The sequence below is a fragment of the Schistocerca serialis genome, chromosome 5 (assembly GCF_023864345.2).
Source record: "Schistocerca serialis cubense isolate TAMUIC-IGC-003099 chromosome 5, iqSchSeri2.2, whole genome shotgun sequence".
Taxonomy (NCBI): domain Eukaryota; kingdom Metazoa; phylum Arthropoda; class Insecta; order Orthoptera; family Acrididae; genus Schistocerca; species Schistocerca serialis.
Window position 1 is genome coordinate 89,619,600 of NC_064642.1, and position 288,358 is coordinate 89,907,957.

Here is a 288,358-nt window from a genome sequence, read left to right on the forward strand (position 1 = left end):
TTTGTATGATTGTACATTACATCGTTTTTCAAATCATGAAGACTTAGATTTCTTTCCGCTATACATTTTGCAGTCGTGTTTAACGTTGGAAACTTTAGTTTTTGTTTGCACTTCAACAAACTTGGATCACGTGGGGATCAATATCCAATTTTTATTCAGTCATGCAAGGTTCACTCATAAGAAATTAACACTAAAACGTAGTGATGGTCATTTATGTGCTGGATTCGATGGTAATTTAAAGACACATACTCCACTGAATTGAATTTGCACATGAAATACGTTATCTTGCACTCAGATACTGGATATTACATTACGTTGAGCATAACTGGGATTTTCAAAGGTTAATTATTTTATCACCACTTTCCATGGCCTTTGTTGAAGTTAACTTTCCACATGTTGCATACGTCCCCATGAGTTGACTCAAGAACAATGTTCTCGAAATGTACCGTATTCGGTCTTATTGTACTTAAAGTTATGAAGTGATATTCTGCGCTAAGCAGACATTGCAGTTTTATTAAATAAAATTTTCAGCTATGCATATAAGTTTGTGATGCTGTTGTACTTCGAGACACTAGACAGCTGTGGTGGAGACATCGAGATAATTTCTGCCACCATTCTAGCAGAGAATTTTCATATTATTAGACCGAAGTCACGGATTTAAAGAGCATCTGTATTCCTGAATTGTATCTGTAAGATGCAGTTCCTCTACATGAGCTGTTAATAACTGCAATTAAATCTATAGTGAGGGCTGTAATTTCAATTTTGTCTTGGTTAATTCTGGTTACGTCCTCATTTTTTATCATTCCTTTGCGCTTTACGAAAGTACTTGCCACTCAGTAAATAAATTCAAACATATTGCGCTTATTCACATATGGATCTAATTTAATATAAAGGAATATATTTTAGGGCATAAAAACGGCAATCATGGTCTCTTATGAGCCTCAAATTAAATTATAAGTAGGAGGGTAGACTTTCAACTCTACCTGAGACACTATACAGTGGTAGATGACAGTTTATAATTCTCAGGAACCAATTAAAGTGAATGTATGGGGTGAAGATGGTTGTTGATTGGCTGTAAACTGTTACTAAATATAGTCACTACTGGATTGTACAGCTGTTAATACTATCAAAAACTGTAACACAAAATCCATATGTCTCTGATCAATAGACCGATTGACTGTCAAGTTATGGGTTGTAATTATACAAATCAATTAATAGTTTTTTATTCGCTCCCGTCGTTACCTGGTCTTCACCTGAGATGTTACATGAGATGTTATATGACACCACGCATTCGTATAATTGATTCACCTAGAAGAGGAATGGAGTCATCTCCTTCATTGCGCATGCACAAGTACGAGGTGCATTCAAGTTCTAAGGCCTCCGATTTTTTTTCTAATTAACTACTCACCCAAAATCGATGAAACTGGCGTTACTTCTCGACGTAATCGCCCTGCAGACGTACACATTTTTCACAACGCTGACGCCATGATTCCATGGCAGCGGCGAAGGCTACTTTAGGAGTCTGTTTTGACCACTGGAAAATCGCTGAGGCAATAGCAGCACGGCTGGTGAATGTGCGGCCACGGAGAGTGTCTTTCATTGTTGGAAAAAGCCAAAAGTCACTAGGAGCCAGGTCAGATGAGTAGGGAGCATGAGGAATCACTTCAAAGTTGTTATCACGAAGAAACTGTTGCGTAACGTTAGCTCGATGTGCGGGTGCGTTGTCTTGGTGAAACAGCACACGGGCAGCCCTTCCCGGACGTTTTTGTGGCAGTGCAGGAAGGAATTTGTTCTTCAAAACATTTTCGTAGGATGCACCTGTTACCGTAGTGCCCTTTGGAACGCAATGCGTAAGGATTACGCCCTCGCTGTCCCAGAACATGGACACCATCATTTTTTCAGCACTGGCGGTTACCCGAAATTTTTTTGGTGGCGGTGAATCTGTGTGCTTCCATTGAGCTGACTGGTGCTTTGTTTCTGGATTGAAAAATGGCATCCATGTCTCATCCATTGTCACAACCGACGAAAAGAACGTCCCATTCATGCTGTCGTTGCGCATCAAGATTGCTTGGCAACATGCCACACGGGCAGCCATGTGGTAGTCCGTCAGCATTCGTGGCACCCACCTGGATGACACTTTTTGGATTTTCAGGTCGTCATGCAGGATTGTAGGCACAGAACCCACAGAAATGCTAACTCTGGAGGCGATCTGTTCAACAGTCATTCGGCGATTCCCCAAAACAATTCTCTCCACTTTCTCGATCATGTCGTCAGACCGGCTTGTGCGAGCCCGAGGTTGTTTCGGTTTGTTGTCACATGATGTACTGCCTTCATTAAACTGTCGCACCCACGAACGCACTTTCGACACATCCGTAACTCCATCACCACATGTCTCCTTCAACTGTCGATGAATTTTAATTTGTTTCACACAACGCAAATTCAGAAAACGAATGATTGCACGCTGTTCAAGTAAGGAAAACGTCGCCATTTTAAGTATTTAAAAACAGTTCTCATTCTCGCCGCTGGCGGTAAAATTCCATCTGCCATACGGTGCTGCCATCTCTGGGACGTATTAACAATGAACACGGCCTCATTTTAAAACAATGCGCATGTTTCTATCTCTTTCCAGTCCGGAGAAAAAAAATCGGAGGCCTTAGAACTTGAATGCACCTCGTACATCCGACTTACTGCGAGAATCTCAGGGTAGCGAGCGTGTAGGAATTGGACAGGAACTGTGGATAGGTGGTACTTGGAGGGACTGTAGGCTGGCCTGCTTAGTAAGCAGGAGATCTCGGCTTCGAATTCCGGTCTGGTACACATGTTCACTCGTCGCTGCTGATGTCCCAATCCAGATGACATCAGTAATTGCGTCCCTTTCCTTTCTCTGACCCTCCACCTTCAATTGACTTATAATGTATCACAGCTGCGGATCCCGCGTGGTGTCTGTTCTTTCGGGCATGTCCTAAACAACAGATACCACGCATTCATTCACACACTTGAAGTCCGCTGAATCAGTTGTTTTAGACCGTGTCTGTTGTTGTCCGGAAGAGCATCTCGTTCAACACGACGATGTATCACCCAACTTCGGCATTAATATCTGAGCACATGAACAAATAATACCCTTATCGCCTTATCGTTGGATTGGAACGAGAGATCTTGGTCTATAGCCAACACGACTATCTGTCCTATGAATTTTCTCCTACACTACTGGCCATTAAAATTGCTACACCAAGAAAAAATGCAGATGATAAACGGATATTCATTGGACAAATATATTATACTAGAACTGACAAATGATTACATTTTCACGCAATTTGGGTGCATAGATCCTGAGAAATCAGTACCCAGAACAACCACCTCTGGCCGTAATAACGGCCTTGATACGCCTGGGCATTGAGTCAAACAGAGCTTGGATGGCGTGTACAGCTACAGCTGCCCATGCAGCTTCAACACGATTCCACAGTTCATCAAGAGTAGTGACTGGCGTATTGTGATGAGGCACCATTGATCCGACGTTTTCAGTGGGTGAGAGATCTGGAGAATGTGCTGGCCAGGGCAGCAGTCGAACATTTTCTGTATCTAGAAACGCCAGTACAGGACCTGCAACGTGCGGTCGTGCATTATCCTGCGAAATGTAGGATTTCGCAGGGATCGAATGAAGGGTAGAGCCACGGGTCGTAACACATCTGAAATGTAACGTCCACTGTTCAAAGTGCCGTCAATGCGAACAAGAGGTAACTTCCTGGCAGATTAAAACTGTGTGCCCGACCGAGACTCGAACTCGGGACCTTTGCCTTTCGCGGGCAAGTGCTCTACCATCTGAGCTACCGAAGCACGACTCACGCCCGGTACTCACAGCTTTACTTCTGCCAGTACCTCGTCTCCTACCTTCCAAACTTTTTCAGAAGAGGTGATTGAGACGTCACGGCGGGTGATACACCAGTATGGCGATGACGAATACACGCTTCCAATGTGCGTTCACCGCGATGTCGCCAAACACGGATGCGACCATCATGACGCTGTAAACAGAACCTGGATTCATCCGAAAAAATGATTTTTGCCATTCGTGCAACCAGGTTCGTCGTTGAGTACACAATCGCAGGCGCTCCTGTCTGTGATGCAACGTCAAGGGTAACCGCAGCCATGGTCTCCGAGCTGATAGTCCATGCTGCTGCAAATGTCGTCTAACTGTTCGTGCAGATGGTTGTTGTCTTGCAATAGTCCCCATCCGTTGACTCAGGGATCGAGACGTGGCTGCACGATCCGTTATAGCCATGTGGATAAGATGTCTGACATCTCGACTGCTAGTGATACGAGGCCGTTGGGATCCAGCACGGCGTTCCGTATTACCCTCCTGAACCCACCGATTCCATATTCTGCTAACAGTCATTTGATCTCGACCAACGCGAGCAGCAATATCGCGATACGATAAACCGCAATCGCGATAGGCTACAATCTGACCTTTATCAAAATCGGAAACGTGATGGTACGCATTTCTCCTCCTTACACGAGGCATCACAACAACGTTTCACCAGGCAACACCGGTCAACTGCTGTTTGTGTATGAGAAATCGGTTGGATACTTTCCTCATGTCAGCTCGTTGTAAGTGTCGCCACCGGCGCCAACCTTGTGTGAACGCTCTGAAAAGCTAATCATTTGCATATCATAGCATCTTCTTCCTGTCGGTTAAATTTCGCGTCTGTAGCACGTCATCTTCGTGGTGTAGCAATTTTAATGACCAGTAGTGTACATTCTTACGTAAAATCTTTGGTGTATGAAATCTCCGTGGTACTAGCTGTTTTGATCCTAGCTGGCTGACAGAATGGAAGAGGAGACTTCAGAAAGTACGTTGTTATGGCAGGCCTAGTAACTTTTTTTGAGGCGTGCTTTACAGTTACGGGTGACACAGATACATTATAAACCTACCACTACTATTGTAATTTAGTATGCTTTTACCTAGATAACAGAAAAGCCTTTCTCTATGTTTTCACGTATATTATACCCCAACAGAACAAATAGTCCTGTTACGGGGAAAGCCACGTATAACCCTCTTACTAAAATTTAGTTTAGTTTCCAAATAAAGCACACTCTGAGAGGATAGGCCTGGTAATAGGAAAAGCTAATCAATAGAGTTACCCTTTTTACAGGAGCTGACCGCGTGATGCGTCTAATGGATAAGTGAATCAGACTATTCAATTCCTTTCCTAAGATTTTCCCAGCAGTTAAACAGAAACGCAGTGTAAATAATATTATACTGAAGCTAGGACAACTCGCTTCCAATTTCATTTAGTAGTTTAAAACATGTACTATTGGTCGCCAGCCTATCCAGGCAATGAAACAGAGAAGTATTGGAAAAGCAGAACTATGAATTTTGTTCTACTTTCTTCCTACTGTTTAATTTGGTTCTTTTAATTAATATTACTCCACGTAAACAATGTTAGTGGAGACACCGGAATTTGCTTTTGACTACTACACCCTTATACATTACGTTTTAAAAAGAGAAAAAGCCCAGTAGAGAACTTCAGGGACGCTACAGTAAAAAAATTTGGCGAGGGAGGACACATAGAAAAGCAATTTCTATAATATACAAACTTACATACTAAAATACTTGAATTTTAAACCACGCACTTTTATACTTAACATTTCACTTCAAGCAAACCTCTTTCTCACTAGAATTTATTTTTTTAAAAAGCTACTATTCTTTGAACTAGCTCTGTATAGTCGTTTACCTCATTCTAGTAACTTGGCTACACTCTGAATTTTACACAAGAAAACTTTTGTTATAACACTTTGAAACTGTTAAGAAAACACGAAAACAATTTAAATGGTGACTCTATATATTAACTCGGCACTTTATAAGTCTGTAAAACAGGATATTCGGATTCGTCAGACACTAGAAAGGAAACCCATATAGGTGTATGGTTAGGATGAAATAACAGGGTGAACCACATTCCGTAAAGTTCAAGAATGATTATTAAAACACAGTTTAAATTAATGGTTCACTCTGTACAAAAGTAAATTTACTATAAAAGTCTTATCTGGTACCTGTAGGCTTTGGTGTGGCGAACAATTATGGCGACTACACTACCCACAGTACGACCTGCAAATCTCTTGCTGTATGGGCTCAATTTCTCTTACTGGCGTCGGTCAGTTCCACATACAGTAGCCCAACAACTCGCAGCTGTGGTGAAAGCCGTTTGCAGTTTCCATTCCAGGCATTTTGTGCGAATCTGCCGGCAAAGCTTCTCCTGCTCCACAAGGGTGTTGCCTCAATCACTGCTGCTTACAGACCGTGTGACTTACTTCCCGCGCTTGCTCTAGGTAGCACGCCAGTTCGCCCTTGCTACCTTTTTCACTCCCCAGAGACACTTTCGTTTTTAACAAAACCACACTGGCTTTTACGTAACACCTATTTCTTATATAGTTGCTAAGCGTGACCAATTTTTAAATTGCCAAATTTACATTAACATGAACAATTTATACACACATATTTTAAATACGAAAGGTCACCAGAAAATTATTTAACATAATAAAGAATTTACTTAGTATTTCACACACATTGCTCACATACATTACAAAGAACTTCAATGTTCAGTATAGTACACTTTACTTTACACACACAGAAAATATATTACCAATGTTCGAAAATTTTAAAACAAAAAAAAGTTATAAAAAATTTAAATGAACCGTAAATTTTGTTATAACATGACACTATTTTTCAATATAGTCGCCAAATGTCTAACGACGATTGGAATTTTGTACTAACCGTTCAATTACCCAGAGAGAGATATCTGCTCCTTGATCAGGGAGAAATTCGCAGACTACTTTGTGAACGTCCACATCATTAAAAAGTGTCTCCCCACATGTTCTTTCAGCACGTTCATGGTGCAAAATCTGGACACCCTGATCAGCATCAGCATCTGTGCGGCCTTTGTCAAACTGATGGAGCATTCCGCCATAATTTCACGGTGAATCTCTCTACACTTTAGACGTTTTGCCCACAAGAAGCGACTCTCTCGATACTTCAGCTTTGGAAAACGTTTCCAATTGCCACGACATTTCATTCACGCTCTTTGATGTCTCTGTTACTCAGCAGAAGAGTGTCTGGAAGAAGCACGGAACACTTACTCTCTTCTGATAATGCGCCACTCTTATTGCCCAGTAGGCAACGTCCATGCCGCAGTGGATACACCGGTTTCCGTGAGATCATCGAAGTTAAGCGCTGTCGGGCCAGGTCGGCACTTGGATGGGTAACCATCTAGGCCGCCATGCACTGTTACCATTTTTCGGGGTGCACTCAGCCTCGTGATGCCAATTGAGGAGCTACTCAACCGAATAGTAGCGGCTTCGGTCAAGAATACCATCATCACGACCGGGAGAGCGGTGTGCTGACCCCACGCCCCTCCTATCCGCATCCTCCTCTGAGGACGACACGACGGTCGGATGGTCCCGGTAGGCCACTCGTGGCCTGAAGACGAAGTGCCTATTGCCAAGTGGTCTTAGAGTGGGACGATATGTGTAGCCTACGTACAACAGCAATGTTTTAAAGAGTGTAGCTGAATTTTAGGTGTCATTGTAATGCATGTATTCAGAGAGGAGGCCGCTACTCTGAACAGCCTCTACAAACCTAAGTTGCATCTATAAGGTGTAAATTGTTTGTCTACCATACAATAATTATCCATTTCTGACAGTTAGTTCTTTGCCTCAAAATAAGTGATTCAGGATCTTCACTGTGTGCAAACTTTCGCTCTTAAAGGTTGAAGTACACTCTAGATGAAACAGTTTACACCATGAATTATTTTGTGAATTAATTATACATGAAGAACACCAATGAAGCGTCGTAAATTATAATAATACATTTATTATTTGTTGGTACAAAGAATTGTGCAAATGCTTGCTACACAAGACATTTGCCCATTTGCAGCTGCATAAGTACCGCAATCTCACAATCCTCTTTTACAATAACTGTGTTTCTCACATTGTGGGATGATGGGGTATGCAGTGCAACTTTTCTCTGTTAGACTATCATAAGAACAGATAAGTTGGTTCGGATTTTGTGAAACGTTTGAAATTGTTCAGTAATTTATAATCCAAATACGTATTACAGTTTACCAGGAAAATCAAATATGTAGTGTGAATCAATTATAAAGTTTGAAACAATCAAAGAAGTGAGTAACAATGGAAACAAGTTGATCTGCTATTGAGACAAAAATTAGGTCGACGGATACAAATTAGAGGAAAACTGAGAAATAGCGGAAGTGAAAGACTGTATGTCAAGTAATTGATCTCTTAAGTTAGTAAAAAATGCAAATCCTAGAGAGACTAGTAGGTGGAGAAAGAAGAAAATGTGGAACAGCTTATTAACGTAAGAGAAATATGCTTAAAATAGATTCATAGCTTCGGGGCGTCTAATAGGTAAATAACACGTGTAAATATGGATCAGAAAATATTATATCCAAAATGGAGTAAATAACATTATGTCCTACTATTGATAATATTTCGTTGCAATGTTTGACCAACATTTTACACCATGTGCTTCGACGAGAATACTGCTGATATATAGCCGAGAGAGAAAGGCACATCAGTCGCAATTAATGCGTTGCGAGCTGTGGATGCTAACACTAGAACGTAAAAAAAGCAAAGCCATTAGGACGTCTACTTTCCCCTGACCCTGAGATGCCCGCATAGTCATGGCTGGCTAGTGCGTCTCTCTGGTCGTATTTGACCAGACTTGTTCGCGCCGGTAACTAGTTTACGTGTCCTCCTGCTTCATTTCTATCATTAGTCCCACTGATCAGAGAAAGCTTGTAGTTTCATAATAAGACGTGCCGGGAACAAACACGTCAACAGCGTACAGAAAGTCTTTTACAGATTGTGTCGGCCGTGAAAAGGGCCTTTTTTGTAGCTAGGACGTTGTTTACCTAAAGCAGGTGTTCGAACTGGCGACTATCTGACGCGACACAAGCCTGGTAACGTCGATTGGTGTCTTGCCGATCTCTTTCAAAGATTCATGCATTGTCATGATATGACTGCCGGCATGTTGAATGCTATCCATCAATTCCTCTTCGTTTCTAGGTGGTTCGCGTGTGGGTGAGTGAATTAGAACCATGAAGAATCCTCGCAGGAAAAAGTCCGGTGGCGTGAGTCTGGTGATCGTGGGGGCCATGTCGTACGAGCACCTCTGCCAATTACCCACCCGTCGAAGAGTTCATTTCAATATCCGCGCACAGCACGTCTGTTATATGCGGGCGCCCCCTCATGCTGAAACCATATGCGTAGCCGTATGTCCAGGGGAACATCTTTCAGCAGGTCGGGTAGAGTTTCTTGCAAAACGTGAACGTAATTTGTGCCGGTAAGTCGAGGAGGTAGACTGACCGGCCCAATCAGATGGTCACCCACAATGCCTGCCCAATTGTTCAGCGAAAATCGTTCCTGTATGTGTGTGTGTGTGTGTGTGTGTTGGGGTTTATGGGCGCTCAACATCGAGGCCATCAGCGCCCTGACACACATTAAAAGGAACGAATGAAAATCGTTCCTGGTGCCCGCGGACGTACGTGACGTGAGGATTTCCCCTTGCCCGGTAATGAACGTTTCGAGTGTTATGAAGGCCATACCGATGGAAGGTGCACTCGTCGGTAAACAACACAATGGAGGGGAAGTAGGGATCTCGTGTAACACAACGCAGAAACCACCGGCAAAACCCTAGCCCGTGTTCATTGCCCGCCACAGGATTTAGGTCTTGGACAGGGTGGAAACTAAATGGATCCCTAAAAATCTCCCAGACTGACCGATAAGTGACCCCTATGTCGTGTCCAACCTCTCGAGTACTTGTCGTAGGTGCTTCCTCGAAGTGTTCGAGAACAGTCTCTTCAAATGCAGCATCACCGTGATATCCCGCTAAAGAGCCTGTTTCGCCAAGTCGCCGGTGAATTGTTGTAGACGTTTGCGGGTGTGGGTAGCGTCTTGCTGTATAAAAGTTATTTAAAGTTTGTTCCGTATTTGCAGTTGCTTACTACAATTTCTAAGCTGTTCGTTTATTTTGCTTTAAAAGAAATATTTACTTTTAATTTTTTTATTATTTTCAAAATACTACTCAAGGTTTTACTCTCACTTTGTGTGCATGAAACACAGTTAGGGAAACTATCATTTTCACCAGAGAAGAGTTTCTGGCTTCGTTAATTTTTTATGCTGTTCAACAAAATAATACAACGCTATTTGCAATAAGCAAATTTTTTCACTTCCCCTTCAGTTTTTCAGGCACTTCACTCCAGCATCTTTATTTAAAAACATTGTTGACCACCTAGCTGTCCTCTGAGAATTTTGGCAGTCCCTTTGAAACACGCTTTCCTGCTCTATTCAATTTTGCTGCCCATTTTGCTTATTGGTAGTCCATTATATCAAACTGCAGGTCATAGTGCAGTACAGCCCTTTATCACTGTCATTTCAAGTTTTTGGAATGTCCATTTCATTCTATACACAGTTACGTTGTTACGAATCTGAAACTTAGTAACACAGCATGTGTTAGAAAAACTGATGACCTCAGATGTTGATTCCCATAGTGCTCAGAGCCATTTGAACTAATTCTTCACAGCATTATAACATCTGTAACAAAGCACATTTTTGTAAAAAAATAAATGTATTATAACAGAGTACATATTATTCATGACATGTTTTCAAACAGTGCTCCTTATTATTCTTTTCTGTGAACATAAGGGTTCAAGTCCATTTTATTACGAACGCCCAAGGGCTTCTTTGATTTGAGGCGCACCAGATAGTATGTGATAGTGAGGGGAGTTTCATGCACTTGAAGAGGGCCATTGTAAATATATTTAAATTAGAAAATTTCGTGATTCAGTTCACTAGATTTCTCATGAGTTTAGACGAGAACAGAATCTCCATTTTTGAACTTGGTAACTGAGTTTTTTATCATGCCTCTTAGATCTGGCTACCGCTTTTCCCTCATTCTTTTCCTCACTAATTCTCTTTTCCTCTCCAGACACTTTTAGTATATTCTTCTGGTATAAGCCTGGGTATACATGATGTAGAGCATTCATGACAACTTCAAATTCCGACACAAATATGACCCACGCCCTATGGTTATGGTGGCAATAAATTCTGCATAATCTGCCTAGTTCAGGCATATATCGTACAACAGGGCTACTTCCTGGATGGTAGGCTGAAATATATTTTACTTGGATATTGTACTGGGCCGTATCCTCTTTCCAAATCTCTGAAATAAACTGTGGTCCATTATCTGATAACACTGATTTAGGTTTTCCTATGGTACTGAAGTATTCTGCCATCCTGTTCAATATCTGTTTAGCTGTTGACTTTTTGATAGTGGAAGGTTATATGAATTCCGAAAATGTTTGTAATACTACCAAAATATATGTACAATTTCCAGAAGTTTTCGGAACGAGGCCGTACAAATCCACGGACGGTAGGTCCAGTGTATCTTCCAGCATGTTGTTTTACAAAGGACATTGATTAGTTCGATTCGCACCTTCGCTTCTTGGCAAATGTTACACGATATTATACCGTCAGTTACCTTCTGATCACATTCCTGATATTTGCTATTACACATGAAAGCTTTTCCACACATTTTTCGGGGCCCACAGCGTCCTAATGCAAGGTGAAAATAGTCTCTCGCCCCAGTCTCGTATTGAGACGTCTAACATACTTTCCAATCCCCTCCCCCTCCCCCCCCCCCCCAATCCAGATTTTTTCATTTATATCAAACGCCTTCAAAGATCTTGTAATATTTAGCAATTTGGGAAATATTTACAAAATCAAAATTGACTGTTACTTATTTCCTAACTTTATCTTCATTTTGGTAAGGTCTCACGTTTTACAAATCTGCTCAATTTTCCTTCCCCAGTCAATTCTTTTATGAACCTCATTTGGAAAGTGCATTTTCATTACTTTCTTGTGGCACGCAATTTAGGACTTCTGATAATCTAGATAAGACATCTGCTACACAATTGTCAGTCCCTTTGACACAGCAAATTTCGTAGTCGCACAATTGAAGGTAAAGTGCCCACTGGGTTAATCTGCCGGTTAATAGGTGGCAGTCTTTCAGAAATGTCAGGGATTTATGGTCTGTATGGAAGCACAGTTCTTTCTAAGTAGGTTGTTTAAATGGGGACTGTTAAATGCTTTAAGTAGCTTTTTGTTCTTGGGTAGAGGGCATTTTTCAATAGCATTTAATTTTTCCAGGTCCTTGCCAATCCCATAACTGGTAATGATATGTCTCAGGAACTACATACATTGTCGTCTAGCACTTCCCGTCCTACAATTCAGTCCAAAACCCTGATAAATACGGAAACAGATGTAAGGGGTCCAAAAGGGACAACTTTATACTGGTAAAACTTTCCAGCAAACAAAATTGCGGTATATTTGCAAGATTCTGCATTCAGCGCCATCTGCCAGTACCCAACATTCAAATCAAGACTTAACGTACCACACATTATGAAATTTTTGCAGCACCTCATCTAAATTTTCTGGTCGGTTTACTTCTCTTTTGATAATCTTATTTAAAGTTCGTGCACCAGTCACCACTCGCACGCCCCATCTTTAATATTTACAATAAGGAGAGGACTATTACATTCGCTGTTTCTTCATTCAATCACCCCACATTCAACCATTTTATCTATTTTTGCCCCTATAGCTTGTTTCTCAGACAAGGGAACCGAATAAGATCTCACGAAAAATTTTCGTGTGCTAGAGTTTCAATACAGTACTCAAAGTTCTTGACCGAACCAGGTTTATCTGTAAATACATCCTGTTTTTTTTCTAATATGCTAAACAGTTCAGATTTTTGTTCTAGTTTAAGGTACTATAAGTTATCAATGACTTCTTTAAAATCATTGGCTCTCTGTCATCAATTAAGCTCTTAACGTGGTACATTTAAAAAATAATAGACAGTCCTTCATTTTCAGAGTCAGTTTCTAATTGAAATGATTCGAATTTAGGTTCTTGTGATATTTCAGTTTCTTCAAACCCTACTTCAAAATTATCGCAACTTTGGCAACTCGTAATTTTGACAACTTAGTTATTGGAGTCAATAACTACTTTTTTGTACACACCAATCGATCCCCAAATCATTTCGGGTTTCAGATCCTGAACGAGCAGGAAATCATGATCAAAGTTTTGTCCTTTAGTTCTGCATTATGCCCATATTTGAGTTTTAATTGGCTTACTGGTTTTTCCCGTAACACCTACGACTTAGACACCATTTACGGACATCACTAACCCTGGTTTGTCTGAAATGTGCTCAAAAATGGCTGTGATAATGTCACAGACTTCCGACCCAGTGTCTGAAAGGACTTGTAGCCTAATATCATAACATTCGACAGGAATGATGGATTGTTTAATTGTTCTACTGTCGGAGCTATTTTGTTCCTCCCACAACAAATCTTTGTTGACCGTAAGATCATTCCAAGACATGAAGTTCATCTGCAGATCACATTCGTCTGAAAGTTTTTTCGGTTTTCGGATTTCAAAGTCTTTGAATTCGCTGTTGACTTGGTATCATATAGTCCGGAGGTTCTTTCTTTCTTGGTTCTGTATTTACTTCCAATTCTTGTTTTGAGGTTGCTTCGTCTGGAGGTACAAAGCAACATTTTTTCACGCCGTTCTCGCTTTATGTCACTGCAATATATTCTTCATACGAACTATGCTCTACATCTGTCCATTGTAAGTCATTGCTCGGTTCTAACAAAAAAGTCTTCCTTAGACACGTGTTAATTTCATTATACGACCTTTTGTCGATTCTTAAATGCTCGGTGCACGTTTTTGTCCTAATGTTATTAGTTCTTTTTCTTTCACAGCAGCCTCTCAGTTTGAATAGTCATTTACATCGACTACTTCGTATCTTGTGCAGTCTTCGTGGACTTCAGTAATTCGTAAACAATCGTCTGTATTTACTTCTTCCGACCTGCTGGTGGTTCATTAGTCAGGAATGCTTCGTCACCAACGCTGAGGATTTCACCTTCCTCAATTCTCCTCATTACTACCATATTTCTTTTCTTACTATCAATGTCGGTATTATTGGCAGCTCGCGTACGTTATGCGGTGCTCTTTTCCTCCTTGTCATCGGGCCGCACCCTATTCCCGACGTCCAATTTTCACCTTTTACTATTACCTAACCTTTGGCGTCACAAATTCTTTTGAAATACTCCCACTCGCACTGCTTTACCCATTGGTACAGATAATCGATCTGTTCACACCAACTAGTAATCACTGACAACCAATTATCGAAAATTTCATCGTTATTCAAACTGTCGTAGGCGTTTTCTTCATCGCCTGCGAACAAGTCGGCGTTTTCTCTTGGCACGGTGTCGTTATCTGCCGAAACAGGTTCATCCGATTCTGCTGTGACGCCTTTATTCTCTTGTACTGCCGTAACAACAGCTTCCACACGAACGCTGATCTGTCTTATGTATTCTACGCTAAGAAGCTCTATGTCCTCACCCTAGTACACGTTTCATCGTCTGCCTGCCATGACTCATTCCTGAGCACACCTGTGGCTTTGCTTAGCAGCCGCTCTCCCGAGTATTGCTTCTTACGTATGGGCCATGAAAATCTGTCCTCGTTTGTTTGGCGCACAGTATACGAGCTCTTCAGTTTTCCGCCTAGTTGCTGTCGTGGTAATGTCACTGTGCAAATAATATTGTTCAAATGTGTGTCAAATCTTATGCGACTTAACGGCTAAGATCATCAGTCCCTAAGCTTACACACTACTTAACCTAAATTATCCTAAGGACAAACACACACACCCATGCCCGAGGGAGGACTCGAACCTCCGCCGGAAGTAATATTCCGCGAACGGTTGAAGTGCCTCGACCTTCGCCCCTACCTCGATGAACAATATAACGCGACACCTAACGCTGTCATTTTGTTCAATGTCATTGTGATTAACCCTATTGTTATTTTTACGGCGACAATCACGAGTATTTCGCCAATGAACTTCATACTCTATTATTTCTAAAAACGGGGAAAAGCTTTTATGATTGCTTCCTACGTATATGTTCGAATCCTCTGGCAGATTTTTCTGCAGACCCAAATAGTCTCGGATTCCGACTGTCTACTTCTTAAGCGCGTCAATTTTCGAAACTAGGATTCACAGAAGTCTTTCACAGAGTTTCTGCACCTGTTGTAGTATAATCTAGCCATTATTAATTCTCGCCATAAACAATCTTGTTTCTGTTCTGGCCGGTATTCCTCGGTAACCTTTAGTTTGTACTCGTCAAACATCATCTGATCAATGTTCAAATTTAGTCCCAATCGCTTATCATCACCTGATAATGCACTGATAATTACGCTAATCTTCTCCTGATCTGTCAAATATTCAGGAAAAATCGTTTCGTAATTTTTCACGAGATGCGTTGGGTGCCAGCAAGGATCTCTTGGCAGGATCAAAGTGTTCTTCACTCTCTAATAATTTGTCATGAGATATCCTGTCACTTGTAACCTCCCCCCTCACTTATCGAGCTTAATGACAGTGAAAAATTAAACCGCGTGTACCTAATGGAAATTTGGGAAAAGCAATCGTCACCGAAGTTAATCTATCGGTAAAGAGGGAGGAAAGGGTTACATCTAAATGAAAGGAAAAATGCAAATGAAACTGGTGGAAATTAATTTTGAAAAGGGGTAAAGTTAGTAAAGAAAGTAAATGTGCGGATGTTACGTTAACAATTAACTAGCGGTAATTAGATATTTGAGATTTGGGGGAAATCACGGTCGCCAGTCCTAAGGACAATTACTATAGTAACTGAAAAAGAAAGGTTATTACACATATAATTAACACTAGAAGCATGGCAACTGAAGGTTGACACGTGTAGTGTGAAAACTGAAAGTTTGTCAGAAGTAATAAATTTCGCTACACTCTGACTTAATTTAGCAAAAGAATTAATAAAACCGGAAAATCGAAAGTTAATTTAGTGACTGAAGTTAACAGTGAGCTTTCTTTCTGAAGCACATCGAAATCAAGTAAAATACGGTTAGTCTTGGACTACCTCAACAATCATTTCAAAAGCAACTTGACTCTACGCAATTTAGAAACAAGAGATTTAACTTTGAACTTGAATTAAATGATTCTGAACTATTAACAATAGTAAAGTTTAGTACGTACCAAGCTGAGCTGCAGTCACAGGTAAGCTAAAATATGCTAACAAAACTCGCACTCTAAATTTGTGCTCGTGTAACCTAAATATTGTAGCCAGCTACTGAACTTTGAAATTAAAGCAGTGAAATCTAATTATATTATTTTAATGCTGGCGTTTGAATTTCAACGACACTCGGGTTCATTTCGGAAAAGGAAGGGACCCTGCTTGGCAATGCAATTGGGACAATGAGCAACAAAGGTTCATGCTAAGTTGCTGTAATTTTGCGAGGCAAATGGAACAATTTGAAAAGCTGAGGTCTGCCATACAGTTCTGAAACTTTACGTGCTTTTAGTCTTCCTTGTTGGTTGATTGAAGGTTTGAAGCCGTCGATGGAGGAGGTGGCGACAGTCACTCATTGTCGGCCGTCGCTGTTGCAGAAGCTGGATGTTGGCGCGCCTTCTTCTCGACACGGTCACCAGGCGAAACGGGCTCTTGATGTGCGCCAGCTAATGCTTCCCGTCCGCGACACCATGTCAGAAACTATCATCGCGAGTCGAGCGCAATTATATGCTGCCAAACCCCGAAAGCGCGGCAACTCGCGGGAGCGTCACACAACACCTGCTCCACTCGCTACTCCCGCCAGACTCTCACCGTTCTGCCCGCGCTCCACGCGGCAGAGTTAACACTACCAAAGATCCTACACACTTTGATTCGTCACACGACCTATCGACGTAATCGTTCGATAGCAGTTTTCCCTAGGCAAGACCCAGCGTAAAAATACAAATAATATTTACGAAACAAACCAATTATACATCGACATGAGTGCATAAATATATATATACAAACAGTAAAACAATTACAATATATAAAGAGACAGAAATGTCATATCTTGAGGTAACAAAACAAGGAAAAAAAATAATAGTACAATAGATGGAAATAGGAGTATATGCATTTCCGGCGTTACACGTGCCCCACATTGTCTGAGGATGTTCGTGTAACGTAAACAGACTCAGAAAATGTCCCAAAAAAGAAACAGCGGAAATGCATATGCTCAAAACATCAACAAAATTTAGCATTCGTCTAATTAATCATAAATCAATTTTTAGACCATAATAATTGAGTGGGGACACTCCTAATCTTATTCCACTCTGTCATCTTGCACAAAATAAAACAGGTTGACAACATATTAAAATTCATAGAAGATATAGAAAATGGTTTAGCTATTCCAAAATCATTAAAATTCGTAACACTACGAGAAATGGAATACTATTTGCAAAATTAATCAGAGTACATGGTCATAAAAACAGGTAGATCAAAACACGCAAACTAATAATTAATTACATAGAATACACATATTTATGTAACCTTTTCATAATTAATATTCTCGTCATGTCCAATTAACGCTAAACAAGAAAATAATATACAGCAGATAAAATAAAACATAAATATTGACAGCAGAATCCTTTCACATCAGCTGTCCGGGAAGAAAAGCAACTCCACATTCCGTACTCGCGAGTACAAAGGATGCCGACAGCGGCACAAGAGCCAACAGCGGCACAAGAGCCGACAGCGGCTCGCCTCGCCAGTATTGTTGCGCCCGCGTGTGCGGCACGCTTGATCTCACTCGCCCTTGTGACGGCGTTTCCAGAACGTCCGTTTCACTGAATTCTTTAGGAAAAACTCACTCCCGAGTAATCTCAAGGAGTCCCTTAATACTATCACAGTGGATAACTCAACACTGTCCATCATCACACGCATGTACTAGCCTGAAACTTAAAACAGCGTCTAAGTACATCGGCAATGACTAGTAAAACACATATTCATGAAATCTTACAGCTAGTTACAAAATCATATTTACGTTGCTTAATCTACTGTGACTCAGCTGAAAACTTAAATTAGCAGCTTGGATTTTTCAATTGATAAATAATCACTCTCTCTTAAATCATTTAGTCAAAATTAATTACTTATTAATTACAACTTCTTTAATGTCCTCTTGGTCAGTCAAAATCATGGCAATCTAGCAAACCTTAAATCTTACACTCTATATTTACGTATTGTACAAATTACCCATTGTGTGGTATTAATCGATCCTAGGTTGGTACAATTTCAAATCTATTATATTTCGTATACCTAACAGCTTTCCGAGCTTGGATACTCTAAGCAATAAGCATTTGTGTGAGGTATACCAATGACTTTATATGGTCCATTATAAACAAACTTAAATTTAGAGATTTCATTGTCTATCTCGCTCGATTTCTCATGAGCTTTTACAAGTACTAAGTCTCCGATCGCAAACTTAGCAAAACGCGCTTTAGCGTCATGACGACGTATGCGAGCATCGGCTTTAAGCTTCATTACTTCTCGCAAACGATCTTTTTTCACACCAATACTAATGTCAATCCGTGGAGGGAATTTGATTATCTCTTCCACTAAACTTTTACTTCTGTCATCCAACAGGATTTCCTCTGGAGAAAATCCCGTCGATTCATGTCTCAAGGTGTTCATAATTCTCTCAAATACTGCTACATATTTGCCCCATGCCCTATGGTTGTGATGGCAATAGGTACGGCACAGTCGGCCTAGCTCGCGCATATACCTCTCAGCGGGATTCCCAGCCGGACAATAAGCTGAAATATGGATCACCTCGACCCCATTACTTTCCAAGCCTTCATTCCACAACTTAGAAGTAAATTGTGCCCCATTGTCTGATAGAATCGCCTTGGGCTTACCAATATGAACAAAATAATCGTTCACAAGCTTGCTATAGACTGCTTTGGCTGTAGCTTTCCTAATCGGGTATAGTTTGATGAACTTGGAAAAAGCTTCTAGCACTACTAAAATGTAAGCAAAGTTTCCTGATGACTTGGGCAAAGGTCCGTACAAGTCCACGCACAGTAACTCAAAGGTGTCGTTAGGCCTTATACTTTGCATAGGACCACGACTCGTACAGTTGGTAACCTTCACCTTCTGACATAAATCGCAAGTTTTCACTCTGTCAGTAACTCGTTTTAACATGTTGTTGAAATGCACTACTTCACTCAGCTTTTCCGTACATTTCTTTGGTCCACAGTGACCATACGCCAAATGGTAGTAGTCTATTATTTCCGTGACGTATTTGCTGGGCCAGCATACCCGCCAAATATTACTATCTTCACCCTTACGTATGTACAAGATATGATCGTATATCTTGTAATACTTCCTTAATTTCTCTCCTTCTGGACTCTTTTCATCATATCGGGTTTTCACCATATTTAAACAACCATCCTCGTTCTGATGACGACGTAGATTCTTACAAATGTTCATTATTAATTTACGTCCCTCAACTTCTTTAAAATAGTACAATTTGACCACTCCATCTGCCTCATCTTTCAATAGACCTTGATTAGACTCGGGCAACCGCGACAGCGCATCCGCTACGCAATTGTCGGTCCCTTTTACGTAACAGATGTCATAGTTAAATTGCTGTAAATACAGCGACCACCTAGTCAGTCTTTCGTGAAGTAGTTTACAATCCTTCAGATAAGTGAGCGCCTTATGGTCCGTATGAATAATCACCTTACGGTCCCATAGGTAACCCTTGAACTTCTTGAATCCCCACACGATAGCGAGACACTCTTTCTCAGAAATCGTGTAGTTTCGCTCACTTTTTGATAAAGTTCGACTCGCGAACGCTATCGTCCGGTGTTCCTTATCCTCTCCTTTACCAACTTCTTGGAACAGTTCTACCCCCACCCCGTAATTCGACGAATCCGTTCCCAGATGGAAGGGTAGCGATAAATCAGGATGAAATAGTATGTTAGATCTTAACAACTCGTCTTTTAATCTCTCGAAAGCGGTCTGACACCCGTCAGTCCACACAAACGGAACATTTTTGCGTAAGAGGTTATTCAAATTTTCATCATTAAACACTTGTCCTTTTACAAATTTACGGTAAAATCCTGTGAGCCCTAGAAAACTTTTTAACTGTTTCCTAGACTTGGGTGGAGGACAATTCTTTATTGCCTCTAGTTTCTCTGGGTCTTTCGTAATACCAGCAGTGGTAATTACATGCCCTAAAAATTTCAGTTCCTGCTTCACAAATTCGCATTTCTTTAGCTTTAGAGTCATTCCGCCACGGCGCAATGCTCTAAAAACTTCATCTAACAGGTCACAATGGTCATGCCAAGTGGCATTGGCCAACAATAGGTCGTCAACATATACAGTTAATCTTGAACTCAAAGCCGGTCCTAGCACTTTATCTAGGGCCCTGATGAATACGGACACAGATATATTAAGTCCAAACGGCAGTACTCTACACTGATAACACCTGCCCGCAAACAAGAAGGCGGTGTATGGCCTAGATTCTTCTTCGAGTTCTATTTGCCAGTAACTAGCTGTCAGATCGAGGCTAGTCATGAACTTAACGTCATGAAAACGTTGCAAAATCTCTTCCATACTCTCTGGTCTGTCTGTTTCACGTTGAACGACCCTATTCAACGTGCGTGCGTCAATCACAATACGCACACTACCATCCCGTTTTGCTACAATGACCAAACCGTTATTGTATGGACTTGTACTTCTTTCAATCACTCCCCATTCGATCATCTTATCTATCTCCCGTTGCACTGCTTCCTTTTTGGACAGCGGTATAGCATACGGTCTCACGAAGAATGGTTCGTGCGGAATTACATGCAACTTGCATTTATATCCTTCCACAAGACCCGGTTTGTCTGAAAACACACTCTTATTCCTCATTATTACTTCATACAGGCCTCGTCTTTGTTCGTGTGTTACGTTTGACACACCGTCTACAATACTTTCCAATTCACTTTCTACACTATTGTCAATGCCGAGATTCCTCACATTACAGTAGTTCAAATTCATACCTACGTCAATACCATTCGGCCAGTTAACAATGTGTATAGGCTGGTGTTGCCTATGCACACCGTCTCCTGCCTCGTCAAAACTAACTACTATTGTTTTATCTTGGGACGTACATGTCAACGTTTTGCTTTCGCAGTTAATCACTGCACGGTACTTTAACAGCCAATCTAACCCGATAATTACTTCCGTAGTTAAGTCTGGCACGACGACAAACTCTTGTTCAAATCGTGCCCCACATATCTCGAAGTTGACAAAAATCTGTTTTGTGACCGGTTTACTGGCCTTCCCAGTAGCACCGATAATTTTCACTCCTGTCACTGGCATAACTACGATGCCAGGTCTATCTTTCAGTAACTCAAATATTTTCCCAGATACAACACTCAGTTCTGCACCGGTGTCAATCAACACGTTTAGTTGTAGGTCGTGCATATTAACAGACACTACTATCTGTCTACACTTGTCCTCGACTGTTTCTTTATTTTCCCACAGTAAATCCTCGTCTATATCCAGGTCATTCCAGAACAAACCATCCGGCTTTGATCCTAAATCCGGTTTATCTGGCGGCTTTTTCAGCCTCTGTTCACTTACAGTTTTAATTTCAACACGTCTGTCCTGAGGCTTAGTCTGTAGCTTCGCCTCCAATACCGAAACCTTTTCCTGTAACTCGTCAACTAGTGAGTGCTGCCTTGCTATCACTTCACTAATTGTCACCTTCGTTGATTCCTCTTTGGTCAGATTGATCTCATCTGCCAATCTACCTGGAAGAATGTGCCCAGTAGCATCTGAAATCACTTTCTCTGGATCTGCGCAACCCACACTGCTACCGTCTGACCGTATAACGTCAGCTCTAACCTCATACACGCTGTAATCTACGTGCTTTTCTACCAATCGTGTTCGGCTATCACTAAAATTTTCGTAATCTTTCTCCTTAATACTCTCGCAATGTTTAAACTGGATGTTCGCGTCGGATGGGTCGGCTACTTCTACCATTACAACTTTCGGTAAAGTCTGCCGGTTAGGGCCAGAACTTTCCGTTACTACTTCAACATTCAACTCCTGCGGGACGAAGCACGACGCATCTTGCTCGTGCTCCCCCTTAACATCAACTATTTCTAGTAAAGTCTGCCGGTTAGGGCCAGAACTTTCTATCACTTCACAATCACTATCTTCCTGCGGGACGAGACGCGGCAAATCCTGCCCGCGCTCCCCATAAACACTTCTCCCGTACAGGCCCCCATAATCTCTTAGTTCGTCGTATAAGCGACCGAACTGCATTAACCAGACCTCATCCCTCTCTGCATCTCCTCGCTCGATGACGGACGTTTTATCCGACATCTGATCTTCTTTCAACACTTGCGAATCATTCTTAAACTCAATCTCCAGTTCCGCTGTGGGTATTACAGCTGCCACTTTATAATCGATTTCCGGAACACTACTTAAATTGTTCTCACTGACAGTGAATGTATTTTCTACTGCCGTGTATACAGCTGATCTACTACTTGTGGGCGCACTCCTTTCTCCTAACACTGGCACACTCTCCCGCCGTTGATTATTCCACACGGAATTTTCACATCGACGACACCTGGGTTTTCTCCTGCTATTGGGCCGCCAAAATTTCTCCACGCCCGGTCGGCCCCTCACCGGCGCGGCTAATGGTTTCCCTGTCTCGTCCCAGCAGATACGCTCCCCAGATGCTGCTGAGGCGGCTGATCACACCCTCTGGCGTTATTACTATTCTGTGAAGCCTGTATCACGTTAGTGTGATACTGGTTTCCGTCATTCCTCTTATTATTTGCATTGTACCGATTGTTATTACGGTCCGAACCATTATTGTTATTGCTGCCATGGTTGCGGTATGCATTATTCCCATGGTTATTGTTGTTGTGGTTGCTGTGGTACCCGTTGTTGTTACCACGGCCTCTACCACTGTCGCGATTATTGCGCCAATAGTCCTCGTCCTCAACTCTTCCCAGGAAATCATTGATTGTCCTGTGATTGCTTCCTACATAGCGTTTAGTATCATCTGGAAGCTTCTTGTAGAGTTCCCAGACTATTTCGGATTCCGTGCGGCGGTCACGCAAATATTCCAACTTGCGGATCCAGCCCTCACAAAACTCCTTCATCGAACCGCGCGAATTCGCATCGAAAGGCCTCGATACGACAAATTCGCGCCAGACACTTTGCTGTTTTTGCTCTGACCAGTATTCAGCCAGAAACAAATTTTTAAACTCGTCAAAAGTCAGGTTCGTAATGTTGAGGTTTAGGCCCCAACGCTTGGCATCACCAGCCAACACATCAATAACCGCATTAATTTTTCTCTCATTAGTCCATGATCTGGGTAAAACTCTTTCACAATTTTTAATGAAATCCGTCGGGTGTATACCGCCTTTTTTCAAGGGGTCGAACCGCTCCTCTTTCGTCAACAACTCCGAACTATGCGCACAGATTGGCACATAGCTCTGTTTTTCGTCAAGTTTCCTTTCTAATTCCGACACCCTCGTAATCACTTGGCAAGTGGTTGTCGCAAGCGTTTCCACTTCCCTCCTTTTCTCTTCGCAGGTGTTAGCCTGCTTCGTCACTTTGGTATCTACTTCGGATACTAAAGCCTTTAAAGTTTCCACCTTCTGTTGATCCTCTTTTCTCACTAATTGAATTTGTTCCGTCATCTTATTCTCGATGATCTGAGCAACTGCGTCTCCTACACTTTTCTCGATTCTGCTAATTTCGGAATCAAAACGAGTATTTATGCTCGCAATTTCCGCCTGAACGCCTATCATTTCCTGTTTAAGGCTACCGATTTCGTTATTAATGACGACAATATCGTCTTTGATTTTATCAACTTTTGTGTTAACAACTTCAACATTGTTGTTAACAACATTAATAGCTTTGTTCTGATTGTCTAGCATTCGTTCAATTTTTTCAGACTGAGCTACTTGCTTGGCAGCCTGAGCTGCTTGCTCGGCAGCCTGAGCTTCTTGCTTGGCAGCCTGATCTTTAATTTCTGCCGATTGACTCTTGATTTCGTTAATCAAAACATTCAATAAATCAGTTAAATTCCCGGAAACCACCGGTTTTACTTCCGTAGCGGCTTCCTCTTTCATTGTCCCCCCGTATTCGTCATCAAGGGATTCAGATTTGATTTTTACTTCCGATTCCGAAACATTTTCTAAAGTCTGGAATTCCATTTCTGCTCTTTGTTGCGTTTCGGCAGTCGCATCTTTCATGCTAGCCGCCTGCCCCGGAACAATGGGTACCGCTGTGCGCGTTTCCCACTGTTCGACCGATTGTTCCGTATCCAAGTCTACCAAATTTTGGTAATTGTTGCCTTCACTCATTTTAATAACTTTCAATATAAATGCAAAATCTCAACTCTAATTAGGATTCCTCACACGAATATTCTCGCTGACGTATCGACCATTTCGTAACCAGTACTTTGTTACGAGATTTGCACAATGCAAAATTCGTGTCCAGAACAACCTCAAATTTGAAGATTGTCCTGTCACCAGGTCGCCACGTGTAACCTCCCCCCTCACTTATCGAGCTTAATGACAGTGAAAAATTAAACCGCGTGTACCTAATGGAAATTTGGGAAAAGCAATCGTCACCGAAGTTAATCTATCGGTAAAGAGGGAGGAAAGGGTTACATCTAAATGAAAGGAAAAATGCAAATGAAACTGGTGGAAATTAATTTTGAAAAGGGGTAAAGTTAGTAAAGAAAGTAAATGTGCGGCCGTTACGTTAACAATTAACTAGCGGTAATTAGATATTTGAGATTTGGGGGAAATCACGGTCGCCAGTCCTAAGGACAATTACTATAGTAACTGAAAAAGAAAGGTTATTACACATATAATTAACACTAGAAGCGTGGCAACTGAAGGTTGACACGTGTAGTGTGAAAACTGAAAGTTTGTCAGAAGTAATAAATTTCGCTACACTCTGACTTAATTTAGCAAAAGAATTAATAAAACCGGAAAATCGAAAGTTAATTTAGTGACTGAAGTTAACAGTGAGCTTTCTTTCTGAAGCACATTGAAATCAAGTAAAATACGGTTAGTCTTGGACTACCTCAACAATCATTTCAAAAGCAACTTGACTCTACGCAATTTAGAAACAAGAGATTTAACTTTGAACTTGAATTAAATGATTCTGAACTATTAACAATAGTAAAGTTTAGTACGTACCAAGCTGAGCTGCAGTCACAGGTAAGCTAAAATATGCTAACAAAACTCGCACTCTAAATTTGTGCTCGTGTAACCTAAATATTGTAGCCAGCTACTGAACTTTGAAATTAAAGTAGTGAAATCTAATTATATTATTTTAATGCTGGCGTTTGAATTTCAACGACACTCGGGTTCATTTCGGAAAAGGAAGGGACCCTGCTTGGCAATGCAATTGGGACAATGAGCAACAAAGGTTCATGCTAAGTTGCTGTAATTTTGCGAGGCAAATGGAACAATTTGAAAAGCTGAGGTCTGCCATACAGTTCTGAAACTTTACGTGCTTTTAGTCTTCCTTGTTGGTTGATTGAAGGTTTGAAGCCGTCGATGGAGGAGGTGGCGACAGTCACTCATTGTCGGCCGTCGCTGTTGCAGAAGCTGGATGTTGGCGCGCCTTCTTCTCGACACGGTCACCAGGCGAAACGGGCTCTTGATGTGCGCCAGCTAATGCTTCCCGTCCGCGACACCATGTCAGAAACTATCATCGCGAGTCGAGCGCAATTATATGCTGCCAAACCCCGAAAGCGCGGCAACTCGCGGGAGCGTCACACAACACCTGCTCCACTCGCTACTCCCGCCAGACTCTCACCGTTCTGCCCGCGCTCCACGCGGCAGAGTTAACACTACCAAAGATCCTACACACTTTGATTCGTCACACGACCTATCGACGTAATCGTTCGATAGCAGTTTTCCCTAGGCAAGACCCAGCGTAAAAATACAAATAATATTTACGAAACAAACCAATTATACATCGACATGAGTGCATAAATATATATATACAAACAGTAAAACAATTACAATATATAAAGAGACAGAAATGTCATATCTTGAGGTAACAAAACAAGGAAAAAAAATAATAGTACAATAGATGGAAATAGGAGTATATGCATTTCCGGCGTTACACACTGACACAACTGAACATGTCTCTTATTTTCTTTTCAAGGTCGCAAATTTTGCCTTGAATTTGTGAAGTATTTTGGATATACTTTCGTTCTCAAATATTTACCTGTTTGCTTGTTTCTTTCTCAGAATCACCACCGTCTTGCTCAAATGTGGGAGTTCATTTGGTTCAAATGGCTCTGAGCACTATGGAACTTAACATCTGTCGTCATCAGTCCCCTAGAACTTAGAACTACTTAAACTAACTAACCTAAGGACATCACACACATCCATGCCCGAGGCAGGATTCCAACCTGCGACCGTAACGGTCACGCGGTTCTAGACTGAAGCGCCTAGAACCGCACGGCCACACCGGCCAGCGAGAGTTCATTTCTACATTCGTTAACCGAAAACTTTTTCGTCCACTTTGGTTACTACTAAAGGTTCTACCGTTTCTTGGATCTTTATGATTTTAAATCGAACCTTTCGTTGATTTCATCGATCTGCCCCTGCGTAGTGGCCGCATTGGTATTTATTTCAAGTTTCGTGTCTTTGATAGCAGCACTCAAAACGCCTACTTTGTCGTCTACTTTTTCGATCTGTTTACTGATCTTTACACCCTTTGTTTTCTTTTCATTCTCAAGGTTATTATTTTGTGGTTTCAGCTGATTATTAAGGTTACCAGCTTGTGTTTTGACTTGATTACCAAGACCATTAACTTGTGCCTTAATTTGACTGTTAGTCCTACTAATTTGTACTTTACTCCGATCTTTAATTTGCGTAAACAGAACTTTGAATAGCTCGTTCAGGATTAATGATTATGCACTATCCTGCTCTAATGTATCCTCACGCTCTGATCCTACGTCACATGATTCTATCGGTTCTTTATCTGTTTAAGAAGTACTAAACATATCAATCGATTCATTTACGTAATCATTATCTTCCTCGTAAGCTTCCTCGTCCGCTCGTCTTTTGATTCATGGTTTATTTGTGATGGCCTCATCATCTGAATCTGATCTTTTACGTACGGGTGGTATTCCACGTAAGCCAGTTGTCATGTGGCGCTACATGCATATTCATTACGGTAACAGCTATCGGTACGCCCTGTACTGTCTCTTTCTGTTCGCTCTGATCTACTACTATTTTTGTATCCATTTAATACTGAATATGAATTACAGTTTACTTTGAAAGCTCCCTAATATTTGCTATTGTTTGTTTTACTGAACTTACTGCAAGTTTATGCCGCTGTGTACGAAGCTAACGGATGCCCTGTCACGCAAGCCGTGCATCATCTCAAGACACCATATAGTTATTTCCGTTATTTTTTAAATGTTTTTTATTCCAGTATTTGATCACAATGTCAATTCTTTTGAAGATGACCGGTTTGAGTCAGTAATGATCATCCTCAGATCTTTTGTACACCATGTCCTGAAGTGACAAGGCCGTAATGGCATCGTCAAAACATATAAATATACTCAGCACAGCATCGTCACATAGATCTAAAATAAGGTGTAGAATAGGCCACATCGTCCGTTATTTTTGGTGCCAGAATTTCTTCTCTCCTACATTGTCAGTCACTTAGCTGGTTTAGCGTCGTCTTCTTCTATAGCCTTCAGCTTATTTATTTTGCGCTATTTCATTTATGTTTTATCAAAGCAGCCGTCGTCTTGCTTTGATATTCCTAAAGTATTTTCAAACACAAAGATTTGTTTATCGTTGTTACAAATATTTAAAAACTATTCTGCTACATACTTTACGTTTTTTGTTATGTGCATTAATATGTTGCTGGTGTCTTATTGTAAATGTATACTGTGTTCTCTTTCTGGTGTATCTCTAATCCTATACATCGTATATTCTGGCCTCTCCACATACATTTCGTCAAATGTTTGTTTTTCACCCGTGATATGCAGATGTTTATCGTGCTGGGTTACTTTTTTTGTATCATACCTTGTTTTTTTGTTGCCATAGTCAGAGTAGGAAAATTTGCTCATCATAACCTTGATAGCGAAGAATGTTAAAGACAGATAAAGTTCTGAATGAAAGAAGGGGAACAACTAACAGCAGGAAAAGAAAATTAAGTATGTTGTCAGGTAGCTTAGGCACTTGGTAACCGTCAGTTACCTTGCAATACAAAGTACTTTATAGCCTCCTCAGCTTAGTATTCACAACATTTTCTCATGCTGCTGACGTTTCAGCTAATAATTGTTGTGGCGGTATTTCCGTGGAAGAATGAGGCACTTCATTCGCAACTTCCTGAAATTCAGCCACGTAATCTGCCCACATTTGTTGCTTCTTATAACTGAACTGACAACTTTGCCTCCCACAAAAGAATGTAGTATATCTTTGTCCATTTTGTGCTAGCGACTGGCTGTCAAGTCCATGTTTACTGATATCTTGACGTCACTGAACTTCGGTACAGGACCTTCGAATACCTCACTGTTACCATTTGTGGTATAATGGCACTTTCATCGCCAAACCTTCCGTTCACAACTGCTTCATCTCTCCCTCTGGTTTGTGTGCTGCAAGACCAGTACTGATTCAAGAACACTTGTACAAGTTCTTTATATGAATTACGTGTGTTATTGACCTCTGTTCCCCATAATTTTGCTTATCCTTCTAACCTACTGGTTACAAATTTGAGTTTTTGTTATTCTGCCATGTTTTCAGGAATTATTTCATCAAACTGTTCAACGAAGGCTACTGGTCGTATAGTTCCATAACTAGAGAAATGATGGAATTTCTACGCATTAGCTTAATTTGCTACGTCACTTACATGAACTACACCTTTCTTTCTTTCTTTCTTTCTTGTTCGCGCCAAATTTCTACTTTTTCTTTAAGTCATTTTCTATTTTTTCTTGCACCTCAGTAAGTACCTTTCTCTCTCTCTCTCTCTCTCTCTCTCTCTCTCTCTCTCAATTTGCCCAGAATCGCTTGTGTTGCCTTTACAAGAGGATTCTACATGTGAAATATTACAACTAAGTATTTCATGGTCATTTCTGATAGATGCTCCGGGAGTTTTGGGTTACTCTTGTCTTACATTACTAAATACATTGATTGTTGTTTATATTACTCCACTCTGATCCTTAAAATCCCTATTTAAATTTTTTGGTTTCGTGGTCAATCTTTTGATTCATTTCTGTCTTACAAACTTCTAATTTTTTACCCCATTCTTTGGTTTCATAATCTATTTCCTTGCAACATCCTAAGATTTAGCTTCGAGAATTGTAACATTTTGTTCCAAAGCATCGAACATGGCGATAATCTGAGCTATTCCTACCTTAGCTTATTTAAATCACTTATCCATTTTATTTAGAGTTTCACTTAATAACACCTTATTTTCTTTCAGTGTCTCCTTACGTTCTTTTCTTGTTATTCTTTGGCCTTGCAAAATTAATTTTAGCATAGATCTTATATGCTGATCATCTGAGGTTGGCAAAGTGTCGGTTGATGCTGTACCATGACTTACTTTCTTTATCACAGACATTCTACTAATGCTAACGTTCCAATCAAAAATCTTGGAGTGCTATATGCAAGTGCGACACTTACATTACTTTTCTTCCTCGATATACTGTCGCTGACACTCGTAGCTGCGGGCTGCACCGCTGGATGCAACTCCGCTATAGCGGTGTGCAGAAACTGGCACTTCCAACGTGCCGTGTACTGTTAACTGCACCGGCCGCTGCCTACTGCCGCTGCATCTGTTGTCTGTGTCTGCCTCACGCTGCTCTGCACGCTACGCTGTCTCGTAGCATGAAGAGTCTTCAAGTGATTATTTATAACGTAATCCCACGGACCGCGCACATAACCTCAATTTTTATTCTCGGAGCAATTCAGCACTTCCTGTTCCTCAATTACCGATACTACTTTCATTGTAAAGGAAAATTTTATTTTGCTTCATCAGATATTACAGTTCAATTGAAGTTCAAAAACAGTTCAAATACACAGGGTGGCGCACGAAGTGTGTTACCATTTTGTTTTTGAATATAAACTTTATTGTCAATACATTCTGAAAGGAACATATACTACAATGAAGAGCCGTCCATGGAGATTTGTTCTAACTCAGCACATGCTCAATATGTCCACCATTTCGTTTCCTAACTTCCTTCAAACGATCACTGAAGTTAGTGATTACTCTACGGCACATTTCTTCCGTAATTTCACTGCAAGTTTGAAGAATAAGTCTTCTGAGCTCCATTAAATTCCACAGCTTCTTGCTACTGCCTTGACCTTCAACGCGCGGTGGTTCATGCCACATACTGCAAACACTGTGTTGGAGTTTTTACACGAGCATTTCGACATGCGGATCATTTCACTCAGGTTTCAAGGTCGCTTCAATAACGGACAAAATTGGCCCCCAATAGTCCAGACCTCAATCCATGTGACTTTTTTCTTTGGGGGCACCTAAAGGAAAAAATTTTCCCGAAACGTCCACGTGATTTAATGGAGCTCAGAAGAATTATTCTTCAAGCTTGCAGTGAAATTACGGAAGACATGTGCCGCAAGGTAATCACTAACTTCAGTGTTCGTTTGAAGAAAGTTGGGAAACGAAATGGACATATTGAGCATGTGCTGAGTTAGAACAAATCTCCATGTACGGCCCTTCATTGTAGTATATGTTCCTTTCAGATTGTATTGACAAAGTTTATATTCAAAAACAAAATGGTAACATTTCGTGCGCCACCCTGTAGTTCAAAGCCTACTTATCACAGCTCTCATGCACTTCTCTGGTCATTTACAGTTCACACGAATCGCAGTCCTTACACAGTTGTCTGTTCGGTTACAGTTCACAGTTCTCGGTAATAAAATCTAGCTTTATCATTCCAAAGCACTTCGATTTCAAAGATTTTCCCCACCAGGGATGCCGCGTACGGCAAACTGTTGACGAGAGAGGAGAGAGGAGAGAGAGAGAGAGGGAAAGTGATATATGCGTGCGGATTATAAAACCTTTCTCTCGAAAATTTCTCTCCTTCGTACACACATCTTATTCACTCCATTCTTTAGTGCTTCGCGCTAGGACATTAAGCTGCTGTAGTGGCGCAAAGCGAGTTACAAACTTCTAGAGCGTCTAAAAGCGATACTTTCCGAAGGTCATAACCGCGTACTGTCGGAATTATGACCCAAATTTTGGAGCGGGATCGGTTGCTGGAGCTGATACCGTGCTACTGCGCTTTTTTCTCGTCAAAATACATGGTCAACATGATGATATTTCCTTGTAAAACACATTTCATTTGTCTACATACGAAACAAACAAAAGACATAAACATGTAATCATATTGCCCAAAAAAATTATTACGGTGGGTCTGTAACTCAGGTTGTGCGATATTTCTATAGTGACAACGCTTAGGCCACTTGGCTTGTCACATCATCCCGATCACGTCAAATGGTTTTAGCAATTAGGAATTATCTTAATAAGCGGTACGAAGTGGGATAATCGCGTCAAATCAGTAATATTAATGCTGAAGGGAAGACTTAGATTATTGGAAGAATGCACTGCATATGCAAGGTCCAGCCACATTAACGCTACCACCGCCATGTTCGACGTCAACATGTAATAAGCACTCACAGACGACAGGTAACAGCACAAGTAGTGGAGGATATAAAAGGTGTGCCAGGGGTGGGCGAGGTGAAAGTGATGCAGAAAACACTGTAGTCGTCGTAATGCGGAAACGTAGCGATTTCTCTGACGCCCAAAGAGCATGACCGTTGTCATTTGGACCAAGAGTGGAAGCATTTCCGAAACGGCTAAAGTACGTAAACAGTTCGCGTGCCACTGTGCTTAGAATACACTGCACTAGGCAAAATGACGCCAAAGAAAACTGGCACTCAGGCAATAGTGGTGCACCAGTGGCCGCAGATAAAAGGGGCGATGCGTACGGCCAATTACGGGTGCAACTGATGCCCAACTCATGGCCCAGATGAACCAAGAGGCTACCAAGAGTGTCCCTGTAACATCCGTTCAGCGAACGTTGCTCTTTATGGGCACCCGCAACAGGCGGATGTTTCATGCAGCCGTGCTGACTGCCGTTTATCGACACCGAATCGAAGTGGATGTCCACTGAGTAGTGACAGGTCATCCTTTCTGAGTCACTTTCTATATGCTATCGGACAGATGGTAATTAGCATGAATGGCGAGAAATGTCTGAAAGCAAATACATTGCAACAATTATGGTCTTGGGAAAGTTTTCGTGCCACTCTCTGGTGATCTCGTCATTCTGGAAGTCAAAATGGATCAAGCCAAGTGTGCATCTACCGAGAGGATGTCACTGCTACATGCAGTTAATTTTTCCTCAGTACGATGGCATCTATAAGGAGGACAGTGCAACATGTCACAGCTGTTAATGTACGTGAGTGCTTTGAAGAACACCAGGATGAGTTGACCGTACTCTCTTGGCCACAAAACTCAGAGCTAAGCCCAGTCGAGAATCCGTGGGAACGACTCGACTGGGCTCTTCGCATCATGTATCCTCACCATAAAAACATAGCGCAGCTGGCCATGACGCTGGAGTTGGCACAGTGCCACATTCCTGTTGGTATCTTCCAGAACCTAATTGACTCTTCTTGGGCATCTCGAAGTGGACCGCGCTGCTAAATGTGTTTACTCAGGCTTTTGACAGGTGGTCACATCAGTGTGACTGGAGAGATTACAAAGCAAATGCAGACAAGACGCTATTGTTAACACTTATAGAGCATTGTGCAGTATTTGGAGTTGAAGGAAGCAGAGGTGTGCTGCTAGGTTTGTAAAAGGTCTGTATAGCCCACACAAAAGTGTCACTGGAAGGCAAAACGGATCAACCCATATATACGAGGTGCAGTTGGAAAGTTTTAAGAATAGATCCGCTACTGCTTACTGGTTTGGCGGGCAGGTACAGGAAGGGTGGGGAGTGAGTCATTGCCATGTCCTTGAACGCCCTCTGACAGGAAACTGCGTTTTCTCTATTCAGTTCGTTGTGGCAGTTGGTTGAGTGCGGGTCTGTTAGGGCTTGTTGCTGCATTCTATCTGCGTAAAAATAGACGTAAAACGGAGCAACGAGTGAAATTTTGTTTTAAAACCGGGATATCAGCTTCTCAGACTGACGAACTATTAAAAACAGATTTTGGAGATAATTGTACGAACTAGTCAAATGTTTTTGTCTGGTTCAACAGATTTAAAAATGGCCGCAAATCATTTGAAGATTAACCACGGTCCTGCCGTCCTTCCACCTCAAAAACGAATGAAAATGTTGTTAAAGTTCGTGACTTACTGCGCTCTAATCATAGACTTACAATTTGGAAGATGGCTGATGAACTTAAGTTTCGATGCAGTTCAGCCAATTTTAACTGAATATCTGAACATGCCTCGAGTATCCGCAAAATTCATTCCAAAACTGTTGTCAAGTGACCAGAGACAATACCGACTTGAAGTGTGCCAAGAACTGATTAATCGGACAAAAAATTACCCAGATCCGTTAAGTAGGGTAATTAGAGGTGACGAATCGTGGGTATATGGATATTATCCTGAAGCCAAAGTGTAGTCTTCGCAGTGGAAGACTCCAGATTCACCACGACCGAAAAAAGCACAGCAAAGTCGGTCGAAGGTGAAGACAATGTTGGTGAATTTTTTTCGTTTCTACCGCTATTGTGAATCATGAATTTACCCTTGGAGGACAGACAATTAACTAGGAATACTACAAATGTGCCTTGAGCGTTTGCGTGAAAAGGTGCGGAAGAAAAGGCCTGCATTTTGGAAAGAGAGGAGTTGCGTGCTACACCATGACAATGCTCTGGCTCATTGTGCCTTCTCCATCGTTGAATTTGGGACCAAATTCAAAATTCCTGTTCTTCCACAACCACCATATTCCCCTGATTTAGCCCATGCGGATTTCTGCCTGTCTCCTAAACTGAAATTTTCGCTGAAAGGGAAGCGATTTGACTCGATTGAAGACATCCAGGCAAATACAGAGAGTGTCCTTAACACACTTCAGGAAGAAAATTTCCAGGAATGTTTCCAAAAGTGGAAACACCGTTGGAGGCGGTGCATTCAGTCATAAGGGGACTATTTTGAAGGAGATGCATCGCAGTAGCATGTAAGTACTACCATTGTACAATTACAAGCCCATTCTTAAAACTTTCCGATCACACCTCGTATGTCTATCCTTGAGGACCATGTCCACACATACATGCAGTTTCTTTTTACTCAGGATGATGGCATCTATCAACAGGACAATGGCCACACGAGAGTGTAACTGCTCCAGAAACTGAAATGAGTACCTTGGAAAGAAAGAGGACGTAGTTCTCGCGAAATTCTGTAGGATAAATTTAGAGAGCCTTTCGTAGAAGACTGTGCGACCGTTGATGGTGCCATCATCCTGCATCTTGCCTATGAAACATGAGAATATAGTAACAGAAATGAAGTAATCGTATAACATTGATAGCCGGGAGGCCACATCCAGGGAAGTTCGGCCGCCAGGTTGCAAGTTTTATTTCAGGTGACGCCACACTGGGCGGCTTGCCTGTCGGTGATGACGAGGACAACACAACACCCAGTCCACGAGCGGAGAAAATTTTCAACCTGCCCGGGAATCGAACCCAGGCTGTATGGTAGGCAAACACATTGCCACTCAGCTAAGCAGGTGCACTATGGTAACGGAGATAATTGCACTTACAAAGGCATATAGACAGTCCTCTTATTTGTCTCGCTAAATATGCGAATGGAACAGAACAAAAAAAAACCTTCACGTTGGTATGAAATGACCTTCAGCATGCAATACACAATGGCTTGCGAAATATACAGGGTGGTCCATTGATAGCGACCGGGCCAAATATCTCACGAAATAAGCGTCAAACGAAAAAACTATAAATAATGAAACTCGCCTACCTTGAAGGGGGAAACCAGATGGCGCTATGGTTGGCCCGCTAGATGGCGCTGCCATAGGTCAAATGGATATCAACTGCGTTTCCTTAAATAGAAACCCCCATTTTTTTTATTACATGTTCGTGTTGTACGTAAAGTAGTTGGACCACTTTTTCGCTTTGTGATAAATGGTCCTGTAATAGTCACAAACGTATAAGTACGTGGTATCACGTAACATTCCGCCAGTGTGGACGGTATTTGCTCCGTGATACATTACCCGTGTTAAAAATGGACCGTTTACCAATTGCGGAAAAGGTCGATATCGTGTTGATGTATGGCTATTGTGATCAAAATGCCCAACGAGCGTGTGCTGTGTATGCTGCTCGGTATCCTGGACGACATCATCCATCCAAGTGTCCGGACCGTTGCCGGATAGTTACGTTATTTAAGGAAACAGGAAGTGTTTAGCCACATGTGAAACGTCAACCACGACCTGCAACAAATGATGCCCAAGTAGGTGTTTTAGCTGCTGTCGCGGCTAATCCGCACATCAGTAGCAGACAAATTGCGCGAGGATCGGGAATCTCAAAATCGTCGGTGTTGAGAATGCTACATTAACATCGATTGCACCCGAGCCTTATTTCTATGCACCAGGAATTGCATGGCGACGACTTTGAACGTCGTGTACAGTACTGCCACTGGGCACAAGACAAAATACGGGACGATGACAGATGTTTTGGACGCTTTCTATTTAGCGACGAAACGTCATTCACCAACAGCGGCAACGTAAACCGGCATAATATGCACTATTGGGCAACGGAAAATCCACGATGGCTGCGACAAGTGGAACATCAGCGACCTTGGCGGGTTAATGAATGGTGCGGCATTGTGGGAGGAAGGATAATTGGCCCCCATTTCATCGATGGCAATCTAAATAATTCAATGTATGCTGATTTCCTACCTAATGGTCTACCGTTGTTACTACAAGATGTTTCACTGCATGACAGAATGGCGATGTACTTCCAACATGATGGATGTCCGGCACATAGCTCGCGTGCAGTTGAAGCGGTATTGAATAGCATATTTCATGACAGGTGGATTGGTCGTCGAAGCGCCATACCATGGCCCGCACGGGCACCGGATCTGACGTCCCCGTATTTCTTTCTGTGGGGAAAGTTGAAGGATATTTGCTATCGTGATCCACCGACAACGCCTGACAACAGGCGTCAGCTCTTTGTCAATGTATGTGCGATCATTGCGAAAGGCGAACTACTCTCTGTTGAGAGGAATGTCGTTACACGTATTGCCAAATGCATTGAGGTCGACGGACATCATTTTCACCATTTATTGCATTAATGTGGTATTTACAGGTAATCACGCTGTAACGGCATGCGTTCTCAGAAATGATAAGTTCGCAAAGGTACATGTATCACATTGGAACAACCGAAATAAAATGTTCAAACGTACCTATGTTCTGTATTTTCTGTATTTACCAACTGTTCGTCTAAATTTGTGAGCCCTATGTTTGTGACTATTACAGCGCCATCTATCATAAAGCGAAAAAAGTGGTCCAACTAAAACATTTATATTTCTTTACGCACTACAGGGATATGTAATAAATATGGGGGTTCCTATTTAAAAAAACGCAGTTGATATCCGTTTGACCTATGGCAGCGCCATCTAGCGGGCCAGCCGTAGCGCCATCTGGTTTCCCCCTTCAAGCTAGACAAGTTTCGTTCTTTGTAGTTTTTTCGTTTGACACTTATTTCGTGAGATATTTGGCCCGGTCACGACCAATGAACCACCCTGTATAAGTAGATGCTAAGGTAGTGAGTGTGGGCCTTTTCAAGACGACATGTGGTAACGGCCTGCGACGAAAGGCATTTGGCGTGCGCGCTGTGACGGAAGTTCCGGTTCCCGCGGAATTGCCGGCCATTTGCCGGAGACCCGTCGCTGCTGGCCAGCTTTTTATTCCGGGTATTGCGTACAGCTGGGCCGTCACGCGAGCGGGCGCTCCGCCTCCCTGTTAGCTGGGGTTCCACGGAGGCAGTGGCTATGACAGCGCCGGAAGGCTTTCGGGAGAGCAACACCACATATGGAGAGTCACCACCGCGAATCAACCTGAGACCAACATCCGGAAGCGACTTACAAGGCTTTACTTAAAACTTTGTACACGTTTTAGTAGATGAGACAACATAACGAGCAATAGTAAGGCATACTACTCGTACGATTTCAAGAAAATCCCAAGTTTTATGCGTAACTGGTGTACTGATGCGTTGCAGCCAGGAACACTATATGGTAGCGGCCATATGGTTAGCTTTCAAGCGTTCAACACTAGTTGTATTATTTCACACATACCGCATTTGAAAGGTAAAGTTACATCTTGAGTTTGGACTGTTCATTGTTTCTATTTTTCTTCTATTTTTCACAGTTCACTAGACCTTCCTGCCTCGGGCATGGATGTGTGTGATGTCCTTAGGTTAGTTAGGTTTAAGTAGTTCTAAGTTCTAGGGGACTGATGACCTTAGAAGTTAAGTCCCATAGTGCTCAGAGCCATTTGAAACATTTTTTAGATAACGTTCACCAGGCATTCGCCATACCCAAACCTTGCCATCGGATCGCCACATTGTGTACCGTGATTCGTCACTCCAAACAATGTTTCTCCACTGTTCAATCGCCCAATGTTTACGCTCCTTACACCAAACGAGGCGCCGTTTGGCATTTATCGAGGTGATGTGTGACTTATGGACAGCCGCTCGACCGTGAAATCCCAGTTTTCTCACCTCCCGCCTAACTCTCATAGTACTTGCAGTGGATCCTGATGCAGTTTAGAATTCCTGTGTGATGGTCTGGATAGATGTCTGCCTATTACACATTACGACCCTCTTCAGTTGTTGGCGGTCTCTTTCAGTTGCTGGCCGGAGTGGCCGTGCGGTTCTAGGCGCTACAGTCTGGAACCGCGTAACCGCTACGGCCGCAGGTTCGAATCCTGCCTCGGGCATGGATGTGTGAGATGTCCTTAGGTTAGTCAGGTTTAAATAGTTCTAAGTTCTAGGCGACTGATGACCTCAGCTGTTAAGTCCCATAGTGCTCAGAGCCATTTGAACCATTTTGAGCTTCCACGTTATGTTTTTCTAATGGACTATTAGAAGTGTATTAGGTCTGAAGTAAATCCGTGATCTGAATATCGTGGCCTTTCCTTGTTAGTCGACAACACCAAAAGTTCGCCAACTCTGTTCGCGTGAGATATTGTTGTTAACCGACAAGTGATGTTACGAACAAGTGTGAAATCAGAAGAAGTTACAGAAAATCAATACTTGATGCAGTGATGAAAACTGTTGCTACAGACAGAAAAATGAAATTTTTGTATAGATAGGTATATTATGAATTGCATAGGAATTAGTCCAAAGTCTTGCGGACACAAACACCACCTCATGAGCTCAGTTCTACTACTTGTCACATAGTGGTTTATTCAAAATGGTTAGCTTTAGTTTTTGCATCACGTAATCATACTAAATTTTGAATAGATGCACTTACCACAGTCCATGTTGTTATGGTGGTTTTCAGCTTGAAGATCGCTTTCCTCCAGCCGTTCATGCTAGTTAACGCTTTGTAAACCTCTCCATCTCTGCACAACTACTGCAACCCACATCCATTTTCCTGCTTCTTGTACTCGAGCCTTGCTCTCCCTCCACAATTCTTAAACCCCTATACATCCATCTGTCACCAAATTCACGATTCCTTGATGCCTCATGTTCTGTCCACTGATCCTTCAGTAAATCAGGTTAGACGAAAATCTATTCGACACCTCGTCTATAGTTAGTCCGTCTACCCATCTAATATTCAGCGCTCTTTTGTGGCACCACATTTGAAAACATCCTATTCTCTTTTTGTCTGAATTGTGTATCGTCCACGTTTCGCTTCCGCTCAGGTTTATACTTCAGACTTCCTAATACTAAAATGTATCTTCGAAAATAATAAATTTCTTTTTTTTCAGAAATGACTTTGTTGCTGTTTCTATTCAGCATTTTATTCAGCCGTCATTAATTACTTTGCTCCCCGTATAGCACAACTCATCTACTACTTTTAGTTTCTCCTTTTCTGATACTGTATAATTCTGTCGACTACATTGTTTTCTTGGGTGTACTTTCAAGACACTGTCCATTCCGTTCAACTACTCTTAATAGTCATTTGCCGTTTTTGGCAGAATTACGTCATTGGCAAACCTCAAAGTGATTCAAAGTCATTGTTACTATTCCGTAAACTTTAATTCTCTTACCAAAATTCTCCTTCGTTTCCTGTACTGCACGCTCAGTGCACAGACTGAATAACATCGGGGATAGGCTGCAATCCTGTCCCATTACCTTCTCAGATACTCCTTCCTTTTCATGTCCTTTGACTCCTATAATTGCTCTCTCCCTTCTCTAAAAGTTGTAGGTAACACTTCGCTGCTTGTATTTTACAAGTGCTGCATCCATGAAAGAAGGTTGTATACATGGAAGAACCCTGGAGATACTAAAAGGTATCAGATAGATCATATAATGATAAGACAGAGATTTAGGAACCAGGTTTTAAATTGTAAGACATTTCCAGGGGCAGATGTGGACTCTGACCACAATCTATTGGTTATGACCTGTAGATTAAAACTGAAGAAACTGCAAAAAGATGGGAATTTAAGGAGATAGGATCTGGACAAACTGATTAAACCAGAGGTTGTACAGAGTTTCAGGGAGAGCATAAGGGAACAATTGACAGGAATGGGGGAAAGAAATACAGTAGAAGAAGAATGGGTAGCTTTGAGGGATGAAGTAGCGAAGGCAGCAGAGGATCAAGTAGGTAAAAAGACGAGGGCTAGTAGAAATCCTTGGGTAACAGAAAAAATATTGAATTTTATTGATGAAAGGAGAAAATATAAAAATGCAGTAAATGAAGCAGTCAAAAAGGATTACAAACGTCTCAAAAATGAGATCGACAGGAAGTGCAAAATGGCTAAGCAGGGATGGCTAGAGGACAAATGTAAGGATGTAGAGGCCTATCTCCTTAGGGGTAAGATAGATACTGCCTATGGGAAAATTAAAGAGACCTTTGGAGATAAGAGAAAGACTTGTATGAATATGAAGAGCTCAGATGGAAACCCAGTTCTAAGCAAAGAAGGGAAAGCAGAAAGGTGGAAGGAGTATATAGTGGGTCTATACAAGGGCGATGTACTTGAGGACAATATTATGGAAATGGAAGAGGATGTATATGAAGATGAAATGGGAGATATGATACTGCGTGAAGAGTTTGACAGAGCACTGAAAGACCTGAGTCGAAACAAGGCCCCCGGAGTAGACAACATTCCATTGGAACTACTGACGGCCTTGGGAGAGCCAGTCCTGACAAAACTCTACCATCCGGTGAGCAAGATGTATGAAACAGGCGAAATACCCTCAGACTTCAAGAAGAATATAATAATTCCAATCCCAAAGAAAGCAGATGCTGACAGATGTGAAAATTACCGAACTATCAGCTTAATAAGTGACAGCTGCAAAATACTAACACGAATTCTTTACAGACGAATGGAAAAACTAGTAGAAGCCAACCTCGGGGAAGATCAGTTTGGATTCCGTAGAAATACTGGAACACGTGAGGCAATACTGACCTTACGACTTATCTTAGAAGAAAGATTGAGGAAAGGCAAACCTACGTTTCTAGCATTTGTAGACTTAGAGAAAACTTTTGACAATGTTGACTGGAACACTCTCTTTCAAATTCTAAAGGTGGCAGGGCTAAAATACAGGGAGCGAAAGGCTATTTATAATTTGTACAGAAACCAGATGGCAGTTATAAGAGTCGAGGGACATGAAAGGGAAGCAGTGGTTGGGAAGGGAGTAAGACAGGGTTGTAGCCTCTCACCGATGTTGTCCAATCTGTAAATTGAGCAAGCAGTAAAGGAAACAAAAGAAAAATTCGGAGTAGGTATTAAAATTCATGGAGAAGAAATAAAAACTTTGAGGTTCGCCGATGACATTGTAATTCTGTCAGAGACAGCAAAGGACTTGGAAGAGCAGTTGAATAGAATGGACAGTGTCTTGAAAGGAGGATACAAGATGAACATCAACAAAAGCAAAACAAGGATAATGGAATGTAGTCTAATTAAGTCGGGTGATGCTGAGGGAATTAGGTTAGGAAATGAGGCACTTAAAGTAGTAAAGGAGTTTTGCTATTTGGGGAGCAAAATAACTGATGATGGTCGAAGTAGAGAGGATATAAAATGTAGGCTGGTAATGGCAAGGAAAGCGTTTCTGAAGAAGAGAAATTTGTTAACATCGAGTATAGATTTAAGAGTCAGGAAGTCATTTCTGAAAGTATTTGTATGGAGTGTAGCCATGTATGGAAGTGAAACATGGACGATAAATAGTTTGGACAAGAAGAGAATAGAAGGTTTCAAAATGTGGTGCTACAGAAGAATGCTGAAGATTAGATGGGTAGATCACATAACTAATGAGGAAGTATTGAATAGGATTGGGGAGAAGAGAAGTTTGTGGCACAACTTGACCAGAAGAAGGGATCGGTTGGTAGGACATGTTCTGAGGCATCAAGGGATGACCAATTTAGTATTGGAGGGCAGCGTGGAGGGTAAAAATCGTAGAGGGAGACCAAGAGATGAATACACTAAGCAGATTCAGAAGGATGTAGGTTGCAGTAGGTACTGGGAGATGAAAAAGCTTGCACAGGATAGAGTAGCATGGAGAGCTGCATCAAACCAGTCGCAGGACTGAAGACCACAACAACAACAACATCCAGAATTTTTAAATTAATTAAATTTATCAAATAAATACCCCCCAACCACGTCCACCCCCACCCCGGATGACATGTTTTCATCACTCGGCAAGTGGGCCCCACCTCCCCCCACTCCTCCCCCTCCCCACCTACTCTATTGGCGGGAATTTCGAATTTCTTTGTCCCACTGCTGTGCTGATGTCCCACCCCGTCCTCTCCCACAGTAATTGACGGGAAATTCAAAATAGCGGTCCTCTTTCCGGTCCATCTGGAAGCAAAGCCCATGCTCACCCCTCCGCCAGAGACGTTTCAAATTGCCTGTAGCCAATAGGAATGCAACATCCGATCACATCAGAGATATAAGGCGGGCCCCGCAGCTCTGCAGACTCAGTTGCAATCAGTCAGTCAACCAGTCAGCATGAAACCCCACTGAGATCGTCTAGCTCCGCACAGTTGCAGCAGAAACAGAGTAGGAAGAAACTGCGGGTAATTAAATTCCCCCTGCTTAATGTCTGTGTTTACTGTTGTGCTTCTGTCATCGCTTGTAACCATCTTTCTTCTTTGGTCATCAGTGGACGCGACATCCTCCAGCCTGTCGGGGTCTGCAACAGCGAAGTCTCCCAACCCGTCGGGACCCACAGCAGTGGCTGTATCCTGTGATCCTGTCGCGCACCTAGTCGTCAGCTGTTATTGTCGGTTTAAGACACCCAACCTGTCCCTAACTCGCTGAAGTGCACTGGGGGGTCCTGATGAGCATGACGCAGGTCGGTACCGCATCATACGCGCCATCACAGAATACTCCAGTGAGGTCGGAGTGGATAAGAAGATACCTCTTAAGGCCTGTGCACCACTACTGTTCACTTCGGCGTATAACTTAACCCCCAGTGGTTCAAAAGGGTTTGCATATTGGTACTGAAGCAACCGCAGACAGACCAGCATGTTGTGGTAGCGATCGAGAATGCAGCTCAAAGTGTTTAAGTGCGGCTTACGGAGGGGGAATGGAACGTTCTGTGTCATACAAAAACCTACATCAAGCAGCAGTTGAGGGCCGGGTATCACCCCAGCCGTCCTCCTCTGGACATTTACTGTGTTGCTCTAACTCTAGCCTTTACAACAGTGTACAATGACTCTGCACTCCGTGTGAACATTGGTGACACATCCATTTACCTACAGCACTCCACCGTTACAAAATTATTCGATCTACAAATGGTGCTATCCGTTAGAAAGACTAAACATATGGCTGCCTTCTGTTAAAGCTGTGAATAGGGGCATTACGGAGTATCCAAGTACGAACAATAGACGAGTTTGAACAGTGGGTCAATATGGTGGCTACGATAACTAACGTACTGCCAATAAGTTTGAGAGAAATACATGCTGAATTCTGTGCTTACAAGAAGGGTTTATTTTCTGTATTCTGCACTGGTGTTAAAGAACCTGTTGACGATGGGTAGATCACATAACTAATGAGGAGGTATTGAATAGAATTGGGGAGGAGTTTGTGGCACAACTTGACTAGAAGAAGGGATCGGTTGGTAGGACATGTTCTGAGGCATCAAGTGATCACCTATTTAGTATTGGAGGGCAGCGCGGAGGGTAAAAGTCGTAGAGGGAGACCAAGAGATGAATACACTAAGCAGATTCAGAAGGGTGTAGGCTGCAGTGCGTACTGGGAGATGAAGCAGCCTGCACAGGATAGAATAGCATGGAGTGCTGCATCAAACCAGACTCAGCACTGAAGACCACAACAACTGTTGACATAGTGCATCCTGTGTATGATTACTGAATAAAAAGCTTATAACCATGTATATACTGGACGTTCTAAAGCTATTTCCACCAGTATTTTCACCGCAAACATACAACAGCAGATAATTGTGTCATTTAACGAAATTCTCTGCAAAAGCACATGGCATGCCAGCACCTGGCATAGCCGGTATCATCCCAGAGCATGATGTTCACTATTTTCTGTAAAAACCCATTGCACACCAGTACCTGAGATAGTGGGTATCATGGCAGGGTGGGTGAAGCATCAAGACTTTGTTGTAAGCGACTGGAACTGTGACAGTGTGCAAGAGACCGGAGCAAAACTGGCGTACTCCTTCCTGACAACATACGAACAATAACTGTAGGTCCATCCAGCTGTAGCAAGACTTATGTTCTCATGTCGCTGCTAACACGTCCGGGTGGAGTCCGCTTTGAGCTTGTATATGTATTTCCAAAAACATTGTTTCAGCACAAATACCAACTATTACCGGAGATACTGGAGGGTGTAGATGGTGTCACATACACGACTTTTAGTGAGAGAAGTGATATCCCTCTAGAAAAAGTAAAGCCAAACATTATGTTCATATTTGACTATGTTGCTGTGGAAAACCAATATCAAATTCGACGATCCATATGGCTGTTGCTGTATTTCATCTGAGTTAGACATATTCCAGAATCCCAAAAGAGCTGGCGAGGGATTATGGAAACCTAATTATAGCATTCAAACAGGATAATCTGAATTTAAAACACATTTACCAGGCTCATCTAGGAACGGAGATGTCGTTCAACGATTTTGTAAACGTCTGTGCAGATTGCTGGAATCATTCGCAGTATGGGTTTCTCGTTATTGAAGAAACAAGAAAACTTCCTTGAATTTCCGTGGACTGAGAAGGCATACTTCCTCTTCAACATCTTCATAGTGAGAAGCACGGAACATTGCATACCTATCAAATGTTAGACTGCATACATTCAGAACCCACAGTAGCAGTAAATAGTCATAGGGAAAGAATTTTGAAGTAGACTCTGGCACTGGTTAAAGTGCTGTGGTCAAATGCGGTGGAGTCAATTGCTAAATTCCTCCTTCTATTGATTTGAAATGCCAGTATGATGAATCTCGGTGTTTCCTGCAGCATGGAGGTTTTAATAGCCCATGTTTGTCTGCCCGCTGTCGGTTGTACTGGGTACTCAAAAATCTCCCGTGGCAGATACGTAGCAGTATTCAGAACTTTTAAAAGCTTCAAACGCTCCTCGTCCGTCACAGTGATGTGTGGCATTTTCCGTACAATATTACTGATGATGATTTGATTCTCCTCTTGGGTTCCTTTAATGAGTGAGTTCCTATCCGTTGCACTCCGTTCCAGAATAAGCTTCTGGTTTAGAATTCATAATAATCCTCTGCATGTCCTCAAAGTACCCCATAAGCATTTTTAGAAGCATGCATGCACTAAATCGGCAGTATTCTTCTGCTGTTCTGATCAGAGGCATGTCTATGACCTATCCTGTATTTTCTAAACCGTTCAAATCCGAGGGTGATGAGACATACGTTTTAAGGGTTGCTGCTATGCCAATATTACGTGTACAATCAATCTCTACCCCATTAAGTTAATATCGTATTTCCTGGAACAAGAATGCGAAGCATTATGTGTAAGCTTTCATCCCATTGTATGACTACCAACCTCCTTAAACGATCAAGCGAAATATATGGAACTCTTGCATGGAAGAGTTAAAGCGTCTTGGTGCTGGATGACAATCTTGATTTCATCGTTCTTGTTAAATGTCGTTGAAGCATAAGGTTTACTCGTGAAGTACTCCTGGCGTATGATTCACGCATCATATTCCACTGGTCACACTAACGAGCCTTCAAAAAAAAAAACTGGGCAGTTGGTCTTCGTATCGTCTAAGTTTATACATCTGCTTTTCATCAACTCCGCTGCCGCTTAGTCTGGCAGTACCGACCATCTATAATTTATTTTTCTCAACAGTGAAAACATCCAGATTGATGTTTCCAGTGTTCGACCACCCCGAATCCAGAAGATTCAGTATTTCTTCTTCTTCTTCTTCTTCTTCTTCTTCCTCTTCTTCTTCTCCTCCACCTATTGCTGTTGCATCTTCTTGTTATAATTACTATTATCATTGTTATTTTCATGAGTTTCTACAGAGAGAGATACGAGCAAAAATCCTAGTACATATGGAATCAAAATAATGCAGCATCTAGCTGCATTTATGTGGCGATTCAATTTGGAATTCTTTTGTTATGGCAACTAGTTCGCTTATTGCAACTTTAGCTGATACCATTGATACCAGTACAGCCACGGTGTCTGTTCATCAGTAAGTAGTTCCGTTAATGTAGTGGGTTGGTAGATAAGTTCGTAGCGTTTTCCCGTAAGCTCAATAAACACAACAGACACACATAAAAGCGATTTTATTCGTCAACAATGTATTCTACTTCAATATTTACAACAGTCTGCCAACGATGGGGTAACTTTTCACTTCCCCAATTGTAGAAACCACGTAGTTTCGAGGCGAAGGGCACCTCGAGTCATGTTCGGAGAGCATTTCCACCCGTAAGGGAAGTTCCTCGAAGGTTTTTCGTTAGAAAGCGGAAAAGGTGAAAATCTGAGAGCGAAGATCATCTACATCTACATCTACATTTATACTCTGCAAGCCACTCAACGTTGTGTGGCGGAGGGCACTTTACGTGCCACTGTCGTTACCTCCCTTTCCTGTTTCAGTCGCGTATGGTTCACGGAAGGAACGACTGCCGGGAAGCCTCCGTGCGCTCTCGAATCTCTCTAATTTTACAGTCGTGATCTCCTCGGGAGGTATAAGTAGGGGGAAGGAATATATTCGATACCTCATTCAGAAACGAACCCTCGAAACCTGGACAGCAAGCTACAGCGCGATGCAGAGCGCCTCTCTCGCAGAGTCTGCCACTTGAGTTTGCTAAACATCTCCGTAACGCTATCACGCTTACCAAATAACCCTGTGACGAAACGCGCCGCTCTTCTTTGGATCTTCTCTATCTCCTCCGTCAACCCGACCTCGTACGGATCCCATACTGATGAGTAATACTCAAGTATAGGTCGAACGAGTGTTTTGTCAGCCACCTCCTTTGTTGATGGACTACATCTTCTAAGAACTCTCCCGATGAATCTCAACCTGGCACCTGCCTTACCAACGATTAATTTCATATGATCATTCCACTTCAAATCATTCCTTACGCACACTCCCAGATATTTTACAGAAACAACTGCTACCAGTGTTTTTTCCGGTATCATATAATCATACAATAAAGGATCCTTTCTATGTATTCGCAATACATTACATTTGTCTATGTTAATGGTCAGTTGCCACTCCCTGCACTAAGTGCCTATCCGCTGCAGATCTTCCTGCATTTCGCTGCAATTTTCTAATGCTGCAACTTCTCTGTATACTACAGCATCATCCGCGGAAAGCCGCATGGAACTTCCGACACTATCTACTAGGTCGTTTATATATATTGCGAAAAACAATGGTCCCGTAGCACTCCGCTGTGGCACGCCAGAGGTTACTTTAACGTCTGTAGACGTCTCTCCATTGAGAACAACATGCTGTGTTCCGTTTGCTAAAAACTCTTCAATCCAGCCACACAGCTGGTCTGATATTCCATAGGCTCTTACTTTGTTTATTAGGCGACAGTGTGGAACTGTATCGAACGCCTTCCGGAAGTCAAGGAAAATGGCGAATAAGATGCGTGCAGAATAACTGTATAGTGGTTTTTGTCAGTCATGCAGATTACGGGCGGACGTTATCGTAGAGTAGCGTCGCTTCACTCAGTCTTGGTGGTCGTTGTTCGTGGACTGCGTCTGCCAAGATGTGTCAGTTGTTGATAATAAATGTCAGGAGTGATCAGCTCGAGCAAGAAATTCCCATTACACCACATTGTCACTGATCCACCAGATGTATCCTTTTGTGGAGCCGCGCGATCTTTGCACGGGGAGTTGCTGCTTTGTCTGGGCTCAACCACACCTGGCTTTTCCTTACGTTAGCATGAAGACACCATTTATCGTCACCAGTCACGATACAGGACGGGAATGGTCGGTGTTGTCCACGAGCAAATTGATGTCCATATGGCCACTCGCTGATTTGTGATTTTGGCTTAGAGCAAGCCGATTTTTAACCTTCTCCATTGCATGCAAATATCACACAGTGGTGGAATGATCGGAGTTCATCACGTCTGCTAGTTCTGGCGCACAATGACGTGGATTAATGCGTCTGAACGATCTTCATCAAACCCCGAAAGGCTTTCCAAACGTGGCGTCACTAATGTCAAAACAGTCCTCCTTAGAACGAGACAATCGTTTTCCTGCCGTGTTCTTTCAATGACATTATCCCCATATATGGCGGAAATGTTTCTGGCTGCCTCCACTGATGTCATCCCTCAACTAAACTCAAACAAAAGAATGTGTCGGAAATGTTCCGTTTTCTCCAATTGGCGCTCCGTTTTCTAGCGTCCACAGCTCCACTCACTATCTCCAAATGACAAAATGTCAATTACACTCAATAACTAAACCCATAACAATCGGAATACCGACATGTGATACAAAAAGCGCTACGAACGCGTGCCTCAACCTAATATCACAATTGGTGTAAGGCAATGTGGACCTTCAGATTATATGTTCACACACACACACACACACACACACACACACACACACACACACACACACACACACACAGTTTAATTACCTTCAAAAGTATCCGAAAACTTCTAGTTTTTATCAAAAACACGTAACCTTCACTTAACTTGTAAAAACTGATGTCCAGCTCAATGTAGACGAACGCCTGTATTATTTGTCAAAAATATGTGAAAGATGTGATTTAGAGAATTTGTGTCAAAATCAACTCAAAAAAGTATGCGAAAAATATGTCAGCAACGCATTGTTTGTCAACTGTCACAAAGTTATTTTGATGTCTAAAATATCTGTCAAAATACGTTAAGGTTATAACTTACAGTATTTCTACACCTAAGTTGGTCTATAACTGTACAAGGCATATGTGCTCTGCTAAAATATCTTGCTAAATAGGCAGTTGACTTATCATCCTAGGCTTAGAAGAGACTGTAGACTAAAACAAACTTGACAAAGCATCGTTTTAGGGTGGAAAAATATAACAAGACACACAGTATTTATGTCAAGTATCACTAACTCACAGTATTTCCATATCTTAGACGTTTTTCGAACGATGCATGCAAACTTTGCACGTGTTACAATGCTACCTCCACGTCTAAAATATCGACAAAATACGTATGGGTGTTGGCTATTCGATCGTAGGCTTACTTGAGTCACTATCATCAATTATATTTTCATATCGTAGAACATTAGGCATTAGTTTCTTCCCCTTAAAATATTGCTTGGTGAGATGTAGCATTACTGGAAAAGTTCATACACTATGTGATCAATAGTGTTCTAACACCCCCAGAAACATACGTTTTTCATATTAGGTGCATTGTGCTGCGCCCTACTGCAAGGTACTCCATGTCAGCGACCTCAGTGGTCATTAGACATCGTGAGAGAGCAGAATGGGGCGCTCCGCACAACTCACGGACTTCGAACGTGGTCAGGTGATTGGGTGCCACTTGCGTCATACGTCTGCACATGAAATTTCCAAACTCCTAAACACCCCTAGGTCCACTGTTTCCGATGTGATAGTAAAGTGGAAACGTGAGGCGTCACGCACAGCACAAAAGCGTACAGGCTGACCTCGTCTGTTGACTGAAAGAGAAATGGCTGTGAGCACTATGGGACTTAACTTCTAAGGTCATCAGTCCCCTAGAACTTAGAACTACTTAAACCTAACTAACCTAAGGACATCACACACATCCATGCCCGAGGCAGGATTCGAACCTGCGACCGTAGCGGTCTCGCGGTTCCATACTGTAGCGCCTAGAACCGCTCGGCCACTCCGGCCAGCAACTGAAAGAGACCGCCAACAACTGAAGAGGGTCGTAATGTGTAATAGGCAGACATCTATCCAGACCATCACACAGGAATTCTAAACTGCATCAGGATCCACTGCAAGTACTATGAGAGTTAGGCGGGAGGTGAGAAAACTGGGATTTCACGGTCGAGCGGCTGTCCATAAGTCACACATCACCTCGATAAATGCCAAACGGCGCCTCGTTTGGTGTAAGGAGCGTAAACATTGGGCGATTGAACAGTGGAGAAACATTGTTTGGAGTGACGAATCACGGTACACAATGTGGCGATCCGATGGCAAGGTTTGGGTATGGCGAATGCCTGGTGAACGTTATCTAAAAAATGTTTCAAATGGCTCTGAGCACTATGGGACTTAACTTCTAAGGTCATCAGTCCCCTAGAACTTAGAACTACTTAAACCTAACTAACCTAAGGACATCACACACATCCATGCCCGAGGCAGGATTCGAACCTGCGGCCGTAGCGGTCACGCGGTTCCAGACTGTAGCGCCTAGAACCGCACGGCCACCCCGGCCGGCGAACGTTATCTGCCAGCGTGTGTAGTGACAACAGTAAAATTCGGAGGCGGTGGTGTTATGGTGTGGTCGTGTTTTTCATGGAGGGGGCTTGCATCTCTTTTTGTTTTGCGTGGCACTATCACTGCGCAGGCATACATTTATGTTTTAAGCACCTTCTTGCTTCCCACTGTTGAACACCAATTTGGGAATGGCGATTGCATCTTTCAACACGATCTAGCACCTGTTTATAACGCACGCCCTGTGGCGGAGAGGTTGCACGACAACAACATCCCTGTAATGGACACTAATGGCGGCCGAAGACTTCCAGGAAAAGAAATCACCTTCATTCTGTCAGCTGCCTTGTCAAAGAGAGCGGAGGAGCGAACAGAGATTCAGGGCATTTTCCTGCCCTTCGGCTGCGAAGCTGCCCCTAAAGGCGGAATAATCAGCAATCAACGGCATGAGGATGAACAACGCAATGGAAGCCAGTGCATTAAAGACATACAATGTGTATCCACAGGACATGTGGCCTGTAATTGGAAAAGTGTCATGATAATGAATCCATTGGCAGAAGATTCCGGAATAGCCCCCATTGGGATCCCCGGGAGGCGACTGCCGAGGGGGAGATGACCGTAAGAAAAGTATTGAACAAGCAACGAAAGGGTAACGTTCTAGAAACCGGAGCGTGGAATGTCAGGAGTTTGAACGCGGTAGGGAAGCTAGAAAATCTGAAAACGGAAAAGGTGAGGCTCAATCTAGACATAGTAGGGGGTCAGTAAGGTGAAAATAAAAGAAGACTAGCGAGTGTAGGCTAATATCAACAGCAGTAGAAAATGGTATAACGGGAGTACGATTCGTTATCAATTCGAAGGTAGGGCAGAGAGCGTGTTACTATGAGCAGTTCAGAGCTAAAGTTATCATCAGAATCGGTATCAAACCAACAACGGCAACGATAGTCCAGGTGCACACGCCGACGTCGCAAGCGGAAGATGAAGAGGCAGAATGTGTATGACGATACTGGTAGGGCAATTCAGTAGGTAAATGGAGATGGAAATCTAACAGTCAATGGGCATTGGAATGCGGTTGTAGGGGAAGGAGTAGAGGAAACTGTTACTGGTGAATGTAACCTGGGTAGTAGGAATGAGAGAAGAGAGACTAATTGAGTTCTGCAATAAATTTCAGTTCGTAATAGCGAAACTCAGTTCAAGATTCACAAGAAGAGAAGGTATACTTGGAAAAGGCCGGCATATACGGGAAGATTTCATTAGATTACATCATGGTCAGGCGGAGATTACGAAATCAAATACTGGATTAAGGTGTACTTAGGAGCAGAATGTTGAAAATTAGGTGGAAAAATAAGGTAAGGAATCAGGAGGTTCTCCGGAGAATCGGCGAGGAAAGGAGTGTATGAAAAACACATACAAGAAGAAAGGACAGCGTGATAGTACAGGGAGGCACGAAGCTTGACATGCTTGTCTGTTGAAAAGAATGATAGGACTTCCGTTAAGACATCAAGGAGTAACTTCACTGCTACCAAAGGGAGCTGCAGAGGATAAAAACTGTACAGGAAAAAAGAGATTGGAATGCCTCCAGCAAATGATTGAGGACGTAGTTTGCAAGTGCTACTCTGAGATGAAGATGTTGGAACAGGAGAGGAATTCGAGGCGGGCCGCATCAAATCAGTCAGAAGAGTGATGACTTAAAACAAATGTAAATGATCTAATGGATAACGTGGGAAGTTCTCTCAGGCTGTTCGCGGATGACACTGTTGATACAAAGTAGTCGCAGTCCTAGAAAACTGAAGCGCAGGAAGACATGCTAATGATCGACGTTTGATGCACGGGCTGACAGTGTACCTTCAGCATAAACAAGTATAATGTACTGTGCGAAAAAGGGGAAAAGATGCACTATCGTATGAGTACACGATTACAGAACAAACACTGGAAACAGTCATGTAGTCTACAATTACGGGTAATTGGATGCAAGGCGAGAGGTTCGGGCCCATGTACCATCATATGTCATTTCTTGTTACTACCTTCTTGGCATAAAAACCACTTAAACAGATAGGCCTTTGGCAATCACAATTTCAATTAATTAAAACACAGATCAATAAGATATCAGATCTCAATAGGGCAATAAAACAGGTAGGCCTAGATTAATAAGTGTTTCAGCTAACCCAAATTGTGAAATAGCTCTTAATTTAATAAAAAGGGAACAGGCAGGCCTTCAATAATAACAGCTTCAGTTAAGTAAAATTTGCATATAAGAAACAGGCAGGCCTTCAATGATACCGGCTTCACTTAAGTAAAATTACCAAACAGAAAACAGCCATGACTTGAATAATAACAGCTTTAGTTAAACAAAATTACCAAACAGAAAACAGCCAGGCCTTCTTTAGTAACAGCTTCAGTTACTAATATTACCAAATAGAAAACAGACAGGCCTTCTGTAATAACAGCTCCAGTTAAGTAAGAAACTAGATAGGCGCTCTTGAGTAACTGCGTTCTTGAATAACTGCTTCAGTTAGGTAACGAATAGTTTGAATTGCCTCCTCACAAGGGGTGCACCAGAAGGTTTATAAGGAAGGAGAACAAGACTACACTAAATAGTAAGGCCTTCCAAGGCCCTTTTTGTTGGTACAGACTGGCAAAGGAATATTAACACAGCAAGGTTAATTACGTGAAAGGAACAACAGTAATTAGCTAAACAGTATACCCGTGTCACTGGAAGATACCGTCTCTACAACGACGGCGAAAGGCCCGAGAGAAAACTAGGCTGCCAAACCCAATAATATACCCTGAGCAATTGCAAATTTTGAGACCCAGGCACCTCCTAAGCCAATATAATTAACTTACAGCGTCGCATGCTGCTACGTAAGCTACTGGAGCCAGGGCGCAAACATCACCTGCAGTAGCCGTCAGCTCGCCACCGCCATTTTCAACAGGTGCTGTGAGGGGGCAAGGCCGCAACTTTCACTGAGATGCTACCAGTGTAGTCAAATTATTGCTAATAAAATATTTTTGTCAGTGAATGACATAAAATCATTGTATGACTCAGCAATCATTGTCAATAGCCAATGTAATTGTCCAGCTTGATCACTATATTTAAAAAATAAATGCTCCTTGATGCTATCATCAGACTCACACTTAAAAAAACTCAGTACACTAATTCTTCAGGCCATCCTGGGGAGGCGTTGTCTCACCACAAAGAGATTCGCCACCACCGATGAGAAAGGCTGCCCATACTGTTTGCTCGTCATTTGCGCTGTCAGATCCTGTTAATTTGGCGATGGAGACAGAACAGCCACAGTTTGTGTTCTACAAGAATGGTTACTCTTCTCGAGATGAAGGCACTGCGCCCAGTTTCCCCGCCAGAGGTTCCTGAACAGATACAAGAAGAAACGCAGAAGGTTGCATATTTGCCATATGTCGGCCCGATATCTGCGAAAATCAGCAGAATTCTCCTCAAACATATCATAAGCGCGTTCCATCCACCCACAAAGATCAAGGCTATGCTAGGGAGTGTGAAGGATGACCTGCGCCTACACAAACTGGGTATTTACCACGTACCATGTGAATGTAGTATGGCATACATCGGCCAGACGAACAGGACCGTTGATATCAGGTGAAATTGGTACCAAAGGCACACCAGACTGATACAAACAACCAAGTCAGCGATTGCGGGGTATTGGCTTGGTTCAAATGGCTCTGAGCACTATAGGACTTAACATCTGAGGTCATCAGTCCCCTAGACTTAGAACTACTTAAGCGTAACTAACCTAAGGACATTACACATATCCATGCCCGAGGCAGGATTCGAACCTGCGACCGTAGCAGTCATGCGGTTCCATACTGAAGCGCATAGAACCGCTCGGCCACACCGGCCGGCTACAGGGTATTGTTTAGAGCTCAATCATTCTGTGAAGTACAACGATGCCAAGATTTTTACACGAACATCGAGATACTGGACAGCGTCATCAAAGAATCTGTTGAGATGAAAGTCGCGGAGAATCTTATTAGCCGTGACACCGGTTTCCAGCTGCGCTCGACTTGAAATCCGGCACTTGCTCTTCTGAAGACACAGCGGAGTCAACATCAAGACCGTAAGGGACAAGTATGAAGATGGAGCTGAAATTAACAAGCAAGTACATGTAACAAAGGACGCTCGTGAGATGGTACCTCAGACAACAGGCACAATACCGAGGAAGTTTTTCCGAGTTTCGAGCGGAAATCTGAGCACCATCGGCCTGAAAATAACACTGCAGCCGCTCCTGGCGGGCAAAGACTTCGGACGGAACGCCTAATACGGCTTACCGCGGTAACAGAACGTCCTAGATCACAGGAGGACGGCTTGGACGTCGTTCAGAACTTAATACTGCAAGACTGACAACGGACAATAATCAGAAAGTACGCGCACAGCGTGCTGAGCAGCCGTGGCTAGAAGAAAACGCCGCAGTCGGTGCTGTGGGTCTACGCATACCACGGACAGAGTGCCTGACGCGGCACAGACCGCAAACGGAGCGCCTAGCGCAGCAGAAGCATAAATACCGGACTCGTTCCACACTCACCCTACACTGTGCATCCAAAGTATGACCTATCGGACACAAAAATACACTCCTGGAAATGGAAAAAAGAACACATTGACACCGGTGTGTCAGACCCACCATACTTGCTCCGGACACTGCGAGAGGGCTGTACAAGCAATGATCACACGCACGGCACAGCGGACACGCCAGGAACCGCGGTGTTGGCCGTCGAATGGCGCTAGCTGCGCAGCATTTGTGCACCGCCGCCTTCAGTGTCAGCCAGTTTGCCGTGGCATACGGAGCTCCATCGCAGTCTTTAACACTGGTAGCATGCCGCGACAGCGTGGACGTGAACCGTATGTGCAGTTGACGGACTTTGAGCGAGGGCGTATAGTGGGCATGCGGGAGGCCGGGTGGACGTACCGCCGAATTGCTCAACACGTGGGGCGTGAGGTCTCCACAGTACATCGATGTTGTCGCCAGTGGTCGGCGGAAGGTGCACGTGCCCGTCGACCTGGGACCGGACCGCAGCGACGCACGGATGCACGCCAAGACCGTAGGATCCTACGCAGTGCCGTAGGGGACCGCACCGCCACTTCCCAGCAAATTAGGGACACTGTTGCTCCTGGGGTATCGGCGAGGACCATTCGCAACCGTCTCCATGAAGCTGGGCTACGGTCCCGCACACCGTTAGGCCGTCTTCCGCTCACGCCCCAACATCGTGCAGCCCGCCTCCAGTGGTGTCGCGACAGGCGTGAGTGGAGGGACGAATGGAGACGTGTCGTCTTCAGCGATGAGAGTCGCTTCTGCCTTGGCGCCAATGATGGTCGTACGCGTGTTTGGCGCCGTGCAGGTGAGCGCCACAGTCAGGACTGCATACGACCGAGGCACACAGGGCCAACACCCGGCATCATGGTGTGGGGAGCGATCTCCTACACTGGCCGTACACCACTGGTGATCGTCGAGGGGACACTGAATAGTGCACGGTACATCCAAACCGTCATCGAACCCATCGTTCTACCATTCCTAGACCGGCAAGGGAACTTGCTGTTCCAACAGGACAATGCACGTCCGCATGTATCCCCTGCCACCCGACGTGCTCTAGAAGGTGTAAGTCAACTACGCTGGCCAGCAAGATCTCCGGATCTGTCCCCCATTGAGCATGTTTGGGACTGGATGAAGCGTCGTCTCACGCGGTCTGCACGTCCAGCACGAACGCTGGTCCAACTGAGGCGCCAGGTGGAAATGGCATGGCAAGCCGTTCCACAGGACTACATCCAGCATCTCTACGATCGTCTCCATGGGAGAATAGCAGCCTGCATTGCTGCGAAAGGTGGATATACACTGTACTAGTGCCGACATTGTGCATGCTCTGTTGCCTGTGTCTATGTGCCTGTGGTTCTGTCAGTGTGATCATGTGATGTATCTGACCCCAGGAATGTGTCAATAAAGTTTCCCCTTTCTGGGACAATGAATTCACGGTGTTCTTATTTCAATTTCCAGGAGTGTATGATAAACCCGACTGTTGCTGGTTGCTGACTCTGATCGAGAGTTCAACACTGGCACCCAGCGGCAGCCGCCGTGCAATAGCACCGCACGACGTCAAACGTATCGACACGCAAGATACCCACTACTAACAAAGCCTACCCTTGAACGACCTATCGCAGGCAGCAAGACATCCGCTACTGCTCTTACCACCTGAGCTAACTATCGCAGAGGTTTTTTTCCCTTGACTCTTGCCTTGGCACTTTTTTTGCTCTGTGCTTCAAACCGCTACCTTCCGCTCGACTTCGACCCAGCCTATCTCCAGATGAGCGTGTATTAATGGTTAACCTTAACCAGACGTACGCAAACATCGCAGTACCCACATCCTGCGACACCTCACTTTAGTGAAAACTAACCCTTATGCAGAGATGGCAGTAGACTTTTGAGTTGGCCATCATGCCGGTGTGGGCGTGGAAGGACTCCACCTCTTTAAAAATATAAAAAAAACCACTGGAATCAGTATCAGACAGCACCTGAAGAAGACTGCGAGCTACGCAGCTTAAATATCGTGCACGAAAGACGCAAATAACCGGCAGGAACCCGATTATTCAATAATCTGCACTTGTTAGTTACATGTACATATAAAGGTACAATAGAGATCAAGACTGACAGTTACACGGAATACAATATTTTCCATTTTATGATGTTTCACTGTCCTACCAACGGCCCATACCCTCGACCTCACCACACCGCCACGAACCAACCCAGAAGAGAAGTGGTTCCATCCTTCCAGACCACTTCAGATGGTAACGTAGATTAGTGGAATGGTTTGATTCTTTCCAATGGATGTTGTAATTCCCTACATCTTTATCTACATGGTTACTCTGCAATTCACACTTAGGTAACTGGCAGAAGGTTCATCGAACCATTTTCATACTACTTCTCTACCATTCCACACTCTAATGTCGCTTGGGAAAAGGGAACACGTACATCTTTCCGTTCGAGCTCTGATTTCTCTTATTTTATTATCATGATCATTTCTCCCTACGTAGGAGGGTGTCAACAAAATATTTTCGCATTCGGAAGAGAAATTGCGACATTGAAATTTCGTAAATAGATCTCGCCGCAAAGAAAACCGATTTTGTTTCAGTGACTGCCACCCCAACACGCGTATCATATCAGTGACACTCTCATCCCTATTGCGCGATAACACGAAACGAGCTGCCCTTCCTTGAACTTTTTCGATGTCCTCCGTCAATCCCACCTCGTAAGGATCCCATACCGAGCAACAGTATTCCAGCACAGGACGGACAAGTGTAATGTAGGCTGTCTCTTTAGTGGGTTTGTCGCATCTTATAAGTGTTCTGCCAACAAAGCGCGTATTTTCGGTGGATACAATTTTATTAATCACATTTGTACCTTTATAGCTTTCCTCCGTCCAGGAATACCTCCAGATACCTCGTTATTGCGGTTCTTCTAATCAATACATCGTTTAGTTTTAGGATTTCTTGCTAGGTTCCCATTCAGCAGGATTACGTAGTTGAATGAGGTTCTAGTGACAATATGACACTGACACCATCATTCAAGTTGATGAAGCGCTGTATTCTTCGGGAGTCACCGCTTGCTACGAGCAAGAAGTCGTCTGCAAACGCTTCCAGTCCACTTACATTGCCGCTGTCATGTAATTTCTGTAGTATGGGCTCTAATGCTGCATCCCGAAACTTTGGACCACACACCTTTTGATATGACCTTCGTCATTTGCTTTGGCGGACAATTTAAGATGGATGCCTGCAGCGACAACAGTCTCTCAGCCAGTTAAACAGCGCCCCTGTATTCTCCATCTATCTAAGGCGATTAAAGAAAGACGGCCAATAAGGTTATTGAAAGTGTCAGTAATTGGATTAATAGATGAAACAGAGAATATCCCAAGACGAACAACGAGGTTTCTTACAGGTTCATACAGTAAGCGCGAAAGCGTCACGGAGATGATCAGGGAACTCCGGTGGCACACGCTGCAATAGTGGTGTTCTGCATCATTGTGTGGCTCACCTTTAAAGTTCACAGACTACATGTTCCTATAACAGTCACCAATATATTGCTTCCTCCTGTATACCTTGTGAAAAGACAATGCGGGTGAAATTATAGAGATTCGAACTCACACTGCAGTACACAAAGTACCCTCCGCCACAGAACTTAAGGTGCAACGTCGATAACTGATTCCTGGAGACAGGAAAGTTTTCGGCTCACAGTCTAAATTTACGTAGTGCTGTGGCGAAATTTAGGTAGCACGCTAAGTATTATTCTGACAATCCACTAGTTTTGCTTGTAATTCTCTTACTTGACTGACGCCAGTCACACTAAATATAGGGTGGTCATAATTAAATTTCGTTACTTGAGAGGACTCCCATGAAAAACGAGTGATCGCAGGGCAATAAAACCATGTGTAAACATTTTTAAGGACACGTGGAAGGGAAATAACGTATGAACGACTGAAAGAAACACATTTTAATTTCCACGTTACATGGTAACATTTGTTAATTGCATAACATTTTTACGTTCCAGGATACAAACGGTGCTCAATGTAACAATTGTCTGCGTCTGAGATCCCCTCCTATACCTGCAGGACATGACAGATACTTTAATTTGTATAAAGGGGCCAAAGTGAGTGGCTTTCAGTTCCACTCGAACATATTACTTTATTCATTTGACAAACATTAAAAGAGTAAAGAAGACATTAATAACAAAGCAAGTCAAATATTAATTTTAGAACTTAATTCCCGGATAAACGCGCCATTCAATCTCACGCCTCAAGGGCAAAACAACTTTAATTTAAAACCGGCTAAAGGCCAATCACTTAAGTCTCAAAAACGAAAATTTGAATTTTAAAAGGCAGAAGGCCGCATCTTAAAACATTTCTCTAAATTAGGCTGAAGGCCCGAACAATCTCACGCCTTAAGGGCAAAACAACTTTAATTTAAAATCGGCTGAAGGCCAATAACTTAGGGCTCAAAAGAGGAATTTGAATTTTAAAAGGTAGAAGGCCTTATCCTAAAAGTTCTTTAAATTAGGCTGAAGGCCCAAACAATCTCACGCCTTAAGGGCGAAACAACTTTAATTTAAAATCGGCTAGAAGCCATACATAAACAGACAACAAGGACGGATAAGAAACGGCAGCACATCAAACGGCTCTCAGAAGTTTCCAAGGGTCGGCCTGGAATTCAAACACTAACGCTCGCTTAGGTGAGACAGGCAGTCGGCCCAACAATTCTGAATCCGACGGCAACCCGACCGACAGACAGTCAACGGACCAAGCGACAGGACAGCTTCCGCTCCACCCGACCGGCACACAACAGGGAGTTCAATGGAACAATGCAGAAGGTATCGGCGCCCACAACGAATTACATATTCAGCTGTCAAACTATACGCCGTGCAGGACAGTCACAACACGACGCGAAAAATACACTGCCTGAATTTACGTCAACGCCCAGGGCAGCTATCCGGAACTTTAACGGCCACAAGGCAGAAGATTCAGCTGGTGCATTTCAATTCAAAAATAATCAAGTTAAGTTAAACTCCACAGGATGGAGACTAGAATTTCGCCAACTTGAAAACACACGTTGTTGCTCACGGGAATGTCCCAAAAGACCACAACGAAATTCAAAACCGCAGTCTGAAGAGTTGGGTCTGGCTGGTACATTAAGTAAAGACTCAAGTTTCGTGTCCGGGATCGGTGAGCCACGGACCTCGTAGCAATGGGAACAGCCCCTCGCACTCCGACCGCGCGTGGACGCCGCCAGCGGCCCCGGCCGGACAAGCGCCATGGAGACTACCTCGCTGCTCCAACGCCAACCGACCAACTGCCTGCTCACGCCACAACCAGAAACTACAAGCGCGAGGCGAAAGTTAGTGCGAATATCGATACACACTGCTGCTGCGGCTCGCGGAGAGGGAGGATAACAGCACAATCGCGATAACCACGGGAGACTAATCGCAGAATAGCAACCAAGGTTTAATGCAAAGCATAACACGAGCCAGCCACGACTCAGCATGCAGGACAGCCTGTAACCACACTAGAAATACCGTTTCACAATTGTTCGCAGGTGGACCATGGAATGTTCAGCTGTTGCTGACACTGCTCGTGTGCTGCTTGAAGATTGCACATTGCCTTCAACATTCTCGGCGATGGCAACTGTAACGTCTTCAACAGTTGTGGCTTAATTGATGCTCTTGAAGAGTAGCAACACTATTGCTTTTGTTTTGATAAAACAGCTTAACGATTAAAGCCCTGCGAACCTTGTCCAGACCCATGCTGACTGTCAAGAACGGTGATGCACGCTGACACCTGTGTTTCAACCCTACGTCGCCGTACCAGTACCGGCGCCTAACGCAAATCATGACACCCTACAAACAACGCAGATCCTCCAGTTCACAGTCTGAACATCATTCCTATAAAGTAGGATGCCCATAAAGTAAATAATTTTTCGCATACACTGACTCATGTAGCAAAAGTTTGATTACAACCAACCTGTACGTCTACCCATGGTTTCTGTACGGTAAGCCTTAAACCAAAGCTCTGCCATGGATGATACTACACTCATGCTCATAAATTAAGGATAATTGCAGAATGTGGTGCCACACAACGTGGCACTACACAAAACTGGCGCTAATAGTATAGGCACATAGGGAACACACAACACAGATCTGTAAGTCCACGGTATTGGTGATAAGTCGAGAAAACCGTCCAGAAACACATGTGCTACAAAACGCCACTGTTTCCATCGCTTGTACCCCGACATCAATGTGGGATATGATCACCATGCACACATACACAGGCCGCACGACGGGTTGTCATACTCTGGATCAGGTGGTCGAGCAGCTGCTGAGGTATAGCCTTCCATTCTTGCGCCAGTGCCTGTCGGAGCTCCTGAAGTGTTGTAAGGGTTTGAAGACGTGCAGCGATACGTCGACCGAGAGCGTCCCAGATGTGCTCTATGGGGTTTAGGTCTGGAGAACAGGCAGGCCACTCCATTCGCCTTATTTCTTCTGTTTCAAGGTACTCTTCCACGATGGCAGCTCGGTGAGGCCGTGCATTATCATCAGGAGGAAGGTGGGACCAACTGCACCCCTGAAAAGGCAGACGTACTGGTGCAAAATGACGTCCAGATACACCTGACCTGTTACAGTTCCTCTGTCAAAGACATGCTGGGGTGTACGTGCACCAATCATAATCCCACCCCACCACGACCTCCATACAGGTCCCTTCAAGGACATTAAGGGGCTGGTATCTGGTTCCTGGTTCACGCCAATGAAAACCCGGCGAGAATCACTGCTCAGACTATACCTGGACTCGTCCGCGAACATAACTGGGGAACACTGTTCCAATGACCACGTGCTGTGTTCTTGACACCAGGCTTTACGCGCTCTCCTGTGACCAGTGGTCAGTGGAATGCACCTTGCAGATTTCCAGGCGAATAAACTATGTCTGTTCAGTCGTCTGTAGACTGTGTGTCTGGAGGCAACTGTTCTAGTGGCTGCGGTAAGGTCCCGAGCAAGGCTACCTGCAGTACTCCGTGGTCGTCTGCGGGCACTTATGGTGAAATATCGGTCTTCTTGTGGTGTCGTACACTGTGGACGTCACGTACTGTAGCGCCTGGACACGTTTCCTGTCTGCTGGAATCGTTGCCATAATCTTGAGATCACACTTTGTGGCACACGGAGGGCCTGTGCTATGACCTGCTGTGTTTGACCAGCCTCCAGTCGCCCTAGTATTCTACCCCTCATAACGTCAACAATATGTGTTCTTTGAGCCATTTTCAACACACAGTCACCATTCTCACGTCTGAAAACATCTGCTCACTTACTCGCTGCACCGCGCTCTGACGCACCAACACACTTCTGCGTATGTGGACTGCTGCCAGCGCCACCGTGCGACGATCGCAGGTCAAATTCACCGTATGGTCATATCCCGAGGTGATTTAAACCCGCAAATCGCCCACAAAAGCGTTGTTTCACTATGTATCAGCATTGTCCTTAATTTATGAGTATGAGTGTAGTTCATGTGTGTGTGTGTGTGTGTGTGTGTGTGTGTGTGTGTGTGTGTGTGTGTGTCGCGTGATTGGTGCTGAAAAACAGATAAACAGTGTAGCACTAACTTTTTACACTATGAACTAGTGTGTGTATAGTGTATGTAGCATGTGCGACGACTCGGGATGATAAATGAATGACCAGTGAAGTTTCTGTCATACAGGTACTCAATAACTTCTATGAAAGAATATATAAACAGAAGAGAATTCTATATTGGGGATAAACCGAATTATGTTATACTGTTTTAAACACGTTGGCCTTGTCTTCAGGAGGGTGGGGCCTTTATTCTTCATGCAGCCATCCGATTTAGGTTTTCCGTGTTTTCACCAAATTACTTGAGTCAAATGCTGGGATGATTCCGAAATTAACGCCACGGCGGACTATTTATCTCATCCTTCTCCAACTATAATTGTAAATCTGTAAATCCTCGATTGTAATTATGTTTTTTTGTTCTTAGTCTGTAATACCACAAATCGTCCGTAATCATGTTAGTTATCAACGGATAGAAAACAACAACTACTACTGCGTGTCTCATTACACACGTCGTCCAGGCCTACTTACGTTTCTTGGAGAGCTGAGTGCTTCGTGATAATATAATAGGTTTTGGAAGGGACTGCTTCGTCAAGCTGATCCATCACACATGATACCTAATGAAACGTGTACGTTGTATTAAATAATTTTGACCGTACTACATATCAGAATTATTCTGCTATTGCAGATGAGATAGGGCGTCAGATTCTTATTTTATTTTATTTCTTTTATTTTTCTAATATTTATGTTTAAGAAAAGTGACCTACGCTATTTTAAAGTTGAGCATTCTGGCATTCCTGTAAAGCATTTTAAATCACCTAAAATTTATTATCTTCTGAAATAACATTCTTTCCTAACTGTACTATTAATCCTGTCACTGGAAAGTCAAATATAAGACTACTGGTTCTTACTATCAGGTCGGTGCATAGTCGCGCGGGATTAGCCGAGAGGACTAAGGCGCTGCAGTCATGGACTGTGCGGCTGGTCCCGGCGAAGGTTCGAGTCCTCTCTTGGGCATGTGTGTGTGTGTTTGTCCTTAAGATAATTTAGGTTAAGTAGTGTGTAAGCTTAGGGACAGATGACCTTAGCAGCTAAGTCCCGTAAGATTTCACACACATTTGAACATTTTTTGGTTGGTGCATAAGTTCGTAGTGTTTTTATTTTGCATGTTGGTATTCCGGTTCCTATGGGTTTATTCATCGATTGTCAATTTTTATTTGTAGTTCACTGTTTCTACTTGAGTTTACATATTGTCATTATGTCATTTGGAGATTGTGGGTGGAGCTGTGGACGCCAGAAAATGGAGTACCACTCGGAGAAATCGGAACATTTCCGACACGCTCGTCTGTTTGAGTTCTCTAGAGGAGTGACAGCAGCGGTGGCAACTAGAAACATTAACGCCATATATGGGGATAATACCATTGGACAGAGCACGCCAGGAAAATGGTTTTCTCGTTTTGGGAAGGGTCTATTTGACATTAGTGACTCTCCAAGTTCAGAAAGACCTTCAGGGCTTGATGAAGATCGTTTAAATGCATTAAGCCACAATCTTCCACGTCATTGTACTCCAGAAATGCAATTGTGACGAACAGCGTGCAATCCACCTTCGTGCGACAATTGCATGCAGTGGGCTAAGTTCTAAAATCAGGTTTATGCGTACCACATGCTCTAAGCCAAAACAAAAATCAGCAGGTGGCCATATGTGCATCTGTGCTTTCTCGTCAACCATTGACTCGTGAACAAAACCTATCCCGTATCGTTACTGGAGACGAGAAATGGTATCTTTAGGCTAGCTTAAGGAAAAGAAAGGAACAGTTGAGACCAAACAAAGCAGCAAATACCCGTACAAAGACCTGTGCACATCCACAAAAGATAATGTTATGGACCTGGTGAAAAAAAGGCGGTGTGGCGTAGGGAGGCCTACTGCGAATTGCTTCCCTAAGTTGTAACCATCACTGCTGACATTTACTGTCAACAACTGAGACGTCTTGCAGATGCAGTTTCAAGAACAACGACCAGGAAGACTGCGACAAGTGATGCTACTCTACTACAACTGAACTAACAAAAAGCACTATACAAGGGCTTGGGAAGTACCTTATTCACATGATCTTGCGCCTTCAGATTTTCTCCTTTTACTCTCTCTAGGAAACATCCTTCAAGGAGTTTCCTTTACGGATGAAAATGTGCTCCCAACACGATTAGACGAGTTCATTGCCTCAAATCCACGAGATTTCTGCACTCATGGAATGGAAAAGTTATCAGGGCGATGGCAGACTCTTGCAAATATTGAAAGAGAATATTATTGATAACTAAAGACTCTGTTATGTGTATATGTAGCGTTTATTAAACTTATAGAAAAACGCAACGAACTTATGCACCAAACAGATAAATTAGTAACTCGCTGGGAATGCTACTCTTGTGAAAGAATTTTTATTTGACCGTGACTATGTAATGGTTAAGGTATCACACTAATCTCGTTTCTCGAAATACTACAACTGAAAGGAAGCAACAGCCGAATAAATGGAAATCGATCCAAGGTTATATTAGTAATAAAGTAAACTGCAAATACACATAAGGAAACGGTAGTCAGTTTAATTAGGCAAAATGTACAAAGTACTGTCACAGTGCATAAATAAAGTTATTTATTGTTATTTACAACTGATACTAAAATACTATTTTTGCTTATAAACACTAGACAGTAGTACATTATCTGTCATGAATAACGTAGAAGGAGTATTAAAACCTTTTTGGCAACAATTGGCTCTCAGTAATTCTACTTGTATATTAAATAAGAAAGCTAATGGTCTTTACAGGCAAATGATTATTAATGGTGGAGCACAACTATCTTAGACATGAGGATCTTTTATGAGTTTAGTTATTGGGAAATACGGTCACTGAAATAGAATTCAGATCTTTATGTCACTTTTTGAAATTACTAATTGCTTTATCAGAAAGCATTTATTTTTGTATACTAAACAGGGCAAACATAAGATGTGTGCTCTCTGAATTTGTAGTAGCTTGAATAGTGGAAGCAAGATACTCATTATAGCACATAAATGTTACAAAATTGGTAGTTGCACTTCATTAGTACAGTAATTGTAATTTGGAAAGCAAAACTAATTCAACAGTTTGTGAGGTATCTGAAACCAATCTATTAGTGACTAAGATCAAGGCTGACTACTTTTGTTACAATACAGTAGGAAAAACAGTATTAATTGCAAACACATGAAACGTACACATTATTTCAAACTTGTGCATGAATTATTCTGTGAGCTGAACTCTCAGTTCTACTAGACACTAACTATTCAGACTGATCACTGTTTTATGCAGGTAACTTTGACACTGCAGTGATATTTCAAACAGAACGACATTCAAGCGAAGCACTTTCGATTTATCCTTGGCAGTTATACTTTAGTATAATATTAACTATTATTTTATGAAAAAAAGCTTGGATAGATTCTGAAATGAGGCTCACTGAATAATTATGACATTTACTATTCCACAACTTTATTAAATATAGTCAAAGAAAGCAATTACTTTTCAATTCAATAAAATAGGAAACATTGCAGCACTAGGAAAAGGTCCCTGGCTAGCTAAATGACGAGAGATTAAATGTGAATCTTAGACACAAAGTTTAAACAAAGCAGCTTTATTATTTTGATAGGAAACCAAATAACAGGCCCATGCAACTATACAGTACATTACTCAACTGATTAACTGAGACAAAGGTTGTGGCTGTGGAGACATCCTGTGGACACTCAAAACAGTGGCAAAAGTTTCCATACCTCCTTCTGTATAAAAAAGCACTCCGTCTTCAGGCCACAATTGGCCCATCCTCAGCTGAGGATGCGGATACGAGGGGCGTGTGGTCAGCACACCGCTCTCCTGGTCGTTATGATGGTTTTCTTTGACCGGAGCCGCTACTATTCGGTCGAGTAGCTCCTCAATTCGCATCACGAGGCTGAGTGCACCCCGAAAAACGGCAACAGCGTATGGCGGCCCTATGATTACAAACCTAAGTAGCCTACGCATGAACCGGTATTCGAGTAAAGTTTTAACATTTCCATTATTTTGTAGAACATTAGTTACAAAATTACTCCTTAGACTAATTACAGTTCATAAATGAAAATGAATAAAAAAGTTGCATAGACAGTACTTCAATTATCATGGTGATAAAGAAGTCACTTTAAACATAAGCAGGCAAAGAAGTCCTACCAGAAAAGTACAAGTAATCTAGATTTTAGTGTTACAGACATTTCCTATCTCATATTTCGTCAAAACCAGTGTGAGATTCCGGCTCAAATGGCTCTGAGCACTATGGGACTTAACATCTCAGGTCATCAGTCCCCTAGAACTTAGAACTACTTAAACCTAACTAACCTAAGGACAGCACACAACACCCAGCCATCACGAGGCAGAGAAAATCCCTGACCCCGCCGGGAATCGAACCCGGGAACCCGGGCGTGGGAAGCGAGAACGCTACCGCACGACCACGAGATGCGGGCTGAGATTCCGGACTTTGACTACATTTGTTACCTTAATTTTTCTGTAGAGTGTGACATACAGCGATAACCGCTTAACTTACTAATTAATAATTCCATGCAATTCAGTTTAAGGTGTAGTTTGCGCCTATTTATGCAAATGGGGGGAATCACAATGCAGAAGAAAAATAGTGTCGATGTATTCTTATAGTTTTGTGAGCAGGAGCATTTTGTGTAATCCAAAGTTCTGCCGTTTTTGTACTCCAGCGAAGCAATAAATTCCAATGTACCTGATGTTTCAAAGCATCGTGTACTTTCCAAAATAACAGTTTGTTCTTATTTCAATCTGTACGTAGTTGGACGTCACTCAAAATAGTCAATCCACAGTTTGAAAGTGAACAGTTAACATTTATCTCGGTAGCGCTCTCACTGCTTGACTCAAGCCAAAATTATATATATTCTGTATAAGAGAATGCGCACTTCGTTCATCTCGATACTCAAGAATTTTAATGTGTAAAAAACATTCAACTAATTACAGTATCTCTAATTAACGAACATTGTGAATGATGACGAACTTCTGTGAACTATGTTGTCATCGGATTGAACCATTGTTATAAACAGTGATTTGAATTCTGGACTTTCTTAAATGAAACAACGAAATTTAATTGTCTTTAACAAATTACTGAAGGACTGTGATAAATTTGAACTATGTCGTTTTTCGATAAATGCGAATACTGCTAATGTTCTGCCACAAATGAAGTAAGTTACTTCCCACAAACTAATCCTGCTGGCCTGTATAGCTGCACTAACATTTGTGTGCAATGTAAAAACTGGTCACCGCAATTAACAAGTATACTTCGCATGGAATAATGTGGGTTAATGCCAACTAAAATGTGGGGTAGAGTACGTTGCTGAACGAAGGCCAGTCCACACCTCCATCAATTTTCAGCATCGAGATGATCAAGAGAAAATGCTACCGAAAACGATGCTATGAATTAAGGATAAATTCAATCACATGTCGTTGTTATTGGACACAAATCTTGACAATTAAAGAACTCAAGATAAAAGAAATGTTTCACTGAAGAAATCGATAGAGAGGCGTATGAACCGTGCTGCGGCTCGCGTTGGTGCTGTTTGTAGGTTTCCGTGGTCATACCGTATACTTTAGTTGACATGGCTGCTTTTGTTTGTCTTCTTTTCGATTTTACTGGCGCTACTCGTTTCGCAAGCGTTGCCTGTCCGCTAGTGGCACCAGCGGCGGTTATCGATATGTAGTAACTGTTGCCCCATCTTCGAGCGACGTCGTTGTTTTTCCGTGTTGTATGAGTGGGCAGTTCAGTTGGAGACTCAGGAGTAGCCAGGTCCGCACAGTGCGTAAACATGCTGGGACTTCTTCGGGCTCCGAATACACGAAGCACGGATCTGTTCAACAACATCTTCATAAGTTCACGGTCTACCTGGTGATTTCGCTTACAAAACACCATCGGTTTCCTTGAAAGACTTTAGCCAATGACGGATAGTATTTGCTGTAGGTGGTTCACTAATATACTGACGTCTAAAATTACGTTGCACTATTGTAACTGACTCAGTTTTCACAAGCCAAATAACACACTGCGCTTTCTGTTGCGGAGTACACATAATCCTGAGTTAATATCGAGCATCAAAACCGATTCAAGGATTAGTGAACACAGGGTTGTAGTAGCGAGATTGAATGTTGTAATCGACAAATCCTCGAAAAATAAGCGAAAAATATACCTATTCAAAAAAGCAGATAAAAATTCACATGACGTCTTCCTGAGAGACAATCTCCACTCATTCCAAATTAATAATATAAGTGTAGACCACATGTGGCTTAAATTCAAAGAAATAGTATCGGCAGCAATTGAGAGATCTATACCAAATAAATTAACAAACGACGGAGCTGATTCTCCTTGGTACACAAAACGGGTTAGAAAACTTTTGCAGAAACAAATATCCCAAATTTAAACAGACGCAAAATCCCCAAGATTGGCGATCTTTTACAGAAGCTCTTTACTCACATGAAGTGTTGAGTGCTATTGACAAGGGATTTCAGATCGATTCCGTATTTCTGGATTTCCGGAAGGCTTCTGACACGGTACCACAAAGCGACTCGTAGTGAAACTGCGTGCTTATGGAATATCATCTCAGTTACGTGACTACTCGTAGTGAAATTGCGTGCTTATGGAATATCGTCACAGTTACGTGACTGGATTTGTGATTTCCTGTCAGAGAGATGACAGTTCGTAGTAATTGACGAAAGTAATCGAGTAAAACAGAAATGATTTCTGGCTTACCCAAAGTAGTGTTAATAGGCCCTTTGTTGTTCCTTATCTATATAAACGATTCTGGACAGTCTGAGCAGCCGTCTTCGGTTGCTTGGAGATGACGCTGTCGTTTATCGACAAAGGTCAAAACAAACTGCAAAAAGATTTAGAAAAAATATCTGAATAGTGCGAAAAGTGGCAGTTGACCCTGAATGGCAGTTGACCCTGAATAACGAAAAGTGTGGGGTCATCCACATGAGTGCTAAAAGGAACTCGTTAAACTTTGGTTACACGATAATTCTGTCTAGTCTAAAAACCTTAAATTCAACTAAATACCTAGGTATTACAATTACGAAGAACTTAAATTGGAAGGAACACATAGAAAATGTTCTGGGGAAGGATTACCAAAGACTGCATTTTGTTGGCAGGACACTTATAAAATGGAACTGACCTGCTAAGGAGACTGCCTACACTGTGCTTGTCCGTCCTCTTTTAGAATACTGCTGCGCGGTGTGGGATCCTTACCAGATAGGACTGACGGAGTACATCGAAAAAGTTCAAAGAAAGGCAGCACGTTCTGTATTATCTCGAAATATGGGAGAGAGGGTCACAGAAATGATACAGGATTTGGGCTAGACATCATTAAAAGAAAGTCGTTTTTCGTTGCGACGGAATCTTCTCACGAAATTCCAATCACCAACTTTCTCCTCAGAATGCGAAAATATTTTGTTGACACCGACCTACATAGGGAGGAACGATCACCACGATAAAACAAGGGAAATCAGAGCTCGTACGGAAAGATATAGGTGTTCATTCTTTCCGCGCTTTATACGAGACTGGAATAGTAGAGAACTGTGAATGTTGTTCAAAGAATCCTCTGCCAGTCATTTAAATGTGATTTGCAGAGTATCCATGTAGATGTAAATGTAGATGTAGATGTACAGGGTGCCGTCTCAAGGTCAAGCAGACCTGCCAACTGCAGCGGAGCCAAACTTGGAGAGTTGATGAATCAAACACCATTAACTAGGATGGTGTATGTCACTTTGTATAGATTCTAGGACACATTAAAACTAAGGAGTTTTTCTTTTTTCAAAGACACTTTATATCACCAAGAAATCGCAAATTAATTACTCTTCGATTTTTGCAAACAGTATTCAGAACTTTTTAAAAAAATATAATGCATTTATGTTTACACCAATATTAATGAAATAAATTGAAATTAAAAGATGTCTGTGCTGCCGGTCTACTTCCCCTTCTGGTGAAACAATCGGTAAATTCGTTTCACACTTCCTTGCCTATCAGTGGCCAGTTATACAATGAAGTGCAGAAGTCTTGGGATAGTACATACATATACTACAATCCGACAATTATGGACGGCTGTAGAGGCAGCAAAACATGGTAAATTCGGCCACTAACCTGTGGAAGCCACTTCTGGAAGTTGACGGAGCTTGAGACTTGAGGCAAGTTAAGGTGGGGGGGGGGATGGGGGGAAAGGGGGGAGGGGGGGAGGGTTCCACGACAAAGAACTTACAGAAGCAGCTCCTGCAAGCGACTTGAAAGTAATTGATAAATTCATTTCACACTTCCTCGGCTGTCGATGGCCGATTATACACTACTGGCCATTAAAATTACTACACCACGAAGATGACGTGCTACAGACGCGAAATTTAACCGACAGGAAGAAGATGCTGTGATATGCAAATGATTAGCTTTTCAGAGCATTCACACAAGGTTGGCGCCGGAGGTGACACCTTTAACGTGCTGACATGAGGAAAATTTCCAACCGATTTCTCATACGCAGACAGCAGTTGACCGGCGTTGCCTGGTGAAACGTTGTTGTGGTGCCTCGTGTAAGGAGGAGAAATGCGTACCATCACGTTTCCGACTTTGATAAAGGACGCGATTGCGGTTTATTGTATCGCGACATTGCTGCTCGCGGTGGTCGAGATCCAGTGACTGTCAGCAGAATATGGAATCGGTGGGTTCAGGAGGGTAATACGGAACGCCGTGCTGGATCCCAACGGCCTCGAATCACTAGCAGTCGAGATGACAGGCATCTTATCCGCATGGCTGTAACGGATCGTGCAGCCACGTCTCGATACCTGAGTCAAGAGATGGGGACGTCTGCAAGAAACAACCATCTGCACGAACAGTTAGATGACGTTTGCAGCAGCATGGACTACCAGCTCTGAGACCATGGCTGCGGTTACCCTTGACGCTGAATCACAGACAGGAGCGCCTGCGATGGTGTACTCAACGACGAGCCTGGGTGCACGAATGGCAAAACGTCATTTTTTTTGGATGAATCCAGGTTCTGTTTACAGCATCATTATGGTCGCATCCGTGTTTGGCGACATCGCGGTGAACGCACATTGGAAGCGTGTATTCGTCATCGCCGTACTGGCGTATCACCCGGCGTGATGGTATGGAGTGCCATTGGTTACACGTCTCGGTCACCTCTTGTTCTCATTGACTGCACTTTGAACAGTGGACGTTACATTTCGGATGTGTTAGGACCCTTGGCTCTACCCTTCATTGGATACCTGCGAAACCCTACATTTCAGCAGGATAATGCACGACCGCATATTGCAGGTCCTGTACGGGCCTTTCTGGAGACAGAAAATGTTCGACTGCTGCCCTGGCCAGCACATTCTCCAGATCTCTTACCAATTGAAAACGTCTGGTCAATGGTGATCTATCGTGTAGCTGAAGTTTAACAAGTTCCTTTTAGCTCTCATGTGGTTGACCTCACACCTGTACCGCTTTATCAGTATAAAAGTGAAGGCCTCGTAGTTGTACTTTAAGTTTTGTAAGCAGATGAAAATCGGATGGGGCTACGTCGGGACTGTGTGGATGGCGATCGATGACAGTGAAATCAAGTCGTCGGATTGTTGCAGATGTCGCAGCGCCCTTTGTGGTCTGGTATTGTCATGCTGAAGCAAAGGGTTTTCCATGTGAGGACGAACTCTTCGAATTCGGAACTAGATTACAACTCTCCGTTTCTCACGCACCGTAATAGTTACATTACACAACATCATGTTACACGCTACAATTCGGAGCCCTCCGCCGGCAGACGGCTGCAAATGTGTCGACACGAAAAATGAAGACGTAGAAAATGACGTCTGCTTTATTTAAAAAGCTTTAACAGTTTCCACATACAAAATTGGAAGGCATTACCTTTCCGCACGCTCTCGTATTGTAGATTTAGGTTTGAGAAGTGCGGTTCTAGGCGCTTCAGTCCGGGACCACGCGGCTGCTACGATCACAGGTTGGAATCCTGCCTCGGGCATGGATGTGTGTGATGTCCTTAGGTTAGTTAGGTTTAAGTAGTTCTAGGAGACTGATGACCTCAGATGTTAAGACCCATAGTGCTTAGAGCCATTTGAACCACTTCGTTTGAGAAGTGAAAGCTGATTTATTCTGTACCGGCTGTCCACTGAAATATCTAGCCGAACAAGCAGATACAAAATAATTGGGTCAGCGTCTTTTACCAGGGCCCCGCACCATAGTATTACAAGAAACACTTCTTTAATTTTAAAATTCTGTGGTGCGGGTTCCTTTGTGGTGCGGGAAACTACAGGGTGGCGCACGAAATGTGTTACCATTTTGTTTTTGAATACAAACTGTATTGTCAATACAATCTGGAAGGAACATATACTACAATGAAGAGCCGTCCATGGAGATTTGTTATAACTCAGCACATGCTCAATATGTCCACCGTTTCGTTTCCTAACTTTCTTCAAACGAACACTGAAGTTAGTGATTACCCTACGGCACATGCCTGCCGTAATTTAACTGCAACCTTAAAGAATAAGTCTTCTGAGCTCCATTAAATCACGTGGACGTTTCGGGAAAAAATTTTCCTTTAGGTACCCCCAAAGAAAAAAGTCACATGGATTGAGGTCTGGATTATTGGGGGGCCAATTTTGTCCGTCATTGAAGCGACCTAGAAACCTGAGTGAAATGATCCGCATGTCGAAATGGTCACGTAAAAACTCCAACACAGTGTTTACAGTATGTGGCCTTGCTCCATCTTGCATGAACCACTGCGTGTTGAAGGGCAAGGCAGTAGCAAGAAGCTGTGGAACGAAGCTATTGCGAAGCATGCTCAAATAACTCTCGCTGTTCACAGTTTCTTCAAAGAAAAAGGGTCCAATAAGTCCGTTACTGGAAATTGCTGCCCACGCTGTAATCCTCGGAGCATAATGTTGTCGTCCATGAAGCACTTGTGGGTTTTCAGTGACCCAAAAGCGCACATTTTATTTCTTAACCACACCGTCTAAATGAAAATGCGCCTCGTCTGAAAAGCAATCGTTGTTCAGAGTTTCTTCCCTATCCTCAGCCCACTGAGCAAACAGTAGTCTCTGCTGCTTGTGTTCTTCAGTGAGCTTCTGTGCACAGGTTATCTTGTATGGGTACATATGGAGGTCACTTTTAAGAATGCGTTGAACGGAGCGTCTGGATATTCCCAGTTGCACTGCTGCCTTTCTACATGATTTTCTGGGACTTCTCTGTACAGCAACTCGTACCGCTTCAATATTCTCCGGCGAACAAACAGACTTAGGCCGAGGTCGCTTCGCTTCCAATACTGTTCCTTCCTGTACAAATTTATCGTACTACCTGTGGATGGTCTTCTTGCAAGTGACCCATCGTGTGTTAAACTGTTGTTGAAAACGCCCCTGAGTCACAACAAGGCTTTTCGTTTCACGAAAAAGTAACACAATTGCCGATCGTTGCTGTGTCGTCAGTCTTCCATTGTCAGTCATTCCTGCTTATTAGTCTCCTAGCGGCAGTATCGTGAATTACACGTCATTTCGTAACTCATTTGTTTTTCCAAGCTCTGCTGGTACTGCTGTAGAGATCCCAGCGGGATATCTAATGTGCGTCGTAAATTGTGAAAGAAACACATTTCGTGCGCCACCCTGTACGTTTCGGTCTAGGTAGACCGTGCTTCTGATGCCAGACCACTTTGGGTTTGACTGAGATAAAGTATGCCGGCCAGCCGTATTCCAGGGTAGGGCGTGAGAACACTTGGTGTGGACGCCGCCGAAGAGCAGGCGCAGCTAGGTAGCTAGTAGCTAGTTAGCCAACACCGAAGCTGTGAGGCGCCGCCTGCGACTACGACCCCGAGCGGCGAGAGAAAGCACGGAGGGCGCTCTGCTCCAGGGCGCTGCGCCGCTATAAGGGGGGGGGCGGACGTAGCGCCGGCCGCACTCTCAAGGTGCGTCGCTTCGCTCACGACCACACGCTGCGCCGGCGTCGCCTCGCCCACGACCACGACCACACGTCGCCCACACACACAGGCAGTGCGGCGCCCTGCTCCCGTCGCCTTCCACACTACACCGCCGAGGACATGAAGCCAACACGGCAGGTAGGACAGTCGCTGCATTCATCTCCCTCACAAAATTACGCGTCTGTTTCTTTCCCATCGAAAGGGCAGGAAGGGTACGGTTGTTTTTCGATTACTCCTTAACAATTCTGAATTAACGGAATCGGATTTGTTGGTCCGACTTCTGCATCTACGTCTTCTAACAACCATACCACAACAAAGGTCAAAATTTAATAATGATTGTGGTGTTTCTCACGCTGCTAAATACTGCATTTTCCGGCAACAACAAAGTTATTGTGTCGCAGGTGTCATTAGAGCACAAAAATGGTTCAAGTTGCTCTGAGCACTATGGGACTCAACTGCTGAGGTTATTAGTCCCCTAGAACTTAGAACTAGTTAAACCTAACTAACCTAAGGACATCACACACATCCATACCCGAGGCAGGATTCGAAACTGCGACCGTAGCGGTCTCGCAGTTCCAGACTGCAGCGCCAGAACCGCGCGGCCACTTCGGCCGGCATTAGAGCACAGTTAATAAAGTCATTTCATGTAATAATGAATGAACTAGGAACTCATCTTTTCGTGTTTCCCACGCTGGTCTCGTTGTAAAATCATGGCTCAATCGTCCAAGCTCGGATGCAAAGAGGCCTAGCTTTTATTCTGCTATATTCAAAAGTTTTTTAGATGCGCTTCACAAACCATTCTTGAAGATTACACTTTTGCAGGACAATGGTGATGTAAAGATGTAATCAGCACTCCGAATTTAAGTTACACTTCTTTTTTATTACTTTTGCTGCAATATCACGTAACACACAAAACATCACTTCACAATACAAAACATACTTGAAAACATCTTCCTCACTGTTAAAGTTCACATTTTATAAACTGGCTACAATATGCGTCTTTCCAACATGACGTCCAAGACTTGACTTTCTCAAGGTCCGACTATCTAACTAACTAACTAATAATCGCTTACGCGCCCAAAAACCAGAGTTACAAGTACGTCAAAGATCATAGTGACAAAAGAAAGAATACACATAAGAATAATATCATTGCAACATAAACATATCGATGTATCAGAATATCTCTACATTAATGAAATCAAATCTGAACGTTGTCTCAGAAATATGTTAACTACTTTACAGTAATACAGTAGAATATTGCTGGTATCGAGAGGTTCAGGTGATATACGGTATTCTAAAAACACACTTGTGTGCTACCTGTTTAAGTAATATTCAGAAGCAGTTTGGCTGACGAAAAATACATTTTTAAAATATACATATTAAGTGTTTGTAAAACATTAGGACCAAAGCCTTAATCTTCACGTACCATTCACCTTTGATGCGTGCGAAGAACGGCTTTAAATGCCTCTTTGTGCACTGTAATTAGCCTATTCTTGTGCTTGCGATCACTATGGGAGGTATATATTGGGTGTCGTTTTGTATTCCTAGATTCAACTTTAAAGCTGGGTCTTGCAACTTCGTGAATAGATTTACTCCGGATAGTTTGCTTGTCTAAGGTGTTCTTTCGAAGGCCGCACAGTCCAGAATCGGCATCCCATTCAGACAAAATCACCGTGAGCACTGAGTCAATCATCCCCCAACGCACCAGGCTGAACACACCTGTTTGGTAAAACACGGTGTCCTGCTGCGCGAAGAGGTCCGTAAGTGCCTGCTGTACATCCTCTTCCGACAGGTCCTTTTTAAGGGGCCGAAAGCGTATAATAGCATGGGGAGAGATCAGGACTGCAGGGCGGGTGTTCGAGTGTCTCCCACTTGACCTAACTTCTGTGTTACGATATTTACGATATTCTACATCTACGTGATTGCTCTGCTATTCGCAATAAAGTGCCTAGCAGATGGTTCAATGAACCACCTTCAAGCTGTCTCTCTATCGTTCCACTCTCGAACGGTACGCTGGAAAGACGATCACTTAAATTTTTCTGTGTGAGCCCTGATTTCTCTTATTTTATCATGATGATCATTTCTCCCTATGTAGGTGGGTGCCAACAGAATGTTTTCGCAATAGGAGGAGAAAACTGGTGATTGAAATTTCATGGCAAGATCCCGTCGCAACGAAAAACGCCTTTGTTTTAATGATTGCCACTCCAATTCACGTATCATATCTCTGACACTATCTCTCCTATTTCGCGATAATACAAAACATGCTGCCCTTCTTTGTACTTTTTCGATGTCACCCGTCAGTCCCACCTGATGTGGATCCCACACCGCAGAGCAATACTCCAGAATAGGACGGACAAGCGTGGTGTAAGCAGTCTCTTCAGTAGACCTGTCGCACCTTCTAAGTGTTCTGCCAATGAATCGCAGTCTTTGGTTTGCTCTACCCACAATATTGTCTATGTGATCGTTCCAATTTAGGTTATTTGTAATTGTAATCCCTAAGTATTTAGCTGAATTTACAGCCTTCAGATTAATGTGACTTATCGCGTAATCGAAATTTAGCTGATTCCTTTTGGTACGCATGTAAATAACTTACACTTTTCCTTATTCAGGGTCAATTGCCACTTTTCGCACCTTACAGATATCTTATCTAAATCATTTTGCAAGTCGTTTTGATCATCTGATGACTTTACAAACGGTAAATGACAGCATCATCTGTAAACAATCTAAGACGGCTACTAAGATTGTATCCTATGTCGTTAATGTAGATCAAGAACAATAGAGGGCCTATAACACTTCCTTGGGGAACGCCGGATATTACGTTTTACTCGATGACTTTCCGTCTACTACTATGAACTTTGACTTTACTGACAGGAAATCATGAATACAGTCACACAACCGAGGCGATACTCCGTAGGCACGCAGTTTGGTTAGAAGACAGTTGTCAGGAACGGTAACGAAAGCCTTCAAATCCAAAAATATGGAATCAATTTGACATCACCTGTTACTTCATGAGTATAAAGAGCTAGTTGTGTTTCTCAAGAACGTGCGTCATCATGGAGCGGCGGCACCCCTTGTCGAAGTTGGTTTTCGACAGATATGCTGCCCCATATACATTCCGCATTCTCCGCTGGATGTCTACAGGTGTTTGTCCTTCGGCAGCCAAGAAAAGAATAACAGCACGTTAGTCTTGTTTGGATGAATTTGGTAACGATGCCGTCTTAGTTCACGTTTCCGCATTTGCCGCAGGCACGTCGGAAAGGCTAATCTCTTACCGGCACGTCGGAAAGGCTAATCTCTTACCGGCACGTCGGTGCTTATATAGCCGCAACGGAGTCGCTCTTCCTTGTACATAGGCTGCAGCGGAAACATTTTGATCGGCCCTTATATGTTCAGATGTCTGATGGTTCACTGGGGGCCTAGAAACGACGGAGAGGCTCCGTCCCTGCCGCAGCCGCAGTGGTCCACAACCCCACGACGATTACCACAGTCCACTTCACCCCTCCACCGCCCCATACCGAACCACTCTTTCAGGGTTATTGTGCGGTTCGGCCCCCGGTGGACCCCCCAAGGGAACGTCTCACACCGGACAAGTATAACCCCTATGTTGGCGTGGTAGAGTAATGGTGGTGTACGCGTACGTGGAGAACTTGTTTGCGCAGCAATCGCCGACGTAGTGTCGCCATGGCGGAATAAGGGGAACCAGCCCGCATTCGCCGAGACAGATGGGAAACCGCCTAAAAACCATACACAGACTGGGCGGCTCAGCGGACCTCGACACAAGTCCACCGGTCGGATTCGTGCCAGGGACCAGGCGCTCCTTTCCAATCCGGAAAGCCGTGCGTTAGACCGCGCATCTAACCGGGCGGGCATCTCCATTGTAGTCTGCCATGGATCAAACAAACCTGTGGCCATTCTTGCTGCCCTTCTCTCTATACGTTCAGCATCCTCTGATAGTCCTATTTGGTTCAAATGGTTCAAATGGCTCTGAGCACTATGGGGCTTAACTTCTGAGGTCATCAGACATACTGCATTTCCCTAGTGGTCCGCCACTGAACCGAAAGCTGCTACCTGCCTTACCTACGACATAGCCTATGTGATCGTCATGTGTACAAACCGTTACAGCCAAGTATTTCTACGAGTTCATCGATTTCAGTTTCGACTCGTTTATACTGTAATTATAGGATACTACGTTTTCTTCGTGTTTTGAAGTATAATTTAAAGAGAGAGAGAGCTGCCAATTCTCTTCTTTTCTTTAGTATATATGACCGTGAAACTGACGTTGCCTCTGTGAGAGAGGTCACTGTGTAACTACGGATATGGTATGTCATACAAATTTTGTTGTTGTAAAGTAATGAGAGATATTTTAGATTTATAATAATTAAAATTCATGATTAGGTCCTTAATTGTCGTTTGTTTTTATAGATTTTTAACAAATGTGAAGATGGGTAACACTGTCTCCTTCTTTCTTCTTGTTCCTTGTCTTCATCCCGTATCTTCACGGCGTTGGAAGTTTAATTCCTTGATTTTACAATCTTAATGATAGAGGGTGGCTGATTTCCGTTCTGTCACAACCCCTTACCCCCCCCCCCCTTGACGGAAACTGTGAACTGTGCACCTCATCTCTTTGCGAGTAGTGTTATCACTTGTAAGTGTGCGGACGTTTTTCGTAAAGTCTCCGAATCGTGTAACTAAGGCGGGACGTGGGCCCGGAACGTGGGTCCGGGGCGTGGGTACCAGCCCGGTATTCGTACAGTCTCGTGTGGGAAACAGCCTAAAAACCATATTTAGACTGACGGTACACCGGCCTTCGTCGTTAATACGCCGAAAGAATTCGATGCGGCGCCGGTGCGCCTCCCCGAGTGCCGGAGGCTATCCGTGAGGATACGGGTGACAGTGTCTGAAACCGGTTTTCTTGAAATAACAAACCGCGAACGACAGATTTAAAATAGTGTGTTCCTCACTTTTCTAGAAATAAGGGTCACGGACCACTTGCTACTGACAAATGTGTCTAGTTTCGAAGCGGAAAAAAAACTAAAAGAAAATTAGCTGACTGTCGAAAAGTGACAAAATCACAAAGGTGATGTAGCAGTGCCCACTAAGTCGAAGGATTACGTTGGTACAAACTATGATGCGTCATCCACTTCGTTCTCTTTTCCTTCACTATATGCAATATCAGGAGTATTTCTGTGGAGTCTTTCGATACCAGTCGCCGTCTCCATAAATTGCTGTGTGAATCCTGCGCCTCTGTTAACATTGTTGGCATACAATCCAATTTCCACAACCTGTTTGATGATTAAGTCCCAGCAGGCTGAATCCTAGGTTAGAATCCATGTCTGCTCAAAACAGACCCTGTTCTTCCTTGTTAGGTTATGACAGCCAACAGCACATTTTTCTAGGTTCCTGTACTCATGTACCTCTAATTTTCGTTATAGTGCTGGGAAACGGTTCGAATAGACTGACCCACGTACATACTACAACTCTCACATGGAGTAACATAAACACCTTAGACTCCGAGACCATGACTATCCCTGACAGGGGTTACAGCTCTTTAATTTTGTTAAGAGGCTGAAAGACCATTTCAGTGCCACGTTTATTTAAGATACGTCCATCTGTACTTCATCTTCCATGGAAAGGAAGAAACTTCGTGTGCTGACCCCGTTGTACTACTTAACTAGACTTGGATATGCGGTTTCCGGGGAAATTTGACTCGATTTCATATGCTCTGAGGCCATGTTGTCTAAATACAGAGGTTAGATGCCTTATGGCCTCGCCGTAATTGTTCTCGTGCGATGTGCTTTTAATTCCATATATCAGAGTGTTCAGCCCAATTTCTTTCAGAATGGAAAGTGAGGCTATGCCGTTGTGATCGTGGTCTCTGTGGGTCGTTTTATGATACACCTAGTGGCTAAGCCGACAGTCCAACCCTTGTTTTTTTCCTTACCTGTTTAATGTGTCCTGCCACCAATTCCGCTCTTCTGCCATACTCTTCATCTTACGTCCTGATTTACTAGTACCATGGGAGTTATTCAGTAACGTCCTACAACGAATCCTACCATCCTGTCCCTTCTTCTTGTCAGTGTTTTCCACAATTTCTCTCCTTGCCGATTGTGCGGAGATCCTCCTCACTTCTTAACTTTTTAGACCAGTTAATTTTCAATATTCTACAATAGCACCACATCTCACACCGATTCTCTTCTTTTACGATTTTCCTACTGTCCATGATATGCTTCCACTCAATGCTGTGCTCCAGACTTTCATTCTCAGAAATTTCTTCCCTAAATTAAAGCTGATGTTTGATTCTACCAGTCTCCTTCTTTCCCTATGCTAGTCTGCTTTCTACACCCATGAGCCACAATATTATGAACCACCTGATTAATAGCTTGTTTGTCCGTCTTTGGAACGAAGTAATTCTCTGATTCTGTGTATCACGGATCCGACAGTTTGTTGGTAGGTTTGTGGAGGTATGTGGCGTTTGACGTCTATCCACCACTCATATAATTCGCCGCTGATTTACGTACGCGGTGATAGCGCTCGATTGCGACCCAAACGGGTTTCATAGGATTTACATCTGGCGACTTTGGACGCCGAGGCATCAAAGTTCGCTATCATGCTCATCAAACCACTGTAGCAAGGTTCTGGCTCCAAGACACGGGCAGACATACCGCTGAAAGATGACATCGCTGACGGGGAAGACATCAAGCACGAAGAAATACAGGTGGGTTGTAACTGGCAGCGTGTCTTCGATTATTACTACAGGTTCCATGCGCAGGAGAATGCCTTCCACAAAATAACACTGCTCCCACCAGCCTACGTCCTTGTGGTGCTGCACGCTTCGCGCCCCCATGTACCTCAATGACGGAGGCGACCATCGACGTAGTGTAGCAAAAATGTGATTCACCCGAAAAGCCATTGATTGACGGTCGATTCCCGATGGTCCCGTGCCCACTGCAATCGTAACTGACAATGATGAAACATGTAGGGGGTTGTCTGCTGCGGAGCCCCATGTTCAACAATGTGCGCTGAATGGTGTGCCCCGAAACCAGTTCACGAGCATTGTGCTCTTTCGGCAGAGATGCCTCCGATCGCCAGCTATCTTGTTTACAGAGCAGACAAGCGTCCAAATCCCACGTTCTGTGAATAGTAGTGGACGTCCAGCCATTTAGCCTACCTAGATGAAGTTTCACTGTCCTTCTACCTCTTTCCGTAGATGCTCATAACAGTAGAACGTGAACATTCGACAACCTTCGCCGTTTTCGAGATTCTCCTCCACAGGATTTGCCTAATAATAATCTGCCCTTTGACAAAGTCTCTTATCTCAGTGGAGTATCCTATTTTTGACCCATTTCTTCGCTAGAGTGATCGTCATCCGTCTCTGCTGCGCTTACATACTTTTCTTAGCGTCTCATGTGTCCACAGCGCCCCCAGGTGGCATCCAACCTCGCGGTGGCCGGTGGCCATAGTGTTTTGGCTTATCAGTGTGTACACACCTTTCCTTCTTGCCATAGTTTATTTTACTTCCAACTTGGCAGAATTCCTTCACTTCGTCTACTTCAAGGTCCTCAATTTTTATGGTAAGATTCTCACTACGCTGAAGTAGAACGTCCAAGATGGGTAGCTTTCCTTCCTTCTACATTTTCGCAGCACGCCTTATGTTGGGCTGTATACTGTTCATGTGATCACTGAATTTCTGCAATGATTCTTTGCCATTAACTCAATGAAAAAGTTAACATCAACGTAATGTCAGTAACAGGACGGCCGACGAGGAGCGGTACTTAAGTCACAGTCTCCAACTTTGCACGTGGGAAGAAAATCTACCTCGTGATAAAGGGGACACATGACCATACCGTCGGTCATTTCATAATATTTGCCATTATACAAAAACTAAGCGCTGGTCAATCTGTGTCGCAGTAATTTGAAGTCTAGTCTCAACGTATCTTTAACAGGTTCTTTAGTAATTAGAGATACCGCTTAAAAACGGCGCTTTTATTCGTTTGATGATGTCGACAAACGTCCAGGAGTTCGTAATGTCGTGTTTACAGCTGCCAACAATAGGTGCCATTAATTCTGTTAAATAGTGGACCAGTCTGTATGTTGGAGAGTCACTGGCACTATCAGCGGGTCTCAGCAGTTCATCTCCTTTGTGTATTTGAGGAAGGCTGTAAACTTCACGGCCTCGGAGCCAGTGGTCGTGATTTTCGTGTAACAACGGCAGAAAACCCTGGCTTCTTCACTATTGTGCGTGTTCCAAAACCCGGTATGCACTTTCCTCCAACAATGCACGGACTTTCTCTTCATACTGTGTGGCATTAAGAAGTCCTCATGGGTTTCGAAAAATCTGTTGTCTTTCCACTCTACTAATATTGGGAATTCTAAAACACAGCTAAGAAACAGTGCCTGTTACTGAAATTTACTTCGGACCTTAAATCTACGGGGCGAACCAGAACTCCGCCAACAAAATTTAGGACGCTGTTGATGTGGCTCGTTGCAGAGTAATAATGTAATTACGATTTGTTAGATTTGTTACGTTTGTTTCTGTTAAAACAATATCACAACAGTATGGTAACCTGTAATATGAGATCTCCAAAATGCAAAGCGTGAAACAAAAAACAAAATGTAGTGTAATTTAGTTGCGGCAAAAGCAGAGCACAGTTTCGTTGTGCTGCTCTGCCACTGAGTTCAGTGAACCCATTCTCGACGTTTCTAGCGGCCAATTTTCCATCAGGAAACGTATCCATACTGCTGTGTATCACTATGAACGTATAATTAACATTGTCGGGGAAACAAACAAAATGAGATATAATGGAATGAAAGCTTTAGAGTGAAGAGTAAAGTGGGCCTTACTGTTGTTAACAGCGGATACCGTGAGTGAATGGAACAAGTTTGTTTCCAGACAAGATATGCAGCACATACCGTCGACGTTTATAGACGTTATGCAGAAATTTTCAGTGCAATACATTTGAAAAGATAAATGGGGGTAAGAAATGAAACGAAATGAAATTGTTCTATAACGAGCCACCGGAGGCGATTCCTTTTACAAAAATATGAAGCCAATATGCCTGAACAGCCTACGAAAGTGCCATTCTTGTTCAGTTCGTATATTACGAAAGCGTAAATTTCCGACTGTGATGTGACAGTTTGGTGATCTATAACAGATCAATATACGTGTTGCTTTTGGCCGTGATTTTCAAGAAAAAAATTGCGTTTAGGAGAATAGCTTAAGTGTACAATGGAAAAGTAAAGTCGAGTCGTGTGGTGTGTGATTGTCATTAAAAACACATATTGCAAGCAGACAGTTCACAGCAGTGCTGCTCTCGATGCTGCAGTCCACTAGCACAGCTGCACCAAACCTCTGATGTGCAGTTCGTAGTCCAGTGCCTTCCTATGTAGGTGAAACAGCAGATGACCCTCAGTTGCACGGTTTCACATTTATGGATCAAAAAATGCGCTTCTTTGCCAGTAATATTCTTAATTTATTCCACTACAGGTTTCAAAGCTTAGAGATTCATCTTCAGGTGCCTCCAAATAATTGTGGGAACATAAATATGTGGCGGTCGGGCCAGTCAGTCATCGGGATCACAGCCACGTCAAACAAAGGTATGGGACTGAAGGACGAGCGACCACAGTGCCTAACTGGACAGCACTACCTGATTTCCATCTCATGTTGCCCAGGTGGGCGTTATGGTTACAATGAAATGAATACCCCTAGCTGCATACAGGCGTTGATATAAGTCAACAGGGACAGTTGGAAATGTGTGCCCCGACCGGGACTCGAACCCGGGATCTCCTGCTTACATGGCAGACGCTCTGTCCACCTGAGCTACCGAGGACACAGAGGATAGTGCGACTACAGGGACTTATCTCTGGCACGCCGTGAGACCCGCACTATATTCATGGTGCCCCTGCCCATTCCACTCATTACTCGCGGCTTTACTGCCGATTCCCGTAAGAGTTCGGGCACTGTTTGTGCATCCGCACTGAAGAAGATGGTCACATGGCCGGTGGGCCCTAACTATATATGTATATGAAGACATGTCCGAAAGAACAGATACCATCTTCATATATATAGGGCATTGTGGTCGCTGGTCCTATGCTCCCATGCCTTTGTTTGATATGGGAGTGATCCCCATAACTGACTGCCCCGACCACCACATATTTATCTTCCCATAATTATTTGGAGGCACCTGAAGATGAAGCTTTAAGTTTCGAAACCGGTAGTGGAATAAATTAAGAAAATTACTGCCAGCTGAAGCGGATTTATGTTCTATAAGTACGTTCTTCAGTTGCGGATGTTCACCTAATCAAACGCTTTGTGTGGTTCCAGTTTGCGGCGGCGCGTGCATGAACGCGATCAGAATCGTGGCGCTCAGACAGGTGGAGAAAAGTAAAGATACATGTTTTCACTATTCACGTGCCGGCTCTAGCGTGCGGCTACACGCCAGTTCCTGGACATAAATGGAGAAAACTGCGCGAAAGTACGCGTGACTACGTCGCGTGACAAGTTCCATCACCTCTAATTTTGTGCGGCGTGCCAGCTAAATACAACCACGCCAAAACAAATTTACACGTATTATTATCGCTACCGCAACTGTAAGTATTGCAGTTATTAACATGAACACATGCACCACCTTTGAAGATTATCCGCGAGGTGGCTTACAGGCGTCGCTCGATCTCTGTGTGTACGTGTAAGAAGTTGCATCGACATCTGCATCTACATATCTACATCTACATGTATACTCCGCTAGCCACCAAGCGGTGTGTGGCGGAGGGCAAAATTCGCGCCAAAGTCACAATACCCCCCTCTGCTCCACTCGCGGATCGCGCGAGGGAAAAACGACTGTCTGAACGCCTCAGTACGAGCTCTTATTTCCCTTATCTTTGAATGGTGATCATTGCGTGATTTGAAAGTTGGTAGTAATAATATATGCTCTACATCCTCGGTGAAGATTCGATTTCGGAATTTAGTGACCAGCCCCTTCTGTTTAGCGCGTCGTCTATCTGCAAGTGTGTCCCACTACAAACTTTCTATGAGATTTGTAACGCTCTCGCGATGGCTAAATGTACCAGTCACGAACCTTGCCGCTCTTCTTTGGACCTTCTCAACCTCTTGAGTCAGACCCAACTGGTAAGGGTCCCATACAGACGAACAGTACTCTAAGACTGGACGAACTAACGTATTGTAAGCAATTTCCTTTGTTGAAAGATTGCATCGCTTCAGGGTTCTACCAATAAACCGCAATCTAGAGTTCGCCTTACCCGTTACTTGTGTAATCTGATCATTCCATTTGAGATCATTTCGAATAGTCACACCCAGATACTTGACTGATGTTACCGCTTCCAAACACTGATCATTTATTTTGTACTCATACATTAATGGGGATTTTCGCCTTGCTATACGCAGTAGGTTACACTTACTAATATTGAGAGATAACTGCCAGTCACTACACCACGTTTTTATTTTCTGCAAATCCTCATTAATTTTTTCACAACTTGCGTGTGATTCCACTATCCTGTAGACTACAGCATCGTCGGCAAACAGTGTAAGGCCATTGTCAATACCATCAACCAGATCGTTTATGCAAATCGTAAAAAGCAGAGGACCTATTACGCTGCCGTGGGGCACACCTGAAGTTACTCTTGTTTCTGTTGAAGTTACCCGCTTCAGGACGACATACTGCTCCCTGTCTGTTAGAAAACTTTCTATCCAACCGCATATATCATAGGATAGACCGTAAGCGCGCACTTTTTGTAGCAAGCGACAGTGTGGAACCGAGTCGAACGCCTTTCGAAAGTCGAGAAATATGGCATCAATCTGGGAGCCGGTATCTAGAGCCTGTTGTATATCATGCACATCAGACCACGTCGTCTGGGTGCTCCACATTTTATTTCATGTGGCGGTGTACTTTAGCTGATAGTGTATCATATTCTATGCGGTGTAATAAGGAGACCAGCTAATCATGTCTCAAAGCGTCTAAAAACCGCACTCAATCGTGCCTGTGCTAGAGGGACCACCGTAAATCCTCCGCGCGCATTCGATGCTGATCTGACTCGCGTTCCTGTACCGAGAGTGGTAGAGCAGTGGTCGGCACGCTGGTCTCGCGCCAGGGTGGATGACGGTTCAGAGCACCCATCTGGCCACACAGACTTAGGTTTTCCCTGATTTCCCTAAGTCAAATGTTGCAATGCTTCCTCTGAAATTGCACTGCTGGTTTCCTTCTTCATCCTTAATCTGAGCTTTTCTACATCTACATCTACATCCATACTCCACAAGGCACCTGACGGTGTGTGGCGGAGGGTACTTTGAGTACCTCTATCGGTTGTCCCTGCTATTCCAGTCTCGTATTGCTCGTGGAAAGAAAGAATGTCGATATGCCTCTGTGTGGGCTCTAATGTCTCTGATTTTATCTTCATGATCTCTTTCCGAGATGCACGTAGCAGTGAGTAATATACTGCTTGACTCCTCGGTGAAGGTATGTTCTCGAAACTTCAACAAAAGCCCGTAACGAGCTACTGAGCGTCTCTCCTGCAGAGTCTTCCACTGGAGTTTATCTATCATCTCCGTAACGCTTTCGCGATTACTAAATGATCCTGTAACGAAGCGCGCTGCTCTCCGTTGGATCTTCTCTGTCTCTTCTATCAACCCTGTCTGGTACGGATCCCACACCGCTGAGCAGTATTCAAGCAGTGGACGAAGAAGCGTACTGTAACCTACTTCCTTTGTTTTCGGATTGCATTTCCTTAGGATTCTTCCAATGAATCTCTGTCTGGCATCTGCTTTACCGACGACCAACTTTACTTGATCATTCCATTTTAAATCACTCCTAATCCGTACTCCCAGATAATTTATGGAATTAACTGCTTCCAGTTGCTGACCTGTTATATTGTAGCTAAATGATAAAGGATCTTTCTTTCTATGTATTCGCAGCACATTACACTTGTCTACATTGAGATTCAATTGCCATTTCCTACACCATGCGTCAATTCGTTGCAGATCCTCCTGTATTTCAGTACAATTTTCCATTGTTACAACCTCTCGATATACTACAGCGTCATCCGCAAAAAGCCTCAGTGAACTTCCGTTGTTATCCACAAGGTCATTTATGTATATTGTGAATAGAAACGGTCCTACGACACTCCCTTGCGGCACACCTGAAATCACTTTTGCTTCGGAAGACTTCTCTCAATTGAGAATGACATGCTGCGTTCTGTTATCTAGGAACTCTTCAATCCAGTCACACAATTGGTCTGATAGTGCATATGCTCTTACTTTGTTCATTAAACGACTGTGGGGAACTGTATCGAACGCTTTGCGGAAGTCAAGAAACACGGCATCTACCTGGGAACCCGTGTCTACGGCCCTTTGAGTCTCGTGGACGAACAGCGCGAGCTGGGATTCCCACGATCGTCTTTTTCGAAACCCATGCTGATTCCTACAGAGTAGATTTCTAGTCTCCAGAAAAGTCATTATACTCCTCGGTCTGTCGACTGGGCGTTAAATACTAACTTTCCATCCACCCTTCACCCTCCTGTCTTGCGAACTACACTGAGGCCACAGAAGTCATGCGGCAGCTCGATGTGGCATGTACCCAACAAGTCGTTGGAAGTCCACGCAGAAATACTGAGCCATGCTGCCTCTATGGCCGCCCATAATTGGGAAAATGTTGCCGACGCGGGATTTTGTGCACGAACTGACCTCTCGATCTGGGTGGCTGTATCATTCGCTCGAACTGTTCAGAATTTTCTTTAAATCAATCGCGAACAATTGTGTCCGGGTGACATGGCGCACTGCCATCCACAGAAATTGCATCGTTTTTTGGGAACATGAAGTCCATGAATGGTTCCAAACGGTCCCAAAGTAGCCGAACATAACGATTTCCAGTCAATGATCGGTTGAACTAGGTCCATTTCAAGCAAATACAGTCCACACTATTCTGGGTCCACCTCCAGCTTTCACAGTGGCTTGTTGACAACCTGATTCCATGGCTTTATGGGGTCTGCGCCACACTCGGATCCAGTCAACAACTCTTCCCGACTGAAATCGGGTCTCATCTGACCAGGCCACGGTTTTGCAGTCGTTTAGAGTCCAATCTCCACTCATGCTCATAAGTTAAGGATAATGCTGATACATAGTGAAACAACGCTCTGGTGAGTGGTTTGCGGGTTTAAATCACCTCGGGGTATGACCATGCATTGCATTTGACCTACGATCGTTGCACGGTGGCTGCTAGCAGCAGTCCGCATATGCAGAGGTGTGTACGGTGCAGCGAGTAAGTGTGCAGATGTTTTCAGACGTGCTAATGATGACTATGTGTTGAAAATGGCACAAAGAACACATATTGATGACGTTATGAGGGGTAGAATACTAGGGCGACTGGAGGCTGGTCAAACACAGCAGGTCGTACCACGGGCCCTCCGTGTGCCACAAAGTGTGATCTCAAGATTATGGCAACGATTCCAGCAGACAGGGAACGTGTCCAGGCGCTAGAGTACGGCACATCCACAGTGTACAACACCACAAGAAGACCGATATCTCACCTTCAGTGCCCTCATACCGCCACGGAGTACTGCAGGTGGTCTTCCTCGGGACCTTACCGCAGCCACTGGGACAGTTTTCTCCAGACACACAGTCTACAGACGACTGAACAGACTTGGTTTATTCGCCCGGAGACCTGCAAGGTGCATTCTACTGACCCCTGGTCACAAGAGAGCCCGTAAAGCCTGGTGTCAAGAACATAGTACATGGTCATTTTAACAGTGGTCCCAGGTTATATTCACGGACGAGTTCAGGGTTTTCATCTGGCGTGAACCAGGAACCTGATACCAACCCCTTAATGTCCTTGAAAGGGACCTTTATGGAGGTCATGGTTTGATGGTGTGGGGTGGGATTATGATTGGTGCACGTACACCCCTGCATGTCTTTGACAGAGGAACTGTAACAGGTCAGGTGTATCGGGACGTCATTTTGCACCAGTATGTCTGCCTTTTCAGGGGTGCAGTGGGTCCCACCTTCTTCCTGATGGATGATAACGCACAGCCCCACTGAGCTTCCATCGTGGAGGAATACCTTGAAACAGAATATATCAGGCGAATGGAGTGGCCTGCCTGTTCTCCAGACATAAACCCAATCGAGCACGTCTGGGATGCTCTCGGTCGACGTATTGCTGCACGTCTTCGTACCCCTACAACACTTAGGGAGCTCCTACAGGCACTGGTGTAAGAATGGGAGGTTGTACCCCAGCAGCTGCTCGACCACGTGATCCAGAGTATGTCAACCCGTTGTGCGGCCTGTGTACGTGTGCATGGTGATCATATCCCATATTGAGGCCGGGGTACATGCACAGGAAACAGTGGCGTTTTGTAGCACATGAGTTTCGGGACAGATTTCTCAACTTATCACCAATACCGTGGACTTACAGACCTGTGTCTTGTGTGTTACCTATGTGCCTATGCTATTAGTGCCAGTTTTGTGTTGCACCATATTCTGCAATTATCCTTAATTTATGAGCATGAGTGTATATCGTCGCAAGCTCAGGAGAGGCGCTGCATGCTATGTCGTGCTATTAGTAAGGACACCAACGTCGGTCGTCTGCTGCCATACCCCATTAACGCCATACTCCTCGGCACTGTCAGAATGGACACGTTCGTCGTACGTTCCACATTAATTTCTGCGGTTATTTCACGCAGTGATGCTGGTCGATTGGCAATGACACCGCAACGCAAACGGGGCTGCCCTCGGTCGTTAAGTGAAGGCTGTCGGCCACTGTGCTGTCCGTGGTGAGAGGTAATGCCTGCAATTTAGTATTCTCTGTACACTCATGACAATGTAGATCTCGGAATATCGAGATCCCTAACGATTTGCGAAATGGAATATCCCAAGCGTCTAGCTCCAACCATTCCGCGTTCAAAGTCTGTTAATCCCAGTCGTGCGACGAGAATCACGACGGATAGGAGCAGTCACAGGCCATTCAGGTCCACTACACCGTCACGGCCATTGTTAAGAGAACCTGTAAGTGATAACTACCCGTATCATGGTTTGAGGATGCAGATGTCATGAACACCGATTCCAGAAACAAGATACCAAAAATACACTCCTGGAAATGGAAAAAAGAACACATTGACACCGGTGTGTCAGACCCACCATACTTGCTCCGGACACTGCGAGAGGGCTGTACAAGCAATGATCACACGCACGGCACAGCGGACACACCAGGAACCGCGGTGTTGGCCGTCGAATGGCGCTAGTGCACCGCCGCCGTCAGTGTCAGCCAGTTTGCCGTGGCATACGGAGCTCCATCGCAGTCTTTAACACTGGTATCATGCCGCGACAGCGTGGACGTGAACCGTATGTGCAGTTGACGGACTTTGAGCGAGGGCGTATAGTGGGCATGCGGGTGGCCGGGTGGACGTACCGCCGCATTGCTCAACACGTGGGGCGTGAGGTCTCCACAGTACATCGATGTTGTCGCCAGTGGTCGGCGGAAGGTGCACGTGCCCGTCGACCTGGGACCGGACCGCAGCGACGCACGGATGCACGCCAAGACCGTAGGATCCTACGCAGTGCCGTAGGGGACCGCACCGCCACTTCCCAGCAAATTAGGGACACTGTTGCTCCTGGGGTATCGGCGAGGACCATTCGCAACCGTCTCCATGAAGCTGGGCTACGGTCCCGCACACCGTTAGGCCGTCTTCCGCTCACGCCCCAACATCGTGCAGCCCGCCTCCAGTGGTGTCGCGACAGGCGTGAATGGAGGGACGAATGGAGACGTGTCGTCTTCAGCGATGAGAGTCGCTTCTGCCTTGGTGCCAATGATGGTCGTAAGCGTGTTTGGCGCCGTGCAGGTGAGCGCCACAATCAGGACTGCATACGACCGAGGCACACAGGGCCAACACCCGGCATCATGGTGTGGGGAGCGATCTCCTACACTGGCCGTACACCACTGGTGATCGTCGAGGGGACACTGAATAGTGCACGGTACATCCAAACCGTCATCGAACCCATCGTTCTACCATTCCTAGACCGGCAAGGGAACTTGCTGTTCCAACAGGACAATGCACGTCCGCATGTATCCCGTGCCACCCAACGTGCTCTAGAAGGTGTAAGTCAACTACCCTGGCCAGCAACATCTCCGGATCTGTCCCCCATTGAGCATGTTTGGGACTGGATGAAGCGTCGTCTCACGCGGTCTGCACGTCCAGCACGAACGCTGGTCCAACTGAGGCGCCAGGTGGAAATGGCATGGCAAGCCGTTCCACAGGACTACATCCAGCATCTCTACGATCGTCTCCATGGGAGAATAGCAGCCTGCATTGCTGCGAAAGGTGGATATACACTGTACTAGTGCCGACATTGTGCATGCTCTGTTGCCTGTGTCTATGTGCCTGTGGTTCTGTCAGTGTGATCATGTGATGTATCTGACCCCAGGAATGTGTCAATAAAGTTTCCCCTTCCTGGGACAATGAATTCACGGTGTTCTTATTTCAATTTCCAGGAGTGTAGTAACAGATGTAATTTACCTCAGAAAAGAGCAATAATACTACTACAGCATCAGTGATCAAATATTTTTTAGGTTTCGTGAATCCATTGTGTTGATGTTTTCTTCTTTTCAATACATTTGCGTTTAAGAAACTTCCTGGCAGATTAAAACTGTGTGCCCGACCGAGACTCGAACTCGGGACGTTTGCCTTTCGCGGGCAAGTGCTCTACCATCTGAGCTACCGAAGCACGACTCACGCCCGGTACTCACAGCTTTACTTCTGCCAGTACCTCGTCTCCTACCTTCCAAACTTTACAGATGGTAGAGCACTTGCCCGCGAAAGGCAAAGGTCCCGAGTTCGAGTCTCGGTCGGGCACACAGTTTTAATCTGCCAGGAAGTTTCATATCAGCGCACACTCCGCTGCAGAGTGAAAATCTCATTCTGGAAACATCCCCCAGGCTGTGGCTAAGCCATGTCTCCGCAGTATCCTTTCTTTCAGGAGTGCTAGTTCTGCAAGGTTCGCAGGAGAGTTTCTGTAAAGTTTGGAAGGTAGGAGACGAGGTACTGGCAGAAGTAAAGCTGTGAGTACCGGGCCTGAGTCGTGCTTCGGTAGCTCAGATGGTAGAGCACTTGCCCGCGAAAGGCAAAGGTCCCGAGTTCGAGTCTCCGTAGGGCACACGGTTTTAATCTGCCAGGAAGTTTCATATCAGCGCACACTCCGCTGCAGAGTGAAAATATCATTCTGGATTTGCGTTTAAGTTGAAAATTTGTTCCGACATTCAGCTCAGTCTATAAAATCGCCAATTACTAGCGATATAAATACATAGAATGTTTCAAAAACATTCATCTAACTTAATAGGATTAAATCATCATGAATGAAGATAGAACTTTCGTGTTAATTCTAACTTACCCGTGGTACGACAATGAATTTATTTTTTCTAAGAACCACTTCATTTTATAAGGCTACCTCTTTTACGAGGGTTAGAATTTTAAAAATGGCAACTATTTATTTACAGCTCATACAAAATAGATATGTGTTTCAAAGTTTTACTGACCAGCACTGTGTATAACGGGCGGGAAGGAGCGTCTGGTCCCCGGCACGAATGCGCCCCACGGATTTGTGTCGAGGTCCGGTGAACCGGCCAGTCAGTGGATAGTTTTTAGGCGGTTTTCCATCTGCCTTGGCGAATGCGGGCTGGTTCCCTTTATTCCGCCTCAGTTACACTATGTCGGCGATTGCTGCGGCGCAAACAAGTTCTCCACGTACGCGTACACCACTATTACTCTGCCACACAAACATAGGGGTTACACTCGCCTAGTGTGAGACGTTCCCTGGGGGATCCACTGGGGGCCGAACCGCACAATAACCCTGGGTTCGGTGTGGGGCGACGGAGGAGTGAAGTGGACTGCGGTAGTCGTCGTGGGGTTGTGGACCACTGCGGCTGCGGCGGGGACGGAGCCTCTCCGTCGTTTCTAGGTCCCCGGTTAAAATAAAATACAATACGATACAATTGTGTGTAACTCGTAGCCAGCAATGTGGAAGTTGTAGGAAATAGAACGAGTATTGCCGGCCGATGTGGCCGAGCAGTTCTAGGCGCTTCAGTCCACAACCAGACGGTTCCTACGGTAGCAGGTGCGAATCCTGCCTCGGGCATGGATGTGTGTGATGTCCTTAGGTTAGCTGGTTTTAAGTAGTCCTAAGTCTAGGGGACTGATGACCTCAGATGTTAAGTCCCATAGTGCTTAGAGGCATATGAACCATTTTTTTTCTACTAACCTCCGCTTGTAGACATTTATGCGTTCCCTTTTGAACCGAGAGTGCAACAGCCTCTGCTTCCTCAGCATCTTCCGAATTTCATTATTAAACCACTGTGGATCTTCTCCCTTCTTTATCCACTTACAAGGAACATAACTCCCCAGACCACAATTTTACAATGTGCTTAAACTTCGCCCGTAATTCAGGTCAACTTTGACCTCTACACAGACAATATTTTTGTCAACTGAAACGAACTCTCCCCTTCCTATGGCCTCTAATCTATCTTTCTGATATACATTCCGCTACTCGCTAAATATCTCGGAGCTTTCCACTTCTGGTTTCAGCCAGCTCTCGGTCCCAATAATGATTTGAGCGCGAGAACTTTCCTGGAGGGCAGTAAATTCGTGAACTTTATTACGAATAGTTCTAAGTTTACTGGTAAATTTTGACGAAGTGTCTTTACTCTAAACGCGGTCTGACTTCCCTTGCTGCGTATCGACTGCCGAGTGTTCATCAGAGCACTTCAAACTATCGCCTAGCCTTAAAAAACCCTCATGTTCATTCCACAAGTATTCTGTTACCCGAGTAGGTGAATCCTTTGTATAGCACACCCCTGCCATATGAATGGGAGTCCTACAAATCCCCTATCACTCCAGGGACAAAGCGCCAATCAATGGAATGGCATCATTCGCAATCCACAACGAAACCAAAAAAAGCAAAACAAATTTTGAGCACCAGAAGTATTATAGCAACGGTGTTTTCGGATCGTAAGGGTGTCCTGCTCATCGATTACATGCCTAGAGGTGAGACCATTTATGTAGAATCCTACCGTCGGACGCTTCAACGACTTCACCGCGCCATTAGAAACAAGTGGCGAGGAATGCTAACCAGTGGAGTCATCTTCTTTCACGATAACGCACGTGCGCATTCATCCGGAGTGGCAGAGGACATGCCTCAACGGTTTCAGTGGGAAATGTTTCAACATCCTCCATACATTCCGGGCTTAGCCCCAAGTGATTATCACTTATTGTCGTAACTGAAAGATTCTCGTAATTGATGAACTTAAGGAAGCCGTTAATCATTGGTTCAAAAACACGGGGCAACTGAGTATGTAGAAGGCTTAGAAAAGCTGGGAAAACGGTACGAAAAGTGCCTAAACTTGAACAGTGACTACGTAGAAAAGTAGCTTGTGTATCAAATTTTAAGTAAAATACAGTTTCATTTAATCATAACAAAAAAATTTCCGTAGAAAGAAACGTTCTTTACTTGCCGAATGACCCTCGTATATAAAATATTGTAATGTAATAATAATTAAGTATGGATATCAGTACATTGTTTTTTCGTAACGTCCAAAAAATTTGCAGTTCATAAAAAATATAGCCTTTGAGAAGCATACAACCTACAGTTTGAGGAGTAAATCAGTCATGCGATTCATTTAAGAACTATAACGGCAACAAACCTCTCGCAACTTTCACATCAAAATTTACATAATAGTCAAATTGTATGTTTACAATTACCAGTATTTCGCTAAGAGCTACGGTTATGAACATTAGGAACACTGGCCCGCGAATTATGGCTATAAAAAATGTAAAACACGTAAATGCTGCTTTAGACGTTTTCTGTTACCTGCGGGGAATTAGTTTTTCTTTTCTATTCCTTACACGAGAGTGTTTCCGTTTGTGTCTTCTCCTGCCCAGCTTCCCTTGGTTTCCAAGTTGTACCTGTATCGATAAACCGTCCTGAATCTCTTATAGATAGCACATACGGCAACCCTGTGAATGTGGGCGTTCTCCTGGCTGAAGTGTTACCTGGCAGGACTCAAGTGCATCCACTTGAACAGACCCTCACACAAGCCACTGAAACGTATCTTGTGTTACAGCTTGCAAATTATGAATTCCTTACCATACTCGACACTCTTAATTTTCGTGCCGCTTTATTCTCAGAGGGTAAGGTGCAAAATTTGGAAACAGATATACAGGGGTTGGATAAAAATATGGAAAAACCACCCGAAATGTATGCTCGAACGTAAATGTAGGAGCAAGATTAGTCTGCAGATTTGACTTGGAACAGTACCTGCGCAGTGTCCTCAATACGTAGCAAGTGTCAGTAATGGTCAGAATAGTGCTCCATGTAGCCTAATAGTAAGTGCATTACGTCAGAGTTACACTACTGGCCATTAAAATTGCTACACCACGAAGATGACGTGCTACAGATGCGAAATTTAACCGACAGGAAGACGATTCTGTGGTATGCAAATGATCAGCTTTTCAGAGCATTTACACAAGGTTGGCACCGGTGGCGACACCTACAACGTGCTGACATGAGGAAAGTTTCCAACCGGTTTCTCATACACAAACAGCAGTTGACCAGCGTTGCCTGGTGAAACGTCGTTGTGATGCCTCGTGTAAGGAGGAGAAATGCGTACCATCACGTTTCCGACTTTGATAGAGGTCGGATTGTAGCCTATTGCGATTGCGGTTTATCGTATCGCAATATTGCTGCTCGCGTTGGTCGAGATCCAATGACTGTCAGCATAATATGGAATCGGTGGGTTCAGGAGGGTAATACGGAACGCCGTGCTTGACTCAACGGCCTTGTATCACTATCAGTCGAGATGACAGGCATGGTATCCGCATGGCTGTAACGGATCGTGCAGCCACGTCTCGATTCCTGAGTCAACAGATAGGGACGTTTCCAAGACAACAACCTACTGCACGAACAGTTCGACGACGTTTGCAGCAGCATGGACTATCAGCTCGGAGACCATGGCTGCGGTTACCCTTGACGCTGCATCACAGACAGGAGTGCCTGCGATGGTGTACTCAACTACGAACCTAGGTGCATGAATGGCAAAACGTCATTTTTTCGGATGAATCCAGGTTCTGTTTACCGCATCATGATGGTCGCATCCGTGTCTGGCGACATCGCGGTGTACGCACATTGGAAGCGTGTATTCGTCATCGCCATACTGGCGGATCACCCGGCGTGATAGTGTGGGGTGCCATTGGTCACCTCTTGTTCGCATTGACGGCACTTTGAACAGTGGGCGTTACATTTCAGATGTGTTACGACCCGTGGCTCTGCCCTTCATTCGATCCTTGCGAAACCTTACATTTCAGCAGGATAATGCACGACCGCATGTTTTAATGTCCAGTAGTATAATTGAACTCGAACGTGGGCGAATATTTAGTTCTCGTATGGTGGGTGCTTACGTAACCAAGGTAGCCGAAGTATTTGGTGTTTCAAGAAGCATTTATAGAGCATACAGGGAACACGGAAAGAAAACATCATTCGCTATGTCACGAAGCGGACGAAAGTGTGTATTGAGTTATTGTGACAAGCGGTCATTCCAACGAAAAATAACAGGACGACAGCTGTAACAGCCAATGCAGAACTGGTTGCCGCACCCGCGAACCCTGTCAGCACAAAAAAAAAATCCCAAAGAGTTGCATAAGCGGGGATCTGCAGGGCGAGACGGAATTCCAAAACCGCGAATCAGCGATTCCAAGACTGCAGGACGCCCGTTCACACAGCTCGTATAGTTCAGGACGGTTTTTTGAGGACGAGGATGAACTGTCGCATCTCCCTTGGCCACGACAGTCGCCAGATGTCAGTATCAGTGAGGCTTTGTGGTCTACTTTGGACAGAAATGTGCGTGGGTGCTATCCACCTCCATCATCGTCGCCTGAATTTGCCACAATTTTGCAGAAATAATGGAAGAAGGTTGCCTTGAAAACGATACAGCACCTGTATTTACCCCATCGGAGACGATTGAATGCCAACGAGTTTCCTACGCCGTATCAGCTATGGTAATATTTTGTGTTTGTAGTACTTCCTTATTTTTGTCTACCCCCTGTAATTAAAACTGTAAACCCTGCTACTGGATGACACACATTAGCTCCCACCCTCTCCTGCCCCGGCCCTGCGACTGAACATATACAGGGTGAAAAGTATTTAAACCGACAAACTCTGGGAGGTTGTAGGGGACATCAAAACAAATATTTTTCCCTAATGTCATTTTTTACTATGAGGATTATTTAAACCGGTGGAGGCCGTATTACGCTCTTCAGCTGTCAGAGGGCGTATTACGCACTTCAGTTGTAGGCAACTGCTGTCTACCAGTGTAGTAGTGCATTGTGTAGTAGTGCATTGTCTCTGTTTACTAATGGAGCGATACACCTGGAGTGAGTACAGTGATATGGTTGGTGCGTACTACGTAGCGCACCACAACGGACGAGCTGCACAGCGCGTTTATCAACAACAATGTCCTAATCGCCGTATCCCGCATCATACGACCTTCGCTGTTGTGTACCAATGTCTGCGTGAGACCGTATCATTTAGCAGATTACCTGGACAGGGACGCCGTCGCACGGTAAGAACGCTGCAATTTGAGGAAGCTGTCTTGCAGCATGTGGAGCGGGATCCTTCAATCAGCACTCGTGCAGTTGCACTTAACTTGGGAACGAATCAGACGAATGTAAGAACAGTCCTTCGAGAGCAATTGTTACGTCAGTTTCACTTACAGCGTGTCCACTACCTGGAACCAGAGCACAGTTTTCGCAGTGGTAACTGGAACAGTGTGAAATGCATCCTACATTTCCATCCTCTGTGTTATTTACTAATGAAGCAACGTTCGGGCGTGGTGGAGTCTTCAACATGCACAATTCGCATGTTTGGAGTGAGAATAACCCACATGCCACAGTTACTAGCTCTCATCAAGTGCGGTTCTTCGTTAATGTATGGGTCGGTGTTGTTGGGGACTGTTTAATAATTGGGCCGTATCTGCTACCTAGGCCATTAAATGGCAGACACTATTACAATTTTCTCGCCAGAGCATTGCCAAAATTGCTAGAAGAAGTCCCGCTCACTACAAGACAACGCATGTGGTTCCAGCATGACGGGGCGCCGGCACATTTCAGTCGTCGTGTGCGTCGATTCCTGGACCAACGGTTCCCAGAAACGTGGATTGGCACAGGTGGTCCTGTACCATGGCCTGCTCGATCCCCAGACATGTCCCCTCTGGACTTTTATCGTTGGGAGAGATGCGCAACCTTGTTTACCCAACTCCTGTTGCATCAGAAGAGGATCTGGTTGCCCGGATAGTAGTAGCAGCAGCAGGAACAATTCAGGATATTCCTGGGGTTTTTGCCCGTTTCAGACACAACATGATCCGACGGTGTAGCCTTCGTTTGCGTGTCAATGGAGGCATTTTTGAAAATCTACTGTAACTGAAACTGGGTTGTGTTAATGTCTTGTCTCTTGGTCATAAAAAAATGGAACAGTGTTTGTTGGTTTAATTAATTTTCCGCGCGAGAAATCTTCCACTACCGGTTTAAATACTCCTCATAGGAAAAAATGACATTAGGGAAAAATATTTGTTTTGATGTCTCCTACAACCTCCCAGAGCTTGTCGGCTTAAATACTTTTCACCCTGTATACGATCCCACTTAGAGTTTTCAGAGAAAGTTTCCCCTTCTCCAGCAGCAATCTACCGCAGAGTCGTTTGAGGAACTAAGCGTTCCAAGGGACTGGAAAAATCCATACGTCATTCCCATTAAAAAGAAGAAAAGCCATCGCATAGAAGCACACAATTGTAGCACTATATCGATCTCGCCGGTCTGTCGCCGAATTTCAGATCGCATTTTATATTGGCGCATTACGAGCTTTCTACACATCGAAAATCAAAATGAATTTCACGATCAACGACTGTGTGAAACCCAGATCGTTCTTTCTGTCCACGAGACTCACAAGGCAGTAGGTACCGTCGTCCAGATTGATGCCGTGTTCCTTGACTTCCGGAAGAGCTTTAACAAAGTTCCACGTTGTCGCCCAATGCATAAAATACGATAGTAGTGAATATCAGACCGCCTTTGTGACTGGATTCAAAAGTTCCTAGCAAATAGTATGTCATTCTAAACTGATAGAAAACTTAATATTTAAAAGGAAGTGCTATAGGATCATTACTGTTCAAAATATGTTTAAATGACCTAGAGGAGTGGCCGTGCGGTTCTAGGCGCTACAGTCTGTAGCCGAGCGGCCGCTACGGTCGCAGGTTCGAATCCTGCCTCGGGCATAGATGTTTGTGATGTCCTTAGGTTAGTTAGGTTTACTTAGTTCTAAGTTCTAAGCGACTGACGACCTCAGAAGTTAAGTCGCATAGTGCTCAGAGCCATTTGAACCATTTTTTTGAACTACAGAGTATCATCGGAAGCTCGATGAAGCTGTTCGCAGAAGATTCTGTTATACGGGGTGTAGTATAATTAATGATGTATGTATACAGTTAAAAATACCCGATACCAGGAGCAAACGTCTCAGTAAACATATGTTCGCGAACGAACTGTTTCCGTGATAATTGGGACTTAGTGGTTAGGGTTTTGCTACTGTCAACCACCACTGACATTATTCTGTTTAAATGTCATCGTAGTTAGGAAAGGATACAATACTGTACAACATTAAGAACAGTAATCAGAGATACTTTGGAAGAGGTGCAAGTGTTCTAAATGAACACAACAAAAGTTACATGATTGTACTCATAGTTAAAGTGGATGTTCAAGTTACGTCCTTATACCCGGCTGACCTGTACCCGTCGCCGCAATGAGTTTCGGACACTACTGCTGGATCATTTAGAAATTCTTGACAACCACTGACAAGTCTCTGCTCCAGTACAGGATGTTTATAAACGAATATCGGAGTTTTAAAGCTTTATAATATTTATTATATTAAACTTACAGTTATAAATGATATGTCAAATGAAAGAGAAACTCATTCAGTTTTACCAAGAACCTTATAAATGATCAATGTGAGCACCATTTTTCACACGGCACTCATCAAGCGCTGGAAAGACCGCAAGGGGCCCAATGACAGGGCTTGCTTTGCATGGCTTCCACGTTCACCCGACCTAAAGCGATGCGATTTTATCCTTTGGGGCGTGGCTTCATCAAGGATCGTGTGTACGTGCCTCCGCTACCAGTAGACCTCCCTGAATTAAGAAACCGGATTGAAGCAGCTGGTGCTAAAATCACTAAAGACACTCTTATAAACGTTTGGGAAAAACTCGGCTATAGACTTGATGTGTGCCGTATGACAAATGGTGCTCACATTGAACATTTATAAGGTTCTTGGTAAAACTGAGTTGCTCTTTCATTTGACATATCATTTATAACAATAAGTTTAATGTAATAAATATCATAAAGCGTTAAAACCCCAACATTCATTTATAACCTTGTTAACCGGAGAGGCGTACACTGTAGCATTAAGTTGGTCCTAAACACAGAAATCCGTGGGATTCTGATGAAGTGAACTTGGAGGCCAAACCAACTTCGGCCATATCGATGCGTTACGTGTCGTCTCAACATAGCAGCAAAATGTGCCGCTGTTCCATCATACATGTACTACATGCTCTGGCGTTGCTCTGACGGGACATCCTCATCCATTCCTCCAACACGATAATTCCGTCCATCTACTTTGTTTGGTGACTTGTACGGCCCAATAAGACAGTTACCTGCTATCATTAACCACATATTCAATGCGAAACTTCGCTGATGTGGAGACTAATACCCAGCAGCCTAGATGGCTGCGGACATGAGACTTGTGATACACTCCTGGAAATGGGGAAAAGAACACATTGACACCGGTGTGTCAGACCCACCATACTTGCTCCGGACACTGCGAGAGGGCTGTACAAGCAATGATCACACGCACGGCACAGCGGACACACCAGGAACCGCGGTGTTGGCCGTCGAATGGCGCTAGCTGCGCAGCATTTGTGCACCGCCGCCGTCAGTGTCAGCCATTTTGCCGTGGCATACGGAGCTCCATCGCAGTCTTTAACGCTGGTAGCATGCCGCGACAGCGTGGACGTGAACCGTATGTGCAGTTGACGGACTTTGAGCGAGGGCGTATAGTGGGCATGCGGGAGGCCGGGTGGACGTACCGCCGAATTGCTCAACACGTGGGGCGTGAGGTCTCCACAGTACATCGATGTTGTCGCCAGTGGTCGGCGGAAGGTGCACGTGCCCGTCGACCTGGGACCGGACCGCAGCGACGTATGGATGCACCCCAAGACCGTAGGATCCTACGCAGTGCCGTAGGGGACCGCACCGCCACTTCCCAGCAAATTAAGGACACTGTTGCTCCTGGGGTATCGGCGAGGACCATTCGCAACCGTCTCCATGAAGCTGGGCTACGGTCCCGCACACCGTTAGGCCGTCTTCCGCTCACGCCCCAACATCGTGCAGCCCGCCTCCAGTGGTGTCGCGACAGGCGTGAATGGAGGGACGAATGGAGACGTGTCGTCTTCAGCGATGAGAGTCGCTTCTGCCTTGGTGCCAATTATGGTCGTATGCGTGTTTGGCGCCGTGCAGGTGAGCGCCACAATCAGGACTGCATACGACCGAGGCACACAGGGCCATCACACGGCATCATGGTGTGGGGAGCGACCTCCTACACTGGCCGTACACCACTGGTGATCGTCGAGGGGACACTGAATAGTGCACGGTACATCCAAACCGTCATCGAACCCATCGTTCTACCATTCCTAGACCGGCAAGGGAACTTGCTGTTCCAACAGGACAATGCACGTCCGCATGTATCCCGTGCCACCCAACGTGCTCTAGAAGGTGTAAGTCAACTACCCTGGCCAGCAAGATCTCCGGATCTGTCCCCCATTGAGCATGTTTGGGACTGGATGAAGCGTCGTCTCACGCGGTCTGCACGTCCAGCACGAACGCTGGTCCAACTGAGGCGCCAGGTGGAAATGGCATGGCAAGCCGTTCCACAGGACTACATCCAGCATCTCTACGATCGTCTCCATGGGAGAATAGCAGCCTGCATTGCTGCGAAAGGTGGATATACACTGTACTAGTGCCGACATTGTGCATGCTCTGTTGCCTGTGTCTATGTGCCTGTGGTTCTGTCAGTGTGATCATGTGATGTATCTGACCCCAGGAATGTGTCAATAAAATTTCCCCTTCCTGAGACAATGAATTCACGGTGTTCTTATTTCAATTTCCAGGAGTGTATTTTGCACGCACCAACGTGAGTAAACGCTGTTTCATTTGTAAATAAAATATTGTTGTCAAACGTAGGGTTGCCACAACTTGTTCTTCCAGCCACTGACAGAACATTGGTCTCGAACCAAAATCCGCCTCACTAAGACACTGAACTTGTTGGAAGTGGTAAGGGTACATCGCAATGCGATGCATTATTCTCCAAACACAACTGTGGCTCATTTCAGGAATTTGAGTGTTCGACTATTTCCAGCACAACATCTTCAAGCACAGGAGAAATCGGTGGAGACCCATCCACTCCAGCCCAGCAGCGTATGCAAAGCTCCCAGTTTCTCGGAGGCGTTGATGCACCCTCGTAAACATTCGACTCGCAGGGCGTCTTTGGGCAGGGTGTACAAGCGGTACAAGTGTGCTGCCTCCCGTGCAATGTCGTTAAACCTACCATACATACGCATACCCGCACACTTCTCGTTACCGTAATGTTGCATATCACACCCACACCCGTACAACACATCTGACGCTCCCCAAACAACTGACTCTGACTGCGTACTGTAACAATCTGTTTATCAGTTGAAGATGTAAACAGAAACCGTACTACGGTCTGGCATGTGGCATTTTCACAAAATCACGTCGGTAGCAGTGGCGGGGCCGCCCGTATTGCCACCCGCGCCGCTCCCACCAGTCAGCCCGTACGCTATTCGTTCCTTTCTTCCGTCAGTCGACTGAACTGAATCGACATATCGAGTAGATGTACTATCCTATGTAGCACTCGCGTCCACGTCATCGTATATTATACGTTTCTGTGTGACACATAGATAGCTAACACATACCTACGACAAAAATCGCTGCCATTCTAGTGATATCGAAACATTATTCTGTCTGGAATTTGTTCGAGAAAAGTGGCGAATATTCTACTGTTTTCTTGTACAGAGCGTTATAAATACGGACTATCGCCGAATATGAAGCTGCACTACTGGCCATTAAAATTGCTACACCAAGAAGAAATGCAGATGATAAACGGGTATGCATTGGACAAATACATTATACTAGAACTGACATGTGATTACATTTTCACGCAATGTGGGTGCATAGATCCTGAGAAATAAGTATCCAGAACAACCACCTCTGGCCGTAATAACGGCCTTGATACGCCTGGGAATTGAGTCAAACAGAGCTTGTATGGTGTTTACAGGTACAGCTGCCCAAGCAGCTTCAACACGATACCACAGTTCATCAAGAGTAGTGACTGGCGTATTGTGACGAGCCAGTTGCTCGGCCACCATTGACTAGACATTTTCAGTTGGTGAGAGATCTGGAGAATGTGCTGGCCAGAGCATGTCGAACATTTTCTGTATCCAGAAAGGCCCGTACAGGACCTGCAACATGCGGTCGTGCATTAAGCTGCTGAAATATAGGGTTTCACCGGGATCGAATGAAGGATAGAGCCACGGGTCGTAACACATCTGAAATGTAACGTACACTGTTCAAAGTGCCGTCAATGCGAACAAGAGGTGACCGAGACATGTAACCAGTGGCACCCCATACCATCACGCCGGGTGATACGCCAATATGGCGTTGACGAATACACGCTTCCAATGTGCGTTCACCGCGATGTCACCAAACACGGATGCGACCATCATGGTGCTGTAAACAGAACCTGGATTCATCCGAAAAAATGACGTTTTGCCATTCGTGCACCCAGGTTCGTCGTAGAGTACACCATCGCAGGCGCTCAGGTTTGTGATGCAGCGTCAAGGGTAACTGCAGCCATGGTCTCCGAGCTGATAGTCCATGCTGCTGCATACGTCGTCGAACTGTTCGTGCAGATGGTTGTTGTCTTGCAAACGTCCCCATCTGTTGACTCAGGGATCGAGACGTGGAACCGAGCGAGGTGGCGCAGTGGTTAGCACACTGGACTCGCATTCGGGAGGACGACGGTTCAATCCCGTCTCCGGCCATCCTGATTTAGGTGTTCCGTGATTTCCCTAAATCGTTTCAGGCAAATGTCAGGATGGTTCCTTAGAAAGGGCACGGCCGATTTCCTTTCCAATCCTTCCCTAACCCGAGCTTGCGCTCCGTCTCTAATAACCTCGTTGTCGACGGGACGTTAAACACTAACCACCACCACCGAGACGTGGCTGCACGATCCGTTACAGCCATGCGGATAAGATGCCTGTCTTCTCGACTGCTAGTAATACGAGGCCGTTGGGATCCAGCACGGCGTTCCGTATTACCCTCCTGAACCCACCGATTCCATAATCTGCTAACAGTCATTGGATCTCGACCAACACGAACAGCAATATTGCGATACGATAAACCGCAATCGCGATAGGCTACAATCCGACCTTCATCAAAGTCTGAAACGTGATGGTACGCATTTCTCTTCCTCACACGAGGCATCACAACAACGTTCCACCAGGCAACGCCGGTCAACTGCTGTTTGTGTATGAGAAATCGGTTGGAAACTTTCCTCATGTCAGCACGTTGTAGGTGTCGCCACCGGCGCCAACCTTGTGTGAATGCTCTGAAAAGCTAATCATTTCCATATCACAGCATCTTCTTCCTGTCGGTTAAATTTCGCGTCTGTAGCACGTCATGTTCGTGGTGTAGCAATCTTCATGGCCAGTAGTGTAGTTTACTTTCAGAAGCAGAAATATTAAGATTGAAGAATGAATAAGTAAAGAGTCCTAGTTGTAGCAAATGCAAGTGTGAAGATTAGCCAAAGCAAGTGATCAGTTGATTGTCAAGTAGTAATAATAGTAATTCAATGTCTTGTATATGTTATCACCAGATTAAATAAAATTTTCTTAAACTTTGCATGTGACTTGATTACTTTTTGTTACGGTAACAGTAAAGGTAGCTAAGGATATCTTTAGCGCCCCCTCCTTGAGGTTTTTGTGTACCCGCCACTGGTCAGTAGTGGCTGGTAAGCACGAAGTTGTAATTATCTCGCGAAGGGTTCGTTAACGGACCTGTGTTTGCTGAAATTTCTTTGTTTCTAATATCGTATATTTTCAAATGTGTGCGTACGCCATTAATTATGATACATCTGCTTATAGACCAGTCGTAAATCTTTAATGTTGTAGGGAAATGCAAGAAGACTTAATGAGGTTCGCCCCTCTGTGCAGGGACTGGCCTTTTGCCTTCTACATAAACATATGTACTGCGGATAAATAGCTGGAAAGACCCGTTACGGTGAGATTACACGATCGTTAAGTCACAGGACGCACTCATGTCCTTTAAATGGAGTGTACGTGCGGAGCGATTTGAAGGTGAACGATCACATAAAACGAACAGCAGTAAAGGCAGAGGCCAAACTAATATTCATTCAAAGAATCCTAAGCAAGTGTAGCCCACCCACTTACAGTACCGTCGTTCGACGATTACTTGAGTATTGTTTCTCTCTAGGATCCCTACCAGGAAATAAAAAAAATCCAAAGGAGAAAAGTGCGTTTTGTGCAGGTCCTTGTAGCACATGTGTAAGTGTCACGGAGATTCTTATCCAACTAATGTGGCAGACACTGCAAGCGAGGCGTAGTGCATCACGATGTGGTTGGCTGTTAAAATTCCCTGAGCGTACTTTCCTAGCAGCGTCAACCAGTATACAAGTATTGCTTTCTGCTACATATTATTTCACGAAAAGACCTGACGGTAAAATTTCAGAGAGTGGAGCTCACACCGAGGGTTAACAACAATCTTTCTTCCTGCGCACCATTTGCAACAGTGGTACACAGTGTACTCTATACACAACAAGGTGGCTTGCGTAGTTTATATGTAGATGTAGAAGGATTGCGGGAACGAAAATAAGGAATCAGATAATTCAGTGCCAACAGGTAATGTATTGTAAACCCTCAGGTTCTCCCGGCGTAGTTCATCATCGTTTCGTCCAGTTGGTCATCTACGCTTATCGGTGGTTGCAGCTATAAGCTGCGAAACCGGTCGTTACAATTAAGAATAGTAAACCGCGGTTGCGCTTCTTCAGTTTCCAATATGCTCTTCCTATGCGTTCCTTACTCTCCTCAGACCAGATTGTTCTAGGCTTGTCGTTTGGTTTTTGCCCTTGGTCAACTTGCCGTTTGCAAATTTTGGACCTGAGTATTTCGCTGTTTTGGCCAATTTTTGGTGCAATTTCTGACAATTTCAGATCAGTTTAGATATGGTCAGTCCCTTTCATAGCGTCCATTTCGGCTGTGCTCCTGTTGTCAAAGAATTCGGCTGTTTATTTTGTTAGTCGGTCTGGGTTCACTACTTTAATATCACTAGCATTTTCATCTGCGTTTTTTAATGTCATCCTGAATATTTATCTATTATTTGGTTTCCAGTTTGCCTCTGAATCGGTATTGTTCGTCTATAAGTTTTGGACCTCTGATTTTCTTACGATTTTGTGTTACTTCTTCTCAGTGTCTTCGAGACGTAATGTCGAGAGCTAAGATAGCTAACTAGTCTGCTAATGCTAAGAATGTGTGGTTAGTGTAAGAGAAAGCCTGGAGCTCCTTATCTTTACAGGTAGACTTAATGGATAAATACATTAACGTTACTGGAATGCCTCTGCGTGATGCTGTACAAGTGTCTAAGGGATCGGTCCTCGACTAAGCCACTGTGGGGTGGGGGGTATGCAACGATTAACATATGCAGCTAATAGAGATGGCACACCAACAGCGAAACCTTAGGAACTCACAGACGATTACCAAGCTCCGTCTACTATCATCACCTCCTATCAACTACGATCATTTTAGAAGACTTTGTGATTCTTTTACGAGAAAACGTGGCTCTCGTATAAACGTCATATATAAACATTGGGACCCAAAACCTATTATAGTGCCACTAATAGAAGCTACGCATATATGTGGTCGATGATAAGATCATAACGAAAGACACTAAAATGTTTTGCACAAATCACGGAATAATTTAGATCGATGAAAGAAGTTTGGGAACCACTCGCCGTGTCGAGGATATATTGGTTACCGTGTACATGTTGAATGGTCCATGTTGGAAAGTTCGAACGATCCATCAGTATCAGAATCATCGAACATAACGGCACTGCATGTTGGGACGGATGGGGAAATCGGCCGTAGTGGGGCGCGCGCTGTGGAAGGCCGACCACGTAATGAAATTCGCTGACACGTAGGTTCTCGCTGTGGAGAAAAACTGCCGCGGCTGTTCGTTCAGGGAAGCCATCAAAATTTACAAGCACGACAGTTGTTTCAAGAAGAAAGAAGAAAGTCTCAAAGAAACACAAAGTCTATGGATTCCGCACTGCAGCGAACTACCGTTGCAGGTAACAAGGGGAGAAAACTGCAGAAGTAATGGCCAGAGAAAGGTTCTCAGCCGGCCGTTGTGGCCGAGCGGTTCTAGGCGCTTCAGTCCGGAACCACGCTGCTGCTGTGGTCGAAGGTTCGAATACTGCCTCGGGCATGGATGCGTGTAATTTCCTTAGGTTAGTTAGGTTTAAGTAGTTCTAAGTCAAGGGGACTGATGACCTCAGATGTTAAGTCTCATTGTGTTTAGAGCCATTTGAAAGATTCTCGGAAGTACACATAACCTCCAGCCGTAAACACGATTCCAGTCCGCCAGTAGCAATAGATGGCGAATCTTCCACATTGCCGGGCACTAGTGCTGTCGACACATCAGAAAAACCAATAAACGACCGGAGGGAAGGTCCCGAAAAGGGTGCCAACAGGCTTTATCACAGGCAATGCCTTGCATAATAGTTGAGTGAGGTTAGTGGCGAATACAGCAGCTCCTCACAGCGTATGAATATTTGGAAATAATACCTACATGTTATATGCAGTGGAACGGCCACAAAAAATCAGTAGTAAAGAATTATGTATGATCTGACAATCAGCACCTGTATGAAATGTTATTCCCGATAATTCGGTGAATGCGAATCGGTAGAGATGTATTTCCTACATGTGACATATGAAAATTTGTACCGGACCGGAATTCGAACGCGGATTTCCCACTTATCGCGAGCGAGAAGTCCGCGTTCGAACCCCGGTCTGGCACAAATTTTCGAATGTCACAATTAAGAATGTTATTACAACCGAAATGTTCACAGTAAGTTGTGAAATACAGCATTAGGTATATGTCAACCATTCACTTTTTGATAGAAACGAAACCCTAGCATAACATATTGCAGAGCCTTGATAAATGTTCGCGGGGTGCTACGCAAACATTGTCTTTGCGGGTGGCAAATGGCTGTAGTTTATTCCTGTAGACTCTGTGCTTGAGAAGATCCCAAAGAAAAGATGAGGGGCCTGGAGATTCGGAGATCTCGGTGGCCAGCTAATGTTTCCATTACGTGACACGATAGGAAACATCACTTAAAGAAGTGCCATGATCTGCTGAACGACATGACAGGTTGCACCATCCTGCTGAAATCACAGTTTGTTGGTTTCCTTAGCCAATAATTGTCTAATGAAAGTGTTTACCATGTCGTGATAACGTTCACCATTCACAGTGACAGCGATCCGTTCTGTATTTGAAAGAAAGGATCAAACGAGCGAACTCCCACACCACATTTGACACGTTACTAGAGAAGAAGACTATCGTGGATAACTTCTGACTCTTATGTAACACGAATGCGACAATTCTGTTTATTAACGCATTCACTAAGACGGAGGTCAAAACGAGTTTCATCACTCTTCAGAAATTTGTTGGCGAAACTGTGTTGTTATGCCAGTAAGAGAACTTAATTTGCAAACTGAAGTCTTTCTGGCAAGTCAGTGGGCAATCTCTTATGGAAAATCTGAATTTTATTGGGATATGAGCGTAAGTTATGTGTTAAAATTCCAAGTAACAAAGCTTTGTGTATGCAAATTCTTGAGACTGACGAGGAAGTGATTTTAGGAGACTGCTTACCACTGAAGAGCGAGCGTAGTCAGTATTTGCTGAGATTCGTGAGGACTTTAGAGTCTATCGGCAACATCGCTAGTGTCATGGAACTGATTCACGCATCTTCTTATGACGAGTTTTGATGGGGTCATACGAACATCAAATTGTCTTTTGCATGACCGCAGGGCTTGCAGGACACTTTGTCCATTGTTAAGTACAGTTCAGCTACAGCATCCATTTCTTTATTACTACAATTTTCAGGATTAATATTCAAGGTCATAGCAACAATCTAAAACAAACTAAAACCTTATAATTAATATATTAAACCTTTTAGACGCGTTTCAGATGGGTACTCTACATTTAGTAAATCTTAGTTTTGTTGGTTATGCCTTGGAAAGTGCCGTCTGCAGAGGGAAACGCAAACAAGACACAAGTGCGGCCAATTCTGCAGGACTGAAACGTTTGGAGTCCTTATCTAGCAGTTACGGGAGAAGACAGCAACGAATTCGATATATTGTTAATTTAGAGAAATAGTACTCCGGAAAAACTGTCCGACAATTTTGCTGCCTCCATGGCATATTTCTTGTAATAATCGTGGGCGTAAAATGAGAGAGATTAAGGCGTGTAGAGGAGTACATAGAGAGACGTTTTCTCTCTCTCGCTACGAGTGTTGAGCAGGATAGAAAATAGTTGATACTGATATGAAGTAGCCTCTACTACGCTTTGTAGAGTTCTCAGTACAAAAGATGGTGTGACATATTTCGAGAAGAGCCAGTATTGGTCAAATCTAGAGGAAAAATTCCTAGAGTGCCATGTCCGGAAACCAATACCTGTTGAGATGTGTCTTTTCAATCTGTCTGTTACATCGAAGCAGACGTTGTAGGCAGTGCCGCTTTTGATTGCTACGCATATTGACGCATCCTTCAAGCCTTCTTCGCAGAATTACGCACTCTTTCAAATACACCTGCCTTCATTCGAACGGGGTCACATACATTGGTCACACGCTCCTGTAACATCTGCACGATGTCTGCAGGATGGGAATACACAAATCCCTTTAAATGTCTCCATAACCATAAAATTAACTGATTCAGGTGTAGTAGAAGGGTAGGCCGTGTTACCGGATCTCCTCGAGCAGTCTATCGCCCACGAAATGCTGCGGTGCGGTAATGTCGTACGGTTCAAGAAAACAGGGTGGAGCCCAAATACCAATAGTAATTCATCGCACAGAAATAGGTGATACGCAGTACCCGATATTCTGTTTGATAAAGTGTGCTACTAGGAGTATGTCAACAACAATTCGTGCTCCTACCTTAATGTCTCCTTGGTTGTTCGACGTTTCGCATCTGATCACACTTGCGTTATGTTGAAATTTAATGTGTCGTCTCTTGAGAATCCCGCCTCATGTGTGAATAAGATGCAGCTTATGAATAGTGGATTTACAACGCCTATGTATCAATGGGTATTGGTCTCTGCACATATCATCATTGGAATTTTTCTTCGAGTTTTGGCCGATACTACCTCCTGTATGAATATGTGACACTTTTTTTAAACACCCCAAGGACAAGGACATTTTACTGACAAGTGATGTTACAGGTAATTCGCTATTGTATGTGGTAACAGATTCACACAACGTGAAACACGCATTTCACAGTGAAGAGTGCCCAAAAAGTCGAATCAATACAGAGTGCACCCCTCTGGCGGCAACGCTGGCGTGTATTCTCGCATTCAAACGATCGTAAAGGTACCGAACAGCATTCTGCGATAAATTTTCCCAAGCACCTTTCACCTGTTGTTGCATTTCGACAATGGTTCTTGCAGACTCTGAAGAAAGAGTAAATTCCCGCTTCGCCGCGTCCCTAACGTATTCAGAAGGCGAGAGATCAAGTGATCTCGCTGGCACGGGCAGTTGTTGAAGACCACGCTGCGTCGCAGCAGCCGTAGGTGGACGTACATTGTCCTACTGGAAAAGCACTGCACTTAAGTGTCGACGAATTGTCATCAACACGGAGGTAACAACCTGTGCAGTGTAGCGGACACAGTTAACTTTACTTTGCAGAAACACTAAATGTGACCGCAAGTTGTGATTACCCTCCCCTCACTGCCCCCGCCCCGGTCTAGAGGTGTTGTTATGGTCCACAGACCACTGCTGAAAGCAGCGCCACAGCACCGACACATTGTTGTGCCCGACATGTGCAGCAACCCATCTGCACACCTGAAGTTGTTCAACAGGAGTACATACTCGTTGGCGGGACATGGTTGCACCCTATAAAGTATGTTGCACGCAGTGTTCACCTCTAAATTCAGCACAGACATTTCCTGCAGAATCAAAACAGAGGGTGCACAGACAGGCCTTCAGAGCATCATCTGATCACCGATGACCGTGACAAATCAATCACTAACACTACAATCCCTCACTGGGCACATATTATACGCTGGTGCCATTGAACACAACAGTTGGGGATGTTGCATTTTTCCGGCAGTGTGTATAAAGTTGTACTCCATACTTTCCTTTAGAATGGTTCAGGTAAATGACGTCCAAAAACACATCCAAAAACTGAAAAACTACGCCATATGGTTTTCAGCAACAGATGATTACAGGTGTATGAAATATTAGACACCGTACTCGTATCAGAAGACAGTGGGACAACGTGTAACATGAATATTTAACTGCAATAGAGAATAGTGTAACGTGGGTGCCACGCTACCGAATGCTAACCAAAATCAAATGAGAAAACGAAATTCTCAAGATTATTTTTAAAAATTTTTAGAAAAATGTGGTTTTAGCTTCTTTTGAGGTCACAAATTTGCATTTCAGCATCCCGATTGGTAAGACCCTCAGCATTATCAGAATTAATATCTTACGTAATGCCGGCATGAAAAGGATGCATTTTAGTTTATCTTACAATTACTTTAGCTGCGACGGCTATGTATATCAGCAGCCAAATGGTCTGGCTATGGGTAACTATCGCTCGGGATCGCAAGCAAATATTCACTTGAATGATTTAAAGAACAGAGTCTTCGGTTTGAAATTAGAGCCTCTAAGACATAGTCTTCTACAAAAAGTTCATTGATGACGTTTTTATTATTGTTAAAGGCAACCAAGACAGGTTAACGGATATTTTCAATATTTTCAACCAGCAGCATCCAAAAACCAGATATACATTACAGCTATAAAAGGATAGTAAGGTCAGTTTCCTGGGTTTGCTTGTTACTAGTAGAGACAAAAGCTTTGGTTTTCCTATTCTCCGAAAGACTACGATGTCAAACGCAACCATGTGCAATGATTAGAACCATCAAATTAGGCCCAAAATTTACTTACTTTCAGCCAACAAGTAAGCGCTTATTGAAATTGCCATTGGATGAGGAGGAAATTAATAGAGAGTTTAATATTCTGAAGCAAGTAGCTATAGCCACTTGCTACAAAGAATCCCTGATCACTTGGCTTTACAATAAATATAGGCGGGGAAGGCTGCCACGTGCTAACGGAGCTGTAAAATATCTGTTAATGCAGTAAATGGGACGTATGTCAGCTTCATTGGTCAATGCTTTCATAAAAAGACATAAGGTTGCATTTTGTACAAGCAACCAACTTAAATTCAAATTAAGACACGGGTTTGATGATCAGGGCAGGGATTCTGATGCCAAAAAACTTGGTTCCTCGGGATATATAAGCTACGCTGTGGTTCTTTCGTGTCCTTCTATACAGGCCAAAGAAGCCGAATTTTTTTATCACCCATTATAAAGAGGATGTTAATCTGGCAATAAGACAGCTTTCAGTCAGCATATTCGAAGGGAGCACCATTATCTGGGTAATATAGGTAGTACTTAGGAGTCCACCATAATACAAGAAGGGGTTGCAGAAGGACATCTTGGAAGAACTGGAGATTCTTAAGAACAAAATAAAACAACCTAATAAAATTGTAAATGAACTGGTAGATTTTCAGTTTAACAAATTCTTTACTCTCTTCAGGAATGTGTTGAAAACCATATTTCTGCAATTATTTAGAATGTTTGTGTCTCGCGCCTCCCTCCTTCCCTCACCATCCTAGTGCTCCCATTTTCCCTTTCCACTCCATTCCAAAACTTTTCCTTCTTATTACCACCCTTCCCTTAGTTGCAACTCCAATTTTCCCACCCTTCAATTTCTCCTTCCCCACTTCCTTTCTTTAACCTCGTCCCTATCCTTTCTCCCCATCCTCACTCCCCACCTCCACTACGCCCGCCGCCTTCCCCTCATTCCCTTTTTTTAACTCTCACCTTCCCCACTTCCTCCAAGTCCCTCGTTGGCTTTGATATATTAATTTGTTCTATTACCTGATAACTATCTGCAGAAACTGCATGTTGAATTGGTTTTCGGTGAGAAGTCTATGTCTCCGAAATAAATTGGCAGTATTTGAGATGATCTGAAACCGGTTTTTCCAAGTGTCATGATTTTTTAACCTTGAAATTGGCTCATCCATGTTAGATTGTATAGTTACTATAGCGTGCTGTTTTATTCGCTTTGATGTATTCATTATATTCAGGTTGTAATTTACGCTCATTTGTTACCTATATATTTTAAATTCTTATCGTACCCGCGTTGGCTACGATCTTTATCCTAAATGTCTCTACAATTTAGCTTCCCTCCTCTCTCTCTCTCCCCTGTGTACAATTTTCCTATTTACTTTAATCATTAATTACATAGCTGTTGGTGTCTCTTGCTAAGTTTCTGATAAGACTACACCTTCTCTAAAAGATCTGTGTGCTTACTCACACAACATTGTGGCCATTCGCAATATGGTCTGAAACGTTTGTCCTACGTGTCTTGTGAGCAGCCTATGATTGACAAAGTTAAATCCCAGGCATTATGTTTCGTCATTTTATTTTATGGTACACAGTTACTCCAAAAATAATTTTATGTATAATCATGGAAAATATTTATTGTATGCTCATCATTTGTTCGCACTTCTGTAAATGAGCATTAGAGTTTACTCCGACATTCCTCAATCTAGACTCCGCCTTGCCACTTATGCCCTCGCCCCTACCCCGCTCCCCTCTTCCCATCCTGTGTACTTCTCGAACCATTTCATTCCATCTATCTCATCCACTTTCTTTCCTTGCTGTTTTTCTTTTTCCCCTCCCCCATTCCCTTACACCCCATTCCTCTCTCCTCTTACCCTTTTCTGATAATTGTATTGAATGCTCAAGTGCTATTCTTAACATAACTACAATTTATTTTTCGTAGTTACTTCTGCATATGATCCTACTACCGTATCTCTCTTTATGCACAACGTAGACTAGTAAACATTCATTTCAAAAACATTAAAATGACTAGGCTTGTGGATATCTTTTGATGACACATTTTTATACTTTTTTAACTTTTGTTTGCCGTTTATGCTCATGTTTGGCGTCCTTGGCACAGTTGTGCTACGAAACGGCAACACTATGTAGACTACAATGTAGCTATACTCCGTTGTAATTCTATGATGATGTACTGACATTTTCATTAATTGTCTCGCAGCATGGCACCTCTACAGTTTGCAATCATCAGTCAATTATATAAATACAGAAAACTGCAACGAGTCATTTTTTAAATAGTTATTTATTCCATTAACATGTTTTCGAACTATTTAATGGAATAAATAACTATTTCAAAAAAAAATGACACGTCGCAGTTTTCTGTATTTACACTGAAGAGCCAAAGAAAAAGGTACGCCTGCTTAATATCGTGTAGGGCCTCCGCGAGCACGCCGAAGTGCCGCAACACGACTTGGAATGGGCTCGACTAATGTCTGAAGTAGTGCTGGAGTGAACTGATAAAAGCCGGTGGAGCTCTCTTCTGAACAGCACGTTGCAAGGCATCCCAGATATGCTCAGTGATGTTTGTGTCTGTGGAGTTTGATGACCAGCGGAAGTGTTTAAACTCAGAAAAGTGTTCATGGAGCCACTCTGTAGCAATTCTGGACGTGTGAAGTGTCGCATTGTCCTGCTGAAATGGCCCAGGTCCGTCGGAATGCACAATGGACATGAACGGATGCAGCTGAACAGACAAGATGTTTCCGTACGTGTCAGCTGTCAGAGTCGAATCTAGACGCAACAGGGGTCCCATATCACTCAAACTGCACACGCCCCACACCGTTACAGAGCGTCCACCATCTTGAACTGTCCCCTGCTCACATGCAGGGTCCACGGATTCATGAGGTTGTCTCCATACCCGTACACGTCCATCCGTTCGATACAGTTTGGAACTGGACTCGTCCGACCAGGCAACATGTTTCCAGTCATAAAAAGTCCAATGTCGGTGTTGACGGGTTCTGGCGAGGCGTAAAGCTCTATGTCGTGCAGTCATCAACGGCACACCAGTAGGCCTTCGGTTCCGAAAGCCCATATCGATGATGTTTCGTTGGATGGTTCGCACGCTGACACTTGTTAATGGCCCAGCATTGAAATCTGCAGCAATTTGGGGAAGGGTTGCACTTCTGTCACGTTGAACGGTTCTCTTCATTCGTCGTTGGCGCCATTCCTTGCAGGATCTTTTTCCGTCCTCAGCTATATCGAAAATTTGATATTTTGCCGGATTCCTGATATTCACGGTACACTCGTGAAGTGGTCTTACGGGAAAATCCCCAATTCATCGCTACCTCGGAGATGCTGTGTCCGATCGCTCGTGCGCCGAACAACATCACGTTCAAACTCACTTAAATCTTGGTAACCCGCCATTGTAGTAGCAGTAGTCGATCTAAAAAGTGCGCCAGACACTTTTCTTAAGTAAACGTTGCCGACCGCAGCGCTGTATGCTGCCTGTTTACATATCTCTGTATTTGAAAACACATGCCTATACCAGTTTCTATGGCGCTTCAGTGTATATCGAATAAAGAGTTACGGGTTCCTAAACATACGAAATGGATAAGCTTAATCAATTATCATCTGAAAACTGTACACCCCGAAGAACTTGTGAACGGTCTTCCTCGTCGAACTGAACACCTCTCCCCTCTCCGCGGTATAAGTGATGTATCCGAAGACGGGGGAGGGGGGCGGGGGGAGGGGGTTAGAGGGGGTAACCGGCTTGACTAATAGTGAATATCCTTGTTCTCACTGCGAATTAATTGGTCCATAAAACTACGGAAATCAGGCATAAACATACTTTACTGCTGATATATCGGCTGTAAACCATTCGGTTATCTTCGGAGCGAGTCGTAAAGATTTTACGGGTTGTTCCGAAGAACGCGGAACGGTTTACAACCGAAATATTAGCTGAAGTCCAAGTGCGACTACGGCTAAATTTCTGCAGTTTTACGGGTGACTAATTGTTCTGTCCTGTGGCTTCATGGCCCGTTTCTGCTCACATGTATTCGTTATGTCCGCTTCTCCTATTTTCCGTGTGTATTTCCTGCATCTGAGCCAAATTCTTGGCAAGTAATTCAAGAGTCGTGGAAGCGTGTAATCCTGCCCTACAATAAGGTTTTTTTTCTTTGTTGAAACCACTGCTGAAACATGTCTTGTGTGAGATTTCAGTTTTAATCGTGATACCCGTACGGAAGTGCTTACGCATTACGTTAACTGTTGAGTTGCCTAAGGAAAGTCGGCGAGTTGTGAGTTTTCTTCCTCGAAACTATTTGTGCGCTCATGAAGAGACGTTGGTTTCCCCATCACGGACTCCAAATAAATTAATCACAGCTCTCTCACTGTGAAACTAATGAGGCTCCAGTCGTATCGCTGTCTCGCTTAACCTCCATTGTCATGTGAGCTACAGACAGCTATCAATAAACCCCTGTTCACCCGCTGCAGCAAAATAAGAAAAATAAAAGATGAACAGCTAACCATAAACATCAGACTGCTTGGAGTACTGATTACCAAGGACACAGGAGTCGTATTTCAACGTGAGAAAAGGAACTTAATGATTAACGTGTCATAAATTCCATTCTGTCATAGCAGACTGTTCTGAGTACTACAATAATGAGACCTGGTAGTCAAGGGAGGCAGGATTCGATTACGATTGTGGACGGAGCCGTAATCAGTAACTAATGGTTCCCTTTTGCAATTACACACATTTATTTTAAAACGGTAATTCCAGACTGAGCAATAAATAAAGATATCACACGTTATTAATGAAATAATAAACAACTGTGTAACTAATAGTGTTTTCAGTGCGTTACAATTTACCAAATGATCATAAAATACAGACACAACTTAACAGCTCATGCTTCAAGTTTCTGAGAAGAATAATATGCTGAAAAACGAAAAAGAAAACTGATAATGTATTAGATGACAATCAGTTTGGCTTTAAGGAAGATAAAGGGACCAGAGAGGCAATTCTGACGTTGAGGTTTATAATGGAAATAAGCCTAAAAAAGAATCAAGACATGTTCACATAATTTATTGACTTGAGAAAAGCGTTCAACAATCTCTAATAGTGCATGATTTTCGAAATTCTGAGGAAAATATGAGTAAGCTACAGTGGAAGACGGGTAATGTATATTCTTCGCTTGTGTGACAATATTGTCCGTAGTTACTTTACAATTCCAGAGAATATTTTTGTTCCGTAATTACAACTACAAAAAAATGCGTATTTTCCTTAACAGACGCGTTTCGCTTTATTGAAGTAAAGTGGGATCAGCGGTCTGTAATTATTTGTTTTTAAGATCGAAAACAGCTTGTAATTCATTTGTTGGTTTTTACTTACCCTTGTTTCTGCTTGGTTTTTCGCCTACATCAGGAAATGCCGTGTGCTAGGAAGTCTTTGGTTTCTTTCTTCATTAGACACTGATACCTGCGATCAAATGTTTCGCTGATTTGCAGTACTATAATTCTTTACGTTTTCCACAGCACACTTTCTCGTATGCCACTGTTCGCTGTTTATTTGTCGATGTGTTCAAAATGTTCAAATGTGTGTGAATTCTTAAGAGACCAAACTACTGAGGTCATCAGTCCCTACACTTACACACTACTTAAACTAACTGACACTAACTTATGCTAAGAACAACACACACACCCATGCCCGAGGGAGGACTCGAACCTCCGGCGGGAGGGGCCGCGCAGCCCGTGACATGGCGCCTCAAACCGCGCGGCTATTCCGCGGGGCTATCGTTGTGTTTTGTAGTGTTGCAAAGGTTGTGATTAGTTTGTCTTTGATTCATAATCTTTTTCTTTGTCTCTGTAGTTAATTATATGTGTGTTATTCTATCTCATTATATTGTTGTGTATTTAGATACTCTGTAAGAGCATTGAAAAAATAGTGATTGGGGTTTTTTGTGAATAGTGGAAGGGGGAGGAGAAGCAAAGATCAGTAGATACAGGTGCATAGCAATGTGATGGAGAGTGAGGTGGAGGAAAAGGTGTGGAGCAAGAAGTGAAATGAAACTGGGAGGGGGCGGGTTGAGTGGGATAGACTGAAGGATAGAAAAGGCCGTTTTATTTTTCATGTGCTTTCTTCAATTATTTTATATAGTGTTTGGTTTCCGATACTTATTTGGTCATTGAGCAACTGTTGATTTCGTGTCAATGCTCAATGTAAGTGGAAATTTTCTTGGTACATTAGCCAACATTTTCATGAATCAGGGAAATATTAATATTTGAAAACACAATGACAAAGAAAAGCTACATCATCATCTACTTGTACAGGTATATGGATGATATAATATGCATGGTAGATAAACCTAAAAATAAAATAGAGCTACTACGCAGACATAAATACTGCTCACAAGAACATAAAGTTCACAATAGCACAAGAACAAGAAAATACACTCAAATTGCTAGATATAACCATAAGAAAAGACATCACAAACACAGATTTGACATATACAGAACTACTATAACAAGTGACACAATCTTAAATGCTGCCTCAAATCACCAGCAGAATAAGAAACACGCCACAATCATATACATGTTAAACAGACTGAACAGGATTGCTCTAAACACGTCTGATTACCAGAAAGAGCTGGCCATTATAAAGCAAATAACATTAAAAACGGACACAAGGAAACGCTAGTAGACACACTAAACAGAAAAATAAAGATAGAAATGATAAAATAAACTAACCAAACTACGCATCAACACATACAGCCTGCACTACCGCAAAAAAGGTATACAGTGACGTACCATAACAAATTCTTAAGTAAAATAGGTAACGTATTCAAAAAACAAGGCATAAACGTTGTTTACAAAACCAAGAACTCAATACTAAAGCACATCCTGAAATTGAAATCAAAACGAGAGAGATATCAACAACCCGGTATCTGTCAGCTCATTTGCGGATTCTGTGAAAAAGTGTACGTTAGAGTGACTGGCAGAATATTTGACACAAGATACAAAGAAAACATCGAGCACTGAAATACGGTACAAACCATTCAACATTTGCAGACCATCTAAAGCAGGAATACTACAGACCAAGTACTATCCACGTACTATTGAAAAAGATATGAACATCACACGAGTCAGTAAAGACGGCTTTCCAAGAAAATTTCTACATGCACAAAGCATTAACACAAAATAAGTAGTTGCTCAATGACCAAATAGATACTGGAGACCAGACACTACATAAAATAAATGAATAAATCACACAAAAAATACAAGAGACTTTTTTCATCTTTCATCTTCTCCCTCAATTTCATTTCACTCCTTGTGCCTCACGTTTTCCTCCAACTCAATCTCAATCACACTACTATGCAACTATATCCACTTATCTTTGCTTCTCCCTCCACCACTTATTCACAAAAGAACCTTTATCGCTATTCCTTCAGTGCTTTACACAGTACATAAATACGCAACAACATAATTCGATAGAACAACACACATATAATTAACTACAGACCCAAAGAAAAAATACTGGGTCAAGACAAACTAGTGGTGATGTTGGCAACACTACAAAACACAACGACACAGAAACAGGGAACAGTGGCGTACGAGAAAGTGTGCTGTGTAAAAAGTAAAAAAAAATGCATAGTTCCGCAAAGCCGCGAAAACTTAGAGCGCAAGTATCAGTGTCTAATGAAGAAAGAAACCAAAGACATGCTAGCAATAGGCATTTCCTGATGGAGCCGAAAAACCAAGCGGAAATTACCGTAAGTAAAATCCAACAAATGGTTAACGAACTGTTTTTCGATCTTAAAAACAAATAATATTTTAAATATCTTTAATTACAGACCACTGATGGTACTTTTCTTCAATAAAGTGAAACGCCTCGGGGAACAAGATCACGCATTTTCCTATGGTTGTAACAACGGAGCAAAAGTATCCCCAGGAAGGATAATATACAATATTTACAGGAGCCAAGAGGGAACAATAAGAACGAAGTGTTCGGATTAATGAGGGAGTAAGACAGGTATGTAGTCTTTTGACTTCAATCTGTACATCGAAGAGGCAATGACGGAAATAAAAGAAAGCTTCAAAGTGAAATTAAAATTCAAAGTGAAAGAATATCAATGATAAGATTCGTTGAAAACATTGTTATCCTGAGTGAAGGTAACAAGAATTACAGGATCTGTTGAATGGAATGTACCGCCTAATGATACAGATTATGGATTGAGAGTAGTTTAAGAAAGACGAAAGTAACGGGAAGTAGCAGAAATGAGAACTGCAAGGAACTTAACATCAGAAATGGTGATCACAAAGTAGATGAATTTAAGCTGCTGTCTAGGCAGCAATACTACACGACGGACGGAGCATGGTGGACACAAAAAGCAGACTATCACTGGCAGAATGGGCATTCCTGGCCAAGACACGTCTACTAGTATCAAACATAAGCCTTAATTTGAGGAGGAAGTTTCCGAGAACATAGTTTGAAGCACAGTATTGTTTGGTAGTGAAACATGGACTGTGGGAAACCCGCAAAAGAAGAGAATCGAAGTATGTGAGACGCGGTGATACAGGCGAATGTTGAAAATTAGGAGGACTGTTAAGGTAAGGAACGAGGTTTTCCGCAGAATCGGTGAGGAAATGAATATATGAAAAACACTGAGAAGAATAAGAGACAGAATGGTAGGACATCGGTTAAGACATTAGGGATTAACTTCCATGGTACTAGAGGGAGCTATAGAGGGTAAAAAATGTACAGGAAACAAAGCTTGGAACACATCCAGCAAATAATTGAGGACATAGGTCGCAAGTGTCTGTCTTCTCTGGCACAACAGTTGAAAGCTACGTTTTAACATAAACGACGAGGGACTATGCAGAAGATGTCGATATTTTAGTCACCTCGAAGTTCGTAAAGTTTGTGTCAGTTGTGGACTATCGTATGTAAAATACATGTGAACTGTAACCCAAGTTCATTAAATCTCCTACCCGTAATTCATAGCGCGTCACTTACAGGAAGTCGTAAAGTGTTCCCCAAGATGTACACGTTAATTACACGCTTTGTTATATGCAGGAAAGCTTTTGAGTCCACTCTCATACGTCCGGTTTTTTTCACCCAGTGTTGCTGTAGTAACAATAACAATGATTGAATATACTGCTGTTTTATCGCAGGAGAAATCGCATTCTCTCCTTGTTCCGTCAACAGCCTTTCGAAAAGTGTGTTACACCCTTTTATTATGTCTTATTGTTTCATACCTCCTCACCTGTATCCAGCTATTATAACTATTCCAGTGTTTGCCGAATCTCCAAATGACATTTTATTATTGTTAATTTTGTTGTTTCATGCAGCTCTCCATGTTAGTCTATCCCGTGCAAACCACATCATCTGTGGATAACTGTTACAACTTACATGCGTTTGAAACTGCATACTGTAGTCTACATTTGCTCCCCCCTCCCCCTCCATTATTACCTCACCCCCCCCCCCTAACACATACACATACACAAACACACACTTTCCTTCATAACGATGAATCAAGGAATATCCTACGCATCGATTCTTTGTCCTTGTCAAGTTGCACCTAATCGTCATGTATTCTATCTCCCTATATAATCTTCAGCACTGTTTATAGTATTACATTTGAAGGGCTTCTATTCCATTCTTCTACATTCAGTGTCTCATTTACAAGCTAATTGTCACAGCGGCACCTGATTTAATTCGGCTACACTGTTCTTGTTTCATCTTTTAAACACTATCCATTCCGTGATGTGACCTTCCAACTCAAAGCCAAAAGATAAATATGTTACAACTTCTCCGTCAACTTCAATTTCCTTCACAAATTTCTCCTTCGTTTCCGTTACTGCTTACTGAGAGTACGGACTGAATACCATGGCAGGTAGCCTTCAACCCAATGTTACTCCCTTCTCAACTACTGCCTCCCTTTATGTTCTTCGATTCTAATAACTGCAGTCTAGTTTGTGTGCAAGTTGCATTTAACATTTTTCCCTTTATCTCATTCAGCTTCCTTCAAAATTTAAAAGATTTTATTCCAGTCAGCATTGTCAAAATTTTGCTCTAGATCTGTAATTACTATGAACATAGTTTTGCGTTTCTTGTCTGTTTTCTATGATAAGTCTCAGCGTTGGTATTGCCTCGCGTACTTCCATATGTAGACCTCGGATGTAAACAGAGGTAAGGTACATGTTTGCTGTTTTGAAAAACTGTTCAGTAAAGTTTCAATAAAACCTCATAAATAAGATATTTCGAGTACATCCACTGCTATGTTTTTACCCAGACAAGTCATTGTTTTCAGGTATTCGTAGAGTAACGATGTATTTCTATAATCGTAAATTTTATCCAAAATTTTATTTTTCAATATTCGTCAATGAATACTTAACGATGTTTACTTACAAACTAATTGCACTTAACATATGCTACAATTTATGTACTTCTGTTTACTCGCTGGCAAGATAACGAAACATTACTGAAAAAACTATCATTGTTTCAGTTTGTGATAGTAAGAATTTAGGCTATAATAAATTATAGCAACAATAGAAAACCTCAAAAATTAAACCATAATTCAACACAATATAAAATTAATTTTATTGTCGCCTTGCTACAGCGCATAAACAGTGTTAAGGATGACTCTTAACATTTCTGCCATAACACTGTCATTTAAATTCACGTAAACCGCGGTAAAGGACACAGCTTAACATTGTTTAATTGCTCCAGTAGCAACAACTTTTGAAGCGCATTTGCGTTCAGCAAAATATTCAGGATGTTTATCTGAGTAGTAGTTATCCACGTCAACCTCGGATTAGTACAAATCGTCCCTATAAAACATTTTCCTGGCGTCAATGCCACATAGCTTACTGCTGCTGGCAGCCATGTTTTTGTCACTTACCACTGTTTTCATGAATTCGGCGTGACAAATTTGCCATTATTGATAATCTGAAGTTAGATATAGAGTTTCAGTTTCCTGGTGTATCGTGAAACTGTCAACTAATGTGACCAAAGCCCATCACGTACCATGTTTCACATTCCGTTACACTGTTTCTCAGCTTCATATGTTTCCGGAACCCAAACAGACCGAGGTCAATTTTTACCTGTCTTTCTATTCTCCGGTACATAATTCGTGTTTTATTTTGTAGCTATTACTTATTAAACATATGGTTCGGTAATATTCACACCTCTCGGCACCTGCCGTTTTGGAATTGTGATCATTACATTCTTATAGAAGCATTTCTCCTACATCTTCCATACCAAGAGGAATAGCTTTGGCGTGGTTGGTCCTCAAAAGGACTTCAGTGGTACGGAGTGAATGCTGTCTACACCATGTGACTTCATATAACTTGACTGTCACTGCTCTGTTCAGTTACTCTCGCCCTACCACCACATTTTCATTTACTTTCTCTTCCCTTTCCATAACACTGCCTTCAGATCTATTTCTTCTGTATAGCCTTCACGTATGTGGGTTCGACAGAAACAGGGAAAAACTGCGAGAAATGCACGCATCAACAAACGCAAATGCTAGTCAAGCCTGCACGTTTTTCTGTTGTATTTGACCGCGGTCGGCACCTGTGCAATGTCTTCGATGTCAGGACAGAGTTCTGCATGGCTGTGATTTTATCGGATCTAACTCAATTTGAACGTGGTCAAACTGTTGGTTCTCGTAAGGTAGGTTGCTTCCGTAACCAACTGAGCCGAAGCGTTTGGTGGTTTCCACAGGCGCCTTATCGAAGATTTATACCACATACAGCGAAAGCGAAAATACACCATCAGCTCGCAACTGAGACGAAAGTGTGTGTTGAGTGGTCGTGACAGACATTTCGTGGTATTCCACAGACACTATGGCTACTGTGCAAGGCCGCATTACTGTATGGCTGTGATTTTATCGGATCTAACTGAATTTGAACGTGGTCAAACTGTTGGTTCTCGTACGGTAGGTTGCTTCCGTAGCCAACGGAGCCGAAGCGTTTGGTGGTTTCCAGAGGCACCTTATCGAAGATTTATACCACATACAGCGAAAGCGAAAATACACAATCAGCTCGCAACTGAGACGAAAGTGTATGTTGAGTGGTCGTGAGAGACATTTCGTGGTATTCCACAGACACTATGGTTACTGTGCAAGGCCGCATTACTGTATGGCTGTGATTTTATCGGATCTAACTGAATTTGAACGTGGTCAAACTGTTGGTTCTCGTACGGTAGGTTGCTTCCGTAGCCAACGGAGCCGAAGCGTTTGGTGGTTTCCAGAGGCACCTTATCGAAGATTTATACCACATACAGCGAAAGCGAAAATACACCATCAGCTCGCAACTGAGACGAAAGTGTGTGTTGAGTGGTCGTGACAGACATTTCGTGGTATTCCACAGACACTATGGTTACTGTGCAAGGCCGCATTACTGTATGGCTGTGATTTTATCGGATCTAACTGAATTTGAACGTGGTCAAACTGTTGGTTCTCGTATGGTAGGTTGCTTCCGTAGCCAACGGAGCCGAAGCGTTTGGTGGTTTCCAGAGGCACCTTATCGAAGATTTATACCACATACAGCGAAAGCGAAAATACACCATCAGCTCGCAACTGAGACGAAAGTATGTGTTGAGTGGTCGTGACAGACATTTCGTGGTATTCCACAGACACTATGGTTACTGTGCAAGGCCGCATTACTTCAAAGTATTGTGTGACCATTTTGGCTAATCATGTCCATCTCATGGTACAACGCTTGTTCCCGAGTGGTAATGCTCAGTTCCTACTCACGCAGCTCACATGTACTTAATACGATCACGGGGATGAATTGTCGGGTCTCATCAGTGTTATTGAACACACATACCAATACATTTAGAAAGAAGCTATCATTCTGCAGTGGAAAGTGTACTGCTTTGAAAGGTCTGCGGGACTGAGCCCCGCTTCACTAGTAATCTGTCAGAACTCTTCACAACAACGCACATCCTACTGCTGAGTGAAAGAGTCACTCAGGAAACATTGTGGGTAACCCATCTCCGCAATATCCTTTCTTCCAGGAGCTTCAAGGTATGCAGAAGAGCTTCAGTTACTTGGTTGGCTGGTTGTTTTGGGTGAGGCGATCAAACAGTCAGGTCATGGGTCCTATCGGGTTAGGAACGGATGGGGAAGGAAATCGGCCGTGCCCATTCAAAGGAACCGTCCCGACATTTGCCTGAAGCGATTTAGGGAAATCACGGAAAACCTAAATCAGGACGCTGGACGCGGGTTTGAACCGTCGTCCAACCAAATGGGAGCCCAGTGTGCTAACTACTGCGCCACCTCGCTCGGTAGAGCTCCTCTGAAGCATGGAATGCAGGAGAGAGGTACTGGCAGAATCGAATGTATGAGGGCGTTCTAGGTCAGTAGGTAGGGGCATTAACTAGAGATGGGAAAACTCGTTCATCCTTGGGAACTAGTTCACTGGCGATCGCTCTTTTTTGGGAACCGTTCTTTTTTACTCGTTCACCATTCATTTGCGTTTGGTATATGGTTCTTATCAAAAATTGAAAATTTGTAATATAGGTAACTGATGATGGAAGGCGCCAAGAGGGGGCACATGCCTCCCCCTTGGAGTACATAGTTTTTATTAATAACAGAATTCTCACACACTTGTAATTTTCGTGATTCTGTAAAACCTTTCGTTTAGCCAGCTGTAGCGTTATGTGGCTGACTGCAGTGAAATATTAAGGTGGCACACGAATAACCAGCCCCGAGTACAGACTGCTCGCCAGTTACGCACGATTTCTTGACCGCTACAAGCAGAATAGATAAACATGTAATAATTAGGCAATAAAGAAATAACAAATAAGCTAATGCAAACAACAACTTCATAACAATAGATGACGATTGGTGGGCGACAATGAGCAGTCTAGGGCTCAGGGCCGATTTTTCGTGCGTCACCCTGTACAACTGAAATAATATTGTAGAGGTTGTTAGTGATGGGGAGCTCGTGAATGAGTCGTTCAAATGAACGCTTCACTCAATTGAAGTGCGAACTAACCACTCAATTTCAATGAACTGGTACTTCAAACTCTTCACTGATAGTACACTCCGCACTTTTTTGTAGTTCACTCACTCTCTTCCCCTCTCCTTCTCCCACAACATCGGCGCTACGTCACTCATCCTTCCTTCACTTCAGTCCTCCCTCTACTGCCTGTCGACGAATCGCGCGGTGTTTGTGGGGAACGATAGATTCACGAGTTGTTGGTTAGGTGAGGGGCGAGGGGAATGCAGCGTCAGCTGCTTCCTGCAGTGCTGACATCATTACCAGTGACTATTCGTGCACTTAAACTTCGCGTCTACGGCTAGCCTACCGTTGGAAGCGCTTGCAGACAAATGAATATTAAAGATACAAACGAAGAGGCTGGCTGTGTGAACACGCACAGCCAACATGAAAATAAAACGTTTGTTAATAACACTGAAAGAGGGATTTTACCTGAAATCGTACCAATGACTACAGGTGACAGTTTACGTTTTGAATCTGGAGGGTTATTATTCTCAACAAAAATAAAATCTACAGGAAAACTTCTGAATAATTACTTAACATAGATATATAGACTTTGTGACAGTGATAAACATACTCATTCTATTTTGGATTAAATTCTAAAAGGAACATAAAATTGGACTGCATTTCGTTGGTAGCCCTAGTTTTCAGTCCATGAATACAACAAATAATGTTTCATTTGGCAGATAAAGACTTTTTTGGGCGCTTCATGAGAAAATGACGAGCAAGATTGAATGTAATACCTTCTTTATATGTGACAGGCTTCTCTGTTTATCTTTCCTTTGTGCCCTTCGACCATGCTCTATTGAAGTTAACTCAGACGCTGTAAGAGCGTAAATTGTTGAGTGCACGTTACTGCGTAGTTTGGCCATCTGTTGGTAAAATTTTCAAGTATTACGAAGCTTTATTGCACGAGCGAGGCGAAGCGAGCGTAGCCGCGGCTGAGCGGCGAACTGGGCAAACTTCGCCAGGCTTCCGTACTTCATGAACGAACTACTTCATTTGAACGCTTCACGGCAAAGAGTGAAATGAATAAAGTAGTTCACGGGAATGAACGCGTTCGACCCATCTCTAGAGGTTATCACATTCTCTTTAAAAAATGTGACAGCAGACACTCGATTATGGAGCACGGGCTTCATTCGTTTGCAAGTCGGTCTGCCTTCCAAAACAATGAACATGATTTTTTACAGTGGATAGAAAAAAAGACGGTAAATGGCTACTCATGTGTGCCGTGCCGACTTCCTTTGCATGTGTAGTAACAAAAAAATCTTGCCTTTTTACAAGTGTTTCTTCTGCTGTTTATCGAAATGGTGAAGTAAGCTGATATGCCTTTTTGTTACGTGAAAAGATGTATGTATTACACACCAAGTAATAATTATTATGTAATTTACGTAATTATAAAATACATTTTAATTACCGGTCGTGTACGCTGAATAGAATACGAAAAGATCCAGAAGTTCAGAGTTCAAGAAAGGTTTGAAACATATCAAGAATTGGCGTGGGCAGCGAACGAAACGAACAACTCGTTACTGAACTAACTATGAGCAGACGGCAGTGGAACTGCGACGAGTGGCCACGCGAAGGAGGACGAGTCCGGCCGAGCGAGACCGAGACCGAGACAGACGGGAACGGGGCCGAGGCTGGAACGAGACCGGCCGACGTGCCGTTGCGGGAACAAGACCGAGCGTTTCCCTTTCCCAGGAACTATAAGTAGAAAGCCGCGACCGAAGTGAACTATGAAAGGCCGTTCCTTAGAATTCGTTCCCCGCTCGTTCCGTTCATCTTGATGAACAGTTCCTTTGGACCTGTTAGTTCGCGAAAGACCCACCTGTAGCATTAACAGCAAGAGACATGGTTCTCGGTTCATGCCTCAGTCGGTCGATAAGGATATTAACCGCCAGAAACATAGTCCGGGTCCGGTCGACAGTTTTAATCTATCAGGAAGTTTGGATCATATTTAGCCGTCCGTGCAGCCGCAAGCCTTCGCAATTAGGAGGGCTACCGACTCTTTGGCTTCCTCGCTTGTCCTGGGCTCGGATCTCGAGGCGCTGGCTTCGAAATCAGTTGAGAGCTGTTCTTGTCCTCTTTGACTGTCTTCTCCACTGTATTTTTATTCGCTGACATAGAAAGCAACAAGAAGACTTCTTGGGTTATATCTCAAGAAGCATTACAAGCAATAGCTTTCGGATATGTGCTCGCAAAATCATTGTCTATATTTAAATGTACATTTACATATTTACTATTAAAACTACTGTAAAGTCTTGGTGTAGGGGATGTACACTACTGACCATTAAAATTGCTACATCAAGAAGAAAAGCAGATGATAAACAGGTATTCATTGGACAAATATATTATACTAGAACTGACATCTCATTACATTTTCAGGCAATTTGGGTGCATAGATCCTGACAAATCAGTACCCAGAACAACCCCCTCTGGCCGTAATAACGGCCTTGATACGCTTGGGAATTGAGCCGAACAGAGCTTGGCTAGCGTGTGCAGGTACAGCCGCCCATGCAGCTTCAACACGATACCACAGTTCATCATGAGTAGTGATTGGCGTATTGTGACGAGCCAGCTGCTCGGCCACCATTGACTAGACGTTTTCAGTTGGTGAGAGATCTGGAGAATGTGCTGGCCAGGGCAGCAGTCGAACATTTTCTGTATCCAGAAAGGCCCGTACGGGACCTGCAACATGCAGTCTTGCATAATCCTGCTGAAATATAAGGTTTCGCAGGGATCTAATGAAGGGTAGAGCCACGGGTCGTAACACATCTAAGAAATGTAACGTCCACTGTTCAGGCCGGCCGGTGTGGCCGTGCGGTTCTAGGCGCCTCAGGCTGGAACCGCGTGACCGCTGCGGTCGCAGGTTCGAATCCTGCCTCGGGCATGGATGTGTGTGATGTCCTTAGGTTAGCTAGGTTTAAGTAGTTCTAAGTTCTAGGGGACTGATGACCATAGATGTTAAGTCCCATAGTGCTCAGAGCCATTTGAACCATTCCACTGTTCAAAGTGCTGTCAATGCAAACAAGAGGTGACAGAGTAGTGTAACCAATGGTACCCCATACCATCACGCCGGGTGATACGCCAGTATGGTGATGACGAATACACGCTTCCAATGTGCGTTCACCGCGATGTCGCCAAACACCGATGCGACCATCATGATGCTGTACACAGAACCTGGATTCATCAGAAAAAAATGACGTTTTGCCGTTCGTGCACCCAGGTTCGTCGTTGAGTACACCATCGCAGGCGCTCCTCTCTGTGATGCAGCGTCAAGGGTAACCGCAACCATGGTCTCCGGGCTGATAGTTCATGCTGCTGCATAGGTCGTCGAGCTGTTCGTGCAGATAGTTGTTGTCTTGCAAACGTCCCCATCTGTTGACTCAAGGATCGAGACGTGGCTGCACGATCCGTTACAGCCATGCGGATAAGATGCCTGTTATCTCGACTGCTAGTGATACGACGCCGTTGGGATCCAGCACGGCGTTCCGTATTACCCTCCTGAACCCACCTACTCCGTATTCTGCTAACAGTCATTGGATCTCGACCAACGAGAGCAGCAATGTTGCGATACGATAAACCACAATCGCAATAGGCTACAATCCGACCTTTATCAAAGTCGGAAACGTTATGGAACGCATTTCTCCTCCTTACACGAGGCACCACAACAACGTTTCACCAGGCAACGCCGGTCAACTGCTGTTTGTGTATGAGAAATCGGTTGGAAACATTCCTCATGTCAGCATGTTGTAGGTGTGGCCACCGACGCCAACCTTGTGTGAATGCTCTGAAAAACTAATAATTTGAATATCACAGCATCTTCTTCCTGTCGGTTAAATTTCGCGTCTGTAGCACGTCATCTTCGTGGTGTAGCAATTTTAATGGCCAGAAATGTAGCATAGTACTACGAATTAAAGCCTTTTTTTACCATTACAATGGCCTGTGGTGTGCGGGAAGAATAATTTGCCTTCGCGCTCTCTGCAGCAGCGGTATCTACGGGACTGAAAAATGTTTCTGAAAACTTAATACGGAATCGCGCAATAATTGGCTTCTATGTTCTATAGTCTGCTGGTTCATGTTTCTCAACATTTCGTGGCGCTATCTCGTGACTCAAACAAACCGGTGACAATTCGAGCAGCCATTCTTTGTGTACGTTCAGTATTCCCTGTTTGTCCTGTTTAATATGAGTCCTCCACATTTGAACAATAGTCTAAGATGGGACACACCCATGATTTGTACGCGATCTCCCTCGTAGATTAACCATTTTAGCAGTATCCTGCTGAAGAGATAGAGTATTGTTTTGTGAATTAATTTACATGGACAGTTGTAATGGTTTGCTCGTGCATCACATTTTATTTTGAGATAACGGAGAGACTCATATAAAATATGGACTTGAGTTGAACGTTGTGCAAATACTTTTTCTTTTGTCTCTCTACCTTCTCTTCTTACTTCCTAATCTGTTATCTTCCTAGCCTCTATCTGTACAGACGTATTAAAAGTGTAAATTATTTATGATAATAACAGTTAGCATCAAACAGACATATCGCATTATACTTCTCGTTTTTCCTTACGCTAATGCCATTTATGTATTTGAGCAGTCTGTTTCAGGATCATAATTAGTCGGCACGGACGTTATCTGTTTAGCCGCTGTTATGGCTATCTCATTTTGCAACTACTAATTGTAGTAATTGTATAGGGCCTGCTTTCTATATTACGTACGACGTCCAATTCGCCTGTGCGAAAAAAATTAGCGCTGTAGAGGTATTCTCATGGTCGCAGAATAATTGACCAAGCCATCTATTTCTAAAGCGTAATATTTCATGTTCTCAGTATTTGGTTTGAACCGACTGTGTGGCGCGTATCCTAAAGAAACGCGATACGCTGCCGATTAACCTTACTTTGTCTTCTATCTTACTTACGACTGAGCTATGTGATCATTCCCTTTCATATCCCTACAGATGTAATACTCAAGCATATTCATGACTACAACTTAATTGTGACGCATTGGTATTGCAGTCATACGACATTAATTTGCCGTTTCCTTTTTTGGAATCAGTTTATTTCTCATTTAAAACAAATTTCCAATTTATGCACCAATATGACATGTTATCGAGATCTGACTGGACGTACTCTATGTTATCAAAAGTATCCGGACACCTGGCTGAAAATGAATTACAAGTTCAAGGCGCCCTCCATCAGTAATGCTGGAATTCAGTCTGGTGTTGGGCCACCCTTAGCCTTGATGACAGCTTCCACTCCCGCAGGCATAAGTTCAATTAGGTGCTGGAAGGTTTCTTGGGGAATGGCAGCCCATTCTTCACGGAGTGCTGCACTGAGGAGAGGTAGCGAAGTCGGTCGATGAGGCCAGGGTCGAAGCCGGCGTTCCAAAACATCCCAAAGGTATTCTATATGATTCAAGTCAGGACTCTGTGCACGCCAGGGATGTTATTGTCGTGTAACCACTCCGCCACAGGCCGTGCATTATGAACAGCTGCTCGATCGTGTTGAAAGATGCAGTCACCATCCCCGAACTGCTCTTCATCAGTGGGAAGCATGAAAGTGCTTAAAACATCAGTTTAGGCCTGCGCTGTGATAGTGCCAAGCAAAACAACAAGGGCTGCAAGCCCCCTCCATGAAAAACAAGACCACACCATAACACCACTGCCACTGAATTTTACTGTTGGCACTACACACGCTGAAAGATGACGTTCACCGAGCATTCGCCATACCCACACCGTGCCATCGGATCGCCACATCGTGTACCACGATGCGTCACGCCGCACAATGTTTTCCACCGTTCAATCGTCCAATGTTTAAGCTCCCTACATCAAGAGAGGCGTCGTTTGGCATTTACCGGCGTGATGTATGGCTTATGAGCAGCCGCTCGACCATGAAATCCAAGAGTTTTCTCCTACCGCCTAACTGTCATAGTACTTGCAGTGGATCCTGATGCAGTTTGGAATTCCTGTGTGGTCTCGGCAGACGTCTGCCTATTACACATTCCTACCCTCTTCAACTGTCGACGGTCTCTTTTCAGGCAACAGACGAGATCGGCCTGTACGCCTTTGTCTTGTACGTGTCCCTTCACGTTTCCACTTCACTATCACATCGGAAACAGTGGACCCAGTGATGTTTAGGAGTGTGAAAATCTCGCGTACAGACGTACGACACAAGTGACACCCGATTACCCGACCACGTTCGAAGTCCGTGAGTTGCGCGGAGCGCCCCATTCTGCTCTCTCACGATGTCTAATGACTACTGAGGTCGCTGATATGGATTACCTAGCAGTAAATGGAAGTACAATGCACCTAATATGAAAAACGTATGTTTTTGGGGGTGTCCGGATACAATTGATCACATAGTGTATGTACGTCTTTTCTAATAACTGCAACAGTAGTAATTCTTAGGTTACAATCAATATTGTCTTTTAGATCATTAATATACATCGTGAACAACACGGATCCCAACAAACTTGCCTGAGCAAGACTGAAGTTAGTTCTATTTCTGTTGATGACTCTTCATCCAAGACAACATGCTGCGTCCACCCTACCAGAAATCCTCAGTCCAGTCAAAAAATTCGTTTGATAACTCAGTATAATTGTTTTTATTAATAAACGTTGGTGTTACCTGCTCTAATGTTTTTAAACTTCTAGAAACATTACGTCCACCTGGTGCCCTGATCAGCGATTTTCAGGATGTCGATTGATAAAAGCACAGCTTCGGATTCGTAAGAGCAATGTTTTCTGAATACATGCTGGTTGGCATGGGGGAGGTTATTCCGTTCAAAATACCTCAGCGTCACTCTCTCTCCAGTTAGTTAGTTAGCCCATTCGAAATGGAAATATTTTAAATCTTGTAACTACAAATACCGTGGTCTAGAGGCAGCGTCCTTGACTACAAATCAAGATGTCCTGTCCGCAGCTCGTGGTCGTGCGGTAGCGTTCTCGCCTCCGGCACCCGTGTTCCCGGGTTCGATTCCCGGCGGGGTCAGGGATTTTCTCTGCCTCGGGATGACTGGGTGTTGTGTGATGTACTTAGGTTAGTTAGGTTTAAGTAGTTCTAAGTTCTAGGGGTCTGATAACCATAGATGTTAAGTCCCATAGTGCTCAGAGCCATTTCAACCATTTTGAACCAAGACGTCCTGCATCCCGAGTTTCAACCTTGCCACTTCTTAAATTTTGAACAAAAATCATTTGCAACGGTTTCCGAAAACTTCCGGTATAAGAAGTCTTGTTCTGCCAATGGACAGAAGAGCGGACAGAGGTTTGGTGCACTCTCTTGCCCATGGGGTGGCAAACTGCTCCTAAAAGGTGGAAGAATCAGCAATGTTCAACGGCAGGAACATGCAGAAGGCAATGGAAACCACAGCATTAAACACACAAACACTGACGTGTGAGGGGATAGTGACGCCCCCATATTCAGATGGGCGCAGTATCGCGTGCACAAGGCATTAAAGGGTGGTGCTTTGGCGAAGCTGACATTTATACGCAGGTCATTCATACGTGATTATGGCTGCAAGACGGGATTAACAAACTCTGAACGCGGAATGGTAGTTGGAGCTAGACGCATGACCCATTCCGTTTCGGAAATCGTTAGTGAATTCAATATTCCGAGATCCGCAGTGACAAGAGTGTGCCGAGATTACCAAATTTCAGGCGTTACCTCTCACCATAGATAATGCAGTGGCCGACGGCCTTTACTTAAAGACCAAGAACAGCGGCGTTTGCGTAGAGTTTTCAGTGGCAACAGGTAAGCAGTACTGCTTCATATAACAGTGGAAATCAACGTCGGACGTACGACGAACACAGCCGTTAGGACAGTGCAGCTAAATCTGATCTTAATGGGCTGTGGCAGCAGACGACCGACGCGAGTGCCTTTGCTAACAGCACGACATCGCCTGCAGCGCATCTCCTGGCCCCTTAGCCATATCTATTGGACCCTAGACGAATGGAAAACCGTGATCTGGCTAGATGAGTCTCGATTTCTTGGTAAGGAATAATGGTAGGGTTCGAGAGTGGCGCAGATCTCAAGACACTATGGACCGAAGTTGTCAACAAGGCACTGTGCAAGCATCAGCTTGCATAGCTGTGTGGAACTGTGTTTGCATGCTGTGGACTGGGTCATCTGATCCAACTGAACCGATCGTTGCCTGGATATAGTTACATGCGGCCACTTGGAGACCCTCTGCAGCCATTTATGGGCTTCATTTTTACGGATGACAATGCACTCAGAATATTCTGGACAAATCGAGAGAATGATTTGGCCACCCAGATCGCCCGACATGAATCCAGTAGAAAATTCACGAGACATAGTCGAGAGATCAGTTCGTGCACAAAATCCTGCACCAGTAATATTTTCACATTTATAGACGGCTATAGGGGACTTCCAGCGACTTGTTGAATCCATATGACGCAGAGTTGCTGCCCTACGCTGGTGAAAAGGAGCCCGACACGATGTTAGGAGGTATCTGATGATTTCTGCCACCTCAGTGTAATTTGTATCCACAGGGCATGTGGCCTGTAACTGAAATAGTGTCTTGATAATCTCTCCATTGGCAAAAGATTCCAATCTAATCCCTCATTCGGACCTCTGGGAGGAGACTGCCACAGGTGAGGTGACCATAAGAAAAAGTTGAATAACCAACGAAAGAGTAACGTTCTATGAATCGGAGCGTGGAATGTCAGAAGTTCTTACATGGTACTGGTGTTACAAAACAACCATAGGTTTCCATAGACTGTCATAAGTAAGCATTGAGTACAGTTGTTTTCCTAGCACTAACGGCGTTACTTGTGCGTTATGTGTGTTGCATATCTATTAGGCGTTACCTCTTTTTCGTTGGCTTTGATTCCATATGTGATCACTGTCTTACTAGATACCTTAGAAGCCGAAAGAAGTGAACTGCCGGAAACTGAGTGAGGATATATAAAGGATCGCGTAACCCATGGAACATTTTTGTTCTACATAATTATCCTCCTGTGTGTCACTTAAAAATAAACAGTATTTATAGCGAAATTGAAATTTTCATTGTTTCATTCAGATTTTATTTGAAAATGGTAGATTTGTAACGTGAAACAAGGTTATTGTACTAAAAATTAAAAAATACAGAATTATCATATAGCCATAGAAAACGGAATATCCTCAAAAAAAGGTAAAATTTAAAAAAACGCATAAAAAGCACATCAAACACCTCTTCAAACCTTCGTCGAGCTTATATGAAACACATTCCTGTTAGTCATAAATAATTTTCGCTCTTATCAATAATAACAGGAGGCTCTTCCCTTCGAACATATTGAAGAACGTTATATTGAGTATAAAATAACAACGCTAATTGTAGAGATACTCTGTGTTTGTGCATGTTACCTAAGAGCGCCGACGTCACGCGATCAATTACTTTTTATTACTTCTAAAATCGAATTTACATTTTGTATGGATACTGCACACTGGACTAAAACTGAACGATGTGCGGTTCTAATTATGTGCAAAACACAAACAAAAAACCAAAAATGTTCTCACACATTCATTTACATTTCTTTTCCTACCAAAGCTACCAATACTACCGGTAATCCTACCATTTACTATGTCATGTATGTACTGCACCAGAACTACCAAACTACAGACATAATAGTGTGGTGTGCACCTGTTTATTGGTTAGCAGTTTCGAATAACACCTGTGCTGTAGTGTCCAGAATTAAAAGTCGCCAATATATTTAGGCGCTTCAGAGATGTTCTCCTTTTACTAATGACAGATCTCGCCTATTTGAACAGATATGCTTTTTCGACAAGGACTTCACACCAGCGGCAGTATCATTAAAAAAAGTCAGGTAGAAGATAAAGTATATCAGGATAGTGAGCGCGTAATTCAGTACGTGAAGGGAGATGAAAATCTAATAGTTATGGGAGATTGGATGCGGCTGTAGAGGAAGCAGTAGAAGAAGGAGTTACGGGAGAGTATGAGCTTGGTAGTAGGGATGATACAGGAGAAAGACTAATTGAGTTCGGCGATAAATTTCAGCTAGTAATAGCGAATACTCTGCTCAGCAATCACAAGAGGACGAGGCATACTCGAGTAAACCATGTAGATAAGGGAAGATTTCAGTTACAGGTCATGCAGAGATTCCGAAATCAGATACGAATTGGAAGACGTACCCAGGAGCATGTATAGACTCAGATCACAGTGTAGTAGTGATTAACAGTAGGCTGAAGTTAAAGAGACTCAGCAGGAAGAGTCAATGCGCAAAGAAGTGGGTATGGGAATACTAAGGAGTAAAGGGACACTCTTGAAGTTCTCTGATGCTAATAGATACTGTGATGGTGGATACCTCAATAGGCAGTTCAGTTGAAGAGGAACTGCACATCACCGAAACTGTAAAGAAAAACATAGGTATAAGGAAAGTAACTTCGAAAAAGTTTTCTGAGGCTAGAGATACTCCGATAATGAATACCTCAATAGGCAGTTCATTTGAAGAGCAATTGGACATCAAAGAAGTTGGAAAGGAAAACTTAGATACAAGGAAGGTAGCTGCGAATTAACCACGGGTAACAGAAGAAATAATTCAGTCGATCGACGAAAGAAGTAAGTACAAATATATTCAGGGAAATTTAGGAATACAGAAATACAAGTCGTTGAGGAATGAAATAAATATGAAGTGTAAGGAAGCTAAGGTGAAATAGCTGCATGTGAAAAAAGAAATCATTGTCAGCAGGACTGACACAGGATATACAAAAGTCAAAGCAACGGCGGTATCGTTAAAAGTGCAATGGGAATACACCTGTTAAAAGGAAAAGATAGTGCGAATAAGTGTAAGAGTACACTGTAGACCTCTATGAAGGGAAGCACCTGTCTGATAATGCGGTAGAAGAAGAAACCGGTTCAAATGACTCTGAGCGTTATGGGACTTAACATCTGAGGTCATCAGTCCCATAGACTTAGACCTACTTAAATCTAACTAACCTAACGACATCACACACATCCATCCCCGAGGCAGGATTCGAACCTGCGACCATAGCAGCAACGCGGTTCCGGACTGAAGCGCCTAGGAGTGCTCGGCCACTTCTGCCGCCTAAGAAGAAACCTGAGTCCACAGGAAAGAGATAGGAGATCCAGTATTAGGGAGAGAATTTAAAATAGCTGTGGACGACTTAAGATCGAATAAGGCAGAATTTCTAAAATCACTGGGGGAAGTGGCAACAAAACGATTATTCACGTTGATGTCGTACGAGACCAGTGATATACCTTCAGACTTCCGGAAAAGTATCATCCACATCATTTGGAAGATTGCAAGAGCCGATAAGTGCGGGAGTTATTACACAATCAGCTTAATAGATCATGCATCCAAGTTGCTGACAAGAATAGAGTACAGAAGAAAGGAAAGGAAAATTGAGGATCTGTTAGATGACGATCAGAAGAAGGATGTGTTGAATGTAATGAACAATCTAATGACTACAGAACATGGTCTGAGAGTAAACCGAAGAAAAACGAAAGCAATGAGAAGTATCATAAATGAAAACAGCGAGAAACTTAGTATCACAATGTGATCACGAATTAATGAAGTTGAAGAATTCTGGTACCTAGACAGAAAAATAACCTATGATGGACGGAGGAAAGAGGACATAAAAACCAGACTAGCATTGGCAAAAAGGGCATTCCTGGCCGTCAGAAGTCTACTAGTATCATTAAACACAAGGTAAGAAATCAGAATGTTACCCGAGGAAAGGAATAAATGGAAAGCATTGGCAAGAAGAAGGGACAGGATGATAAGACATGTGTTGAGACATCAGGAAATAATCTCCATGGTAGTAGGAGCTATAGAGGGTAAAAACCATAGGGGAGGATAGAGATTGGAATGCATCCAGCAAGTAAGTGAGAACGTGAGTTGAAGTGCTATTCTGAGATGAAAAGTTTGGCACAGGAGAGGAATTCGTTGCGGGTCGCATCAAACCAATGAGAAGACTGATGACTGGAGAAAAAATAAGAAGATTGTCAGTTGGAAGACATCCTCCTCTTCCTTGTCTACATTGTCGGTATAGATACAGGGATTAATGATAATGATGCCAACATAGCGACGATGGTTACTAAATCCATCAAGAAGGCAGGGGGGATATTTATACTGGAAAGCGAGGATAAGCAGTTTTTAGCACCCTACTTAGACAGTAGCTGGGTACCACTTAGTTCCAATATGATGTACGTAGTGATGTAATGGCCAAAGTTTAAACTGATTATAAATCACAGTCTCGGTGAGTATGTGCTGCGCGAGAAGATTAACGACGGAAAATACCCATCGTGGTTTAATAACACAGTTCGTAAAATGCTGAGGAAGGAGGGATTGTGAAAATGTCGACAGGCAAAAGCTGTTAGAAATTTGTGGGTCTACAAAAAGATCGATGCTCGCTGAGTAAAACTTCCACGTGTTTCCGTAGCGAAGTATCTTGCCGAGATCCCTAACTAAAATCACTAAGCGGGTAGAAGGTTTCTATCCAGTCACTCATTGACAAGTCTAGTGTGGCAATAGAAGACTGCAAACGAAAGGCTAAACCTTTAAATTTCGCATTTGAAAAATCATTCACGCTGGAGGATCGTGCTGACGTACCATCGTTTGACTGTCGAACAGACTCCCGTATGGAGGATATGGAAACCGGCATCACTGGCGTTGAGAAGCAGTTGAAAGAGTTAAAAAGAAATAAGTCGCCGTGTCCGGACGGAACGCCAGTTCGGCTATGCAGAGAATACCCTCTGGCACTTACTTAGTCTGCATTTATAGCGATTCTCCACCAGCGCAAAGTCCCAAGCGACTGGAAAAAAGTGCTTGTGATTCCTGTATATGGGAAAGGTAAAAGAACGGACCCGCAATATTACAGACCCATTTCCTTAGCATTGGTATGTTGCAGAATTGTTGAACACATTCTCAGTTCAAATATATTAAATTTCCTTGAGACATAAAAGCTTTCGTCCACGAATCAGAACGAATTTAGAAAACACCGCTCGTGCGACATTCAGCTTGAAGTACAACAGGCAGGTTCGATATTTTTTTGATTCCCGGAAAGTGGTTTATAGGGTGCCCCAATCCATACTATTAAAGAAGTTCCGAGCGTACGTAACAGGTTCCCTGATATGTCAGTGGCTCGAAGCCTTGTTAAGTGACAGCAGCCAGAACGTTGTCCTTGACGGTGAGAGTTCATTAGGAATGCCCAACCGCTCTTGATTTCTACCTACATAAATAGACTGACGGATAAGGGAACCAGCGATCTGCAACTGTTTGGTTATGACGCTGTAGTATTCTGGAACGTATGTCCTTGACTGACTAGGATACAGGATGGCTTAGACAGAATTTCTGTTTGATGTGAAGAGTGGCAGCTTGCTGTAAATGTAGAAAATGTTAATTAACGCAGATGAGTAGGAAAAACAATCGTGTGTTGTTTAAATATAGCGTTAGCGGCCTGCTGCTTGTCATAAGTTACGTCAACTAAATATCGAGGTGTAACGTTGCAAAGCGATATGAAATCGAATGAGCCCTTACGAATTGTAGTAGGGAAGACGCAAGATTGACTTCACGTAAGAGTTTCAGAAACGTGTGGCTCTTCTACACAAGAGAGAATGTTTGGGGTCCCCTTGACGTCGGATTAAAGCAAGACGTTAAAGCAATTCAGAAGCTTCCTGCTAGATTTGTTACAGGTAGCTTCGATCACCACGCTTCCTGAAATCAAATGGGAATCCCTGGAGGGAGGACGAATCTCTTTTCGCAAAATACTGTTGAGAAAATTTAGAGAATATACATTTCCAGCTGACTGCAGAACGATACTACTGCCGCCACAGTACATTTCACGTAAGAGTTGCTAAGACAAATAAGAGAAATTAGGGCTCTTGCGTAGCATATAGTCAGCCGCCTATCCCTCGTTTGGCAACGGCCTTGCCGCAGTGGACACACCGGTTCCCGTGAGATCACCGAAGTTAAGCGCTGTCGGGCGTGGCCGCCACTTGGATGGGTCACCATCCTGGCTGCCATGCGCTGTTGGCATTTTTCGGGGTGCAGTCAGCCTCGTGTTGCCAATTGAGGAGCTACTAGACCGAATAGTAGCGGCTTCGGTCAAGAATACCATCATAACGACCGGGAGAGCGGTGTGCTGACCCCACGCCCCTCCTAACCGCATCCTCCACTGAGGATGACACGGCGGTCAGATGGTCCCGGTGGGCCACTCGTAGCCAGAAGACGGAGTGATATCCCTCGTTCCATTTGCTAGTGTAACCGGAAGAGAAACTTTTGTATCCCGCCTGGAAGGCGGCACGTGGGTCTGCTCCTGAGATCTGCAAAATAAGCCGAATGATGGAAGCGAGTAGGAGCAAGTGAGGCAAAGCACTTCGGTACTGCAAGTACAGTTAAAGCAACTTTACTGGTGTATAAACAAACACATTACTTAGCCTTTGCCGGCCGCGGTGGCCGCGCGGTTCTAGGCGCTGCAGTCTGGAACCGCGGGACTGCTACGGTCGCAGGTTCGAATCCTGCCTCGGGCATGGATGTGTGTGATGTCCTTAGGTTAGTTAGGTTTAAGTAGTTCTAAGTTCTAGGGGACTGATGACCTAAGATGTTAAGTCCCATAGTGCTCAGAGCCACTTGAACCATTTTGAACTTAGCTTTTACTACAGATGAGCACGTAGGTGTGAAGCCGTTCATGTACCAAAGCTAACAGTTACTAGAAGTTACAAAGGGAAAGTCTATAAAGGCTAGCCCCCCTACAAGTAGAAGCTAAGTTGCTAGGTCGTCTGCTCTTGATCATCTGGGCTGAAAGTAGAGCGGCGCTCGTTGAGCTCCACAGCGTCGGCTAGAGGGCGCTGTGGTCGGCGTAATTCGCTCTCCTAGTGCCAACCTACGAGGATGCACCTACGCTGTGGTATCGGAACTATCGATACCACAGAAACGACTAGTTACAGTACAGGACACCCTCCACCATACCATGCTTTGCGGAGTGTATCTGTAGATGTCGATAGTCAAAATAAACCTTTAATGCGGTGACACGACTGTACGACCTTGAATAAGGGTATGTCATGCATCTAGAACCCACTCTTTGATCCGAATCAAAGGTTTCAATTGGTCCATCAAACTGATTCTGCGTTCGACTGTCAAGCCGACGACAATACAATGACTGACAGCCGAATCACGTGACACCCAAAGTTATGTCGCCGGCGAATATTTAACAGTGCCGAAGCCTAGGTTTTAGGAGGGCCCTCACGAGGTGGATGCAGGTATTATACCGCCAGGAGAAACAACGCCTGTGCTTAGAGTCGCCTGTGACACGCACATGGAGCGTGTGTGGCGCCGGACGGGAGACGGGAGAAAGCACTCTCGGCTAACCACCGCTTGCAGCCGGAGGGACACGCAGCTTAACCGCAGCCTACGGTATACCTTACAGGGCCTCAGTTCCTGCTAGTCTCCACGCCGCGGAGAGACTTCTTTGGAGTGTCAAATGTGTTGTTGCTCCCAGAAGCAGGACCCAGCGAGGTGACGCAGTGGTTACCATACTGAACTCGCATTCTGGTGGAGACAGTTCAAATCCCCTTCCGGCCATCTCCGTTTAGGTTTTCCATGATTTCCCTAAATACGAGATGGTTCCTTAATAAAGGGCGTGGCCGATTTCGTTTCGTATCTTCCTCATCCGTAGCTTCACGCTCCGTCTCTAAATGACCTCGTTGTCGATGGGACGTTTGACTCTAAATCTTTCTTCATTCCCAGAAGCAGATCTACATTCTTTCAAGACAGATGGTAAGTCTACCGAAAAGCAGTTGCTCTAGTTGAGGACAATCTTCCAACATTATCATCATCATGACTTCACACAGTTATTCTCATCTTTTCTTAGGTCTTTCAGGATCTGCTCTCTCCTGTATCTGTTTTGGCAGTCTATCTTCATTCACTGTGTTAATGTGTTGTTTCCATTTTCTTCTGTAAGCGAACGTTGAATCTTAATTTCTGTATCTCGACCTTTACTGTAACTTTTATCTGTCGCTAAACAGCAGAAATAAGATATTGTTCTATGTGTTTTCTGTAGATAATCATCTTTGAAAGGACTGGTATTTTCCCTGAAAATGCCATTTATACCTAAAGCCAGAGTAATGGAATTTTCAGGGAATATATATATATATATATATATATATATTGGAATTTTATTCCTTCGTAATTATATTCTTTGAAAATTTGTTCAAGTCTATGAATAGATCTTTGAAGAAGATCATTTTCTCTTTTTCTATGCCTGCTGTAAGACAATCTGGGAACAGTAAACATTTGTTGTTGTACCCTGATTAATTTATAGCGGGGCTTAGGGTCAACGTATGCGTTAAATTATGTGGGTGAAATGTTATGCCCTTCTCCATTCTTTGAGTAGTTGTTAATTTAATATTCTTAATCCTTCCTGTATTGTTTCATATATCAACTATTTGGTATAGTTTTATGAATTATATATAGTTTATGAATGAAATGGCGGGGATAGCCTTTGATGCTCATGATTTCCAGTAGTTTAGATCTGTTTACTCTATGGAAAGCTTTGTTACAAGTCGATAAACGTAATGTGGGTTGTCAAGCTGAATTCTCAGCGTTTCTGTACTATTTGTTTTAGAGTGAGATTATCTGTGTAACAACGACCTTTTAGAAATCGTGCTTGTTCTTCTTCTAACATCACATCAATTATTATCTTAAACTGATTATTTGTTATCCTGGCGTATACCTTACAGACGAAGTTGAGTGGGCTTATCCCCGAGTGTTTCCGTATGTGTTTCTTTCACTTTTCTTAAATAGAGATATTACTTCAGCTTCATTCCAAGCATAAACATTCGTTTATTTAGCGTAAGAATCGTAGCTCGAAAAACACTCCCCCATATTTCAGAAACTCGGTGTTTACTGCGTCCAGACCACAAGTTTTCCTATTTTTTTAATTCTTTCAGTGCTCATCTTAATTCTAATTGTGCTGCTGGATGTGACGCATTTAATTCTCTATAAATGTTATCTCCTGACTACACCACAACCATTCGAAGTAGTTTTTCCATATTTTGTCATCAATTTATTTAATCTTACTGTGTCTTTTTCTCTAGTGTTGAAGTGTTAGCACTCTGTAACCTATTCATTGTCGGGCTTGAATATTATGTCATCTTTACGAAAAGACCAGTGCAAGTCCAGACGAAGTTAGGGATCTGACAAAGTTAAGTCTCCTTATGTTATGGAACCTGTCGATGACAAATATATTAACTCCAATCAGAATCTACTTATTTGTAGGGACGGGATGGGGGTCAGAGATTGGGAGTGTACAAGACATGCAGATACAGGGAAACACAGGAAGGTTGAGAAAAATGACTCAGTCTATGTCTATGCTTCTATTTCAATACAGCTTGATTCAATACAAGGACATTAATACTACGCGTATTATTTGTATTCAGTAATAATGAATGAACAAAATACATCAACATTCTTTATTTGAGAAGTATTTTAACCCTAACACATCAAGTTTGCACTCGCACTATACTTTGTTCCTGATGAAAACACTACCGTTGCTTACCATTTACACACGATTGTTAACTATAACAACTTAAACCACTTTAAATCGGAACACAACTTCTCTGGCCCTAAACTTCTCTGGACCTACTCCATTGGGAATGCATAAAAGTCGCTGCCTGTCGCGATATTCAACAACTCCAGAGAACATGCAGGAATGTATCGTGCTTGCTTGTAATTCATTTCAGGAGGCAACACTGGAAGCAGCGATGAATTCTTTCATACAACGCGCGGACCGGAGTATCAATGCCTATGGTCACCACTTGTAACACCTTCATATATTATATCCCTTTTCGCGCCCACAATGCATTACAGTGCTACAAAATGGTATTAATGGTTCTCGTTTCTTATTCGATGGAATGTCTTATTTACGTAAATGCGTGATACGCTTTTGAGCAGGTCTTGAGGAGGGGAAGTGGGTTGTCGATTAAGAAATATAGGGTGTTATTCGAAAAAGACGTAGTGCTTTTTATGTCTTCGTAATGAACAAAGATACAAAGGCAAACATACTGTCTGCTTTACCTAAACAACATTTGCTTGATACTTTTGCTTATTTTGTTGCTGGATACAAAGTTATTTGGGCTGCTTAAGGTAAATGAGACATTCTTCCTTTGTTGTGATCTTCAGTCCGCAAGTTTGGTTTCATAAAGCTCTCCATGCGGCTCTGTTCTGTGCAGACCCCTTCATCTCAGAATCAGTACTGCAAACTACGTCAATTTCAACTTGCTTACTGGAGTCAACCCTTGGTCTCTCTATACCGTTATTACACTCTATTCTTCCCCCTATTGCCAAATTGAAGATTCCTTGATGACTCAGAAAGTATCCTATCAACTGATTCCTTCTTTAAGTCAAGTTGTGCCATAAATCTCTTTTCTCATCTGTTCGATTCAGTTCCTCTTCCTTAGATATTCGAGATCCCAATATAGTCATCAGCATTATTGTGTATCATAGTATTTCAAAAGCTTCTATACTCTTCTTGTCTCAAATGTTTTTCTTCCACGTTTCACTTTCGTTCAAGGTTACACTCCAAACAAATATATTCAGTTTAATTATTTCCAGTCAAGAATTCGTCTACGGCACAGAAGGAGTCGTTAAAAAGAAACAACTTTAATATATTGTGTACAAGTCTTTTCATCTCTGCATAACATCTGTTCGATCCTGCTTACTGTAATCAGAATCAAGCCGTGGTCTCCTCTCTAGAATTTTTATTCCCCCTTCGCCCCCCCCCTCAAACAACCCTTCACACACACACACACACACACACACACACACACACACCTCATTTACCAAATTTACTATTTTTGGTGTCTGTGTGTGCATGCCAGCAGTCGAAACGTCCTTTTAGTCAAGTTGTACAATAACGTTCTAAAAGCCACCTCTAGTTTTCACGCATTATGGTATTCAGATTTATGCAGCAGCGTTGCTCGTGCCTGTTTACTATTTGAATGTAACCACGTTTCATTAAGTCGTAGTCGCTTGTCTTGAACTGCAGCAGATCATTTCCTAGTTAAATCCACAACCCACTTGTCTGTATACATTCCTCTTTACCCTGTTTTGTTCACTAGGGTGACGACTACGTCTTTCACTCCAGTAGGTACTCCGATACATTTGTTCCTGGAAGGCATCTTTTATATACCTGTTCTTAGTGGCAAGTATCGCCGATTTCTTGCCGCAGCAGGTGAGGTGAGTGACACTTTAATTTCTATTTGAGTGACACTTTAAATTCCGACTTACAGTGTTGTTAATTAACTGAGTTACTCAGACCACTTATACAAATAATTAAAACAACGTAATAATGTTACAATTTGACGCAGAAAAAAGCGTATGCCTCTCACTGTACAGCGATAACACAAGGTTCTGTTTTTGTAGCAAAAGAGTTGCATTTTTCGATAAACATTTTAAGGGCGAATAATTCATACAACAAATTCATAGCAAAAAGAAGTTTATGCACGTACTTTTCTCGTGTTTTGGTGGCACGGATATACATTACACTTTGAACAACAATAAGAATTGCTTAAACCACTTCTGAATGTCACCCATTTCCACTTTCTTGTTTTCTTCTTTAGTGCATCTGGCTTATGACAGGTTTCAGCTGGAGGCTCTCCACCGTGCCCTGTTCTGAGCATCTTCCTTCAACTGTTTGTATGTCCTTTCTCTTCTAATGTCATCTATCACTTCAGTTCTATTTCTACCTCTTCTTTCTGTTTCCTCCACTTTTCCCTCTACAATTCTTTGTTGCAGACAATTCCTACGCCGTATAAGCCCCAGCCAAAATTTTTTCCTCTTTCTGATCACTTCCAATAATCTTCTTCCTTCCCCTGTTATTTTCATTACTTCTTCATTCTTAAGTCTGTCAGTCCGCTTCACTTAAGCATTCTTCTCCAAGGTCACGTTCCAAAATTTTATTAATATTTTTCTTCTTTCTTTTTAACTTCCGTGATTCACTGCTGTATAACATTACACTCCAGACATAACATTTAGCAAATCTTTTCCTCACTTCCAATGTAATTCTTCTAGATGCTGCTTCACCTTTTCAGATGTGTTCCTTCCGATAGATATCCTCCTCTTTATTTCTTCTCCACAGCATCCATTCCATGTCACTAAACTTTCCAGATACAGAAAGAATTTTAATTGTTTTATTTTCTTTCCATATATGAATAAGTTAATTGGAGCTTCCTTTTTTTCTTACTCTAATCACTTCTGTCTTTCCTTCCCTTCTTGAAATACTCTTCAACATGTTCTGTAGCTCCTCTTCTAATTCCATGAGCACCGTTTGATCATCCACGTATTATAGAGTCGTTATTATTTCTCGCCCAATTACAATGCATCCTGCATCATCTAAAGCTTTACCTATCAGTTTTTCTCCAATGTTCTTCTCCATACATCTTGAGCAGCTTCGGTGACAGTAATATTCCTTGCCTTACACCCCTTCCGATGTTGATCCCTTCCGTCTCCTGATTCCCTACTCTGTCATTTTTTATGTTGTATACATCTCCTTTATTATCCTATCTCGCCAGCCGATACCTAAATCATTTACATTCTCAACAGTACACTCCAGTGCTCTTTCGAAAGCCTTCTCCCTGACAATAAAAACAAACACACACGTCTGGTTTCGTTTCTATCATTCTTTCTCCAAACATTCTCAAACAACCTACAGCATCTCTCGTTCTTTTACCTGTTCTGGGACCGGACTGGTCCACCCCAGCCGAAACAGAACGAAATGTAGCTAAATAAATTGAGAAATTGTTTAAAACTACACGAAAATCACTCCATATTTACAGTCTATATTATAATGTGTATAACTTGAAAATGATGAGAGTTATATATATATATATATATATATATATATATATATATATATATATATATATATATATATATATATATATATAATGAGAAAAATATATCATATGAGAACAGAATTTAGGTCCATTTAGAGGCCTTTAAACAATGTGTGCAGTATTTTGAGATCAACATATACGTTCTCAAATTCGTGATCGGTATCGTTGATTCTGACGATTCTTTTTTAGTATGTCACCTAGAAAAGCATTTATATTTTCGTTGAACCTAATGTGAAAATCACGGCCAGTTTGTTCTATATACTAGGCTGAACATTCATTGCGCGTAATTTTACAAATTCCAGATTCATTAAATTTATCAAAATAAGTTTTAAAATTGCTGGGCAATTTGTGTCTAGCTTGTTGTAGGTTTAGAAGGCTATTTTTATTTTACGCCATTTAAAGATTTTGCGATTTTGGCGATTTTGGGGGAATTATTGTTTAAATATGGGATGCATGCAGTGAGTATTTTTCTTGTATTTTCCTCTATTAATTACTTGTTTTCTTTTCTGTTTTGTCTTTCAAATTATCTGTTAATTTGGGTGAACAGCTATTAAGTGAAGCTAGCTGTTGCAAGAAACTGCCGATGTTTGTCACTAAGAGCAAATGTGTGACAGATGCCTGAAGTCGTTACGACGAAGACAGAAGAGTATTTTTTTATTTTCATCAATAAATTTTGATCAGTAATGAATTATCAAGATAATTATGTCATAAAACATTGTGGCTTCAAATATGCAAAACACTCTGATTTGTTTCCTTTCCAAATCAGCAATTAGACGAAGAGCAAAGTTGCTGAACTTCGCTCTTTAAGAAGCTCAGTAACATGTTTTTGGCCAGTTATACTGACTCAGTGACCCCTGTTCATGTGCTATATTGTTCTTTTTGTTGTACAGAACTCAACAAATTATGGTTTTTTCGAAATTAAGGCGTAGTCTATTCGGAGATCAGTATTTATCAAATCTTTGAAATATCTAATTTATACTGTCGTCTGTTGCTGCGTCTCTAACCAGGTTAACTGTAAAACTTGTCAACTGCAAAAAGTTACAAGATTGTGTGACATATCTTTTAGATACACGAGAAATAAGACTGAACCCAAAACTGCATCCTGCGGGACTTCGTAATTTCTTCCATTTCTTCCAACAAACTAACATTTTGTCCCTTCCAGACTAACATAACATCTCTTTTCGAATTTTTTGATTGTGTTTTTGAGCCACAGTTAATAACCTGTCAGTGTAAAATTATCCATTTGTCGGATGTGAGGTAGTGGTTGTTTGACTTTAATAACTGGCAGCAATATAAATACATTGTGGATGAAATAAATAGGAAATGCAGGACAGCCAAGGAGATATGTCTGAAGGAAAGATGTGAGGAAATCGAAAAAGAAACGATCGTCGGGAGGACTCATTCAGCATACAGAAATGTCAAACCAACTTTTGAGGAAATTAAAAGCAAGGTTGGTAGCATTAAAAGTGGAACGGGAATTCCACTGTTAAACGCAGGAAGGAGAACAGATATGTGGGAAAAGTGCGTTGAAGGCCTCTGTGAGGGCAAGGGCTTGTCTGATGACCCGTTAGAAGAAGAAATTAAAATCGATAGGCCTGACATAATGGAACCAGTATTAGCGTCGGCATTTAAAAGAGTTTTAGATGGATTAAGATCAAATGAGACAGAAGAGATGGATAATATGTCTAAATTTCTAAAATCATTAGAGGAAGTTGCAACAAACCGACTATTCACGTTGGTGTGTAGAGTAGATGACTCTGGCGATATACCATCTGACTTTCGGAAAAACGACATCCACACAATTTCCAAGATTTCAAGAGCCAAAAAGTGTGAGAATAATAGCGCAATCAGCATCCAAGTTGCTGAGAAGTATCAGGTACAGAATAATGGAAAACAAAATTGAGGAGCTGTTAGATGTCGATCATTTTATCTTAGGGAAAGGTAAAGGCACCACAGAGGCAATTCTCATGTTGTGGCTGGTAATGGAAGCAAGTTTGAAGAAAAACATAATGTTCTCCGACCCAGAAAAGTGTTCGCCAATGTAAAATTGTGAAAAATGTTCGAAATTCTGAGAAAAATAGGAGTAAGCTACAGGCAAAGACGGGTAATACACAATAGGTACAAGAACCAAGAGAGTACAATAAGATTCGTAAACCAAGAGCGATGCTATTAAGAAGTGGGCAAGACAGAGACGTAGTCTTTCGCCCCTACAGCGAAGAAGCAATGACGGAAATAAAAGAAAGGTTCAAGAATGGAATGAAAACTCGGGATGAAAGGATATGAATGTTAAAATTCGTTAATGACATTGCTATCCTCAGTGAAAGAGAAGAAGAATTACTAGATCTGTTGGATGGGATGAAAAGTCTGAGGAGTACTGAATACGGATTAAGAGTAACACGGAAAAAGACAAAGGCAACGAGATGTAGCAGAAATGAGAATAACGAGGAACTTAACATCAAAGTTGGGAAATTAGTCTAAGTTAAAGACTTTCTTGCCTTGGAAGCAAATTTACCCACAACGCAAGAAACAAGGACATAAAAAGCAGGCTAGCAAAGGCAAAGAGGGTGTTCCTGGCCAAGAGAAGTCTACTGATTTCAAAAATTGGCCTCAATTTGAGGAATAAATTACTGAGAATGTACTTTTGGAGCACAGCATAAGCTAGTGAATCCCAGGCAGTGGAAAGACCTGAAAAGAATAGAATCGAACCGTCTGAGACGTGGTGCTACAGAAGAATGTTGAAAAAAAGGTGGACTGATGCGAAATGAGGAGGTTCTCTGCAGAATCGGAGAAGGAATATATGGAAAACACCGACAAGAAGGGACAGGATGATAGGATATGTGTTAAGGTATCAGGGAAAAACCTGCAATAGCACTAGAGGGCACTGTAGATTTCAAATCTTTATCTTTTCCTTTGCAGCTTTTACATACATCCAATAGATAATTCAACTTGTAGGGTGCAAGTGCTACTCTGTCATGAAGATTTTAGCGCAGGAGAGAAATTCGTGGCGGGCCGTACCATACCAGTCAGAAGATTGACGACAGAAAAATAAATATAAAAAATCCTTTAACTACTTTGACTGTACTTCACACAATACAGTAACGTGATTCGAGAGACAAAGCTCTTCTCATGCTGTCGACAATCATGCTTAAAGCAACAACCGACAACATTTTGATGAGAGCATGGTCTCTCGAAAGGCGTTGTGTACAGTCAAAACAGTTGAATGCTCTCAAACATTCTTCGTAGCGTGGCAGTCAGATGCAATATCTAGAGCTGCAGAGAGGTGTTTAGCTCAGACCCTTGTGGCAATAGTTAAACTGTGTAAGTAGACAACAGTATTATTGCACCTAGGACCGAGGACTCATCGGCCGGCTTATTGAATCAGCGTTTAATCGGCGTTGACAGTATTTGCACACCTGACCTTAAAACATTCACAGTGCGATGCATATGCCTTAGTGACCACGGTAACGTCACCATGTGTTTCCGATAACGGCGGAGTGCAGCAATATCGTGGCTGAGTACTACGTGGTGTTAATTATGTTCATCATGTTGATAGGGAAGTGGCATGACGACCTGGACTAATTTCACTGGTTATAACGTGGACCATTTAGCTTTGGGCGACGTAAAGATATATGCAGTTGGTTATGGATGAGTCAGTTTTTTTAATAATTAGACATCACAGCCTTTGTAGCAAATGGAATGGCCTAAGGAATATATCTATTGAAATAACGAGGAAACACAGCTACATAAAGCATGTCATTGACTCACAGTGTGGTACTGGGTTTTAATACTGAATTCAGAGGTCCTTATCTTATTGATCATTCGCTTTAGATATAAAATATTTTTGTTTATTGCTGTTGGTATACCAATGGAAGTTTTCCCGGTAAACTGTCATCTCCAACAAATATGTGGTATAAGTCATCTATCGCGTTGACATCCTCTTTGTTTCTATAAGATATGATTAGTAACAACAATTATGTCACAACTTTGTTTATTTTAGGAGCAGATTCATTCTGAATTTATCTATTGTCACCGCCACTGGAACTCCAACATTGAATTAATCTATGTTTGGACTGTAACCTCTAACAATGTCGCAATTACACAATGTACATCAGCAGCAGGGCCTATTCTTTTCACTGAATTGGTGGGTATGGCGAAACTGTCTGAGGACTAAGTGTGTCAAATAGCGTCAACACAACATGAACAAATGGTATACATACGAGGGTTGGAACTTTAATAGTGGCAACTATTTATTTACAGCTCGTACAAAATAGATACGTGTTTCAAAGTTTTACTGACCTTCAGAGTAGTCACCAGCATAGTGTAACCCGTTGCCAGCGATGTGGAAGTCGTAGAATACTCTTAGCAGTGCCAGTTGTGTTGACTGTTCGAGCGGCGTGGTCTATTGCCCGACGAATTTGTAGAGGTTCTGAAGCGAATGCCGTGAAGTGTTTCCTACAGTTTAGAAATCGAGTTGAACTCACGAGGGCTTACGTCAGGGGAGTGCAGTAGATGGTGTAGCACTTAGCACCCCCATCAGTCAAACAAATCAGTAACAGCTTGCACTGTGCGTGCTTGAGCATTGTCAAAAAATGTTCAAATGTGTGGGAAATCTTATGGGACTCTGCTAAGGTCAGCAGTCCCTAAGCTTACACACTACTTAACCTAAATTATCCTAAGAACAAACACACACACCCATGCCAGAGGGAGGACTCGAACCTCCGCCGGGACCAGCCGCAAAGCCCATGACTGCAGCGCCCAAGACCGCTCGGCTAATCCCACGCGGCTGAGCATTGACCTGCAAAATGATGGTCAGGTCCTGCAGAAAGTGTCATCAGTTCTGCCTCTAAGCTGGTCGTAGGTTGTGTTCCAAAAATGTCTCGCACTGCTGTGATCCCGTGTTCTGTTCCGTCTTTGATTAGTCTTTGGTTGGATGCCAAATTATAATATGGCTTTATCTTTGCAGAAATCCTTACAAAATTAGTAAATTACTTTTGCAGTAGATTACGGGTCTTCGTAACCTCCAACATACACTTGTATGACAAATAAACTGAAATCAATGAATGCAAAATTTTGTGCGTAGCACAGGACTGAAATGTTATAAACTCTCAAATCAATTAACTACACGTTCATAACCAAGCAAAAAGCAATAAAAAACACACATAGACATTAAGTTCCACACAATCGTTATTATTCACTGTTGTTTTCTGGAACAACCACAGTTACATGACTAATGAAAAGTAAATAATGTCTCCATATTCAGTTAACCGATAGCCACTGAATTTTTTGTATACTGGTGGCATGCGCCTATATTAACATCAATTCTTCTGAGACAAAACTTGTTCTTTCAGCTTTATACGATAACTTTTTACCTGTGTGTCACTTTGTCTTACCGCCATCACCATTATTACCTTTAACCTTCCAAAACCAACAGTGAAATAAATAAAAATAAATAAGAAACAGTAAATTTAATTAGTGAGTTTATACAGGGTGTTAGGGGTAAGGTGCAGATATTTCTATAGGTGACTGATTAAGTGTACTGAAAAACATTATATCAGTGTATATTTGCCGAATAGCATGCTTTTAGGTTGGTTAGAACCTCTGCCTACACATGTCACAAGCAAGCCAGTAATGGTTATTTTCCTTGGGCAGCAGGTCAGATACTGAAGCGCAGACACGTGGACCCAAAACAAATCGTCGATACTGAAAGGCATAGTCCAGTTGAAATGAACTCCCACACTTCTTTACAGAGCTTAGGGGAACGATGCGAGAGACCCGCACCGCCGTACTAGGCAAGGTCCTAATGGAGGTGGTTTGCCGTTGCCTTCCTCCGACCGTAATGGGGATGAATGATGATGATGACGACACAAAACATGCAGTCATCTAGAGGCAGGTGAAAATCCCTGACCCCGCCGTGAATCGAACCCGGGACCCCGTGCTCTGTAAGCGAGAACGCTACCGCGAGACCACGAGTGGCGGACATAGTCCAGTTACGACCGTGCAAAAAACACCAAAGTAATAAATTATGTGGTGTGTTTGTGGGAAGACTGCTAGATGCAGAGAAAGAACAACTGGCGGAATAAAGTGGGTAAATATTAAAGTACCAATTTTCACAATATCTGTCCCCTTACTCCTACCATTCTTCATTTTGACGACCCAAAAAACAGATGGGGAGTACAGTGTGTTTCTTTACAGTGTGAATGTAAAGGTGGCTGTTTGGCGCTATCCAATCCCTCCCTACCCCGCTTTTCCCTCGTAAACTTCCACCAGTGTCAGTTTTATAAACTAATTGTATACTTGGGGGCCCCTGGCGTCCCTTTCAGCTTGCGTCCAAAGCGGCCGCTGCTAATTGTGCTATGCCCTGCATAGAAATCTTACTATTGATGCTTATGTGACACACCTCTCACATTAGTGCCCCAAGCGGCGGTTTTTGTCACTTGGATCTTAATCCGGCCTTGACAGCCTTTTGACGAACAAGTTTGGACAAAAATAAGGAAACACCAAAAATATAATACATTTCGATGCCGAATCCGGTGTAGGAAACCTGCTGGCATTCAAGACAGCTGCCAGTCGTCTCGGAATGGATAAACGATTATTCTGTATAGTGTTCAGAGGATCCTTGCACCATTCTTCCTGTAAAATAATAGCAAGTTCAAGTACGACGATGCAGGTGGATAGCGATCGCACACCCTCCTCTTCAAAGTAGACCACAGAAGCTGAGTAACATTGAGATCTGGTGACTGCGGTGTCTAAGGGTAAAGCAAACGTCAACCTCTACCAATGGCGTCATTGGTTGCGGTATGCTTTCTGCCCTACCTTCCTATTCATAACGAATCCTACTCCTGTTATACCATTTTCTGCTGCTGTTGATACCCTATACTCATCTGACCAGAAATCCATGTCTTCTTTCCTTTTCACTTCACTGACCCCCCACTGTATCTAGATTGAGCCTTAGAACTTCACTTTTAAAATTTTCTAGTTTCACTACCAGGTTCAAACTTCCGACATTCCACGGCCCGATTCGTAGAGCATTATCCTTTCGTTGGTTATTCAGTCTTTTCCTTATGGTAACCTCCTCCTTAACAATCCAGTCCCGGAGATCCGAACAGGGGCATAGTCTGCAATATTTTGGCAGTTGTGAGATCATCACGAAACTTTTCAATTACAGGGCATATGTCCTGTGGATGAACATTATGTGTCTTTAATACAGTGGTTTCCATTACATTCTGCATCCCCATGTCGTTGATCATTGCTGATCAGCCACGATATGGCTGCTCAGATCACCACTGAACGCCTATCACGTTTCAGTCTTGGAACTTTTGCATTTCTGGTGAGTGGTTTTTGATTTCCAACTCCTCTTGAAATTACCAGTTTACGGAGCTCCCTTTGTATTGTTTTGGTACTGACTGGGCACGCGTGTAGGACGCTCAGTGCTGCGGTGAATTTTGCGCCTGTTGTCCTCTCATTTTTCGTCATCATCCTCTTCAATGACAGTCTGTCACGATCACTCAACATGCATTTTCGTCCTCGTTGTGATTTAGTGGGCGATGTTTCTCTGCTTTCCCTGTATGTGGTACAAATCTTCGATATGGTGCCTCTTGAAACACCACTCAGTTTCTGAACGAAAGCACCCACTATATGAGCACCAACGACTTGGTCCGCAGCTGCTGGTCTAGTGGCCAACGTTGCTGCTTCTGGACCACGGGGACCCGGGTTAGATTCCCGGCCGGGTTGGGGATTTTCTCTGGCGGGGGACTGGGCGTTTGTGTTGCCCTCATCATTTCATCCTCATGATCATCATTCGTGACAGTGGCTACACTGAATTGTGTACAAATTGGACTGTGTAAGAATTGGGACTTTGTACGGGTGCTGATGACCGCGCAGTTGAGCACCCCAGGAACCAAACATCATCATCACCGACGATCTGCCCGCGATCGAATTCTCTTAGCTCCGACATAATGCGCTCACAACTACATAGAACACTTTTCTGATCACAACAGGCACCTGCAACGTACAGAGAACATTGCACAAGTGCCGTTCGTGGTCAGATACAACAACGCAACTGCAGGCTTGGCTAGTTACTGCATTTATGTTCTAGCATGCACATCTCACGGTGTTCCCATATCTTTGTTCACCCTCTCTACCTTTGATCACTAATGGACTTGTTTGTAGCAAGATAAGTGTCCAGACGGACAGTGCGACGACATCTCTACCACAGTGACGACGTTTGTGGCTTTCCTAAACGCGGCGGCAGAGAGACACACGCCGAGAGTGGCACGCACAACAAATACACTGGACACAGTAGGGGACCCTTATCGTCTTTTCAGAGAAGTCCTTTTCTGTGTACAGTCTCACGATGGTCGTGTATCCGTATTTGGAGGCTATGAGGAGATTGTATTCACCATCGTCATACGTACACAACACTATCACCTCTGGTTCGCATAGGTGGTAATATGGACAGCAACCATTACATTCCTCTTTCGTTAAGACAGGTGGCTGTGGCCCATCTTTGAGGTCTCTGTTAATCTCTCCTTCAGCGAGATAATGCAAGACCACACGTTGCCGTCTTGTCCTGACCTGCCTCGATGTAGAGGGTTCTCGAATGTTGCAGAAGCCAGCTCGAACTCCATATCTCTCAGCCACTGAAAGTGTATGGTTTTGGATTATAGAGAGTCTGGCACACCATCATTCATGGGACACTGCGATATATTATCTTAGGCACAGAGTCGAAGCAGCACGGAATAACGTACTCCTACCAATGCCGCGTGGTCTCATCACTGAAGTAACGAACTAAACGTAGCTCACAGAACATACAAAACCGCTGTGTGATGACAAACAGAGGAAAACTTGGAGCTGGCAGAAAATGTGTCGCTGACGACGACCTACCGCTCCCCTCCGGACCTGATCAGCCAAAGGAATAATGTTTCCACACCCTTTCTGGTGCAGATCCCTAGCGTCCGGAAGATGCTCAACCAAACCAATTTGGAAGTCACTCGGGCGGTAGAAGAAACAGCCGACCAGTTGCCCCACGGACCTGCGCTGTCCGTGCTGCTTCACACAGTGCCTGTACAAGGGAAAACCCTCTCAACAGCAACCGCGGCAAACGTGCCACGCCCCTTTACGGCAAAGATTGTGTGTCAGGAACGTTGGCGTGTGTTAAAAACTGGAACCCTGGGGGACGAGACAGGTTTCACAAAGGACAAAGGAAGCTTGATTATACTACCTCTCTTAACGTGGCTAAGGTGCTCCCGCAACTCGTTTCCACTCTCTTCGTTAAGGAGCCTAAGCATGACCGGCGTGGACGCCTCCAAAAGCATCTAAAAGGATAACAGTTTCCGGGAAGCCTTACTCGGATAGTCTCTGCTCCTAAAATTTCTCACGTAGACTAAATCTCCAACTTGAATGTTCCCCCGACGTCGGCCAAGATTGTACCGCGCCACTTTCCTTTTATGGGCGCTCTGAATATTTGCCCTAGGTCTACGACGGTTAATTCAGGACTAATATCATTGCGCAGTTAAGGGGGTAAGCAAATATGAGAGAAGCAGGGATAGCTCTGTGCGCCTCATGTGTGGCGGTACTAAAAGGCTAGGTTCAGCCGTGGTAAGGAAAGATCTCATTTAATTTGAGCCTCAGAGGGAAAACAATCAAATAGTACATCAAGTTACGATTAACCCCCTCCGCGAACGAACGTTGCGGATGATAATGTGTCGTGGTGACGTGTTTAAAGCCGGATGGTGAACAGAAATTCCGAAACTCTCTCGAAGAGAAACAACGGGCAATATCGCTGACAATCACCATCGGATAAACGAACCAAGAGATAATCTTACTCAAATGGCTAATACTTTGTCCCGCAGTAATACCACCAATAGGGAACAACCAGCTGTACCGAGTAAATTCATCAACCACCACAATTATATAGAGGAAATAAGTATTCCAGAATTCGAATCAAAAACAGTTGTCAGCAAGAGTAACTTAGAAGTAGATATCTTCGGTGTAGCGAAGCAGCTTCAGTCACTTAATTAAGGCGTCTTCCGATCCAAATAGTCCACCAATTAGGTTCTTTACAGAGTATATTGACACAATCGCATTGAACCGGTCGCTCAACGAAACATTATTCCTACAGACTGCAGACTTGAGCAGCTCATGCCAGTACTTAAGAAAGGATATAGTGATCCGATGAATTACTGACGCATATCACTGACGTCGATTTGCCTTAGGATTTTGGAATACATACTGTGTTCGATGTTATGAATTATCTCGAAGGCAACGATCTATTGACAAATCGTCAACACAGATTCAGATAATATCGTTCTTGTGAAACACAACTGGCTATTTATTCGCACGAAGTAATGAGTGCTATCGATAGGGAACCTCAAATTGATTCCATATTTCTAGATTTCAAGAAGGCTTCTGACATCCCGACTCACAAGAGCCTTCTAATCAAATTGCGTGACTATGGAGTACCGTTTCAGCTGTGCGACTGGATTCGTGATTTCCTGTCAGGAAGGTCACAGTATGCAGTCATCGAGTGAAACAGAAGCGATATCTGGAGTTCCTCAGGGACGTTTTATAGGTCCTGTGCTATTCCTGATTTACATAAGCGCTTTTGGAGACAATCTGAGTAGCTCTCGTAGCCTGTTTCGAGATGATGCTGTCATTTGCCGTCTTACAAGGTCATTAGAAGATCAAAATCAGTTGCAAATGACTTAGACATGACACATGTATGGTGTGAAAAGTAGCAATTGGCTCTGAATAAGGAAAAGTGTGAAGCCAACCCCACGAGTACTGTAAGAAATCCAGTAAAATTTGGTTACACGATATCTTACACAAGTCTAACGGCTGTGAATTCAAGTAAGTACCTAGGAATTATAATTACGAACAATTTTACTGGAGCGAACACACAGATGATGTTGTGGGGAGGCAAAGAAAAAGACAGCGTTTTATTGACAAAAGACTAAGAAAGGTCTACGAAAGAGACTATCTACACTACGCTTGTCCATCCTGTTCTGCTAACAAAGTATAAGACACTTACCAGACAGGACTGAAGGAGGACATGGACAAAGTCCAAAGAATGACACATTTTGTATAGTTGCGAAATAGGATATGACAAGCGAGTTGGGGTGGGAATCTATAGAACTAGGGCGTTTTTCATTGCTGCGAGATTTTTTCACGAAATTTCAATGACCAACTTTCTCCTCTCACTGTGAAAATATCTTATTGTCGTCAAGCTGCACAGGGAGAAATGATCATCGTAATAAAATAAGAGAAATCAGGGCTCTTACGGAGAGTGAAGTAGAGTAGTAGAAAGAGTAGTTCAAAGAATCGTCTGTTGGGCACTCAAGTGTTGAACTGCAGAATAGTACTGTGGATGTAGATGTAGAACTATGGTCGCCACTTAAGAGCTTGTTAGGTAGCGCAGTAGTTAAATACACTTTTAAATCCACTGTTCATTTCATTTCTGATCGATGTGTTACAAGTACAGATGACGTGTAGCCATTCATTGTGAGGGAGGTAGTATATACAGTAAGTTTACTGTGGGTAAAATAGGTAAGTGAACGCCTTGTAGTAGCCTCTTCACCGGGCGATGGTATTCTTACACTCTCTCCCTAACTGCGGCAAGACTGAATTTTAGATGAACAGCGATACTGTAAACCAGAGTGATAGAAGAAATAATCTCCATATAAACTACACGTCCCTATCCTGGATTTAGAATGATATGTTACATTCTGTTGCAAATCCCTTTAACAAACTGTCGGTACATAACAGGCAGGAGATTATAAATCCTCTGGCATTCAGAAACAAAGTAACAGTCTACTCATTTGCCGCTGCATCCACAACTTATCACAATATTTCAACTCAAAGATGGTAAGGTGCGGTTTGTGGAAGAAAAACCTGCGGTTGCAGGAGGCGTATGAAATGTGGAAAAAGCGTCGACAGCGGTGTCATATTTTGAAAAAAAAATTCATTGATTTACTCGTGTAAGATAGCATCTATTTTTATGACTTCAGTCCTATGACATTTTTGACAAATTACGACCTACTTCCCTGACGCAAAGAGTTTGCTTTAGAAGCAAATAAAATCCTGGAAAACTGATTGGAGCATCATAAAGCTCTTTTAAACAAAGGAAAGCGGCGCTACTTTCACCTGCTATGTGTCCAGTGGCTTGGGGGAGTCGCCAGTACAGGTAACCCAGAGCACATTAGGCAGCCGTGCGCGACGTGGTTTTCTAAGGCTCGACTTTCCCCATCAGGCTTACGGCCTCTTGGGTGGGGGCGGTGAAGGGGGGGGGAGGGGGAGGTAAGGGAAGGTTAAGGTAATAGCGTCCGGTGACGACCGCCTGTCACTGGGGAGACGCTGATTTGCGTGCGCCTACTGCAAGTATGAACACGTCACCGCAACTCTCTCCAGGACGAAAATTGCGCACACGTCACATCCGCGCTGTCGGGTCGCAGTAACATGACCAGCTGCATGCCTCATGTGTGGGTGTCACTTGCAGCACCTAAAGCACGCGGATGAGCTGAAAATGGTCACACAGTATTGAAATGGGTTGAGCTCTGAAGAATTTGGGATGACACAAGAACTGTCTCGATCGGCTATTTTCTGGTGCTTTCAGCAGTGCAGTAAAGCGCATATCTTACTGAAAATTCCCCTACTCCCCAGTGACAACAGTCGTGTTGCTAAAGAACACGACGTATGAGGATGGCTTTCCATGTACATCGCTCATGCGAGAAGATGGCTGTGACGCTGCTTTGTGTTCTTCAAACAATAACTGTAGAGTATCTCTTGTATATCAACGAGCACCCTGCTGTCCATAAGTCCTATTGTAGAAAACAGCATTGCATGAAAAAATGGTACTCAATCTTTACCTGTACAACTTACAATGGTGGTCCATTTATCGTGACCGGCCAAATATCGCACGAAATAAGCGTCAAACGAAAAAACTACTAAGAACGAAACTTGTCTAGCTTGAAGGGGGAAACCAGATGACGCTATGGTTGGCCCGCTAGATGGCGCTGCCATAGGTTAAACGGATATCAACTGCATCTTTTTAAATAGGAACCCCCATTTTTTAATTGCATATTCGTGTAGTACGTAAAGAAATATGAATGTTTTAGTTGGACCACGTTTTTCCCTCTGTGATGGATGGAGCTGTAATAGTCACAAACGTATGGCTTACAATTTTAGACGAACAGTTGGTAACAGGTAGGTTTTTTAAATTAAAATACAGAACGTACGTACGTTTGAACATTTTATTTCGGTTATTCCAATGTGATACATGTACCTTTGTGAACTTATCATTTCTGAGAACGCATGCTGTTAAAGCGTGATTACCTGTAAATACTACATTAATGCAATAAATGCTCAAAATGATGTCCGTCAACCTCAGTGTATTTGGCAATACGTGTAATGACATTCGTCTCAGCAGCGAGTAGTTCGCCTTCCGTAATGTTCGCACATGCATTGACAATGCGCTGACGCATGTTGTCAGGCGTTGTCGGTGGATCACGATAGCAAATGGCCTTCAACTTTCCCCACAGAAAGAAATCCGGGGACGCCAGATCCGGTGAACGACCAATCCACCTGTCATGAAATATGCTATTCAATACCGCTTCAACCGCACACGAGCTATGTGCCAGACATCCATCATGTTGGAACTACATCGCCATTCTGTCATGCAGTGAAACATCTTGTAGTAACATCGGTAGAACATTACGTAGGAAATCAGCATACATTGCACCATTTATATTGCCATCGATAAAATGGGGGCCAATTATCCTTCCTCCCATAATCCCGCACCATACATTAACCCGCCAAGGTCACTGATGTTCCACTTGTCGCAGCCATCGTGGATTTTCCGTTGCCCAATAGTGCATATTATGCCGGTTTACGTTACCGCTGTTGGTGAATGACGTTTCGTAGCTAAATAGAACGCGTGCAAAAAATCTAATTTTTCTTGCGCCCAGTGGCAGAACTGCACACGACGTTCAAAGTTGTCGCCATGCAATCCCTGGTGCACAGAAATGTGGTACGGGTGCAATCGATGTTGATGTAGTATTCTCAACGCCGACGTTTTTGAGATTCCCGATTCTCGCGCAGTTTGTCTGCTACTGACGTGTGGATTAGCCGCGACAGCAACTGAAACACCTACTTGGGCATCATCATTTGTTGCAGGTCGTGGTTGACGTTTCACATGTGGTTGAACACTTCCTGTTTCCTTAAGTAACGTAACTATCCGGCGAACGGTCCGGGCACTTGGATGATGACGTCCAGGATACCGAGCAGCATACATAGCACACGCCCGTTGGGCATTTTGATCAGAATAGCCATACATCAACATGATATCGACCTTTTCCGCAATTGGTAAACGGTCCATTTTAACACGGGTAATGTATCACGAAGCAAATACCGTCCGCACTGGTGTATTGTTACGTGATACCACGTACTTATACGTTTGTGACTATTACAGCGCCATCTATTACAAAGCGAAAAAAGTGGTCCAACTAAAACATTCATATTTCTTTACGTACTACACGAAGATGTAATAAAAAATGGGGGTTCCTATCATAAGAAAAAGGAGTTGACATCCGTTTGACCTGTGGCAGCGCCATCTAGCGGGCCAACCATAGCGCCATCTGGTTTCCCCCTTCAAACTAGACAAGTTTCGTCCTTTTTAGTTTTTTCGTTTGATGCTTATTTCGTGAGATATTTGGCCCAGTCACTATCAATGGACCACCCTGTATATGTGAAGACTAAACTCAGGAATTATTCTAGCGATTTTGATACAGTTTTCAGTAACAGACAGATTCACAAGGAAGGATTGTGCAGATAATCTATTATCGCTATGCCAGCGAAGTCTTCTGGACCTAGGCACATACTGCTGTCCGCATGAAGCACTGACGTGTCACTAGTTAGTTGCTATACGAGGGCTCTTCGGAAAGTAAAGTCAGATCGGTCGCGAAATGAAAACCACAGTGAAAATCAAAACTGTTTCATTTGCAACAGTTTGCTATACTTTCCACCTACGTCTCTACCTAGTCGCCACTCCGATTTAGACAAATGTCTCAGCATTGTACAAACTTTCCAATACTCTCGTCATAGAAGGCGGCCGCCTGTGCTTTCCGCCACTTCTTTACGCTTGTGTGCAGTTCGTTGTCTGTGCCAAAACGTTGTTTACATATCCAGAGATTCATGTGAGCACAAATGAACATCAGAGAGAGCCATGTACGTGCCATATGGTGGTTGGTGTAAGTGGGTAGGCTGTACTTGTATGTATGTTATCGTAAATACAAACCTGGGAATGTGAACTGACAATGTAAATGTGCCATTGAGCTCAAAGACACATCACTTCCAAGGAATTGAAAACAATCCTATGCGTGTGAAAGCCGATTTCAATCATAAGCAAATAAATAAGCAAACCAATAATTTCAAGCTCAGTAGACTTGGTCAGTGCGAACTGTTCGAAAAGAACATAGCTGCATATAAAAAAAAACTGTAATGTCGACCTGTAAAAGACGGTAACCTGAAACACACGAAAATTTCTGCACTGATATATGTCCCTGGTAAAATAAAGAATCTGATAGAACCTAGATTGCGCAAAGGAAACGAAACAATCACCTGCGAAATGAAGTACCGGCAGAAACAGCAACACAGCAAGACTCCGGGAACAGCTAAAAAAACTGCAAAAAAATAACGACAGTTGGTCCAGGGAAACTGGGTTCATATCATAATCTTCACACAGAACGCCGATGAAACACGTGACTCAGCCTTTAAGTTCAGAAATTTCAGTTAGGAAGGAACATATTAAAAAAATTTTAGACTCTAATATAAAATTTCATTTAATCTAATAACTTCCATGGTACAGTAAATTAACTCAGCAGATCAATCAATAGGATAACTATCAAAAATTCGACTGTGACGAGGGTGAAGTGGAACAACAAAACACAAATAAAAATGAACTTTTTACCTCATCAAGTAATACCTTGTTCTTCATTTCAAAACCATTTTTTATGTCCGTATGCTATGCAACCATTGTTCTGAGTTACCATTGCTCCTTCTAATAAACCCGCAACTCACATAGTTCCAAAAGTGCGTCCATGCATTACACCGTACACCCAACGAACCCCGCCTACTGTACACCGCAGCTTTCAACTACTGACTGACAATGATTCTACGACTCCACAGTGCTGCAAGACACAGATACTGTTGCCTAACAACTGACCACAATTCTTCATATGTATCATTTTCCTTTACAAATAGTAACACATCCAATGACGTCATAAAAAACAGCCATCTTACAGTAGTCAAAAACTTCCCATCGTAAACGCTACAGGGACGTCCTCGTTGTCTCTGCAATGTGCGGCCGAACGTTGTCACGAAGAAGGAAATGCATGACGTGTACTTCATGCGGGATTGCATGAAATCAGGCAAAAACTCGCAGCAGGCTCCATTCTTGGCCAGAGACGCTATTATTCTAGGCATCTTTTCGTGCTCGCCGTGTACTCAGAACAGCAAAGCGCGACGTGACGCGATCGACAGGAATACTAGATACGCTGCCCAACACATCTGTGCAAAGCTCCATCGGATTTTGACTGCCGTTTCCATTTCGCGACGTATCGAAACTTCCTTTCTGAACAGCCCTCTTATATCCACCGCGTAGGGAATTACAGTTTAATATTATTATCCTCCGCAGTCAAGTGCATGAGCTGTAAACGAAGATTTCTGATAGACGGAAATTCGAAAGTAAATCTCTTACATATTGCAAGTAGTCTCCGTAAGGAATTAGGCCATCCGAGCACGTCTCCAGGGTCGTGCCAAACATTCTCCGTCCCTTACGTTTTCCTCAAACAATCAGAGGAGTTCCGTCCACGGATGGCTGACTGTCTTTTTCCATGCGTAAGGGATACACACTAATTGAAGTACATTTGCCGAAATGAAATTAATAAGAATGAAATAAATTCAATGCCATAAAAGGGTTCAAGTGAAAACCGTTTAAATGTGCTTGACTGAATTGCTTCAAAACCTTTTGGATGATCATACATACATACATACATATATATATATATATATATATATATATATATATATATATATATATTCTTTTAAATACAGGGTGTTACAAAAAGGAGCGGCCAAACTTTCAGGAAACATTCCTCACACACAAAGAAAGAAAAATATGTTATGTGGACATGTGTCCGGAAACGCATACTTTCCATGTTAGAGCTCATTTTATTACTTCCCTTCAAATCACATTAATCATGGAATGGAAACACACAGCAACAGAACGTACCAGCGTGACTTCAAACACTTTGTTACAGGAAATGTTCAAAATGTCCTCCGTTAGCGAGGATACATGCATCCACCCTCCGTCGCATGGAGTCCCTGATGCTGATGCAGCCCTGGAGAATGGCGTATTGTACCACAGCCGTCCACAATACGAGCACGAAGAGTCTCTACATTTGGTACCGCGGTTGCGTAGACAAGAGCTTTCAAATGCCCCCATAAAAGTCAAGAGGGTTGAGGTCAGGAGAGCGTGGAGGCCATGGAATTGGTCCGCCTCTACCAGTCCATCGGTCACCGAATCTGTTGTTGAGAAGCGTACCAACACTTCGACTGAAATGTGAAGGAGCTCCATCGTGCATGAATCACATGTTGTGTCGTACTTGTAAAGGCACATGTTCTAGCAGCACAGGTAGAGTATCCCGTATGAAATCATGATAACGTGCTCCATTGAGCGTAGGTGGAAGAACATGGGGCCCAATCAAGACATCACCAACAATGCCTGCCCAAACGTTCACAGAAAATCTGTGTTGATCACTTGATTGCACAATTGCGTGCGGATTCTCGTCAGCCCACACATGTGACGGTGAATCGGGGAAGTACAGTACATACTGAAGAGACTAAAATGAGCTCTAACATGGAAATTAAGCGTTTCCGGACACATGTCAATAACATCTTTTCTTTATTTATGTGTGAGGAATGTTTCCTGAAAGTTTGGCCGTACCTTTTTGTAACACCCTGTATATGTTCTATATAAATATTTATGCAACATATAAGGAGGAAGCGTTGTTAGAAAAAATTTCGGAAAATTCTTTTCCTACTTACTTCAAATGCAGTTTAGGAATTACTCATTATCAAATTTATCAACCCAATTAATTATACAGGGTGGCCAAATATCTCACGAAATAAGCATCAAACGAAAAAACTAAAAAAAACGAAACTCGTCTAGCTTGAAGGGGGAAACCAGATGGCGCTATGGTTGGCCCTCTAGATGGCGCTGCCATAGGTCAAATGGATATCAACTGCGTTTTTTTAAATAGGAACCCCTATTTTTTATTACATCTTCGTGTAATACGTAAAGAAATATGAAGGTTTTATTTGGACGATTTTTTTCGCTTTGTGATAGATGGCGCTGTAATAGTCACAAACGTATAAGTACGTGGTATCACGTAACATTCCACCAGTGCGGACGGTATTTGCTTCGTGGTACATTACCCGCGTTAAAATGGACCGTTTACCAATTGCGGAAAAGGTCGAGATCGTGTTGATGTATGGCTATTGTAATCAAAATGCCCAACGGGCGTGTGCTATGTATGCTGCTCGGTATCCTGGACGACATCATCTAAGTGCCCGGACCGTTCGCCGGATAGTTACGTTACTTAAGGAAACAGGAAGTGTTCAACCACATGTGAAACGTCAACCACGACTTGCAACAAATGATGATGCCCAAGTAGGTGTTTTAGCTGCTGTCGCGGCTAATACGCACATCAGTAGCAGACAAATTGCGCGAGAATCGGGAATCTCAAAAACGTCGGCGTTGAGAATGCTACATCAACATCGATTGCACCCGTACCATATTTCTATGCACGAGGAATTACATGGCGACGACTTTTAACGTCGTGTACAGTTCTGACACTGGGCATAAGAGAAATTACGGGACGATGACAGTTTTGCACTTGTTCTATTTGGCGACGAAGCATCATTCACCAACAGCGGTAACGTAAACCGGCATAATATGCACTATTGGGCAACGGAAAATCCACGATGGCTGCGACAAGTAGAACATCAGCGACCTTGGCGGGTTAATGTGTGGTGCGGCATTGTGGGTGGAAGAATAATTGGCCCCCATTTTATCGATGGCAATCTAAATGAAGCAATGTATTCTGATTCCCTACGTAATGTTCTACCGATGTTACTACAAGATGTTTCCCTGAATGACAGAATGGCGATGTAGTTCCAACATGATGGATGTCTGGCACATAGCTCGTGTGCGGTTGAAGCGGTATTGAATAGCATATTTCATGACAGGTGGATTGGTCGTTCACCGGATCTGGCGTCCCCGGATTTCTTTCTGTGGGGAAAGTTGAAGGCCATTTGCTATCGTGATCCACCGACAACGCCTGACAACATCCGTCAGCGCACTGTCAATGCATGTGCGAACATTACGGAAGGCGAACTACTCGCTGTTGAGAGGAATGTCGTTACACGTATTGCCAAATGCATTGAGGTTGACGGGCATCATTTTGAGCATTTATTGCATTAATGTGGTATTTACAGGTAATCATGCTGTAACAGCATGCGTTCTCAGAAATGATAAGTTCACAAAGGTACATGTATCACATTGGAACAACCGAAATAAATGTTCAAACGTACGTACGTTCTGTGTTTTAATTTTAAAAACCTACCTGTTACCAGCTGTTCGTCTAAAACTGTGAGCCATATATTGGTGACTATTACAGCGCCATCTATCACAAAACGAAAAAAGTGGTCCTACTAGAAAACATCCATATTTCTTTACGTACTACACGAATATGTAATAAAAAATGGGGGTCCCTATTAAAAAAAAAACGCAGTTGATATCCGTTTAACCTATGGCAGCGCCATCTACCGGGCCAACCATAGCGTCATCTGGTTTCCTCCTTCAAGCTAGACGATTTTCGTTCTTAGTAGTTTTTTCGTTTGACGCTTATTTCGTGCGATATTTGGCCCGGTCACGATCAATGGACCCCCTTAGACGGCCTGTTGCATCATGAAGCACCAGTACAATATTTATCACACTTAATGAAAGTGTTCATCTTATAACGGGTAGTAAATTCGTAAACTTTCATTCAATTTGGAGCTGATCATTACCATCAGTGCGAGATGTGTTCACCACGGCAGTGAATACATATTCGCCCTGGCATGGAGCTAAACTGCCTCCCAGTAACAGCCTAAGGAATTTCTTTCCATTCTTGAAACACACGGTGTCAGTACAGGGAAATTGTTGACTGGAGCCTGGTACGAAAGTGTGCGTCTTCGCACCGCATCCCAGGCAAGCGCTGTCGGTGGCAAATCGGGGAGTCGTTCGTACCAATCAGCGATACGTACGTTCTTCAAAGCGTCTGTCGTGTGGACTGCAGTGTGCGGTCTTGCATTATCCATCTGGAATACTCCTTTAAAATCCTGGTCGTGAAACGTATGAGACCAGGGTTTATCATTCTTCCCACGTACTAGCGAGCATCCAGCCTCCATTCATCAGTACTACCAAACAGTCCTGTCGTCAAATCCAACACCCCCCCCCCCCCAAGCCATGATTTCAACAGTTGGAGACGAAGGGTCTCGAGAGTCCCTGCTTCCTGTGACCTTTTACTAACTCTTGTACGGATAGGTTGGCGTAGACCTGACAGCCACACATAGAAGGGAAACATCGCTGCCGCCACAGAATTCCACTCAATGCATCAGTTAACCCGAGCTATATGCCATTCAATTCTATTTTCTGTAGTACTGCGTAAGCGGCGAACGACACTTGACAATTTGAGATCTCATAGTCGTTTCAGGTAATCTGCTCCTGACACTTTGAGGTGACACTCTTCCGTTTGTTATCCGTGTATTCTTCGGAGTTGTCCCAACAATCCTCCGAGTTTCTAGCGCTAGGCGCTATAGACCTTCTGATATTACTCGTTCCTACCCTTCTTAACCCACTGTTATCCATCTCGTAAAGTATCTTTCTACAGTCATTGCGTTATACCCAAACTGTCTTTGCGATTTGTTGTAATAATTGACTGATGCCTCCACCCGATGGTTTGATCTGTCTGAAAGTTCGAAAGATGGCGAAAAATTGCATGTGCTCGTCCTCTAGGCATAGTGTGTTGAGTTCTGCACACCGTAATAAATTATTGTTTTCTGATGAAGCAACATGCAGAGACAGTCGTACATAGTTGATCTCGACATTTCAGAGTCAACAGATTACTTTCGTTAGCCTTTTACAACAAAACAAAAGAAAGTTCCTTAGAGTACTACTTACCACACAGTGTGTCTTCTGTCTACATGCATGTAGGAGCCTCGTGTTTGTAGCTTTAGGTTATTTATGGGTAGTTATCTTGTTATTGAATTAAAATGACTTACTATTTATTGAATATATACCTTAAGTATCACTAAGCTATTACATGTTTCAGAAGTTTATACCGTTGGAAAGCGAAAGTTTGATGTGTGATGGTTACCCGACATTGGTGTGCCATCAGAAGCATATTTGCATCATTTATCTTAGAATCTTCAGTCTAAATTGTTGACCTTGCACTGTGACACATATCATCGCATTGTGCTGTATTTTAACCCCTTCAACCATCACCTAACTCATTGCTCTCTTACAGCGGTCTCTGTGTCTGGTTTCATCATAACGGGAAAAATAATGGCAACAATGTGCAGAATAAGATTCAGCTAGCAGTTTGTTCAAATCATATTTTAACACCAAACTGAACATTATCATTTTCACACCCGCTGCAACCTTTGTGATTTATCCCACCTCAGAACTATTAGTATTATGAAGCACAATGCAATATACATCATTCGATCTTTATTTTGATATTTACGCGACAAAAAAAGAAAAAAAAATCACAACACCCAATAGGCATCAACTCCCAACTGTAGAAACGGATTTTTTTATTGAAAATACCGGAAATAAGCTCGCATCATTATAAAATTTCAATAAACGTATCTCACAGGCTTGCAAATAGTGTAGCATCAGTTTGGTAGCGAGTTTGAGATTAGCCCTTTTCGATTCTCCTACAAAGCACATTTTGCTTCCATTAGAGCCCTCTACTTCAAACTTAAACTATCAGATACTTATTCCTCAGTGGTACACAAATGTTCAGTGCTGAAAAACTATTATCATTATGACAGTTCTCTTTGCCTGTGTCTTTCTTACTTCATCTTATGTCATGTTTATCATTCTGTAGTTCGATCAAGGACAAGTTATAATATGACTGCGTAAGCAGAAGAAACTAACGATCAAAGTCCGAAAACAATTTATTGGACTGTTCAATTAACCAAAACAAATTCTCCAAGTTTAACACCAGCACAAAACAGTGATCAGTCTTCTAATCACAACTACATACAAGAATAATATAGAAAACAACTGAAATAATTTCCTACTAGTCTCCGCCAGAGACTTCTCCGATATGCCAAGCCTAATCAATAGATCAGCGAGAACATCCAAGCTGGGCTACTGGGGCGGCAGCTATCCACGTCTGCTGGTGGTCGATGAACTGCCGATGTGCGGTTTTTTTTTTTTTTTTTTTTTTTTTTTTTTTTTTTTTTTTTTTTTTTTTTTTTTTTTTTTAAAACCTGTACAAGTCAGGTAGGCTGGCAGCGGCACACTACGCCGCTCTTCAGCCATAGCGTTTTACAAGAGTATAAAACATGGTGAATGACAATGAACAAAGTGACGGGCAAAAGAGAGAGGTCACAGAGACATAAAAAAACACGGAGTCGTTCACATGGGACGATAACAACACTGAAAACACGTTGGCACGGCGCACAAAACACTGGTGAGTCCGACGGCACAAGTGAACGTAGGAGTGGGACGGCGGACACCAAAAACACTATATGACGTCACACATACGAAGCACAAAAGGCGACGATCTCCGGCGCGCGAATGTTCACTATACGTGTGCGAGTCCGGGGACCTGCCAAAAGAGGAGGAGGAGGAGGAGGAAGGGGAGTGGGAGAGCGAGAGGGGAGAGCAGAGATGCCACGGGCAGGGGAGATAGGGGGGAGGGAGGAAGGGGGAGAGGAAGCCCGGGGGAAGAGGGGGAAGGGAGGGGACAGGGAGATGGAAAAAGAAGGGAAGAGAAGAGAAGGGAGGGAGGGTGCCGAAAGGAAAGGACACGGGAAGTGGGGGGTGGGGCAGGGTCAAAGTTGATAGGAGGGGTAGATGGAGGGGACGAGGACATCATCAGGGAGAGGGAGCTGGCGGAAGCCACCTTGGGAGAGGGTATGGAGGGTGGAGAAATGGAGACCGGGTGGGACGTGTGAATACAGGCGCGGCAGCGGGCGGGGGTGGGACAGGAGCGGGGAAACGAGCGGGTGAGGAGGATCAAGTTTACGTGAGGTGTACAGGATACGTATCCTTTCAAGGAAAAGGAGGAGGTGGGGGAAGGGGATGAGATCATACAGGATCCGCGTGGGGGAGGGGAGACGGATGCGATAGGCAAGGCGGAGAGCATGGCGTTCAAGGATTTGGAGGGATTTATAGAAGGTAGGGGGGGCGGAGATCCAGGCTGGATGGGCGTAACAAAGGATAGGGCGGATGAGGGATTTATAGGTGTGGAGGATTGTGGAGGGGTCCAGACCCCACGTGCGGCCGGAAAGGAGCTTGAGGAGACGGAGTCGGGAACGTGCCTTGGCTTGGATTGTCTGGAGATGGGGAGTCCAGGAGAGGCGACGGTCGAGGGTGACGCCAAGGTACTTAAGGGTGGGAGTGAGGGCGATAGGATGGCCATAGACGGTGAGATAGAAATCAAGGAGGCGGAAGGAAGGGGTGGTTTTGCCTACAATGATCGCCTGGGTTTTGGAGGGATTGACCTTGAGCAACCACTGGTTGCACCAAGCGGTGAACCGGTCAAGATGGGATTGGAGAAGGCGTTGGGAGCGTTGCAGGGTGGGGGCAAGGGCGAGGAAGGCGGTGTCATCGGCAAACTGGAGGAGGTGGACGGGGGGCGACGGCGGCGGCATGTCCGCCGTGTACAAAAGGTACAGAAGGGGGGAGAGGACGGAGCCTTGGGGGCACACCGGCGGAGGGGAAAAAAAGGTGTAGGAATCGGTGTTATGGATGGTGACATAGGAAGGACGGCGGGAGAGAAAGGAACCGATCAGACGGACGTAGTTAATGGGAAGGGCAAAGGTTTGGAGCTTGAAGAGGAGACCGGAATGCCAGACGTGGTCATAAGCGCGTTCGAGGTCAAGTGAGAGGAAGATGGCGGAGCGACGGGAATTAAGCTGTTCGGAAAGGAGATGAGTGAGGTGAAGGAGAAGATCGTCGGAAGAGAAGGATGGCCGAAAGCCACACTGGGTGACGGGAAGGAGGAGGTGCTGGCGGAGATGCTGGTGGATGCGGCGGGTGAGGATAGATTCTAGGACCTTGCTGAAGACCGAGGTAAGGCTGATGGGACGGTAGGAAGAGACGGCGAACGGCGGTTTGCCAGGTTTAAGGAACATGAGGATACGGGAGGTTTTCCACAGGTCGGGGTAGTAACCGGTGGACAGGACTACATTGTAGAGCCTGGCCAGGGTGGAGAGGAAAGAGACAGGAGCTTCACGAAGGTGACAGTAGGTGGCACGATCGTGACCAGGAGCGGTGTTGCGTTTTGTGCGGAGTGTATCAATGAGATCCTGTGTAGTGATAGGGGCATTGAGTTCCGTGTGTGTAATGTTGTCCAAGTACTGGAAGCCAGGAGCGAGGGGAGGGGAAGAGGTGTCAGTTCGATCGCGGATATCGGAGAAGAGGGAGTAATCGAACTGGGGATCATCGGGGACAGAAAATACATCGGAGAGGTAGGAGGCAAAGTGATTGGCCTTACTAAGGGAGTCAGGGAAAGGGTGATCATCATGGAGAAGAGGATAATAGGGGGAGGGTTTAGTTCCGGTAAGGCGACGGAAGGCCGACCAGAACTTGGACGAGTTGATTGGTAGGGTTGCATTTAAACGGGTGCATGTCTGTCGCCAGTCCCGGCGTTTCTTAGCCGCGAGCAAATTACGAACGTGTCGCTGGAGTTGCCGGTGGCGTCGTAGTGTGTCCGGGTCACGCGTGCGGAGGAAGGCACGGTAGAGACGACGGGATTCGCGGAGGAGGAGAACGGCCTGCGGGGGTAAGGTAGGACGGTGGGGGTGGATGGCGACAGTAGGAACGTGGGCCTCCACGGCCTCAGACAAGGTCCGCTGGAGAAAGGAGGCGGCATGGGTGACATCGTCAGGGTGGTGGTAGGTAAGAGGGTGGCTATCGACCTGGGTGGAAAGGGTATCCCGGTAGGCATTCCAGTCGGCTCGGGAATGGTCGTGGACATACTTAGGGGGAGGGTCAGTACGAGGGTCGGGGCGAGGGCGACGACCGTCTGAAACGGTGAGGAGGACAGGGAGATGGTCGCTACCAATAGGCTCCAGGACATCCACCGTGATGCGGCCAAGGAGGTTGGGGGAGGAGAGGATAACATCAGGAGTGGAGTTGGATTCAGGACGGGTATGCTGGGGGATGGGGACGAGGTCACCTTGAAGGGTGGAGAGGAACCGATGCCATCGCCGTAACTGGGCAGCGGAACGACTATGGATGTTGAGGTCGGCGGCGATCACGTAGGAGGAAAAGGTACGATCGACGTGGGAGAGGAAGTCGAAGGGAATAGGAGCATTGGGGCGGACATAGATGGTGGCGCAGGTAACGGTAAGGCCGGGGAAGAAGAGACTAAGGATCAGGTGTTCGGTGGGGTCGGGAAGGAGAGGTTGGAGCCGAACGGGGATCTGGCGGTGGTGACCAATGGCAACTCCGCCACGCGCAATCGGGAGGGGATTATCGGAGCGGTGGAGGAGGTAGGGCGAAGTGTGGACTGTGAGTTGGGGTTGCAGGAAGGTTTCATTGAGGAGGAAGGCATCCACGCGGTGGGTGGCAAGGGTGTGCAGGAACAGGTTTTTGTTGGCGGGAAGGGAACGTATGTTGTTGAAAAGGATACGTTGCTGTCGCGCCATGACTGGGATTTAAACGAGGGTGTCAAGACGGGAGAAGGTAAAATGGGCCTGGTTGTTGGAGTAGGTGGCGTACATCTTGAGTTGGAAGATGGAACGGGCAGCAAGGGAGATCTGCTGGAGGGTGTGAGGGCGCTGAAAGGGATGAACATTCTGGAGGACGATGGTGAGGAACCTGATGATGTCCTCAGCGGTGGGTGGGGGACGAAGGGAATTGCCAGGAGGGGTGGGGGCGTCCAGAGGACGGACAGGTGCGGTGAGTTCAGGAGTGGTTGGAGGGGGTCGGGCTTTACACTTTTGGGAGTAGGTGGGATGAGGGAGATTACAGGTATTACAGGAGGGAGGGGATTGGAGGTTAGGGCACTGCCGGAGGAAGTGCGCCTGCCGACAATGCGGGCAGGTGGGGGCCTCGCGGCACTCAGCTGTGGGGTGCGCATTATAGCGCAGACACCTCTGGCAGCGCAGGGATTGAGGAGGGGAACGGGAAGGGTCGACCTTGTACCGCTGGTGGAAGAGGAGGGCACCCTCCTTCAGGAGACGGTCAATGGAGGGGGCGTCCTCAGAGAAAACCCGCATAAGGCGGGTGGGGCCGGCCGAGTTGAAAATGCGGCGGACCGCCCGCACCTCCAGCGTGGGATGGGCCTGGAGCTCCGCCAACACCTCCTCCTCCGTGATCGACGGACTGAGCCGCGTGATCACGGCGGTGAGGGTCGGCGGGCGACGCGGGGGTTGGGGTTGGCGGGTAGGAGATGGAGAAGGAGCAGGGGTAAGGGAGGCGTTGGGACCAAAACGGGTGATGGGGAGATGGGAGAGGATGTCAGTATGGAGGGTTGGGCTGGGGGAGGAGATGAGAACAGAATCTCGGCGAGGAGTGAGGAGGGAGATGGGGGCACCAGGACAATGCTGGCGAAGGAAGAGGGTGAGGTTCCGGGCTTCAAGGAGAGAGGGATCAGGACGGGAGAGGAGGTAGCGGTAGGAGGAAGGGGGAGAGGAGGAGGATGAGGGGGCAGGGACAGGCGGGGAGACTTCCATGGCATCAAGGGTGGGGGAAGGAGGACGAGGGGCAGCCTTTTTGGAAGCAGAGGAAGCAGGGGTGCCACCGGGGCGCTTGACGGCGGTGGAGGAGGTGTGGGGGATGGGAACAACGGGAATGTGGCGGGGAGGGGCAGGTCCCGGGGCCGGAGTCGGCGCCGGAGATGGTGACGGTGACGGTGAAGGCGACGATGACGATGACGGTGGCAGTGGCGGCGGTGATGGCGAAGGTGACGGGGAGAGCTGGGCGTGGGCAGTGGCCCGACGGGCAAGCACCCGAGCTGGAGCTGCAGTGACAGGCTGGGGGAGTGGGGGGAAGGGATCAGAACGAGAGGAGCGGGAGGAAGAAGCGGGAGAGGGGGCGACAAAGATAGAGGGTGAAGAGAGAGTGAGGAGAGGTGGAATGGAAGGAGGAAGGTGGGACTGGGCACACCAAGTTATAGTGGTGGAGGCGGCGGAAGGGGAGGTATAGACAATGGCGGTGGTGGTAGTAGTGACAGTGGTGGTGGGGGCGGACATGACGGGAGAGAGAAACAAGAACGAACAGAACGAAGAGGAGAGGACAGAAACCGGGGACAGACAAAGATGAAGACGGATGAAGACGAAGACGGCCGTAAACCAGGGTCAGGACGGCGGCGATGGTGGCGACCAGGCGGCACCGGATGGCGGCGGCGGCGGCGGGCACCGTCGGCGGCGGCGGCGGCGGCGGCGGCGGCGGCGGCGAGCACCGGCAGGCGGCGGCGGCGGCGAGCACCGGCAGGCGGCGACCAGGCGGGGGCGGCGAGCCCCGGCAGGCGGCGACCAGGCGGGGGCGGCGAGCCCCGGCAGGCGGCGACCAGGCGGGGGCGGCGAGCCCCGGCAGGCGGCGACCAGGCGGGGGCGGCTGCAAGGACCGGAAGGCGGCGACCAAGCGGCGGCGGCGGCAAACAGACGACACGGCAGGGATCTTCCACGTCGAAGGCGCACCCTGAGAGTAGCCCAGGCAGTGAAACTCTTCGATGAAGAAGAGAGGGAATCCAACCCTCGAATGCGTCCGCCGATGTGCGGCCGAGCGCCGGCCTTTATACCGCTTCGGCGGATGAGTACCTCGGAACTATTTTCCATCACGTGGTTTGACGTGTGAAAATAGTTCCGGGATCTGCAGCGACCTCTTCCTTATGTTCATGTGGGCCGGTAGTGGCCCCTGGTGGCCGCTGGTGTCTTTGCTGTGATGTTGTTGTTGTTGTGGTTCTTCATCAATATTGCTTGTCGGTTGTGTAGTGCTTCGGTGTGCCTGCGAAGCGGGCAACCCACGGCTGCAGGCTGTCAGTTTGGTTGCTGATACTCTAGGCGCCGTGATGTCTGGTGGAGAAGGCCACAGCAAATTATAATCTGATAATTGAAATACTCGTATTTTTGGGGATACGGCCAATAAGTTGTAACGCACGTGCTGCATCGGTGAAACCGAATTCCACCGACAAAATTTCAGAGATTGATCGGGAATATTTACAGAGTATTTTTATGTAAGGTACTCGTGGTCTCCAGCAGTTCATAACTGTGATAATGTAATTATGATTCATTCAGTTTGTTATCATAATTATCTTCCTTTCTGTAGAAATACATACACAACAGACAAAAAAATCTTTAATATGTAATCACCAAAACATATAACATAAAGGAAAAAGTAATATACTGTCACTGTGAGCGCACCCTAGTTTTTAAATCATGTTAGATATGGTGCAGTTTCTTGCGTCTCGTTTTTATTTAAAATGATAATTAAGCACAATACTCCTTTGTTGTATGTTTGGAAACATAAGCCCTCATGGGTAAAAGAAAGATATGCAGCTGTGCTTCTCACATCCATGAGTCCTCGCGCCCATCATTCCCTCTCTCTCTCTCTCTCTCTCTCTCTCTCTCTCTCTCTCTCTCTCTCTCAACTACTAAGCGTATTACAGTGAGATGACAAAGTCATAGGATACCGATATTCACATACACAGATGGCCGTAGTATCGCCTACACAAGATATAAAAGGTCAGTGCATTGGCGGAGCTGATGTTTGTACTCGAGTGATTCATGTCAAAAGGTTTCCGGTGTAATAATGGCTGCACGACGGGAATTACAGTAACAGACTTTGAATGTGGAATGGTAGTTGGAGCTAGACGCATGGGACATTCCATTTCGGAATTCAATATTCCGCGATCCACAGTGTCAAGAGTGTGCCGAGAACACCAAATTTTAGGAGTTACCTCTCACCACGGACAACTCAGTTCCCGACGGCCTTGACTTAACGAGCGACAGCAACGAGTTTCCTTAGAGTTGTCAGTGCCAACAGAAAAGCAGCACTGTATGGAATAACCGCAGAAACCAATGTGGGACGCACGACGAACGTAGCCTTTAGGACAGTGCGGCAAAATTTGGCGTTAATGTGCTACGGCAGCAGACGACCGACGCGAGTGCCTTTGCTGGCAGCACGACATCGCCTGCAGCACTTCTCTTGGGCTCGTGACCATAGCGACCGGACCTGTGGCCTGGTCAAATGAGTCCCGATTTCGGTTGGCAAAAGCCGATGGTAGGGTTCGAGTCTGGTGCAGACCCCACGAAGCCATGGACCCCTGTTGTCATTAAGACACTGTGCCTGGTGGCTCCATAATGGTGTGGTCTGCGTTTGAACGGACCATGACTGGAAATGGTTATTTTCGGTTACTTGGTGACCATTAATAGCCATTCATGGACTACATGTTCCCACAAAATGATAATTGTTATGGATGACAAAGCACCATATCATCGGCCGTATTTGTTCGTGATTGGTTTGAATGATATTCTGGACAATTAGAGCGAATGATTTGACCACCCAAATCGCCCGACATAAATCCCATGGAACAACTACAGGACATAATCGAGAGGTCAATTCGTGCACAAAATCCTGCACCGGCAACAGATCCGCAATTATGGGCGACTATAGAGCCAGCATGGCTCTGCATAGGATTTCTAACGACTTGTTAAGTCCATGCCACGTCGAGCTGGTGCACTACACCGTGCAAAAGGAGGTCCGCCTCGATATTAGGAGGTGACCCTTGACTGGTCACGTAATGTATTTGCTCCTGTAGTAAATTTAGGAAGTCGATAGCTTTTCTCAAACATTTGAGATCGTCTGCAGTCGTCAATTCAAAGCTTCTATCGTGTAAGCAAATTGTTTAAATATTACATCGTTGTTACATCCTTCGTCTATTCATTGAATTAAACTTTCCCTTTGTGTGAGCGTCAAACCACACGGGTTTGCTTGTTATATCGCTAGTGGATTTCTTTTGACTCTCTGTCACATTTAACGGATCTTCTATTATGAGAAACGCACACATTTTGAACTGCCATATTCTGTGTTTTCTGTTAGGTAATATGTTTAGCTCCACGATAAGTTCTGGTACCGCAATCTCTAACTGAATGTAATTCCGTCGGCAGTCACGAATTTAGATTAGTCCTCTATGAAATTTCCATAATTGTGAAGGTTTAAAAATGCATGTCGTTGGATACCTAGATCCAGATGTGCTGACTGCAAAGACATTTGCACTGCACGAGTCTTCATCCATAGGGTGGCACATATTACACGGAGTAGTCATTAGCATTGCAAAATTACATGTAAGATTATTTAATCAATCTACTTTAGAAACACATCTGTGAAACCTACGTTGCGGTTGCGAAAGTTTAACCATTAGTCGCTAAATATAGCGACTAATGGTCGCTAAATATAGCAGATAGCGGTACCACAGGTTTCTGCCTGAACAACTGCCATAAATATTTTTTAAAATTTGTTTCAGTGTTTCTGTTTGACATTTTAAGTGAAGTTACAAGAGAACTGTTAGCTTTGAAAGAGAAGTGGGGCCAAGAAATCAAACACGCACGTATTATGTAACGAGCCACCGAAGACCGCGGGTCCATTATAGCAAAAGATTCTGGAAGCATCCGTGAACAACTTTCGAAATTTGTCGATGGAATTCCAGCTCTCCCTATATAGATGGACGCGTCCGTACAGCCTTTCCACTCCCGCAAGAAATTTATTCTGCACGCTCCAACGCACGTAACTCACCCACGACACTGTTGGCCACTTCCAGAATGCCCTAAATGAAATGAGTACCCATCTTCACTATGTACCTATCTCTAATGTCCGGAGAACCAAAGTTAGAGACACTACACTCTTACAGTAAGCCACAGACATATCTTCATGCGTACTCAGTCTTACTGCTGTAGCCTGTATCCTTCTCTATGTATAAATGTTGTCGATATTGCTCCATCAACGGCAAACACTCCAGCCAGAAGGCTTTATCCGCTGGCATCGCAAAGCAATCTGTTCTGTCACCGACTTTACTCAGTGTGTACGTCAGTGACCGATCCTTAGAGACCGGTGTGAACCTCGCTCAATGCGTGGACGATATCGCGATTTTTATGGCTGGTAGGAAACACTTTGCCAGTATTGCCCGTCTGCAAAAACAAAGGACACGTGTAACCAAAGTAGTGCAGAGCCAAAGAGATGATCCGCAACGGCACCAAAACAACAGCTGTCTACTACTCGAAGGAACGACCCAGACTAGATCAGTTAATAGGGCCACAGGATTCCATGGTCCGCCCAAGCTAGACGCCTTGCGGTCGCTTTAGATGTCGGCTAATTTCTTTTCAAGATAAGAGTCAGAAATTCTCCAGATGGCGAAAGCTGTCGCCACATTCTTCATTAGACACGACTTGGAACAAAAGACAACAATCCACCTCTATAAAAAAGCAATCTTCCCGGACCTCCTCTACAATAGTATCGCTTGGGGAGTCGCCTCTGGCATCCACCTCCATAAACTTCAAGTAATACTGTTCTGTATCTTCAGTGTACCCCGCCGGGAGCGGGGGGTGTGGTGGGTGGGGGGTGGGGGGGGGGGGTTGCATGCGGGACATACGAGGGGCGACAATAAAGTAATGAGAGTGATTTTCTTTGCAAGATGTGGCAACCCTGCAGGCTTGCGTAGGCACAACATCTTTGACTGTGGTCTGTAAGTTGCTTCTAGTCCAAGCGGCACATCGATGCAACTGCTCAGTCGTGAGTTGTGCTGTAATAAATTAACACGCGTTTACGTCTCTCATCAAGGAAATGGAATCACATAATATTGCGCAACGGTATGCCACTTCTTTTCGCGTTAAATTGGGTAACAACGCGACGACAACTTACCGTAAGCTTCAGAAGGCTTTTGGAGAGGAGGTTATGTCAAGATCTCACGTTTTTCGTTCGCATAAAATGTTTATTGAAGGCAGAACGAATGTTGGAAGATGAAGACCGCAGTGGACGACCATCAACCTCACGGATGGATATCAGCTTGGCCAGGGTGCGTGAACCCGTACGATCTGATCGAAGATTATCCGTGAAAATGATTGCAGAAGAACTGAACATCAATCGAAAAACGGTTCGTCTAACAATAACTGAAGATCTTGGTACGAGAAAAATTTATGCAAAAATGCTCACCAAAAACCTCACACCACAACAGCGAGAAACACGGAAAAATGTGGCAGCCGATCTGTTAAAGCAAACGGAAATCAATCCAGAATTGTTAAGCCGTATTATCAGTGGTGATGAAAGTTGGTTTTTTCAGTAAGATACAGAGACAAAACGCCAAAGTTCGCAATGGTGCTCAAAGGGATCACACAGACCAAAAAAAGCTCGCATACCAAAGTCAGAAGTGAAATGTATGCATGTGTGTTTCTTTGATTCCAAGGGAATTGTTCATAAAGAGTGGATACCTCCTGGACAAATAGTTAACCAATATTACTACAAAGAAATTTTAGAAAGACTTCGTAAAAGAGTTCTTCGTGTCCTTGCCAACATTGCTGATGATTAGATTCTGCATCACGATAATGCGCCATCCCATACTGCTCTGTCAGTACAGCAATTTTTAACCTCAAAACAAATTTCAGTACTGCCACCGCCACCTTATTCACCAGATATCGCTCCGTGCGACTTTTTTCTATTTCCAAGAGTAAAAACGGTGGTCAAGGGACACCATTTTCAAACAAGATGTCCAAAAACCTGTGACGAGGGTCTTGGAGGATATTACAGAAGATGAGTTCCAGAAATGTTACCATCAATGGCAGAAGCGCTGGAAAAAGTGTGTGCAATGAGAAGGGAACTACTTTGAAGGAGGCAACACTAAACGTGACTAAAACGGTAAGCAACATTTTTTTTCACATCAGTCTCATTGCTTTATTGTCGCACCTCGTATATAAAGCCGCCCACCTCATGCGATTGTATAAGACATACGAAAAGAAACAGCCTACCTCTCTTGTAAAAAAAACTAACAATCTGCGACACACGTTACCGCAGCTCCAGGAAACATCCCTCGCATACTCGCAACCAGGCCAGCGTCAAAAGGTACCCCTCTGTCCAATTACCAAAAACACCTAATAACAGATTCTAGATTCCTTAACCAAGGGAAGACCATCAAGGACGCATCATCAATGAATGTCGTCTCATGACACCTGAGGCGCCACACAGTCTGTTCCTTCACAGTAAATACACTCCTGGAAATTGAAATAAGAACACCGTGAATTCATTGTCCCAGGAAGGGGAAACTTTATTGACACATTCCTGGGGTCAGATACATCACATGATCACACTGACAGAACCACAGGCACATAGACACAGGCAACAGAGCATGCACAATGTCGGCACTAGTACAGTGTATATCCACCTTTCGCAGCAATGCAGGCTGCTATTCTCCCATGGAGACGATCGTAGAGATGCTGGATGTAGTCCTGTGGAACGGCTTGCCATGCCATTTCCACCTGGCGCCTCAGTTGGACCAGCGTTCGTGCTGGACGTGCAGACCGCGTGAGACGACGCTTCATCCAGTCCCAAACATGCTCAATGGGGGACAGATCCGGAGATCTTGCCGGCCAGGGTAGTTGACTTACACCTTCTAGAGCACGTTGGGTGGCACGGGATACATGCGGACGTGCATTGTCCTGCTGGAACAGCAAGTTCCCTTGCCGGTCTAGGAATGGTAGAACGATGGGATCGATGACGGTTTGGATGTACCGTGCACTATTCAGTGTCCCCTCGACGATCACCAGTGGTGTACGGCCAGTGTAGGAGATCGCTCCCCACACCATGATGCCGGGTGTTGGCCCTGTGTGCCTCGGTCGTATGCAGTCCTGATTGTGGCGCTCACCTGCACGGCGCCAAACACGCATACGACCATCATTGGCACCAAGGCAGAAGCGACTCTCATCGCTGAAGACGACACGTCTCCATTCGTCCCTCCATTCACGCCTGTCGCGACACCACTGGAGGCGGGCTGCACGATGTTGGGGCGTGAGCGGAAGACGGCCTAACGGTGTGCGGGACCGTAGCCCAGCTTCATGGAGACGGTTGCGAATGGTCCTCGCCGATACCCCAGGAGCAACAGTGTCCCTAATTTGCTGGGAAGTGGCGGTGCGGTCCCCTACGGCACTGCGTAGGATCCTACGGTCTTGGCGTGCATCCGTGCGTCGCTGCGGTCCGGTCCCAGGTCGACGGGCACGTGCACCTTCCGCCGACTACTGGCGACAACATCGATGTACTGTGGAGACCTCACGCCCAACGTGTTGAGCAATTCGGCGGTACGTCCACCCGGCCTCCCGCATGCCCACTATACGCCCTCGCTCAAAGTCCGTCAACTGCACATACGGTTCACGCCCACGCTGTCGCGGCATGCTACCAGTGTTAAAGACTGCGATGGAGCTCCGTATGCCACGGCAAACTGGCGGACACTGACGGCGGCGGTGCACAAATGCTGCGCAGGTAGCGCCATTCGACGGCCAACACCGCGGTTCCTGGTGTGTCCGCTGTGCCGTGCGTGTGATCATTGCTTGTACAGCCCTCTCGCAGTGTCCGGAGCAAGTATGGTGGGTCTGGCACACCGGTGTCAATGTGTTCTTTTTTCCATTTCCAGGAGTGTATAAAACTTAAAATCTTTAGCCACACCCAATACAATAGTGCATGGAATGACGCAAGGGCGATAAGCCTGTTAACGGCGAGACTTTTTTTTTTTTTAAATCATATTTGTAGCTCACTCCGGTGATCATGGTATTGGTATTGCAGGTGGTGCTCGCGCTACTGGTGCTGATCTTCCTGGCCGTCCTCTGCACCTGCGAGACGCTGCCACACTCCAGGACCAAAAGGTGAGAAACTTTTACCACCTCGTGTTTCAGCTTCCCCAACAGAGTTACACTTTTGGTCGACTGTTTTAGTTTCCAGTCGTATCAGATTTCCTATAATCGCCTCCAGTCAGCTGCATCCTGATAAAACTTTCTTATCAACTCCACACATGGGCGATGGATCGCAGCAATATATCACCAGGTCGTCTGAGCTGCCCGTCGATCGCACATGTTTGTGTTTATTTGTGTGTGTGTGTGGGCGTGTGTGGTGTAAATCGCAACGACAGACCAATGATTCAGTCATGGACTGTGCGACTGGTCCTGGCGGAGGTTCGAGTCCTCCCTCGGGCATGGGTGTGTGTGTTTGTCCTTAGGATAATTTACTTTGCGTAGTGTGTAAGCTTAGGGACTGATGACCTTAGCAGTTAAGTCCCATAAGATTTCACACACATCTGACATTTTTAGACCGGTGATTGCTCGTAACTGCCAAGCAAAATGATCGGTAGCAGGCGACGAACCGCCAAAGTGTGGCGATATGGCTTGCCGGCTACGTATCGTTTGTCTAGATACTAAGTAGCAGTCAAATTGCTGCTTGCGAGAATCTGGGGACGTTCGTCGAGTGCTGAACACAGGTGGAACGACGCGCACGCCATATCTAAGCATTTATTACTTTTTTTTTTTTAGGTTGGGGGTTGAGAGTTTGGAGTCTTATCTACAGAATTAACACGATTTATATTCATATGCCTATAATGCACACACATAATAATTTTTTGCAATTGTGACATACTCGTATATTCTCTTAAAATGAGAGTAAAAGCGATAATTTGCTGCTGGAGTTGTTTTCTGTTAATTTTGAAGCACTGAAAACCTCAAATTGTTACCTTGCGTTACTTACAAGATACTCTTGTTCGTTTCCGAACACAATTTTTCTCACGTATCTGGCATGTCGTGTACTTTTCTCATTGATGTAGGTACTGTTATCTCTCCTTCCTTCGATTTTTCCTGCATCAGTGATATTCATATTTGTTTAGGTGTTCACCAGACTGTTCCATGCGTGTTTGTTGTTCTGTCATACAGCCAAAAAAATATGATCTGGAGTTGTTACCATCTGTCTTCGAACAAACTATGGCCATCATCCAAATATGCTTCGAGTAATGAGGTAACTATATTTCCAGCTACTCCAGTGTTATTATTGTATGTTTCTGCACAAAAAAATCTAGTACATAATTTATTTCCAGCAATCTTTGAATGTTATCAGTGATTTGTATATTTACAGGTTTCAAAGGCATAGAAACTTTCCTTGAAAACCTCTCGAAAATGTGATTAATAAGACAGATTTTGAGAAAATAATCCCCGTTTTAGATGTCATTAAAGTGCAGCACACTCAGCAACAGAATATCTTTGGAAAAAAAATTGGGATTTTACAACAAACCATCTGTTGATCAATATTCACTCGAATTTAACTTTTTTACTTATGCCACAAGAAAAGAAGACGCAATACAAACTATTTCAGAGGCATTTGTGTCAATCCACTTGTTACTCTCGAATTGTCTTTGTTTCGGTATTGGGTAATGGATACGTATAATAACTGTTTGCTGGCAAATATATCCAACTATTTTTGAATTTGCAAAAAGTAGAGAGACACAGATAACTTTCATTTGCATTCACCTGAGCTTTCAGACCTGATCAGAATCTGACAAATGGTTACTGCTTTGGATTTATATTTGCACGCTTTCATTTCATTTGTGTTTTGCATGTTGGCTGTGTTGCTTCTTCATCCCAGGATGATGAGTTCGTTTGACTGTACATCGCGGCGTTTGCCTTCTTAATGTCGTTAGTAATTACAGATCGTGAAGACTGAAAATAAACACATGTGGATAGAAAACAGTTCGCAAAAGAATCTGCTTCCGAAATCTGTGTTAATGAAGACAGCGAGTCTTCAGTATCACTTTCCATCAATATCTCAGCTATCGCGTAGGAGGTCAGGAGCTTTTTATGCGTCATGACGATTTGAAAGTAGTGCTGCAATCGTATTCCACTAGCGATAAGCGATAAATGACCGCTTGTCTTAAGACTTCTACAGCAGTCGAAAGCACCATGAAAACGTCAGCGCTGGACTAGTGTGACAGTTAACGGCAGTCAAAGGGTTAATCTTGAATGCGTAGTTTCGTTTCGTTTTGCTATGCCCACCTGCAGTACATACATCACATTAGGATTTATGAGTATTCAGAGACCACAAATCGCTCTGAAAAGTGAAGCTGAAAGTATGGTTTCAATTTATGTAACATAGGTATACAAATATAAAAACATTGATACTCCTAGATTTTGGGGAATACAATTCCAAGCTTCTGCTGTTCAAGTACAAGTCCATGGGAAGCTATTAGTAATAATAACAATATACTCGGCTTCAACTGGTGAACGGAGATTTTCATGATGTAATTTGATGCACCATTAAACATCTTAACTACTAAACAGAAATAATAAAATTTTCATTGCTAACTATTCTGGACCTATACTTAAGTCTCTTGCATTTTATACAATCTAACCCTTCCTGTACATCTACGTCCATACTCGGCATGCCACCTTATGGTACAAGGAGGAGCGTACTTTATGTAACACTGTCGTTTCCTTCCTTTCCTGTTCCAAGACCAAATGGTCCCCAGGAAGCCTCTTTGTGAGTTCAGAACGTTCAAGTTTTAGCTTCAGGGTCTTTTTGCGATAGATACACAGGAGGAATCAACATATTGGTTCACTCTTCTAGGAACGGACGCTCTCGGACAGGCGCGGCTCGTAATTAAAGGCTCTGAGGCGGAGCCGCCCCAAAATATATGTTAAAGTAAATTTCGCAAGAACGTATTACATAATTTAAATTATCAGAACGAATTTCGCATAATTCCCATTCCGATTAAAATAACGATGGTCAACGTTTTTGGAACTGTTTGTATCGATAGATGTTTTCCGAACGGTTAGTAGTATTTAGGCTGCGCCTTGGAACGTCCGTAAGCTGCATGTAGTAGCGGTTTCGGGGCGTGGCTTCTACATAGTACTGCTCTTTATGGGCGACCCGAAGGCTCAGAGCTTGCAGCCTAAGGGTGTCATACCAACCACCACACGTTCTTCACGTTCCACTATCTATGTAATAAAGAAATGTAGAGTGGCCGAAACTTCGCTATCCAATCTCTGTCTGCACATCTCGACTACGCTTCGATGCGTCATTAATCGACGTTTAGTATTATTGTTTTGATAATGTTTTACATAGTTGTTTTGTTTCTGCCACTGGCTATTTTATCCACATTTAGAAAAAGTTTGCAAATATCCCGCCAGAGTGCACTAGACTACAGTAACATAACAGTACTGCCATCTAGCGAGAGTTTCATAAGTGATTAGAGGACAAAGCGCGCGAAATTTGTCCCATTACTTTCCATGCTTGCTGATGCTGACTGCTTTTATTGATATCGTGTGATATTAGCAAGTTTCTTTTTCGGAGTGTATTTTGCAAGATTCTAATGAGTTTTACTTGCACAAGACCTGTGACGTCACCAAAACATCACAGTATCGTCATGCGAACTCGTAAACTTCGAGCTTTGGAGGTAAACCACAATAAACGCCTTAAGTTTAGAACTGAAAACACCTAAAATATTAAGCAGCCGCAAAGTTAACATTCATCGCATTAAAGATCTCTCCGAAACGCATCTTTTCATGTGATTTGCTGCAAAGTGTCAGAAAATGTAATGATGACGTTTAAAAACACTAACCAAAGATTTTAACTCGAAGTTAGCTTCTAATGATATTTAATACCTGATTATAGAAGATACAGTGCGTAAAATTATGGGTAGAGAGTGATACGCCCACCCCCCTCCCCCTGAATTCTTAGTTGTTTATGTCAGACTAATCTGTAGCGTAACTCGAGGTCTATGTTGGCTCCGATCGATAAATACCGCAGCCTTCCCCAGTATAGAAACCACGAGCCGCGCCTGCTCTCGGAGCTTTAACAGTAAACCACTCATGCTGCATAACGCACCTATTGCAGTGCCTGCCACTCCATTTGGCCTAGCATCTCCCTGACGCTTTCTCGCTTACAAAATTAACTGGTGACGAAACGTGTTGGTATTATGTTGATCTTATTTATTTCCTTTATCAATCCTACCCTGTACGAATCCCATACTAAGGAGCTATATACAAGTATTGGTCGGACAAGGATTGTATAACATATCTCCATTGTGGATCGACTACATTTTCTAGGGATTCTTACAATGAAACTGTCTCGCATCTGTCTTACCTACAGTTGGTTTTATGTGGTTGATCCGCTTTAAATCACTTCGTTCTTACACTATGTGATCAAAAGTATTCGGACACCTGGCTGAAAATGACTTACAAGTTCGTGGCGCCCTCCATCGGTAATGCTGGAATTTAGTATGGTGGTGGGCTACCCTAACCCTTGATGACAGCTTCCATTCTCACAGTCATATGTTCAATCAGGTGCTGGAAGGTTTCTTGGGGAATGGCAGCCCATTCTTCACGGAGTGCTGCACTGAGGAGAGGTATCGATGTCGGTCGGTGAGGCCCGGCAAGAAGTCGGCGTTCCAAAAGAGCCCAAATGTGTTCTATAGGATTCAGGTCAGGCCCCTGTGCAGGCAACTCTATTACAGGGATGTTATTGTTTTGTAACCACTCCGCCACAGACCGTGCATTATGAACAGGTGTTCGATCTTGTTGAAAGATGCAATCGCCATCCCCGAATTGCTCTTCAACAGTGGGAAGCAAGAAGGTGCTTAAAACATCAATGTAGGCCTGTGTTGTGATAGTGCCACGCAAAACAACAAGGGGTGCAAGCCCCCTCCACGAAAAACGAGACCTCGCCATAACAACACCGCCTCCGAATTTTACTGTTGATACTACACACACTGGTAGATGACGTTCACCGGCTATTCGCCATACCCACACCCTGCCATCGGATCACCACATTGTGTGCCGTGATTCGTCACCCCACACAACGTTTTTCCAGTGTCAAATCGTCCAATGTTTAGCTCCTTACACCAAACGAGGCTTCGTTTGGCATTTACCGGCATGATGTGTGGCTTATGAGCAGCCTCTCGACCATGAAATCCAAGTGTTCTCACCTGCCGGCTGTCATAATACTTGCAGTACGTGGAGTGGCCGCGCGGTCTGGCGCCATATCACGGATTGCGTGGCCCCTCCCACCGGAGGTTCGAGTCCTCCCTCGGGCATGGGTGTATGTGTTGCTCTTAGCATTTGTTAGTTTAAATAGGTGTATGTCTAGGGACCGATGACCTCAGAAGATTGGCCCCTTAGGAATTCACACACATTTGAACATTTTTGGAAGCACATTTTCGCTATGAAAGACACCCCATACCTAATATCCTCTCCTCCGTACTTCACTGTTGGCACCACATATGATGGCAGGTAATGTTCCCCAAGAATTCTCCAAACCCAAGCCCTTCCATCGGATTGCCGAAGGGTATATCGTGATTCGTCACTCCAGTTCACTCGTTTCCAGTCAGCCACTTTCAAGTGGCGTCCCTCTTAACACCATCTACCATAGCACTGACTACATAAATGTGTGGCTTATGAGGACCATTATACCCCAAATTTTTCAACTCCCTATGCACTGCTGTGCTAGTGTTAGTCCTAGTTGAGGGAAAGGGAAATTTTATCAAAGTTCAATGAAGGTGCGGTTGGGAGATGAAATCTGGGGCCGCTGCCAGAGTGTGGTAACAGTCGACAGTTAGCAGGCCAGGCAAGGTAAACATGGCACTCGTGGGGGCGGAGATGCGACTGCACTTAAGAAAACATTGTATGTGGAAGGATTTGAACAAATTTTACACCATTGTGCACTGCATACAGTACATAATTTTCTCTGGTTTCGACTCTTGAGGAAAAATGTTCTGCCATTCGTCCGCATACATTCAGACGCCACAATGAAAATGTCCCTATCAAACTCCCAGGCGTCATACGGACTAAATTTGGAGAAAAGCCATAGTAATGTCCGCTGATGGATGAACGGGTAGCATTTATTACACCAGAACCAATCTTTTCTATATGAAAATTCTAGCTTTTATTCAGAGAAGTCGGTAACATTGCCCAGAAAATAATGCACCGCACTTTTTTTTTCTCACCCGAAAACAATGCTATGAATGCGAAACGTTACATATGTATTGCTTGAAGTCTTCTGAGTGCGCGCCAAGTTTCCATCACATCCGACAGATAGCGTAGCTGCAGGACACTTTCAAAATGGCGTCCACAGATGACTCACGTTACAAGCAACGTGCCGTCAAATGGCTCTGAGCACTATGGGACTTAACATCTATGGTCATCAGTCCCCTAGAACTTAGAACTACTTAAACCGAACTGACCTAAGGACAGCACACAACACCCAGCCATCACGAGGCAGAGAAAATCCCTCACCCCGCCGGGAATCGAACCCGGGAACCCGGGCGTGGGAAGCGAGAACGCTACCGCACGACCACGAGATGCGGGCATCAACGTGCCGTCATTGAATTTCTTAATGCAGAGAGATAAACTGTGGGGAATATTGACAAACTCTTGTTCAAAGTCTATGGAGCATCTGCTGTCGACAGAAGTACAGCTAGTTGCTGGGCATGAAGGGCGAGGTCATCAGAAGGCGGTCCGGTGGATCTCTCGATTTGCAACGGTCGGGGAGACCATCCACAGCTGTCACACCTGACGTGTTGCAGCAAACTGACGTCATTCGCAAGGACAGATGCATTACGACTCGGCAGTTGGCGTTGCATCTGTCAATGATGAGGTGATTCACACAGTGATGCACTGGCTCCGCCACCAGGACAAGGAGTGGTACAGGCAGGGGATACACGCCCTTGTATGGCACTGGAGGAAGGCCGTAGAACAGGATGGAGATTACTTGGAAAAATAGGGTGTGTAGATAAAAGATCATTCTTTTGTGTGTATAATTCTCATTATGTTCAATAAAGAATTGTTGAAGGAAAAATTCGGTGCTTTACTTTCTGAGCAACCCTCGTAAAACCTGGACTGTGGAGCTTTCGTTTTACTTTATTTTATTTGCAGTCATTTACAGAGATCTGTCACCTAGATGCTAAGACAGGTCGTCCTTCTAGAATATCAACTTTTACTTATAAGGAACGGGCGAATTCTTCTTATTTTGGTTAAGTGTAACGATGTTGCAAATTTAAATAATTTTAAACTTAAAACCAATTGCGGAATGGAAATACTTAAACCTAAAAATTTATGTAACAAAATGGAAACAAAAAAAGAATAGGGAAAAATTTAGATTTAATGGATGATAGGTTAGAGTAGAAGGGAGAGGTTAGTCCCGTCATCTTAGGCGTTCAGGGGTGAAGGTCTCGGTATGTTCGTCGAGCCGTTGACTTCCGAACACCTTTAATTAGCTGAACCGGTGTAGTTCCCATTTTTCATCCTAAACTTAGTTTATATGCGTTATCTATAGCGTGTCTGGTAATGTTACTGCAACGTAATTTTCTGTAACTATTGTAATTCTGCATACCTAAGTACAAGTTTAGAGTGGCTCTCTGCGGTGGAGTCAATCTAATTCTACTACATATGTTTTATAGGGTACTAATTGGTTTATTTTCTGGTCCCGTTATGAGTCTGAGCTCACTTAATGTTTAGGTTACATCTACATATTTGCTTATGTGGGTTTTGTGCCATGTGCATATTGATTCTTGATTTTTTTCGTCTATCGTCCGTATTCGTCTATCCTGTGGAGTTAATCTTGGTGCTGGATATTATGTTGTCTGTGGTTTACTCGTCTATTCCGGTACACAGTGCATAGTGCAGTAGAGGTTGCATTGGCTAGTATGTTGAATGTATTCATGTGTCTTCGTTATGCACTATGTTGTGTACCCGGTTATACACTCCTGGAAATTGAAATAAGAACACCGTGAATTCATTGTCCCAGGAAGGGGAAACTTTATTGACACATTCCTGGGGTCAGATACATCACATGATCACACTGACAGAACCACAGGCACATAGACACAGGCAACAGAGCATGCACAATGTCGGCATTAGTACAGTGTATATCCACCTTTCGCAGCAATGCAGGCTGCTATTCTCCCATGGAGACGATCGTAGAGATGCTGGATGTAGTCCTGTGGAAAGGCTTGCCATGCCATTTCCACCTGGCGCCTCAGTTGGACCAGCGTTCGTGCTGGACGTGCAGACCGCGTGAGACGACGCTTCATCCAGTCCCAAACATGCTCAATGGGGGACAGATCCGGAGATCTTGCTGGCCAGGGTAGTTGACTTACACCTTCTAGAGCACGTTGGGTGGCACGGGATACATGCGGACGTGCATTGTCCTGTTGGAACAGCGAGTTCCCTTGCCGGTCTAGGAATGGTAGAACGATGGGTTCGATGACGGTTTGGATGTACCGTGCACTATTCAGTGTCCCCTCGACGATCACCAGTGGTGTACGGCCAGTGTAGGAGATCGCTCCCCACACCATGATGCCGGGTGTTGGCCCTGTGTGCCTCGGTCGTATGCAGTCCTGATTGTGGCGCTCACCTGCACGGCGCCAAACACGCATACGACCATCATTGGCACCAAGGCAGAAGCGACTCTCATCGCTGAAGACGACACGTCTCCATTCGTCCCTCCATTCACGCCTGTCGCGACACCACTGGAGGCGGGCTGCACGATGTTGGGGCGTGAGCGGAAGACGGCCTAACGGTGTGCGGGACCGTAGCCCAGCTTCATGGAGACGGTTGCGAATGGTCCTCGCCGATACCCCAGGAGCAACAGTGTCCCTAATTTGCTGGGAAGTGGCGGTGCGGTCCCCTACGGCACTGCGTAGGATCCTACGGTCTTGGCGTGCATCCGTGCGTCGCTGCGGTCCGGTCCCAGGTCGACGGGCACGTGCACCTTCCGCCGACCACTGGCGACAACATCGATGTACTGTGGAGACTTCACGCCCCACGTGTTGAGCAATTCGGCGGTACGTCCACCCGGCCTCCCGCATGCCCACTATACGCCCTCGCTCAAAGTCCGTCAACTGCACATACGGTTCACGTCCACGCTGTCGCGGCATGCTACCAGTGTTAAAGACTGCGATGGAGCTCCGTATGCCACGGCAAACTGGCTGACACTGACGGCGGCGGTGCACAAATGCTGCGCAGCTAGCGCCATTCGACGGCCAACACCGCGGTTCCTGGTGTGTCCGCTGTGCCGTGCGTGTGATGATTGCTTGTACAGCCCTCTCGCAGTCCGGAGCAAGTATGGTGGGCAGACACACCAGTGTCAATGTGTTCTTTTTTCCATTCCCAGTAGTGTATGTTAATGTATTTCTGTGTTGTCCTGTTTGCCCTAGAATGTTCAACAGTCTACAAGTAAGGACGGTGCTTTCTGGGGTTCCAGTTTCCCCGTGTGTACAGTTCGAATCGTTGCTGACTGTCATGCAGTGTAGGTGTTTGGGATACGGGCCGTGTCCAGTCAGAAAGTGAACCATGCCACAGCTGGAGTTGGCGCAGCTCATCTTCAGCCGCTCGTGAATATCGGGGAGTATATTGCGTACACGGCGCCCCTTATCACACTAACTTCCCATTCGTGTTGCCGGGTCTCCATCTGCCAGAGTTTAAGTTGGCGCTTGTTCTTAATTGGTACTGGGGTGATTTGCTGAATCCTGTTAGGTCTGCCCCTGCTTAACCAATATGATAGTGCACGAGTTATGATCGTAATATCGACTGGGTATATTAATAGTACCACATACAGCTTCAGTTGACGTGGTGGCAAATGCCCAGATAGTCTTAGCAGTACACTTCTCTGCCCCCGCCTGCCAGCTGACTCGTTCGCAGCGAGTTTTACTCGGTGTACCTGTGCACTCACAGCAAAGCACAATACTGAATCGAAGAGCGCACAGTGTTCGTATCAGTGTGCTTGGTAGTCTGTAATTGGATGGGATTATGCTTGCTAGTTCGTGTAGTATTTTTTCTGCTTTGTCTGTCGTTTTTCAGTGATCCCTTCATCAGAATGTTTGCGACTGTTCGTTTGTTCCTGTTGCATCATTCTATACTTAAATATTCCACTTGCTTTTTCTTCTAGGTGGTCTCTGTCGTCAGCTGATATGACAACAAATTCATCATCCGCATATGCAATTACTTTATCTGCTATCGTGTCTGTTTCAGTAGATGAAGGAGGGGTTCAGTGGAGATATCGCAGAAAATGGACCCAAAGGTCCTTGCGGGCAACCTTTAGTTATTTTCTCAATAACCTTGCGATCGCTCGAGCGCCATTCTACGACCCTGTCCCTACATTACTCTAGGAGGCTGTGTACAGGGTGTCAGGTACCTGCAGTTCTTTAAGCCTCGCGAAGACTGCAGACCACCAGAGATCGTCAGTGGTACCTACAGTGTCCATGGTTGCTGCAATTGCATACTTTGGTGTGGTTGCTGAAACTGCTGTGAGTGTTCTGTTTATAGCAGTATCGACTGATTTATCTTCCCAGAAACCAAAGTGATGTGCACTAGGGCCACTAAGGGAACTGTGCGCCTGAAGTCGGTTACAGAGGAGCCTCTCCTGGATCTTTCAAATGTTCAAATGTCTGTGAATTCCTAAGGGACCAAACTGCTAGGGTCATCGGTCCGTAGAGTTACACACTACTTAACCTAACTTAAACTAACTTATGCTATCTTAGGGCATCGTCTAGAATGCCGGTTAACATTAGGATGAACTGTAGTGGTTTCCATCTGGGTCAGGTGCCTTTTTCTTTTCAGTCTTGCAATCGCTAATGCAATCTCCTCTTGCTCAAGTGGGCAGATGACACTTGTTGTGTGGTACAGTCCCTCAAGCTGTTGTCGTATTGTGGTGTGTTGTTTCTGGTCTGTGGCCATGGCATCGTCGGGGAGGAGTTTATCCAGCAAGTACTATGCTGTTTGCCTCCATCCCTGTATCATGGAACCGTCTCTCTGCCCCCATACCTCATATTACACATTTTTAATTGGTTTGTAATTTTCGGGAATTCCACAAAAACCACAGTGCTGTGCTCAGAATTGAGCTGTAAAGCACTCAAGAGTGTTTCACGTATACGTAGCATCTTGAACCTGTTGTGAAAGGTCGAAATGAACTCTCCCATGAATCCTAAAGTGATCCATATTTTATCTAGGTCAAAGTGTTCGGATCTTCTAATGCAAACTTGGTGCGATAGATTTTGTAGCGTTTCTGCAGCAACTAGCAGATTTTTCTGTCCCCAGAATGATTCTGTTTGTTCGTTTCGTTGTCAGAAAACGCAAAGAATCACTATGGATCAATGGAAGAAAGTCTTTTGGTGGACTGAGTCGTGTTGCATACAGTTTCCCACTATGGGTTCAGTTTACTTCATAAGAGTGGAACATCGTTGGTGTTAGGTGATGATTTGGGGAACTACGTCGTGCCGTTCCATGAGCCTCACTGGTACCCTGCGAGAACGCATTGCAGCCAAGGATAATGTGACCATTTTGGCTGATCAGGTGCATCCCATGGTACAAAATTTGTTCCTCAGAGGTGATGCTGAATTCCAAGATGCTCGGACCTTGTTCACACACCATAACTTTTATTGAGTACGAGGATAGAGTTTCACAGTTCCCTGGACACTCCATTCATCAAATCTCAGTATTATTGAGGTTTTGTGGTTCACTTTGGAGAGAAGGGTGCGTGATCGCTCTCCACCTCGATCATTGTTACCTGAATTTGTTATTATTTTGCAGTAAGAATGGTATAAGATTCCCTTGAAACCCATGTAGGCCCCGTATTTATCCATTTCGGAACGGCTTAAAGCTGTTTTGAATGCCAACCCCATATGAGGCATGATAATGTGATGTATTTTTGATGTGTCCATATTTTTGTCCATATCATTTATGCGATACACAATAATGTTCACATAGTTCATAGCTGTCATGGCGCCTTCGATTACGACCTCAGTTCCCATGGGGGTCGTGGTGAATGTTCCCCATAGTATAATACTGTACCAACCATCCTGCATTCACGGAGCGATGTATGCTCAAGCAGTCGTCCACCTGCAGGACCTCGTATCCTGGTGTAACAAGAAACGCGATTCACTCCACCAGCCGGCACGTTTACATTAATTCACGGTCAAATCTCGATAATTCCATGACCACTGCAATCTTAATTGACGGTGTAGTTGGGCTATGACATGAAAAGGTAATAGTCGTCTGCTACAGATCCCCATTTTCAACAATGTGTGGTCAGTAGTTTGCTCCGAAAAGCTTCAGTCTGTACCAGTTTTTTACTCTGTCGCCATATGTGCTACAAATCTTTGCCTATCCAGCTTTACGGAGTGGGGAAGCCTCCGATATTCACGTTCTGTGATGAACCGTAGACATCCAACACCTTCTCGCCTATTCTGGTTTCACTGTCCTGAACAACTTCCGGTACATGTGAACGATAGTAGCACCAGAACAGCCAACCAGCTTCTCCATTTCCCGGCAATAATAATCTGTCAAAGTCGCTCCCAGTTTGCGTTGCTTATCGACAGTAGAATGATTTGCTTATCGTCCATGCTCTTCCCATCCACTTTCTTCACTGAGTCACATTACTGCAACAACACCAGTCAGCCTAGGGTCTCGCAGTGAGGAGTGGCCATGTGTGTGTGTGTGTGTGTGTGTGTGTGTGTGTGTGTGTGTGTGTGAGTGAGTGGGTGGGTGGGTGGGAGGGTGGGTGGATGTGTGGGTGGAGGTGCATGGACCGGTGGGTGGGTGTGTTTCTATCAACGATATACACTGCCCAAAAAACTGATCATTTTTTCGGTACCCTGTAATTGTCTCCCAATGAGATGCATAAGTTTGAAGTTGGGCTCAAAGATGCCTGTAACCTTCCTCTGCAATGGATGAAGGTGTTGACTTGCTTTACTTTTACTTTACATGTGGCAGGGGCCTTATCGGCCATACGCCTGCTCTATGAGCCTCTTCCACTTCTGCCTGTTCAATGCGCTGTTTGTCCAGTTGCTGTTGCTGTTGCTGTTCATCCTAGTTGTGTCCTCCCGAATGATATCCCGCCATCTGATTCTGGGTCTCCCTCTTCCTCTCGTTCCATCTATTGTTCTGCCATTCTAGGTAGTCTATTCTCTGTCATTCTTGCTATATGGCCTGCCCAATTCAACCTTCTCCTCTTGAGCACTTCGACGATGTTACGGTGTTTGTACAGCCCTCTTAATTCTTCATTTCTTCTTATTCTCCATTCTATGTTATTTTCGTCGTATACAGGTCCAAAAATTTTCCTGAGTACTTTTCTTTCGAATATTAACAGTTTTTCTTCGTCTTTCTTTCGAAATATTAATTTTTCACATCCATATAACATCACAGGTATAATGGTCGATTGATATAAGCGGATTTTGAAGTTACTTCTAAGTGATCTTTTCCTTAGAATTTTGATGAAACTAAAAAGTGTCCTGTTTGCTATTGATAAACGGCCATCTATTTCTATATCTGTTCTGTTGTTATTACTAAAAAGACTTCCTAGGTACTTGTAGTGGTCAACAGTCATGAAACTGAATCCATCTACAGTCAGAGGTGTATCTTTTCTGGTTTTCTTACTAATGGGCAGTATCCTGTCTTTTCTTCATTAACATGTAATCCTGTTTTCTCAGAGATTTTGTAGTAATTTTGCATCATTCTGATTAATTCTCTTTTGGAACTACTTATTAGTGCTACATCATCTGCATAGGCAAGTCTTGTAATGTTCACATCCTGTAGCTGGATCCCTTGTGGACTGGTTTTAGAAAATTCTCTGTCGATCTTCTCTAGGACAAGATTAAATAAAATAGGTAAAATGGCGTCCCCTTGTCTCAGTCCAGTGTACACCTTAAAATCTTGTTTCTCTTACCGGTGTCTTTATGCGACAGAAAGTTTCATCTATACACATGTTGACACATAAGAAAAAATGGCCAGAGCTCAGACGTTCATGTGAGCTACAAGGTGGATTAATTATGACACATTGGCACCAAATTGGTGTCGAAGAGGTTGCCTGCCCTCGGGCGTTAGAGCAGCCGTGAGGCACCACTCAGGTGAATGGACGTCGATATCTCTGAGGGATACAGTTTGACCGTGCTCGACAAAGGTGTGTGGGTGACACTGAGGGCGTTGCCGAACTTTGGAATCTTAGAAGGACCTATTGCCGTTTTATTCAATGACATGTCAATGTTGCACCCTTCTGTGATACCGCCACAGGAGGGCACGAAATCGGAAGGCTGGAAAAGCATAAACACCCTTTGCTGCTTGGATCAAGTTCAAATTTCGTCAATTTGTGTTGCATGGTTCCTAGTGGTTCCACCTTGTATACCAGAGCAAAAAATTGCAGTCGTACCACACTCAAAAGGGGTCAGCTCATGTCCACGGGTTTGTAGCTCCACAGTGCCCTTAATGTAGGATTGAACAGCCCAGTGGGAGGGGGGTGTCAGCAGTGTTCGAATGTTGTCAAGAACGTTGTAACCTCCCCACAAAAATTTTAAAAGAAAAAACGACGATACTAATTAGAAATGCTGATGGACATGGCTCTATGCGTAACCTGCCCACAATGAAATGTACTGACAATGGCAACAAAATGTGAAATTCGCAATCTGACTCAAATATAAATCCTTCAAAAATTAAAGTCCATTCAGTGACAAGAAAATTCAATAAAACCGAAATATCGGTCTTTGGCCCTGTGTAAAACAATCAGAATTAAAGTCTTACCTCAGAATAAATGGATGTCACATATCTGCTCTTGTTGTTGCGGACCGCTTGGAGGAACTGCATTGCAAATAATAATATTCTCTTTTTTTTGTGATTTTAGTGGAATTTTTCTTCAAAAGAAGTGGAATGAAATGGGAAGTGCAACGAAATCTTGAGTTCAATAAAAAATTAAATTTTTGAGAAAATGCTTTTGAAATAAAAAAATTATTATTGGGAGACTTGTTGGAGAATAATTACAATAAATAAAATTTTTCATTATCTAATGATTATATTAACTAACAGTATACCTTATTCCTCATCTTGACCAGTGTTGCCGACCGCCTACATCACACAACCGCACTGGGCTGCTACCACTGACCGACCGCTCTGCATGACGACTACAGACTGAGTACTGCTCTCAACTAGACAGAGCTACTGACAGACTCGCAACGACTACTACTGACAGACTCGCAACGACTACTACTGACAGACTCGCAACGACTACTGACTGACTGAGAACCGCTCGCAACACTCGCGCGGTCAAGCGCATACTCTCTGGTCACAGATGCTACAATGCCTCGCCATCGCTGCTGCGTTACATACGTGTTTCATAACCCTCCACTGGGGGGGCAAAAATTTGGCAGCGATGGTGAGTCATTTGGACTTGCCAATCGCGGCAAAATTTTTCTTTAATTAACAAAATCCTACAACTTACAGAATATTTAAATGTTGTGCACACGCACTAAGTACAAAATATATCAGACAAAGACAAAATGTGAATACTAAACATAGTAGCAAATCAGAAAAAAGTATATACAAATTTTTTGACAGATAAAGTGCACAGGCACTGAAAAAATTCTTTAGCATATTCAGAACAAATAAACAGACTGGCAAAAAATATTATGTTGACAAGTGTACATGCACTGAAAAATGTCATTAGCATTTTCACAACAAATAAACATAATGGCAAAAAAAATCATGTCCAAAGTGCACATGCACTGAAAAATGTCTTTAGCATTTTCACAACAAATAAACATAATGGCAAACATCATGTCGACCAGTGACATAAGTGTACTCACACTGGAGTTTAGCGAATCGAAAAATGTATAACCTATGAACATAAATGATGTTACCAAAAAAAATTTTTTTTTTTTTTTTATGTGACAAGAATCAGGATAGGAAAGGGAAGGATTGCATCATGGTTGTAGCACTTTAGATTGCACACAGCTGCTCTGAAAGTCCATATCTTTCCACAGAAGTACAACACCAAGTGACACAACTTGAAGTTCTTTTCCCATCAGAATTTATCAGTGTAGCCAAGACACTGAACTGTCGTAGTAATGTTCCATATTTTCATTTTGGCAGTACATTAAGTACACCAAACAGTGGGACCATAATAATGTCATCATCGCTCATGGTGGTGGACAGCATGTCGTGTCAACACCACGCTCTTACAAGGCACACCAACGTAGAATTAGTGCAAAACCAAATATAGTGCTCCATGATCACTGGGATAAACAGGACAAATGGACATTGCAGTAATTCAGGGTAGTCAGCTTATGAGGTGAAGGACATCAAGTCACATAATATTGACAATTACAGACTTAATTAGTAGTTTGTGGCATTCATAGCCCAGTTATTGAACATTTCTGTACCAAGTATGTAGTATTACAGAAAAATGTTCATTAATTGTTGTACATAGAATCAGTAGCCTTCTTTTCCTGGTTACAAAGCATTATGAAATAATCGCATTCTTTTCAGTTACAGAGTATAATTAAGAATCATTAACCTTCTCCTAATTACAGTTAATTAATCATTTGTCATTCCAATAATCATTAGCCTTTGCCTAATTACAGTTAATTAATCATTTGTCGTTAATTAATCATTTGTCTAATTACAGTTAATTAATCATTTGTCTAATTACAGTTAATTAATCATTTGTCGTTAATTAATCGTTTGTCTAATTACAGTTAATTAATCATTTGTCGTTAATTAATCATTTGTCTAATTACAGTTAATTAATTAATCATTTGTCATTTCAATATAGTAAGAATTATTAGCCTTAATTAATTACAAAGCATTATTAAACAGTCACATTCTTTTCTGGTTACAAAGTATCAACATTGGAAACAAGAGCTAATCAATGGCATAATTAATCACAATTCTTCAAGTGACAATTATTGGCACTCAGTGGCCAGCAAGTATTGAATAGAATCATCATTCAGTATTATTCAGGTTATTACGAAGTCATTATTAAAAATCAGTTAATTACAGTCAAATCATTAATAATCACAGGCAGTATAAGTGGTATCATTACAATAAACAGTGGCAGTTATTAGCTAGTGACAAAGCATCATTTTGAATATAGTCTCATTAAGAGGTCATTAATCAAGTGACATGCTATTCAGAGTTGATCAGTATGATTCAGAATTATCATAAACTAGTGACATTATGTGGGACTGGTAATACATGTTTTTTGTTAGCAATGCATTGCGTTGGGATCAATAATTAATTGCTGAGGCTTAATACTTTTTGCTTTTGACCTATTGCTGCAAATGAGGATAGGTAACGTCATTCGTCATGAGTCAGCTGTAGCAAGATTATGTAACAAGGCAGTACATGTGATCACATTTATAAATGATAAACACAAATGGGTAAAAAATATAAAAATGCAAGTACTAGAACAGGTATAATAAGTAACAGGTTTAGTAAGTGTCATGAAAAACTTCTCCTGGAAAAAAAATACAAAAACGGATTATTGACCTGAAAGAAGAAACGCACACTATGCTGAAAAGTAGTGAACTTCGAATTAACAGGTAGTGAAATGTGTATAAAATGTGCTCCATAGCTGTCCTTTCCAAAACTTTCTGTCATCCTACTATGCAATGTAACACCTGCTGTCAAAGCAAACTGCAACAAATACTTAAATAACTACGTAGCATAAATACATAACTTCAACACTATCCTCATCTGTAAAGAAAACTTCATTATCCATATCATCATAACTTCACCATTATCATCACCTGTAAAGAAAAACTTCATTATTCATAATACCATATCCTTCATCATTATTCATCAGTATTCATTATCATCTGCAAAAAATCACTTCATTACTCATTATACAATTATTCCTTATCTCTAGCATATTTCATCACTAAAACTAAGATGTGTAGTTCTCTCTGACAGCCTGCATCAATCACCTTGTATTCTGAAAGAAAAAATTAGTTAAGACTGCTATTCTGTGATGAGTATTGTATATTCTTGTTAATGCTTGTTAATCCTGATCCATTTACTCTTCCTCATAAAGTCATTGCATCTCCTTTCGTTTATTCCGTAGGTGAAATTCCCATTTATGTTAAATTTATTTCTTAGAATCATCATTCCTTTCTGAAATTGATGAACAAAGATTAATGTCTTGCATTTAAATCATATACCCACTAAATAATGACTGGTTTATGGTGACATAATTAACCATACAGCATAACATGACAGAAAACGTAATATGTTAAAGACGTTGACAGTGTTCAGATGCAAAAATGTACACATAATAATACAATGCAGCAGCAAAAAAAATGTGAAACAGTCACGATGTTGAGATGTCATAAGGCAAAAAAAATGTCAAAGTCGACTGGTGTGTGTTATATCTTAACTATTTCACAATACATACAAACAAAACTGGAGTACAATCATATACACAAAAAAAAAGTGGAAAATGTGCACGGTCTGATGTGTAACGACAAGAAAAGCGACCTGCTAACCTTACCTTGCCGGGCACTTGCCAAGAAAAAATACGATAATCATCAGTAATTAGTCAGGTGAATTAATTGCATTAGTAAATGACATCATAGTGTGTTGAATCATACAGTGGTTTCATTCAATAAACGGTTTAATGTTTGAGATATGGTGATTGCCTTTCGATTTTCTGGTTCTCAAAGTTTCGACGTGTACAACATTGGGGTGAGGGATGCTGCGAATCCGATATGGACCTGTGTATAGAAGTTCAAATTTACTGCACTTACCTTTTAATTTGCTGGATAAATAGTGTGTACGTACTAGTATCTTCTGTCCAACGTGAAAGACGCGGCGTGTACAAACCTGTTTTTGCTGTCTTCTCCGGCGCTCTGCGGCACGTTTGATGTTGTTCAGCGCAATGTCAATTATTTCGTGGTGTCGTAGGCGACGACTTTTGGGAAATTCTATTAATTCTTTAATTTTGTTCGGTGGTTCAACGTTTTTCAGTATAACAGTCGGAGATAGCATAGTGGATTCATTTGGAATGGAATTAACTACATCTTGGAATGAGAGTATGTGTGTATCCCAATCAATATGTCTTTTGTGGCAGTGTATTCTACACAGTTTACCAATTTCCTTCATTAATCTTTCACAGGGGTTCGAAGAAGCGTGGTACTTGGATATATAGATCGGATAAATGTTTCTAGCTCGTAACATGCGTGTCCATACGCTACTACGAAATTGAGATCCATTGTCAGAAATTACTTTCATTACATGCCCTACCTGAGATAGAAAATGTTTTACAAATGCTTTCGAAACAGTTTTAGCAGTAGCTTTGCGTAATGGAGTGAAAGTAACAAATTTTGAAGTGAGCTCAACAGCGACAAAGATGTAGCAAAAACCTCTGTTAGTTCTGGGAATCGGACCAAAAATATCTACTGCGGCCATGTGTCTTAATTTCACAGGTATAATGGGATATAAAGGAGGAATATGTGAAGTGGTGTCTGATTTAGCTTTCTGGCAAATTTTACAAGACGCTAAAACTCGTCGTATACGTCTTTCCATGTTAGTAAAATAACAGTTCTGTCTCAGTATAAGAAAACATTTTCGTGTTCCGTAATGTGCGTAGCTTAAATGAGTGTACCAAATTAATTTGTTGACCAGTTCGTCAGGAATGCATAATAACCAATTGTTGCTGTCAGGATGAGAGCGGCGAAACAGAATGTCATTGCGTACAGTGTAGTGGTTTCTAATCGTAACATTATTCTTATCTAGCCAAAGGTGTTTAATTTCTTTCCACACATTGTCTTTATTTTGTTCTTGCGCTATGTCCTGTAATGACGATGAAATAAAGTTTTCAAATGCAACTTGCTGAATGTACATGACACTGAAATTTGTTTTGCAGAAGTGGGTTGCTACGTCTTGCTGATTGTTGCTGAGAGAACGCGATAGTGCGTCTGCTATAACATTTTGCGTGCCGGGAATGTGAACTATTGTAAAATTAAATTCCTGTAAATATAGTTTCCATCTGCTTAACCTGTCGTGAGTGAATTTAGCCGAAAGTAAAAATTGTATTGCTCTGTGGTCTGTGTAGACGGTGGTATGTCTGCCATAAAGAAAGTGCCTAAATCTCGTGAAAGCCCATACAACACATAATGTTTCTAATTCTGTAACGGAATAATTTCGTTCAGCGGGTGACAAAATGCGACTTGCAAATGCGATGTTTTTAATTACTATACAGCCATCTTCTTCTATTTCCTGGAAAATATGTACGCCTAAAGCGGTGTTGGAACTGTCGGTGGCAATGGAAAAATTTCTAGTAAGATCAGGGTGCGATAAAAGTGGTGCATTCAACAAAGCATGTTTCAGGTTCATGAATTCAGAGTGTGCTTGCTTATCCCAAGACCAAATACTGTTTTTACCTGTTAAATGACATAATCTGGGTGTGTCTAAAGCAGAGTGATGAATAAATTTACGAAAAAAGTTAATTAAGCCCAAAAAACTGCGTAATTGCTTCTTCGTCGTAGGAACACTAATGTCACGTAGAGCCTGAAGTTTTTCTGGATCAGGCGCAATGCCTTCTGCTGAAATTACGTGTCCAAGAAATTTTATGGAAGTTTTGCCAAAATGCGATTTACTGAGGTTAACTGTAAGTCCTTGTGCATGAAAAGTTTGCAGCAGTTGTTCAAGAATCAGATTGTGTTCATACCAGTTAGCTTCTGCGATAAGAATGTCGTCTACATACGTCGTAATTCTGTCTTTAAGTTCTGTCGGAAGTATTGTGTTCAAACCGCGAATAAAAGCTGCAGAAGAAATAGTTAAGCCGAATGGTAATTTGCAAAATTGATAACAGTCGCCAAAACAGAGAAAAGCAGTATATTTTCTGCAATTCGGATGAAGTTGAATTTGCCAAAATCCCGATTTCAAATCTAATGTAGAATAAATAGCTGTACCGTGAAATTTCTGTAAAAGTTCCTCTAATGTCTGTGGCCGATCTGTTTCATTAATAATAATGTCATTAATGTGACGTGAATCAAGTACAAGGCGAAGTGAGCCATCCTTTTTCTTAACAATATGTAGCGGGTTTATGTACGGACTAACTGCTGGTTCTATAATTCCTTGGTCAAGCATATCCTGCAATTCCTTTTTAACCTGTTCTCTGTGAATGTATGGAATAGGATAATGCTTTGCTTTAAATGTGTCGTGCGGTTTGACTTGAAATTCATACATAAAGCCGGACATAGTACCAGGAATGTTGTCAAAAACTGGAGCTTGCTGTAAAAGAATTTTATGTAATTGCGTTCGTTCGTCGTCTGTAGTTGCACTGCTCTCTTTAACCTTATCAGAAATCAATTGCATTACGTCGAAGTCAGCTTCGTCTGGAGTATTATAGTTGTGTACGTACGTATCCGTGAACAATGTGGGATTACAGTCTATGTCACGTGTTGCGGAAATGACCTCTGTGCGGTTAATTGTTTGCTCTTCCGCAGATAGTGAGTGCTGAAATTCTAAAGCAAGTTGTACGTTTTCATCCTTTAACATTAAATAAGAATTCTGAAAATCGATAACTGCGTCGTGTTGTACCAGAAAATTCGTGCCTAAAATAATGTCTGTTGTCAATAAAGGAACAATCCAAAAATTAGAGTGAAAAGTATGACCTCCAATACAAAATGATAAATGTGTCTGTAATTTAACGTCTACACCTTTACTCGATACTGCTCCTTTCACTTTTGTTTTGCCTAAAGGTAACGTCGGATAAGTATTCTCTTTGTTGCACTCGTTGAAAGTCTCCTCATTAATTACTGATATAGGTGATCCGGAATCGATTACTGCTGAAAATTTCGATGAACCAATTTTAATTTCGATAACAGGATGTGAAATGGTTTTCTGAATAACTGGTCTTTCCTGTAAAAGTGTGTCTCTGATGTCGTCAAAAGTAATTACATTTTCGTGAACAACATTTTGCGTGTCTAAGGTAGTGCTTGTGTTATTAGAAGATGCGTCCTGTGCAGTATTTAGTCAGATTCTATCTGACGTGTTATTGTTATTAGGAGGATTCTGTGGCATTTCGACTATTTGAACTGTCCTATTACTTCTTCCAGGCGTGTTACGCTCTGGATGGTACCTACTGTCGGGTTCATTCATGAGAAAATGTTCTTGCGTATGATTTTGCTGTTGGTATGACCGACTGTTGTTAGATGTTCGCTGAAAATTGTCCTCATTATTTTTACGTCTGTCGTAATAGTCATTCCTATACGGTGCATTACGATAGGAATTGAAATACTGTCTTCTTTGTACGTAGTTGTTTCCTTGCTGACGTACGTTACTATTTGTTGGACCAGGGGCTATACGTCCACGCGGCGAAACATTAAAGCCTGGTTGACCTTGCGTATTCCATTGTTGGTTAGGTATGTTAACCGGCTGGTTTTGATGTTGTTGTTGTGAAACACCTCTATTGTTACTAAAGTGTTGTTCCTGTTGCTGAAAATTTTGACGGTATTGATAATTAGAATTTTGCCTGTTATTAAAGTTTTGGTAGTTGTCGTTCCTAAAACGTCTGTTATCTTTCCGATTGGAATTACGTCCCTGATCATAATTGCAGTACTGTTGTTGACCTTGGTTGTTACTCGAAAAGTTTTTGTTTACAAAAGAATAATCGGATTGCTGTACTTCCAAGAGCTGTAAAAGATCCCTGAATGCTGAAATGTTTTCTTTTTGCTGGCCTGTTAGAAGCGACACTCGTAATGACCGTGGTAATTTGGAAATGCATAATTGTATAAGTGCAGATTCACTGTACGGTTCACTTAGGTACTGATTTTGTTGGACCATATGCTCAAAAAATTGCGTTACACTGGGAAAATTTGAGTTCTCGTAGTTTGGCAAACTAATTAGTTGGTCTTTAATTCCGCGCTGTGTCGTCTTCGACCAGTACGCTGACAGAAAAGCATTCTGAAATTCCTCTACTGAATAGCATTGCCTTGCGATCGGTCTCATGCGAGTTGCCGGTTCGCCTTCCAAAAAACTGCAAATAAATTCAAGTTTGTGTGTTACAGGCCAATTCGGTGGAAGAGCAAAGCTAAACTGTTGAATCCAATCCAGTGGGTGAATCTGCGTTCTATCGTTTTTAAATATTTTGAACTTTCTTACTGACAGAAAATGTTTATAGTCGAAATTATCATCTCTGTGTAATGAAACAGGTTCAGGATCGTAAGAGAATCTATTGAACTGCGGTTGATCGGAATCTAAGTCCCGTACTCTCTGTAGATTACCCAAATTATACGCGCTGCGTGAGTCTGACACATGTTCATAAAGTGGCGTCTGTTGCGGTATGTTATTAATTGAAATGTTTTTCATCTCTGTTACTTCTTGTTGTAAATTTGACAACTTCCTACGTAACGTATTGTGAGATGAATCGATCTCATTAATTGTCTGCTGTAAATTTTGAAATTCAGGTGTTTGGTTAAATGAAACCGGTGCAGTATCGTCTGATTTATTGTCATTAGTATTTTCGATCACATCAATACGACTGGCCAATTCATCACATTTTTCAGTCAGTATTTTAACCTGATCATCGGTTTTAGAATCAGACGCATTAATCTGTTTTTGCAACTTGCGCGTAGTTTCGCTCAGTTTTTTAACATCAGCTTTGATGACATCGCAATCCTGTGTTAGATCTAATTGTTCGAATCTGTCTGTCACCGTTTGAATATTTACTGTGTGTGTATCTGTTTTTGACTTAAGGTCAGAAATTTCATCCCGTAATTCCGCGTTCAATTGTTCTATGGTATTAATTTTGTCAGACACTGTAGAAATATTATTGTCTACATACGTCTTCGCTTTCGCGAATATTTTACGTTTGTCCTCTTGTCTTTGTGCAGTGATTGTTTCCATAACCTGACGTTTGACTTTATTTTGATCTTGAATAAATTTGCGGAAACGCGTATCACTGTTCTGTATGTACTGATTAAAGCGCTCGTTAATCTGAGTGTTCTGCTGTTCGAATTTCGCGTCTATCTTTGCGTCCATTGTGCGCGAAAGTTCTACCGTCATTGCTTTAAACTCATTCCGTAATTGTGTAGCTTTTTCAGAGCACTGTTTGGCGACTCCGCTAATTTCGTCTCTGAGTGTTTCTGTTGCGACTGTTTGCATTTCTCTTAATTCTTGCGCAACAGATTTAATTTCTTCGCTATTTTTTTGTGAACACGCCTCAATTTCCGCGCGCAACTGTTCCTTAGTGTCATGGCACTGCGCGGCAACGTCTCTAATTTGCTCACTAAGCTGTCTGTTCTGTTCCCTAAGTTGTTTAAAATCTTCACTCTGTTGTCTGAAATTGTTATCTGTTTTCTCACTCTGTTGTTTGATATCTGCACTAAGTTGTTGTTTGAGATCTTTATTACTGTTGTTTATTTTCTCACTTTGCTGTTGTAGCAAACTTCTCATAATTCGTACCAAGTCAAAACTAGCGTTTATATTCTCTGTGCTGTTTAGTGGTGGATCTGGAATTTTCTCGTTTTGCGTGACCATTTGGTCATTCTGTAATTTACAGAAAGGTTTATCAGTCGGACCTACACTGTCACTCACTATTTCGGAATTAATTAAATCCGTCGTACTTTGTGTATCCTGTTCATTTTCATTACACAAATTCGTCTGTACGTTACTTGAGTTTTCCAAATCGGGTGTGTTAAGCTCTGCAGCGCTCATTACAATAGAGCGTTCTGCGTCATCAATTGTCGTCAAGTTAACAGACGAGACAATTGAGTTCGTTTGTTCATCATTAAGGTGAAAGTCATCATTAGTGGTTGGAATGCACTGATTGTTAGTGAACGCAGGATTGTCATCTTTACGTTGCGTATCACAATTACTATCGGTCACGTTGTTTAAGTCGGTAATTTCATTCACAATACTTCGCGATACACTATTCACAGTCTTTCGCGGCATTTTTACAATAGTCAAAATTTTTCACAAAACAAATCGACACAGTGCAAAAGCAACACAAATACAACAAAGCAACAAACTGCCGTTGACCTGTAGAGAGAAAGTCACAATATTATTAAAAGCGTTGCGCTAAATCCTAATTATATCTAAGCAAACAAGAGCAGATATCTGACTGTTGTTCAAAAGACTCTCAACGAAATACGATCCTGGACTGGGTGTCGCCAAGTGTAACCTCCCCACAAAAATTTTAAAAGAAAAAACGACGATACTAATTAGAAATGCTGATGGACATGGCTCTATGCGTAACCTGCCCACAATGAAATGTACTGACAATGGCAACAAAATGTGAAATTCGCAATCTGACTCAAATATAAATCCTTCAAAAATTAAAGTCCATTCAGTGACAAGAAAATTCAATAAAACCGAAATATCGGTCTTTGGCCCTGTGTAAAACAATCAGAATTAAAGTCTTACCTCAGAATAAATGGATGTCACATATCTGCTCTTGTTGTTGCGGACCGCTTGGAGGAACTGCATTGCAAATAATAATATTCTCTTTTTTTTGTGATTTTAGTGGAATTTTTCTTCAAAAGAAGTGGAATGAAATGGGAAGTGCAACGAAATCTTGAGTTCAATAAAAAATTAAATTTTTGAGAAAATGCTTTTGAAATAAAAAAATTATTATTGGGAGACTTGTTGGAGAATAATTACAATAAATAAAATTTTTCATTATCTAATGATTATATTAACTAACAGTATACCTTATTCCTCATCTTGACCAGTGTTGCCGACCGCCTACATCACACAACCGCACTGGGCTGCTACCACTGACCGACCGCTCTGCATGACGACTACAGACTGAGTACTGCTCTCAACTAGACAGAGCTACTGACAGACTCGCAACGACTACTACTGACAGACTCGCAACGACTACTGACTGACTGAGAACCGCTCGCAACACTCGCGCGGTCAAGCGCATACTCTCTGGTCACAGATGCTACAATGCCTCGCCATCGCTGCTGCGTTACATACGTGTTTCAACGTCTCACTGTTACTCATCGCATGGGTGTCTTTTCCGATCACAATATTTGGGGGATTCAACGTCCCAACGGAAGAGAGGGTATCATTGACACTCTTTATGTATCCTACTGAGAGCTTTTAGTTTCAGTTCTAAGCAGCGGTGTGTCTGAAATGTTTTCCTTGGTCGCCCATAAGAAAACAGCGTGATTTCATCGCTGAGTGTCGCGGTCCTGATTCCATCGCAGAGGCGTCAGAGAAGGGGTAAAAAGGGGGTACGACGGCGTGTGACGACATTCCCATCGACTAACACATTCACCATGCCGTTGGACAGAATTGTGGCGAAATTTGGTACCAGACATTATTAACCCAGCTTACATCTCACATGAACTTCTGAGATTTGGCCTTTTTATCCGCGTTATTCATCGACAGTCCTTAACGGCTGTGGAGTTCAACAAGATACAGCATGAAGATATCTCACGAAATAAGCGTCAAACGAAAAAATTGCAAAGAACGAAACTTGTCTAGCTTGAAGGGAGAAACCAGATGGCGCTATGGTTGGTCCGCTAGATGGTGCTGCCATAGGTCAAATGGATATCAACTGCGTTTCTTTAAATAGGAATCCCCATTTTTTATACGTATTCATGTAGTACATAAAGAAATATGAATGTTTTAGTTGGACCACTTTTTTCGCTTTGTCATAGATGGCGCTGTAATAGTCACAAACATATGGCTCACAATTTTAGATGAACAGTTGGTAACAGGTACGTTTCTTAAATTAAAATACAGAACGTAGGTACGTTTGAACATTTTATTTTGGTTGTTCCAATGTGATACATGTACCTTTGTGAACTTATCATTTCTGTAAATACAACATTAATGAAATAAATGCTCAAAATGATGTCCGTCAACCTCAATGAATTTGACATTACGTGTAACGACATTCCTCTCAACAGCGAGTAGTTCGCCTTCCGTAATGTTCCCACATGCATTGACAATGCGCTGACGCATGTTGTCAGGCGTTGTCGGTGGATCACGATAGCAAATATCCTTCAACTTTCCCCACAGAAAGAAATCCTGGGACGTCAGATCCGGTGAACGTGCAGGCCATGGTATGGTGCTTCGACCACCAATCCACCTGTCATGAAATATGCTATTCAATACCGCTTCAACCGCACACGAGCTATCTGCCGGACATCGCTATTCTCTCATGTAGAGAAACATCTTGTAGCAACATCTTTAGAACATTACGTAGGAAATTAGCATACAATGCACCATTTAGATTGCCATCGATAAATTGGGGGCCAATTATCCTTCCTCCAATAATGCCGCCCCATACTTTAACCCGCCAAGGTCGCTGATGTTCCACTTGCAGCCACCGTGGATTTTCCGTTGCCCAATAGTGCATATTATGCCAGTTTACGTTACCACTGTTGGTGAATGAAGCTTCGTCACTAAAAAGAACGCGTGCAAAAAATCTGTCATCGTCCCGTAATTTCTCTTGTGCCCAGTGGCAGAACTGTACACGACGTTCAAAGTCGTCGCCATGCAATTCCTGGTGCATAGAAATATGGTACGGGTGCAATCGATGTTGATGTAGCCGACGATTTTGAGATTCCCGATTCTCGCGCAATTTGTCTGCTACTGATGTGCGGATTAGCCGCGACAGCAGCTAAAACACCTACTTCGGCATCATCATTCGTTGCAGGTCGTGGTTGACGTTTCATATATGGCTGAACACTTCCTGTTTCCTTAAATAACGTAACTATCCGGCGAACGGTCCGGACACTTGGATGATGTCGTCCAGCATACCGAGTAACATACATAGGACACGCCCGTTGGGCATTTTGATAACAATAGCCATACATCAACACGATCTCGATCTTTTCCGCAATTGGTAAACGGTCCATTTGAACACGGGGAATGTATCACGAAGCAAATACCGTCCGCTCTGGCGGAATGTTACGTGATACCACGTACTTATACGTTTGTGACTATTACAGTGCCATCTATCACAAAGCGAAAAAAATGGTCCAATTAAAACATTCATATTTCTTTATGTACTACACGAATACGTAATAAAAATGGGGTCCCTACTTAAAGAAACGTAGCTGATATCCATTTGACCTATGGCAGCGCCATCTAGCGGGCCACACCATAGCGCCATCTGGTTTCTCCCTTCAAGCTAGACGAGTTTCGATCTATGTAATTTTTTCGTTTGATGCTTATTTCGTAAGATATTTGGCCCGGACACTATCAATGGACCACTCTATATATATATATATATATATATATATATATATATATATATATATATTCATCAGATATTCAACCGGGTGACGACTCTTAGCGCCTTCTGGACAACGCCACTCGACTGAATATTCGAGAAATACGCAAAATTTTCCTTCGCCCAGAAAACCTAAAATCACACCACATACATTTATTTGGAGATTACGGGAGTTTACTTATTTTTGTTACTTGTTGAAAAGAACGTACGTATTACGACGGAGCTACATAGTTCGTCATCTACTGCAAAAGAAATATGAGGGCTGTTCGGAAAGTAAGGTCCGACCGGTCATGGTATGATAACCACTGTGAAAATAAGAAAAAATTCATTCGAAACAGTATGCCACACTTCCACCTACCTCTCTAAATAGTCACCGCTCCTACTTAGACATGTGTCGTGGCGCTGTACAAACTTTCCAGTACCCTCGTCACAGAAAGCAGCCTCCTGTGCTTCCTGCCAATTCTCTACACTGGTCTGCCGTTCGTTGTTTGTGGTAAAATGTTGTCTTCGTAGCCAGCGGTCAGATATTAACAACGGAGGGAGCCAATTTACGAGTGTATTGTAGGTGATCAAACACTTCCCACCGAAAACGTTCCAAGAGCGTCTTCATTCCCCCTGCAGAATGCGGCTGAAAACTGTGTTGAAGAAAGAGACGCATGAAATTTACTTTATGTGGGCTGCATAGCTTCAGGCGAAATCTCTCACCAGATCCACATACTTGGCGGGAGAAATGTTGTTTTAGGCATTTACATGTAATCACTTTGGGCTCTGAACCGAAAACAGCGACGGGAAGCGATCGACAGACACACTAAAGACACTGCCTAACAGATCTGTGCAAAGTTCCATCGAATTTTCACAGTGGTTTCCGTTCCGCGGCTAATCGGACCATACTTTCCGAATACGCCTCGTAAGTCACGAAGCTTGCACACAGACAAAATAAGTAGCGAAGAGATTTGCTCTCCAACAGCCCGTATACACCGTAAATTAAGTATAAGGAATCACATAATGAAAACGAAGCTTCCTTCTGCCTGTATTATTGACAATGCAACAAACGACTGAGCACAGTATCCGAGGCAGACATTTCCTCCGTTCACCTCCACTCGTGGCCTACCGCCTGGAATGTTTCGATACCACTACGTGTGTCAACTCTATTTGGCCTATTAACAACTGATTTTCTCTCTTAATGCTTAATATAATGTGCCATAAATTAATTACTTTTCAGCAGATTGCATTGTGTATAAAATATATTTTGTAAGTTAATGTTGTAAAAAGACGTAGGGTCACATAAATGAACAGATGCAATAAGAGATTCCCCGTCTGGGACATACGCTCTCCGTTCCTCCCGCTATCTGGCACGAGCAAAAAAACAACGGACGGGATGCACTGTTATACTTTCGCCGTTAGACCTTCGCCGTTTCACTCTATGGCCTCGAATAGTTAGCTTTGTTTTATTGCGCTAGCTGTGCTCTCGCTTGCGAGTAAATTACTAGGTTTCACTGCGAGCTGTAACTGTCGTCCTACACCCCGGCGTCGTGACATGCATATGCTAATACCATGATGGTGCATATTTTCGGATAAGCCACTACTCAAAAGAGACAAACTAATGAACCAGTACTAATTACTTCGGTATTTATGATGTACATAGGTAACGTTCCAACAGCAGACATGTTTGCGGGACAAATTGCAAGCTTGTGTACCATCTTTGTTTTTTGGGAAACATTAATTCAGCTTTCTCAAGGTTTTTTTGCCAAACACCTTTCAGTACATTTTTCCCGTCGTCAGTAAGTTCTTATTTCATTGAAGCCTGATATATTATGAGAAAATTTGTATATGAAAATCATCCCTAAAAACTTTTTGGATCTGTTGCGATATTTTAACTTAATTACATGTTATTAGGATTTTTAGGACTCTTTAACATGCTGGAGAGCTTGTCAACTGCAACAATATATTTCTGCGCGATGATCGTACTAAACCTAACGAGCTACTAATTAAGGTAAAAGACGTAGAAGAGACAAGATAACGACACCGTTCGCTTATTTTATTGCTAACATATACAGTTTCTTGAAATGATTTTGTAATTTTTGCAAAGCTGTCTTCAAATTGTTCAAATGGCTCTGAGCACTATGGGACTCAACTGCTGAGGTCATAAGTCCCCTAGAACTTAGAACTACATAAACCTAACTAATCTAAGGACAACACACACATCCATGCCCGAGGCAGGATTCGAACCTGCGACCGTAGCGGTCGCGCGGTTCCAGACTGTAGCGCCAGAACCGCTCGGCCACCAGCGGCCGGCAGCTGTCTTCAAGGTCTGAAAAATTCCTCATATAACGATTATAATTTTTTCAAGTTTTAGTACAGTTAGCACATATTGACATCGGTAAAGACCAAACGAAACATGTTTGGGAAAGAAAGCTAACATAGTCACCAATTGCGTTTCGCAAATATCAGCTGGAAACAAGTACCGAAAGATTAAGCGAGCAAGTAAAACCCAAAGGCAAAGATTATGGACGAGATATCGTTAAACTTAAGGTATCGATAGGAAATTTATTTCCTGAAAAATACCCAACTGAAGCTGAAGCCAAACTGAAATTCGTTCAGGAAACGCTAACACTTCTTTACTGAACTAGAGAAACTGAAGGTAAACACTCGGTATAATATGAAGAGTCTAGTAGAATTGCTGTTGTTGTTGTCTTCAGTCCAGAGACTGGTCTTGTACAGCTCTCCACGCCACTCTATACTGTGCAAACCCCTTCATCTCCGAATAACTACTGCAACCTACATCTTTCCGAATCTGCTAAGTGTATTCATCCCTCAATCTCCCTCTACGATTTATACCCTCCACGCTCCCCTCCAGTACTAAACTGGTGATCCCTTGATGCCTCAGAACATGTCCTACCAAGCGATCCCTTCTTCTAGCCAAGTTGTGCCACAAATTCCTTTGCTCCCCAATTCTATTCAGTACCTCCCCATTAGTTACGTGATCTATCAATCTGATTTTCAGCATTCTTCTATAGCACCACATTTAGTAAGCTTCTATTCTCTACTTGTCTAAACTATTTATCTTCCATGTTTCACGTCCATACATGGCTACACTCCGTACAAATACTTTAAGAAAAGATTTCCTAACACTTAAATCTATACTCGATGTTAACAGATTTCTCTTCTTCAGAAAAGCTTTTCTTTCCATTGCAAAAATGTCCTCTCTACTTCGACCATCACCAGTTATTTTGCTCCCCAAATAGCAAAACTCATCTACTATTTTAAATGTATCATTTCCTAGTCTAATTTCTTCAGCATCACCTGATTTAATTCGACTACACTCCATTATCCTCGTTTTGCATTTGTTGATGTTCATCTTAAAGCCTCCTTTCAAGACACTGTCCATTCCGTTCAACTGCTCTGCCAGGTCCTTTGCTGTCTCTGACAGAATTACAATATCAACGGCAAACCTCGAAGTTTTTATTTCTTCACATTCTATTTTAATTTCCACTCCAAATTTTTCTTTTGTTTCCTTTACTGCTTGATCACTATACAGATTGAATAACATCGGGTATAGGTATGTGTACAAATTGTAAATAGCCTTTTGCTCCGTGTATTTGATCCCTGCCATCTTCAGAATTTGAAGGAGAGTACTCCAGTCAACATTGTCAAAAGCTTTCTCTAAGTCTACAAAAGCTAGAAACGTAGGTTTGCCTTTCCTTAATCTATATTCTAACAAGGGAACCTCCCCATCGCACCCCCCTCAGATTTAGTTATAAGTTGGCGCAGTGGATAGGCCTTGAAAAACTAAACACATATCAATCGAGAAAACAGGAAGAAGTTGTGTGAAAGTATGAAAAAAAATAAGCAAAATATACTAAGTAGTCCATGCTCAAGATATCCAATATCAAGGGTAACGTTAATGCAGGAGCGCCGTGGTCTTGTGGTTAACGTCAGTAGCTGCGGTAGGGAGGTCCTTGGTTCAAGTCCTTCCTCAAATGAAAATTTTACTTTTTTTATTTTCGCATAGTTATGATCCGTCCGTTCGTTCATTGACGTCTCTGTTCGTTGTAATTGGTTTACTGTTCACTGTAATAAGTTTAGTGTCTGTGTTTTGCAACCGCACCGCAAAACCGTGCGATTAGTAGACGAAAGGACGTGCCTCTCCAATGGGAACCGAAAACACTTGATCGCAAGGTCATAGGTCAATCGATACCTCCACAGGAAAACACGTCTGATATATACGACACTGGTGACGGCATGTGCGTCACATGACAGGAATATGTTGTCGACCCACCTAACTTATACACTTGGCGGATGGGTAAAAAGATTCTTCTACCTTTCCCGATTTAGGTTTTCTTGTGGATATGATAATCACTCCCAAAAAAGTGATGAAAACGTAAGAGTTTGTCACATAAACTGAAAATAAAAAAATTAAACTTTTCACTCGAAGGAAGACTTGAACCAAGTACCTCTCATTCCGTAGCTGCTTACGCTAACCACGAGACCACTGCGACTCTGAGCTCAGACACTCCTTGATGTTACATATCTTTTGCATGGACTACTCAGTTTGTATATTTCGCTTATTTTTTCATAGTTCCACACAACTTCTTCCTGTTTTCTCGATTTATCTGTGTTCAGTTTTTCAAGGCCTATCCACTGAGCCTACTTATAACTAAATCTGAGGGGGGTGCGATGGGGAGGTTCCCTTGTAAGATATGTCGTAGGGTCAGCACTGCATCGCGTGTTCCAATATTTTTACGGAACCCAAACTGATCTTCCCCGAGGTCGGCTTCTACCAGTTTTACTACTCGTCTGTAAAGAATTGGTGTTAGTATTTTTCAGCCGTGGCTTATTAAACTGATAGTTCGGTAATTTTCACATCTGTTAACACCTGCTTTCTTTGGTATTGGAATTATTATATACTTCTTGAAGTCTGAGGGCATTTCACTTGTCTCATACATCTTGCTCACCAGACGGTAAAGTTTTGTCATGGCTAGCTCTCCCGAGGGTATCAGTAGTTCTAATGGAATGTTGTCTACAACCGGGGCCTTGTTTCGACTTAGGTCTTTCAGCGCTCTATCAGATTCTTCACAGAGTATCATATCTTTCATTCCATCTTCATCTACGTCCTCTTCCATTTCCATAATAGTGCTCTCAAGTACATCGGTCTTGTATAGCCCTCTATCTACTCCTTCCACCTTTCTGCTAGTAATTGCTACAAGTATGAAAAATAGAGTAACTTTAAGTATTAGTTTTCTCGTCAAATGGGACGATATATCTGAACGTTCAACGCACTAGGGAAGTAGAACTTTGCTGTCCTTTTGTGCTTCCGAATTAGCTGCTGAGAAGAAATGGCATGATGTCGTACACTATGTAGGATAAGGCAGCTAAGTGAGAGCACCCCAAATACATCCGGAACGCGTGAATATGTTGAGTTGCAGTTTTCGCTAAGTTCACAGTGAACAATGTCACGAATTTTCTGCAGTACACAAGTGATTTCTGTTACAGTCTAAGCCAAAACAAAAGAAACGATGCACTACGACGGAATTATCCGAATGGGGCTGGAATTGGTAGATGTGATGTACATAGACAAACAAATTATTACAGTTTCAAAAAATTGGATGATTAGCAAGTCAATAACGTTTTGATCCACCTCTGACCCTTATGCAAGCAGTTATTCGGCTTGCCATTCATTGGTAGAGTTGTTGGATGCCCTCCTGAGGAATATCGTCCCAAATTCTGTCCAACTGGCACGCTATATCGTCAAACTCCCGATCTGGTTGGAGAGCCCTAGCCATTATGCTCCAAAAGTTCTCAGTTGGGGAGAGACCCGGCGATCTTGCTGGCCAGTGCTGTGTCTGGTAAGTACAAAGAAAAGCAGTAGAAACTCTCGCCGTGTTGGCGGGCATTATCTTGCTTAAATGTAAGCCCAGGATGGGCAACAAAACAGGGCTTAGAACATCGTCGACTGACGCTGGGCTGTAAAGGCGCCGCAGATGCCAACCAAGGGAGTACTGCTATGAAATGAAATACCGACTCAGGCCATACTCCAGGGTCGGGCCATATGGCAGGACACTGACAGGTTGCAGTTCGTCGTCCTAAATGCGCAACTCTCTTTCTAAGCGAAGAAAAGCTTTATATTCGATAGAGTACTTCGAACATAATTGAAACATTAAAGAACAGTACGCAACATTTTTGGTGCCATTACGGCTTTGGCCTTCTGTCAACAGTTTCATTTTTTGTGCATATTACGTAGCCATCGGCAAGGTGTGTATTATATTTTTGTAAGTGTACATGGTTTTGCTTGGTGGGAGGAGAGGGCTCAATTGATTCGACTTTGAGGAAACAGTGCTGTGGTTTTTGCTCACAGGTGGCACTGTTGGTTGCCACCGACATCCCGTTAATTTGTCCTGTTTGCACTTGTCTGGTGTCTGTAGTGCAGATACAATTTACAGCCATTGTTGGAAACACATATAGCAACAAAGAAGCTACTTTCGTCTGTACCCATGCGGTTAAATTTTTACTACGAAACCGGTAGTGATTCGGGATGTTCTAGGCGCTTCAGTCCGGAACCGCGCTGCTGCTACGGTCTCAGGTTCTAATCCTGCCTCGGGCATGGATGTGTGTGATGTCGTTAGGTTTAACTAGTTCTAAGTCTAGGGGACTGATGACCTCAGATGTTGAGTCGAATGGTTGGAGGCATTTGAACCATTTGATTCAGGAGGCTCTCAAATTTGATCATCATTCAGGGCTCTAGAATTTGCTTACAGTGTCAGACTCAAACGTGTATTACAGTCTATTAAAAATCCGAAGCATGACAGTAAAAAGAACATCCAAATAGCGAAAATTGTTCGGGATTTACTGAAAAATAGCCAATAGGTGTGAAATTTCTTGTTGGCCCCAGGACATACTGGACTGGTTTTGATACTAAGGTCGACAAACTTATGAAGGAAGGCAGTATCTCTCGTCCTATAATGAACGTCACTCTACCAACCTTCAGTTTCAAGACATACATAGGGAAACTGGTCGAAGAAGACTGGGAAGAAGGCTGACACCTATCTGCAATAAAGTTCAATATTCCTATCCAACCACCTATTAGGGTCACCTCCTGGTTTCAAAAATTCCAGGCGAACAAAAAACTAGTAATAAACCTAGTACGACTGCATGACAAGCATAGTTCAACTCTTCTCCAGATATCGAGCAGGCATCTTCTGTGGGTTGTAAACCACTTGCCATTGACTTGCAGAGTCCTAGAAGCACAACAAAATAGCTCACTGGAAAACTTAAAGTAGTTTTACCTTCCAACAAGCGCTACAGTTTTACAATCTCTTAAAATACTCAAATATCCAAACTCTTTTTGATTTTACATGAGATAGTGCTTGTGAAACATGAAGTAGTATCAGTGATTAAATTGACACTTTTATCTTCAGGTGCACGCTCATCAGTTTCTGCCGAGTTGTTTTTTCAAATTCTATTTTGCCTACAGTTATTATCATATCAATATTCTTTACCTATAAATATAGTGGATATGTCTGTACTGTAAAATAATGCTAAATAATAGTTCAGACTCCTTATATTGCGATTTTTCTGAATAAATGTTTTTATATTTGTACCAATTAGCTTGCAGTATAGTGCAACAAAATAAAGCCAAATAAATAACAAAGAAACTGTTTAACAAATTTGTTAGCTATTTCACAGAAATTATCAGTTTCATCGAACAACCCTCGTCGTCAGGCAACACAATTTCTTATTAGGAGTGAACGTTGAGGCTGGAAGTCGAAGATTCACGACAGTGTTTCGTACAAAATTAATAGGCTCGATTTTCTGCTGTTAGTATACAGGGTGTTGCAAAAAGGTACGGCCAAACTTTCAGGAAACATTCCTCATACACAAAGAAAGAAAATATGTTATGTGGACATGTGTCCGGAAACGCTTACTTTCCATGTTAGAGCTCATTTTATTACTTCTCTTCAAATCACATTAATCATGGAATGGAAACACACAGCAACAGAACGTACCAGCGTGACTTCAAACATTTTGTTACAGGAAATGTTCAAAATGTCCTCCGTTAGCGAGGATACATGCATCCACCCTCCGTCGCACGGAATCCCTGATGCGCTGATGCAGCCCTGGAGAATGGCGTATTGTATCACAGCCGTCCACAATACGAGCACGAAGAGCCTCTACATTTGGTACCGGGGTTGCGAGGACAAGAGCTTTCAAATGCTCCCATAAATGAAAGTCAAGAGGGTTGAGGTCAGGAGAGCGGGAAGGCCATGGAATTGGTCCGCCTCTACCAATCCATCGGTCACCGAATCTGTTGTTGAGAAGCGTACGAACACTTCGACTGAAATGTGCAGGAGCTCCATCGTGCATGAACCACATGTTGTGTCGTACTTGTAAAGGCACATGTTCTAGCAGCACAGGTAGAGTATCCCCTATGAAATCATGATAACGTGCTCCATTGAGGGTAGGTGGAAGAACATGAGGCCCAATCAAGACATCACCAACAATGCCTGCCCAAACGTTCACAGAAAATCTGTGTTGATGACGTGTTTGCACAATTGCGTGCGGATTCTCGTCAGCCCACACATGTTGATTGTGAAAATTTACAATTTGATCACGTTGGAATGAAGCCTCATCCGTAAAGAGAACATTTGCACTGAAATGATGATTGACACATTGTTGGATGAACCATTCGCAGAAGTGTACCCGTGGAGGCCAATCAGTTGCTGATAGTGCCTGCACACGCTGTACATGGTACGGAAACAACTGGTTCTCCCGTAGCACTCTCCATACAGTGACGTGGTCAACGTTACCTTGTACAGCAGCAACTTCTCTGACGCTGACATTAGGGTTATCGTCAACTGCACGAAGAATTGCCTCGTCCATTGCAGGTGTCCTCATCGTTCTAGGCCTTCCTCAGTCGCGAGTCATAGGCTGGAATGTTCTGTGCTCCCTAAGACGCCGATCAATTGCTTCGAACGTCTTCCTGTCGGGACACCTTCGCTCTGGAAATCTGTCTCGATACAAACATACCGCGCCACGGCTATTGCCCCGTGCTAATCCATACATCAAATGGGCATCTGCCAACTGCGCATTTGTAAACCTTTCACTGACTGCAAAACCACGTTGGTGATGAACACTAACCTGTTGATGCTACGTACTGATGTGCTTGATGCTAGTACTGTAGAGCAATGAGTCACATGTCAACACAAGCACCGAAGTCAACATTACCTTCCTTCAATTGGGCCAACTGGTGGTGAATCGAGGAAGTACAGTACATACTGACGAAACTAAAATGAGCTCTAACATGGAAATTAAGCGTTTCCGGACACATGTCCACATAACATCTTTTCTTTATTTGTGTGTGAGGAATGTTTCCTGAAAGTTTGGCCGTACCTTTTTCTAACACCCTGTACCAGCCAGAACCCCTTCGCCCGATTCTTTAAAGAATCGAGTTCCCATGTGAAAAACAGATTTAAACGTCTGATTACTGTACAAATGACTTAATATGTATTTTACAATTTAAGTCATTTCTTCTCGAGAAGAGTTGAACCATGCTTGTCATGCATCCGTACTAGGGTTGTTAGTACTTTCTGTTCGCCTGAAATTTTTGAAACCTTGGGACGTCTCAAAAATGTTGATGGATAGCAATACTGACCTTATTAGCAGATAGGTGTTGATCCTCTGCCCAGTCTTCCCTGACCAGTTTCGCTACCCACGTCCTGAAATTGGGGGATGGCAGAGTGACGTTCATTATAGGACGAGAGATACTGGCTTGCTTTATGAGCTGGTCGACCATAGTATTCAAAACTAGTCCAGTAAGTCCCGTGGCCAACAGGAGATTTCACACCTACTGGTTATATTTAAGTAATTCCCGAATAGTTTGCGGTACTTCGGTCATTTTACTGTCCTGCTTCGGGTTTTTAATACACTGCAATATTCTTCGGAGTCTGACACTGTAAGAACCCTGAATGACGATCAAATTTGAGACCTCCCGAATCGCTACCGGTTCCGTAATAAAAATTTAACAATAAGAGTACAAAACTTTCTGGCAGATTAAAACTGTGTTCGGACAGAAACTCGAACTCGGGACCTTTGACTTTCGCGGACAAGTGCTCCACCATCTGAGCTACCCAAGCACGACTCACGAACCGTCCTCACACCTTTAACTCCGCCAGTACCTCATCTCCTACATTCCAAACTTCACATAAGCTCTCCTCCAGAACTAGCACTCTTGGAAGAAAGGATAATGTGGAGACACGGCTTTGCCACAACCTGGGGGATGTTTTCAGAATGAAATTTTCACTCTGCAGCCGAGTGCGCGCTAATATGAAACTTCCTGGCAGATTAAAATTGTGTGGAGACCGAGACTCGAACTCGGGACCTCTTCATTTTGGAAATATGAGTACAGACGAAATTAGCTTCTTTGCTGCTAGATGCGATTCTTAGAATTGTGGTAAATAGTATCTGCACTACAGATACCACGACAAAACGAAACGACTCACCACGAAGGAATTATCCGAATGGGACTGAAATAGGTAGATGTGATGCACTTATACAGACAAACAAATGACTTAAATTTCAGAAAGTTGGATGATTTGTTCAAGAGAAAGAGCTTTACAAATTGAGAAAGTCAGAAATGCGTTGGTCCTCCTCTGCCACTTACGCAAGCGGTTATTCCGCTTGGCATTGACAGAGTTATTGGATGTCCTATTGAGGGATATTGTGCCAAATTCTTTTAAACTGGCGTGTTACTGTTCAAATGGCTCTGAGCACTATGGTACTTAACATCTGAGGTCATCAGTCCCCTAGAACTTAGAACTATTTAAACCTAACTAACCTGAGGACATCACACACATCCATGCCCGAGGCAGGATTCGAACCTGCGACCGCAGCGGACGCGCGGTTCCAGACTGAAGCGCCAAGAACCGCTCGGCCACAGCGGCCGGCCTGGCGTGTTAGATCGACAAAATCCAGAGTCTATTGGGGGGCCCTGCCCATAATGCTCCAAACGTTACCAACTGGAGAGATCCGGGCGACCTTGCTGTTCAAGATTAAGATTTGGAAGCATGAATACAAGCGGTGGAAACCGTCGCCGTGTGCGGGTGGGCATTATTTTGCTAAAACGCATGCCCGGAATGGCTTGCCACGAAGGGCAACGAAATGGGGCGTAGAATATCCTAGACGTACCGCTGTGCTGTTAAGTGCGTCGCGGATGACAACAGAAGCGTTTCTGCTGTGAAAAGAAATGGCAGCCAAGACCATCACCTCTGGTTGTCAGATTGGCAACCCACTGCTCTCGGGGGACTTCCAGACACTTTTTCAGCCTGCAATCTCATTTGCTGGAGTGGAATCGTCTTCAAAGGTGAATCCCATTACGAACTGAATCGCGACGACCAGCGAAGACGTGTGTGGGGACGCCCGAGAGAGCGGTGGCATATCAATCTGGCTGTTGCCCGCCATATGAGCCGCAACCAGAGATGATGGTGTGGGGCGTCATTTCATTTCATAGTAGGGCCTCTTTGGATGTCATCTGCAGCACCCTTACAGCAGAGCGATACATTGTATGTCCCGTTTTGTCGCCCTCTACATTGGCCAGCGAGGTCACCGGATGTCTCCACAACTGAGAACGTTTGCAGTATTATGGTTAGAGCCCTCCTATCAGCTGGTGGTTTTGATGGCGTAATCTGGACACGGCATTCCTCAGATGGACCTCCAACAACTCTGTCAATCGATGCCAAGCCGAATAATTGCTTGCATAAGGGCCAGAGGTGGACTAACACATTACTGACCTGCTCAGTTTGTGAAGCTCTTTCTTTCGACTAAATCATCCACATTTCTGAAATTGTAATCTTTTGGTTGGCCGCTGTGGCCGAGCGGTTCTAGGCGCTTCAGTCCGGAACTGTGCGACTGCTACGGTCGCAGGTTCGAATCCTGCCTCGGGCATAGATGTGTGTGGTGACTTTAGGTTAGTTAGGTTTAAGTAGTTCTAATTGTAGGGGACTGGTGACCTCAGATGTTAAGTCCCATAGTGCTCAGAGCCATTTGAACCATTTTTGTAATCTTTTGTTTCTCTGTACATCTACATTAGATCTACCACTTTCCGTACCTTTCGGATAATTCCATCGTTGTCCTTATTTATTTATGTTGTGTCTTAGGGTGTGTTTGACGTTAAGCGAGCAAAAGCTTTACAGTTGAAGACTCAAAACACTAATAATGTTTTTTGAGTTTCGGATTATTCACCTGTATACTAACGAAAAAATTTACAAATGGTTTAAAAGTATGTTTGAAGTTTGATGGATGCCGCTATGCGCTCTCATAGTCGAACGTTGGATGAATATGATCTGGTCAATTTGCGCTCCTTTTAACAAACGCTACATTTTCACGCATCTTAATGTTTATTCTTTCATATCTCCTGAACTGTGTGTTGTATAACGATATACTTCTGCAGTTGCACTAAGTGTTGGATACTTCCGAAAAATGTGTTACGAATACACTAGTAAAGAAGTAATAAATGAAAACGTTGTGCCTGATGCTGCAGTTTTACTGCGTGAACAGCGAAAATGTAGTAAGGAACAAACTTTATTCTGTTTGGTAAGGGGTGGCTCCGCCCGGTTGGCCGTGCGGTCTAACGCACTGCTTTCCGGGCGGGAAGGAGCGCCTGGTCCCCGGCACGTATCCGCCCAGCTGATTTGTGTCGAGGTCCGGTGAACCGGCCAGTCTGTGGATGGTTTTTAGGCGGTTTTCCATTTGCCTCGGTGAATGCAAGCTGGTTCCCCTTATTCCGCCTCAGTTACACTGTCGGCGATTGCTGCGCGAACAAGTTCTCCACGTACGCGTACACCACCATTACTCTACCACGCCAACGTAGGGGTTACACTCGTCTGATGTGAGACGTTTCCTGGAGGGTCCACCGGGGACGAACTGCACAATAACCCTGGGTTCGGTGTCAAGCGGCGGAGGGGTGAAGTGGACTGCGGTAGTCGTCGTGGGGTTGTGGACCACTGCGGCTGCAGCGGGGACGGAGCCTCTCCGTCGTTTCTAGGCCCCCGGTTAACATACAATACAATACATACAAGGGGTGGCTCGGGGGTGGAAAGTTACGAAAAGATTTGAAGTTATAGTTAAAGTAGTTTGGAAGTCGCTAAGTATTCTCTTTCTCAAATACTGGATCAATATAGTCTGGGTACTTTGTGCGCCGTGAGTTACACTACCTTAAGACATACTAACATTTTCTAACTTTAATAGCTTTCTTAGTGTGTTAAACCTTTAACGTAACATTATACCTCTTAATGAGTAGATTACGACAGAATTCTAAGTTAGAAATTAGGTTGGTAACTTTACCACATACTGAAAATCAAAGTTACGTTGCCTCTGCAGCCTGGTCCTTTTAGATAGTAGTATAGATTCTGGCTAAACATAAACAGTCATCATTATTTACACTGCTGGCCATTAAAATTGCTACACCAAGAAGAAATGCAGGTAATAAATGGGTATTCATTCGACAAATATATTATACTAGAACTGACATGTGATTACATTTTCACGCGATTTGGGTGCACAGATCCTGCGAAATCAGTGCGGAGAACAACCACCTCTGGCGGTAATAACGGCCTTGATACGCCTAGGCATTGAGTCAAACAGAGCTTGGATGGCGTGGTACAGGTACAGCTACCCATGCAACTTCAACACGATACCACAGTTCATCAAGAGTAGTGACTGACGTATTATGACGAGCCAGTTGCTCGGCCACCATTGACCAGACGGTTTCAATTGGTGAGAGATCTGGAGAATGTGCTGGCCAGGGCAGCAGTCAAACATTTTCTGTATCCAGAAAGGCCCGTACAGGACCCGCAACATGCGGTCGTGCATTATCCTGCTGAAATGTAGGGTTTCACATCGATCGAATGAAGGATAGAGACACGGGTCGTAACACATCTGAAATGTAACTTCCACTGTTCAAAGTGCATTATTGCGAACAAGAGGTGACCGAGACGTGTAACCAATGGCACCCCATACCATCACGACGGGTGATACGCCAGTAAGGCGGTGACGAATACACGCTTCCAATGTGCGTTCACCGCGATGTCGCCAAACACGGATGCGACCGTCATGACGCTGTAAACAGAACGTGGATTCATCCGAAAAAATTACGTTTTGCCATTCGTGCACACAGGTTCGTCGTTGAATACACCAACGCAGGCGCTCCTGTCTGTGATGCAGCGTCAAGGGTAACCGCAGCCATGGTCTCCGAGCTGATAGTCGGTGCTGCTGCAAACGTCGTCGAACTGTTCGTGCAGATGGTTGTTGTCCTGTAAACGTCCCCATCTGTTGATTCAGGGATCGAGACGTGGCTGCACGATCCGTTACAGCCATGCGGATAAGATGCCTGTCATCTCAACTGCTACTGATACGAGGCCGTTGGGATCCAGCACGGCGTTCCGTATTACCCTCCTCAACCCACCGATTCCATATTCTGCTAACAGTCATTGGATCTCGACCAACGCGAGCAGCAATGTCGGGATACGATAAACCGCAATCGCGATAGGCTACAATCCAACCTTTATGAAAGTCGGAAACGTGATGGTACGCATTTCTCCTCCTTACAGGAGGCATCACAGCAACGTTTCACCAGGCAACGCCGGTCAACTGCTGTTTGTGTATGAGAAATCGGTTGAAAACTTTCCTCATGTCAGCACGCTTTAGGTGTCGCCACCGGCGCCAACCTCGTGTGAATGCTCTGAAAAGCTAATCATTTGCATATCACAGCATCTTCTTCCTGTGGGTTAAATTTCGCGTCTGTAGCACGTCATGTTCGTGGTGTAGCAATGTTAATGGGGAGTAGTGTAATAGTCTGTCAGGTAACATTTGGGTTCATTACTCCGACAGTACAGTGTTTTGAAGCCTGGCGTAGCTGTTAACATAGCTGTGACGATGGCTGTAAAATACAAAATAACAAAAGTGTCTTCTTTTTTGCCACAGGTTCTTCGATTGGTTCAAAAAGGAGAAGAAAGAAAAGAAGAAGGAGCCGCCGAAGCGCGCGGAGGTCCACCACTACCACCACCACTACTACTACTATTACTACATTCCCAAGCACAAGCCCACGGAGACTTACCACCACCCCAAGCACGAGGAGCACCCTTCCACCGACCACGAGGAGGCGCCTTCTTCGTGGGGCTACAGTTAGGCTGCGGTGGGACTCCATCAGGGCTACACTAAATTACGTCGTATGGACGCTTGTAATCTGTGGCAGCCCCAGAGTCGAAGCAAAGTAGTCGCTGTATCGTGACGACGGGAGTTGACTCTTTAGTGACCTATCTGTGTTCGTTCTCTGCAGTCATGCGCAAAACTCGTTACCTGTAATTCAAAGACATAATAACCAGACTGTATAAAATAGGTGCTAAGCAATTTGTTTATTGACAGGTAGACTTCTTGTTAATTAAGAGAAAAACACCGCTACCTTCGCGTCATTTTCCTTGCTGCGACATACAAATCACTGAGTCGTATCATGAACACTTGCCAAACACATGAGAGTCGTGAAAAAACTCGGTAGTCTCTACCGCCTGGCGTGGAAAGAAGATCTCTCAGATTAATTCTGGAAAGTCGCTTCCCTAGCATCTGCATTCTACCTGAATTTAAATACGCTCTCTCGCGACCTCCCAACTACATTCATGCAATGTATCAGAAAAATGAAATCTCGTGACAGTCTAAAAGAATGAGATTCAGGCACACCGAATGATCGTCTACATCTATACCCCGCACCTGTTATATGGTGCTTGGCGGGGGAGGGGGGCGGGGCATTTTTGGTTCCATTATCATTCCTCCCCTTAACCTTCCCCACCCTATTCCATTCACAAATGGGACATGGGAGAACGATTGTCGATAAACCTGGGTATGAGTCCTAATTTCTTTCACTCTCTGGTCGTCATCATTTTACGAGCTATTTGAAGGGCTTATTTCAATAGCGGTACAAGTCCATTACCTCCACTTTTGTGTCTATAATGCTTCTTAAATTAGCGAGCCAAACAGACAGAAAGAAAGATTCATCTTTAGCAAGAATCCATACGCTTGAGTATTTCTGGTATCTCAACTGCAGATTTTTCAGCGCTCATTTAACTTTAGGACTCTGTATCTCAATATGAACAAAAATGGACTTGTACCACTATTGAAATAATCCCTTCATTTATGGTAGGCAGTAATATTTTTTCCGACTCATCTTCGAACGTACACCCTCTGAATTTCAGCAATAAACGTCTCCATTAAAGACAAAGTCTTTCTTGTACCGTCTGCCACTGGAGTTCGCTTAGTATCTCCAGAAAGTTCTCGCGCCGACTAAAAAATCCCTTGACGAAATGTGCAGCTATCCGTTGGATCTTCTCTATCTCTTCTATTAATCCGGCTTGGTAAAGGCCTCAGACTGATGAATACTCACTCAGGAATCGGTCTTTCAAATGTTTTGTAAGCCATTTCTATCGTGAATCAATTACATTTCCTTGAGATTCTTCCAACGAACGTCACGCTGGCATCTGCTTTTCCAAAAGTTTGTTTTATATTTTCACTACTCTTAATGTTGATCCAGACGGTTACTCCTAGGTATTTTGTGGTGGTTATTGTATCCAGTGGCTTCTCCGTTAAAAAAAGTTCTCCATTTTAAGGAACCGACCCAGGACCGTTCCACGGGATAACATCTTGCAACTGACCCTACAAACCGTACGCCCGGAATGACTTCTTTTCATCTAAGTTCGCTATTGGCTGCCCCCAAGTTATGCTGTTTCTGTTAGTGCCTTCCGTTAAAATTATTTACGTCGTTCCCATTTATGTTGTGGAAAACGCACTTGACTTTTCGTCTGCGTTCTCTTCATGACGCCAACCCAATACGGCACTAAAGGAGATGCTTGTGCTCTAAACTTTCTCTCGTTAGCAACATCCAGACTGCCTGCAGCTTTGTGAATTGTGAAACTTACGCCGCAACTGAAGCCAACTCTATAGTCACCCTTAGTATATATAAAGCAGATTTCAAACATTGATCCAATTATTTACTTCTACTAGAGCTCATTCCCTAAGCTCGGAAATCATATGGAACAATCTGCGCAAAAGCAATCTGTTTCCAGATGGTTTACGAACAGTACACCGACGAACGCTTTTGACATTTCATAATTCTCTGCAGCCCTTTTCAAACTATAGCTACTGCGAGACAGTGTTTAAATACTTGTTAGTGTGTTCTACAGAAACTGGAAAATAAATCATAAGATTCTGCTGCTTCTTTGCTGGCACATATTTGACAACTGGGCATGAGTGCGGTATGGTAACAGTGAACAATGTGGACGGACACCATAGCGTTTCCGGTTGAATCGGATTAATGCGTTAAATTTTTGATTGACTGCTTAACATAGTCGTGTGGAGTGACTGAAGATACTCCCACCACAGTAAGTTCCTACTTCAGGGAGACAGGGACTATATGACGAGGCATTCATAAATTATAATTATTATAAATATAGTTATTATTATTATTATTATTATCTTATTTTGGCGGCTTAGTGGAAAGTGTTTCCTCGTCTTGGTGGTAAAGCAATTACGAAGTTTTTTGATTCCTAAATGCAACTAGACTGTAAAATTGTTTACAATGGAGTGTATCACAGCGGAAGTTAAGTGTGATTTCTGGAGACAATAATTTCTTTCTTTAACATCCAGTCTCAGTTTAAGTAAGCATTTTAAATACAATACACTGTTCATTTTTCGCACTGTAAAAATGCCCGTCGACATTTACACTTCCTACAGTTTATTCTTAAACATGTACCATCTGTATTTATATCTGTAAAGAAAGTAAAATATCTATTGTTACTCAGATATGTTGAAATAATAAAATTATATCAAGACAATATTATTTTATAAAAATCGTCCACCAAGATGGGCCTTATCCTTTACTGAATCTAATACGTAAATGAAAATAAGCACAGCTTTCATGTGTTGTGTATTCCATTTCCAAGTAACACAGCAGGGTTTGGATTAAGGTAAGTGCTGGCGAATGACAAACAAACAAAAAAGTCCACGATAACGAAATGCCGAATTATTGTTTGATGAAGTAGTATACTTGGCTGCACATTTAGTAACTCAAAGAAAATTCTCTAGTATAAAAAGTATGTGCGACGTATCGGAACAGTTAAATGCACTGACTGTCGTTGATGGAATCGTTCACACGGAAACTGAAATGAGAAGTACTTACAGCCAAACTTTTAAAATAGCTTTGGATAGTGCATTCATCATTTAGATCCAATGTGTAAACAAAGAATCCAAAATTCTATGGTTCAATGATCATATGATGCCTGTCTATAGCGAGGAAAAAAAACCTCAGGAAAAAGGCTTCTTCCCATGTCGAACTGGATGAAGATATTCTCAGGTAACAGTGAGTTGGTCCTGATACTCAGTGCCTGTGAGTTATTGTCCTAATACATCATTCATTAAAACAAGTGAGTTTCAAAACAAAGTTAAAACATTTTGCTTCCAAGAAACATCGTAGTTCACGATTCTTTGTTGTCCTCTGCGCGACAAGCATAGACCGCAATGTATCGATTCATTACCAAGTCTACAGCTCTTTCCTTCCTTGTGTAGTCAATGAAATGCTCGTCGACTGCGAAACGGTTGTAGACAAAGTTCTGCTTCACTTAGAGAAAGCTGGGAGTCGGTCAGCCACCTGAAAGATTTCGCAATTTTCATGGGAAGTATTTTTGAGAGATAATAAATATCCTACGTCAGGATAGCTAGACTGTCGATGATTGAATCTAACCAGTCCCGAAACAAAGCCAGTACGAAGTTGACAAATATATATACATGAACATGAAAGGTCAGGTGAGCGAGGCGGCCAGGAAATATCACCAGAACTGGAAATTACTCTACCGGGAAGCATCTGTCGCAAGAAATCTACATTCTGGTTGTATATGAATATTCTGAATTGTTGAAACACACTGTCACACCCTGTTTTCACTGTGTGTGTATATATATATTAATCGTGACTTGGTTGTGTGACGTTGTTTGTTGTTGTTGTGGTCTTCAGTCCTGAGACTGGTTTGATGCAGCTCTCCATGCTACTCTATCCTGTGCAAGCTTTTTCATCTCCCAGTACCTACTGCAACCTACATCCTTCTGAATCTGCTTAGTGTATTCATCTCTTGGTCTCCCTCTACGATTTTTACCCTCCATGCTGCCCTCCAATACTAAATTGGTGATCCCTTGATGCCTCAGAACATGTCCTACCAACCGATCCCTTCTTCTGGTCAAGTTGCGCCACAAACTTCTCTTCTCCCCAATCCTATTCAATACTTCCTCATTAGTTATGTGATCTACCCATCTACTCTTCAGCATTCTTCTGTAGCACCACATTTCGAAAGCTTCTATTCTCTTCTTGTCCAAACTATTTATCGTCCATGTTTCACTTCCATACATGGCTACACTCCATACAAATACTTTCAGAAATGACTTCCTGACACTTAAATCAATACTGGATGTTAACAAATTTCTCTTCTTCAGAAACGCTTTCCTTGCCATTGCCAGCCTACATTTTATATCCTCTCTACTTCGACCATCATCAGCTATTTTGCTCCCCAAATAGCAAAACTCCTTTACTACTTTAAGTGTCTCATTTCCTAATCTAATTCCCTCAGCACCACCCGACTTAATTCGACTACATTCCATTATCCTTGTTTTGCTTTTGTTGATGTTCATCTTATATCCTCCTTTCAAGACACTGTCCATTCCATTCAACTGCTCTTCCAAGTCCTTTGCTGTCTCTGACAGAATTACAATGTCATCGGCGAACCTCAAAGTTTTTATTTATTCTTCATAAATTTTAATACCTACTCCGAATTTTACTTTTGTTTCCTTTACTGCTTGCTCAATATACAGATTGAACAACATCGGGGAGAGGCTACAACCCTGTCTTACTCCCTTCCCAACCACTGCTTCCCTTTCATGTCCCTCGACTCTTATAACTGCAGTCTGGTTTCTGTACAAATTGTAAATAGCCTTTCGTTCCCTGTATTTTACCCCTGCCACCTTTAGAATTTGAAAGAGAGTATTCCAGTCAACATTGTCAAAAGCTTTCTCTAAGTCTACAAATGCTAGAAACGTAGGTTTGCCTTTCCTTAATCTTTCTTCTAAGATAAGTCGTAAGGTGTGTGACGTTATGCTGACGATATTTGTGCCAATTACGACGATAAGAAGATATGAACAACACAACACCCAGTTCCCGAGCGAAAACAATCTCCGAGCGGACAGGGAATCCAGTCCGGGCTCCTTCGGTTTGCAATCTATCCACTGACCTCGCAGATATCGAGGAGGATGGTGAGAAAGAATGTCAAAAAGGAGAATGGGGCTAGCTGCATATCAGATACAAGAAAGAATTGGGAAAGAATTGCCACAGGGATTTTGTTATCTAGGAAGCAAGACTTCATTAAAATGGCGCAGTTATCGACAGCTATCTTCAACGAAAAAAGGTCCACTGATATACAGGGTGCGGCAGCGTTCATAGTAGGATATTAAAAACACACCATCAGGCAGTAACTGTAATTTACTTATTACTTCGTATGTCAATTAATAGTTAAAGGTATGCCATTTACTAACGTGTAAGTCATTGTCCATTGCGTGGATTACTTTTTGAATATGACTCGTGTCAAATGATGCCCCCTCTGCACAACACATTCATCTAGGCGGCGTCGGAAGCTTTCCATAACTTGGCGTAACATATTCCCTGGGACATTGCCGACGGCAGTTCTGATGCGATCCTTCAACTCAGGAATGGTGGCACAACGTGTTCGAAACACGTCTTGCTTCAGGTCGCCCCAAAGGAAAAAGTCTGCACATGAAAGGCCAGGTGAGCGAGGCGGCCAGGAAATGTCACCAAAACTGGAAATTATTCTACCGCGAAACGTCTGTCGCAAGAAATCCATGCAAATTCTGGTTGCATGCGAGGTCGCTCAGTCGTTTGGAAACCATAATTGTTCCACATCCACATCAACCATACCTAATTGGGGAATAACGAAGGCCGGCCGGTGTACCCAAGCGGTTCTAGGCGCTTCAGTCTTGAACCACGCGACCGCTACGGTCGCAGGTTCGAATCCTGCCTCGGGCATGGATTTGTGTGTTGTCCTTCGGTTAGTTAAGTTTAAGTAGTTCTAAGCTCTAGGGGACTGATGACCTCAGGTGTTACGTCCCATAGTGCTCAGAGCCATTTGAACCCATTTTTTGAAGAACGAAGTCTTGCAGCATTTCAGGTAGCGTTCACTGGTGTATAGTAAAGCTCGTAGGTTGGACTCACATAAATTGCAATTAGCTAAGAAAGAATTTCAGTTTCTGCTGAATAATGGTACTATACGTCGATCACAATCACAATGGGCTAGTCCACTTTACCTTGTTATGAAGTACAATGGTCATTGGCAAGTTTGTGGAGATTATCGTCGCCTTAATGACAGGACTCTCCCAGACCGGTATCCAGTCCCTCGAGTAGATGACGTAAATTTGATGCTGCAGAATAAGAAGATATTCTCCAAGATTGACCTACTAAAAGCGTATTATCAAATTCCTTTAGCCGAAGAAGACAAACCAAAGTCAGCAGTTATTACTCCTTTTGGTCTGTATGAATTTAATTATATGCCCTTCGGACTTCGAAATGCACCTAACACATTTCAGAGGTTTATACACGAAGTTATGAGAGAGCTGGATTTCTGCTTTCCCTATCTGGATGATATTTTAATGGCATCAGAATCTCCCGAACAACATGCTGAGCATCTAAATTTACTCTTTGAACAATTGAATCAGTACGGTATAGCAATAAATGTTGCAAAATTCGTATTTGTAGTGCAAGAACTGACATTCTTGGGACAATTAATCACACCCTGAGAAACTAAGCCGGATCCAGAAAAAGTGTCTGCGCTAATGAACTACAAGTGACCTGAAACTGTTCGCGAACTTCGAAAATTTTTAGGTAGCATCAATTTTTATCGTAGATATTTAGAGCATGCTGCAGAAAACCGAGCCTTGTTGAATGATTACCTAAAAGGAACAACTAAAAATGACCGAAGACATATTGACTGGACAGAAGAGGCAATTGCTCGGTTCCAAAAATGTAAAGAAGATCTCGCAAATGCAATACTTTTAACATTTCCGGGTTTGCGCAGCCAACTCGCGTTATTTGTGGATGCATTCGATTTTGCAGCTGGCGCTGTGTTGCAACAGTGGCAAAATGAACAACGGAAACCTATTGGATTCTTTTCAAAAAAAGTTCACGAATGCACAGAAAAAGTATTCCAAATATGACAGAGGACTACTTTGTATATGTACGGCTGTCAAATATTTCAAATATCTGTTAGAAGGTAGATACTTTGTTATTTATACTGGTCATGCCCCTCTAACATATGCATTCAAGCAGAAGAATAAGAAAGCAACGTCGATCCAATTACGTTATCTCCAATATATTTCACAGTTTGGAACAGATTTGAGACATATTTCTGGTAAAGCAAATGTTGTGACCGATAGATTTTCAAGGCTTGAAGAATTGGTTCCAATTAACTATGAAGAGACAGCCCAAGCACAAGAAAAGGACGAAGAACTTCATCAACTGCAATCTGGCAATAATACGGTTGAATTAAAATACTATTTGACCCAGACAGGAAAGCAATTGTGGTGTGATATCTCGACACAAAGTATTCGACCTTATACTCCTGAACAATTCCGTTATGATATTTTTCAACATTATCATAATTTGGCTCATCCAGGTGTCAAGACAACTGTAAAAATTATTAAATAAAGATGTGTCTGGATGAATATGAAAAAGGACACTGCAAATTGGTCACGAGCATGTAATGCTTGTCAAAAATACCAGGTATCACGACATGTGCATTCACCAATAGGACACTTTCCCGTCACTGATGAACGTTTTAAAGTAATTCAGCTGGATTTGATGGGCCAATGCCTCCTTCTGATGAATATACGTATTGCTTAGCATGCATCGATAGATTTACGAATTGGACAGAAGTAATAGCATTTCGGGATATACAAGCAGGAGCTGTAGATCAAGTTTTCTTCAATTGTTGGATTACTAGATTTGCCACACCTTATCAAATAGTAACCGACCGCGGAAGACAATTTAATTCTGAGCTATTTCAAGCACTATCAAAAATATGTGGTTGTAATCAAACTCAAACTACTGCATATCATCTTCAATCCAACGGAAAAATAGAAAGATTTCATAGCACACTTAAAGCAGCAATCCGCTCACATTCAACTACAAAATGGACTCAGACAATATATGTTATCCTTCTTGGTCTTCGTTGCTCAATCAGAGAAAACACGAATGCTACGATGACAGAAATGGTTTATGGCTCTAAGCACTATGGGGATTAACATCTGAGGTCATCAGTCCCCTAGACTTAGAAACTGCTTAAACCTAACTACCTAAGGACATCTCACACATCCATGTCCGAGGCAGGATTCGAACCTGCGACCGTAGTAGCAGCGCGGTTCCGGACTGAAGCGCCTAGAACCGCTCGCCTACAAAATGGTTTATGGTTCACCAATCAGCATACCTGGTGATTTCTTTCAAGAAGTCGGAACAAAAAGGGATTCAGACTTACCGCAATTTGTTTCACATCTAAAAGAATACATGAACCTGCTGAAATCAGTGCAAATAGCTCACAAAGTAAAAGAGACACCATTTGTATACAAGGACCTCAGTACTTCAACACACGTATTTGTAAGGGTTGACAGAGTTAAAAAGTCGTTAGAATCTCCATGTGAAGACCCATATGAAGTCGTGGAAAGAACACCAAAATTTTTTGGACTCAAAATTAAAGACCAAGTAAAAAGATTGCCATCGACCGATTGAAACCTTCATATTTGCCGAACGAAGACATTAGATTGCCGTAAGATACTCCAGTTTCACCACCACCCCAGGACAAACAACCTGAAGATAAAAAACCACGAACATCAATATCATGTCTGGTAATTCGATTTCCCGCAAGACTAGAGGACGTGGTACAGTGAATTGTGACCTTCTTACTGAGAAGGGGGTGATGTGGGAGCAGGGTGCCCTTCCATATATTTTTTTTTTGGTGTGTTAGTACTTCAGAGATATATGTTATGTAATATCACAAGAGACAAAAGAAGATTGTATTGTTTTTGAGAGTTGCAAAATGTATCGTTGCCTAATCAACACGCCGATTCACGTCTTATAAAATGTTATAATAAAGAAGTTTTAAGTTCTTATTTTTGTGTGTGTTTACCTGTGTTAGACACCACCGACAAGCACATGTAAGGTCTCCTTCAGGTGGATAAAACCATTGCTCATGTCGATCATCAATAAAACTGCGCTAAAACAGTGGTGAAGGAACTATGAAAGTTTAAAGCTCCTTTTATATTGGCGGGTCGCCTCGTTAATTCCACGTTACAGAGGTGTGTCTGGATACTCATGACTGGACAGAATATTTAGGGAGGGACCAAGGCTGCGAAAAAAGTCTTGTCAAAGTAAGCGACAGGTTTGTAGCGTCAGATAGTGTATAATGGCAACACACAGACGTAATTTTTGTGTGGGATTAGTCGGCGCCGGCCGCTGTGGTCGAGCGGTTCTAGGCGGTTCAGTCCGGAACCGCACGACCGCTACGGTCGCAGGATCGAATCCTGCCTCGGGCATGGATGTGTGTGATGTCCTTAGGTTTGTTAGCTTTAAGTATTTCTAAGTCTATGGGACTGATGACCCATGGTGTTTAGAGCAATTTGAACCATCTGAACCATTTGATTACTCGGCTGAATTTTTCAATGGACAATTGATACCAATTAAGTCAATACTTACCTTTCAAAGTTTGAGCACATTCGCATCAAATTCTCTGTAGCACTCGCTCAAACGAATATCACTTCAGTTGGAGAAACTGCTTAGATTTTAAAAGAGTCGTTCACGGACTCTTGGCAGTTTGAAATGAGTTGGATTTCTTGGAAAGTCGGCCTCCTCCACATCTTATTTCATTCAAACATGAACCCATAAAAGCCTAAGACTGTTTTCCTAATCGTTCACTTACGATCTCAAACAACGATGGAAAAATATAATTTTCAGAACTAAAGTTCTTCAGACACAGGTTTCTGATATGCACATTAGAATCAGGGCTAACATTTTGGCTTGGCTCAGTAATGAAGAGACGAGTAAGCTATGAAGATGTTGTAAGTACTTGAGAGAAGATGAACTTCTGAATCAAGTTCGCTTGTGAAAAACCTTTATTGTCGATTACAAGTTTCGGTCCGCATGGTTACCATCTTCAGATCCCGACAAAAGGTTACTGCATAATCTTTTATCGATATCTGAAGATGGTTTACAAGCGATGTTGGTTAAAAAGTTCACCTTCTTTCAAGTGATTATTAGAGATCACCCCTTACCACTCAAGATGAGTAAAGTAATATCGCAAGTGTTGTTGACAATTCTTCCGGGTTATATGGCCGTGGTCCATGGAATTGTTCAGTTCCTAACGTTTCGTCCAATACTACGCTGGACATCTTCAGAGGTATGGCTGGTTCTGCTGAGTCCTGTCCTCCGGTTTATATGGCCGTGGTCCATGGAATTCTTCAATTTCTAACGTTTCGTCCAGTACTACGTTCTACATCTTCAGAGGTATGGCTGGTCCTGCTGAGTCCTGCAGACAGGACTCAGTAGGACCAGCCATGCCTCTGAAGATGTCCAACGTAGTATAGGACGAAACGTTAGGAATTGAAGAATTCCACGGACCACGGCCATATAATCCGGAAGAATTATCAACAACAGTACCATCCGGTCGTGAAAGCCTTCATTGCAAGAATATCGCAAGTATTTTCATTCGTATGAAGTGCAGGTGGAAACCAGTAAGCGAATAATATTATTTAAAACTTTCTTTTTAAGGCTGATTAATTGGAAAAATATATTAATTTGTGTTGAGATGTGTCTTGAACATCTACAGATGATTTTGCGTTATCCGGCGTGCACCTTCTGGTTGAACCAATAGAAAATACGTATAATGGATAACAGAGATTATTTTGTAATTAGGGCAACCGCAGCTTAGACTGTACATTGTTACTGTAAAGAAATTTCCAAAAACTCCTCAAAGTAATTTTAAAAATACTTCAAAAGTTTTTTAAATAAATGGAATTTCTTCAAGGCCGCATTAGCTATATACAGAGTCTTTTAATAGGTAATACGACCGGATTCACACCATTACAGGTGTGCCTTCAGGTGATAATAACTTTTCACTTCAAAAGGCTAGAAAGAATGTACGATGTCCCAATGATCAACTTATAAACCGATTAATTGCATAATCTCTTAAAAAGATCGGTCAGCAGTCCTCAGTCATTTCGAACGTGAACAAAAGTCATTTGATATCACCTGAGTAACGTTCGCCTGCTTAGCGGGTCCGGGTTCGATTCCTGGCCGGGTTGGAGATTTTCTCCGCTGGTGGAGTGGGTGTTGTGTTGTCCTCGTCATCATTTCATCCTCATCATCGGCGCGCAAATCGCCCAATGTGGCGTCAAATGAAATAAGACCTGACTTGGCGGCCGAACTTCCCCGAATGGGGGCTCCCGGCCAACGATGCCATACGCTCATTACCATTTTTTTTACCTGAGTAAAAACTCGGTCAAAGGGTTCCAAAGCTGTCAAAGCCGAGTGCTTTTGAAGTCATTGCGACGTGGAAACGCGAAGGAACTACCATAGCTAAACCAAAAACAAGTAGACTTCATTCGCTGACCGGCAGAGGCCGTGGAGTATTACGGAGACAGTTGTAAAAAACCAAAGGAAATCAGCGGAAGGATTCACTCTTGAGTTCCAAAAGCACTACCAGCAATCAGTCAGCACAGTGGCTGTACACAGGGAGCTGAATGGTATACAGTGGTCGAGCATCTCCTCAAACGCCTCACGTTTCTATAGTCGCTTCCAAGCGACGTTTGAGATGGTGTAAAGAGCCACACCACTGGACGGTGAATGAATGGAAACGAGTGGTTTTAGGTGATGAATCATGTAATGTGGGAATCCGAAGGAAGGGCTTGGATTTGCGAATGCCTGGAGAAGGTGGCGTGTCATTGTGTTTAGTGACAACTGCGAAGTAGTGAAGAGGCGGTGTTACGGCGTGGAGGTATTTTCATGCTTGAGAAGACGATAACTGCAAAAGTATAGGACTACGTTTCACAGCGTTGTGCACTACTTGCAGCAAAGGAACGGCTCGGAGACATTGATTGCGTCCATGACACTGCACTTTGTTATAAATCAGCAGGTGTTGGGTAATGATACATGGACAATGACATTAAAGTGTACTGACTTGCCCAAGGTCGCAACTTGAACAAAATGGTTTGGGATGAATTAGAAAGTTGACTTCCCTCCAGACCCCAGCGTCCATCATCACTACCTTCTCTGGTTTCGCCTCTTGAGAAACAGTCGACTGTCGTTCCACTACAGACATTCAGACACCTCAATGAAAGTGTTCCCAGCAGAGTTCAAGCAGTCATAAAGACACAGGGTGGACACATGCCCTGTTATTGTCCACTAATATGCATCCAGATTCTTTCGATCAGATAGTCTATGAAGCCTGCACTATAGTATTTAAATAAAGACGCTTCTTAAATTTTGTGGCGCGAACCCATACGCTGCAGCCTAGACAGCCGGCCCATAATGCGGCCTTGGCTTTTCCTGTTGTCTTCATAAATGCTGCCCATGAAGAACGGCTCCCTGTAAACCTCTGTACGAACTCTACTTTCCGTAATTTTGCCGTCATGAGCATTTCACTAGACGTACCGGTAGGCCACTTCTAGAAAGTGCGGTCTCTGAACTTCTACAGTACACCTCTCCATGATGCACAACGCTTCTCTTGTAGCATTAGCCACTGCAGTCTGCTAACCGTCTCCACAATGCGTTCGCACTTACCAAACGAACCCGTGACGAAAGGTGCCGCTCTTCTTTGGATCTTCTCTGTCTCCTCAACTAATCTTATCTCTTGAGGGTTACAAATTATCGTAATGAGGATATAATTGAGTACTCCCAATGACGGTAGCCCATTGACAATCGACAAAGTCACTCTTAAAAGAGTGTACATATTTAAATATTTGGGAAGCACTTTCAGTGAACAGAATGCAACAGAAACTGAGACTTAGGCAAGGATCGCAACGGCAAATAGAGCATATTTTGGCTTTCTTGCCGTGCTGTGCAGTAAAACAGTTTCGAGATGTACCAGAGTGTTATTCTTTCGGTACCTCTATATTGGCCACAGACATTTACATTAAGGGAAAAAAATGAACGAAAACTGCTAGTCTTCGAGAGAAAGACAGGATAGTCAGTCGCGGGAATGGATGGTATTAAAAAACCATTAACTGGCAAACCCACACTCACCACCTGATATTGGCCGAGGAATGAAGAAAACAAGAATGATGAGGGCAGGACACCTAATTACGATGGAAAGGAAGGACTACGGCGAACAGCATGCCGTGGAGGGCAGTAGGCGCCGTGGAAAGCCACGCACTACATGGAACTGTGATATCAACAGGGGTACAGAGGTAAAGGGCCTCAGAAAACGAGACTGGACCACGAAAGCCAGGAACAGAAATGATTGGTGGAAGATTGTGAAGATCTCATATGGTCTCTCAGGGCACTGCAACAATTAAGAAGAATACGATATTGCAGTGTCTGTGTTATTCTGAATTACGATGCGAAGTTCCTTTGGGCATGTATGCAGAAGCATGGTTGACGACATATGAAGGGCTTATTTCAGTAGTGGTACAAGTCCGTTTTTGTTCATTCTGAGTTACAGAGTCCTAAAGTTAAATGAGCTATGAGAAACTGCAGTTGAGATACCAGAAATATTCAAGTATATGTACTTGAATATTTCCGGTATCTCAACTGTAGATTTTCCAGCACTCATTTAACTTCAGGATTCTGTATCTCAGAATGAACAAAAATAGACTTGTACCACCATTGAAATAAGCCCTTCATATGGAAGTTTGAGTCTGGCCATGACTATTGTGCGGATAGCCAAATGGTAATGCGACCGCACACGATAACCGGGAAATTCGGGTTCGAATTACAGTCCAGCACTAATTTTCATCGTCATCACTCAATTCTACAGCTATTGGTTGTCCTTATTCGCAATTACGATTACGTTTAATGTGTAATTAAGAAGAACTCTCTGTTGGTAGACCGCCGGCCACGGTGGCGGAGCGGTTCTAGGCGCTTCGGTCCGGAACCGCGCGACTGTCACGGTCGCAGGTTCGAATCCTGCCTCGGGCATGGATGTGTGTGATGTCCTTAGGTTAGTTAGGTTTAAGTAGTTCTAAGTTCTAGGGAACTGATGACCTCAGATGTTAAGTCCCATAGTGCTCAGAGCCATTTGAACCATTTGTTGGTAGATCCGAACATAAACAGACAATAATATTTTCTTCTTGTTTTTCAAAACGCCAAGTTCAGCAATAATGCCGTCAGACGAACGTTTATGATGTAGGACTATGGCTTACACTGCAACAAAGATATGTATCAGCTGTAGTACATTCAATGAAATCTGATGAATGGATTCATTGGGTTGAAATTAAATAAATCCCACCTCTGCTGTAACAAAAATTTTCGTTCGAAACAGCATGTTCATTACATTCACAGTCAGCATTTTGAGAGATTTTCAACTATATCATTTGATATTATTGCACCTTCGTTGATCTCATATGCATGGAATGTATTCATCTCGTTTAGCGGTACGTAATTCAACTTCGAAAGTCCTGTTATGAACCACGGATCTTGCCAAGATGACGTGGCTTTCTTGAAGACGAGCAGCAGTCTTTCCAGAAGTTGCAGCGGTAACAGGCTGGACGATTGATCTGGAGTTGTAATATCAATCACCATAACCTTGCTATGCTAGTACTGCGAGCGGCTGAAAGCAGAGGGCAAACTACAGCCGTTACTTTTCCCGAGGGCATAGGGCCCAACAGTATGGCATGGAGAGGTGCATCGGATCAGTCTTCGTAGCACAACAACAATAACATATCAAAGCCGCTCACAATAAACGTTACGTCTCTTCAGGCCCCGTGATCAATGAAGTAAAACAGTTTCACACAGAAGTGTACTTCGTCTTACTGGCAAAGTTCAACTAAAGCAAATTTGAAAGCTTTCTCAGAAATAAATTAATGCTCTGCACAAATGTCTGCCCATTAAGAAAGACTCTTGTACACCAAATAATTTTATTTTAATTGCGCGATAACAACGCTAACTGTACATTTTCAAAGTTCCTTTCATTAAATACTGTCCAGAACGTTCAAAGTCCGGGCATGCAAGTGCACTAGCTCACAGATTCTAAGTCCATGAGGTTCATCATCGATCAAAAGTTCCATACTAGACAAGTTGCGACACAGCAAGCGCAGAATTGCGACCAATAGAGCATAGAATAATATAGTTTCTATGCTAGGTGATTAACTGCATTACTCCGTAGGCAAGGTGCCTCTAACTTTTCCCTGAGATGTGTTTCTACCATTTTCAAACAGAAAATTCGCGGATAAAAAGCAATTACCAACAGCACCAAAAAATTATAGTATTCCTATTTTTTGAACTGTAAACCTTTAGAAAAGGACCGCCTATGACGAAGAGTACCCTGTAGTCACTACAAGTATTTTCAAGTATATAACTATTTTCATTGCTTTACTGTAGCACTACCTGAACAAAATACTTACTGCCCGTTAGGAGCCGCGCGGTTGGGGTTGGGGGCACCTTGCCACGGATTCGCACGGGGCTCCCCCCCCCCCCCCCCTCCCCGTCGGAGGTTCGAGTCCTACCCCGGGCATGGGTGTGTGTGTTGTCCTTAGCGTAAGTTAGTCTAAGTTAGATTAAGTAGTGTGGTGTAAGTCCAGGGACCGATAACCTCAGCAGTTTGGTCCCATAGGAACTTACTACCATTTACCATTAACCATTGCCCATCAGGATCAATAGTTGAGATTCTGACGTTCAGATTTTCGACACGTTTGTCTTTCTTGTCAATCTCCAACGCATTTTTTAACACGATACAGGTGTGTACCTTTTTCTTAACCATTTTCTGGTCTACTCGTTTCTTTGGGACTGTACTTGAATGGTTCTTCACAAATTCACGACTTTTGTCTACGCATGTTCCGGCACTGACATCTGTTCCCGTATTGACCGATTTTGAATAACATAATTCGAAGTATTCGATATAATGTTGCCCGACTTTGATAATAAATTTTCCTTTGCAAATTCGTTCAGTACCTGTCCACAACGCTCAGTTTCCAAAACATGGCCTAAGACTCTGTCAAAGGTTCACGCTGTTTTCACTTTTCTTAGTTTGTTAGAATGCTATTTTATTTGTGCCGACGAAGGTTATTCTCGTCCTATAGTGATGTATCACTAAGCACAACAAACACACACGCTCGTAGTCAGCTTGAGCGTTGCTTCTGCTACGATGTTGCTAAGACGGAGGCTAGACACAGAATGAAACTTGAACAAGACAAGACACGAAGTCTCTTCTAAGAATAAACGTAACAGAAAAACTGACTTGTGAACGGAGGTGGAACTGAATGGAAGCAACCGAGCGAGATGGCGCAATGGTTAGCACACTGGACTCGCATTCGGGAGGACGACGGTTGAAACCAGCGTCCGGCCATCCTGATTTAGGTTTTCCGTGATTTCCCTAAATCGCTTTCTGTAGATATCGGTAAGGGTCCTTTGAAAGGGCACTGCCGACTTCTTTCCCTCATGTGATAGGATCGATGATCTCCCTGTCTGGTCCTCTTCCCAAAATCAACCAAGCAAACAGCATTCCACTCATTTACACACTCACGTAAACATAGTCTACAGACATTTGTTCTCTCTACCGTAGTTCTAAGAAGTATGGACAATGGTGTGTGCACAGTGTGACTTAGTAAAGGATGGGAGTGGTAAGTGGCTGCGGATTGTGGCGTCTTCAACACTCTCGGGTTTAAAACACTGCCGCCAAAGTATAGTTACTAAACACAGCCTTTCTAAATATCTTCGCCAAAGAAGACAAAATAAATATTCCAGATTCGAATCACGAACGGCAGCTAATTTGGGTAACTAAGAAGTAGATATCCTCGGAGTAGTCAATCAACTTAAAATCACCCGATAAAAGCAAGTCTTCCGGTCAAGACTGTATACCAATTATGCTCCTTTAAGAGTATGCTGATGCAATAGCTCCTTACTTATCAATCATATACAACCGTTCGCTAGAACGAAAGATCCGCACCCAAAGACTGGAAAGTGTACAAGTCACACCAATAATTAAGAAAGGTAATAGGAATAAACCACTAAATTACAGACCCATTCATTAATATGGATATGTAGCAGGATTCTGGAACATATATTGTGTTCGAACATTATGAATTACCCCGAAGAAATCGGTCTATTGCACACAGTCGACAAGTACGAGTATTTAGAAAACATCGTAATTTTGAAACACAACCTGCTCTTTACTCACACCAAGTGTTGAGTGCTATTGACGAGGGATTTCAAATTGATTATGTATTTCTAGATTTGCGGAAGGCCTTGATACTGTACCTCACAAGCGGTTGGAGTGCGATTTTGTGTTTGTGGATCATCGTCTCAAATATGTGACTGGATTCGTGATTTCCTATCAGAGAGGTCACAGTTCGTAGCAATTGACGGAAAGTCATTGAGTAAAACCGAATTGATTTCTGGTTTACCCACGGTAGTGATATAAGACCTATGCTGTTCCTTATCTATGTAAACAATTTAGGAGACAATCTGAGCAGCCGTCTTAGGCTTTTTGCATATGATGCCGCCGTTTATCGACTAGTAAAGTCATCAGAAGATAAAAACAAATTGAAAAACGATTTAGATATATGTATTATGCGAAAACTGACAATTGATCCTAAATAATGAAAAGTGTGAGGTCATCTACATGACTGCTAAAAGGAATCCATTAAACTCAGGTTACACGATAAACCAAACAAATCTGAAGACCATAAATTCAACTAAATACCTAGGCATTACAATCACGAACAACTTAAATTGGGAAGAAAACATAGAAAATGTTGTGGGGTAGACAAACAAAAGACTGCCTTTTGTTGGCAGAACACTTAGAAAATGTAACAGATCTACTAAGGAGACTGCCTACACTGCGCTTGTGCGTCCTCTTTTGGTGTACAGCTGCGCGATCTGGGATCCTTACCAGATACGATTAACGGAGTATATCGAGAGAGTTCAAAGAAGAGCACCACGTTTTGTATTACCGCAAAATAGGGGACAGAGTGTCACTGACACGATACAGGATTTGGGCTGGACATTATTAAAAGAAAGGAGTTTTTCGTTGCGGTGCAATCTTCTCACGAAATTACAATCACCATCTTTCTCCTCCGAATGCGAAAATATTTTGTTGATGCGACCTACATAGGTAGAAACGATCATCACAAGGGAAATCAGAGCTCGCACCGAAAGATATAGGTATTCGTTTTTCCGCACGCTTTTCGAGATTGGAATAATAGAGAATTATTGTGAATGTGGTTCAATGAACCCTCTCCCAGACACTTAAGTGTGATTTGCAGAGCATCCATGTAGATGTAGATGCAGATTAACAACACACTCTTGCAAATCAGAACGCATGGGCGTGTTAAAAATGTAAGGAAATAGCACTTACACTCATGTCCAAGAAATACTCATGAACATAATATCTAACGCAAAAAGGTCAACTCGGCCACATTCTTGGTCCTTAAAATAAATGAAAGTTTGCAAGAACGGTAGCGTATAAGGTTAATGAACAAGTCTACAAAGAATTAGCTATATCAACTGGAAGTGACCAAGCTCATCGCACAAAAATCAGTCACCCCAGTGCGCACGCACAGATGAATCGTTAAGCCCTTACAGTTGGCGCAGTGATCGAATCACATGCTCAACCGCACACTCATTGCCTGTGTATAGGCATAAGGCAGTAGCGATCAGCGAGACAGTCACATTTCAAGCGGACATTGCACGCAAATATGGGTAAATGTAAAGACGTGACGGAGTGGCAGAAAGGAGCAATAGTATTCGGCCGTGCCCACGGTCATACGGCGTGTGAAGTTGCTGAATCTGTTGGTCTTTGACGGCGGTGTGTTCAACGTGCTTACAAGGACTGGTGTAACTCACGTGGCCACAAAACTCTTGAGAACTGTGGTTGGAAAAATATCCTGACTGAAAAGGACCGCATAAGCGCTTCACGCCTTGTGAGTCAAAATGGCTTCCAAACCCGACGGTAATTGCTCCAGGCAGTGGATGAAGGTCTTTCTCTAAGCTTCGGCTGGAAAACATTCAGAGGGGAACTGCATGCAATGATAATTTCTTTATTGAAAAAATGGTTGTAATTTCATAGTAGGTTGCATTTTCCTTTTCATGCTGTTGTAACTCGTCTATTGCGTATTAAACTATCTGCATTGTGTAACACCCCAAGAAACCCTAAAACCCAAATAAGAATGTCATGATAATTTAAAGTATGGAACAGTGTTATCCTGATAGGTACGACAACTTTGACAATAATATATCACCTTAAAGTTTTGATGAACACCAATTTCAATAATTACTGAGTATGTCATGATATAAACGTAGGAAGAAAGGAAGGTTATTTTTAATTTGCTATCAAACATCTCCGTAATAACTGCGAATCAGTACGACGAAAGTTAAGTCCAAAGTAATATGTCGGCCAGAGATAACATTTATTGTGAAAGAGAGTTGTAAACGCCGTGAAAAGGAAATTCAATGCGTCTACAATGCTCGATCATGGAAATGTTAGTCGCTTGCTAGCTTGCTTGCTATCAAGTTCTGAGAGAGCACCGTTTATTATAGTACTACAAACGGAACACTACGAGATTGTTTCTATTCAAAAAAATGTACTATTGCGTGATAGATATGCGCGGACTTTGTTCTCAGTTATTCTAACTTGAACTGAAGTGACTTCTGATAGTGTACGACGAGTTAATGTTCTTTAATAACTTTAATTATCGGAGATATTATTGTTGGACTCAACCTTCATCAAAGTGACCACTTACAACGAAGAATGGACATCGAAGACTGCAATACCTGATTAGCCTTGAGTAGGGAACTTTAATACGACCACACGAAGATAATACATATTCGCCGAGTGTAAAAGTTGTCGTAATTGTCACGATCACCGAACTGAAAAGAATCGTAATTGATCTGATCCATCGGTGTGCGTGTGGTGTGATGATTATAAACTAACTGCTAAGAAGGAACAATAAAAATTGTTCGTCAGTAATGGAAATCTCGCGCGATGGCTCCATCATTAATTCAACTCTGTGATAGTTGATGATAAAAATTAATTAATTGTGAACATTTTAATTGAAAGAGTGACTTGATGAACATTGAGCATTGAAAGGAGTGTTTTGCCGAAATAATAACACGACGCACGAAAGCAAGATAGCATTATAGATTATCTCTGGATTTGCGTCGTGCCGTAGTGAAAAATTCTGCCTAGCAACGTAACAACAGTTACTGATACTGAATCGCAAATGAATTTTTCCTCGCTTCAGTGATGTGAAACGACGCCGGTGATGAATGATTCACTCAATACTGCAATAACTTACTAACCGGGCATAGCAATTCATCGTAAAACCATAACAGACAATTAAAATCAGCAGTTCGCATCGCTGTGAAGACCGTGCGGACTCGCAAACGGACTTTCATACATCACGCGAGGAACAATTTTCTTTAGAGAATTTCAGATGCTGTCCCACGGTATCCGACGGGGACAACCATCACTGCGCGTCGCATCTCCATTCCACCGACCGAGCTGTAGCAGTATCGGCTCAACATCAACAGCGACAACAAAAGGGAGAGGCGACGTCACAATTGCCATTGGGATTTTCTGTGTGGATGCTCCAAACATGCATAGTTGATCGTATTTCATTACTTACGAATACGGTTGTTCTGAGAATGGCCACATTATACGAAACTAATCACCACCAATAAACAAAGGATACTTCTTAATGCAGCTTGTGATGAAATTCCAACAATTTATCACAATTTTTTAAGTTAACCCAAATCGCTCAGAATTATATATTCAAAATATACTGCCGCGTAAATATGCACCACCTTCAGGGGAAAAAGAATGTTTGGGTGGCCGCCGCTGCTCACACAATACGTTAATCTTGAAGTGGGTCTCTATTACGTGGAGGTCCAGAACATGGTCTAGAGGTGTGGTAATGATCCACAGACCACTGGGAAAGCAGCGGCACACCACCGATACGTCGTGCCCAACATGTGCAGCAATCCGTCAACACGTCCGTCCAGCTTCTCACATACCCACAATGCGACCCCGTTCAAACTGGTGAAGGTGTTCAGCAGGAGTAAGTACTCGTCTGTGGAAAATGGTTGTACCGTAAAATGAATATCGCGAACATTGTTCACCTCGAAACTCTGCACAGTAACCGCCTAACTGCCTGCCTGCAGAATCAAAACAGAGGGTGTTCAGACACGCCTCCTGAGCAGCCTCTGATCGCTTACGATGGTAACACATGAATCACGAACATTAAAACCTCTCAGTATGCACATATTATACCCAGGTGACGTTGGACGCAGTAATTGAGGGTGTGCATTTTTTCCGGTACAATATATATAGGAAAGACGAAAGTAATGGTATTACGAAGAAAGCCGGCCGGATTGGCCGAGCGGTTCTAGGCGCTACAGTCTGAAACCGCGCAACCGCTACGGTCGCAGGTTCGAATCCTGCCTCGGACATGGATGTGTGTGATGTCCTTAGATTAGTTGGGTTTACGTAGTTCTAAGTTCTAGGGGACTGATGACCTCAGATGTTAAGTCCCATAGTGCTCAGAGCCATTTCAACCATTTTTTCTATTAAATTTCATGGGCACCTATTGCACGTTAAAAGTAAAGATGACGGTAATGTAGAATTTTTGGAGGGTACTGTAACGATATTTGACAGCCTCCGCCCCTTAAAAAGAACTTAAGCGTGGGTCAGCGCCTGTTTAGTCTGAGAGAAAGTTCAACGTTCTAGCTATGATTTTGGCCTCTCTCAATATTTCTATGAGTGCTAACTGTAACGTAAAATAGATATTCGTTGTTAATAAATTCTAGTGAATTTACGTTAACAGTAATCTCTGTGAGATAGAAAGTTTAATTTTTTTGGTAATTACTTGTTAAAAAATGTTATTTTTTTGAAGTTGTGCATATTACTAAGCATAGTGATTCAACTACATGGGAGGCTTCGCCAAGAGAGGATCGGGCAGCTAACTACCCTCAGTTCAGGAGGACAATGCTGCTGTCCAGAATGACGTCCAGTTATGAAAATACTGAAGAAGAACTACCAATCGATATTACTTCGGTATGCAGTTTGCTTTTAAATTCAATGAAACCTTTCAATTGATGAGCGCTACGAGTATTCAACGAACCACAGCGATATTAGTGCACCCTGAATACTACAGTCATGCAATGAATTAATCAAGATGTATACATAAGCCTGTTAACAACTATGAAAAAATAAAATTGGTGATTAAAGTAAACAAGATGTAGCATATGGAAAGACATTCTTACATCAGAGCATTCCTTTTAGTTTTTAGTATGTATTATCCTTTTTAGATTGTGACTGCATATTCTTATATCTTTATTTCAGTTATCAGGCCTGAAAATCTACAACTGGCGTGACTAATCATACTGTACCTTGTGACAATCCGATGGAAAGATTTGGATTTGCAAGTGCCTCGAGAATGTTACCTGCATTTGCGTGTAATGCAAGCAGTGAAGTACAGAGGAGACAGTGTTACAATATGGGGATGTTTTTTGTGGTTATCGTGTGGTGTCCTTACTGTTCTGAGAGAAACGCTAAATGTGGAAGGATATGAACACATTTTCCAGCACTGGGTACAGCATATAGTAGAGGAACAGTTCGGTTATCAGGGCCCGTACAAATTCCCAACCTTTTCTCAGTCCCATGTTGCCACGCGCTTGAATGATGATGAAATGATGAGGACAACACGAACACCCAGTCATCTCTAGGCAGGTGAAAAAACCCTGACCCCGCCGGCAATCGAACCCGGGACCCCGTGCTCGGGAAGCGAGAACGCGACCGCGAGACCACGAGATGCGGAGAACAGTTCGGAGGTGATAAATACGTTGGTATGAGAATGCACCCTGTCATAAAGCAGATTCTGTGAGGCAATGTTTGGTGGACGGTGACGTTCCTGAAATACGGACTAGTCTGTCAAGAGACCCGATCTGAATCCGATATAAAACCTTTGGGATGAATTAGGACGACTGCTTCTCTCCAGACGCCAGCGTCCAACATCATTAACTTCTCTGCTTTCGGCTGTTGAGGAAGAATGTCTTGTATCACCCAGATATCGCGGGCCAAATAAAAGTCGGCAAGACGAATCGGTACCATAGACGTTAGCGAGGGTTCCCTGCAGTCCGCACCAGCCAACAGGAGGGACTCCAGAAGACCACGCCTCCCTCTCAGCAACAGCAGTGCCCTCACACTGAGGTCAACATAGTGTTGAGCATGCGAGAGCTCAGCCCAGTTCGAGACCTCAGCTAAAGCAGTCAACGTCGCCATGTACGACAGTGGCCGTTAAAGTTTCTGCTGAAATGTGCTTCATAAATGAAGCATTCTGTACTGCTAGACAACAGTTTGTTAATCCGTGTATCATGTGATGCTTTCATAGTCGATGGCAGTTGTAAATGATCAAGCAATCCTGTGACAAGGAACTGTGTCAAAGTTAAGTAAATCTTTTATTCATTGTTGTAATAAATTGAACTAATATTTCATAAGTTTATATGCCACCCCATAGAGTAATCAACGTACAAGGGTAATCCCAAAAGTAAAATGGTTCAAATGGCTCTGAGCACTATGGGACTTAACATCTGGGGTCATCAGTCCCATAGAACTTAGAACTACTTAAACCTAACTAACCTAAGGACATCACAACCATCCATGCCCGAGGCAGGATTAGAACCTGCGACCGTAGCAGTCGCGCGGTTCCGGACTGAAGCGCCTAGAACCGCTCGGCCACACCGGCCGGCGTCCCAAAAGTAAGGTCTCCTATTTTTTTATAAGTACATAGTCCTGTTTATTTCTGCAACGATTAACATCAGTTTACAGCTTGATTTAGCTATTTTTCGACATAATCACCATTTCTGTCGCATTTTTGTAAACGCTGTGGCAGTTTTTGTATGCCCACGTCATACCAGCTCGCCGCCATGCTGTTCAGAAAGTTATGAACCGCCAGCCGTTGTGGCCGAGCGGTTCTAGGCGCTACAGTCTGCAACCGCGCGACCGCTACGGTCGCTGGTTCGAATCCTGCCTCGGGCATGGATGTGTGTGATGTCCTTAGGTTAGTTAGGTTTAAGTAGTTCTAAGTTCTAGGGGACTGATGACCTCAGCAGTTAAGTCCCATAGTGCTCAGAGCCATTTGAACCAAGTTATGGACCTCTTCTTTCACCTCGTCGTCGGAGCTGAATCGCTTTCCGGCCAAATGTTCTTTTAACCTACGGACCAGGTGATAGTCACTGTGCGCCAAGTCAGGACTGCAGTGTGGGTGGGTGGTTAATTATGTTCCACTGAAACTGTTGCAGGAGAGCAACGGTTTGCCGAGTGATGTGTGGGTGAGCATTGTCATTGAGAATGTGTACACCCTTGTTCAACATTCCTCTTCTTCGGTTCTGAATTGCCCGTTTGAGTTTTTTCAGAGTCTCACAGTACCTGTCAACGTTAATTGTGGTCCCAGCGATTCAGCTCCGACGACGAGGTGAAGGAAGAGGTTCATAACTTTCTGAACAGCATGGCGGCGAGCTGGTATGACATCGGCATACAAAAACTGCCACAGCGTCTACAAAAATGCATCGGCAGAAATGGTGATTAGTCGAAAAATAGCTAAATGTTCAAGCTGTAAACTGATGTAAACCACTGTAGAAATAAACAGGTCTATGTACTTATAAAAAAAAAATAGGAGACCTTATTTTTGGGATTACCTTCGTAATTTCGTCAGGTCACAACTGAATGCGCTGCCATTCCTCCACAAACATTCAAACACCTCACTGAAAATGTTCCCAGCAGAGTTCGAGCCATCATAAAGGCGAAAGCTGGACACAACCGATATTAATATCCACTAATAGGTGTCTGACTACTTTTGATCAAATAGTATAGTAAGTAAGCTAGTGTGGAGAACTACATGGAAGCAGCAAAGAAACTGGTATACACACGTGTATTCAAATACAGAGATAAGTAAATACGGCGCTGCAGTCGGCAACGCCTATATAAGACAACAAGTGTCTGGCGCAGTTGTTAGATCTGTTACTGCTGCTATAATGTCAGGTTATCAAGATTCGAGTGAGTTTGAACGTGGTGTTACAGTCGGCGCACAAGCAAAGGGACACAGCATCTCCGAGGTGGCGATGAAGTGGGCATTTTCACGTCCGACCAATTCACGAGTGTACCGTGAATATTAGGAATCCAGTAAAACGTCAAATCTACGACACTGCTGCGGCCGGAAAATTATCCTGCAAGAACGGAACCAACGACCACTTGTAACTTGCCCTTTTTATATTGATTGTTTGTTAACGAATGAAGCTCAGGCTACGGCTAGCTCGCGGTAGAAGGTTTTCGAGGGAAGTCACAAAAAATAATTGTCTTGCTGCACTGTATTTACGCCGAGTGCGTGTTAGTTGTACTGACTTACTCAGATGAATAGTTGCTCCCCGAAGTGTACGAGCCTAGCTACACGTAAATGCATACAAACTGAGATTATTGCCCTAATCATGATTACAGTCTATATACATACAGAGTTTATCTATGAAAGTTTACAATTCACCTGAGCTACATAGTCTGAATCAGTACAATAACTTTCTACAGCGCCAACGAATATCTTTGAATGCTGCGCTCTGTTGATAATCTATGTTGTCGCACAGATAGATGTTTCATGAGCACGTAATATTAAATGGGTTGAAAAAATGTCAAACACTGTATATTCACTTTATGTTGGTTTATTTTAGTCTATGCACATCCTATCATTGTCTTCAAGAAGCAACTTTTCTTTCAAATGGGTGGAATTAGTTACGTAAATTGAAACAAAAAGTTTACAGCAAGATCCAGATTATGCTATTTACTTTACCGAAGTTTAGGTATATTCCTCACAGTTTACATTGTTCATCACTTCCTATCACTTGAACTACACTCCTGGAAATGGAAAAAAGAACACATTGACACCGGTGTGTCAGACCCACCATACTTACTCCGGACACTGCGAGAGGGCTGTACAAGCAATGATCACACGCACGGCACAGTGGACACACCAGGAACCGCGGTGTTGGCCGTCGAATGGCGCTAGCTGCGCAGCATTTGTGCACCGCCGCCGTCAGTGTCAGCCAGTTTGCCGTGGCATACGGAGCTCCATCGCAGTCTTTAACACTGGTAGCATGCCGCGACAGCGTGGACGTGAACCGTATGTGCAGTTGACGGACTTTGAGCGAGGGCGTATAGTGGGCATGCGGGAGGCCGGGTGGACGTACCGCCGAATTGCTCAACACGTGGGGCGTGAGGTCTCCACAGTACATCGATGTTGTCGCCAGTGGTCGGCGGAAGGTGCACGTGCCCGTCGACCTGGGACCGGACCGCAGCGACGCACGGATGCACGCCAAGACCGTCGGATCCTACGCAGTGCCGTAGGGGACCGCACCGCCACTTCCCAGCAAATTAGGGACACTGTTGCTCCTGGGGTATCGGCGAGGACCATTCGCAACCGTCTCCATAAAGCTGGGCTACGGTCCCGCACACCGTTAGGCCGTCTTTCGATCACACCCCAACATCGTGCAGCCCGCCTCCAGTGGTGTCGCGACAGGCGTGAATGGAGGGACGAATGGAGACGTGTCGTCTTCAGCGATGAGAGTCGCTTCTGCCTTGGTGCCAATGATGGTCGTATGCGTGTTTGGCGCCGTGCAGGTGAGCGCCACAATCAGGACTGCATACGACCGAGGCACACAGGGCCAACACCCGGCATCATGGTGTGGGGAGCGATCTCCTACACTGGCCGTACACCACTGGTGATCGTCGAGGGGACACTTAATAGTGCACGGTACATCCAAACCGTCATCGAACCCATCGTTCTACCATTCCTAGACCGGCAAGGGAACTTGCTGTTCCAACAGGACAATGCACGTCCGTATGTATCCCGTGCCACCCAACGTGCTCTAGAAGGTGTAAGTCAACTACCCTGGCCAGCAAGATCTCCGGATCTGTCCCCCATTGAGGATGTTTGGGACTGGATGAAGCGTCGTCTCACGCGGTCTGCACGTCCAGCACGAACGCTGGTCCAACTGAGGCGCCAGGTGGAAATGGCATGGCAAGCCGTTCCACAGGACTACATCCAGCATCTCTACGATCGTCTCCATGGGAGAATAGCAGCCTGCATTGCTGCGAAAGGTGGATATACACTGTACTAGTGCCGACATTGTGCATGCTCTGTTGCCTGTGTCTATGTGCCTGTGGGTCTGTCAGTGTGATCATGTGATGTATCTGACCCCAGGAATGTGTCAATGAAGTTTACCCTTCCTGGGACAATGAATTCACGGTGTTCTTATTTCAATTTCCAGGAGTGTATTAATTGTCTATCGCATTGGGTCTAAGTTCAGTCTTTCGTTGATAATGATCAAATTAAGACAATATATTCAGTTATTTTCCTAGCTTGAATTACTTCAAAGATATTTTCAGATTTACTGCTTTACCTCTTTCAGTTTTTAATCATTTCTAGACGATCGCAAATCTTCAAAATGTAACAAACCATCTCGTATAGCCTACCAATATTACGTACGAGCGCACAAGTCCAGTCACGACACGACAAGACAAGCGTCAGAAGCACATTAACAATGTACAACTTCTGTATTTGGCAGTGTCCTCAAAGAGTACTCACAAGAAGTATTCTTTGAGGTCACTTGTTATACTCCGTGACCTACAAGCCTACTACTTTGCGATTTACTATTATTTTAGCTTGAAACTAATGGTTCTATTTCTTTTTTATTCTTTTTTCAAAACATTAAGTTACTTTGCTACAAAGATTCCTTTCTATTTCTTTTTATATTACTTCCTTTTCAGTCTACTTGCTACTAGCCATGCACTGTTAGTACAGAGGGACTCTGTTTCTTTTTATGAAATATGGATCTTGGGCTTGGGGCTTGTATTGGGGTATGAGGACTAGTTTTATATTTTTCATTTTTACGTCCAAAGGGTAGTGGCGTTACACACTGAACAAAATCGTTCAACGAGGCGGAAGTGCAACCCTTCCGAAAATTGCTGCAGATTTCAATGCTGGGCCATCAACAGCGTGCGAACCATTCAACGAAACATCATCGATATGGGCTTTCGGAGCTCGTATACCCTTGATGACTGCACGACACAAAGCTTTACGCCTCGCCTGGTTCCGTCAACACCGACATTGGACTGTTGACTGGAAACACGTTGCCTGGTCTCGTTTCAAATTGTATCGAGCGGATGGACGTGTGCCGGTATGGAGACAACCTCATGAATCCAGGGACCCTGCATGTGAGCAGCAGCAGGGCACTGCTCCAGCTGGCGGAAGCTCTGTAATGGTGTGGGGCGTGTTCAGTTCGAGTGATATGGGACCCCTGATACGTCTAGATACTACTCTGACGTAAGCATGCTGTCTTATCACCTACACCTGTGCACTCCGACGGACTTCAGCAGTTCCAGCAGGACAATGCGACACCCCACACGTCGAGAATTGCTACAGAGTGGCTGCAGGAACACTCTTGTGAGTTTAAACACTTCCGCTGGCCACCAAACTCCCCACACATGAACATTATTTTGAGTATATCTGGGATGCCATGCTGCGTCCTGTTCAGAAGAGATCTCAGCACCCTCGTAATCTTACTGACTTATGTACAGCCCTGTAGGATTCATGGTGTCAGTACCCTCAATCACTACTTCAGACATTAGTCGAGTCCACGCCACGTCTTGTTGCGGCACTTTTGTGAGTTCGCGGGAGCCACACACGATATTACACTACTGGCCATTAAAATTGCTACACCACGAAGATGACGTGCTACAGACACGAAATTTAACCGACAGGTAGACGATGCTGTGATATGCAAATGATTAGCTTTTCAGAGCATTCACACAAGGTTAGCGCCGGTGGCGACACCTACAACGTGCTGACATGAGGAAACTTTCCAACCGATTTCTCATACACAAATAGCATTTGACCGGAGTTGCCTGGTGAAACGTTGTTCTGATGCCTCCTGTAAGGAGGAGAAATGCGTACCATCACGTTTCCGACTTTGATAAAGGTCGGATTGTAGCCTATCGCGATTGCGGTTTATCGTATAGCGACACTGCTGCTCGCGTTGGTCGTGATCCAATGACTGTTAGCAGAATATGGAATCGGTGGGTTCAGGAGCGTAATACGGAACGCCGTGCTGGATCCCAACGGCCTCGTATCACTAGCAGGTGAGATGACAGGCATCTTATCCGTATGGCTGTAACGGATCGTGCAGCCACGTCTCGATCCCTGAGTCAACAGATGGGGACGTTTGCAAGACAACAATCATCTGCGCGAACAGTTCGACAACGTTTGCAGCAGCATGGACTATCAGCTCAGAGACCATGGCTGCGGTTACCCTTGACGCTGCATCATAGACACGAGCACCTGCGATGGTGTACTCAACGGCGAACCTGGGTGCACGAATGGCAAAACGTCATTTTTTCGGATGAATCCAGGTTCTGTTTACAGCATCATGATGGTCGCATCCGTGTTTGGCGACATCGCGGTGAACGCACATTGGAAGCGTGTATTCGTCATCGCCATACTGGCGTATCACCCGTCATGATGTTATGGGGTGCCATTGGTTACACGTCTCGGTCACCTGTTGTTCGCATTAACGGCACTTTGAACAGTGGACGTTACATTTCAGATGTGTTACGACCCGTGGCTCTACACTTCATTCGAACCCTGCGTAACCCTACATTTCAACAGAATAATTCACGACCGAATGTTGCAGGTCCTGTACGGGCCTATCAGGATACAGAAAATGTTCGACTGCTGCCCTGGCCAGCACATTCTCCAGATCTCTCACCAATTGAAAACGTCTGGTCAATGGTGGCCAAGCAACTGGCTGGTCACAATACGCCAGTCACTACTCTTGATGCACTGTGGTATGATGTTGAAGCTGCATGGCAGTTGTACCTGTACACGCCATCCAAGCTGTGTTTGACTCAATGCCCAGGCGTATCAGGGCCGTTATTACGGCCAGAGATGGTTTTTAATGGGTGCTGATTTCTCAGGATCTATGCACCCAAATTGCGTGAAAATGTAATCACATGTCAGTTCTAGTATAATATATTTGTCCAATGAATACTCGTTCATCATCTGCATTTCTTCTTGGTGTAGCAATTTCAATGGTCAGTAGTGTAGTTGTGTGTACCAGTTTCTTTGGGGTGTACCAGTTCCTTTGGCTCTTCGGTGTACATCAAACCAATTTTCGGACTGGAGTCCACACCAACAATAGCTTCTGATAAATTTTCTGGGTATTTGAGACCTCGGATGATTGCCACGTTGCTGGGATGTTTTCATTGTAACAGGTGTCACATTGCAACCGACGTGTTACAGAATGAACTCTAGCACTGGTGAACGCGGCGTTACGACAGCATATCGCCCCTCGCCCTGAGAGCGGCGATCCCATCAGGCGGCTGAAACGTACGGGGGCCGCCGCCCGCCCTTGTTAGCGCTGACGGCCGGGCGTGGTCGCAGGTTCGCTTCCCGCCCTTTGACCGCAGAAGCCGCGCGTTTATTGGTCACCGGGTTGGCCCACCTCTCGGCCCTTGACCAGCAGTCGCGATTCAGCGTCGTCGTGGTCCACACGCCGAGCCCTGCTTTCGCTCTCTAGCTGACGAGGTGAGTGCGTCCGCGACAAACTCATTCTCGAGGTCCGGCTGCCTAGCAAATTCTCCCATGCCTGGCAGTGACTGTATCGGAGATGGCGCTATAAAACTTTCACTCTGCACTCAATTATTCGGGTGCCTCTTCATTATGTTGTCCTCCAATAACACATTAAATGTTTGACACGGATGAAGACTTGGCTCCGCAAGATCTATATCCACATCTATACTCTCCAAACTGCCACGAGGTACATGGCAGAGGGTACGTTCCGTTGTACCAGTTATTAGGGTTTCTTCCGGTTTCATTCACATACGAACGCGAGAAGTATGTTTCAATGCCTCTGTGCATAAAATAATTGTACCTATCCTCACTCAATCCAATGTGAGCGATACTTCGGGGATTGTAGTATATCATGAGAATCATCATTTAAAGGCGGTTCTTGAAACTTTGTTAATAACAGACTTTCTCGGGATAGTTTAGTGTGTCTGTCTTTAAGAGTCTGCCAGTTTAGTTCCTTCAGTATCTTTGTGACACTCTTCCACGGATTAAACAAACCTGTTATCATTCATGCTGCCCTTCTCTGTATACTCAAGATTCCCTGTTACTCCTATTTGGTATGGGTCCCATACACTTGAGTAGTATTCTAGAATGGGTCTCATGAGTGATTTGTAAGCAGCCTCCTTTATAGACTGATTGCGCTTCCCCAGTATTCTACCTTTAAACCAAAGTTTACCACCTCCTTTACATTCGACTGAGCCTAATGATCTTTCCATTTCATATCCCTGCAAAGTGTTACACCCAGGTATCTGTATGAGATGGCCGAATCCGACAATGACTCACCAATAATATAGTCATAGGGTGGTATGTTTTTTCGTTTTGTGAAGTGCACAATTTTACATTTCTGAGCATTTAAGCAAGTTACCAAACTTTGCACCACTTTGAAATCTCGTCAAGACCTGACTGAATATTTCATGCAGGTTGTTCCAGATAGTACGAGTACTTCACTATGGATAACTGCATCGTCTACAAAAAACCACATGTTACTGTTAATATTGTCTGCAATGTCATTAAGATACAACTTGAACAGCGCGGATCCCAACTCACTTTCTTAGAGTACACCCGAAGTTACTTTTACATCCGATGATGACTCTCCATCCTAGATAATATGCTGTGCCCTCCCTACCAAATGTCCTCAATCGAGTCACAAATTGCGCTTGATACCCCATATGATCGAACTTTTGACAATAAGCGTAGATGTGATACTGAGTCAAATGCTTTTCGGAAATTAGGAAATATTCATCTACCTAATTGCCTTGATCCAAAGCCACCACTACGTCGAGTCAGAAAAGTGTAAGCTAGGTTTCACGTGATCAAGGTTTTCGGAATCCACGCTGTTTGACACTGAAAAGGTCACTCTGGTCAAGATACCTCATTACGTTTGAGCTCAGAATATGTTTTAAGATTCTACCACAAATCGATGTCAAAGATATGGACGGTAGTTTTGTGGATCGCTTCTACTACCCTTCTTGTAGACAAGTGTGACCTGAGCTTTTTTCCAAGAACGATTTTCCAAGAGTGATTAAATAGGTATTACGAAAGCAAGTAGCTTCTAATCGCGTCGAGCTTTCGACTAAGAGCCAATAGTACAGGACAAGACCTGGTATCAGGACACGCAAAGGAACATCAGAAACGACCGATAACTCTACTTACTAGCATTTACTCTACTTACTAGCATTTACTCTACTTACTAGCACTCTCTCCTGATCAGTCACCAATATTTAATGAAGGAACGGATGAAAAAGTGAATGCAAGTACTTGTTAGTAAAACGTATTATGCTTTGAATAGTAATAACAAATATTGATTTCATTGTAAGTAATCTATATCATTATATACAATAAATATAACTGTAAAACGTATAAAAAGCAGATGTAAGAAATCATTATGTGATCGTTTACTTTTTGGCTGTATGTGTGTTTAGCACAAACATAAATGTCACTGAATGTGCGAACACGTGAAAAATTCACTTATACCTGTCCATACGAAAAAGTAGGTTCTTGGAAAGGCAACCCTGCCCTTTGAACCGTTTGACCTTATGCTTCATTAAAGGTAATAGCGAAGGCTACTTTTATTGGAAACTGTTGTCTTATCATTTGTAGAGGCGTGGTTACATCGGAAGGTGTGAGGTTAATTTGGGATATGAGCACAGTTTTATCAGAGTCAATGAATTTAGCAGTGATGATGTTCTCGACTAAGTCAGTTACCACTAATCTTACACCATTAATTAATGTCGGATTAACGTTAAGATTTGAAATTAACGTAATAATACATTTTTCTATAAAAACAATTGATAAGTTGGTAAATCGTGTGGGTTGTAAGAGTTCAAGAATCCTCGGGTTGCGATTCAAGTTGGACAGAACAGGAACTGAGGTAAACTTATGTCTCTCCAGGTAACAAATTGCAAATTACATACTCATTAATCGATGCACAGTCATCCTTTTTGGGAGACAGACTCGCGGTTAATGGAGTTGCGAAACATTTGTTTACTGATTTCGTGGAATGGAATATTATGGTAATAAAACTATCGCAATTGCAATAACAATGATTAGGAATTCTGATCGCTTCACTGAAGCAAGTATTTCAACGAAAACAATAATTTTAAATTATTTCTGCATTTTTCGTCTTTTATGGTGAACGAAATCCCAAAAATGTCTCAATCATTAATTTAATATGGGAGATATAACTTACCGACAAAAAAATAACGCTGAGAAATAATGTATACGAGTCTACATAGAGGATGTGTCATAATTAACAGCGGAAACTTACCCAGATGCAAGTATTACAATAGTAGAAGTAGGTGTGTGGTAACGAGTCACAAAAACTTCAGTACGAAATATTGTCCTAGTTGCTTCAGGTGTCCTTGAAACGTAAACGTTCCGATTAATCCCTAGGCTCGAATTTCATACATGGTTTAACTTAACTTCAGCGCGCAACATATTGCAATTTACGCCCCATTCGTACCTGTCAGACAAGGCGTTCCACGTGTTGTCGTCACATTTGGATGCAGTACTCCACCTGCCCTCGCAGTGAGTTACGAACTCCTTAAAACATTCGCGGATAATCTCGTAAAACTCGACAAGACTATATAATTCACAACTCCGCTTCTTCAACAGTATCAGTGGTTTACCCATACACTTCACTACTGAGATGATTCAGAGGATTGACGACACGTCACATTGGTGTCCAAGGTAAAAGTTCCTCTTGACCTATCCAATTAGGACTATATTGATGCTATTAGATGTGATCTTGTATCACAAGTAAAATGTTCCGGTATCCCATCATGCGCATAGCACATTCCCCAGTGTCATACAAGCGGCATAGTGAAATATGGGACCAATCAGATAGGATTCTTGGAATTTTTACAATTCGAACACGTTTGTAGTAACGCTTATAATATTACATTCTACAGTTAAGTGGGTCTCGCTACACAATTGTAATGATATAGCAAAGGACTTTGTTGTGCCCCGTATTTACTGAAACATTTTTGGTTCTATTACCTACATTTTCATCCTAGTCAATATTTGCTGTTAATTATTATGTATTCCCACACGTTCGTCTGCAAATAGTGTAGAACGGAGTTTGAGCTGCCGCCCAACACGCTTAGATGAACTGTAAGTTACATACAGAAACCGTTTTTTGCTAAGGAATGTATTCCTTTTATGTCCTCGTTTATGAGTTTCATGCGACAATGAGACACATTTGTCGTGGTGCACAACATGGCCTAATCTACCACAGTTGATGTTCAGCTTTTTAAGTGTTCAACATACTTTACCAGTTGTTTACACGTGGGGATCTGAATTCACCTTGGAACACGAACTGTATGAACTTACCATCATGTTTAAATGCCACAGTGACGCAGAGCGGAATGCAGTAAATGCTCGCCATAGGAAACGTAGTAGTTTTTTTAACAGGCGACTTTTACGGCATAGCACTTTTGCTATACATATTTTTATATCTTTGAAGAATTAGGGTATCCTTTGTCCTCAGTCCGTTGGCCGTGTAAGACGTAAATTGAGGACACTGATTTTGTAAAATGCGATGATAGGCTTAGATACGCACCTTCAATGATTTTCAGGGAATGCATATGTTACGGTACGTACTGTGGACTCAAGTCACACAGCGATTTTAGAGACTGTTGCAGGAAAACAACCTACAAGATCACAACTTTCAGAAGGTGCAAGGCACTAGGTCCGCACGGTTTCACAACTTCTAAGGAATAAGAGAAGTTGTTTCTTCATCAAAATGCCAATCCCTTCCCCCCCCCCCTTTTCCTTTACACACACACACACACACACACACACACACATACGCTCGAGCATCTTTGTTATTCAGAGGCGTGCTCTGCATATGATCTATGAGAACCCAACATGCAGTTGCTGTGAGACCAGGCGAACAAGGATTTTCTGTGTTCATCGGTTGGTAATCATATTCAAGGACATGTACTTCTCCCAACACACACATACCTAGAGAAGCTTACTACCAGTTCCTCGATAGACTTGCCACTATTGCTCACTGTACGGAACAACCGCAGGTTCCCGCATGATAGAGCCTCAGTTCATTTCAGCGTTGACTTTTTGTATGACTTTTTCTATATACGCGCGAATTCAGATACGCAGAGCAGAATAATTGTCGCCATCACACATTGCATTCAAAAGTTACGTAACAACGAGGCTGTGTTAAGTTTGTCCGTAAGCGCTCTGCTTATTCTGAGTGTCATTAATCGGATGAACAGACAGATAACGGTTAAAGTACTGTGGATTTTGTACAAGCGTGTTACACGTATCTTAAAATGCTGCATTCAGTATGGATGAACTTGGCTTAAAGTCTTGAAGGGGTAAATGCGAAGGCATTTCACTTGTTTGCGTATTTGTCACTGTTCAGATTTAGCTTTTTTTGTTACAGAGAAAGAAGAGATAGCTCTGCTATTCTTAAGTTTTTTACTGCGCTTGAGCGTATTGTGAAGTCGCTCTTTTAGTAAATTAAGATACTGTGGCATTGCTTAGTAACTTAAGGAGAGACCCGGGCCCCTATCTCGCCCATGTTAATTCACCAATGTTAATGACCCGTTATCTCAGAGACAGTTGTAGATACGGATTTGAAATTTCTGCATTATATTAACTACCGTCTCTTTATTCTACTGATCTACAGTGGAAGGTTTTGCATCAAAACAAAAGGTTTTACAAATTTGCTACTCAATGCCTGTATTTCTGCAAAAATTTTGTTGACATAAATGTACATAAAAATAGCTGAGCTGAACGCATGTTCTTGGTTGTAGATCCATGGCTTACTGGATAGTTGTGCAGGACACTGTAAAAGTTTCAGTGCAATAGGATGAATAGTTTATGAGAAAACGGGGAATTTGTAGTGAAAAATGTATAAACTGTGAAAAGGACGTTTAAAGTTTTCATATGAAATTCCTTACCTCTATTGTTACATGATGTTATTAAAAACACCCTGCTAGATATTCTAGGTCATCTTCACCACCAGCTCTATCAAGTAACAGCTGCCCTTTCCTTTTCCTTGCCCCTTTGGTCACTTTTTGCTGAAACCTCAGCTTTTTTCACTCTTCTGATGTCCACTTTGTGAAGACCTTCCACTGTATGCTTCCCCAAAATCACTCTCAGCTTCTCAAGCACTCTCAGTCTGCCACTACATCCATTATTATATGTGATTACAGTGTCATATGTTTCTAACTGCAGGGTCTTCATCCCAACAAATACGCTTTTTGGTATGCGAGTCCAGAGAAGATTATTGAAAGATTCGTTGACGTTTTGTGTTTTCCCATGCAAACACTTTTCAACAGATCTGGATGGGCCAGATCTCTAAATATAGGCTTCAGAGACTCAATTGCTGCTTGAGACACATTGTTTTTATGCTTAAAATCTGCCAGAGATCCTTCAGCTTCAGATTTTCTATATTTTCACCATGTTTCAGGAGGAGGAGGACACAAACAATGTTCCGGGTTGCTAGCAGTTGAAATGTTATGGTAGTAGATAGCCCACACAGCTCTCACCATCTTGTACAAATCATTGGTGTTGTCCCTGATAGCTTTGCCGTAATAATCTTGAAACTGATCTATCACCTTAACGGTCAGTCTGCCAGGACATTTTATTGTTTCACCATCTGATAGCTTTGCGTTGCCAAGTTTTATTTTCAACTGACTGAGACGTGCACCCATTCTCTTTTTCACATGGCCTACACACTCCAGTTTAGTTATGGGTACACTGTAAGGTTTGCTGTCCACTACTGCTTCCAAAGACTTGCTGTCTCCATCTCCCAAGAACTTTTATATTTTTATTTCGAGTCAAAAACATTACAACAATATTTACAATATATACAATATAACAAATCAGGTCAAATCATAAAAGAACAAACTAAACGGTATTAGCCCAAAATTGTGCAACGGCAACAGCATTGTCTGAAACATCAACAAGCTCTTGTGTGGAACATGATACAGGACATCTAGGACAGTTAATTAAATGTTTGGTTGTCTGTTCTTCTCCGCAGTCACACAAGGTGGAAGATTCCTTCATGAAGCCCCATTTAAACAGATTGTCCTTAGTTCGTCCGACGCCACTCCTGAGCCGATTTAGAGACTTCCACACTGTCCAGACTTGATTTCCACCAGGAGGAAGGGTCTCAGAAGGAGTCATCCAATCGTTACTGTCAGATTTTGCTGTCCACTGAGATAGTCTGGCTGCTCCAGTCCGACCGGTGAGGGGTGTAGTAGTTCTCATGAAGCTCCTCCTAGATTTGAGTCTACTAATTGGTAGCTGGTATCCATGTAGCAGGTGATCGGTGTTATGATCTGCTTTATGTCTCTCAAGTTTGGCTGCGACTTCACGCCTTATGTCTGGAGGAGCAATACCTGCTAGTTTGTGGAGTTTATCAATAGGTGTAGCTTTGAGGCATCCCGTTACTGTCCTGCAGGTTTCGTTCAGGGCCACATCAACCTGCTTTGCATGAGATGACTTGTACCATACAGGACATGCGTATTCAGCTGCGGAATAACACAAGGCCAAGGCTGATGTTCTTAGTAGTTTGGGATCTGCACCCCAAACGCTGCCAGTGAGCTTCCGCAGGATGTTGTTACGAGCAGCAACTTTCTGCTTGGTGTTAGTGCAGTGTTTTCTGTAGGTCAACGTTCGATCTAAGGTGACACCCAGATATTTGGGGTAGAAACAATGTTCAAGCTCTTGATCTTCCCAAAACACTGTAAGTTTTCTATAGGCCTCTCGATTGCGTAGGTGGAAAGCACAAACTTGAGTTTTAGCAGGGTTCGGTCTTAAGTTATTGACTCTGTAGTACTCAGATAGGTCCTTGAGAGCAACAGTAAGCTGGTTTTCTACTGTGTCAAAATCTCTGGCTTGTGTGACTAAGGCAAGATCATCTGCATAGATGAAACTCTTTGTAAGAGAAGGTTGAGGCTGGTCATTTGTAAATATGTTGAACAATATGGGGGAAAGGACACTACCCTGAGGCAAGCCATTCCTTTGACTTCTCCATCTACTCTTTCTTCCTTGGAACTCCACATAGAATCGCCGGTTTTCCAAAAGTGTCTGCACAGTTCTGGTGAAATTAATGTCTCTAGTGATGTAGTAGACTTTGTGCAATAATTGTCGATGTTGAATGGTGTCATATGCTGCTGTGAGATCCACGAAGACAGCCCCGGAAATGTATCCTTTTTCATATCCCTCTTCAATATGTTCAGTCAGATTAAGGACTTGTGCTGTACAATTCTTTCCAGGTCGGAAACCTGCTTGTTGAGGTATGAGTTGTTTTTCAACAATGGGAGTGAGTCTATTTAGCAACATTCTTTCATAGATTTTATACAAATGGCAAAGGAGCGAAATCGGTCGGTAGTTCTTGGGATCAGCTGCACCCTTTCCAGGTTTTAGTAAGGGAATAACTTTAGTTTTCCTCCAGATGGCAGGGATCTGTTTCCGCTTCAGACAACCATTATAGAATTGCAGAAGCCATCTTTCCGTGATGGGACCAAAATGTTTAATTTGCTCAATCATTAGGTCGTCTAGACCAGGCGCTTTACCATTTTTGCATTTCTGAATTGCGGTTCTGAGTTCTTGTAAGATGAAGTCATTTGATATATGGTTGTTTTCACGTTCAGGTTCTCTTTTGAGTTTTGTTCTATCTTTAGAACAATTGACCCTTCCATTCTGAACTAGATGATGAGCAATTTGATCTGGTGCAATGTTTGCATGGCCATGATTGTGGACAGGGTCGTTGTTCAGGCGTCGCAGCAACTGCCAGGCTTTCTGACTGCTTTTAGACATATCAAGGTTCTCGAGTAGCTCTATCCATCGTTCTTTTTTGGATTTGGCTAAGGCTGAGGATAAATTTTGGCCAGCAGTTAAGGTTTCAATGCTGTAAGGATTATCATTGAAAAGTTGGATATAGTTATGTAGATGCTTCGCGGATTCTTCTGTCAAGCCAGGTATGTAGTTAACTCGACAGCCTCTGGGAGTTGAGAGTCTTGAGCATCTTTTCACGGCTTCTACAAACTCATCATAGTTGGAAACTGAGGGTTCTATGCGTGAAACTTCTGAGTCAAGGAGATCAGCAAACTTCTGCCAGTCTGCTTTCTTGAAATTGTATCGCCTTCGGAATGATGTGATTCTAGGAGTAATGGCTGCAAACACTTGGCAGCCTATGGGGCGGTGTTGAGTATTTGGTATCGGATTTAGAACAGTTTTTCTGCATTGGTGAGCTATGTTCTCGCTAACAAAAATTAAGTCGGGGTTATACCCACGTTTCCAACGCCCACTGTTAAAAGATGGTGGGAGTTTATTATCATGGACAAGATTAAGATGGTTGGTATCAGCCCAAGTCAAAACTGCTTCACCATTACTGTCGTCCTCAGCATAACCCCAAACACTGCTATGACTATTGAAATCTCCAACAATAAAGTGAGCTTGTTGATTGGTGTAGTTGTCTGTAGGTGAAAATTGGAAATCTGCTCCTGGGGGTTTGTAAATTGACGACACAATACAACCATTCAGTTCTACAGACAGTATTTCAATATTGTTGAATTCTGTAAGTGAGGTAGAGAGAACAGCTATATCGTTCCTCACAAAGATAGCACTGCCATATTGTCTATGGGGTCGCTCAACTGCCAGTTTCATCCCAAGGATTTTTGGTCTTCTCATGGTGTCATCTCGATGGGTTTCTTGTATACATAAAATATCACACCTAGGTTCCTTGGCAATATGTTGCAGGAGTTCTTCTTTGGCAACAGACAATCCTTCTATGTTGATTGATACAATCACAAGGTGAGGTCTTGATAAAGACCTTTGGTTTCCATTCATAGTGAAACCTATAATGCAATGCTTTTGGAATGCTGACGTTCAGTTCAGTACTGGAGAATCTAGTCCAGTACCTATGCAGGGGCACCACGTGCAGGAGTCAGCTTCACCCCCTCCCAAGAACTGAATGTACCTAACTCCCCTTCCTTCCTCAGATCGCTGAAAAATATTTACTGCAGCAGCCACTTCCATCCCTCCCCTTGTTCCCTCATAATTTTCTCCACAGTTTGGCTTATGGGCTTCTACTCTCTCTCTATCCACGCCAGCACATGTGCATCCTTGACAATATTTTGTCAAAATCTCAAGATCCAGGACTTTTCCTGTGTCAACACTTGTTGCCGTTGGAACTCCATTCTTAGATTTGTGTCCTCGTCTCTGCCAGGAATCATCAAAGGCGATACTGATATCAGTGCAACCATCATTTGCTTCCACTGCTTCTTTTGTTGCAGATATCATGGAATCTGTAGCCACTTCCTCTACACAGTCATCAATGAGATTTGTGTAGCGTTCATACTCTGTAGGAGGACCTGGCAAATTCATGATATTGCACAACGTTTTCACAGCTGCCTGACCCTTCCCAATGCACCTCAGTCCATATACTAATCTTACGTTATTAGTATAATTTTTGCACTTCCTTGATGTGCAAAACGATTTAGAAAATTCGCAGTTCTACATCTACATCTACATTTATACTCCGCAAGCCACCCAACGGTGTGTGGCGGAGGGCACTTTACGTGCCACTGTCATTACCTCCCTTTTCTGTTCCAGTCGCGTATGGTTCGCGGGAAGAACGACTGTCTGAAAGCCTCCGTGCGCGCTCTGATCTCTCTAATTTTGCATTCGTGATCTCCTCGAGAGGTATAAGTAGGGGGAAGCAATATATTCGATACCTCATCCAGAAACGCACCCTCTCGAAACCTGGCGAGCAAGCTACTCCGCGATGCAGAGCGCCTCTCTTGCAGAGTCTGCCACTTGAGTTTACTAAACATCTCCGTAACGCTATCACGGTTACCAAATAACCCTGTGACGAAACGCGCCGCTCTTCTTTGGATCTTCTCTATCTCCTCCGTCAACCCGATCTGGCACGGATCCCACACTGATGAGCAATACTCAAGTATAGGTCGAACGAGTGTTTTGTAAGCCACCTCCTTTGTTGATGGACTACATTTTCTAAGGACTCTCCCAATGAATCTCAATCTGGTACCCGCCTTACCAACAATTAATTTTATATGATCATTCCACTTCAAATCGTTCCGCAAGTTCTGACAGGAAATATGTGAATGACAAACAATTCCTTTCCTATCTGATTCACCTTCAGACAGTTTTGCTGCACCACTACAAAGAGAACAACTCACTGCTTCACTTAGAACACGAGCCAAAATACCGAACTTCACAATTATAAGGGGGGGGGGGGGGGTGTAGGCACTGCACTTCTCTTGTCACTGCTGTCGCTTGTAGTTCCCTGTGATATACTCAAACAAGCTTCATCAGCTACACATTTTCGGTAAAACCTGTTACCTTTGTTTCTTCACTTCTTGAATGTTCCGTGTGGTTTTGTCATTTTTCTTCTGCAAAATGCTGTAAATGTCTGCTTGCTGAGCGAACTAAAACCAACTAAATAGATAGTTATTCACTTCGCACCATTCAAACCAAGAGCTACGGGAACAATACACTGTGTAGAGCAGACTGTCAACTACCAAACAACAAAACCTCAGCCTTCTATAGTGAATAGTTTCGGAAACACGACCTTTCAAACGAGTCAATGTAAGTCGCGAGGAGGAAAACTGGCAATGCAGATATACAGTAAAGGACGATAATAGCAACAAGATAATATTTCCACCAAATAAATAATATACCAGAATGTTCAGCAGATTCCGTAGATTTTAATGAAACAAAAAATAAAAAACCAATTTTTGCCATTTTTTGCCCCGGGTCTCCCCTTAATAGTAAGTTAAGGAGAAAGTGTCTCGAAAACATTGATTTTGGATCAACGATTTTTGCATGTCCATTATGTTTGAGTGATTCTCAATTTTTTATTTTTCTCTTTATAATAGTCAAAGTCCTAAAAATATTTTAATTTTTACCTTATTTATTTGGTGCATTATTACGGAATAAATGTTACGTGAGCAAAATTGAAACTAAACTTTATTATCACTTAATATTTATTAATTTGTTTATTTTTAGTTAATTAGCACCATTTAAGCAGCTGTATGCTTACAGTCCAGCACCTATGAACCATGGACCCTGCCGTTGGTGGAGAGGCTTGCGTGCCTCAGCGATACAGATGCAACCACAACGGTGCAACCACAACGGAGGGGTATCTGTTGAGAGGCCAGACAAATGTGTGGTTCCTGAAGAGGGGCAGCAGCCTTTTCAGTAGTTGCAGGGCCAACAGTCTGGATGATTGGCTGATCTGGTCTTGTAACACTAACCAAAACGGCCTTGCTGTACTGGTACTGCAAACGGCTGAAAGCAAGGGGAAACTACAGCCGTAATTTTTCCCGAGGGCATGCAGGTTTACTGTATGGTTAAATGATGATGGCGTCCTCTTGGGTAAAAATTCCAGAGGCAAAATAGTCCCCCATTCGGATCTCAGGCGGGGACTACTCAAGAGGACGTCGTTATCAGGAGAAAGAAAACTGGCGTTCTACGGATCGGAGGGTGGAATGTCAGACCCCTTAATCGGGCAGGTAGGTTAGAAAATTTAAAAGGGAAATGGATAGGTCAAAGTTAGATATAGTCGGAATTAGTGAAGTTCGGTGGCAGGAGGAACAAGACTTTTGATCAGGCGAATACAGGGTTATAAATACAAAATCAAATAGGGGTAATGCAGGAGTAGGCTTAATAATGAATAAAAAATAGGAGTGCGGGTAAGTTACTACAAACAGCACAGTGAACGCATTATTGTACCCAAGATAGACACGAAGCCCACGCCTACTACAGTAGTACAAGTTTATATGCCAACTAGCTCTGCAGATGACGAAGAAGTTGAAGAACTGTATGATGAAATAAAAAAAAATATTCAGATAGTGAAGGGAGACGAAAATTTAATAGTCATGGGTGACTGGAATTCGGTAGTAGGAAAAGGGAGAGAAGGAAACATAGTAGGTGAATATGGATTGGGCGGAAGTAATGAAAGAGGAAGCCACCTGGTAGAATTTTACACAGAGCACAACTTAATCATAGCTAACACTTGGTTCAAGACTCATAAAAGAAGGTTGTATACATGGAAGAATCCTGGAGATACTAGAAGGTATCAGATAGATTATATAATGGTAAGACAGAGATTTAGGAACCAGGTTTTAAATTGTAAGACACTTCCAGGGGCTGATGTGGACTCTGACCAAAATCTATTGGTTAGCAACCGTAGCTTAAAACTGAAGAAACTGCTAAAAGGTGGGAATTTATGGAGATGATAACTGGACAAACTGAAAGAATCAGAGGTTGCACAGAGTTTCAAGGAGAGCATAAGGGAAAAATTGACAGGAATTGGGGAAAGAAATACAGTAGAAGAAGAATGGGTAGCTTTGAGGGATGACGTAGTGAAGGCAGCAGAGGATCAAGTAGGTAAACAGACGAGGGCTACTAGAAATACTTGGGTAACAGAAGAAATATTGAATTTAATTGATGAAAGGAGAAAATATAAAAATGCAGTAAATGAAGCAGGCAAAATGGAATACAAACGTCTCAGAAATTAAATCGACAGGAAGTGCAAAATGGATAAGCAGGGATGGCTAGAGGACAAATGTAAGGATGTAGAGGCTTATCTCACCAAGGGTAAGATAGATACTGCCTACAGAAAAAATTAAAGCGACCTTTGGAGAAAAGAGAACCACTTGTATGAATATCAAGAGCTCAGATGGAAACCCAGTTCTAAGCAAAGAAGGGAAAGCAGAAAGGTGGAAGGAGTGTGGTGTCACCGCCAGACACCACACTTGCTAGGTGGTAGCTTTTAAATCGGCCGCGGTCCATTAGTATACGTCGGACCCGCGTGTCGCCACTGTCAGTGATTGCAGACCGAGCGCCACCAAACGGCAGGTCTAGAGAGACTTACTAGCACTCGCCCCAGTTGTACGGACGACTTGCTAGCGACTACACTGACGAAGCCTTTCTCATTTGCAGAGAATATAGTTAGAATAGCCTTCAGCTAAGTCAATGGCTACGACCTAGCAAGGCGCCATTAACAGTTTATAGTCTTGAACGTACCGTCCAGAACGATGTATTCAAATGATGGATTAAAGTTAAGTATTCCAGCAGCTACGTACTTTTCTTTATAGCATTCATTACGTATCCTGTTTCAGACCTCACGCCAGATTGCGTGAGCTTATAGCGTGTATTTCGGCTTCCTCAAACAACACGGTGTTGGCACTTCTGCCGACACTTCAAGGAGTATATAGAGGGTCTATACAAGGGTGATGTCCTTGAGGACAATATTATGGAAATGGAAGAGGATGTAGATGAAGATGAAATGGGAGATATGATACTGCGTGAAGAGTTTGACAGAGTTCTGACAGGCCTGAGTCGAAACAAGGCCCGGGAGTAGACAACATTCCATTAGAACTGCTGACAGCCTTGGGCGAGCCACTCCTGACAAAACTCTACCATCTGGTGAGCAAGATATATGAGACAGGCGAATACCCTCAGACTTCAAGAAGAATATAATAATTCCAATCCCAAAGAAAGCAGGTGTTGACAGATGCGAAAATTACCGAACTATCAGTTTAATAAGTCACGGCTGCAAAATACTAACGCAAATTCTTTACAGACGACTGGAAGAACTAGTAGAAACCAACCTCGGGAAAGATCAGTTTGGATTCCGTAGAAATATTGGAACACGTGAGGCAATACTGACCCTACGACTTATCTTAGAAGAAAGATTAAGGAAAGGCAAACCTACGTTTCTAGCATTTCTAGACTTAGAGAAAGCTTTTGACAATGTTGACTGGAATACTCTCTTTCAAATTCTGAAGGTGGCAGGGGTAAAATACAGGGAGCGAAAAGCTATTTACAATTAGTACAGAAACCAGATGGCAGTTGTAAGAGTCGAGGGACACAAAAGGGAAGCAGTGATTGGGAAGGGAGTGAGACAGGGTTGTAGCCTCTCCCCGATGTTATTCAATCTGTATATTGAGCAAGCAGCGAAGGAAACAAAAGAAAAATTCGGTGTAGGTATTAAAATCCATGGAGAAGAAATAAAAACTTCGAGGTTCGCCGATGACATTGTAATTCTGTCAGAGACAGCAAAGGTTTTGGAAGAGCAGTTGAACGGAATGGACAGTGTCTTGAATGGAGGATATAAGATGAACATCAAGAAAAGCAAAACGAGGATAATGGAATGAAGTCGGGTGATGCTGAGGGAATTAGATTAGGAAATGAGAAACTTAAAGTAGTAAAGGAGTTTTGCTATTTGGGGAGGAAAATAACTGATGACGGTCGAAGTAGAGAGGACATAAAATGTAGACTGGCAATGGCAAGGAAAGCGTTTCTGAAGAAGAGAAATTTGTTAACATCGAGTATAGATTTAAGTGTCAGGAAGTCGTTTCTGAAAGTATTTGTATGGAAGTGAAACATGGACGATAAATAGTTTAGACAAGAAGAGAATAGAAGCTTTTGAAATGTGATGCTACAGAAGAATGCTGAAGATTAGATGAGTAGATCACATAACTAATGAGGAGGTACTGAATAGGATTGGGGAGAAGAGAAGTTTGTGCCACAACTTGACTAGAAAAAGGGATTGGTTGGTAGGACATGTTCTGAGGCATCAAGGGATCACCAATTTAGTATTGGAGGGCAGCGTGGAGGGTAAAAACCATAGAGGGAGACCAAGAGATGAATACACTAAGCAGATTCAGAAGGATGTAGGTTGCAGTAGTTACTGGGAGATGAAGAAGCTTGCATAGGATACAGTAGCATGGAGAGCTGCATCAAACCAGTCTCAGGACTGAAGACCACAACAACAACAACATGCTTACAGTGATGACTGACATGTTAAAAGACATTCTCCTTATCAGTGATACCAGAAGAATAGCTTCGTATTACCATTTCCTTTAAATCAACGCAGTGTTTGGAGATAGGTATAATTTGGACGTCATGTCTCAGACTGTCACATATAAATCTTATCTGGAAGTTAAAATTGCTTAAAGGTGTATACATTGAACAGGCTGACTGGTAGCACAATCGCACGCTAACGGAAGGAAGGAAGATTCGTGCTTTAAGCCCCGTCGACAACGAGGTCATTAGAGACGGAGGACAGAGACTGATTGCGGAAGGATGAGGAAGGAAATCGGACACGTCGTTTCAAAGGAACCATCATGGCATTTGCCTGATGCAGTTTAGGGAAATCGCAGAAAGCCTAAATCTGGATGACCAAACTGGGATATGGACCGTCGTTCACCCGAATGAGAGTCCACTCTGCTAAGCGCTGTTCCATCCCGCTCGGTCACACGCTACTGAATTTGTGATTGCCTCCTAAATATATGTCAGTACTTTCGCATACATTGCTCCTGTAGCATTCGCTCTTTTACCCCCTTGAATAATTTCGATTTGTTACTGCAGCAGTAACAATTATTCGCCACTGCTATTAATAATGAAAAAATGTGTAAAAACAGGGAAAGTGCGTAATATTAAAATTATGTTTTCCTCTTTGGATTCATAGTAATGAAATAGTTCAATTTACCAATTAAAGCAAATGTTACGTATTTCAGTCACAAAACATTACGTTACCTTTAACTTTACTATGCTGCACCCATTAACTAATATACTACTGTATTTATAGCAAACACATCAATATTCTCTTAAGCAGGACAGCGTAATCACCAGACAGGAAAAATGTAAAATAGTATTAGAGGACAATTTCAAAGGCATTACGAAAACATAAACACACACGCACACACCACACACACACACAAACACACGAACACATACACACACACACACACACACACACACACACACACACACATACACGCACTCACATTCTACATAAACATACACTACTGGCCGTTAAAATTGCTACACCACGAAGATGACGTGCTACAGACGCGAATTTAACCGACGGGAAGAACAAACTGTGATATGCAAATGATTAGCTTTTCAGACCATTCACACAACGTTGGCACCGGTGGCGACACCTACAATGTGCTGAAATGAGGAAAGTGTCCAACCGATTTCTCATACACAAACAGCAGTTGACCGGCATTGCCTGGTGAAACGTAGTTCCGATGCCTCGTGTAAGGAGGAGAAATGCGTACCATCACGTTTCAGACTTTGATAAAGGTCGGATTGTAACCTATCGCGATTGCGGTTTATCGTATCGCGACATTGCTGTTCGCGTTGGTCGAGATCTAATGACTGTTAGCAGAATATGGAATCGGTGGGTTCAGGAGGGTAATGCGGAACGCCGTGCTGGATCCCAACCGTCTCGTATCACTAGCAGTCGAGATGAAAGGCATCTTATCCGCATGGCTGCAACGGATCGTGCAGCCACGTCTCGATCTCTGAGTCAACAGATGGGGACGTTTGCAAGACAACCATCTGCACGAACAGTTCGACGACGTTTGCAGCAGCATGGACTATCAGTTCGGAGACCATGGCTGCTGTTACCCTTGACGCTGCATCACATACAGGAGCGCCTGCGATGGTGTACTCAACGACGAACCTGGGTGCACGAATGGCAAAACGTCATTTTTTCGGATGAATCGAGGTTCTGTTTACAGCATCATGATGTTCGCATCCGTGTTTGGCGACATCACGGTGAACGCACATTCGAATCGTGTAACCCGTCAGCGCCATACTGGCGTATCACCCGGCTTGATGGTATGGGGTGCCATTGGTTACACGTCTCGGTCACCTCTTGTTCGCATTGACGGCACTTTGAACAGTGGACGTTACAATTCAGATTTGTTACGACCCGTGGCTCTATCCTTCATTCGATCCCTGCGAAACCCCAAATTTCAGCAGGATAATGCACGGACGCATATTGCAGGTCCTGTACGGGCCTTTCTGGATACAGAAAATGTTCGACTGCTGCCCTGGCCAGCACATTCTCCCGATCTCTCACCAATTGAAAACGTCTGGTCAATTGTGGTCGAGCAACTGGCTCGTCACAATACGCCAGTCACTACTCTTGATGAACTGTGGTATCGTGTTGAAGTTGCATGGGCAGCTGTACCTGTACACGCCATCCAAGCTCTGACTCAATGCTCAGGAGTATCAAGGCCGTTATTACGGCCGGAGGTGGTTGTTCTGGGTACTGATTTCTCAGGATCTATGCACCCAAATTGCATAGTATAATATATTTGTCCAATGAATACCCGTTTATCATCTGCATTTCTTCTTGGTGTAGCAATTTTAATGGCCAGTAGTGTATAAATCGCCATTTTAGACATGAAAAATAAAAGTGATTTTTCCCTTACAGAATTAACTAGATGATAGAGTTGATGAATAGTAATCAGCTTCCAGTCAGCGGTTTGCAGCAACTTCCAGTAATGCAATAAATGCCACGCCCAAGCTCAGCGCGAATACTCTGTGGTTCAAAAATACGGATTTCCCCGGATTATTTCGGACTTTCCCCATCGTAGTCACGGAACGAGCATTTGTGTGACGAGCTAGCCTTAATGTCGACCTACTCGAGCCATTATATACTAAAGCGCCAAAGAATCTGGTATAGACATGCGTATTCAAATACAGAGATACACTATGCGAACAAAAGTACCAGGACACCTGGCTGAAAATTATTTACAAGTTCGTGGCGACCTCCATCGGTAATGTTGGAAATCAATATGGTGTTGGCCCACCCTTAGCCTTGGTGACAGCTTCCTTTCTTGCAGGCATACGTTCAATCAGGTGCTCGAAGGTTTCTTGGGGAATGGCAGCCCATTCTTCACGGGGTGCTACTCCGAGGAGAGGTATCGATGTTGTTCGGTGAGGCCTGGCACGAAGTCGGCGTTCCAAAACATCCCAAAGGTGTTCTGTAAGATTCAGGTCAGGACTCTGTGCGGGCCAGTCCATTACAGGGATGTTATTGTCGTGCAGTGCATTGTGAACAGGTGCTCGACATTGTTAGAAGATGCAATCGCCATCCCCGAATTGCTCTTCAACAGTGGGAAGCAAGAAGGTGCTTAAAACATCAGTGTAGGCCTGTACTGTCATAGTGCCACGCAAAACAACAAGAGGTGCACGCCTCCTCCATAAAAAACAAGACCACACCATAACACGACCGCCTCTCAGTTTTACTGTTGTCACTACACACGCTGGCATATGACTTCACCGGGCATTCGCCATACCTACGCCCTGCCATCGGAGTCTGTAATTCTTCACCCCACACAAAGTTTTTCCACTGTTCAATCGTCCAGTGTTTACTCTCCTTACACCAAGCGAGGCGTCGTGTGGCATTTGACGGCGTGATGTGTGGCTTATGAGCAGCCGCTAGACCATGAAATCCAAGTGTTCTCCCATTCCGCCTAACTGTCATAGTACTTGCAGTGGATCCTGAAGCAATTTGGAATTTCTGTTTGGTGGTCTGGATAGATGTCTGCCTATTACAGATTTCGACCCTCTTCAACTGTCGTCGGTCTCTGTCAGTCAACAGACGAGGTTGGCCAGTACGCTTTTGTGCTGTACGTGCCCTTCACGTTTCCACTTCACTATCCCATCTGAAACAGTGGACCTAGGGATATTTAGGAGTGTGGAAATCTCGTGTACAGATGTATGACCAAGTTCCAAGTCCGAGAGTTCCGCGGAGCGCCCCATTCTGCTCACTCACGATGTTTGTCTACTGAGGTCGCTGATATCGAGTGCCTGGCAGTAGGTGGCAGCGCAATGGACCTAGCATGAAAAACGTATGTTTTTGGGGGGGTGTCCGGATACTTTTTATCACATAGTGCATGTACACAGGCAGAATATAGCAATGCGGTCGGCAACGCCTATCTACGACAATAGTGTCTGGCGCAGTTGTTAGATCGGTTACTGCTGTTACAATTGCTGGTTATCAATATTTATGTGAGTTTGAACATGGTGTTATAGAAGGCGCAGTAACGCTGGGACACATCATCTCCGAGGTAGCGATGAAGTGGGGATTTTCCCGTACAACCATTTCAAGAGTGTACCCTGAATATCAGGAATCCGATAAAACATCGAATCTCCGACATCGCAGCGGCCGGAAAAAGATTCTACAAGAACGAGACACCAACGATATGGGCTTTCGGAGCCGAAGGCCCACTCGCGTACCCTAGATGACTGCACGTCACAAAGGTTTACGCCTCACCTGGGCCCGTCAACACCGACGTGAGACTCTTGATGACTGGAAACTTGTTGCCTGCCGTTTCATATTGGACCTGTACGGGTAGATAACCTCATGAATCCATGAATCCAGCATGTCAGCGGGTACTGTTTAAGCTGCTGTAGGCTCTGTAATGGTGTTTGGCGTGTGCAGTTGAGGTGATATTGGACCTCTGATACGTGTAGATACGAATCTGACGGGTGACACGTACGTAAGCATACTGTCTGATTGTCTGTATCCAGTCATGTCCATTGTGCATTCCGACAGACTTAATCAATTCCAACAGGACAATGCGACACACCACACGCTCAGAATTGCTACAGAATGGCTCCAGGAACAGTCTTCTGATTTTAAACTCTTCCGCTGGTCACCAAACTCCTCAGACATGAACATTTTTTAGCATAGCTGGGATGCCTTGGAATGTGCTGTTCAAAAGAGATCTCCATCCCTTCCCCCCTACTATTACGAATTTGTGGACATCCCTGTCAGATTCATAGTGCCAGTTCCCTCCAGAACTACTTCAGACATTAGTCGAGTCCATGCCACGTCATGTTACGGAACTTCTGTGTGCTCGTGGGGACCTTACACGATATTAGAGAGGTGTACCAGTTTCTTTGGCTCTTCAGTGTATGAGCCGCAGATCCAAAACAGCTTTCACCACATTCAGTTGAATCTGACATTTATGGCTGCCTGAAGCCTAGCTGCTGCTTCTACGCTGCATGACATGCTACACTGTATACTCACCCTATATCTTAGTACAATACTTACTCTTACTCTTCTAGCTCCATAAACCGCAGTTGTTTCTGGCCTCATCAAGCTGCCTCGTCCACAGCGTTCTGTCCTTGGCACCTTCTTTCCTAGCTAAGTATCTGAAGATCCTTGGCCACCTACTTTCTCCATCCTATTTTCGGTCTTCCTAAGGGTCTTCGCCCTTCTTCTTCCGCGGCACTGGTCTCGATCTTGATCCCATATCTCTTCTATAGACGTGCCCGATCTATCTCAGCCTGTCTTGGCTTCCACAACAATTTCCCCGAGTTTCCTATTTTTTGCGTCGCCGGTGCCCTCTGTCAAAAATTGGTCCAGATATCTTCCGCAGGAATTTATTTTTCTAAAACGTTACCTTTCTCTCTGTATAATTATCTGTTCTCCGTGTTTGTGCCCTGTGTATTCATTCTGGTCAGATTAGTTATAGATATCCTCTTGATAAAATTTTGTGTGACAATAATTTGAAACTTCCTGGCAGATTAAAACTGTGTGCCCGACCGAGACTCGAACTCGGGACCTTTGCCTTTCGCGGGCAAGTGCTCTACCATCTGAGCTACCGAAGCACGACTGACAGCCGGTCCTCACAGCTTTACTTCTACCAGTATCTCGTCTCCTACTTTGGATGGATTCGTCAATAAACAAAATTGACGCATTTTGGGGAAAGAGAATCCACATTTCAAGATCGAGAAGTCTCTTCACCCTCAACGAGTTACTGTATGGTGTGCAATGTCCAGCCACGAATTAATAGATGCAGTATTCCTTAACGACGTGGTGACGGTACGTGAAGATTTTTGAAGATGATTTTATCCTCATTATCCAAAGTGACCCTGGTTTCGACAAGATGTGGTTCATGCAAAACGGAGCTCAACCCAGTCGAAGCAGGAGAGTGTTTGATCTCTTGTAAGAGCACTTTGGGCAGCACGTTCTGGCTCTGTGGTACCCAGAGGCCACTGGCATGGGTCTCGATTTGAGCGCCATATTCTCCGGATCTGAACATGTGCGACTGTATTAAAAACAAGGCGTACAGCAATAACCTCAAAACCATTGCCATCGACAACATCGATGTTCCGACACTTCAGCCGGTTATGCAGAATTTCGCTATCCGTCTGCGCCACATCATCGCCAATGATTCCAGGCGTATCGAACACGTCGTAACCTAAATACGAATGTCTGTAGTGACGTTTTCATGTTGAATAAAGTGTGTGCACACCGTAGTTTGTAACTAATTTGCGTTTCTTTTTTGTCTAGTTCAGTATTTGTCAGGCTGTAATTTTACTCCTGTTCGGTGTAAACTTAACTCATGCTCGCTTAGCAAATACACTGCCAGATATACCCAACGGATAATGCTAGCGCATTTCACGAACCCTATAGGCGTGTCCTCTGTTAAACCACCAGTGCTTACTAATATTCAATGTACTTAACCTTATGGATGGGCAGTTGCGAATGACAGAAATGCTAAAAAAAACTTCAATCCAAGCATATATTCTATAAATACACTAATACACAATGCCTAATGAAGCAGTTGCGTTATTGCTTTGTGGAGAGGGGGACAGGAAGCGGGGAGGCATGGGAACAACATACTAGAGTCTAGAGAGTGTACGGAACACGAGAACGCGCCTGAACTTGAGGAAATTTGAAACATTAATTCTCACGTAAGAATGGAAAGAGAACCTTGCTTTTAAGGTCAATATTCGCAGACGTGTGAATATTTACTTTCAGGCTCCATTGTCCCTTACACCAAGTACAGGTCTAAAAATTAAAACTGATTTCATTCTTCCTGGAGCCGACAGTAATTCAGGCTGCCTTCGTGTTTGCGTGCTCGCCTGCTTGGAATAGCATTGTAGCCAACACGTGTTAGTGCAGTTATAGGCTTTGGCAGGTTCGTTTTGGTACATCACCTGATTTAGGGATAAAAATAGGATGTTAACATGCTGCTTAGGTTTATAGCCACATGTGTTTTGTAACAGTTTAGATGCAGAAATAGCACTGAGCCATTGAGAGTCCAGAGTCACGTTTTAGACATCAGTTTTGACGGATATGTGCGTGTGAAAATAACATTGTGACGCTTGACATAAACTTTGCAGTTTTGTGTTGCTGACATATTTTTGCAGATATTTCATGTATTTGACCAGCGCCGCATAACAATTTAATTGTGGAAATATTTGATTTGAGAGTCTATTGTGCCTTACACCAAATATGGCACTTTGATAGAATTACTGACATTCACAAGTGGTGCTTAATTTGTAAGTTTATGGCATAAGCATTGTGTGTGTGTGTGTGTGTGTGTGTGTGTGTGTGTGTGTGTGTGTGTGTGTGTTGTTGACCAATTTTAGATGTGGAGCTTCTGCAAGTTATACGCTTTACGAAATATTTTGGATAAATGCTTGTGAACATGGCGCAAAATATTCAGATCGTTGGGATACTTTGGAGCACAACCAAGATGAATGCTACATTGTGATTGGCAGTTTATTTTAATAGCCGCTAAAATATTGGGAATTTTGTTTTTCTGGTAGGAAAAATATAGGTTCTGATTGAAGGAGAGAGGAGGGGATGGGCATGACTTGTGACATCATGATGATGATGATGGCATCACAGATAAGGGGGAGTGACATGTCACGTGATAGATAAGGTGGGCTATACTGACATGGGTATTCAGACGACGATCACGTATTGACCTTCAGCAGATAGTTTAAGGTCAAAGTGAGCTAAAGGCATCATTTATATTCAACTACGCTGTGCATGTCGAAGTTTCTGTGAAGATATCAAGCATTAGGTTCAGGTCACACTGTTTGAAAACATAGTGTAAATATATTCTAATATTCTCTTAATAAATAATTAAATCTACCAAGAGTTTTTGTTATTTTAAGAACATTTACAAAATATCCTCATGAATCATTCATCTACCACAACCCAAAGTTTACTAGTGAACATCTGAACCACCCTATGCACTGACTGTGTACTGATCCATTTATCCACGTCCATATTTGTATTATCGTTGTCTACAATCTTAATTCTTAATTCGCTGTGGCCGGAAAAAGATCTTGCAAGAACGGGACCAACGGCGACTAATGAGAATCGTTCAACGTGACAGAAGTGCTGCAGATTTCAATGCTGGGCCATCAACAAGTGTCAGCGTGCGAACCGTTCAACGAAACATCATCGATATTTGATTTCGGAGCCGAAGGCCCACTTGTGTACGCCTCTCCTGGACCCATCAACACCGACATTGGACTGTTGATAACTGGAAACATATTGTCTGGTCGGACGAGTCTCGTTTCAAATTGTATCGAGCGGCGGACGTGTAAGGATATGGAGACAACCTCATGAATCCATGGACCCTGCATCTCAGCAGGGGACTGTTCAAACTGATGGAGGCTCTGTAATGATGTGGGGCATGTGCAGTTGGAGTGATATTGGACCTCTCATACGTGTATTTACGACTCTGACAGGTGACACGTACGTAAACATCCTGTCTGATCACTTGCATCCCTTCATGTTCATTGTGCATTCCGACTGACTTGGCCATTTCCAGCAGGACAATGCGACATCCCACACGTCCAGAATTGCTACAGAATGGCTCCAGGAACACTCTTCTGAGTTTAAATACTTCCACTGGCCACCAAACTCCTCAGACATGAAAATTATTGAGCATATCTGGGCTGTCTTGCAACGTGTTGTTCAGAAGAGATCTCCATCGCCTCGTACTGCTACGGATCTATGGACAGCCCTGCAGGATTCATGGTGTCAGTTCCCTCCGGCACTACTTTAGACATGCCACGTCGTGTTGCGGCACTTCTGCGTGCTCGCGGGGATCCTGAACGATATTAGGCAGGCGTACCAGTTTCTTTGGCTCTTCAGTGTAGTTTTCCAAGGTGCTCTGCATTTCTACTGCCACCGTCACAGCAGAAATGCCTATGACCACGAACATCCTGTACAAAGCGTCGTAGTACTTTCAGTCGCAGATAGAAACAAGGAAATTTACCATTTACACGGATCATGAGCCATTGACTTACGGCTTCATGCGAATCGTCTCCCAGTAACAGCTCCACAGTCACAGCCGCAGGTGCCACAACCACCCAACGCAGGACCGCAAAACGGTGCGCACGGCTCAATCCGGACGTCGTCTGCGCTCTCCTGCACACGCCCTTGACGACGCTTTCCTTCCACCGATGGGCTGATACAGTGTCAGATCACCGTCACCTGCTATGTGTGTTGTGTTTTGTTGTCGCGATTGTCAGATTTAATCACGCGGTAGCCAGTGGCGCAGTATGCAGCAGTGACAGTTCATCCTTTGAATTTTTGCTTTTCGTGCTTCATGCGTTGTAATGTGTGTATAGTTAACAGTTTTCCCGTTACGAGCTAGTGCTTAACATTCAGGGACGATTCTACTTTCACGTGTAACGTCCCGTAATCTGCTCATTGCTCGGAGCTGTTAAATATTTCAGTGTGTTTATTCTGATAAATAAAGTTTCTTCATTTCACGGATCACGAGAGTGATATTTCAAGCCTACCAATTGGCTTAACAAATACACTTTTACCAAAAGTCGTACAACCCTAATTCTAGCTGCTTCCGACAAGATATCGATACAAGCTGGTATTCTAGGATTTCTAACGTATCATTGGCTTGATTACATTACATACATTACAATGCACATGCATTCTGTACGGAGTCTACTTTATAGGTAAGCCACTCTTTCGCAGAACTCCTCCAACAACGTCCAATCGGGCAATGACATTCCCTTCAATTGACGTTAAGCGTTCGTTCGATTTCATATCATTCCAAAATGTTACCAAGTAAAATAGTACACCACTAATATAGCGTCAGAACAGGTATCTTTCACCTACTCATCCTCAAGCAGTGACAGCTGTCCACATTTAAAGCGAGCTGCAATTCAGAGTACCAGACAGAAATTCTGTTCACAGTCATCTTGAATCCCATTGCAGTCATTCAGCAACGACACTTTCCCTCGCACAAGAGTAGTCTTTGATTGCTGCCCCTCTGTATACCCAAATTGTTTATAAAGAATAGTAGCGACTCCCCTGGGTTCTCCTGAGGTTACCTTTGTCTCTGATAGTAAGTGAACAAAATACGCCGGCAGCGGTGGTCTAGCGGTTCTAGGCGCTCAGTCCGGAACCGCGGGACCGCTACGGTCGCAGGTTCGAATCCTGCCTCGGGCATGGATGTTTGTGATGTCTTTAGGTTAGTTAGGTTTAAGTAGTTCTAAGTTCTAGGGGACTGATGACCACAGATGTTAAGTCCCATAGTGCTCAGAGCCATTTGAACCATTTTTGAACAAAATACGCTTGACTGCACTCTGCACTGCTGCCAGACCTCTTCCAACTAACCTCTGCCTCCCCACTCCCCTCTCTTCCAGGCCAATTTGGTGAGATATAAATGGCGGGAAATTAGGAAATGGAGGACGGGGTGTTAACCTATTGGCTGGGGGTACTGGCGCAACCAGAATGGTTTCCAGGTTTCCCATATCACCCAGTTAGCTTATCGCTATAATTTATGATAATATTTATGTCAGTCTTACATTTATCGCCATAATTTATGACACAGAAGCCCTGCCACAATCGAAACAGGGCTACCACTAGTTTTGTATCACTATGATTAATGACCCAATATGGCCGACACTATATGTTTATGTCAGTATTACCTTTATCGCCACAATTTATGACTGAAGATGGCTTAATTAGTATCATGTAGGACCCAGTATGGCTGACTCACTATGTCACTATCAGGCTGCCTAAGATACACTACCGGTCAACGATCCTGTGACGAAACATGGCGTTCTTCTACGTTCCGAGACTGACGAGCAATACACCAAAAGAATCGATCTTATAACTTTTTTGAAAGTCACTTATTACGTGGGTGGATTGCAATTCCTTAAGATTCTTCCAGTCATCCTCAGCATGGTATCTACTTTTCCTGTTACCTGGTTTATATGGACACAATACACCCAAAGAATCGATCTTATAACTTTTTTGAAAGTCACTTATTACTTGGGATTGCAATTCCTTAAGATTCTTCCAATCATCCTCAGCATGGTATCTACTTTTCCTGTTACCTGGTTTATATGGTCAAACTACATTACATCTGTCTGGAGAGTTATTCCTAGGCATTATTGTATCCTGTGGCGTTTGCCTATATCGTAATCGTATAGTACTGCATTTATTCATCTATTTATGTGCAATCGTTATATTTATTTACGCTCCAGTCCAACCCCCGTCCCTGTACCAGTTGTCGATACTCTGCAGGTCTTCCTGCAAATCCCTACAGAATACTTGTACCGCTAGACAACGGCATCATCTACGAACAGCCTACGTCTGCATCTAAACACCTACATCACCAGCCACTGCACAACATATTGTGGAGGGTACATTGTAACAGTATTATCGATTTTCTCTCCTGTTCCATACATGCACTGACGGAGTTAAAAATGATTGTCTGTATGATTCTATACAGGGTGTTACAAAAAGGTACGGCCAAACTTTCAGGAAGCATTCCTAACACACAAATAAGGAAAAGATGTTACGTGGACATGTGTCCGGAAACGCTTAATTTCCATGTTAGAGCTCATTTAATTTCGTCAGTATGTTCTTCCACCTACGCTCAATGGAGCACGTTATCATGATTTCATACGGGATACTCTACCTGTGCTGCTACAACATGTACCTTTACAAATACGACACAACATGTGGTTCATGCACGATGGAGCTCCTGCACATTACAGTCGAAGTGTTCGTACGCGTCTCAACAACAGATTCGGTGACCGATGGATTGGTGGAGCCGGACCAATTCCATGGCCTCCACGCTCTCCTGACCTCAACCCTCTTGACTTTCATTTATGGGGGCATTTGATAGCTCTTGTCTACGCAACCCCGGTACCAAATGTAGAGACTTCGTGCTCGTATTGTGGACGGCTGTGATACAATACGCCATTCTCCAGGGCTGCATCAGCGCATCAGGGATTCCATGCGACGGAGGGTGGATGCATGTATCCTCGCTAACGGAGGACATTTTGAACATTTGCTGTAACAAAGTCTTTGAAGTCACGCTGGTACGTTCTGTTGCTGTGTGTTTCCATTCCATGATCAATGTGATTTGAAGAGAAGTAATAAAATGAGCTCTAACATGGAAAGTAATCGTTTCCGGACACATGTCCACATAACATATTTTCTTTCTTTGTGTGTGAGGAATGTTTCCTGAAAGTTTGGCCATACCTTTTTGTAACACCCTGTATATGTCCTTATCTCTTTTATCTTATGATCGCAACACCACATGTAAGATGGTGGTGGCATAATGGTCTCACAGTCCCTGTAACATTTCGTGAGAAACAAATTGCCTTTTCTCCAATGAGTTGTAAAAACTCACCATACTGCTTTGCAGCTTGTAGATGCTTATTGTGATACTGTTACAACCGCAGAACACACGTTGCAAAACACAGCACTAAATACTACTTGTTGGTATGGCAAAAGCCTAGCACCACCGTGGAGATGGAAATCAAAACTCTTTGGCCAGGGAAGACGTGTGTCACGGTATTGTATAAGAGCAGTAAGATGTTTATCTAATTGAAAACTTCTACGCAACATATAGTCTCTTTCCATTGATATTTACGGTAAGCGTTGATACTTGTTTTCCCCAGCCATATTTAGATTTTTACATAAACTGTGCTTAAAGCAATATGTAAGCGTTGTTTGCACACCTGACTTCTTCTTTTTCCCATTAGAGTTTAGATTCCTCGTTTGTGGCAATATTTATACTAAACTTTCCGTTTTTTGACTTCGACTACTTCTATTTACAGTTCCCTTCTTAATACACATAACCTATTAACTATACATAAGTGAGTAATTTCTCTAACACAGGAAGGTTAAAATCTGTTTGATAAGTTCGTTCTTATTTTTAAGACCTATGGAGTAACATTTTCCGTGGCAGCCAATCATAATTTATGAGTATCTATTTATGATCGTATTGTATAGAACATTGCCTTAGAGCGGAAAAAAATACGTTTTTCCCTCTTTAATATACACTGAAGCCCCAAATAAACTGGTATACTCATGCGCATTCAAATACAGAGATAGGTAAAGACTCAGAATACGGCGCTGCGGTCGGCAACGCCTATAGAAGACAACAAATGTCTGGCACAGTTGTTAGCTCTGTTACTGTTGTTACAATGGTAGGTTATCAATATTAACTTGAGTTTGAACTTGGTGTTATAGTCGACGCACGAACGATGGGACACAGCACCTCCGAAGCAGCGATGAAGTGAGGATTTTCCCGTAAGACCCCTTCACGAGTGTACCGTGAATACCAGAAATCCAACGAAACATCGAATCTCTGACATCGCTGCGGCCGGAAAAATATGCTGCAAGAACAAAACCAACGACGAATGAAGGGAAGCGTTCAACATAACAGAAGTGCAACCCTTCCGCAAATTGCTGCAGTTTCAGTGCTGGTAAAAAAATCGGAAAATGATTTAGAGGCGCCAGCATGTAGTGTTCAGCGTCACTCACATGATTACTCAACCGCTGTTGTCAAAAACACCTCAAGTCGCGCTGCAAAAACTCTACAAATACAAAAATACGGCGATTCTGCAAAAACCTCACAAGTCTTGTCTGTTGCCAGGAAGAACACCACTAGGTTGTAATCCTGCTCACCCAAGATTTTGCCTTAATATTGTCCAGAGTGGCCGCCCGGGAATCCCATTACTCACTCAGAGATAACCCCAATAGGAGGTATGCCAGAAGACCTCATTGTCAAGAATGTGCATGACGTTTTCTGTAACGCCTACGGAATAAATGTGGCCTAGAAACTTTCCTTTTACAAAACCTTCAACAGCCATTTAGGGTGTCCAGATCTGACACTTGTAAAGAATACGATTCGCGTCAGGAAAAAAGCAAACGCGGACGGAGAGAAAAGCCTTTGAGGTACAGAAAGGTGTTCACCTCAGAAAACTGGAGGCTTCCTCGTACGAAAAAAGATCATTTATTATGAAAGCCAGACAGAGATAAGTTAACTGCATCTCGATTGATTTTATGCACTTTTTGCCTCTTTCTCATTTATCAAAAAGTGATGTATACTATATGCGTCAATTGTGGTATTATGTCTTTGAGATACACGATTTGGGGACAGGAAACGTCAAAATATACAAATATTTGGAAAATGAGGTAAAGAATGGGTCACCATGAGGCTATCTCGATACTGCTACAGCCGCGCGGGATTACCCGAGCGGTCTAAGGCGCTGCAGTCATGGACTGTGCGGCTGGTCCCGGCGGAGGTTCGCGTCCTCCCTCGGGCATGGGTGTGTGTGTTCGTCCTTAGGATAATTTAGGTTATGTTGTGTGTAAACTTAGGGACTGATGACCTTAGCAGTTGAAGTCCCGTAAGATTTCACACACATTTGAACATTTTTGATGCTGTTACGCCGGCCGGTTGTGGCCGGGTGGTTCTAGCCGCTTCAGTCTGGAACCGCGCGACCCCTACGGTCGCAGGTTCGAATCCTGCCTCGGGCATGGATGTGTGTGATGTCCTTAGGTTAGTTGGGTATAAGTAGTTCTAAGTTCTAGGGGACTGATGACCTCAGAAGTTGAGTCTCATAGTTCTCAGAGCCATTTGAATCATTTTTTGATCCTGCTACATTTCATAAACAGCATCCAACACTCAGAGTTAACGGAGGAGCTAGTTTTAAAAGCGACAGCTGCCTTCGCCGAAACAAAAATAAAGCAATGGTTTACTACCTCATCTGTACGGTGCAAATTCTCAATTTTTTTTAAAGAGTTACATACCTTTTCCATATTCGTAGTCGTAGCTACCTACTAAACAACTAGGATTTTTCACTTATTTCTGCTCAACGTAGGAAGGCTTCCACCGCCAATCTTCCTGAAACCTCAGGTGAAAGGATATTGAGGGACCGAAGAGATCCATCTCCATTTTTTTGGAAATATTTACCCACCATGATTGCAAGGATTTTAAAATAGCAACCGCCAGTTAATTTTTAAAAACCCCAAAGACAACATTCAGGCTTTAGGGTGTTCGATCTATGCAGTCTGACTTTAAAGACGAAGCTGTTGTACATTTGCGAAATGCGCACTTGGAGCCGTCACATCATCACAGTTCCGAAGTTCAAAGCTCCCGACACAATGAACTAAACAGGAGCTTACATATTCCCTTCTGGAGTGATGCCCAGCGAAGGCTGAAGACGTATTAAAACTTGCGGCATACCTCGAAAATCGTGCAAGCAAAGAGATCTACTCAAGACTGTTTGGCACAACTGCATCAGTGGATTCACCTGCAACCAGTTGTGACAATGAAAGAGGTGATGATGGTGATGGAAGTGAAGATTACTAGTTTGAGATGTAATTGTATGCTGTATATCGCATTTTTCGCCCTTTATCTTTAACAAATAATTATTTGGCTAGTACAAGCCGTAAGATTTTACTTCAATATGACAACCTACATGATGTGTAACTATAATACAATTATGCATTATATTAGTGGCGTTTTTATTGAATTCTGCAAAAACTCCACTAGTCCAATCCATTTTCCTTCTCCACACATAGAGAATAAGATTCGGTATCACTCTTTTAGTTCTGATAACATTCCTGATGCCTACAGAATATTTAGAGAAAAGAAAAACAAGTTAGCTACTTATGGGACAGAGACACACTAACTTTTTCGTGTTTCTGATTTTCTGAGTGATGAGATTTTTGCCGGCAACCCCTCATGTGCTATAAGCATAACTAGAATATGCATTCGCTAAATAACATACACAAAAATGAACTCAAACAACTATAACCATTGCTACTGCATCATACGTATGGCCTCTAACAGTTTACACACTATTGGCGGATCTTCTTCTGGTTTAGATAAGGGCACAGCATCATACCTCTGACTCAGGATACACCAGCAGCAGATAACTGCCAGGGTTACGTATTCTGACTGCCACATGAGGTCCAGAATATAATAATTGTCATTTTTTGTCCATTTTCTCAGTCGAGAAGACTTGGAATGACATTTTATTAGAACTTTGTCTCCCAGCTGATAAGTACCCTTCTGTTCTAGCTTACTGTAATAGTACTGCTTACATTGTCTAGCTTTGTCGATAAGCATAATGGCATCTTGTGTAGTCTTTTCGTCTCCCACTGCTTCATCAAATGGTATCTTAACACTGGAAGAGCATCATTCATTGTTCTCTGGCAGGTCAACCATCAATCCCATAGGATTGCAGCTTGTGGACTGTGTATTAGATCAATGATTATCTCTTCAAACGTGCATACATATTGTTAACATTAATTGTAATTTTCGTGACAATACATCCTAACGAACTCTTACTGCCGGATTTGTCTCCAGATGGTATTTACAGATTAGGAGACGCCTAATGCCCCTCAATTGAACAAAATCCATTTGTCGCTGGTGAAGATACTACTTCAAGCAGGCCACACCTAGGGATGTAATCATTCCGTATTTTCTTGACAATCTAGTCGCTCTTGGCAGTAC

At 43.3% G+C, this 288,358-nt stretch overlaps 1 non-coding gene across 1 annotated transcript; it reads right to left on the bottom strand.

Annotated features, from left to right (window-relative positions):
• Positions 1-83,769: 83,769 nt before the first annotated feature.
• Positions 83,770-83,843, bottom strand: Trnat-ugu (transfer RNA threonine (anticodon UGU)). Its single transcript has one exon. It is a non-coding gene; the product is annotated as a tRNA-Thr (tRNA).
• Between the last annotated feature and the right edge of the window lie 204,515 nt (positions 83,844-288,358).